This window comes from Antedon bifida, chromosome 4 (genome assembly GCF_963402885.1).
Source record: "Antedon bifida chromosome 4, ecAntBifi1.1, whole genome shotgun sequence".
Taxonomy (NCBI): domain Eukaryota; kingdom Metazoa; phylum Echinodermata; class Crinoidea; order Comatulida; family Antedonidae; genus Antedon; species Antedon bifida.
In genome coordinates this window covers 28274713-28492102 of record NC_136229.1, presented here as the reverse complement: position 1 = coordinate 28492102, position 217390 = coordinate 28274713, and the positions used below count along the sequence as shown (strand labels likewise).

The window sequence follows — 217390 nt, the reverse complement described above, 5'->3', positions numbered from 1 at the left end:
GCCATTGGATGTTTGGAAAGATCTGCCTCAAACTTTGAATAGTTATCACTTTTAGTTACATCTGCAATTTGCAATTTGTCACATATCTTTTGTTTGACGGCCATTCCTACTTCATCAATTCCAATACTGGACATCACCATCACCCACTGTTGTCTTAAAGTCGATGTCAATGTTTTACTAACATCGTCACAAAGTTCTCTGGACAAATGACCAATCAGGTTTTGCTGTGGAATAAAATAATGTGGCAAATATCTCTTCTGATAGCAATTAATCAGCCAATCTAGCACTTGTCTGATTAAATCCATGGTGTTGTCAGATGAAATGGTTTCACACATCCATAGGCAAGCAGTCTTGATGAAATACGAACAGAATGGCTTTGGTTCTTGAGACTCAAACAGTTTGTGTCTTTTCTTAATAGCTTTCAAAGCAAACATACATCCAGCAAATGGTTCCGGCATTTCTTGTATGAGCTTTCTCTCTGCAACAGAAAATGACAATCGCCATTCCAGGTCTTTTGCGTCACTGTCATGACGTCCAACGGGAACTACGTGACAATCAAGGCATCGGATGTCTCTTAATAATTGCTGAGATGGCCAGTTACTCGGTCTCTGTCTTTTAAAATAGTTGTCAGTGTTAGGTGGCCATGACTTGCATGAAAAGCAATAGACAGTATCAGTCATTGTTTGAGCATCTGACATTAGAAGTGATTGTCTCTGTGAAAATGATGGACCGTTTATTGTAATGTCAGAAACAGTTATATTCTGATTTTTACTATATTTATCTGAAGATAGATGTAAATATTTCATAGCAGATTCCTTAAAACTGCTACTCTCAATGTATTCATTTCTAACAATAAATTCTCCAATGCTTTTATCATCAAATATGTTAAAGCCATGTCGGAATTTTCTCCCAAAGCTTTTAAGTTTCAGATATGCTGGTTCATCTTTATGTAGTTCACCGATTATACACCTGTCTTTATCACTTTGTTCCTGGAGATGCCAACATACTGTTCTTGAAGAAAACACGCCCATAATGTCCACATCACCCCAAACGTTATGAGGCATTCCTTCAGAAGAGCTTCCTGTGTAATAACTGTATTCAATATTTTCCTGTTTATATGTACTGTTATATACTTTTTCCAAAATCATTGAATGAGATATTTGCGCCAATCTGTCGACTGTTTTACATTTAATTATCTCATTTGCAACCTCATCCATCTTTAGGCTTACGTTCATATATTCAGCCATCATATTATATGAAATAAATAAATCTTCACTGTGACATGTACCTGGAAAAACAATCAATATAGACCTTATTTATTTCATAGATAGAAATGGTTGTATTTATGTCTTATGCAATGTTTTACACTGCCACATATACGTAATACACTCCATAATTCTCAATCAGTATTTCTAGTCGACTGTAACTGTAGATTATACGATGTTGATACAATTAAACGATGATTATGGTATAATATTAAAGGGATAGAATCTTGTTTAATATACTTACAAAAAAAACGTAACTTACGTTAATTCAAATAATTCTAAAAACAAAATCTACAACCATACGCATTGAAAGCAAACCAAGTAATGACGAAAACATATGCTTACAAATTTTCTAATCTATAAATCAATAAAATAAAGTCCAGGATAGGAGAATAATAGTGATGTTTTACTAAGGCAACCAACATCTGTTAAATTATATCTATACAATTACAGCTCCATAATAATACTAATAATATATTTTATTGGCTTCAGTTGCATGCTGTTACAAAAATTACCAAATACATAATATTTTGTAGATTAAAAATTCAAGAATTTCATGATATAAAATTGTTTCTTTAATTGGTATAATTAATGTCGATTTCTGAAAAAATAATGTTGTGGTTAGGAGTGTATGCTAAATTGTATTTAGTGTTACTAAACCTTCTGCACCCATGGAGAGGTTATTGAACCCAAGAGAGCATCTATGGAACGAACCACAACGGGAGCGAGCCACTTTGGGGACGAACCATATAAAACGGAAGCAAAACAGAAACCTTGAAAAAATAGTGATGGCGTAAAAAAGTAAAACAGTATTAAACCATTGAGTGCCACCTTTATTTAAATCCATAAATTGATGAATAAATGTAGAGCATCTATTTTCCCTTAAGGACAACTTGAACCATATTTTAACAACGTATTAGAGATGTACATATGATTTCAGAACAATCGCGAGATTCACGATATCGCCGCGCGTGCTCGCCGCACAGCCGTTGTCGTAAATTGCTGTGACGTAACAAGTGCATGTCAAAATCTATCTCATGAGCAGCTTTCACTGTTGTTAACATACAAGAGATAGGTACCGTCACTATCGCGGCCATATCGTAAATCTCGCGACATGATATAATAAACACAGATGAGTTATAACATTAATGAAGAAGATTGAGAATGAGGAACATAAGTTATTTACTTGCAAAGATTTACACAATTGCTTGTATTTGTAAAATAAATTAAATATTGGTTTGTATTAGCATATCTTAATACAAGTTGGCATAAGCACTTGTCACTGGTCATAAAGACCTCTCAGTTGACATTGTACAAAAATAAACACTGATGAAGGGCTAGTGTTGTCCGAAAGCTCTGTTAATTTTTCTGGCTGTTTTTCTTTACCGTTTTGATTCCAGCCACTGGTACAAATTGCATTGTCATTTTTCCAGAAATTTGCCTTTTAATATATACAACATATATAGATAGTTAGATATTTTATTTTACACAGTAGTTGTGATGCCACGAAAGAAAAAAATACAGTACGGGTTTATGATTTTTAAGGACCTCAATCAGCGGTTAGATCAAACGTATCATGTCTTTTGCCGGCGTCGCACACGATCCGTTAATTCGCAGCTATCTATAGAGGACAGCGGCAAGATACATTGTGTTCAAAGAGCGTGTTTTGTTTAATTGATAGAGTGCTTAGTAAGGCTAGCGCATTGAATAATCGTCTGGTCTGATTCAAGTCCTTCTCTTCCAGTTGTCTACACTAAATCATAGGCTACTGACCAATATACAGATGTATGGTTTTTTTTTTTAAATACAGGAGTAAGAAGACATTCTATAGTATTACAATGACGTATAAAGTAGGCCTTTAACACAAAAACAACCCAAAGAGAAATGTACGTATAAAAATAAGGAAAGTTATATTTTTTACAATATAATAGGCCTTTATATAAAAGAATATAATTTCAAAATGTATGAATGCATTTTTTTATAAATACTATTAGATTATTACTATTACTAGGCCTAAATATTAAATAAGATAAAGACTAAACAAACAACTTTTTTCATTAAACATGCAATATATTTTGTAATAGATAACATAACAAAAAAATATGCAGGAAATAATGTAATATATATATGAGATTCTGTAATTGTTGAATAAAGGTGGTAGTTTACCACAAAAGATAAAAAAAAAAAAAAAAGATAAAGACTAAATGAATAAATTAAAGTATGTGAAATCTCTACAAGAGAGAACAGGTTGAAACACAACATTGTCATTAGTGCATAAATCGACTTAGAGCAGTTGAAACACCACATCAAGTCAATAAACTATCTTAACTGAATGATTTACAAAAGTTCATTCTATAGGAAGTTCTTTTTTATACCCAAACAACAGAAAATCGTATAGATATGTTTGATATAATGATTCTAATTCTGAATCAGAAATTTCGGAATAACTTTGTACAAGTCTGTCATGACTCGAGCTATTTGTAAAATGCGTTTTTGGTGGTTTGGGAAACTGTAAGTCAGATCCTACAAGCTTAAGGATATAATTTGCATAATTGTCTAAATCCTCCATGCGACCGATGACGTCATAGTCGATATCACATGGATGACATCTAGTAGACATTTTACCCCAGTGAATGTTGGCGATGGGTTTTTTTAAAATTAACATTTGAACAAATTCACGAAATGTCAAATCATTTTTGCTAATAACAAGTCCGAGTTTCTTCCTAATTTTTGTTGTAAATATATCATGTACATTGTGCGAATAATCACTAGCATTCTTTGCAACCAACTTATCACTATAAGCGGATAATAGCCGAGTATACGGATTTCTTACAAACATAACTTTCGTATAGTGTCTCATAATTTCTTTTTGCTTTTTGAGAGGAAAGCGTACAAGACGAGGTACGTGGATTTTCCAAGCAGCAGACACACTTGGAGCACTCATTTTCTGAATCTCTGAATAGTTTTTATACCCAGATAAAACTAAGAACAACCTACTCCAACTATTTGTGGCTATTTTAGCTGTTTGACAAAGAGAAAATTTAAGTTTTTCATTAAATACTGTATGATGAGGATATTTCTTCATTTTTGGAATCTTCTTTCGATACTTTTTGCACATATCTTTTACGTATTTAGTAAAGTTTTTATTTTTTTCAGCGTATTTCTTCATAAATTCGTCTGAGGTCATCTGGGATTTTAACACATCCGTAGAGTTTAGCACCTGTAAGAACATAAACCAGGAATACGGACTTTTACAACAATGATAGTTATATCATTTGTATATACAGTAAATATATAAATTATATAGAAAGAAACCCTCTTTAGATACTTTATGCTGGAAAAAATGTATAAACGGTGAAGATGAGGAAGAAATCTCAAGTAGGCCACCAGGGCTTTTAATTTACTTTATAATTATTTAATAATAGGCTTTCATCTCCAACGGAGAAACCCAACAGACAATGGTATATTGTGCATCTCCTCACTCTACTTTATAAGGAGAACTAACTAATTATTAGCATATATGGTTAATAATCGCAAATTTCACTGTGTTCATTCTATTGGAGATTCTACAGAAGATTACCATAAGAGAGTATATACATTTACTACAGTGAAATTTAACTCTTCCCTGTTTACTATAAACAAAGATAATCACCGCATTTGTTTGGTTTGCCATAACATGTAGTGCAACATCATTTCCATGTTCTGATTTTCCAATATACTGTTTACTTTTTGATATTCCACTTACAGCTTTATTAGATGGAAATGGTATCTATAGATGAAAAAAAAAGACATTTAAGTTATCAAAAATTAGTTTGTACTTTATAAGAAGTAAAATAACATTTAGGGGAAACACTCACAGTATATTTAAATATTGCAGTTTTCGGATTACTAAGTAATAACGAATCAGAAGTCGAATATTACTTTGCTAAGTCAATTTGTAAGTTTTTCTGTTTCGTTGTAATTAGATGTAATAAGGGTCAATAACGTATTTATGTTGACCTTACCTTTACTGCCGAATTGTAGCTGGTATTTCCTATAAACAACAATAAACAATTGTTAATTTATTCTGACAAATATAATGTTCAATTAAACAGCACAAATCCTGTAAACCTAATATAGAGATATGTCTACGTTTCCTCTTAATCTCATTTAACGGTGCATTTTTCTAGTCTGATACCTTAATTACCAATATTCCATATAATTCTCTAAAACTGGGTAGTTTACAAAGTACCCTATATTCTCAACAACGGCTATATTATATCGCTTTGTTGTACATTAAAACATGTTTACCAACCTGTAATAGAAACCAAATACACGATAGAATAGCTTATAAAAACAAAGAGAGTGAGTCCAAAAAATAGTCGTACCGACATCGTAGCTATGAGAACGGAACTAAATTTCTGAACCCAAGAATTAAGTTCCGCTGTTGCCACTCTCAGAATTAGTTGAGGTAATACTTGCTTGGCGATGGTTGACCATGGAGCTATAAGACTCTAAGCAGGGAAGAATGAATGAAACTGTTTGATATGCATCGGAGAATCTAAGCACACAATAACAATACAGCACAATATGCTACAGTCCAAACTACTAGTGAATAAAAAAACCTCCGCTTCACTTCCCCATTTTACCATGGCCGACTTAAGATAGAAGCGGTGGATTTATTTATAGAAGTAATAAATGCTTTGTATTAGGAAGCCTGATGGAGCCATGGTCATAATTCCCTTCGATCAACTCATAATTAATTGGGTTTTTTTTACGAATCAATTGCAAATATTTTGCAAGAATATCATCTGATCTGCTTCTTTACCCGTGTTAACTTTTACTTAATATGTCGATTGGCTACGGTCTTCTTGCACACATCTAATAGTGGATAGTCCCTGTTATGTGCATATTGCATACAATAGACTTTTCATCGTTCCTTTGTTTATATTATTATTTCCAGTTTAAAATAAGTTTTGGGTAAACGACTCAAAGAACAAAAGAGCAAAAACATCCAACAATCTTTCTCGTTTCTGTGGATCACAATCATTGCATGCTGGCAATAACATCTAGCTTTTAAATATGAAAATTTGATGATTTCATTAATTTCTACTGAGTTTATCCAGGTGTCAGACAAAATATCAACGACATAATTTCCTTTTATTCAAGGTGCAAATTAAATTTAAACACTTTCAAACACTTTAACTGAATGATTGATATGCATTAGTATTTTTTTTATACAAAAGTTAATTCTATAGGAAGCTCTTTTTTATACCCAAACAACAGAAAATCGTATAGATATGTTTGATATAATGATTCTAATTCGGAATCAGAAATTTCGGAATAACTTCGTACAAGTCTGTCATGACTCGAGCTATTTGTAAAATGCGTTTTTGGTGGCTTTGGAAACGGTAAGTCAGATCCTACAAGCTTTAGGATATAATTTGCATAATTGTCTATATCCTCCATGCGACCGATGACGTCATAGTTGATATCACAAGGATGACATCTGGTAGACATTTTACCCCAGTGAATGTTGAGGATGGGATTTTTGGAAATTAACATTTGGATAAATTCACCAAATGTCAAATCTTTCTTGCTTTTACCAAGTCCGAGATTCTTTCTAATAGCTTTGGTAGCTATATCATGTACATCTTGTCGATAATCACTAGCATTCTTTGCAACCAGCTTATCACTATAAGCGGATAATAGCCGAGTATACGGATTTCTTACAAACATAACTTTCGTATAGTGTCTCATAATTTCTTTTTGCTTTTTGAGAGGAAAGCGTACAAGACGAGGTACGTGGATTTTCCAAGCAGCAGACACACTTGGAGCACTCATTTTCTGAATCTCTGAATAGTTTTTATACCCAGATAGAACTAAGAACAACCTACTCCAACTATTTGTGGCTATTTTAGCTGTTTGACAAAGAGAAAATTTAAGTTTTTCATTAAATACTGTATGATGAGGATATTTCTTCATTTTTGGAATCTTCTTTCGATACTTTTTGCACATATCTTTTACGTATCTAGTAAAGTTTTTATTTTTTTCAGCGTATTTCTTCATAAATTCGTCCGAGGTCATCTGGGATTTGACCACATCCGTAGCGTGTAACACCTGTAAGAACATAACATAAAGAATACAGCTGATATCTGTATTATCATTCATAAGGAAATAATAAGAATAATAGGGAGAGAGAATGAGAAAATTAGCCTATAATATTTTAGTTTGTATAATGGCCGACTAGGAGAACAATAATTATACTTTACCGGTATGGTATAGAAATAAGAAGAGGGGGAGGAAGGAATGGGGGAAACCTTAAAATATTGTTGTATTCATGGTTGATATGTCTTAGTTTATGTATTATGAAAATATGCGCCAACAAGAAGAAAAGCCAAACGTTCAAAGTCTGATTTTATTGATTTTTATTTTCATGTTTTTGGGGGACAATAGAGTACCTGTACATCTTTAAAGGGTATCTGTTTGTAAACAGAATATTATCAAAATTTGGCCAGTGCTTTGATTATTGGAATTGTTAAGTTAGTGGTTATGGAATTGTTACGTGGTTGATGTAATTGTTACGTTAGTGGTTATGGCATCTATACGTGGCTGATGGAATTGTTACGTGGCTGATGGAATTGTTACGTGGTTGATGGAATGTTTACGTGGTTGATGGAATTGTTACGTTACGTGGTTGATGGAATTGTTACGTTAGTGGTTATGGAATTGTTACGTGGATGTAATTGTTACGTTAGTGGTTATGGCATTTATACGTGGCTGATGGAATTGTTACGTGGCTGATGGAATTGTTACGTTACGTGGTTCATGGAATTGTTACGTTAGTGGTTATGGAATTGTTACGTGGTTGATGGCATTTATACGTGGCTGATGGAATTGTTACGTGGCTGATGGAATTGTTACGTTACGTGGTTGATTGAATTGTTACGTTAGTGGTTATGGAATTGTTACGTGGTTGATGGAATTTTTACGTGGTTGATGGAATGTTTACGCGGTTGATGGAATTGTAATTGTTACGTGGTTGATGGAATTGTTACGTTAGTGGTTATGGAATTGTTACGTTAGTGGTTATGGAATTGTTACGTTAGTGGTTATTGAATTGTTACGTGGTTTATGGAATTGTTACGTTACGTGGTTGATGGAATTTTTACGTTAGTGGTTAGGGAATTGTTACGTGGTTGATGGAATTGTTACGTTAGTGGTTATGGAATTGTTACGTTACGTGGCTGATGGAATTGTTACGTGGTTTATGGAATATGTACGTGGTTGATGGAATTGTTACGTTACGTAACAGCAATGAATAAATGAATCAAACATATCTACTTATTAACTTATTTAAAATGCTTTTAGAAAATGGAACTTTAAGCTTTTAAACCATCGTCGAGGTTATTCCTCAAATGTAGGGTCTAGAAACAGCAATGTTGTGACCAGTAGACTGGCCAATCTACGAAAATGAGGTCTAAAGCTCAAACTAGTTTGACAATAAACAAGTGTGATTTGCCCAAATATGGCAGTGATATGCCCAAATATGGAAGTGATATGACATCGTCATGTCCATATGTATGGTAGCATCACATTAAAAAAAAAAGTTTGATAGTGTAGGCTTAGACAGAACTTTAGATTGTTCTTGTTCTTGGTGTTATAATTGTGATGTATTTCGTCATCAGTTAGTCGTTACGTCATTTGGCCGAGCGGTTAAGGCAGGGGCGCCGTTTACCGTACCTAAAGAGCCAACAACAACATCGGCAAGGGTTCGAGGCCGACTCGCTCCTAGTTCTGGTGGTGGAACAAGTCTTCTCGGATAAGGACTATAAACCGTAGGTCCAGTGTACACAGTTATAACCTGTGTGTACTTTAAAGAACCCAGTTCATTATTCGAAAAAGAGTAGGGGGTTACCCCGGTGAACTGGTTCACACAATAGCCCCTGTATCAGGGGGATTACCACCTATCTGATAGGACAGTGATTAATTCACTATTGGTAATCCTTGGCCACATTGCCTAAAGACATAAAATAAAATAAAAAAAATAAATAAAATTTCAATTTAAAGGCGAAAATCTGGATTTTCCATACTTCTATATATGAATACACCGATTTCAATATTTTATTTGGTCTTACTTTTCCTGCCGACATTTTACTGGACTTTCCTATTAAAAAAACAATTCATAATTCAACAAATATGTTATGTTTAATTAAACAAGACAATTATTCATTGAAACATTATTTTGTACACGAATATGAAGAATCTTTCTCTCGGAAATTTATCAGTGACAAATGTCTCGAACTCACTTACTTACAACTACGGTAAATCTCGACATCACACCCATTCTCAACAAACAACTCGTAGAAAATTAAAACATGAATTACCAACCTGCATAAGAAAACCAATGCACTACAGAATAGTTCATAATAAATGCAAAGACAGCGAGTCCAAAACATATGCGTGTAAATAGCGATGCCATGAGAACAGAACTCAAACAAAAACAAAATTTCTGAAAAAAAATTTTTTTTTCAATTCTTACCCTTTTTTGAGAATACAATTGAAAAACTTGTTTGCATCAGAACTGTACATCAGAATACAAAAAAAAAATTCAGCATAAAACCATTCATAACATAAATAATTATTTACCCGTTATTCAAATTAATATTTTGAATCTTTTTGTTCGCACAAAATTAAAAAGAAAATGTGTAGGCCTAATGGATGTTTTTAACTGAACGTTTTGTATTCGTTTAATGGCAGAATATTTTTATTCGTTGAAATCTTAATCCAACTCATGAAATTATTCTCCATATTCAACTAAATCATGGATAGGCCACATTAGTAGCATCTAATATATTTTCTACTTACTACAAGCATGTACATAAGGATGCATTTTAAGATCTGTGCAGAGCAAAGATCTTTAAGCGAATAAACACCTTTGAAATAATAAATAACACATTCACAAAGTCTATTGTTTATAAGACGGTTCTCTAATTAGATTATTTATTATAGATTTTTTTCAAGAAAGTTTAAAACTACAAAATTGCCTTTTTACGTTTCATTTTAATTCATCATTATCTTTCATGTTTTGGGGGATGATAGACAATGCAGACAAGAACTATTTGTGCCATAGCGCCATCACACATGTCCAATCATCAAGGATGACTAAAGCTGTGAGGAGGATAGTCAAAGTTGGTTTTTCTAGCGTACGTATGCCTAAAGTACGCTAGTCAAATCACAGTAATGGATCAAAGGCTATATGCACTTCCAGTGCTTTTAACAGCCTGGATGACTCAAATAATCTGCGTTCAGGTAAGAATCGTATCATTCGTACTTAAATTTGAATATCTATTTGCCGTTTTAATTACAATACATTATAGCCTATGTCTTTAAAATTATCATTTCGGTAAGATCATTAAACATTGATTACTATACAAACACATCAATATCGGTTATTTATGAAGCGCCCTTGTTTCGGGTTATTTAGTCTGCTATCGATCATTCTGATGAAAATTGATTTGGTTATTATATTTTCTAAAGCATTGATATTTTATAGCTTTTCCATTTTTACGTAATTTGTGCATGATTTATCTATTATAACAAACAGTTTAGATTTACAGCGTCTATTTAGACAACGAACTTGTCCTCCTTTTTTTATCCTGCAAAAAAAAAATATTTGTCAACAACTCATCATTCGGTCGTTTTGTGCATAAAAATGTTGTTTCATGTTAAATTCATTAAAACATTTAAATGGATTAAAACTCTATGCTAGAAAGGTATCGTTCGTAACAAATACAGATAGCTTTGGTTAATACTATAACTACGACTTTTGCAACTATTTTCACCACTTGGAATAACAATTCTATGTAAATTAAATACTATAACTAACATTTGAAACAATATTATACCACTCGAGAGTAACAATTCTATGTAAATAAAATACTATAATCAACCTTAATTGCATTTGCAGTAACAATTCAACATAAATAATAGTAATTTTATAATGATTCATAATACCCGAAGAAGTGGGAAAATGAATTATACCTATATTTTGAGTTTAAAAATCGACCCATGTCAGCCACAAAGTTGTTCCCTCTGGTGGGTCTTCTGTAGACCTACGTAGACTATGACCATTTTAATGCAGACCCATACCTCCATCATCTTGTTCCCTCTGGTGGTTCTTCTGTAGGCCTACGTAGACTATGACCATTTTAATGCAAACCCATACCTCCATCATCTTGTTCCCTCTGGTGGTTCTTCTGTAGGCCTACGAAGACTATGACCATTTTAATGCAGACCCATACCTCCATCATCTTGTTCCCTCTGGTGGTTCTTCTGTAGGCCTACGTAGACTATGACCATTTTAATGCAGACCCATACCTCCATCATCTTGTTCCCTCTGGTGGTTCTTCTGTAGGCCTACGTAGACTATGACCATTTTAATGCAGACCCATACCTCCATCATCTTATTGACTTTATTTGATATCATTAAGTAAAATACAAGTAATACAAAATTTAAAAAGAATATCTGGATTAAATTGACACACCACTAAGTGGTCGACTCTTTCTAATGGGGTCCGTAGGCCTAATATTTTGGACGCTGGAGCAGGAACCCTTTTGCCTAACTAACATCAACAAAAAGCACGTATGTCTACTATGTATAAGATTCATTTATCGACGTAGTTCAACATCCAAATAGTTTATATGTGTTTGTGTTATGAACTATGTAGAACTGCATAGCATTATAATTATCTCCTTTCGACCTAATCTTCGTTTCGTTACAAAGAGCAGCAACGATAAAAGCATTTTGCGAGCCTTTTCGTTAATTGTGACTTATTTTGTCACGGAAATGTTATTAATTCGAGTCACTTGTGCAATAGGTGTAATAAATTTCTAATTTTCTGATGAATGGTTAGAAATAGCAGCTGTTTATGTGCAATATATCTATGCAATTTATTCACAGCGTATAGAATATCCAGAAATCAAGTGTAATTCATCTCCACCTTTACATTATATTGAATTTAAACTTCTCGTACGGTCTATAATTAAGTGAAAATATATAAGGGGTGGAAAACGCGTGTGGCATCCGGGTGTGACGCGAATCGCGTTTAACATGACACGATGAGTTAGAATTCAATAGTTGGTTTATCGACAGTATACCTACATGTACTACAACTACATCAGCACTATTAAGAATTACTATTGTGTTAATCATAGAATCTGTGACAGTGTTTTAACGTCTTTTCTTAACGACGTAGATAGTGTATAGACATTTTGCTGCTTCTCCATCGGAAGGTTTTTTTTTATTTTCTTAAAATGAAAAGAATAATATTTAATATATTATGTTAATTATTATTTTATCCTACTGCGAGCTCCTTTAGGTTCAATGTTAGAAAAGCACAATTAATGATTAAAATTGAGATTTGTGAAAGCATGAAAAAAGACCTCCAATTATAGACCTCTTCAATTACAGACTCATTTAATTATTTCTCATCCAAAAACATTTTTTTTTTGCTATTATAAAACCTCCAATTAAGACCCTTTCCACACAATAGATTAAAATTATGAGATTTGTGAAAGCACGTTAAGACCCTTTCCAAAAAGAAACATGGAATTAAAACCAACATCTTCACATCCTCCTCAATTCAACTAAACGTATTTTACATAAAACAAAACGAAAAACCTGTAAAAGCCAGCCCATAATTATGTGTGCAGGTTTCTATTGTCCGTCTATTATGGCCACTAGCATGCCCAAAAATGGACATTTCACTGTTGTAATCCCAATCCATTAGAAATGTCCATTTTATATACCAATCGTAAATTGATTTATCAGATAATGAAACAATTTGACCATTTGTGCCGATATCTTTGACACGTGCTGTAATGTACTAAACGTACAAGTAAAAGCACGTACTATGAATCTGATGTCTGTCTTGTTGAACATATATATATACACAGTTATAATCATGATTTAAAAATATTTTTTCATTACTCAATATTTTCCCAATAGGTCTACTGTAACTGTACGTTCTGACAAAAAATGGTTTCTGAAAAACCTCTTAGTAGAGATCTTCACATCAAAGACTCTTAATTAAAAAACCAAATAATTACGGAACTCATTTATTATAATATAAACACCCTCCAATTTATTAACAACCTTCTACTATAAAACATGATAAATACTCCTTCCAAGTACAAGTCCGAAGCCCAACCAATCTCACAATATTCAAACTTTACGCAGATAAACTATTCAGACTTACTAATATTATTTTACATATTCTCAGTATAGGGATGGAGTAGCCTAATGTAAGAAATATCATATTTCCATATTATCTGTGTTAACGTGGATCAATCAATGCTGTGCTATCCGTCCAGTCTATTGTGTACAATTTAATAAAAACCTTTTGAAGCCATTTCGATCAATATTCGTGTATCTCATAATCCGACATTTACTAACGTATTTGCGACGCTTCAAATTGAGTGATATATGAAAATTGACGCAAGAAATATCACATTTCACAGGAAACGCAATATGACGATATATATCAGACGCAAGGCGGAATGATTTTGACAGAAGTTAGAAAGCCTCGATATAATGTGTGTTTGCAAATACAAAAATATAAGACATATCAATACATGATCATATAGAAACATTCTGATTTAATTAAATTAATTCTTACTTAGGCCTATTGAAAAATGATAACTATGTAAACGGCAAAACAACGATGTTTATTTTAGTTATTTAGAACTTACCAAGGTATCGCAAATCGAAGGTGTTTTAGACAAAATATCAACAGAAACTAAGCTGACAAAATATCAACAGAAAATTTACTGACAAAATATCACCAGGAAATTGTAAAAATATTAACAGAAAAATGTACTGAAAAAATATCAGAAAACTGAACTGACAATATCAATCAGAGAAAACTGAACTGACAAAATATGCACTGGACATTTTCAACAGAACATGTACTGTCAAAATTATCAAAAGAATACTAATTCACAGACAAAATATCAACAGAAACATTCACTGACAAGAACAGATACAAACAGACAGGAAGCAACAGACAACATAGATCCATTCTATATCATAAAACAAAAAAACAGACGCTTTGATTAAAGTAGCAAATTCCTCAAAGTACAATAATGGCTACAGATGGCATTGTAGTTTAGCAGCCAGCCTTCGCTTTTGGATTATGTAATAAATCATTTATCTCGTTTCCATTTTAAATAAAAAACAAACACTTAAATATCACAGACGGTGTTAATTGTACTATGAAAAAGAAATAGTGTTTACACTTTGTTGTTGTTTAACACCTACTTCTGTAGTTTTATAGTATATTTTAAACCAATGCGGTATTTTATTATTAAATTGCATTCCCCAAAAAACAATTATTGACGTCACATTCTACGCTACTGAAGAGAATTGAACAAACTATCTAGTGTTAAAACATTGAAAATATCAATTATTTCGGAAATTAGTTAAGCCCCCTTTATCTATAACGCAACAAAACCTTATGGAAAATTAAGTTATTCCTAATACAATATTTTTTTCAGTAACCAAACGTTTTTTAGGGGAGGGGGAGGTACTAGTCAAAATATATGTATATATTTTAATTGTGCAATTGTTCTTTCAAAACTTTTTTTTAAACTCCCATTTCATTTTCTAAAATTCATTTATGACAAATAAAGTTTTTCTCTGTGTTTATTTTTAGTATATTGCTTGTCAAACCTGTTTTTTATACTTTTTCTTGTATATTTTTATTCAAATCGATTTTGAACAAATAAGTGAAAGAATGAATGAATAAAATAATTACAATGCTTTATTATTTTAGAGAGTGGCAATGGGGAAGCAGGATGTTAGCGAAAATGTATTTAGGCCTATATATTTTAAACAACACTTAAGCTCTGTCTACACTATCAAACTAGTTTGATGTGCTCAAATATGGTAGTGATATGCTCAAATATGGTAGTGATATGACTTCATCGTGTCAATATATGAGCACGTCACTTTCCACATAAAGTTTGATAGTGTAGACAGAGCCGAACAGCGATATATCGCCACTTATCTTTCTATTATAAAACTATGATCAAATAATCTAAAAATACTATTATACAGTATGTCCAATGAGGAGTTGTTTTCAGATAAATAAATCCGACTTGACAATATGGAAAAATATTGCAAAATAAATGTTCACGTACTCTTCACAAAAATGTATGCACAGATGTAAACCACAACTAGAATTTAATTCGTCACTTACCACAATAAACCAGACATGACATAACATACATAGAAAATACGGGAAGCCATGAGGGCCAAAATAGACAACAAAAAAGTAGTCGTAAAGACAAAATTCAAGATATTTTGTGTTGATTTATGGGTTGTCTCACTCCTATTTGTCCATACCTCTAACCAATATTTTTGATTTTACAAACATCTCTTTATTTTCATATTAAACGAAGTGATGAGCTTCTAATGACTACCGTACTAGATCTACCATCCAGAACTGATCTGCATAACAAAATATCAAACATATTGTTTGCGGTACAGCACGTATATAATAGTTTTGAGTAGGCCTACTATTGAGTTTCTTGACATTGCGATCAATATACTTTGATCGTCCTCGGGTTTATCTTTCACACCAGTCCCATCCCAGTTTCATGGGCTTTCTGCATTCTCACTCATTCGAAACGTTGAGAAACACAATAGTTTTTTTCAGAACTATATATACGTGGTGTACCGCAAACTTTATATTGACTTCGCATGCAAACCTTCAAACAATATATTATGTATTTCCTTTTTTTAATTGTGTATGAATTCAGTTACCCTTGACCAATAAGCAAGGTGTAAAAAATCAATCAACAACAATAATTATGAATATCGATTAACACGATACATATCGATCAATCCAATACGAAGTTACAAGTGTCTGGATCGATATTTAGAAATTCCTAGTAAAATTCATTGCAAAACCTATGTGGTCTTTTCTCTATTGTTCTGTTCGGCTTAAATATCTCGGGTAAAATGTATTATTTGTTAGTTTTCAACATGAAATCTTAAACTTTATTAAATCGTAGACAGTCCCAATACTGCCTTAATAAATTACAGACAAGTTTAAATAACGATTCGAAATCGGCGCAACGAGTAAGTTAAATGTTATATTCCATCATTAAAATATATTGATCTGTTTGTCTTTCCATCTCCATGTATCTTTTGTTTATAATGTTTTCATATAAGCCGAGATAATAAATGGGTAAATCGATGAAGAGACGAGCAATATACAGTATTCAAACGTACAGTAAATGTTACCGGTAATTGACTTTGTTGATGCTTTTGATACCGTCCAGTTAGTAGGCCTACACCTGTATCAATTTAAGTTATTTCTGTGTATCATTTTATAGGTAAAGGTATTGTAATAAGTAAATACGCTAAAGCTGTACCTTCTGATTGGTTAACCGTATTTTTTAGTCTTTATCTCGAAAAATAATCGAATCAAAAAATTGGGACACGATCTGTTATAGGAAAAATCAAAGACGTGTTTAAGTTACGCGTTGTAGGCCTATTAATCATCAGACGCATTCAAGTTAAATCTAAAATCAACTTGAATAAACGAATATCACAATCATAAATTGCTTTACATTACAATAACATATCCGCAACACATAATTATTCTTTTATATTATTTTATACTCTAACTTGTCCTTGTTTATGCGCTATACAAAAAGCTATTCATTGCATACTGTCGAGTCAATGGCCGAACAGTGATAGAACATAGTCTTCTCGGATATTATAGTAAGCACTTCAAAACATACGCTCAGCGTACATCATTAGCCCGTGTGAAAACCTACTATACTTTATTTCGAGATGAGTAGGAGATTACCCCGGTGTATCAGTTCCACACTTCCCTTATAGACGGTGCCTTATATGGCTGCAAAGGTCATCACGTGTCCATGAGAGGCACATTACATTGAAAATGTTAACATTTAAGCCAATATAAGTGCTCTGTATAACATAATTATATACAATTTTGTTTTATTCATCACAAAATAATATCAATAAAACAAACACAGACAAAAAAACAATCAAAACAAGTTGGCCCTATTTGAGGCATGATGTTGACTTTTCCATATCATCATATAGATGACAAAATACCTTTGTATTGTATTAATCATTAAGCCTTATTCCAAAAGAAAAAAAAGAATATATATAGAAAAATTATAAATTAACCATATTCAATAATCACGTAAAACTGTGTGATTATGACGTATCAAAAAGGGATGCAAATTGCATTTTAAACTAAAAATGGATTTAAAACATAATGTAAACGTAATATGTATAAATTGCCTACGCTTTTTGTAGAAAAAATGTTTATTTTGCATACTCCCTAAACTTCGTATAACTTGTAATACATGCATGTAAGATCACCGATGCCGATCACTCTATGTGGATCCAAATTATAGCATTTATTTTAAGAGTTGATATTTTGTAATCCGACACAATTATAAATTCTATATTTTGTTAATTATTGTATTTAATAATGTTTCATTTGTTTTCTTATTTGATTACACCAAATACCGTACACCGAAATTGAATAGTCACAATTTGGTATAAATGTAAATTACATTTATGTATACTATTATGTTTACGTTCATCATGTATCATTTTAAATATCATTATGCTATGCATTATTTCACATTACTGTTATTAATAATTCATTATTTTCATTGTTACTTATCATTATATATCTCTGCTCGGTTGCTGTAACGCAATAATTAACAATATTATTATAAGCATTTATCATGGTATCTAGAAATACGAGAGCTCTTCATTCAATGCATGGTTACGGTTCCTTGCATGTGTTAGTTTTTTTTTAAAAGGTGTAGACCGTTTTCGTCCCTTAAGGATCTTTCACACCTGTTCCGGCACGGTTCCGGTCCGGCGCCGAAAAATCCAATCGAACGTCAATGATTCGTTTTTACGCGGCTACGCGCATATCGATTGGCGCATAGCCGCGTAGAGCGTCGTGAAAACGAAACATTGGCGTTCGATTCGCTGGACCGGAACCGTGCCGGAACAGATGTGAAAGATCCTTTAAGTAGTAATTTATATCCCAAGCAGGTACATTCTATTATCTTTCTATTAACATTAATTAATACTAGTAAATAAATAACCTCTAAAACTATTTATATAGAAAAACTAGATTTCCGTTCACAATGTTAATTTGTTGTACGATATTAGGCTTACTCTTAGGCAACGTTCACACTGAGTTAGAGTTTGAAAACTTTTAATAACCATTCACACTAGGATTTCGTGCAAAAAGTACGTGTTTATTATAATGAATTGAAAACAAGTGACATTTATTTTTTTATTCATCGCTTGTGACTGGTCAACTAACTTGCGTTACGTCCGTGTTGCGGCTCTAGTGGGAACCAAGCCTAAGGACCTAAGTGCAATGTAATTTATTTGACCAATCGCGATGAATTATTTGAATTGTCACTTGTCATTGGTTGGTTGCATTGCGTTCACGTCATTGCGTTGCGTCTCTAGTGGAAAGCTTAACTTAGCCCGGGTCGAATCGGGGCTCAAGAGTGTGAACGTTGCTTTAATACGTCTGTACTACCATACTATTACTCCTATCTCTTCTATTCTATAACTACACCGTATTAATTGCATCTTTAGTAAATTCTATCATATTTGAGTGTTTACAGTGTTTTTTAAAAGTCAAACACTGAATGCTACCAACATAAGCAGACTATAAATAAAAACTAACACAAATCGCCAACTATCAAATTCAATTCCATTTATTAAGCTTCGGCTGCACTATCAAACTAGTTTGACAAAAAAACTATGATGTGCCCAAATATGGTAGTGATATGCTTAAATATGGTAGTGATGACATCATCATGTCCATATATGAGTGTTTACAGTTTACGTTTCGTTTTTACCCGATCATCGCCGTGTGCCTGAGGTATTTAATGTATGTTAAATGAAATCACACAGAATGTGTTTGATGGTCGCTTTAGGCGATACATAATTACTTAGACTGCTTCTCTTATTCATTAATTAATTTTCGTACTATATCTTGATTTCACAGGGAAAATCATGTCAACATAGAGAGGAATTCATTAATCTGCAGTACAATGTAAGTAGGCCTACACACTTATTGATAATTTACAAAATAAACTATTTTTTTAAAGCATTTTCCCCGGGCTCAGTGATTCTTTATAGTGTTTTGGAGCTCTCAAAATGTTGTTGGTCATATTTTGTCCTTTTTAACAATACTCTAAAAATCTTTATTACATGTCTCTATTTGATCTATATGTTTTGCTCATAATTTTGCTCTGTGTGTAACTCTGTAGGTAAAATATACCGTACATGATTATTTTCAATACAGTACTGATATTTAGGTTAAATTAACCCACATTTCAATGTTTTCATACATAAAATAGTAATAGTTTTTTTTGTTTCTCTTTAACAAAAATAAATATAGGCCTACACGAATTATATCTAGGAACAAAATTCTGCATGAGGCAAATTTTCTGGGTAGAGAAATTACAGGGTTACAGTAACATAACTATTGTTAAATATGAATTTTTGTGGCAGCAACCAAATAGCAGTGAAGCGGAACGAGTGTTGTGAAACAAACCAATTCATCAATGTTTCCTATTATCCTAAAGCTCTGTCTACACTATCAAACCAGTTTGACAAAAAAAAGTTTGATGTGCCCAAATATGGTAGTGATATGCTTAAATATGGTATTGATATGACATCATCATGTCCATATATGGCACATCACATTTTTTTTGACACATAAAGTTTGAGAGTGTAGACAGAGCTTTACGTTATGTGTGAGAGTACCATTTCCGACCATTTAATGGGTATCATTTACCTAAATTCGCCATAGGCTCCTAAATACGTCTGAGTTGACGATGATGTTAAGGGGACACCCGTCAAAGTGTTCTCTTATGTGAGGTTTCTCCTTAATAAATAGGGGTTGGCCATAGTTTTAAACAAGTATTGCTACTGGTGGGATGATCCTGAAAATAACGATGAATTTTTAAAAAAATATTTTTTTTAAATAATGGAGTAGATGACAATTATGACGTCAGTGGTGTTGACGATAATAATATCAATGTTGCTGTTTGTATCAAAATGTAGATAAAATATTGATTGCTATGGTTTTGTTGGCGAATCGTGTGATATTAGAAGATAATGCAAACAACATGGTCATGATGGATGATAAAAGTCTAATATATAACTTTTCATTATGTTTATTATCCCTAACTAGAAAGTTCATTAAAATGTAAACAGACCTAATACTTGGCTACATATAATTTGAAACTTTGAATGTTTTCCAAAATAGTGAATCAGTGAGTATAGGATAGTTGATCACGTGATGCAAATGGTTACGCACAGTTGATGAAGCCGGATTAATGAGATTTTAAGTGCATGATATTAACACATGTAGTTCTCGTTTGGTGGATATTTGTTGTCTTCACAACAAAAAATACTGTTGCGTTATGTATTATGCACGGAATTAAATAACACAATTAATAATTAATTTATGAAAATATTTACGGCGTCTGTGACTCTATTAACCGACGAATTTGATTGGATTAGAAGATTGTTGAAATGCTTTCACCAGAGAAGAGAGTAAAATTACACTCTTCGGCTCCATTCACTTTATCATGTTAAACTCTTAATTGCAGCGAACCCAAGATAAAATATACATTTTTAATTATAGTTATAAAACTACAGTGGTACATTAATAAAACTGCGATAAGATAAAATTAGAAATAACATCGTTGCGAGATAATCATTAATATACTTTCTTGAATCAATTCAAACATTGGTAGTAAGTAATTAACAACAGATTCATTGAACTGAATAATAATTATTATATTAAACGAGACCGCATTAATAAAGCAATCGAATTGAAATTGCTAGGCTAGAAAGAAAGCAAACAGAAAAGCAAACAATGAATGCTACCAACATAAGCAGACTATCATTATCAATACAAATCGCCAACTAGCAAATTCAATTCCATTTATTAAGCTCAGTCTACACTATCAAACACTTTGACAAAACAACTGTGATGTGCCCAAATATGGTAGTGATATGCTTAAATATGGTAGTGATATGACATCATCATATCACATTTTTTGTCACATAAAGTTTGATAGTGTAGCTTTATATAATTTGCATCAAATACATAGAACATTGTGTTGCTCTGAGAGAAAAGTACAAAAGCCATGACACACATCATTATCTAACATAGTGTCCTAATGGTAGATGGGTAACAACTACTATAGAATCTATTTGCACTAGAGGTATGCCTACGGGATGATGTGCGTCTTGTAAACTTGAATGTGTTTTCTTGTAAGTATTCTCTTATCAAAAAGAGATTCGATTAAGGTCTGCTCACCAATAATACGTGAAGCCTAAATAACAATACGTTGTTATCGAACGAACTAAAGACAAAAACCAATAATCAAACGTAAAGAAAAAGAAACAGTGTCAACTATCCAATGTCTGACTATAAACGAACAAGTAACTTAAAGGCCAGGTGCGGGCAAAAAAATTCTATTGACCATACATTCCAATAATTATCGATCTATAGTTTCCCCTATGTTTCATCATTTTTGGGATTTTATTTGTGTTACACTAGCTTGTTGACAATAAGCACTTTCTTATCAGTGGGGGGATAGTTCAAATTACACAGTAAAATCTCTATTCTTTTGTACACAAATTTTGTAAATAGAGAGGCGTTTTAAAAAGCTATGAAAAATAAATGGTGTGGTAAAAAATGTTATCAGATGATTAAATATAGGTAATATAACTTGAATTTTACATTTCTGGTATTTTTTATTCAACTTCAGATTTTTATTTTCATGCTATAGCAAAAATTATCCACCGTATATCCACCATCTTTTTTCACCTTCTAGGGAGTCACCAGACATGTTATTACATTAGGTTAAACTACCTAACTACTGAAAAAGGGTCTTCCTGGTTTTTATGGCAGAATTTTGCCAAATTTTGTATTTGACCATATTAAGGGAAATTCATGTTTTTTCGTCTTGATTTCTGTTACAAATATTTGATTTATGTACAATTAACCAGATATTATATTTGAAATTCATGCCTGTACCTGAGCTTTAAATACTGCAGTAACTGAAGTGACGAGCCAACAAAAAAGTTAAACCATCAAAGAACAAGAGATAAGATTTCAGTATTCTAAATACGAGCGTACGTATAATGTAGGTCCAGTGTAACATACTAGGCCTACAGTACCTAATTATTAGTAAGGGGATTGCCCTGATGTTTACTTTTACATTGTGACCTATACGAGAGATGTCTATTATTAACTAATCCACATTTAAAAGTGCTCACATATCTTCAAGAAAATAATTATTAGTTATTGTTTTATTACAAAATTACTATCGTATACACGTAAACGAAGCCATGAATTCTGACATGAATTTCCGAAAGGACTAATAAGTCTGAATCTATATAAACATACAGTAGAAATCCTAACCCCAGCAAAATGTTCCCTATTATGGGGACGTAGGCCTAGTCACAGGAATTATCTCCCATACTAGTACCATAATTATGGGCATACATTATAATCATAGTGGTATTTTTTTGCAATAGCTCCATGTAACGTGACAAATTATTGCAACTCAACTGCTAATAATTTAAGTTTCAATATCACTCTATATTCATTACAGTAGAACCCCTATAATTTGCAAGTCCGTAGCCAAGGTGAACTTTTTCCTGGTAAAAAACAGAGATCATCAGCGAAAGTGTTAGTAAAACTCATGACAATCTTTTGTCAATCTATAACTATCCAGCAGACAAATTACTTCCATCTACTAGACTAGGCCTAAATGTATTTTTTATTCAGTTGCTTTTCGCTTGTATTTTCAATGCCCCATAGGCAAAAAACAACCCCCCCCCCCCCCTATAAAATCCTGGCCAAAAAAATCCTTACGAATAAGGCGAAATATTAGTTTTTAACACTGTACTGCCATTTGTGGAGACACTTTAGTATTAGGTGGATAATCCCGATGGTCTCCCGTTAATAATAATAACTATTGCCACCGTTATTAACAGGCCTAGGCCTAAATCGAATATTAATTAGCCTATGAAATATACATTAAATTATTTTATATTGACAAATATAATTAAACGTAATTTACGGTACCTGAATTAACGTCTTGTATTCTGCGTAAAATATCCTAATAATTGAAACATAGGCTAATCGTGCTCCTTCATTTTTTAAATCTACACATTATACCATGGGCATAAACACAAATATTTACCGTCGCCAAAACTACAGGCTTGGTACATACCATTGACGAACCTGTATGCAAATCACTTGTTATGCAAATCAATGCCTTGTCACAACATTATGGAAAAACTACCGTAGGCCTACTGGACCGTTGCTTCAGTAATAATGTGTTCAATTGAATTGTAGGCTTACTGTGATTTTGTAATTTAAATATATCTTAATGATTTGCCAATTTTTATTGTGATTTGTATGTGGTTTAATAAATGCGCTTTATAATAAATAAATTTATTGAATTATCATAGGAAAATGATATGATAGATAGCACGTACTTATAGACAATGTCACGTGTGTGATTCTGTATTGCCTATTCAACAGCTCTCAACCAAACATAAAAAATAATTCCATAATACAGAGCACATGTGACGTATATTTAGTGCTGTATCAGAGATGTTTCTGTGATACTGGACAAACAATGTCATTTCTATAAACATATAATATATTTATAGGCGGGAAACGAAAGATATGATTGTTCAAACTTAGGACTATAAAATGCGCTCTGTCTCCCTTTAATCAAATAAAAACTATTCAACCTTATTTATACTGATGGAATAATTAATTTTGAAAGAATATTATTCTCGACACACATGGGAAAAATTGTAAATAAATTCGAAGAAAATAATGATGTAGGCATTTTGCATGAGCATAATGCAAACAGAATAACAAAGGCAGCTACAAAATACATCGATTTATTTTCTGCATTATGATCGAGTACCATCAATCACTCTAGACATTTCTTCCTAAAAAGTCAATGACAGATACGAATTAATTACAGTAGATAAATATGACGTTATGTAAACTTGATTTTGACCTTGGATGCTGTAGCGAACGACTTTAACACATCCATTCTTAGATATTCATGTGATGTATGCTTGAGAGAGGCCTAAACTGACATTATACTCTCTATTAGTATTATGAAAAGCGCCGAAGAGGAATTACGTATATAGACGTATAAAGTTCATTTTGCCTTGGAGGCTGTAGAAAATAACTTAGGCCTTAACCATATCCCTCCTTAGATATTCATCACTTTGTAGAGGCCTAAACTGACACAGGTGTACTCTCTATTATTTTGAAAAGTTAGGCCGAACAATAATTAAGTTATACAGTTCGTATTCAATTATGACGTTATGAACAGTTTATTTTTACCTTGAAGGATGTAGAAAATGACTTACTTAGACATTCATGTTCGAATCGAGTTCTAAAACTAACACTACTCTCATATTTGAAAATCTAGGCCGTATAAGAATTGAATTTCAAGATATAATGTGTTATTGCCGTCGGTTCTTTCACTGTAATGTTATCAATAACAGATCAATTAAGGTACCAGTTGTTTCAATTTGTTGAATTAACAGCATATCACTATATATAACATTTTATTTGAACGCGATTTCCAAATCTAAAATTGATTTTCAATTTCAATCAAGAAAATCAAATGTAGTTAATAACTTGTTTTATAAAAGATGTACATAGCGGTAGTAACATAATAACATAACTGAAAGTGAAACCTAATGATAATAAGTGGGAGCAGCGTGTTTCAAGAGGATTGTACCACATCATCTCTGTTCTCGAAACAGAATTTATTTTTAGACCAAGTATTCAATCATCATAGTGCCCTCATCATCATCATTATCATTCAATACAATATACAACATTCCTTTATTGTTCAATAAATTGGAAATGACACTGCTCAATTACTTTCAGATACAGAAAAAAGAAACGTTATCTCATATATTTGAAAACTTATTCCGACTGAGCCAGTCTGTGCAGATCCCATAGAAAGTCCATATCAAATATAATTATTAGTTCGTATCGGATCCCATCAAGATTCCGTATCGGATACCATTACAAGTCCATATCAAATCTCATTTATTAGTCCGTATCGGATCCCATTAAAAGTCCGTATTGGATCCTATTACAAGTCCATATCAAATCTCATTACTAGTCCATATCGGATCCCATTAAAAGTCCGTATCGGATCCCATTACAAGTCCATATCAAATCTCATTACTAGTTCGTATCGGATCCCGTTAAAAGTCAGTATCGGACCCATTACAAGTCCGTATCTTTACAAGTCCTTATTCCATTACACCTAACTAGTCGATACAATATATAACAACAAGGCATTACCTAATCTTCCTTGTGGTGGAAATAAATATGCATTTCGTGTGTGTTGGATGTTTATATTTTGTTCGACTTTCTAGTAGTGTATACAATAATTGCACAACAATGGAAATGCACATTCAATCAAATGTAGACCTAATACTGTAGATGATAACGACGGCTTTCTCATTTTTATAGAACTATTATTAGGCCTACTATAACCAAGGCAATTGTCGCAGCCAGACATAAAATCAAAGGACTGTTCCTATACTTGGCAAGGCTGTTGGCTGTTAGATTGTCTTGCTACTGTATAACATGGTACCTGGTGCTATTATGATGCTACAATGATCAGAATAATTATTATGAAAATTATTATTATTATTATTTTGTTTTAAGACGACTGTGATTTCCACATGAGATGATTAAATCCCATTAAATGGTTAATGTTTGTTTTTTAGGTTACACTATGTAGGCCGGAGGAACCAAAACCGTGTGCATCAACATTTAGCAATGAATTGACTTACGCTATGTCAAATCCAAGGGTCACTGAGTCGTCAATAAACTCATTTGAAGAACTTATAGTTAGCACATGTGAAGGGTAAGTTAATTTTTGTTTTCGTTCGCTAGTGATGTAACAATTCGGAGACAACAGATAATTGATAATGCTAGAACCATATTTTAATAACTCCATGCTAGAACGATGGATAATTGCCCGGCTTAGATGTTACACTAGATGTGCAGGCTCAAGTCAAGTCAGAGTGCAGCCACCCAACAATGCACTCTCTCCCCTGTGCGTAAACTACTACGGGGTAACCCCCCCCCCCCCCCCCCCCCTATTCGTGGCGCTTCGATTTACCGTAGATTGGCTGCACTGACGTGACGACGTGAGCCTGTACGTGTAAAGTGTAACATCTAGTACGGTAAGAAGGCTTTCTCCCCTGTGCGTGAACTACTACGTGGTAACGTCTTCTCGTATATAGCCTGTGTTATCATGATTTATTTTTCTTACAGGGACGACAAGTCTAAGAAGATAACAAACTGTGGACCCCTAATGAGAGAAATAGGATATAACATATCCGAAGAAGACGCAAACATGAATACATTATTTTCCGAATGTATATTTAATATATTAGTTATACGAGCACTTGAACATCCCATCCCAACCCCAACGCCTTTACCAACAAATGCAATACTACCAACAAATGCAACCCTACCAACTAATGCAACTCTACCAACTAATGCAACACTACCAACTAATAAAACACTACCAACAAATGCAACACTACCAACAAATGGAACACTACCAACTAATGTAACACTACCAACAAATAAAATATTACCAAGCCAAACAACAGATTCATCAAAACCAAACATACAAAACTCAAATATAAATGAAAATAGAACTATTCTATTCTACCTTCAATTTATAGTTATTCCTATAGCTCTAGTTCTACTAATTCTGATAATTTACTATCTCTACAAAATTGAATATGCAAATAAAAACGTCAAATTTTATTGCGTAAGTGAGCAGTTTGAATCTGCGTACGAAATAAACCAATTAATATGAATTACAGTGCATGATTATGTTGTCCAACATTATCACTGAAGATATTCCGAGCTGATGTTTGTGTGCGTATAAAGCATTTCTAAATATATGCTAGGTCAGAGGGCATGCGGGGATAGGGAGGTTAGACTCACTATTTCTTACGGAACCTAAGGGATTTAAATATATTCAGGTAAATATATACTCATACTGAATGAATGAAATGTCACTTATTTTAGACTTGCCAAACATCTCTAGTGTTTTATGTCGTTAGTATTCCATCGCAAGCGCTGCCTCTCAGTCGGCGTTTGATTTTTGTCCTATTCCAACTCGCGTTAATAAATTAATTATGCGCATGCGTAGTTGTTTTTACCAGGAAAGAGTTAAATTTTATCTCTTCCCTGTTTTTACAGAATAATAATTCTAAAAAGTGCACCCGGGTTAGTACGGACAATTATCAAGTTTCTATCTAAAGTAGGCATATTCTTATAGCACGCCATGTGTGCCAAACACTGGTTGAAAACAGGCTATGTGTTGTTATGAAGTAATCCCAGAAAGTGTTGTGGCGGCATAACTTCTTTTCAGCCATGAGTAAAATGCATTGAGTATAATTATAATTTATATCGTTTCAACATGTTACGCTTCTTTTAGTATTATATAACACATTATTTTAATTCAAATTATTAAAGTATAAATTACATAAAAGTATATTCAGTGATTGTTTTTATTAAGTTATAATATCAATTATAATATTGTAAATTAGAAGAGCAATATTATTCTTTATTTAGTTATAGTTTAAAAAAAAAAGAGATTACTGCAAGAACTTAGAGAAAACCTGCAGTAGATACGGGTCTTTTAGTTATTAGAGACGTGTCTTTGATTGGTTATTGATGAACCATTGTATATGAATAATGACAGGGCATTAAATGTAAATATAATTTTTATCAAAACGGATATGCATTTCATACCTAGAGTAGGCCTAGTGGGATAAGTGAGATAAGTTGTTTCCCACTATAGAAGTACACTTCTGTCGCAACGCAATGGCATAACGTCGAAAGAAAAATACACCGCATTTTCCCTTAAGCTTGGTTCCCACTAGGACGCAACGCAAGGACGCTAAAGCAACGTAAGCGTGTTGACCAATGACAAAGTGACAGTTTGAATAATCCATCGCCTGTGATTATTCAAATCACTTACGTCGCGTTACTACCTTGTGTTGCGTCTCTAGTGAGAACCAAGCATTATATTGAATCATCATTTTTATTAGACGTACGTAAAGCCCACACGCAATATAATGTTCTTGCGTCACATTGCGTCAATACGTTGCGTCAGTGTTCTTACGTTCCTAGTGGGAACCAAGCTTTACTGATCGAACGAATACTACGCTTCGTTGTTTAATTCACATGTGACGTATTTTAATTATTTTGTTCCAAACGTTTGTTACCGGGATAATAAGGCCAGACAACGAGTATGTATTATTGTATGTGTTTTTCTAGGCCTGACTATTATTTATATATCTTAAGAGAATGTATTAGTAAACCGACATGAGTAGAATTGTTTGACTATCGTGCGAATAGCAAACTAACAAATTGCTTTATTTATTTTATTTTATACAGTTTACATTTCCGTAGTTTATGTGTTTGAAGATTGAATTTAGCGTTTTGTTATTATATACTATTCTGTTAATTAGTAAAATATTAAGGCTGTACTATTTTGAGCAGAACACCTTCGGGACCAAACCAAATATCCAGGAGGTGTCCCCTAGAGAAGTGTTGTATGTAGTGTTAAAACATAATACTGTATATTGCGCCTTGTATGCAAAAGACGCGAATTGACCTATCACTAGCGAATAATCCATCGCTTGTGATTGGCCAAATCACTTGCGCTTACGTCATTGTATTGCGTCGTAGTGGGAACCAAGAGTTTAATAGGGAGTGTCTCATGGATAGGCATGTCTCAACTGAGGGGTTCTGCTGTATGTTAGGGTTATTGAAAGTTTTACAGATGCCTCTTTTTGTTTTGTAAACAATAAATACATTGTCAGCATTGGCCTATATTAAATATTCTTCTCATTCTAATTGATAAAGTACCAATTTTTGTTTCAACCTACTATATAACATGCAATTTGTATGTAATAAATTTTAAATGTGTTTATATTTTGTCAAACGTTTTGTATGTTTAAAGAATGGATAAAAATCTGACTACCAAAGAAAAGCGGCTTGCCGTAGTTCATAGTAAAACGAAGAGACAAATGTTTCCACTACCTACTCCGGATGGTTTGACTAGAAACATGAACAACAAGAGCAATCTAAGGCTGACCTCCAAAATTGAAAAACAAAAATAAGCCATTGTTAACATTTCCATTTCGAATACCAAACTAAAGTGTGTCCAAACACAGTGGATTGAATTTGGTAAAGATCCGTCTTGTAGTTTGAAGTTCATCCCAAAATTAGTACCCTGGGAGATGATGGCTTAAGAATGTGAATTTAAACTATAAATTTGATCAGTCAATTTGGTTTGGTCCAATTGAATAAGGAAGATGCAAAATACTTCGTGATTCAAAGTCATTTAAATTACATTTTAAATTGGGGTTGAAAATCAGGGCCACATCTTAAGATATTTTTTATCTTTGGTGAATATTATCATCTTTAAAACACAATTGGGAAATGCGAGAGATACGGTATAGCCCATGTGAGCGTACAATATTTAGTTTTATTGTTCACAATTATTATAAAAATAAACCGAATGTTGGTTGCACATTATTGCCTGTAAAGCTCATAAACTCTATTCTAGGTTATCTAGGAAATATCGTGGTAGGCCTATCACTTTTACATAATTATCGACAAAAATACAAAAAAAAAATCAGGTATAGTACTTCTGTCCAATCATCTGAGAATACATTTTGTATAATTTAGAACTAGGCCTATAACAAAATATTGCTGACTTTGAACAACTTCCACGACCATCAACATTATTGAACGTTTCCTGCAAAGCATTTACGTGAAGATGGTAAATGCGGAGATCTTTTTTTTTAAATTGTGTGATAAAAAACTTTGATCACAGGAGACAACACGAGCTTCTTCCCTGTTCTGAAATAGTTACAATTTGACGAGTTCTTTCATCTTTGTGATTCACCAACTATGATATGTGACTACTCATCCGTTCCCTGTTCTGATTTTCGAAACGCGATGATTTTCGTGATCCTCAACTTTTGATGAGACTAGGCCTACTCACTCTCTTCACTGTGTTTTGTTTCGACTTTGGACGCCATGACGTTAACAGTTATCATCTGACGCGTTGTGATCCACAAACTCAAACCCCTATCATCTGACGTGTTCTTCCAGCTTCGTGATTCATGAATTGAGACTCTTTTTCCAGTTTGTGATTTTCGAACGCGCTGTAAACAATATTATCATTTGATGACGCATTATTTTTGTTTTATCATACACAATACAAAAGAAGACATTATTTTGTAAAGCTAGAAGGGCCCTAATGGCGTTTTATTGCACCAAGAGTCTAGCGGAATCTAGTGTTGAATACAACATTGTGTTAATCTAGAATACTTAAAACACTAAATATACATGTATACTGCCAACTACGGCAATGCAACTCTCCAATCTCTCAAAGCTTACAGTAACTCACTATCGTGAACATCTTTTAGTATGAAGTTTTGATTATACAGTGACTTGATTTTCTAACCAGTGAAATTGTACAAATAAATCGCTTTATACACGCGGTCTGTATAGAAGTCCATTTATATCATACCAAATACATTATGAATAATAAGTGGAAATATATTCTTTAAAAGTGCTTAGATTAGAATATACTTAATTAAAAATCTAATATAATATACATAAAATTATCTTTTCAATGGGATTGAATTACTACAGCCGCTTTGCAAATTAAATAAAGCACACGAGCATAAAATAACAACACTTTGGGAAATATATGCTAAAATGCGATTTTCTTGCCTCTGCAGAGAGGGAGCACTTCATTAGATAGATTTAAAATTAACTTTAATAAAGGCAAGGAGCAACCAAATTTAACAGTGACACACGAGTGACGAAAAATGTCACGCGCGCGTACAACCCTGATTATGTACTTTTGTACGCCGCAAATATCAACGTGTGTCTGTTTAAATGCCAATCACGAATAGTAACAAATAAATTAATAAACCGTACAACATACAGAAATCATGAGAAAAGGTGTATTTGAAGTGTGTTGAGTTCGAATATAATTTACCAACTAAATAAACTTGACACACAAACATAAAAGATATCATGAGGCAATATAATAGTAGGACAATTGAAAAAGTAGCAGCGACCGACACAACGACCGATTGTGATCTAGAAAATAAAATTCAGCTTAAGATTAAATGATACAAACTGGTCTGCTTTCATATCTATCAAAGTTGCTTATTTTCAAGACTTTACAAATTGCCAAAATATTTGTTAAAAAAACACTTTTATAACAGTGATAAATTCTAATCTATACAGCTAGCTCGAGACACAGCCTTTTGTTCAACCAGCGATTTGGTGGTTCTAAGCGGATTGGTCCCTATTTATAAAATTAATTACTTTTTATAACTATTCACTTTTTAATCAGCGGGATCTCAGATATGGAAATGTCTCGAACTACAGTAGATGGGCACTGTTGTAAATGTCTATAAATTAATATGCATTTATATATGCAAATACATATTCATATATGTAAATATATGTAAATACATATACATCTGATTTACATATATAATACAGATACATTGCAGTTTGTTTTTCTATGACATGTAAATACGTATAACACTTGTTTTGATATAAATATTATGTATTGTAATATGCACACGTGTTAAGATGGTAAAAACAGTGTCTACGCGGTAAAGTTATACACCGTACATGGAATAGACAATAGAAGAAACTAGTCGTATATATACACACACTAATGATACTAGGCCTATACAAGACCAAAATGATAGGCCTACATACACTACCTAACGAAACTATGCCTATATACACGGTCATAATTGTAACTGGTTTGAAAATCAATGTGAATCGATAGCCTACTAGCGAATAATTGTTAATAAAACATGAAAAACCAATAATCAATAATACAAATATATCAATTAACAATTATGAATCATGTTAATTATACATTAGTTTTCTAGGCCTAATTCAATATAATCCATCTAAATCGATTTTAATCAATACTAAATTACACAATTAGTCTATACATGACAATGATTGATGTAAATTATTGAATGTCTGTCACAATTTGATAATTCAATATCAATATTCATAACTATTGATAATGAATATCAATACCAATCAATTTCAATAGTTATCAATAACCTTTCAATCAATAAAAACTTTCACTATCTATAATTATCAATACCTATCTATCAATATCAATGTTTCGATGGTTATCTGAAGTAATTCATATTCATTACTTTAGATATCCATCGAAACACCGATACGGATTGATATATAAACTAATTAATAAATATCAATATATCAATTAATATCGGTATTTTATTATCAATATACAACCACTGGTATGAATATATATCAATACTAATCAACCGATATCAACCAATCAATATTAATCAATCAATACAGATACCAACCAGTCAATACTAATCAATTAATATATATTAGCAATCAACCAATGTTAATCAATACAGATAGCGGCCAATCAATATTAATCAATCAATACAGATACCAACCAATTAGTATAAATTCTATTAATACTAATTACTCAATATCAATTCAATAATACAAATACTAATATACTCAATAAAAAATCAATCAATCAATATTATCATTAATCGATTTACCAATCAATAAATATCGATACTAAAATCAATGTGATTGATGAGTTATAATCTTACAGAATACTTATCAAGCAATACCAACTATTACCTACAACAGATTGTGAATTATTTTGCTAAGAACGTTGATTTTGTATCAATTTGCAATTGATAAATATGAATTGATAAACATCGCTATTGTAAATACATTTAGTATACAGTACATTGATCGAATTAAAAGCGTTTCAAACATTTTTTTTAATGTGGGCTTCATTTTAGAGTTGCAATTAACCTTCAATTAAAAATATGTACATTTACTATGATTTTTAGAGATTCTTCAGTTTGCAGAAGAAAGTCTTGTGAGATGAAGCTTATGCATGGGTTTTACTGAATCTTTTAAAATCTGTAACACGTAATATGGGTCACAATTTGTATTCATAGTTTTAAACACTTTTTTTACGGTCACACTTTTAGATTAGAAAGTAAACATTTCTCAGTAAGATCTTTCGTTTTAAATGAATTATATTAGAGACACGATTCTTGTAGTATCACGATATAAAAGAGATTGATGAATTGTGTCAAAATTAGATTAGAAACAGGACTCTGGCTTCCCAAAAATTATAATTTGGTAATTCAGATTCTTTAATTTAATATTTATTCGCGGCTTGTTGTTTGTTTTTAATATAATCTAGTTCTCTCTATGAATTTCAATGAACAGTATCACATGGAGTAATGTGGCCATATTTACAATTCGCACTCAATTCTAAAAAATACCACTTAATGGATTTACTTAAGTGAAATACTTTGTATTTAAGTGAAATACTGTATCGCATTTAATAATGTGATTGGTTGGTTAAATACGCATTCTTTAGATTCAGTATAGTTGGAGAAATAAGATTTAAAAACAAATCTAAGCAGAATTCAAATATTACAATTTATTGAATTATTAGGTGTATTTATGGGGACCTAGGAATGCTACGTACATACAATTTAATGCTATCTTACATTGCAAAAGAAGTTTCTAAAACATATATTAACCAGATAAGAATTAATTACAACACTATACAAAAATGAGTATATATTGCACTAAACGTAAAGTCATAACCTGGTGCAGCCTACCATCTAAAATTAAATAATCTAAAATTAAATAATACAAAATTAACCAGACAACATAAATCCCAAATTGGGCCAAAAAAGATATACAATAATTCACTATAATTCTAAAGTTCTTTTCGTCAACCACTGATATAAATATTGCATCTCTACAGTACTCTCAAATAAATATGACAAATTATATTCGTGAAAATATAACATATATAAAATTCTGCTATGTATTTATATTTAACAAGTTCCAAAGGTGAATAATGTGTTATAAATTACTCTACTATTGTTTCTTCCAAAAAGAAATCTGAAGGAGATACGGTAGAACGCCTCTATTGGGAAACCCCAATTCAGGGGACACCTCTATTAAGGGGATACTTTCATGTTAAACGAAAACGGTTCAATATATGTTTGACACTACAGCAAACCCCTAATTAAGGGGACATCCCTAATTAAGGGGACAATTTCCTGTGAAACGAAAACGGTTCAACATTATTCATTTAACACTACAGCCAACGCCTAATCAGGAGACACTCCTATTAAGGGAAACAAACAAGGCCCAGTACAATGTTTAAACTTTACAGCACTGCAGTCATTAAGATGGCACCTTTTTTAAAGCGGCATTTCGTTGGGTCCTAAATGTGTCCTGTTAATAAAGATTCTACTGTATTCTAATTTACTAGATTTGTTTAGATGATTGATATTAGAAACATGTGTGTGTGTTCTAAATAAAGCTGTGCAAATACTGCGCTTAAGCGGGATCAACTAATTTAATTTTCAATCTGAATTAACTATTAAGTAATAGCAGTTTGGGAGCTCATTGTTGTTATCCTAATAAAATTATCAGTATGGCTATTTAGGACATAATTCAGTGATTATCTCCTGAAAGGATATATCAGACAGCAGGTTGCCAGGATCATCATTAGATTGTGAAGAAATATTGATGGGAAAATTAGATACAACTCCATTTAGGCTAATTAGTGGAACGAGTCTGTGAATTTGCCTCTCTTAATTAACCGTGATTAGACAGTGGAGCGTAAAAGCGAGTATAATAACTCGTTCGTAATATCAATAATGTTACGACAAAAGGTTTGTATCAAAGCACTTCATCTATAGCTAGAAAATTAATATAATAGTTTATTCCTAGTGTTCAATTACTGTACATGATTGCTAATCAATAATGTAGTTAGTGAAATATTTGTATTTAAATCAGCACAATCAGAAATACTCAATAGATAAAACAATATATTTATGTATACATATTGGGAGGGGAAATTATTATTAAAGCCGGCTTGATGTAAAACAAAATAAACAAAAATATATAAATAAATTATTTCTGCTGGAATGTAACACTATATTACTACTAGGCATTGTTTTCTACGATGCTAAAACGTCGAATATAAAACAAAAGAGAAAAGGGGTAGAAAATTCAAAGTAAAAAATGACAAGCTTAGGTGGTCCAGTTGTATTACCTATAGGTGGTATATTGTACAATGAGCCTTTATGTTGGTCAAAAAATGCCTATTGGAATTCAAGGTTATTTGACTTGGCTGGAGCAAACTTTATATATTTTTTTTTTACATTCAGCTTAAATTAATCAAAATTACTATAATTAAAATTATTCTTTGTCCTTATATGGGTTTATTTGGTGGTATTATCCTATAAACAAATTCGTTATACCAATAAAAAAACAAAGCTAAAATTAAATTTCGTTAAACTGTCACTAATATAAATTTCATTTGTATACGAACATTGTTTTAAAAAAAAAGGCAAGATGTCCGCAAAAGACACCAATTACAGACGTCATTATTCTACAAATACATACACATTTACATTTAGTTATATTCTATTCCATTACAGTATACCTAATAAAAATCTAATAATGATGATAATAATAATAATAATTACCAAAATGTTCGCTTAATACTATTCGTACCTATCTTAAACACAGTGCCTATTAATGAAACATCTGTTGTTTTATATATAATATAAATATGTCGTGCATCTGGTATGTGAATGTATTGAATATTTGTTTGTAAAAGTAAGCATGTATGTGCACACATGGTAAATACACAAGGCAGACAAAGAAAACATTTCAAAGTCGACCTTTTCGACTTGTAAAGCTATCTTTAAGGAAACGTCAAATTTAGTTTTTGAAAAATAAGTACATTTTTTATCATTGTAAGGCTTATCGGATGTCCATAAGTGTCAAATTTAATGCCTCCAAAATAAGTTTTCATTTCTCAAAATTGAACATCTTTATCAAAAAATTCAGTTTTAATTGTTTTCTAATTAGATATCATTACTAATAAAAATACAGCAACTTGAGTCTACTTCAAAGTTTGATAACCAGTTGATAAATTTTGCTTAATAATTGAAAAATAGTAATACACTATTAGTTGCTACAAGTTTTTAAAAAAAGAGCAACTTGAGTCTACTCTAATACTCCTTAACTCGGTAGATTAAAATGTCATTTATATGATAGGAACCAGTTGTCCTAAAGGTGCCTGATAATAAAATATATACAATACAAAAAGATATGCAAGTAAATAATAAATTATACCACTTATCTCTGTATGGGTCAAAATATAGCTATTTAGATATATAATTTTTAAAAATTGCCTAAAAGGTCAACGAAAAATGTTTTATATAAATATTCACGATTAATACTGGATTATGCTAACGACAACGTACAAAACATATCAGCGTCAATTGTATATTTTTGTTTAATTATAAAAAAATATTTACTTTTGCAAATATATGGATTAAATACTGAATTTGTTAATGAAGTTGATGCAACAAAGTTAATATCTGAGGTACAGTACTGGTCCGGCCAGTGTATTTAGTATCTATGGTAACCATATTTACATAATGAATAGAATACTAGCTAAAAACATGAATAAAAATGTGCATTTAGTATTTTTGTGACTGACTGACTGTGCTGTGTGTTTGTGGCATGGAACGTGCAAAACTTTTACATGAAAGAGGGCAGTATAGTAGCACGTTTCTATAATCTATACAATTAACATGGATCGACAAAAGTTCAAAGTTCAAACTTGATGTGAATTATACTGCACACATGTAAGATTAAAATATATATGTATATAATATGTATATTTATATAATAGATATGTGTGTATATATTTTTTTTTCTTGTAATATTAGCAAGGTATAATTATATTGAATATCAGTAAATAGTCAAAAATAAATTGATGGCAAATATATCTTATAATTTTTGTTCTTTAAAAATGATTCATAATAAGGTACATATGCGTACCATGAATACATATATTTGAATTTTTAAAAAAAAAGCGGGAAGAATAAACAGTAATATATTTTCTACAATAAAAAATGTTTAAATAATAACAATGACATCCAATGAGAAAAATTGGCAACTGAAAGACAAATTTCTGCTGATCAAAACTAATTACCGCCCTCTACCAGCTGAATAATAATCTTCACATCATCTCCGACCTCATCAAGTGCCCACACAACCTTTCTATCTGCAACTACTTCGGTAGATATCATTTCTAAGGTGAGATTAGATTGGTTCTTTAACATCCATTCAAAAGCTAACCTTTGACCTCTTATATTCTGCCACTGTGAGCAACCTTCCATCAACAGTAACCAAGGTAACGGTTGCCTAATGCATTGTCGTAACTATGACAACATGCAAACTGGTCGCCATGTTACAATTCTTTCGCACATGGTGCTTGCTATGTCACATGTCTAGTTACTCTTCTACATAATACTCCCTTCTTTCAATTTTCTAACGTTTATATCTGAGCTATTTCTTCACTGTTCACGGCCACAAGTTTTGCCTGATCTCGTTGCGCCGCTGAGTCGCCGCTAATCGCAGGCTCTGTGTTCCGTCGTGCTATTCTATGTTTACGTTTCTTTAGCATAGTGGCCTAGAAAAAAATGTTTAAATAAAATGATCATGCTAATCTGCAGACTAATCGATGATTTAACCAAAAGTGGTCATTCAGTGTTTATTGCGCGAGATAAACTGTTCAACCAGCAAAAATATTCTGAAGAAAAGGCACATTTAACCACAAACCAAATATTTATGTTGTATGTCTACTGGTTTGATTGATAAAGTTGGAAAACTATATAAAAAAGGCTATAGTTTCTACATACAAAGGCATCAGTCAATCGGAAGAGCCCATTGCCAGTAAAACATCTGGATTCTGGTTAAATGACCATTAAAATTACAGTTGTTTGTTGTCTTTTCTTTATAAGCATTTGTTCGTTTTTTGGTGAGTGTGGATAACTTTATTAGAACTACAAAATGGCATATTTAAAGCTTGATTTGTATTCATCTTTAATTGTTCATGTTTTTTTTATTTCACTTATATCAACAACTATTTAAAGATTTCCCTTGAACATGTATTCAATTCAATAGTGTTAGCCTATGTGTAAATCAGAATATGTCCACACAGTCTCAATAGATAGATTAAGTTTTTAAAGAATTCTTTTACCTGAAGTGCTGATCTGCTGACAACGACTTGGCCGGACAACTGCATCCACGGCTCCCCATCAACTTGCACCGGCATATCCGTTTTCATCGAAATGCGAATCTGAGAAGAAAAGAAAATTCATGCACAAATAAGAAAAACTAGCAGTAACCCGTGCTCCGCACAGTCTTTGACGGCTTTAATATATGGTTATATACTAATTCGCATGGGATGAGAAAGTATCATAATAAGCGCACTCTTCCCTCATAAAGCCATGGATTTTGTTATACACCAAGTATTCCTTCACTTTTAAGTAAAATTGTACTGTGTGAATATTAATCAGAAAGTAACAACACGCATGTACATGAGAGGGAGATGCAGGTTGAACTCTGATAATCAGTTGGCAGTTGAAAACATTTCAAAGATAAAACCACAGCCTCTTACGGACTTGAACACAAAAAATGCATGATGTTGAAATAAGATGATGCGCGCGAAAACTAACGAAGGTAGGTCTATAAAATACCAAACTATATTTTAAGTGTATTTTTCGTTGTGATATTTTGTTTGTCAGAATTCTTTGTTAATATTGATATATCCATTTGGATTTTTTTTTTTTTTATCCATATTGTGGTTTTAATAAATTTAATCACTTCCGCAGAAAAAAATCATCAAAAGACCTCTAAAAAAAACAAATGCTTTAAAAAAAAAATGTTTTCACTTAAAAGTTAAAAAATAAATAGTTAAATTCAACCAAAAATCCATTGGCTGGCAGTCAATTTGACTAATTTTTTGCTTTGAATTACAGTTTTTTCAGGTAAATAATTGTTTTTTCCGATCACATTTTTGGTCAAAGTGAGTAATTATTATGGAACATCAAAATGGCATATTCAACAAAAAAATTTTTTTAGGGGGACAATCTTTAAATATTTCTAATATACTGCCATTAAAACAGGACAGATAAAATGTTCTGCAATTCAGTAGAATCCTGTTACAAACAACAGTTTCAAATGTCAATACATATTAATTATTTATACATTTCAACTTTCTAATGTTCATTGTTGTAAACTCATTTAGAAACCAAAGTTAATAGCACATACAATAAAATAAGATTTATTCAGTATTTGGTATAGTAGCTATGCATACATAATAAATGAAACATTCAATGGAGTGACAATGGGTTTGTCACTGTCCCTGCTGTCATTTTGTCACGGTCCCACCCGATCGCAGAGTTTGTTCTCAAGGAAGTGGCTTAAAGAAATTCATTAGCATATTAAAGAGAACAGGCTTGGAGAAACAGATAATATTATAATTGTAAAACTATGGATTTGATTTATAAATTTAAGATTATACATATAAATTCAATAATAATGGACAAACTTGAGCTAGTTAGCTACATTCTCCAAAAAAAGTGTTCAACAGTTTGTTTCAATTTGGTTTCAGACAGTCCAATTTCCAAAAGAAAGTAATACATACTAAAAGAAAGAATTTTAATTTTGACCGAAGACTTATGCTATATTTATTTTGTATTTTTTATTTATTTGTATATCTTTCTCTGTATAAATTGTTATTTATTTTGTTTTAGCATCAGGAAAAAAAATTCTTCCAGAAAGTTACAATAAAAATATCTATAATAATAGATGAAAGGTTATATTTTCACGAGGCAACATTAATTTGTATGTTGAATAATAATAATACTTACATGAGAAGCTTGAGCCAGCCTGATACCATTTCTAAGGCTTCCTTGGATCTGTCCCAGATGCATTACACCAGTTAGGCCAATAATTTCCAGCATTCCATCATCATGACTGGCACGTTGGAACTCATCTTGAGTGTCGGATGACCCCCATGGATCTGCTCCAGAACCCCAGCTACAAAAGATATCAAATGTATGGATTTTTATGTAAAAAATATTGCAGTTTTGAGGAGTATACATTATGATGAAGGCACAATTCAATCTTGAGTATATTTTATGCAACGGAAAAAAAATTCTCCAAAATCCAAATCAGGCCAAAAAGTATACTTTTTCAAATGTATTTCAAAAGTTATTACAGTAGTACATTTTGGAACTTGAGATAATTCTGGTTTTGGAAAGTTGGCTGCACATGTCTATATTTTTACCTAGCAGGTCAACATTTAAAAGTTTTGCTTTTATGTTGTGGATTGCAAGGCCCTCCTGAGTGGGTAAACGTTAGCACGATGTAAATGTTCTCTTATAGATGGGTTTTAAGCTACACTATCCAACTTGTTGGACAAAAAAAGCGTGATGGTAGTGATATGGCCAAATATGGTAGCTATATGACATCATCATGTCCATAAATGGGCACATCACATTTTTTTGTGAAACTAGTTTGATAGTGTAAACAGGGCTTTAGTTAGGAACTGGAAAAAACCATCATGATTTTACCTGCTTATGTTCAGAATTAAGATGCCCTCTAGTGTTGGCAATTTTAGCAGTTTGTTATCTACTTCAATTTTTATCTCTTTGTTTAATTCTCGACAGTTAGTCTTCCTTCCTAGTTTCTGCATTCCTTGCCGCAGATACACTATCTTGTTATATACCCTGCAATGATTGCAAAAGAACAGCATTTTAAGTAACTATCAATAACATTTTTTTCCTCTTTGGAAGTCTTATTTACACTTGGTCAGAGAGAATTTAGGATCGCAAATATTATAAAAAACAAACGTTTATGATGTACAGTTTGTGGGCTAAAGCTAAACTATATTTTAATGCATAAACTAATTAAAATGATCAATCTCAGGTTCTTTAAATTTATCTTTCTCAGTTGATTTTTCACCTTCTTCTGGAGAGTAATGCTTTGTTCCCGCTAGAGACGCAACACAACGCCGTAACGCAACGTAAGGGATTTGACTAATCACAAGCAATGAATTTTTTCGATTGTTGCGTCCTAGTTGGAACCAAGAATAACTGCTGATCTCAGTAACTAGCAAATACCATACTTACCTATTATTAAATTTTTCTGGTTTTTCTTCACGAGCATTATGAAAGCCTAAGCAGAGATCAGCATCAATACCAATACCAAAATAGTTGTTCATGACAAATAAATTGGGCATGTCGTCTCCAGAACTGCTATTAGACGAGTTTGATTTATTATCAATCTCTGTATGTTTTCCCTCAGGTTCAAAGACAACAGTCCAGCTATTAAATACAAAAGAGAAACAATTATTAGCATTATACAATCATGCGAGAGCATTTAAAACTCAATACAGTTCGACAGTCAGCATGAATTAAAGGGTCTTCCACATCTGCTCCAGAACGGCTCTGATTCCAGTTCAGGTTCACGTCAGATTGTGAGTACAGCAGTAACGACTTTTCGTCTTTAAAGCACCACACAGCTACGCCTCAATCAATCCCGGAGCAGGTGAGAAAGATACTTTACTGTACAAATAAAAGCAAATTACCGATCAAGTTTAACTTCCTCCGCCTCCATAACAGTTTGCAGCATTTGGTAGAGGTCGTCTCCCTGTTGATAGCCACCTCCCCATTTCAGCACCCTTGACAAATCATTACCTATACAACACATAACATATGTTAAACGTATTTTAAACTAAAGTATCATTCAATACATTTGTCAATGTGAAGCTTGTAATCAGTGGCGTAATGCAGAGGCCTGGTTTAGGAGACCTAAGTCACCTTCCAAGTCCCAATGCTGAAGGCCTCGGGCGTTTTTAGCCTTTTCGGCATATTTTAATGCCTGATTTTTCCTCTGAGCACTGCCTATATATATATATATATATATATAAATATTGATTAATAAATTACCTTAGCATAAAAATAGTATAAAATATTTGGAATCATTGATGATTATATGTTATATTCAATGAGGTGACTTAAAATTTCTCTTATTGACTTTGGCAAAGTTGAATGATTTTTTAACTAAAGAGTACTAAAGAGTAAGAGTATTTTCTACTATTTTTTTTTAGTTTTGACCAATAATCTAGCATTGATAATGCCATTGACAATTTTCTTGAAATCCTATATTCTGGTATATTTCCATATACATCTTGTGAGAATGAAAGAATATAATAAAACATATATAAAAAGGACCTTACCAGTGCCAAGAGGTAACACTGCAATTGGTGGTGAGCTGCAGACAGATTCTTGGCCAATATCATCTAGGCAGGATAGTACCCATCCAACTGTACCGTCTCCACCGCAGATCAATGCTTTGTACTCTTTGAGCTGACTAAAAACATGAAGCCTATAAAAAGACAATACAACAGTGGTTAACACTTTGAAGTCTGCTCCACTGACATTGCCTGAGGCTGATGTGCTGCACTACTTTTACTGAAATATGTCCCATGTCCCACTTCCTAACAATTATATTGAGGGCAGTATATTAAAAAACAAATAATCTGCTGCTCTGATGCCCTTAACCATAGGTAAAGCTCTGTCTTCACTACCAAACTTTATGTGACAACAAAATGTGATGTGCCCATATATCATTCTTGACAACCCCACAACTCTATACAAAAGACGCAGATGAAATGGTAAACTTACCCCGGTAACGGTCCTCCCTGATCAAGATCAAAGACTTGATGCGGGTTTAGCATCTTCCTAAGGGCATCCTGAACATCTATTCCTTGACATCCACCACTCCGTGTATTCACAAACACAAGTAACGGACAGTGATCCTCGGGCAGCTTGTCCAACTGGTACAAAAACAAAAACATGGATGGTGAAAAACAAAAATAAATGCAAACAATATTCTGGATCATATACAAAAAATATTGAAATGTTTGTTGGAAATTAAATTGGAAAAAGATTTTATTAGAGGTCAGAGGTTATGAAATGGGGAGAAGTTGATGAATCTATTGTATGACTTCTAAAGTTTCAAAAGGAGACAAGAATAATTGGAATTTGGAAGAATTCAAATAACTATTCAAAGGGAGTTTGAGTTATAAAAATGAGGCAGATGTTAAAGACCATTGCTGTGTCTGTATTTCAATAACTTTAAACTACTGTATAAACGTAGGTCCATACAAAGATGGTGTACAGAGTTTCATTAGAATTTAGTTGCAAAGAAGCGTGAAACCTTTGGTTGTACTTACATGGATCTCAGGAATAAATAAAACTGTGAGAAGTTTATCTTCGTAAGTGGTATCTTTGAGGATTTTGTACGCTTTCACGGCTGCTTCATGGTCTGAAAAGCTTACACAAGCAGATCCTATAGGTGATAAAAGTTAAGTTACCATAGCGCTCCGTAGTATATTATAAAGGTTAACAGCAATGACTACCAAAGATTATTTCAGAAGAAGATAGTATCAGGGAGCTAAACATACTTTTTATACCTCCCTGATAGGAATTAATATGGCAACAATGGTCTGGGAATAAAATAAGAGAGAATAAAAATGAACTTTAACTTACCATATTGGGCATAAACCATGTCAATACTTGCAAACATGGAATCTACAAGAGAAAAGGGTAAATATCATTACAGGATAAATAGGAAAGATTAAAATATATAAACAGGTTTTCAGGATATTAAAATATTAGTACATGGTTTTTTTTTTTATGAGTCAAGCTGTGTCTTGGCAGTTATTTTACATTATGAATAAATGTCAAGAAAAAAAACCAAGGAAGCCTGAAAGACTATACATATGCTTTGCTTATCTGCCATATTTATAAATTAAATACAGTATTCTTTAAAATGTCCACCATTATCAATAAAATTAAAATAAAGTTTCTTCTTCTTCTTCTTGAATTGATACACTCAACATGCTGAAAATTGAAATCTACTAATAATACCATTGTGATTGAGAAGAAGTGAGTTACTTAATTTAATTTAAATTTTAAAAAAAGGGGGGGGGGTGTATAAACAAACCTTCGTCAAGCATCTTCTGAATAATCTGCTTATATTTGAACTCTGAAAGGTTGATTGGCAAGCTCCCCACGTACATACGAGCTAACTCCATGGTGGGCTGTTCATTTTTGCGTAAATAATACCGTGTTTGCTTCATTTGCTTTAGAGAATTCTAAAAGAAAATAAAGAATCAATTACAATCTATATTAAAGAAAAATTTAAAAATATTAATTATTAAAAAAATCATAATTATATACTAAAAAAAATGTTAAAAATAAATTTTGGAAGTGAGTATATATTTCCAAATTGGCATACAAAACAAATTCTACTTTTGTTAAAACTAATAATAATATATAAAATATTGGCATCATACAGTTGTGAACAGTATACTATGAAATTGAGAAGTATTCATCGTGCTGCATTAAACATGAAACAGTTTAAACATGAACCCTGTCACCAGACATAAAACATAATACTTAGCTAAGCATAACTCAACCACTGAACACAAGAAATTGTTACAACGCACTTTGTAATATATGTCAACTTTTTAGTAGACTTTAAAATTTAAAATAGCTTGTCACAATTAAGTTTTTGGGACTTTCTAATAACTTCACAATTTGTAATAAAGTTGTACTTTGTAAAAACTGATCTATGCACTTGCAATGGCAGTCCGTTGAACTGCGTAATACATGTAAATTGAGCAGGTCGCAGTTTGTAGCACAGCTTTGTTTAATTCAATTCCAGTTTCTAGCGACAGATTATTCCAAAGTATGCGATAACTTGATAAAAGTGTGACATGTATGAGAGTGTGCAACAATTATTACAAAGTGTGATGTCACAGACGTTTATCAGTCATTAGTTTACAGTCACAATTCATTGAGTGGCCGAGTGCTTAAGACAGTGGAACTGTAATACGTAGCTCGTTCGCTCCATGGTTCTTGTGGTAGAACAAGTCTTCTCGGATAAGAACTATAAACCATAGGTCCTGTGTACACATCTGGCTCATGTGCACTTTAAAGAACCTAGTACATCTTTCGAGACGAATAGGGGATTACCCCGGTGTACAGTTCACACACAGGAACTGTCACAAACTCATCATATATATACACTGGACCCTCTGGGAGAACAGTCTTAGACTGAAGAGGCTACCCAGTATAAAGAATAAATATATATAAAAAAAGCAGTAGCAGGAAGCTGTGATGTCAGCGTGAAAATGAAAAGTTGACAATGAACTCTGTGGTTTTAAAGTGTACAACTAGACCGAGTTGCTTTATTTACACTAATTGCACCACCCTTTGGATGTGATGTTTTAACATTTACCTTTTATGGGTATGAACCAACAGCTTACATGTTGGTCATACCCATAAAAGGTAAATGTGTAAAAAAAAAAAGGTGGGGGGGTGGGGAGATTGTCTTTAAGCATTCCAATCATGGTCGCTGCTGCCATCTGTGATACAGTATTCATTTGCCTGTGAAAAGAGCCTTTTGTTGGTGGATATTGCAACATTACTTACATTAAGATATTACAGAAATAATAAATTAAATTGTAAAATAAAACATGGGAAAATTCGTCTCAATACATGTATTATAGCATGCATAAACAAGTAAACTTGAACTACAATAATAAACTTTAAGAAATCAACATATGAATTGTAATAAGAACAATGCACACAAACGCAGATACAGTATTGCCATGTTATGGAAGGAATGTTGTCTACTTGTTGTGCTACTATGAGGCCTACATAGACATAATTTTCGTTCAAATGAATGAATGAAATCAAGAAAGCATACAGCTCACACAGAAATAATAAAATGGACATGTTTTTGTGGGTTAAATGTGATAACAAAAGATCACCTGATCATTACAAAATTGTTTGGACTTTTAAGTGAGGAGTACAGTATACAGTATTCAAAACACTTGCTTGAATGTTTGTCTAATGTTGTCATTAAAATTACATTTACTGGTATGCAGCCTACCAAGAATGCATCTGTTAGAGCAATAAAAAAACTTCCATTTACAGAGGATGTGATCGCAATTCATCATACCAGGTTTATGTTTCGTATCTCATCGCAAGAGTTCATTATGAAAATGTTGTATATCTTATCAAATCGCCTGCTGATCGCAAGAGTCCATTATGCAGGTGTTATATATCTTATCAGATCGCCTGCTCATCACATTATACAAATGTTCTATATCTCACCTCATTCGGTTGTCTTATTGCTTCATCACTGCATAATAATTGAGTGCTAAACGGGCACTATATACATGGTGCTACTTTCATTCACATCATATATAAATTATTTTATCAAGGTGGTGTTGATATGGAGAGTGGTATGTGTTAAGCACTTCTCAATTGTATGACGTTCTATACGACCCCTGGCAGAAGTGTGTCATTTACAAAAACTTTATGATGCAGGAGTGCATCAAAAAACCTAAATGGTCCTTCAACTCAATGAACAATGGTACATTTATGTCCGTCAATAATTTTAAAATGGGTGCGTCATTGTTACGTGGAGGTAAATCACTTTTTTGACACAGGTGTGCATCATGGTATTGGTATGATAAATGACGCACCTATCTCGGTGGTCGTATAGTGCGTCATACAATTGAAAAGTGCATTATTTATATGTTATCAATAAATTATCACACCACCAGTGTTCATAAACTAATAAGGTTACATTGATATAATATGGTGCAGAATAACAATATTGTATGACTACACACAGTGACTACTCAAGCATATAATTGGAACTAGTCTAAGAGTGCAACATAAGACAACAACAAAAATGTATTGAAGCAAAGGGTGACGGAACAAACACAATTAGTAGGGGTGAATTACCCGTCTGGCTTTTAGAAGCTGGGGCCAAGGGCATTCGTATCTTTCCATAACCCTTTCTTGCACGCCCTTGTCCAAAACGACTTCCATCAACGAATAATCGTTGGGATCCCCATCCTGAAAAAGATTGCATTTACATAAAAGAAACACCTGTGGAAATTTATGTTAATTAGCTTGGTAAAAATTTGAATATTTCATTTTAAACCGGTTGTTTCATTTCCACTTCATTCTATATGCTTGCAATGTAGTTTTTTGTTTTTTAGTTTTTGTGTGAACATTTTTTTTTAATCTGAAATGTAAAATATTTAAATCACAAAATATGTTCAGTCTTCTTTACTCACTCTCCACTGGCCTGGCCTGACCACATACATTGTCCCATTTATGATAATGTAGATGCTTTATTTATTCCTAGTCTGACAGGCTACCAGTATCATAGGAATATTTGGTAATACATTACATGCGTTGCACATGTATCTCCCAGTATCATATACCATAAACCATAAATCCTTAACCTAACTTTACATGGTACAGGTACCACATGTGATAGAAATGAGATGCTGTATTACCAAAAATGTCTATGATACTGGGTAATTATAGTATTGGAGATACATCACTGAGAATCAGGTAACCAGTTGTTGTTAGTTGACTTGACTAGCCCTATACATACTACATGCAGTTTATGTAGATCTTGAGCCTAGCAGTTTTAACTAGTGTTTGTAAGAACACCAGAAACAATGGTTAAAGTAGGTAAAAGCTGACCTAGTGAATCTTCTTCAAGGGAAATCATACATTTAAAGAGTATATATATAATATATGCCTGAGATCCGTAGCTCTGAATTTTACATGTAAGGTATCAAAGGTCATGGTGGCAGCCTTTTTATTAATCTTAAGTTATAACCTGAAATGCGATGACATAGATTTAAAACTTTAAGATCCTTACATCTATTCTGAACTTGTGTAATGCCATTTCAATAACTTCTTCCACAGATATATGAGAGTTGATAGAGATTGGCCTTGGCACTGATGTAGTACTGCAAAGACAAAGTTAATATGATAAATGAATTTTTTAGGGGGGCGAAAATTGATAGTGTATTTTTGATATCATATTTGTAAATAATGCGATGGCAGCATGTCGATTATCACATTTTATAACACTAAAATTAAGTAGGTCGATTCGTGTCATTTGATTGAAGGATTGTGGGTCACATGATATTAAATAAATGTTCTATTCCACTCTTAATGACATCATCAAAAGTGCAATGTCGTGAGTACTGCATTTTCATTTTGTACATTCATTTTTGTTACACACAGTGAGCAACCACACAAGAGGCTATTGTTGACTGATAATGCCCAATCAACCTGTAGTGTGCGCCGCATATAATTGTTCTATTCCACATCAAAATTGGAGGGCTGCCTTTTCGAATGGCTAAAAGTAGGTATGCTATAAAATAATGTTTTATATTCGTGCAATGGAACAAATAATTTCATTTGGTGAAAGATTTGTCATATTGTGACTTGGCTTAATCGCCTCATGAAAATATAACCTTTTTATCATTCACCTCATGACATTATTTGTAACATTGTACTCTACTAATATACATTCAGTTTTGTATAATATGCGTATTAGATACATTTCATTCCAGTACTTACTCAGGGTCGCCCGAGAAAACCTTAATTGTTCCACGGCGCGTGTCCTTGTCTTCATAGCGAAGAAACAATGAGGGCGCTTTACCCATAGACACCTTAGTTAGACTTGTTAAGTTATCAGGCTCACTCAATCTCTTTTCTGTTATTTCACCATCTGAAAAAAATTAATCATGTTAAAAAAATTTAAATTCAAAGATATTTCCCCTGAAAAAAATAGATGGAGTCAAAAAGCGTTATTTTTTTCTATGAATTAGGCCATTTTAATTTTAAATAATAGTTTTTTTCATTTCAACAAAACATTTTTTTTTTATAATTTACATGATACAACTGTAATTTTTTTTAAATAACCAACTGAAAGACCATTGTCTGGAAGTCAATGGGTTTCTGGGTAAAATTTACAAAATCGTTACTTTTGTTCATTTTTGGGGGAAAAAAATAAAAACTTAAAACTACAAAATGGTCTATATTTAAATTTTGATTTTATCCATTATTTCGGGGACAATACATCTTTAAGTACAAATCAGCAATTTCTTTGGTACTTGTATATTGAAAAAAACTAAAATCATACAATACTATAGTTTTTAATTCAGTTACTGCAGTAACTGCAGTAGAAACATTTAGACATGATCCCTTAAACATTCATAGTGATATTCATGAAAATGCTGCATCAATTGAAATTCAGGTTATTGCAATTAATTTAATATCTGAAATGGAATGTAGATTTGATTGCGGATTGCATGACACCAACCTGTATCTGATACAGACGACAGATAGTAATTAGAAGCTTCATCTTTAATCAGATAAGCACGCAAAGCAGCCTCCTGAAATACAAGCAAAAAACATACATATATTCGTTTGTGTTGCTTGTTTATTCGTTTTATTTGATTCTCTACACAAGTATTTAATTTATATATAGATATGGAATAAGTGTGGTACAAGGTAAAAAAAAGTGGTGTACTTGACCCCTAATATGATAGCTAAACTTGTCACATAAGTCCGGCAGCTTGGCAGGTGGAAGTGGACATTCCGGATAAAAACACCAATATTTTTTAAAGGTTCCTTATGGTCATTGAATTTATAGATTTTAGGAAGGTTCAATCTTGACCTACTCTACTTTTAGAATTAGTTCTTAAATATCTGATAAACTTGACAAAGAACGTTTTATAAATTATCTTTGATGAATGAATTTTGAATGGACCCAGAAAGTATGTACATTGAAATAAAACTCGCCAAATATCTGAGAAAGGTTGCTGACATTGACAAAAGATATCAATGTGTGTGTAGATTGGAATATCGTTCATTTAACTTTAAAGAACCCAGTTTATCTTTCAGAGGAGTTGGGGTCACTGGTCCTGTCTGTCGTTGTGGACAGACGAAAGAGTTCTGTTTGATTGCAGCATGACATGAAAGGACCCTTAGGTGAGAAGACAGTTCTTCTGTACAATTCAGCTCAATTTCGCTTCGTTTTTCGTTTTTTTCCCACTCATTTAAATGAATTTATACAAACATACGTATACAGTGTATAATATATGGGTGGAAGGAGGTCACAGTAAGTTCATTGAACTTGACTTTAAGTCGTGACCCCCGTATCAGTATAATAATAACAATGAATACTTACAATCATTTGTTGTATAGTTGCATCCTTCTGCACCTGAATAGTTTTGAAGTTTCGTTTTGAAAGCGCTATATAACCATCGTAGATCTTAACAATCTGACCGTCAGCTGTAAACCAATCAAAAATATCATTGTCAAAATCACATTGAGAACATTTCAAAACTGTAATGTATTCAGAGACCCTTTTGCTCATACTGAAAAATTGAGCGCGTCTGAGTGGGACATGCCCAAATATGGAGTTCGCTCAAATCCATAGTTGAAAAATAAAATACATGTGTATTATACACAACAAAAGTATATAAAGAAAGTTGTATACTGTATATACAATACAGAAATCCAAACAAAATTATAAAAACAAAAGCAACAGAACAAAATGAATTAACGCAATGAATAATTATCGTAACCAACCTAGAGATGATAATATTAAACCACTAGAGGGCACACTACTTGTAAATCTATGTGTCCACAAAATAGCCAATGTTTGCTGATGTATGATATAACAACTAACAATAGTTTTTGTTTAAAACCAAAACACAAGAAAACACTGTTTTTAAATATATAATAAATAAGTGATAATTAATAAGTATAAAATTCTAATATGGATAGCGGTGACACCATACATGCAGAATACCCTAAAATTCCCTTTCATATCTAATAAATATTTGATTTTTGTTTTTGATTATGTGTGGGTAGGAAGAGGTGCAGGTTCTATTTTGTATGTTATAATTGGTACTTTCTGTACTTAAGATTTATTTAATAACGATCCAAACAAGTTATTTTACTTTTTGGGTTTTCCCTTTTTCATTTCTTAAAATTGTATCACTATTTTATTATTTTCATTTTTTTCACAAAAAAATAATTTTAGTTGAATTGTTCGATCATAAATTCTAATTTAACATTAACAAGCAGTTTAGAAGAATGTTATGCCGATTGATGTAGAATCCCTTATTGAGGGGACACCTTCAGGACCCAACAAAGTTTGCAGTATTAAAACATATTGGTCATTGTTGGTTTCACAGGAAAGTACGACGTAATAGGGTTCGCCATAGTGGTAACAATTATTGGCTTTCGTTTCACAGAAAAATATCTCTCTGAAAGGAAGGAGTACAGGAAATAGGAAACTTGATTGCTTTAAAATTGTCTGCTGCCCCCTAGAATCAGTGGTTAAAACTGACACATGTACAGCTAATTGTTTGTTAATAATTAAACTCCGCCCACTTTCCCACAAACAATATTTCAAAAATAAATTTGCATTTCTATTGTGAAAATTGATTTTTTAAATCAAACATAAATACAATAATAATTTAGATGACATCCCACTCAGTGTGATATTATTTTTTGTCCAAACAAATTAGCTGATTCTCAGCATGTATCTACAATTTGTTTAGTATCAAAGGCAAGTTCCATGATACAGAGAAACATGTGTCACATACGATGCATGTGTCATACGAACAATGTCACATGTGACACTATTGTTAAATATATCCATGATACAGACTTCTTATGTGACACACATGTTTCCTGTATCATAGAACTTGTCTATGATACTGGATAGTAAAATTCAAATATACTGTATGTGCAGTTATAGTCTCTGAACACATATTCCATTAGAAATACATGTGCTAAATTGTACATGAATACAAATATTAATTCTATAATATGTAATGAATATAAATCAATTGTGTTATTCTTTGCTACCATTTAAAATCTACACAACAATTTCCCTTTAAAATATACATGATATAACACTTAATGAAATATTTATTAATTAGTTAATTTTGATTTTTTAAGACATAACTAGTATGCATATTGTATACTGAATACCTAACAACCCCTACCACAGTTTATCGCAACATTCACAAATTTCATTCATACATCTTAGATTTTGATATTTGAATTAAGAAAATTCACATTTGACATATCAAAATATATCAAATTCAAATTAAATTAGGTTGTAAAATAAATTTGTAAAAGTTGATTATCCAATCAAAAAATTAACTTCAATTTATTTCATATGATTTCCGATAAAAAAATATAAGTAAATGATGATATGAATTTGAAATTTATGATGTCTAATTATAAACAATGTTAGGACAAACTTCTTATGAGATGAGAAGCAAAATGCATTCAATATTGTGCATGTATATATTACATATAATGCCAAACACACATGTTGTTCCAAATATAATAGTCTTTTCTAAAAGAAATTATCTACTACATCACAAGCTGTAATATCAAAAATAAAAAGCTGAAGGTTATGAAAATCTGATAAAAAAATTATCATGCAGCAGTATAACAAACAAAAAAATATGTTTCATCTTTTCAAAACAAATGAATGTTTTATTTTTATCATCATCCAGGAAAGCATGAAATGAATTTCTAACAACATAGGGAGTCCAGCATAAACTAGCCACTGAACTCGGTATTATTGTATTGAATGATGAAATGATTCTGTAAAACACTTGACCGACTCGGTTAAAAATATATAAAAAAGTGTGTGTTTATGTTGATAAAATGAAATATGATTAAAATGATATATTAAAAATGTTTTAAGAAAAATATTCCATGATTAAATGGAGTATACTACCACAAACTAGCATGTATGAAAACAATAATACAAAATAGTAATAAGTAAAAATAGTAATTTAAAAACTATAAACTAATATCTAATTAGTATGTTTTATATACCAATAGCAATAGAACATTGCAATAGAACATTATGCAATAGAGCATTATGCAATAGAGCATTATGCAATAGAACATTGCAATAGAACATTATGCAATAGAGCATTATGCAATAGAGCATTATGCAATATAACATTGCAATATAACATTGCAATAGAACATTATGCAACAGGACATTATGCAATAGAACATTATGCAATAGAACATTATGCAATAGAACATTATGTCAAAGATAAATACTCAATATAGAACTATGCATAAAGTACTAGACAAAAGAGCACTGTGCAATAGAGAATTACTCAAAACATAAAATAGTAGTAGAAAGTACTCATAGAAAACTATATTACAAAAATTGCTTTGCAATAGACCAGAGAACTGTACTAGTCAACCTTATAAATAATTATCATACACCAAGTAAACTATAGTGTATGATTTTAGAAGAAAATTTAAAATAGATTAAGATTTGAAGGATATAAAATAAAATTCATCAATATTGGTTGATTATTTGGCATATTTTAAGGAACAATTAAAAAAAACATAAAAAATAAATGTTTCCAAAGAACTATATAACAGATGACACCAGGAATGTGCGCATACTATGAAATATTGATCACTAAAAGTTTTCCGTCCTAATTATTGAACTCAGTTTTCGGCCGTCAAAAAATGGTCTAAAAATTGAATTGGTTTCGCCAAAAATTGTCGTTCCAACACAGGCGATTGGCTAAAGCTAGGTATTGGTCATGTGGTTTAGAACATCTGGTCAGCACTATCATAATCAAGATGGACTAAAACTCAAAACTAACAATTCATTTCATAGTGTAGTAACCCTCTTGTACTGTACATAGATAATCTAAATCTATTTGCACAGATATTAAAAAGAAATATCGTATTATTATTTTATCCAAAAAAAATATTATTTTCTAGATGATAGTCATGATTACAGTTTCCATTATTTTTGTTCTCAATTTTATGTTCATATAAACTAAGAAATCTAAATTAGTAACAACACTAAATGTACATATACCTTTTTATAACATATTCAACCCCTTATATATTTCTGTTGCATTTTCCCTTCCTCATTTTGAAGCCTTTCCTATTATAATATTCACTGGATGATCACTTATATTTTATGTATGTTTTAATATTGACAGGAGGGCAGTACCATTCATATTCATATTATGATATTCAAAGTAAATAATCATAATTTCTATATTATATTAAAGGCATACAATATTAACCAATCAGAGAACTAATGTTTAGGCTAATCCATTTTCTTACGGGGTTTGCTTCATTATAATGATAAATTTCCATTTTGTATGCTATGATCTGAATGTAAAAGAAATTTATATTTCTTTCCTATCATTCGATTCCATTTCAACAAAACTGAAACATGATGTCCTAATTATCTTTAATATTAATACACCAAGTACTACAATATTCTATACATGTTTTTATATCATATTTTACATCATTTGAAATGATGTTAAACTGGAATATAAAGACATAATACAATAGATAAAAGCTGTTGTGATAATGAAATAGGCAAAATTATGCTGAGGAGCCAGAGTCAAGGACAAACCTGAATTATTCAAAATAAACACCCCAGGGCGTTTATTGTTCAGGAAGGTTTTTTGGGGGGAGGCGTTAATTTTTTAGGTGGTATTTTTTTAATTTTTGACATCTATAATCAAATAAATTCTGCCTAACTATGAAAAAACCCAACACAATTAATATCAAGAATGATCAAATATAGTAGAAATTGCATCAAAATGCTTGGTCAATCATGGAAGGTAATGAATTCTACTACAAATAGAAATGTGTTATATTGTATGTATATGCATGTGATGGGACGTATATTTGAGGGGAAAAAAATAGGCCTTGGGTGTTTATTTGAGGGGGGAATTTATTCAAAGTGGGAATAACTACGGTAGTTATTTTTCCACTTATTTTTGTATAAAATCCTATTCCTAGTTTTCCATAGTTTTGAAGGCCTAGTAAATTGAGAAACCCTTGCTGTGAAATATATCTATTTGCGTCACAAAACGTTTGGCCTTCAATCGGCCGAATGTCATATTCAAGCTTACACCTCCTGTAACGGTCGACTTTTCCAACATCCAAGGACACTTTACAATTCTGAGGCACAGTAGGTATGAGGAGGATGAAACCAAAAATGCTATATAACTATAAAACCAGGAGTCAACAACGATTTTGGAAATACTTCTTGTAACTTATGTAAACCGTAAACTAGATGTAAAAAATGGAAAATGAAGAAATTCAACAAATCACTGATGATTATGTCAAACAAAAACTAGAACAATTTTACAATTAAATTGTTCACAAATGGAATAAACTCACAAAATGGATTATAAAAATAACTATGAAAAAAAACTACATGAAAAATGTCCTGCTAAAACTAATATAAATTAACACATGTTTTACTTGATTCAAATACTACTGTTGTATCTCTAGTCAGACTATACAGCTGTTAATATACAAATACGTGAAAATGTGTCTCATTTTATGATAATTAAAAGTAATAGTTTTTAAAAAAATGTATTATTTGACTAGCTATATTAAAATTGTCATGTCAACAATTAGGATGATGAACACAAAAATTAAAAAGAAAGAAAAGACACCAAAAATGAAAACATGAAATCTTGCGCTAAGAAGACTAGCAGCCTAAGTTTGTGCAGCGTTGGATTCAGTGCGCGTGGTTTTTCGGTTAAGTATACGTGCAACAAATGGCGTAGTGTCTCGACTTACCTATGATAGATTGCAAACCCCCATCTTCATCTATACAAAGTTACAACTCATTAAGTAATTGTGATGTAAAGTGTACGATACCATTGAGAAGTGGATAGCTGGTATGGATGGTAATTAGATAGTACCAATGCATTTAAATTTTTAAAAGGCACCCTAAGCTATTGAAAAAAACCAATGTTTTTTTATCAACCAAAACTACCATTTATAATGGATAATCTTTTGTTAATACTGTCAGAGCCGACTAATTTGAGTTGTTATTTTTTTGTTTTTGGTTACATTTTGCAGGAGAGGACAAAAATCACCAGACAAAACAATTTCTTGAAAAGAAGAAAATCAAGCCATTTATAACATTAATAGAAGGGTTTTAAACTGTATTAGTTTGTGAAATAATAATAAAAAAGGAAAATCAGCTTTTATGAGACAGACACTGATAAAATGTTAGCGTGGTCAACCTTTGTCTTACGTTTTTGCAAAGTTAAAAAATAAATAAGAACACCAAACGTCAAAAAAGCAAGCAATGAAATTTTGTGGCAACCAAACAAGTTGAGATATTGGAGCTGACGCTGTTTACGTCTCTACCTTTATCCGGACAAGGTTTATCTGGGCACGCACAAAATAGGCCAGCCTCAATCATACTAACATCACTCTCCTGTCTCAACAGTCCATGGGCATAGTTATAGTCAGTCATGGGTACGGGCTGGCACTCTTTACCTGTTTCATCGTCTTTCGCCCGTGTTTCAGCCGAGTTCTCCATCATGTTTGCTTTCAGATCTACATAATAAAACATTTAAAAAAAAAGGTTTAAAACTATTCGATATTATTAATATACAGTTGGAATTATTTCAGACATATTATAATAAAAACAATATTTAATACAAAAATAAATCTTTCCATCGAGAAACTACAATCATCATCTCTACCATAACAATTAAATAAACTGCAACCACAACTTTCAAACTAACATCATTCGTTAACTAGTTGCCACCAACAACTCTAGTTACCACTACCACCATCTTTATTTACCACCACTAGTTACCAACACCATTATTAGTAACCATCATCACTGTTAACACCATTGCCACTAGTTACCAACACCATTATTAGTAATCATCATCACTGTTAACACCATTGCCACTAGTTACCATAACATCATTAGTTACCAATCTCATAAATAGCCACCACCAGTTACCACCACCAACATTACCACCACCACCACTAGTTACTACCATTCAACTAGTTACCACCATTCAACTAGTTACCACCATACATAACTTCACATCTATACACTGCAATACAGATTCTATATTTACAATTTTACACTTTACTGCTTCTAGGCTCATGTAAAGTCATGTTGGCTGCATATACTCACCGTACCAAACAGGTATAAACCAATAGTTTGAGTTATCTAAACTTTATAGAAATTGTCTTGGCTTATACAGTACTTCATAATGACTTATAGGCATACCTGAATCTGTAGTTTGCCCAAACAGGTTCTACCATGGTTCCACAATGGTTGGGAATTTTATTTTGAATTAACTTTAGGATGAATATTTAAATTTGTTTTTTGAAATTATTTTTGTGTCAAGATTCTCACTCCTAACCTTGTGCACAACCACATGGTATACAGAATGTATATTGCAGGACCACAACCACAACCTCAACTCAAATAAAAACACACTCATTCAACTTATAAAAATAAAAACAACAAAAAAACAAAATTGCCAGTACTGTATATATCTTGATAATAAATTAATGTGTTCTTTTATGCTTAATAAAACGTGTTGATATTTAGGTAATATTATTCAATAAAATTGAGAAATAATATAATAATACTTAAACTAGATTATATTTAAACGAAGGCAATGAATTATTATGTAAAGCATATATTATTTATATATTTATAAAATTAGTAAATGGTAGAAACGCTCCTGTACTAAGTACTGCATAAAATTATTGAATGCAGTATGTATAGTATAATGTTATATATACGTTCTGATGACAACAATGATAATGAGTCTGACAATGCCCATCACAATGATTGTGATAATTACCATGATCCTAATCATTATCTTGAATATGGTGACAACGACAAAAACATTAATATTCATGATATGATAATTGAAATGGAAGAGGGAAGAGTGACAATACATTCTTCCCTGCTAAATAACAATGAAAATGGCAAGATAAAAAAGCATTGATTTTAATTTTGTTGATAATAAATCAACAAAAAACTATTGATGACAATCATGATGAAGACAACAATTAAATAAATTATTGTTATATTGAATATTATGAGTCATGATAATAATGCATGTCATGCTTGAATGATTTTGCCTTGAACACAAAAAAACCCTGCTTTTGACACAGTTACTATTCCTGCCATTGTTATTGCTATCACAATAATAATAATCACAATCCATCATCAATATTAATGCTATTTATAATTGTCCTTTGATTCAGTAATTATGTTTATGCAACAGTTGTTCTTTAAAATATTGTTAGCGAATTCAAAAGACAATCAGTGATTGAAGAAATAGTGAAATACTGTACATGCCAATTAAACTCATGTAATGCAAAATATTTTAACCAAAGCAAAATCAATCAAAACATTAGAGAAAGCAAAAGCAAATAAATATAGTATTAGAAAACCACAGTCATGCAAAGTTATTGCAAACTTTTATCCAGAATAAATTGTCTTTCACATCTGTTCTGCCACGGTTCCGACGCCGGCAAATCAAATTGAACGTCAATGTTTCGTTTTCACGTGGCTACGCGCATATCGATTGCCGCATAGCCACGTGGAGCGTTGTGTAAAGAAAACATTGGCGTTCGATTTGATTTTCCGGCGCCGGATCAAAACCGTGTCGGAACAGGTGTGAAAGACCCTTAAGTTAGTTCCAGATTCTAAGGTATTAGAGAAATAGCGTCAAAAGATACTTGAAAAGAGAGTGCATACATCGTCGTCTTGCTTGCTGATTCACATGCGCGTCAGACACAGGTCGTGCACGAGGTGTTTTTACTTTTTTTGGTTTAGGTGCTTTGATTGCATCTAACCAAAACTTTTTTAATTTTCCTGGTGAAAGAAATCACATTCAATATGCAAAATTAAGTTATAAAGCTAAAATATGATGAGAAGGACTATATGAAAAAAATTAATTTGACACAGTTAAAACATGATACTGTATACGTTAAATATTCAGATGAGGTGTAATACTGCAAACCGTAGGCCTGTCAGATAATCTTTAATTCTGAAAACTGTGTACAGTACTAATAAAAAAGCAGTAATATTAAGCTGGTGGTAGGAGAGGCATCACTTTGAGCTCATTCAGTCGGCCTTTTTCAACATGTTAAGGCAGAAACTGTGCTATATGATGCGATATGACCCAAGTTCAATTCCAATTAATGGCTTTTGAATTTTATTGCATGGAAGAGAAATTGATTGGTCATCATAGTTGTACTTTCTTATTCCTTTCTGTCTTTTTATTTTGATGATGATTATGTTCATGCATTATAACTGTACATGTCTAATGCCTTAACATGTTGGGAAAAAATGCTTAAAATTGATAAAAGAAAGGAACATATTTAGGTCAAAGTCCAGATCCAAAAACACAAGGTAATCTTTGCATAGAAATTAAATTTCATTCAAAAAACATTCCCAGAATTTTAACAAGAGTCTCAAAAACAATAAACTTCTGTAATTTTTATCAATTAGAGTTAGACAGCAAAACTAAACTTTATGACTATTACTTTTTAATAGACAAAACAGACAAAACTGGACTGAAAGAAGTGCAATGCAATACGTACAATGTACAAATACACACAAGCTCTACAAACCATGCATAAACAACAATCCATGCAAATTTATTAAGATTGTGGGTGATTTCACATGTAAACCATGACTTTCAACCAGCAGAGCACACTGCTTTTTATTATTTATTTATTTGTTAATTGAAAAAACAACTGTCGTGTCAAAAGTCGATTAATTATTTAAACATTTGGTTAATAGTGAAATGCATAACATTAACATTAATTAAAAGGAAATTTCTTCAAAAAATTAAAATATTGTTGATAGATTTAATACATTGGAAATCCCCTAGTAAGGGGACATATTCGGGAATCAACAACATTTAATAGGGGTCGCCCTAGACACAAGAGGTTCTAATGTGGAAACCTTTCCTTGCAAATCCCCTTTGTCATTTGTACTACTGTATGAATAGATCTTGGTTAGTCATTTGTACGGGTCGAACATCTTGTTACGAAAGTGTTCCCCCATTTTAAAGGAGAGTAACCAATAAATATTATTATTATTATAACTGAAATGGTATTGGGAAAAACAATTATTTAACAGAATTTAATCAAATATTTTATAGTCATGTTCCCCTTCCTATAGTTTCACTGTTGAAATCCACCATGACCAATGGGCTGCTGGGAAAATTTACCCAAGAACACTCTTCACAACTACTGCGTGTTGACCTAAAATTCTACACTCGGGTGGTTGCAAACATTTGAAATGATGGAAAATAATATTAATAGTATCAAGAAATACTACTCAACAATTCCTGGAAAAAGATATTATTTTTCATATTGAACTGAATACTGACAAATTATACAAAGGCAATTCATGTGACATACTCTTCCATTATTGTTATAGGGGTGCGTCATTCTGATAAAACAATATCATGTTATTTCTATATGGAAGGTAAATGTTTTTTGTGGTATTTTATGCTTTTTTTTAGTTTTAAATTTTACATAATGTACGAAACACTCAGTGCACGAAAATGGCTTGTGAATTGCAAGTCATATTTTTTTCAGTTATGACTCACAATATACAGATAAATAATAAATAAAATCAAATTTATTTATGAAAGCTCCCTATATACTGCAGTACAGGACAGCTATCTCTATTAGCTGTCATTAGAGGCTTCTAAATGAGGTCACGACACTGTCAGGTGATGTTAGTTTTTTGGCAGATGCATTTTATGAAATAACGTGATCGATAACCAATCTGACTAGGGCCAACAAACTACTCTCAACAGCCTGTCTTTGGTGTCCGAATGCAGACATTAAGACTGAAACTAGAAAGCTCAAAATATTTTCTATACCACAATCAACTTCAGCTAAAAAATAAATATCCTAAACTGTTGACTCACGGAAAACCAAAGATGAGTCTCAAAGTTTGCCTTTTCAGAATAAATTGTTCTGGGTTAGTTGAATTAACTAATAATTATTTGAGTTTTTTTAATAAGATCATTTCTTTACAGATGTCATTTGTCATGTTTATATTGTCTACGCTCCAAATAAAATTATAATCTAACATATTAAAATTAATTTCTAATAGTCAAGTCATATATAATTGGACTAGAGTTTTCAACCCAGCTAATTCCTATCTCAAAGTCTTCCACTCAGTCTGTCTAAATTCAACACAGCACTCGCACAAAACACTACTGGATACATGATTGTTTTCTTTTATTCCTCACCCACCCCAAACCCACAAACCTTCTCTGGCTATACCCCCTGAGAGGCCGTACCAAAGAATGTTCATTCCTACCTTTGGAGGCAAGGTCAGCTTTGACAGAGGCATTTGTAACGGGCATAGAAAGGCAAGAGCGAGGCATCAAAATTTCAGCTAGAGCTCCATAATTGCAACTCTGAGGTAATTGCTTGTAACATCCACAGTGGGCCTAGAAGAATATAAAAAAAAAAAAGTTCATTTAGTTGTGATAGAAAGGTAGGCTCAACTTAAAACGTAAAAGTCATTTACCCAATCTTAATTTTGTTAAAGCTATGTCAAGGTATTTTTTATATATTTAGGCAAATTGGATGGATAACCATAAGCGAAATCATTCACTATCCTTTATAAAGGTGGCAATCCAGTTCACAAGACAAACAATATACACAAGATGCTCTACATAAACACTGCTTATTACAAGTCTGTGGGAGTGGAGTTGTAATTTGTCATTAGAAAAAATATTGACATATGACAGGACTTGAACCCAGGACCCTTGGATTGGTAGCCAAGCATCATAACCACCAAGCCACAACTCAACTCTAAAGTATAAGATCGAGAAATCACATCCCAACTTTCTGGCATCCATACAATAGCTTAACTCGTTCCTAGGTTGTTGTTTGTTGCAAATTGTAAGCTTCCTGATAACTGTGCCACTGACAATTAACATACAGGTATGGTTAATAAAAGAGGCATCCATACCATTGTCCAACACCAGCTACACTTCATACTGCTTAAGCATTCAGTCGTTCCACATTTACATTTACACAAAGCACACTTTCCACTGGGAGGAAGATTGCCTTCACGCCAATGATGCACAAATTTCTTTTCACCCTGTAAAAAAGAAAGAATATCCAGTAGATACAGTTAAGAGAAAAAAAGCATACTGTAATTCGTCCACAGAGGACCTTGCATGTTCTCAGGATCAACTTTTGCACGTTCAGAGAGAAACTCTTGCATGTGGCAGGACTGTTGAATAGGAAGGGGAGACATCTGCATGTTCAGAGGGACTATTGCATGGTGAAAAGGATGCCTGTATGGTAAGAGAGACAGCTGTATGTACTGTACAGATTCTTGCATGATGGATGGACAAAGAACCGTTGAATTGTGCGAGGGAAAGCTGCATGTTTTAGGGATCATTGTACAGTGCAGAGAAAGGAAGCTGTTGATTGCACAGCATGTTCAGATGGTAACCCTGCATTGACAGTAACCAGTAAACTAAATATTTTCTTTTCTGATAAACTGATAAACCTTTATTACTCAGTAAAGCCAAAACTAACCATTTCTTTGCTTTCTTCATAGTTTGAACACTTTCGACAATCACTCACTACAAAGTCAAGGCATCCCAGATGTGCGTAGTATTCGCAAACTGAAAAAAAAAACACTATTGTCAATATCTTTATAGTTGAAAAGCAAAAATAGAGTATTATAGTATTTATAGTTAAATAGTAAAAAACTGGGATCGGGTTAACTGGGGTCCAGGGCCCAACTAATGTGACATGGCTATTTCTCGGATCCACCTAGCTGGAATCCTGCTCGCAGCCTGCTACTGTAACTGGGACCTGGCTATTACTGGGACCTGGTGAACTGGGAGTCTGCATCGCAGCCTGCTAACTGGGACCAAGGTGGGACTGACGTATGGGATATGGCTAACAAGGATAACTGGAAGCCTGCTCACAGCATGCTAACAGGGACCTGGATAACTGGAAGCCTGCTCGCAGCCTGCTAACTGAGACGTAGGTAACTGGGAATGACTATTATGGGACATGGCTAACTGGGACCTGGAAAACTGGAAGCCTACTCGCAGCATGCTAACAGGGACCTGGATAACTGGAAGCCTACTCGCAGCATGTTAACTGGGACCTGGCTAACTGGAAGCCTGTTTACTGGGATCCAGCTAATTGGAACCTACTTTAGGTAACTGGTACTTGACTAAGAGACATGGGATTAAGGCAAGGAATACAGGAATACATAATTCAATTTTGTCAATGCAATAGTTAATTTATCGGTAATTGAATTATTGTCAATCTAGTTTTACTGTATCACCATCAACTACACCCACCCCAATTCTCTGTTACTTGAAATGAGTTAAATGGTCAGAAATTGATCAAGTTCCAATGTCATGACGTAAATTCTTACTCCCTCTCAGTTACTATTCATAACAAATCAATTGGTTTATCTCTCCAACTCCGCCCACCTGTAACCTTTTAAATTAGTAGACATATCATCTTAATTAAGGGCTACCAACAATATGAAATAAATATGTTGCCCTCAATCATATCGATTACATTTTAGTTTAAAGAATTTAACTCCAAATATATTCAGTGAAAATGAATCTATTGTAGCATACAGTACTTGTACATTACAATGATCAGTACAGTTTGTGAATACAGTTACCAATACTGTATGTGAACATGTACAATCAGTGTGTGAACATACAATTATCAGTATGTGAACAGTATCAGTATGTGAACGTACAATCAGTATGTGAACATGTACAATCAGTATGTGAACATGTACAATCAGTGTGTGAACATTCAATTATCAGTATGTGAACAGTATCAGTATGTGAACAGTATCAGTATGTGAATGTACAATCAGTATGTGAACATATAGTTATCAGTATTTGATTATGTGCAATCAGTATGTAAACATACAGTACCAGTATGTGAACATGTGCAATCAGTATGTCAGAAACATACAGTATATAAGTATGTGAACATGTTCTTTACAGTATGTATACATACAGTATGTATACATCAGTATCAATATGTGAACATACAGTATCAGTATGTGAACATGTACTTACAGTATGTATACATACAGTATCAATATGTGAACATACAGTATCAGTATGTGAACATGTACTTACAGTATGTGTACTTACAGTATCAATATGTGAACATACAGTCATCAGTATGTGAACATGTACAATATGTATGTGAACATACAGTATTGATATGTGAACATGCAGTATCAGTATGTGAATGTACAGTATCAGTACAGTATGTTAACATGTAAAATCAGTATGTGAACATACAGTATCAGTACTGTATGGTAATATAGTATTATGTGAAAAATGTGTACAATCAGTATGTGAACATACTGTACGATATAAGCATGATAATATCAGTTACCGTATTAGAATGTGAACATGTCCAATCAGTGTGATATCAGTATGTGAACATGTACAATATTAGTATGTGAACATAAGTATATGAATGTACAACATCATATCGTGAACATATGATATTAATGTGATCATACTTTTAACCATTGAATGGCACAAAATTACCAATACCATTGATATTTTGTAAACCAGAATCATGAGAAAGTAAGATATATACCGGGTAGAGCAGGACATTTCAAAATAAATTACCATTTAAAAATTGTTTCCATACAGTATAGAAAGACCAATTATGGACATTGATTCATTACACAAAAAAGTGTACACAAAATAAATGACCATTTGATTAAAAATGTCTACTCCAATAACAGTTTTTCAATACAATTTCCATCATATTCAAATACCTACCTATATCAATTACTCCCGTTATTATAATTTATCAATAGCATCAATCGAGTGAATACTTATCATATTACAGTAATATCAAACAATAACGTTACCTCTTAAATTAAACTACGCTCAACAAGCTTTCTTGTTTATCGTACCTACTCTGATCTTATGTTATTTTTTTATAAATAACTATCATACATTAAACTCATCATTTGATATTCATCTCAATATAAACAGAAGCTACGCGAGCCGTAGTATATCGACAACAATAGACCAAAGCCGATTCAATTTTGCAGAGTTCGCACAGAAAACACTAATTACTCAGTGTGTACTGGATGCTGCTTGCCTATTAGCTATTCATAGCCGGCTGCGTATCATGTGCACACGTTAAATTACTCACTGCCTATGTGTTCTGTGTACACTTATAATTATACTGCCTAGATCAACGAGAAATTGATAATCTTGCCAATGATTGACAGGATCAAAGGTCAAGTGGATGTGACACGACCTTGATTTTGATTTATTGAAATTTATATTTGTTTTATTTTTACCTGTGCAATTATTGTTCATTTAAAATTGTGTAAATATTGTTAATCACCAAAACCTGAAACCACTGCGTTTCAACAACAGCAATTTAATCAAGAATTTCTCAATCAATCACGGGTAAACAATATTAAGTAAGTTTTGACTTTGCTGACGATTCCAATTCATTGAAATCATTTTCTGAAAACATGATATCATAGTAGCGCAATTTCACTGTCCTTTCAACGATGTTATTGATTGATACAATACAAACAAATTAACAATAAATGAAGAGAAAACAATACTTTGGAACTGTTCAGTTTGCAAACCATTCATACAATTAAATCCTTTAAAATTAACCAAATTTAATTTCTGCAAAAAATGTATTGAATACAATACAATCCAAAAAGTAGTAGTAGCGTATCATCATATGTTTGATGAGTTTGATGATATAAACAGAAAACAAAATGTTCTAACAGTTGAAAACTATGCAGTCATACAATAAAATCCTTTTAAATTTAACAAAATTCATTCTGTTGCGATTAAATTTTAAAACTTTTATTCAGTTAATCAATTTTATTCAATAATTGTTGCTTAGTGGTAAACCAATTCACAAGTTACAATAAAATATTTGCTGTAAATTTTTGTTTATGCAACAAAGATTGTACTTATATGTCAGAATACAGTAATTCTATTTTAAGCCAAGGAATCATTAATTTTATAAGCGTACTTGGAACATTATATCATTTTATAACTAGTCACCTTATTATTAATAATAAAACAAACTATATAATATTTAGGATTGAGGGCACGTTTCTAGTTACTAGTATACGCTTGGTGTGCATTATAATAATGAGATATAAGAAGAGATATGATGCTGTAAGATATTGCTACCCAATCTTAATATATAGTATATTTGGCATCTGGGGAATGGCCAAGTCCATTTTTTCCATGGGTGTTTCTACTATATATTTAAACCAAAAAGAAAAGATATTAAAATAAAATGTAGTACTAGTAATAACCTGGGTATCGATTCAATAAATGATATTATGTTTATGGTTTTTGGACAATGATATTTTTATTCATTTTAAAGCAACATAAAGTTGCAAATGCAAAACATAAATTATTGCATGTTTTAAGGACACAATAATTTAGGCTGGACAAGTATGAAATAATAATAATTATTAATTAAAAACCTAATAGTAGGCTAGCACTAAATATTAATAATTTACCATTAAGATGTAACATTCAAAATTGAATAATAAATTGTATGTATTTAAACAAATTTAGACTATATTATATACTATGGGGAGGCCTGCAGAGGATTATATGAGCACACTAGAGGTCTAGCATGTGGCACCAAATTCTCAAACATACCAATAGTGTAACCCCAATCATTAAAATGGGAGAAAATAATTCATGGCATGTGATATGAAATCAACCAATCACAAGGATACACTAGGTATTATAACACAATAAAAGAAATCTGTATTATTTTATACAAATGTATCCTATGCAATGGTGAGCTCCAATAACAACATTGAGTGAATTAAAATAAAAACAGCAATTATCGATTTGACTGAAATATTTATTATGATCATTATTATTTATTATTAATTAACTAACCTTCACATCGGAGCAAAACACCATCATCAAATTTCCGTCGACATACATTGCAGAATTTTTTTCGCGCCTGTACAGGATCACTCCAAGTATGTGGTACAGGTTCCTACGGATAAAAAAAATGGTTGTGATATTATACTGATCACTCACCATGTTACCAGTGATTTTATTAGAATCACTCATCAGAACACGGTCTCAATGTGTTTTGTTCGATAAAATAGGGACGGTGTTTAGTAACACTATAGCAAACCCCAATTCAGGGATACATCCATTAATGGATGGGACACTTAGTTCAGTCTTGATGGAAGTATTGAAAAACTTTAGCACCATCTACAGTTTAATCAAGGCAATCTAACAACAGAGCAGATAGTTACTTGAAACAGTCTTGATCTTATGTCTTGCTGCGACAAATACCAACAGTACTGTACTATATTCTCTGCGGCGCGCAGTGTCTGTTAAGGGGCGTGGAACTGATCGTATCGCAGCAACAGATAAACCCTTTGAACTCCAGAGCTCTGCATTCTGTTGCTAGATTGCTTTGGTTTAATCGCAAAGCCTTCCGACATTAAATTTGAATTTTGCCATTGTTACTGTAGATCACCATTGAGACAACATCGTCTGGGGGAATGGTGGGAGGTTACGGTGAGAGTTGTTGGTTTATCCTTATAAGCTTGTAAGCACAACATTTTGCCAAAAAAATTCTGGAGTGCAAAGACACAGGGGTGCAGCCTAGTATTTGTAAACTCAAGAGTTTGCTAAGCGATGTGAAAAGGGTAATAGATAAATAGACTTATGCCATACATGCAGTACTTACCTTTATTCTATCCGATGCAACACTAGAACACGGAGTTACTATATTATATAGACATCTTTCATGACTTACAAAATTACAAACTAAAGAAAAAGAAAAAAGATGTTCAAATGTTAAGAATAAGATGGTGTTTTTCAGATAAAACCAAAAAGACATTCTTTTTAAAAATAATAAACTCTTGGAAAACTTTTTTGACAGAGTAGAATCTGGAAAAAAAGCCAGAAAGCCAAATACTGAAAATATGCTTAAGAAGAATTTCAAGTAAAAGCTTTAAGTGAGAAAGTGTTATACAGTATTCATTATTTTTATTGAGTATATTTTTTGAGTTACAGTATTTTCTGTAGATGACCCTTTCAGATATACTAACTGCTGTAGTAGTATAGACTGTTTTTATAGCTACCCTCCTAAAATAAATTTGAATACCTGTACACTTAAACACATTTTGTTTGAATAATGTTCACTCCACATGTTTTTCTTAATACTTAATAGTCAAGTATGATTTTTCTTTTAATAACTGCAGTGTCTTCAAGTATAATTATCATTTTAAATTCATATTGTCATTATAAATCTCATTGATAGGTTTTACATACTGCTGTTCTATCCTTTAAATATTTTTGGTATGTTTACTATACAGTAAACTTAAATTCTATTCTCGTTTTGCATTTGTCTCGAAATATTTAATTTCATTTCCAATTTTTAAATACATGTGTACTGCAATGTAATGTTCTCTGATACTAGAATTCAGGTACTTCATATTTCAGTATACAGCAGATGTAAGCCTAGGGCAAGGGTATTTAAAAACATGCCATTGACATTTGATATTAACATAACGTGAACATTCATTAGATTGGAGAACATCAGTATCTGGTAAAATCCATTGCTTAGAAAAAAGGTACAGTACATTTCATTTGATGATATACTGTATAAAATAATGATATAGGGCCTGTTTCAGCTCTTTGTTTACTCAGGTAAATTGGTTCCTAACCAACAAGGCGAGTTTAACTATGAACCCCCCTTCACATTAGCCAGCAAAACACTGGAGTTACAAAGTACCAGGGTGTCAACACTGGCAATGTGTATGGTGTGCACCTGGTGCGTGTAAACCCCAGAGATTTGCCAAACAACCAATGTGAAGGGGTTTAACTATAACTAGATAAATAACTGTTATTGACGCAATGTTAAACACTGTCTCAAACATGTTATTCATGGACCATGTCAAAGGTCATCACTTATATTCAAAGTGAAAAATGATTTAGTAGGTTTTTGATGCACAAAATCCCAGACTGTTATAATACTGTTCAATGCAGTCTTCAAAAAAGTTTTCTATCCCCAGAACAACACACTCACAGAGATGTTTCGGACATTGACTCGCTTCAAATTAAAGCAGTCTCTCACTTGCTATATTTTTATCGATCATTGGAAAGGTTGGCATTCTGTCACCAGTAGGGGTTAAACACTCCTTAAGCACATACAAGAGTTTTTTATTCACCCGCCCCAAGTTAATTAAGTTTGAGTCCAACACCTGAGTATGCTGTTATAGTGCCTTGAGCATCAATCTGAAGAAACTCACAGATTTGATTTATAATTTAGCCTAAGGTTTAAAAATAACATTCACAAATCTTCATAGAAGGGCCTGCTGCTACTGCATAATGTTGAATAACCAATTTGAAAATAGATTTTTTTTTTATTTACAACTGTATTGATCACATTTCTGCTAAATTTGTAAAATACAGTTAACTCTCCCAATACCGGACACTTTTGGGCTGGCCAAATATGTCTGGTTGTCTGGAAAGTCTGGTATTCAGAATGTGTTTTTAATGGTAAAAAGAAATTTGGGACCTTTGGTCCTTGAGAAAAGTCTGGTATTGGGGGGATTTTCTGGTAGTGATATTTTTTTGTGCTGGACATCAACACTTTGCTTTGCATGTGTATTAACACAAACGCAAAAATAATAATATACTCCATCCAATCGAGCAAACTTAAAACCAACAACAATTTAGCTACAAGTGAACGTAGTACAAGAGAACGAAGTAGTTCGCAAGGGAAAAAAACAAAACAAACAATTTCATCGTAAACAGGAGGGCTATTGTCAATTAATCCTTACAAGAGAAGATGTTCTTCAAATACACCCAAGGGTTTCCTTTTCAAGGAGGAGAATTTCTTGGAAGTGAGTACTTCTTTAAGATTTAATAACTGTTATTGGCTTTCTTTTCAAGGTTTTGCGTATTTGAACATTGGATATTTATCACAAATGCGGTATAATACTGTATGCTGTGTGTAGTGAAGGAATATTAACTGCATTTCAATTGTCTTCCTTTCACAATTGAATTACAATTACATTGTCCATGTATGTTGTACACAAAGAATGGTTGTACACAAAGAATATATGGCACTTTATAAACAAATAGACAGCAAATATCAAGGTATGGAACATATGTACAATAGATTGATGATAGAATTAAAAATGTTTTTAATAATGCATTTGTTTGTTATAATGCCTGGAATAGTAATAATTTGAAACATACACCTAATTAAATATTGATATACCGTACTTGCTTTAATACCAGAAGGATATATTGTCTGTTTAGTATGATCTAATCATTTCTATAAAATCGATTCATAGTTAATAATATAGTAGTTACGCAATAGCAACAACTTTGGAGACAATCCCTGAATGGCTTTACAAACTGTGATAAAACCTCACACAGGTAAAATGAGTTGCGCGCTTTTTTTGTTGCAAAATTGCAATTTTTAAGGTTGATGGCAGGTTTTGTTACATTGTGAGCTCCACGAACTAATGCAACTATTGGCTGTGGCATAGAAAATAAAATAGGATATGATGATATAAATGCAGGCATATTCAAAATATGTCATATGGCATGCCACACTCTTCATTTCATTTATTTTTTCGACCAAAACACAGATACAGAACAGAACAGAAACAAAGCACAATGGTCAGGGGCAAATAAAGCAAAACAATTACTATAACTTAAAGAGTCAGTTGCCCCTTATATCAACCTTCAGATAAGACGTTGAGTACTTGGAAGAATGCGAAAAGATGTACTGTACTTCTACGCTAAAAAACAGTTAACTCGTCATTGGCGTAGGAAGGCTATATAAAGTACTTTCAACATGCGAATTAACTCATCTAATCTTTTCCCGTCAAAAATATTAGACACGCTATTTTGATGGTGTGACATGTAAACTTGTTTTGACATGCGTGACAGAGCCTACTGTAAGAAAGCTTTGGCAGCCAACGTGTTACGGTAAAACTAAAACCTGAAATCTTTTCTTATTAGTATTACAATTAAACTTTGATAGTTCCATGTGTGAATAACAAATTAAACACTGCCCTCATTTAGGTTAATGAACTTGACAGTATCATTGATAAAACAATGAGCAAATAAGAATAATTGATAAGGATAATGAGTCTTGTGATATCTGCACAAGGTAATTCTATCTGGTCACGTTTCATAACTCAATCACTCTTAAAGTGAATACCCAATAGGCTTTCCACTTGTCCTATTCTGAATTTCTACTACTATACACTACTGTAATGCGTTGCTTATTGGTCTTTCAAAGAACAAAGTAAAAACCCTCCAATGTCTACTGACTGGAAGCTCGTAGCCAGGATATTTACAGGGGGTTCTTTTTTCCTCAAAAAGTTGTGTAAAAGCGTAAGCAAACTGAACCAAAAATTATTTAATGTCTAGTCTAGTATAAGATGGTAATTTGTCTGCTGGCTAGCTATAGGATTCGACAAAAATTTTCATATTTACTTTCATTCATCAATGTTCTCGGTTTACAAAAATGACATTTCAGGAAAAAGGGGCGGGGGAGGTCTTTTGAATCCCACGAACCCCTGGCTACAGGCTTGGACTACCTACCTTATAACTAGAACATGTAAATTTTAGTTAAATATGTCTCCTTCTCTCTCCCTAAACTATGGTTGTTGACTTGATTGTCAAAATACTGTACTGTAAAGTTGACTTTCGTTTTAGTGTAATACACTATTTTTGTATCCAAGCTATTGTAAGGTACTTTATGAAAGGTCAGTGTCGTAACAGGTGGTTTCCACTTTTCTAGTTCAGACCTATGAATTTATACTTTCAAATGAAAAGTCCCTAAACTACAACCACAGGCACATATCAGGTAGTTTCGGTATTGAAACAAATGAATCAATGATACACAGAATTGTATGTTGTCCAAGCACAGCAATTGAAAATTCAATTCAAAGCTGATTTTGTTAATGCCAAATTGACAATAACAGTACTACAGCAATAACTAATACAGTACAGTAAAAATAAAATAGAGGGAAGTTCACTCATGCATGCAATTTACTTCAACAATTGAATGCTCAATTAAACAAACAAATAGTTAATTAGTACTACCCATTGGAGTTACAGAAGGTTTTACTATTATTTACTGTTCTCTGATCCCTGCAAACTTATTTGGGTAGTCCCAACCCCAAATATGAAGAAAAATGAAATAGCATTGCAATCTAACAAATATTATAATAATTGTATTCACCTTTTTATCAATGATTGTTATACTAATATTATGTATTACAACATTTATTATAATATAATAAAAAATTTAATAAATTTATTGAAAACCAAATGTACATAAATGATTCAGAAATATTTGTCAACTGTACTTTTGTAATTTGTCAATAAATGCTCATTCTGTACTATAAACTGTATTAATCCAGCTAAACAGTAATTGTGTGGGTTAAGAAACTAGCCAATCAGCACTCGTGTTTTGGTGTCACAGGTAAACCTATGGAATATGTAAATTAGAATTCAGGCAAAAATGATCTACATAATATAATAGTGAAAACATCATCATGTATATATAGGATCAAACCATTTTATAATCAGGTAGAGAAATATAATATTTAAAAATTATATGAATGAGAATTGACATCCATACTGAATGAATGGAAGCTATAATTAGAAATGTCCATATTAACTACCGGAAACAGATATTATAATTATTTTAGTCTACTCTACTGTTAATTATGCATTCATACCTGTGTTATTAATAACGCTACTATTTAACCACAGTATTAAGGTCAAACATATGGCATATTATTGTTTTAATCTTCAATGGGCATTAATATTTATAGAATTTTATTTCTACCAGAGTAGATTTATTTTTATTTTTAAATAATTACTCTTCGAAATTATAAAGCAATTGTATTCAATATAGTGCAGGATGCATAAAATATAAAATATTGACTGGGCTGAGGGGCATGGTTCAAAATATATAGCCCAGGGTGATCTGGAGACTGTACTATATCCCAAGACAAAGTCGGTCGGGGGATATATGTACAGTAGTCACCAGGCACCGGTCTGGCGTTCAAATGAATTACATAGAAAACAATGAAACATTTATAATAATTTTGGTGAAAAAGTATGTAAAAAAGTCAAACAAAAAATGAAGTACAGTAGGCCTAACAGTAGTTTCCAGGGGTATTACCAAATTCAATAACAATTAACTTGCCGCTGGGGTTGCTGTTCCTTAGTAATAGTATGTTGTTAATAAGGTTTATCGCAAATTGCATGAGCGATGCATAATGGGAAGTGTTTGGGAGCAATAACGCTACCAGTATATAAAGCTTGTATTATACGGTGGCGCTATTGCTCCCAAACCCTTCCCATCATGCATTGTGCAATGAAGTTTCTCGCGAAGTCAAGGTATTTGCGATAAACTTTATGGTAATGGTGACTAGTTGACATAAAAACAATTCTTGTGACATGGTTTAAAGACAATAGTCTCCAAGTTTAGTAATAATAGTCTTCATCAAAGTATGGTAATAGTCTCCAGATAACCTCTTACAACCACTACACATTGGTCATTTCCTTTTATTTAGATTATTCTTAAACACAGTTTTGGAACCAATAAAAGTTTTTAAACCAAAAAAGAAATAAGAGCTTAAATGAGGTTTTAATTACTGTAAAGCCCTTGTTCTTGTTGTATGTAGACACAGGAAAGAATGTTAGGAAGTGGTCAGAATACTGTAGCTATACAACAACCATCTAAATGTTCTTGAATTATATTCTATATCCTCTCTATATCTATTTCAGGGAGATTTTTTGTATGTTTATTCGAGCAACTTACGGCCATAGGGTGGGTGAACAATAGATCGCAAAACAATAGGATTTCCGTATGAATGCAGTGTGGTGGACGCAGTGATGTAAAACATTGACAATCACTGCATGATCATTAGCTGGTGTGCAGTACAGTTGTTCAGTATATTTTTTGGCACTTAACATTTGTGGTGTACCTTTTTCAGACTCGACTACTGTATAAAGTTTTACTGTACTACAGTTTAATAACTCATGAGAATAAAGTTTATGATCCCCGTAACTTACTGTAATTGAAAGACTACAGAGCCACACAGTAAGTTTGTGTTCTATGTCAATTTAAACTGTTTGGTTTGTACAGTTTCACCTAGCCAAAAATGCGACACTGACGGCTTTCATTTGAAATTACCTTATTGTCCATAGCCCAGAAGAACTGAGAATGTAGTAAAACTCACCAAGCCAGGGAAATCCATCTCAAAGCTCTGCCTACACTATCAAACTAGTTTGACCAAAAAGTGTGATGTGCCCAAATATGGTAGTGATATGACATATCATGTCCATATATGGGCACATCACATGTTTTTTGTCACATAATAAAGTTTGATAGTGTAGACTGAGATTACGGCCTTGGTGAGAGTTGTACCAAAATAAATGTGGGCTCATTCTCAAAAAGTCATCATTATCAAGTAATAGAAAACAAAGAACGTTCTCTAGGACACTATACCGTACCTTCACACGTTAATCCCTGTTTCGTAATGCCCCATAGCATTTCCGTACAATGGTGGCAGAAGGTTGGTCGATGAAACGACTTCTTGACAAATGTGTGGTGATGATAAGTGTCCGCAGATTCTGTATCAGCCGTTATGTCTACTCTTCTGCCAAACGATAGACTCTCCATAGTCTCTTTACAGTCACTACCAGGTAGGATAACTTTATTAAAGATAAGTTGAATAAAAAGTGTTAGCAGTATAATAATAGTCCTACAATTACAACAAATACAAATGGAAAGATAATAACGTTTAAATAATTGTAGCTTCTACAGTAGTACGAATATTCAAAATTGAAAGATACTGAATTACAGTGCCACATTATTCAATGATAAATAAAAGTATTGAATCAGTACATTATGAAGTACAGTATTGAATAGATTCTACAGTATACTAGTTTTTTGATTGATAAAATTTGAATGGAACTACTCTACAGTAGTTGCAGCAAGGAAATCTAACAACAGGACACTGAGCTTGCCTTGCCAATATAGGAATTTGTATGTACAGTATTAACAATCCTTTGATCTTATGTCTGGCTGTAAACAAATGCCACCAGTACTGTGCTATGAACACTCCATGGCTCGCTGCCTGTTAAGGGGCGAGGAACTGATTGTGCCGCAGCCAGAGAGAAACCCTTTGATCTCTGGAGCTCAGCCATCATTTTAGCTTCCATTTGATGGTCTTTGTCCATCAGTAACTCTACGATTTGTTTTCACATCCACTCATACTGTAACTGTTTCATCCCTAACTTTCTCTAGACATCTTTTACTAAACACCCAAACAGTATTTTTGGATTGAGTACAGACTTACAGTATACAAATGCCCCGAATCTCTCTCACCTACAGTACTGTACTGTATAAAAAATAGTCTGTGAAACATTCCACATGTTGGTGAATAAAATGCAAATATAACATAACACACAACAAAACCATTTATTATTACTGATGATTTGATTGATGAAAAACAAAACACTTGGTAAAAAACTTGTACATGCTGCCAGAAAAGAGGCACCAGCCCGACGCCAATCACACAACGGTTACAGTATATCACGTCTGGTCGGCCATGGTTTATTTACATTTTAATCACAAATTTTTAATGAATAAAATATAAAAACACAAGACAACAACCCACTTAATTAATAACATGTATTTACCGAACAATTTGGCCATTTTCATTGTTTTTAAAAATTTGCTAAAGAATTTAGTATTTGGCGGAAAAAAAATCAGCGACCTTTCACCAGTTTTAAAGTTAGCATACACTACAGTAGAAAAGGTTTCGGTTTATCCAAGTAAGTTTCAGCACAAAATAGACCCTTTTACACCTTAAACATGAACATGGGATAGTTGTGTTTTCTAAACACTCTCCATCTTGTCAACACATTCTCATTGTGATGTACAGGTACTGTATTGAACATTGACAATAAACTTGAATCTAATACACACCATTACAATGACCTTTTATTATCAATATTCTGTCTCATCTCCCACTGGGGCTAAAGATGTTCTTTAAATGAACCCAGTTGTTGGATTACTTAGAAATCTAACAATACTATTGTGTTTGCCAAGTGCATTATTTAAGATGCAGTCAACACCAATCAATCAAATAACACTTATTTTGTGCTGCAACTAAAATTTCCACAGCGATAATCGGTTAAAAGTTAAAATCGATTGAGTGCTTCTTTCTAACTATTGTTTTGAAAGTGTCATTTAACAAGGTATTTAAAATTCGTCCTGTTTCTGCTGCCAAGGAATTGGGGGTAATTTATACATTTGTTTTTTTCACCGCAAAAATGGGCACTACCGTATGAACAAAAAAGTAAATCAGATACGGATGATACAGTCAATAAAAAAATCAATTAAAAATGCTTTAACATAGCACCACATGCATTACCCTCTCCTTATATTTCCTTCTTAGAAAAGAACATTAAGGTGTATTATTAACTAGGTCACACTATAAGTACCAAACTTCACTAACCACCAAACAAATATTAAAGGCAGAGTGGGATACAAGTACCTAGCAACAGGTCAATAATATGTCGGATGATCTATCACCAAGGAAACCATCTTAGTTAGTTATCATCAAACTAATATCATTGACCAAAACAATACGTATACTCTAGTATTTTCACGGAAAACCAACTAACCAAATAAAGGACACTTTTACAATTGCTCAGGTTCCGGGTTCGGCAAACAATTAAAATTGTGTCTTTCATTTTCACAATGCATCAATTCAATTTCTTTATTGCTGCAAATGCCATCAAGGGCTAATATCCGCTTAAACATACATCATACAAACATATACATATTTACATTTAAAATTGTTGTTACCTCCGCCAAGGAGGTTATATTTATCATTACTATAGTTATTATTTTCATTACTACTGTTATTATTGTAATAATTATTATTTATTCTAACTGTTATTGTTATAATTATTATAGTTATTGTTATTATAATTAATATTGTGTATAAATTATAGGTCACACCTTAAGGGCAGTTTTAATATCACATGGCTTCCGACAATCTTTGTACTCGATATGTGGCACGTATTGAAAATGAAAAGTCGCTAATGATACTGTATACACAGTCTGATGCGAACCTGAACTAGAGCCGGACCAAAGCGGGTTTGAAAGACCCTTTACTCTGATGTGGATTATAGTTTAGGTTGTGCCTTAATGGTACAGTAGGATGAAGAGTCGTTTTTGAATACATTTAGCACTATTATTATTGCTGAAGCAAGAAAAACCAAGGAATTGTTTGTAGAAAAGGGTTGGCAATGGATTATACATGCTCACTGGCAGAAATGTTTCAATTCACATGAACAAATTCACTAATTACAGATAGCAAACTGGCTTTATTAATCCTGTAAAAAGAGAAAAGAATTCAGGAGTTAGAACACTACAGCATTTTATTGTTTAAAATATCTTTTGATATTGATACAGTAATACACGTTTTTCACACATGTTTTTTTCACATTATTAATAAGCCAATAGCCACTGGGGATTCTGATGGGTCCGTTTAAAACTAGAGGAAGCGGAAATGATGGTACTGTAAATAAAAAAGGCCTACAGTAAACTATCTGCTCGTGATGACCTTTCCCCCTTTTGTGGAAAAAAGAACCCCTATGTATAAAATCCATGCCTTGAATTGTGCACTTTTTATAATAATACAGGTTTTTATGATCAAACATAGTTTCTTCTAATCGAATAAACTGAAACGCAAGTACTATACATTCTATACCATGAACTACAAACAATACTCAGCATTTATCCACTTTGGCCAAACCAAAAAAAATCACAAATCTCCTAAAAGACTGAAATCAATTGTAGTGTGGCTGAATCACCTAAATCTCAGCATCCTGTTTGTACATTTTAAAATATGACAATATATTTTACATCATGAATATTTTTCAAATATTTCATTTTAGTATCTGAGACCAAGGCTACAGGTACTGTACTGTATGTTCACAATGTTTAAAAGCAAATACTGTATATCAAAACAATATCAGGTCATATACTATACCCAGAATTCTCCCACGAAAACAATAATTAGGGATACATTGAGTCGCCAAAAGAAGGAAAGGAATTCATACAGACAATGAGTTGATATGGAAAGTTCCAATCACTGAAAATAAGTTGCATTTCCGTCGATAGTGACAGTAATATTCCGATTGGCTCTGAGCAGGATCCCGGCCATCTGGGTCAGCCGTTCCAAAACAGACTCAGATCGTTTAGGCGGAGCTTTTGTTAACATAGAAATTAAACGCAACTTAATAATTGAAAGGAACTAGTTTCCAAGAGAATTTTTATCTCAAATTTTCGAGCAATTGAACGGAACTGGTAATCGAGCGCTAATGTCGACACTGGAACCGATTGTTTACTAAGTCGTGGTTATCGTACTGGGCACACAACACAATGTATAGTTGTATAGGAACTAATATGCACATCAAACTGATCTGTACTGGTCGCGGTCATTCATACAGCATGCGTGACATGATTCAACTTCCAGAAACAGTAGAAGATGCTCAACTCAAGCCGGGCTTTAGGTTAACCTGTAAACCAGGCCTAAAGGTATAAAGCAAACAATGTAGAGGCAGCAGCATTTTTGTATTAACAAGATATTAAAGGTATAAAATACTAGTTCCTTATTACTGCCGTGTCATATATTACTACAATTACATACATCTGTATTATTAACTGATTCAAGACTTTCTCTTTGTTGTGTCATAATGATAACATTTAATAAATTTATTTTCTTTTTTGTGGAAAGTGAATGAAAAATGAAAACAAAAACGATGTGCAATAGTACACTGAATGTAGCACTACTCTATGCGAATAGATGACCATACATGTATAGCCGTACAGTTACTAGGCCTAGGCTATGCCTAGTGCTTAGCCCATTAAAAAAACATTGTCACACTGACCACACCACAAAAATGTAAACAAATCATTAAAATATAGCCTAGCCTATATGTATTGTAATAACAAAACGAACTTAAGCACCCAACCAACGATAAACAACACAAAAGCACCAAATCGTAGCATGCTAGAAAATTGTGAAACGTGAAAATAGCTTGATATGTACACTAATTCATTATAACACCATTTTTAACACAAATCCACCCTACCTGGTTGCTTTTCTGGTCGCACTCGGCGAGGGTTTCCCGACACATTCATCACCGTATCGACGGCTCTGTAGTAAACGACGATGCACCAAACGTAATAATCCTTGGAAATTTACACAAAATTAACCATTAAAACCTACATTCACGAGACCATTTCATTCACCGTTAATTCTACATTGGTGTTGGATGACAGTGTTAGTATTACCTTCAACCCTTACAAATAAATTTATAGGAAAAAAAGATGATTTGAATGCCTACCACAATTTCTCACATCTGTTTAGAAGGCCTATTCCTATGCTAGCAATAAAATCAGAAATTGTTAGACGTCAGTCCAGTCGTATTTTTTGGAACTTGCAGTGTTAATGTATTAGACGAAAATAATAACCCTCTGGATTGCAGACTAAACGAATGGGTGTGGACTATGGTACTGTATTATATAGTGTTACATGTTGCTTTTCAAACTGGAGTTCTCATGTTTTACATAAATAATAATTAAAATATATATTATCTGTCAAAAATAGTTTATTTTCGTATGTCCTGATTTTGTTACAAACTTAATTAAAACGTTGAATTATTGAATGAATCCTGTAAGAAAATAAATAAATAATGATCTTTTCTGTTTTCATCATTTGACTGAATTAATCTAATTCAGAATTATTTAATATGTTGTGTCTCTCGTTCTATTGAAACATCCTCTAAAATTATAAGTGTAAGTAAGCTGACCACCGGGAAATGGAAAGGGTTCGGGAACGACAGACGACAGCAACAAGTGCGCGCGTTCCGAAATTGATATGATCCTTATAATAAGGGTGATACGTAGGCCTGATTTGTTCTTGTTTTTTTGTTTTTTTGTCTCTTCATTTCTCTCGAACCGTATTATGGCCTTCCTTGTTGTTTGATGTTTGTATTTCTAGGCGCGGAGTTTAGCGTTATGAAAGTTAATGCTTTTTTTTTAGTTTTGTTTTATCCCGGGTCCCGAGAAAATATGGATTTATTCATTCCATTGATTTTTGGTTGGATGAAGCAACTTAAATCGGTGACACACTCCTTTTTGTGTACTCCACTTGACGTGGACAGACAGGGTGGGTTAAAATTGTATAATATTATTGTAATATTGTATAATAAACCACACCCTGTGTTCTGTGAACTTATCTTACGGGTTTGCGCGAAACACTTTAAACCACTACGCGAGTTATACGTGTCACTACTCCGTGGCGTCACTAATTTATAACGAGATTATTATTCCAGGGAGGGAATAGCCAGCGAGGACAGATATGTATGACATTTCATTATTCTTTTCTTAATATCATCTTTTTAATAATAATAATAATAATATTTTAATGGTTAATGGTTGTAATATATAGCGCACAATACAAATAAACCTGTTACTGTCGACTTAATTATTTAACCTTTCTTCACAAATCTAGTCCCATGCTTCTTCTGGTTGGCCACATCCATGGATTATGGGATATTACAGAACAAATTCACAGAATAGAATAATACGCATTGATTCCTTCAATTATGACTCAGAGTTCTGTTGTATGTTAATTTTGAATAATACCATGATTCTGCAATTCTCTGTGCCTTGAGGTCTTTCGTGATAGTACAAAGTTTAATTAAACTTAAATGTTATTTTTTTTGTTGGACTTTTGGCCTCCACTTATACAAATCACTAGTTAAATATTATATATATATACATATAATATAAAGCTAATTTAATTATTTCGTTTGTCTTCTTCGTTTCTGATATTTGGCCTATATCAAACAATGAAATATTAGGCCTATATTTTAATTAGGTCTATAGAACAACCTGTTGTAGGCCTACATGGTGAATCAATTTCTGAGAATTACGGTGAAAAACAAATGCGTGACAAGAAGTAAAAATAAATGTTTATTTAATTAGTATCATTGTATGACAAAGGGAATATCTCACTTCTCGGATTGGTGAACATTCAGACAGAAATGTTCCAATAAAAAACTCGTGATCAAGAATTATGATAAAACTGTCATATTTTATTTGCATTATTTCTTTGGTGCCAGAAACACCACTACAAAATCACTCCCTATCTGTTTGCAAATACATATCTGGCTGGTAAAAGCTTGGTTCCCACTAGGACAAAAACGTAAGCACGTACGCCTTACGTAATTTGACCAATCACGACGCACCAGATGACGATTCATTGCGTCGTGATTGGTCAAATTACTTGACCAATCACAAGCGACAGTCTGGACGATCCATTTGCACGTGAACACTGCATTTGTTGGTGAACCCATAGAGTAATTCTTTTCTTCTTCTTTATTCCATGGTGAACCACATCACATAGGAAATCCCGGATGCAATTTTTTTTCCGTACATAAGTCGGAGACCGATTATTTGAAAGATAGCCGAACTACCTAACTAAACCTAAATAATCTCTCGCTAACTATAAATGAAAAAGATTCGAACCCCATTCATAGTTCATAGTCTAATCCACTCGACTACACAGACGGCGCGACAGAAAGCGTTAGCTAGTCACATCTTATGGATAAGACTAATGAATATTCATGTTTATTTTGTGACGTTTCGTGAGGTGTCCCCAACTTATGTACGAAAAGAAATACCGCATCCCGGATGAAGGTTTAATGATTCAGATTAATACCTTTAATTTGAACGTACCAAATAAAGAAACCCTCACATTCATGTAATGATGAATATTTATTTGTGAATTATTTTCAGTACAACATAATCATAATTATTTATGAATCACCATATTTTTTCCCATGAAATTTGATATTTTAAACATTCTTTTCATAAACAGAGAAATATCAGATGGAAGGACAGGGTACAGCACTACGTGGTACACTATGACACTCTATACGAATAAATTTAATTTAATAAATTTTTAAATAACCGGTTATCAATAAAAACATAGTCAATACACAATTGTAATAGGCCTATAGCTAATAGAATAAATTGGTTTCCGAATATACTGTAAAATATAATAATAAACACTAGCACAATTCCAAAATGTATGAACAAATGAACTCAATATAAAAAGTAAAAGCAAATTGTTAAAAATTCAGAAACAGATTTGCTTGTTTATGAGTTAAATATTTTGTTTTATACTACACAGCTAACATAATACCATATTGTACTGATGTCATAACCTAGGCCCTAGTATCAAATAGTTTTTCTTTCAGAATTTCAAACTGGAGGTACCAGTAAAAAATTTAGATACAATCAGATACATGCTCACATATATTTCATGCAAACTAAAGGTATTGACCCTTATGCTGGTTCAGGGCACATCATGTCAAGGTTCACAATCTTATGCTATACATATTCATGCTGTTCTAGTGTACTGTATTTATATGTACACAATTTAATCAAATGAAAAAATGGCTTATAAAGTGAGAAGGGCATAAGATTTTACCTTAAACATACTCTCGCTGGCAGTGAAATTCCCCTGGTATAAAGGGCTTAACAATGACTGTACAGTAATTGTTGGTGATTACAGTCCATTTATGTGTAGATGCACAAGGTATACAATCAAACAATTAGGACACTTACTGCACATGAGGCGTATGATAGAAGGCCTAGGTCTGACAATGCGTAGCCCAACCCATAACGGCTAAGATCAAACAATACTGTACCTGTACACAGAATAAACATGAAGCCTTAATTGAAAAGTCCGGTTTAAAAGTTTCCATGTAAGAATTATGCCAGTAAAGTCATCATACTCCCCCTCTAGAATTTGAATAATTATTACAACACAGTACATTTCAAATTATATATTAACTACATCCTACAATAATTCCCAATATCATAATTTATAAATCCTTTCTTATATAATTAATAATAACATATTCTTTCATGCTATTTTGTTACGTACTTAAGTACTACTAGAAATAGAATAGGGAAAGATTAGATGGCATCGACTCTTGGTAAAAAGTTATTATCAGCATCAATGATGAGGAAAGTTAACAGTAACAAGTAAAACTGAACATACACTATAGACAATATTATCACAATTAAGAGAAATTTCAAATAGATCAAGTGAAATTCATTTTGAACTTAACTGCAACTAACATCATTGTGGTGAAATTTTCAGGTAAAACTGAACATACACTATAGAGAAATTGAACATAGACTACTAAGTGAAATTTGATTTTTAATGAGATGTGGTGAAAATGACTGAACTCATGTAAAGTTTTACATATACTAGAGAGAGAAATTCATCACACTTAAGTGAAATTTAACAGACTATAAAGTTTCATTCAATTTGAACTTAAATGAAATTAACATCGTCATTGTGGTGAAAGTTCACTTGGATAAATTTGAACATACCCAATTGAAATGAGCATATAAGTGAAATTCAGTATACACTTAAGAAGAAAAACATACACGCGACATTGAAATTCAGATTTTAGGTTAGAATTTTCTATAAACAGGTATTAAAGGTATACAAACAGAATACAAAGAAGACATGAGTTAACGTGTGAGCCCAGTTTGCTTGAGATGTAAGAGTAACGATCGCATCCGTGTCACATCTTTGGTCGTTTTACTGTTTTTAGGGTTAAAATCGCAGAGCCTAGCAACACGTTCCCACTCTTGTCCTGGAATGTCCTCATCTCTTTCTTGAATAAATGCTTCTTCACTTGCTCTAAAAAAATCAAATAGAAATAAGTTTTTTGAAAAATGATTTGTGTAATCTAATGCCAAATTAATCAGTATTTATTTATGATCTTGTTTTGATAAGTGGCTATAGACTTGTGCCATCAATTCATTGCCATAATAGTGTTCATTGAACATGTGTAAAATTGTTTTATGTTTTTTAAAATGTTGTCGTAATTGTACCGATGTTGAATTGAATGTATTGTAAAAACATGGTTTATTATTGAAACAAAACTGAGAATAATGGCATTTCTCAATATTTGAGAATCCTTTTTATTCAGAATGGTTTGTGTTCATTTCACTTGAATTTATGAATTTGCTGCCCTCTATCTATACTTTGCTCAGACTGACGTGTCATGAAGCCATATTTTCCAAAGGAAATTGACTAAAATAAAATGTCCTCATTGCAAAGATATTATGTATAACAGTAAAGAAATTCTCAACACCATATTATTTCCTTAAGAAAACACATGTGTACTGCATACCTAATGTTCGCAAAGTTAAGTTATTTATAAAATAAATTATCAAAGAGACAGTACTTCAAATTCACTCTTCCTGGGTTCAATACATTAAATTTCAAAAGACAATAGGAGGAACTGTTTATCTGAACACTGATTTCTTATCAGCAAGTCTTTTGTTAAATAAAATAAATTGCTAAATTATTAAACTTTCATGGCAGGTGAATTAATTTCACGCTGCTATTAATAATAGTAAATTCACACTTTTACAAGTTTATCTTTAGATAGGTTTACATTATTTCATTTCAATGAAGCAAATTCTCTTCATTCAATTCAATTTTCATAAGATACATCATAGTGAAATAACATAACAGTTTTTTTTTTTTAATTAGAATACACTAATGCTGGAGAAACATCATCTTATTTTGTGTATGAAAGCCAAATATCCTATAACATTCCAGGCAAATTTTCTATGTCTTTCCTGGTTTTCATTGACCCATATGAACCCAGTTTATAAACATAGTTTTCTTAATGATCTTTACGATTACTTTCCGAGTCAAGTATCAGAAAATTTAAGTATTGCTTTTATAAAAAAAGAAAGAAAAACCGCACTAATATATCCAGCATACCTGTTGCTAGCTTTCATCTTTTCTTGTTGTTCAGATCTTTTGTTATACCAATCATTCAGTTCTTTTTTAGCTGTTTCTCCCCAGTCTTCTTTTAGTTCATCAGCCTCTTCGTCTAAAAGATTAATAGCAGCTAAATTGTTAACCAAAATCCTTTTTTTGATACAGTATAAACTATAAGGTAGGCAGTAGGCAATCTAACAACAGGAGGCTGAGCTCAAAGGTTTTATCTTTGGCTGCAACAAAATCAGTTCCACGACCCTTAAAAGATACCACGCATGTAATTTTGAGAAAGTGCATTCCTCTTCAGTGTCAATATATTACCAAACACACAAGCTGTATCATGTCTAGCGAAAATAAATATCATACAGTATTACATCTTCTGTAGTATAGCGAGACATTTAGGAGTAAGGTACTATGTTATAGGCCTGTTGCAGTCAGCAGACACAATACTGCAGGATGTTTACTGTCGCTAGACATGATACCATAGTCAGCTGAATATGTTTGGGGCTTGTCAAAAATCCTACACGTTGCTTATAAAATAAAGATATATTAGAGTTTTGTTTGATTACCTTTCTTGGCAAGCAATTCTTCTTGTTCTACTCGCCATTTCTTAATCTTTTCTGGTTCATTGGCTAACCGGTCTACTGATGAGATGGCTGAATACGCATCACTTGGACCATTTTCTTGAGGAGCCTGAAATCACAGAATAAAAGAATAGATTTTTTGTTTAAAATTGCATCACTAAATCATCTCAAATCATGAAATCACTGTATCTATTCAAATAAATTTTAATACAATCTGTACACTGAAACATGTTATCATTTCTTGATATTAACTTTCTTGATAACCCTTAGAAAGACATCCCTATTTTTGTTAATGGATAAGATTGTAAATAGTAAGATGAAAGCACTGTACAGTACGAGTATACTGTAAGTGTGAACAGTTCAGCCTTACATACATCACCTTCCTTAATTCTGTTTTCTAATGGTAATAGATCATAAAGCTCAAACTTGTTTGACATAAAAATGTGATGTGCCCAAATACTGTATGTAATGGTAGTGATATACCCAAATATTGTAGTGATGTCCATTATGGGCATATGACATTTTTTGTTACATAAAGTTTGATGTGTAGACAGAGCTTAACAAAAAAACGTTTAAATATGTGAAACTACTATACATTAGGCCTACATATAGGTTAGAATGAATTTATCTAAAATGTTACAACTTGTACATGATGTTGTGCTCAGACTGACGTGTCATGAAGCCATAATTTCAAAAAGAAATAAGCTAAAATATAATGTCCTCATTGCAATTTCATGTGTACAGTGAGATTATTAAAATCATTTTGTAAGTTTTAAAGTAAATGGCGTACCTCTCCACCTACTTCACCGCCACCAAGAATATCAGCCTCAGAACTACCAAAGTCTGCATCTAAAACGGAAAAAGAATGTTTAGAAAGTTTTGTAAGCCAATTTTAATCTGCCACAACTTTCTTAATTAATGATTAGCCTGTGCAGTATGATTTTTTTTAATGGAATCGCCTAAAATCAAACGGAAAAAGGAAGTAAAACACAGTTTATAATAAGCATATTTGCACTGTAACTGCACCACCACGATAAAACGGTGGTGTCGTCACAGTCGGTATTGTAGGCCAATATTTTCAGAACATATTACTGTACACATTTTGTTCATAAGACTGTCTGTCTTGCGCTTCCCTGGCACACACACAGCATAGTTGTTTATCATCGATCATGAAAAATAAGGCGTATTTATAATATTGGGAGTTAAATTATTAATAATATTATTTATTATTTTTATAATTTATATTATTAATTTAATAATATATTATAAATAAAGTAAACGATTCATTGAATCCTAAGCTTGATTAGGTCTATAGAAATAGGCCTGTTGTTGAAACATAAAATAGTCAGCAATGGGCTAGCTACTGCAGCCTACTCCTCCCTAGGCCTCGGTGTCTTGCAAACAATGCAATGCAAAGTCAAAAAGACTCAGGCCGGCCCCGGCTGCAGTCCGGGTCTTGTGACTCACCTCGCCCACCACCGTCATTTTATACTTACTTCCTTGGTCAACTGCTTGAGCGTCTGTGGTTGGTCCGCCGCTGAAATTTTCGTCTTCAATACCTGCTAATTCATCTTGCTCTCTAGCTAAAAATGCTGCGGCTGGGTCCTCTTCAGTGGCTACAGGAGCTGAATTTGGGTTGATTCCACCATCCACATCAAGAAAGTCGGCCATTTTGTATCGTGTGTATGGGCGTTCGGAAAGGTTCGGTTATTTTCGTAAGTCGTCCGCTCTTGCTGCCTGCTCTCTGCATCATAAATCATAGGGCGCCACCAACCTCCAAAATTAAAACACTTTTTTTAATGGTGGTTTTTTACAGATTTTTTATCGCGACGTCGTAGCTAGAATTCCCAGCTGGTGGTACGGTTTGTTGTAATAATGACTGAAATTATTGAAACAGTTCGTCATTTACAACAAAAACTCGATTCATTATTCTCCAGTGAAGAATTTGATAAAGTAAGTAGCCCTAGCTCCACGAGGCCTTTAGCTAGACTCGGAAACTGAAGCTAGGCCCACCAGAATCTAGGAGTAGTAGTTAGTTGTGACTGTCTATGTGAGACCTAAATCAGGAACGTTTAGGGCAAAGGACGTTTCGTACCACTTTTTAGGCCGAAATTTCATCTCACTTATCTTTGGGCCGACCAAATGACAGTTAATGCAATTTATTGTATTTATTTATCATCAAGCTTAAAATATGTTTTAACTAAACATTTAAGCTAGCTAGGCCTAGAACTATTTATTTGATTTAAAAGGTAATTTTTACTAAAAAAATAATAAATATAAATTAAATAATGCAGTTTCACCATGTCCATGATGTTTGTTTTGGTTCGAAAAAAATTAGACAGCCTCAGCCACCTACCAAGAATACTTGCTTTTGTTTGAATGCCTTTCATACTTACGTTGAATTTGGGAAATCCAAATAGAACTTTTAAAAATAAAATCTAATTAATTGAAAAACTGTTTGGATTCATATGGTAATTAGAAGGGCATGAGTTTACTTTATAATGTTTTTTTTTATAGATAAATGCTGTTTTACAAAAATTAGATCAATTGCCCATTTCCATAGAAGTTTTACAGGTTTGTTTTATTGCAATTTGTCATTTATATGGATTATAACATTGCACTGCAGTTGAACAGACCCCCTCCCCCAATGATCATAGTAGTGAGTCTCCCGATATATCTCCCTGATTATAGAGTATTTCGTGTCATCTCCCGCTCTTCTGCCAAAATGCAATTTCTCCTGATTTTTTGGAACTAAAAAATATCCTGATATTGATAATGTATACAAAATTATAATTTCTAGGCTCTAGAGAATAGAAAAATACTAAATCAGTCCATGATGTTTAATACAAATGCATGTGTTTTTAAATACATGATTTCTATTGGCTTTCTATGTGGTTTGGACAGGCTTTCATAAAACCTCCCGATATTCCAAGTTTACAGGTCCGAATTGAATTAAGTGCATACCCCCAGGGGGCAGGGAAAAGTTCTGTGTCCTCTTCGAAAATTATTTAATTCACTGATAGGAAGGGAGGGGTTCAACTTGTAATCACTTTTGTGAAGTTTCATTTAGCAAGACACTACTTCAATGCATTGTTTATGTTTTTAGGGAACTGGAATAGGGAAAGCAGTCAACACATACAGAAAGCATGAGGGTGGTGTATCAGAACATGCTAGGAGTCTTGTTAAGAAATGGAAAGCACTTGTTCAGGCTGCAATGGATGCTGAAGCAGAACAACAGACAAACCATGAAACAAAAGAATCAAGTGATGAAAAGAGGACACTGATCAATAAGCCAGTCCAAGATAAAAGTGAACAAAACAACAGCTGCAAAATAAAAAAGACTCATGAATCAGAACATTCTAAAATGTTGCCAAAGCCTGTCAAAAATCTGACAGATAAAAAACATGAATTAACAAATTCTAAAACCAATTCAAAACCTGATCGAACTAATTTATCAAAATCTTTACCCAAAGACTCTTCACATAAAGAAAAAGAAAAAACACCTAAAGTGAAGTCCAAGAGTGGGGAAATTGTTACCAAAAACAGCCAAAATGTTGATAATAAACTTGAAAATAAGAAAAAAAGTTCTTCATTGACTGATTCAAAAACTAGTTCATCGTATTCTTTAGAAAAAGATAAAGAAAAAACACCTAAAGAAAAGTCCAAGAGTGAAGTTAGCAAAAACAGCCAAAACGTTGATAATAAACTTGAACATAAGAAAAAGAGTTCTTCATTGGTGGATTCAAAAGCTAGATCATCAAAAGGCACTTTAGCAAATAAGGAATCATCTTCCAAAGTAACCAAAGATAAGACAAGACAATCTAAAGTACCAACAGCTATGCAAGAAAGTGATGAAAGCACTGATAAAGTAACTAAGAAAATTAAATCTCCAGAAAAGAATGTTGGATTAGAATACCAAAATTCAGGGTTGTCTTTTGATGCTTGTTTGGCAGGACCTTCAACCGCAGACAAATTATTAAAGAGCCCTGTTCGTCAAAATTTAAAAAGAAAACTTGAAGATCAAAGAAATGCAACAAATGTTAGTCAAAAAACCAATATCAATGAAAGAGAAAATTCATCGAGGACAAAAAGTAATTATGTCAAAAAGTCATCAAAGCTGTCTAGCCCATCTTCTAAGGACACTGATAATAGCAAAGATAAAATCAGTAAAAATGTAGAAAACAAAGTTAAACAAAATATTGAACAGCAGGATAAAAATGAACGTACTGGAAGTCCTTCCCGCAAACCTGAAAGATCAAAAGAAAAGAGTAAAAATGTAAGTTCATCAAAAAAAGAAGAAATAAATGCAGTAAAAAGCACAGTTACAAATCATCAGAAATCAAGTTCCGCAATAAAAAAAATTGATATAAAATCAGTGAAATCTATTGATGCAAAAATAAAAAATCTTGATGCTACCAAATGTTCTTCACCACAACAGAAAAGTAAAAAGACATCAGTTGAGTTAAAGACAAAAGATGACAAAATGAAGAAAGTGGAAAAGCAACAAGCAGAGAAACCTAAAGAAAAGAAGGATAAAGTAAATGAAGATAAGAAAAGAGTGTATTCTTCAGATGAGGAAAGCCATGAGGAAATATGTTTTGAGAACACAGGTTTATCATTTGGAGATTGTTTATTCGGTGATTTGCCAACTCTACCACCAAATAATTTGAAAGGAAAGCTTAAGAAAAAGAAAACTCAGTTGCCACAAGAGCAGAAGAAAGTAGCCAAAGTGACTAATAAATCTGAAGGAAAAACAAAACAAAAACCAAAGGAAGAAGGTAAAGTTTCTTTAGCGTCATCCAGCAAGATATCATCCAACGATGCTAGTAATGATAAAAAACGAAAATCAGTGAGTACTCCCAAGGAAACTCCATCATCTAAAAAGGTAAGCGTATTAAAGTCATTACAACTTGTTTCTATTAAAGAATTGTGAGTTATTAGTTAAATAATAGATTTAAAGCTTGTGGCCTGAAGATTATGTGTTTTAAAACCTTTTTTAAAACTTGTCTATGCTGATATAAAGTTTGCGGTAAATCACGTATGTACTACAAACTTCATACCAAACTGATTTTCTCATTCAAACAATATAAAACTTTTCTCATATATGTTTATGAAGTAAAATGCAGTAGGAATTTGTGATGCCTATTTTTTCTTTTGTTTTAATATCAGATCAAAAGTACTTATGATTCTGGGATCTTATTGCCTGAAATTAGCAATGACTACAAGCCACTTCCACGGATAGGTGATGACTCTTCACCACGAAAGCGCTGGAACGCACAGTCTGCCATTGACAGTAGCCAAATACAGTTTAAAGGTACAAAGGAGTCCAGAACTAAGGTGTTCTCTGGCAAAGCAAGAGTTCATCTCACAGGTAAATATTAATCTCTGTCTACACTATCAGACTTTATGTGACATAAAAATGTGATGTGCCCAAATATGGACATGATGATATCATATCAGTGCCATAATTATTTGTGCATATCACTACCATATTTGGGCACATTACATTCTTATTGTCAAACTAGTTTGATAGTGTACTTTAGCAGTTAAATTTTGCTCTTTTAATCTCTTGAAAAGGTTATTTTGTTTCAAGTCTACTGATCTCTGCCAACACCTAGAAAGAGATTGTGAAATATCGCTTCTTATTTTATAAGGCTCAATTTTATAATTTTATATAAAAATTATTTTTTGTTTTCAGCTGTTCCGACATTGTTTGATGCATGTATGCGGATTTTGTGTGACAATATTGACTGTAAGTATTATAATATTTTGACCCAGATTTAAACCCACCTTGGGGTAAAATAATCTGAGTGATTTAGAGTGACTGTTTCTTTAAAGACATTAACATTTAATTTGCAGACTTTGTGGCCACTTAAATAGCCTGGTAAACAGGGGTACATATGAGGTGTTTCATAATTCTTTGAAAAATGTAAAATAATGAAGATCCAATTTACACCAATTGAGCATTATAATATTTCAAACTGACTGGTTTAGAGGTTTACAACTTTGTTTGTCTTCTAGTACTTGAAGATGTTGGTGGTGTACCGTTTGATATATTAAAACCTGTTATGGAACGTTGTACGTATCAGCAGCTGTACAGACTTGAGGATTACAATCCGGTAAATTTATGCGTTTATTTGATGTTTATTACGTATAAAGTTCCCTCATTTTATGAATATTGGAGGAACTTCATTCATAGTTTTAAGAACAGAATTCATGACAGTTGTAATAGTCTAATTTAAACGGTTCAGGGACGATTCGGCCCTGAGACGATTCGGCCCGGGACTATTCGGCCCACTTTTGGTGGGACGATTCGGCCCACTTTTGGGCCGAAACATCCCACTTTGTGGCCCGAAACGTCTCACTTTAGACCAAATTCATATTCATTTTTTTGGGTATTTATCAAGTTTTTAAAGGTGTTTAACAATCCGATTTTATTGATATTGACAATTTTGATATAATATATATAATAAATTACTAAAAAAACGTAATTTTATATTCAATTTATTACTTCGAAAACCTTGTTTATTTCGTGCATTCGCCAAGCGGCCAACAGAGGGCGTAACTTGTTTACATCGTTCGCGTGACTAAAAATTGATGATTTTCGACAATGTTTTCAAAATGTTTGCTTTATTGCATCTTTATCCCTAGTAGTACTACCCCATAGTCTCTCTGAAAATAAAGTTTGGGGAAAAAGCTTATTTTATGCTTATAAAATGCATATCAAAGCCGATAAATTTAAGTGTGCCGAATCGTCTCAGGGCCGAATCGTCCCGGGCCGAATCGTCCCGGGCCGAATCGTCCCGTTACCATTTAAACCATAGTCAATGTACTTCCACAATCCAACATCCATCAGCGTTGGTGCAAATTGATATTTTAGGGGTTTTTTTTGTAAATTTCCTGGGGAATTTTTTTCTCTTTTTGTTTTGTATATGGATGTACTATCAAAAAAAAGAAAATGAATGAATATTGCTTAAATAAATTTTATTTTTACTTTAAACTTACAACTAAATTAATAAGGTAGTAAGTTTTTTTTTCTTTGAAGCACTTTGTAGAGGATTCTGATTACTTGTGGCAGAAACATGTTGAGAAAGAATTCAAGTTTGCAAAACCATGTCTAGCGGAGACATGGAAAGAATGTTATTTGGTATGTATAATTCACACTAATACGATAATTAATATTTAATATGGTTAGAAAATAAAAAATTAGATTATGAAGAGGTAAACAGAGAAGCAGTAGATGACGAAAAGTTCAATAATTAAATTCAAACAAGTGTAACTAATGGAGTGGCTAGAACTATTTACTGTATTTAAAGTGTCTTCTTAATAGGGGTGTTGCCTGATTAAGAGTTGGCTGTAGTGCAAAAACATCTTATTTCTACTCATTTGTTTCACAATAAAGTTACTCTTAATAAATGTGTCCCAACGGAACAAAAAAAAATTCAATGCTGTCTATTTACTCTGCAAATCCCATTTGTAAAAAACAGATCGGCAAAGAAAAAGAAAACGTAAAAGATTTTTTTTTGTTCTACTGTAATACATATTTTAAAAATAGATCTGCTTCATATTTTTCAGAGAAGCTTTGATGAAAGAGAGCAAAAATTCAAACTACTAACTGAAAATATTACAGCTTCATATGCAAAGAAAGACACAGGTCAGTATGCTAATCTGTTATGTTTTTTTAACAATATTGATAGGAAGTTTCTTTAAAATGAGTAGTTAATTTGTAAATCCTATCATTTTATTTATAAGTAGGTTATGCTAGTGGGAAAATGGAAAGAATGGTATAAAATACTGCAGTAGGTAAATGGCATAATAATATGGTAATGTCCCAGGTGGCAACTTTCCTACGCAGGTGGCAATATACCAGGTGGTAATGGCATAATAGATCCAGATAGTAACTTGTCTAGGTGGCAACATGCCAGGTGTTAAATGGCATATATGATAATGTCCCAAGTGGTAAATGGCATATATGGTAATGTCCCAGGTGTCAACTTTCCATGTGTTAAATGGCATATATGGTAATGTCCCAGGTGTCAACTTTCCATGTGTTAAATGGCATATGTTAATGTCCCAGGTGTCAACTTGTCTAGATGCTATTTTGTTTGGTGATGTGGCTAATAAGTTTTTATTGCTTTTTATATGTTTTGTAGGACGCAAGGTTATGTTAGCATATGTTGATCGTCCTGCTAAAGCGCCACGTAATGTACGACGGAAACAAGAACAACACGGCACAGCTGGTCCAGTGACTCAACAAGAAGCACCTCATAAGAGAAGCTCCTGGGTCGGTCCAAGAAATGAAGATGCATCACCCAATAAACCAGTTAGAAGTAAGTAATAGCACTTCCATTTCAAAGCGAATAATTTCTTGTATACTACAAGGGCTTTTTATTTTTTTTTTACCATATTTAATGAGGGTGATCCATCCAGCAATTGCTGATCATTAGGGACCCTCAGAGGTCTACAAGACAAACATATACACAAGATGCTCGACATAAACAAAGTCTTTGGGAGTGGAGTTGTAATTTTGTCCTTAGAAAAAATCCTGACATGGGACTTGAACCTAGGACCCTTGGAGTGGTAGCCAAGCATCATAACCACCAAGCCACACCTCCACTCCGAGTTAAGGATAAATATCTGAGCATTTTATGGGGTTATTGCTTTTAAATGCAGGACATTATTTAAATAACTTGATTTTTATAAATGGAGGACTGTAGGAACTACTACTACAATCACAAAAGTCCTTTTTCCAAAAGATGTTTTTAAAGACATGTATTGTCGCAATGTAGAGCAACTGAAAATAAAGCAGATTTGAATTTGAACACTCATATAAATGCTGTCTATTTACTCTGCAAATCCCATTTGTAAAAAACAGATCGGCAAAGAAAAAGAAAACGTAAAAGATGTAGGAATCGAAACAGGAACAATCGACGACGTAAACGAAATAAGCTGGGGACGTATACACCTAGTCTTGGGTGGATGAAAAGACATGGCCTGTTTTGATTTGTAATGTAATTGCATAGACAATATATCATAGCTTGTGTATAACACACAACAAAACTTGCTTAATGCCATGTTCATGCCCCACCCCAAACCTCAATTTTACGTTCAAATTTATTGGCTTATATCGGATGGATCAGTATGGCAATATAATCAATCAGAAATTTGCTTGCCTGCTTATTTTTACAAATGAATTATATTACAAAATATAAATATATTATTTACCAGGCTACCTTTTTTATTTAACATCAGCTCTTATATAATCTTCTAACAGTTTTTTTTTAAATTTTCCTATTTTATTTCAGTTCTGTAGTATATAATTATTACATAATGTTACAAACAATGATTTTATAATTGTTTGCTTTTTTTCTTGCATTTTATCATAACTAACTACCAGGATTTTTGCCAATTGCAATTTTTACTGTAATGAACATAACAATGCATTGCACTATTGCGTGAATCTATACATATTAAATAACAAGTACTGGCATATTCCGCTTTAAAATGGGCTGGTTGGAAATTGACCACATACAACAATAGTAAAATTCTGTAATACAGCATCTCATGTTTATCACATGGTGCCTGTATCATGGATGGAAGTTATGGTTTATGGTACGAAAAAACACATGTGATAACTGTATTACAGAATTTTCCTATGATACTGTAGAAATCTAGATACAGTACCGAGAACTGGTTGCTAAATTTCAAAAGAACATTGATGTACGTGTCCCAGTCTAATGGGGTTATGTTACTATCGTCTTGTGAGGTAAACTTTTTGTAGTCTGTGTAAAAATCCTGCAATTCAGATACTACAAGAACAATAGAGACCGACACATTGACTTAACACAAATACCTTGGTTGTTATTACATTTTAATACATCATCATTTCATTCTTCCATAGCTACCAAGATTATAGCACCCATGATGCAGAAGACGTTACGATTCATTAAAAAACTACAGAAAAGATGATGCTTTCAACGCTGTGAAATCAAAAGTTTTTAATAATATCATTTCAAACTTATTCTACTGTAGTTGTGCAGTAACTACAATTTATTTACTGTACTAATCTTTGATGAATTCACTGTAGTATGACTATACCAAATAAAGCTAAATGTAAAATGCAGTTTAAAGAGTAAAACATGCGGTTGCTGCAGTAACTGCAGTAGAATAATTTATTGATTTATGTGTGATGCTTGCTCACTGTAGTAAATTATGAAATAAGTGATGCAGTTGTCTATAGATATAATAAATAGAATTTTAACTTTTCCTAGAACTCCACCAGGTATAGATAATAACCTTAAAGGTTTGTGGGTCTGTGTGAACCTATAATATTTCTCAGAAACCGGCTATAGTCACTACTTAAATAGTTTAGATAAATATATATATTAATATATTTACCTTTGTAAACAATTTGTTTACAATGTCAAAAATATTGGAAAAAAGTACTTCTTCTTATAATTATATGCTTGAAATTTAGATTTTATTTACTATATATTATTATTGACTGTCATGGTAGATTCACTATTGAGAAAAACATTATTATTTATTGATTAATCAAATTGCTAACTGTGCAATAGTATATCTGAGTTTGTCTTGCTTTAGAATTTATATTCGTTAAAATAAATAATGAAATTTGTATACCATGGGTTTAGAACCTCCTTCAATTAAAATAATAATTTATCACATTTATATAGCACCCTTTCCATGAGTAAAATTATGTCCAAAAGTGCTTTATATACAGTAATAAATTGACATGGACATACATGAACTTTGACATACTTCTTCCCTAATACTTGGTTCCCACTAGGAAATGCAAGGACGTAAGCACAGTGAGTTGGCCAATTAAAAGCTGGTGCTCGGATAATCCATACTGTAGCTTGTGATTGGTCAAATGACTTTTGCTATGTCCTAGTAGGAACCAAGCTTAACAATCATGTCAGTGCATCCAACTACAGTGCTCTCCCCTCTGTCCACCAGTAGGCCTAGCTGTGTGTACTTGGCACAAGGGTAACCCCTTGTCTCAAAAGTGCACACAAGCATTTTGTGTACACTGGGCCGAACAGTTTATAGTTTATATAAATGGAGCTATTAATTACGGTTCCACTGTTTACTACTCGACCACTTACAAAATGGTATATTTTTGACTGACAGAAATTCACTGTACCACTGCACATACAGTAAGAGCCCTTTATTAAACTCTGTCTACACTATCAAACTAGTTTGACAAAAAAGTGTGATGTGCCTAAATATGGTAGTGATATGACATCATCTTTTCCATATGGGCACATCATATTTTTTTGTCACATAAAGTTGGGTAGTGTAGACAGAGCTTTATAATCATGATTTCACAATTTCAATTAGTCAAATTGTTGTTTAATTATAATTAATTTAATAGTTTTTTCTGTTTTAAGAAATAATGCATTTTAATTAATGAAACATATTATTAATTAACAGAAATTACATGGGAATGAAATGAATGATTATTTTATATTATTAAATTAAAAGCAGCAACTCAACTGTTTAAAGACAGCTGCCTGTAAGAGTTTTTTTATTTAAAAATCATGTATTTTCAAGGTTTGTATTTGTGTCACTGAAATATGAACACAAAGGCAATAATAAATATAAAAATGTTATTCTCAAATTAGGCCTATAATCAAATAAAATAAATGATTTATATTATTCATTTAATAACACATAAAGTATAAGTGTATTCTTGCATATTATTGATTGGATGGTTGATAACATATCGTGTTGTACAAGTAGCAATCAAATAATTGAGTGCTGTTAAGCTCTGTCTACACTATCGAACTAGTTTGACCAAAAAAGTGTTAGATGTGCCCAAATGTGGTAGTGATATGCTTAAAATATGGTAGTGATATGACATCATCATGTCCATATATGGACACATCGCATTTTTTTTTTGGACTTCCTTTATTACACTGACATAATTATTCTGTGACGTCCACTCGTTTTGGCTCTTTTAAATTCATTGAATTTCAGGTTCATGATTAAATTTAACTTATCTACTAAATTCAGTTTCATTGAATTTCATAATCATTGCCATTGATATTTTGAAAAGTAAACGTGACCATCTATCTATTCTTCCATATTATTGGAACCTCTATAAGTAAACAAGGCCTAACTTTTCTTCAAGGAATTAAAAACCATCCTATCATCTTGCCTAGCGCTGCAGTGGAGTACACAACACCAAACATTTAACAACAACTAAAACTAAACGCGCAGTTTTTCGCGCGCAAAGAAAGAGAGTGTGGTAAAAGGCCGGCTAGAATATACTGTAAAAACACCAAAACCCGGTTATTACTTTGAACTTATTTGCAACAAATTGTAAGTATTGGCTTATTTTCATTTTTAATAAAAAGGGATGCAAATAAAACTGTTTTTAAAATAGTCTCAGTTAACATTTTCTGGGGCCTAGGGCCTAGGCTAGCCTTACCGGCGGTGGTGTGTGTGACATGACCGAAAAGGGCCGGGCGGGAACAGACGAGCGGGACCACGGATGATCGAGCCCATTTTGTAAGACGATTGGACCCAAAGTGTGAGACGATCGGGCCCCACAATTAAGACGATAGAGACCAGAGACGATCGTTTTACGCGGATATCGGTACATTTTATTTTGGTCGCAATATAAATAATATTAAAACCAACTTTCGGAATTTGTATGCCGGCCCGCCACCACTAGGCCTAGCCTTATTTGAGCTATATTTATTATTAATTAGAATAGAGCTAGCTAGGCCTATACATGGAGGTATAAACCTCCATGGCCTATACAGTATATGCTTTATATCGGTCGCGTGGCATTTGAAATCAATCTGGTTTTATTGCGTTATTGCTATTTTGTATTTGTCTAATAAACTAACTAGGCCTAGGCCTATTACATTTTCGTCGTTTATTTACATTTATACAATTTGAATTAGGTACTACTAACTAGATTACTTATTGAGTTTATAATAGTCTATAATAGTACAGTAGTAGTAGGCCTACTGTACCTATATATATGTTGATTGAGAATTTTGAGGTAATATTATTGATTTACTTTTGTTTACCTGTAGGTGGGGTTTGGTTGGGCTATGTCATGGACCATTCCATTTGCTTAGAACCGATTTGTAGGCTTTGTGGCTGTAAACGTGCTATTCGTGAAGGTTTCCGGCCATATTTGAAAGAGAAATATGAAAATATAATTATATCTGCACTGAAAATAAATGTCACTTTCGATGTGCTCGGAGTACATCCACCATACATTTGCCAGTGCTGCATACTGAAGCTAAAAAGGTGGAGAAAATTTTCCAATAGAAACATTAAAAAAATCTGCAATATACATGTTGTATCATTTCAAGATACAGAATGCAAGTTCTGTAATGTCACTGAGGTGGTGCCTGTCACACTAGAGGATTTTAAGAATGCGGCAGTCAATTCTCATCTTATTCCTTCGTTCCCAAACGAAGATGAACTACACTTTATTAAACTGACGAAAGATGGTAATAATATCAGCATAAATCTAACTGTGTTTAAAGATTTTTCATGGGCATTGATTGTTGCAGGTATCACAATGCAAACTAAAAGCTTGTTGGGGGAAGATTTTGGTGATTTTTTGAATTTACAAGACTTTTCAAAGCTCTGTAATGTGATTGAAAATGCAGGAACATGCACAGGGAATCAGGATTTTCCTGATGTGGTAGAAAAAAAGAAAGGACCAGACGGGCAAATTCCCATAAATATAACAAAAAATGACATTTATTGCCATTTGCACTGCACAATTAGGCATAAAAAATGTGAACTATTAGTTAGTAAGGATACAAAACGATGCAGGGTTTGCAAAATGTTCCGATCTGACCTTGCTGCAAAAAGAAACGCTTACAGAGCTCCAGGCAGAGATCAACTGAAACCAAAAACTCCAAACATACACCTTTCTAGAGCCCAATTAGAGGATAAATTAGCAACATTAAAAGGTGAATGTCGCCAATTAAAGCAAAGAAATCGCTGTCTTCAAGACAAAGTGACTACGTATGCAAATGAAAGGGCTAAGCTATTGGCTAAGCTATTGGCTGCAGAGTCCACTGTTATGGATGATGTAGAACCTGAAATCGAAAGTAATAGTATCTAAATCAAAATTTGCTTCGAAATCAAGTCTCCATCAGAATCAGAAAAGAGGTCTTCGCACGTTTTTTTCAATCATGAAATAGATTCGCGAAAGCTAAAAGACATTGTAGTTGAGATGTTACATAAATAATATCACATTAACATTGATTCAACAATCAGAAAAGAGGTCTTCGCACGTTTTTTTTTCAATCGTGAAATAGATTCGCGAAAGCTAAAAGACATTGTAGTTGAGATGTTACATAAATGATATCACATTAACGTTGATTCAACAATTATTTCGATATTTATTTACTGTAATTTGTATATTAGTACAATACCACGTCACGAGTATAATCATTTTTTAATTACAGTGATTTCAAATGATATATATATATATATATATTTAAAGGCCTACAAATCACATTTCTTTTAAGTTATTAATATCATTCAGGAAAGGATTCCATGCACACAAAACATCTCTAGTACAGTTATTTTTCCATGCCATATTATACTTCTTTTTGTGAAACACCAGTGCCGTCTGTATTCAGCACGGGTAAAGAGGAGCCTTGTTCTTCTAGTTCTACTGTTTTATATTGGTCACTGTTCTGCTGGGACAAAATTTTTAAAAACATTTTTTAATTAAAACTGAATTCCAAATAAGCAATGCATGTTACATTTATGTTGTGTTATCTCTGTACAAAAACAATCGCAGTTTATCTTACCACGGGTTTGATAGTGATGTACATAATGAGGAACATGATAAACGATATCACCTTTAGTCCAATCAAAAGACCAAAGTAAGAGTATCGATATTGTTCGATGTCATACATCAAACATGCGCCTTCCTCACCGCATGTTGTCTGCCAAAGTAGACACACCGAGTTGATTACAGCGCCAAAATATATCGGAGCGGGAAAATAGCCTAGGAGAGAAAAAAAACGTGTTAATATTATTTCAAATGAGGACGTGTAGGTGCAACAAGTTATCGAACATGCCAAATAAGGAAGCGTAAACTTAAATGATCCCGACGCATATACCTATAACTTTTGTCAAAAGCTGCTGCAAACCAATAGCCACCGAACGATCTTCGTCTGCAACAATCCTGTAAAAGATGGAGGAGCCGAAACTATTAGAAGCGAGGCACTCAAATTATACAACGACAACGTGTTATTGGAAATGTCTATATTGTGGAAGGCATTAAAATAAAATTACACATAAGCGGAAGAAGTATTAACTTTCTTTTATTAATTTATATTAATTTATTCAAAGCTAATGTCTATATTATGCCATGATTACATGCATGTATGTGTATGTATAATGTAATGTACAGTATGTAGGCCTATGTGGGTTCATTTAACCTTTCTGCTTCTGTTTCGAACCTCATCTGGTTTTTGGTTGTCCTGGCAATGGTATTCCCTAATAATGCGCGTCCCCTGTTATAATTTATGGTCTATTCGTCTATTTACTTATTTATTTATTCTTTTTACGGTATCTTAATTAATGTAACTAGATTTTAGTGGGCCTCCTATCACAAGCCCCTTGGGGTTTCTTGGAGGTCCCTTTCATCGTTAAAAATATGTTTTACTCCTTGCTTGTTTTGTTTGTTTATGAGATGAATAAAGAGATTTATGTTATGTAAAGTTCAGTAGATATTTAGTAGTAGTAGTAGTAGTAAAAAAACACCATTATGTTATGGCTCATATTATTTACCTCAATTAACCCTAAACTCATTGTTCCTTAAATTCCTTCCCTAATACTTTAGTACTACCTTAAGATAATGGATATCAATGGGCTATCCTTCATTGCAGTTAAAGATGTCAGTATAGCCGTCAAAATGGTGTATATTATCAATGAATTACAATGAAATGAACAAGCTCCAGAAACAGCTCGTCCATAACCGTCTTCAGAATCGGGGTCAGAGATGCAAGTGCATCCAGTATAGTTCTGAAGGAATTGGAATGTCAATTAAAGCTAATTGTATTAAATCGTCTTTTCCATTTCAATTAGCTTTATCCGTCACATGTCAATAGAAATATATCGGCTCTTCGTCAGTTTCAACAGTATCGCAATCATCGTCGCCATCACGTCAGTATCAGCATCACTGCCTACAAACCATTCTTTCTGCCAATATCACCACTAATCCGATATTACCATCACGCAGTACCGTCAACCGTTATAGTCGTCATTACTATCATCGCAAATTACCGTATACATAACTATCAACTTCCACTGTCACATTGTCGTACTCGACAGAATTACTGCCTCTGCAGCTACTACTTATCATCGTCATTGTCGTCGTCAGTCACTGTCAACACACTTACCAACATTACAGCACCACTACTTGACTTTTGAGAACATCCAGCGTGGCAACCAGAAGCATACGTTATGCCATCAGAACCACACACGGGCAGGAACATGTTATCCATGCAGGAACATCCGGAGTTACATTCAGAGTTGAGGTTTGGTAGCTTAAGACCACTGGCTGATCTATTAATATGTTGATATCTATTAATACTGATTTATGTACACTACAAAAATTACACTACAGTAATTGTAAGGGGAGATAACCCAGGCTTGTTATTTTGATCTATGTTATTTAATTATTAATTATATCATATCACAGAACAAAAATGTAACAATGTGGCTGTATTGTAATTTAATCACTCCTCATGGATGGGTTGAAAAATTACAAAGCAGAGCATAACATATTTTTAATTAAACTATAGAAATGTAGAAACAGGGTGGTTGCCGAAGCTACAGTATCAATGGCACCGATTGTTTGTAGTATGAACAAAGGAACGTTACTCTGCTTAAAAACATACATTAATCGTATACTCACGAGTTATTACTAGAAATATGATTTTCTCGTTGGTTATAATTTGTTGTTAACCCAGCAAATTTCGGGTTATTACAACCCACGAACATTAGTACTGGTAACACGCATAAGGTAATGAAAATACAACAAAGCACAAATAGAGTTGCTTTCTTCGGACCCAGTTTGAACCTGCGACAAAATATACCGGCGAACAAATGTCCAAGCATAGTGCATGGAGCAATCACCGAACCTGCAAGAAAAAAAATAAACAAGCAATATACATAATGCGTGTATCTTACAGACCGATAAGCCATCACTAAGATGATTTCAGAGTTTCTATCGCAGAATTTGTATTTGAGTTTTCAGCAGTAAACATTTAAAATATTACCTAACAACAAGACTTGTGCATCTTGTGAACGGTGAAGAATTGTTTAATAAATTAGACCACTCACCTACAATAATCGTTGCTGTAACGATGGTCACGCCGAATTGTGTGATGACGTACTTGATAATGAAAGCGACAAATATGCTCATAATAGCAAGTTCTCCTACGGTAGCCAAACAAAGTGACATCAATGTCGGATTCATAATAAGACGTTTCATTAGCTGTAAGAATCCTGTGGCCATAAAAAAGATTGTTACAACACAGAGAAGTTTTTGTAATATAATACAAATAAACAAAATAAACACTTGTATTAAAGGACATAGACTCGTATCTGAGATGACTATCAATAATCAGTTACGATCTACCTAATGACTAGTTTCAGAATCTGGTGAAATAATAAACTTTATAGATGGAAAATCATCATTACCATAATGTTGTCACACTATGATTTGTGATGTCATCACTCAACAACAAGACTACATAGTGGGATTTGGTTTTAAATAAAGACATAGCTTACGTGTGATAGTATTTACAACTCCTCTCTCTAACACTGGATTTGACCGTGTTGTTATGAACGTAGTGTCAACATCATCTTCCTTTTTATCATCAGATTTCTTGAATCTTGATGGCATCTTCTTTGGAAAAAAGAAGAATGGTATACTCATGAGGATGATGGCGATACCTAAGAAGATGTAGCCAAGCCACCAAGCTCCAATCCAGCGTGGATCATGCTGGCTAAGGTCTGGGATGTCCTTGGCGGCAGCGCGGTCAAAGTCGACGAACATAGATAATGTCAACGCACTACAGAAGTAGCCAACGATGGGCCCGAATGCAATGGAAAGCATAAGTAGAGCTGTAAAATAATATAGACAACTGTTAATCAAAATGTGATATTTCCATATACAGTATGGAAATGTAAATTTCTTTTGTATTTTCAGTGTGTTTATATTTTACTTTTATAAACTTCAAAAAGAACAAAAAACATTGTGTTTTTTTATTTGAAAACAAAATAGAATCTCAAGGATTCAAGAGGGTGTAACGATTGTAAATGATAAACTAAGAACCGCTTGTGTATGGCGTTTAGGCCTACCTGCATAGAAAACAGTTTGATGAACCGGTAGGCTGTCATCCAAGTATGTCAATGTGAGTGGAACAATGATGGCCCAGCCAATGCCTTGCAAAACTTGTCCAACAATCAACCACTGTGTGCTCCCAAATCCTTTCTTTTCACAGTCTTTTCCAAATGGCGGATTCGAAACATTTGATGCTTTTGAAAAGAAAGGAATCGGTGTGTTGCTTCCATTCTTTAGATATTCGGGATAATCAGCTGTTCCATGTCCTGGATAATCAGTTGCTCCAGGTCCTGAATAATCAGCTGTTCCAGGTCCTGGATAATCAGTTGCTCCAGGTTCTGAATAATCAGCTGTCCCAGGTCCTGGATAAGCACCTGTTTTAGGTTTTGAATAATCAATGCCTCCGGTATTGTTTGATGAAAGATTTATGTCAGGTTTATCAGTCTTGTTCGATACATTTGCAGGTAGCTCAATTCCTGGTATTCTTGATGGGTCGAGTCCATCTTGACTTTTAGACGGGAGAACATTTCGAATGAAACAATAATCTGGAATTTCAAACTCTCCATTTATTGTTGTAACTTCAAGAACATCTTTTGAAAAATGAGGAAAAGCACTGATGAATAGTCCAATTCCAACTATTAAGATTCCTGTACCGAGCCATCGTGGCCTATGAGAGTTATGTCCTAAAAACGCCACAAATACAACACATATGACACCTGTAATGTCACTAATGACTGTTAGCAAGCCAGATTCCGTACTTGAGATTTGGAACTCTTTTTCAATGGTTGTTAGAATAGCTCCGGTATATGTTACAGCAGATATAATAAGTACTAGTGTTGGTAACAGTATTAAGACAAATATTTTAGGATTTGCAAAGCACTGAAGCCATGAGGGAGTAAATCGCCCAATACCACACTTTGGATCTTCATTCCCGTCGATTCCTCCATTCAACGATGAGTTACGATCGTCAGTTTTTGGCTTGGATTCGTTTGACATAATTGTGTCTTTCTACTGAAAAACAAAATAACAAACTTGAATGTGCTAGGAGTATAATAGTAGGCTACCATCTCACGAATTGAGTAAATGTGTTTCTCCAATCCATCAATAATAGGAAATCACTGATTATGCATTTAAAGTGCAATTTATTATGTAATGGTAATAAGAATGCACATATGATTATTAAAACATACTGGGCTTTATCATTTTATTTAACGGAAAAGTGATTAATGGTGATTTAGTGATACAGTACCATACGTTTTTTCACGATACGGTAGACAACAACATCTTCGAATGATGGCAAACATTATGTGCAGAGAAGCGTAACCAACAGAAAAAACAATCAATAATTTAATTTTTACGCAAACAGCTGGTATGCAGAGAAAAGCGTATTTGAAAGGCAATGTTTAAACTGTCAGGAGACAGACAGGCAGACAGTAAGCCATGTAGGAGCATATTAGTAGACAGTAGACAAGAAACTACAGAAACCAATTATTTTCAATAGATCTATACCATATTGAGAATTGAGTTGTTTCAAAGTATCGTGTATAATAATTTTGCATAAGTAATTTAATTACTTAGAGATGTATTGTCTCCCCAAACATGAAAAATGAAGAAAATCAGACTTTGAATAGGTTATTTTGTAGTTTTTATAAAATTAATCACTTCCATAGAAAAAAAAAGGAAACAAATAGTGTTTTCACTTATAAAATGACAAAACAAATGGTTAAATTCAATCAAAAACCCATGGGCTGGCAGCCAATTTTGAATATTTTTTGCTTTAAATTACAGTTTTTGAGATAAATATATATTTTTTTGATCCAATTTTTGGTCAAAGTGGATAACTATTATGGGACATTAAAATGGCATATTCAAAACAAATTTTTTAGAGAGTCTGTCTTTTTTTGTCCTTAAATATTTGATGTTTGCAATGTTTTACATTTTAATCATTTTGTATTGAAAGTGTTACTGTTTAATTCAACTTCAAAGTTGCAATAAAAGTTGATTGATTGAACACGATTAATATTTTAAAAATGATCACTCATTGCAATTTAAACCATGAATTGTCTAAATCTGTGTTTAATTATAATTTGATCAATATAACTGTACTATTGTCGTCACCCTGCCATTCCTGGTTTTTGTATTGATTAAATTATCTTTTATCAACTTATTTAGATGAAACATTAAAAAAAAAATTAAAAAAATAGTGTATGTCTGAACATGGTATACATCTTGGGTAAGTTCAATATTAAACCACATTTTTATTCAAGTGCCGAACATAAAAGGACCGAATATAAAGGTACCAAATGATGAAAGTGTCGTATGAAATGGAAAAAAAGAGCCAAATGATGTATAAATTAATCGAACAATATGGTAAAAAGAATCGCAAACGAAACGCACGACACGGTGGACAACGAACAATATGGTAAAAGAGCCTGACGTAATGATAAAAGAGCCGAATAGTAAAATGGCCTAAAAGGATCCGGCAGGAGGTAGAAACGCTGTTTCAATTCAGTTCTTTCCTTTGATTAATTATATAATCATAATACCACTTAGTCCTATGAAGTACATTTAAGAGCAGAGTACACAAAACTGTGGCCTTTAAGTTCATAATATTAGAACAACTATTGTCTATAGAGATTAGACAAAACTAAACGAAATTTGTATTTAAAAAAAACGTGAAGTCTGTTTATAATACTTGTTTTCACTTGACGGGAATATTATACGATAAGTGTAGGCCTACATCAAAAGTGGTTTCATTGTGTTGAATTTAAAATTTATATATATTAAACATTTATAAGTAAATCAATCCTAGAGCATGTAGGTAAGGTTTTAATATTAACAAAATAAGCCACTTTGTAGTTTAAATAAAGTTATTCACTTTCACAAGAAAAAACAAGCAAAAAGATTTCGCTTATAAAAATAAAAAAATCAACAATATAACCAGAATCCTGCATGGACTTTCGGTTAACTATTTTTCTTTAAATTACGTTTCTATTGGGTAAGTAACGTTGTTTGCCGATCCAGTGGTCAAAATGAATAATCATTAATAAATAATTTTTTTCTGGTGGAAAACACTATAGGCCTATGTTTAATATAAAGTGTGAAAGTAGCTAAAATAGGAGAAACGAAAATGTGAATGCATATAGAAATGAACAGCTGAAACACATTTTGAATAATATATATTCTTAAGTTTATTGACTTTTGATATGCCTGTGGTTGCAAAACAGATTCTACGAAAAGAAATGTCAATGCAAAAACAAATCAGTAAAATTTAGATCGTAGTAGACCTAGACTAGTTTAAATAATTAGGCCTAGATGTATGCAAAATGTAACTTACGTTTAACTAATAGAAAACGATGTTCTCTGTGTCAGATAAAAAGCTGATGTTCACCAAAGTGCGCACTGACTGAACTGAGATAACATTGGCGTAGTAGATGCTTCGTGCTATTAAAGAAAAATTGTATTACATCGGAGCAATATATAGATTCACTCAAGCATACGGAAATGTTGAATGCGGTAGACATCGTTCATTATGTATATTTTTATATATTTGAACTTGTTACACCTCGTGGTACTCCATAACAACAACTGTTTCGTAATGGTCCAGAGTTTGGAAAACAACTTAAAATAGAAGAATTACGATAAAAGTATAATGTATATACAGTATATTATATATGAAAAATATGATATAACCATATCAATTTGATCTCTGTTGCGCGTGCGTACACTTAAGAACTGTGTAGTGCCGAGTCATTATGTATAATAGCCGGCAAAACATGAGGATGGTACAGAGTTTGGAAAACAACTTAAAATAGAAGAATTACGATAAGTATAATGTATATTATACAGTATATTATATATCAATAATATAATATAACCATATCAATTTGATCTCTGTTGAGCGTGCGTACAATTGAGAACTGTGTAGTGCCGATTCATCATAATATAATCTTATTTTAAAAATTTGAACCACCATGAAGGTCCTGTCCGATGAGTCTACACTATCAAAGTAATTTGAAAAAAATGTGATGTACCCAAATAATGGTAGTAATATGACATCATCGTGTTCATGGGCACATTTGTCACAAAGTTTGATAGTGTAGACAGAGCTTTACATTAAGTCAATCTTTTAAACAATCAATTGCATACAATAAGCAAGATTCAAAAGATTTAATATTCAAGAAATGTTATTGGTCCACTTAAAATGGAAATTTATTTTGCTTGGCATAATGGCATTATAAAAATAATACTACAGAAAAATATATCAACGAAATAGGTCAAAGATATAAAGTTTGCGGGAAACCACGTATATTTAGTTCTGAAAAGAACTGTTGAATTTCTCGGCGTTTCGATCAATATACTTTTGATTATAAGAATGCTGAAATTCAATGAAACTGAAAAACAAAAATCTATTATTATAAAACAAAAAATGAACTACTATTCGTGCAATGGAACAAACATTTTTATTCGGTGGAAGATGAAATGTTCTTTTTGCACATCATTAAAATATTTATAAGCCTAACGTTGGACTCAAAAACGTTTATTATTTATCATACTTCAAACTTGGTTAACTACAAGATTCATCTTTAGGCAAGAATAGTTCTTGATAATGTTGTTAATAAAATGGAATTGTAATTGTCAGCTTAGAAAATGTCAATTTTAGTTGCTCGCATTGATGACCGTAATTAAATTTCATGGAAAAAACACTATCTTAGGTAGTGTAGACGACGAGAAGGTCACAGCTCTTCTATAGTAGGCATGATATGACCTCAAACACTCATCTCGTCTTCGTTGCCTTCTTTGGGCTTAGGAGTACCGTCTCCTTTCATCATGGGTAATGAGCAGCCTTCTCCTTCTACTGTCTTATATTGGTCATTGTTCTGCTGGTACAAAAATAAGTTAAAACTAATTTGAATCAATCTGAACCAAAGATCTCTAAATCGAATTAATTCGAAAACGTTTTGTCGTAATTCAACAATATAAATATATCCATACCGTACCCAATGTCCTTTACCGTAAAACGGAAAATCAGTGTAAATATTTGATATTTCCAAAACCTCAATCCTAATCAGAATAGGTAATTTGAACGTTTAAAATAGCAATTCCTTATGGGACTGAAAGTCGTAATATACTTGGGAACGCCTTGTGGAAAAGATGGGCGTAGATTTATAAGGGTTCCCATCAGAGCTGACTCTCGTAAGCAAAGAGCAAATTCGTCTGTTGTCAACAAGTACCACACAATCATCCTGCATAACATAAGTTGTGCACCGTCCAATTCTCAAACCCACCGTTCACCTTTAATATAGTAGGGTTTTCTATATAGAAACCCTAAACGTAATTTTAGAAATGTCATTTAGTCATACACTGAATGAAAGAAAGCTATCTTACCTCGGGCTTGATAGTGCTGTACATAATGAGGAACATGATAAACGATATCACCTTTAGTCCAATCAAAAGACCAAAGTAAGAGTATCGATATTGTTCGATGTCATACATCAAACATGCGCCCTCTTCACCGCATGTTGTCTGCCAAAGCAGACAGGCCGAGTTTATTACAGCGCCAAAATATAATGGAGCAGGAAAATAGCCTGAAAGAGAGAAAAAAAAAGCAGGTGTGTAATGCATATAAATGTCACGCTACATTGTTAAGTGTTGTAGATTGGTAGGGCCTAAACTTCAAAATGAGAGTAGACTGGCTTTTTGGTATGCGCTCACTATAAGAATGTTGTAGTTAACTATAGTGTGAGTGCTAATTATGTTCTGAGGTCGTGTGATCATGCCAGGTTTTGGACTCCACAAATTTGAAATGGATTTCAGATGATGTTTGTGCCTGCAGGATATCGATCGATGACTTTCAACAAGAGATATTTGTCATTACCCATAACTTTTGACAAAAGCATCTGAAAACCAATGGCCACTGAACGATCTTCGTCTGCAACAATCCTGCAAAAGATGAAGATAACTATTTAGTATTGAGGCAACATTATATGCAACTGGCAATTTATTGTTTGATATGCCAATTTTTAAGGACGTTGGAATGTCATCCTAACCTTACATTGGGGTAGAAAGTTCTAAACGTGAAACAGAAAATAACCGAGCAAAGAGAGACATTTCAAAATTTATATTCACTTCAACAACAAAAAGTATTTGAGGTATTGACGAAGAAATATTATTTTGTGACTATTATATTATTATTATTATTATTATTATTATTATTATATTGTGATTATTTACTTAAGCTTTTAGTTTGAAGGTCTTACTCGTTACTGGGGAAATGTGTAGTGATGTAATGCATACCTTAAGATAATTGAAACCAATGGGCTACCCTTCATCGCATTTAGAATGCTCAGTATTGCTGTAAAAACAGTGTATATTATCAGTGTATTACATTCAAATGAGCAAACTCCAGAAACAGCTTGTCCGTAACCGTCGTCAGAATCGCTTTCAGAGATACAAGTGCATCCAGTGTAGTTCTGAGGGAATACAAATACAGTACAATACAATAAAATGTAGGGTTACTTGTAGGGTAGGCCTATTTGTCTTCCATTTCAATGCAACCGAACCTTCATCAAGATTAAAACACTTCATTTAACGTCATTAACACGTCATTTAAAACATATCGGCCATAATAGTCTTCGTCCGCTTCCTTCACAATCAAAAATAGTTTAAATATCATCTTCACCAACAACACTTTTAATATAATAATTGGTCATCATTATCACTATCAGAATCATATCAACACTGGCAACGGTCGTTACCAACACCAAGTCAAACGTCTACGGTACCACCACTAACAATCGTATCAGCAACAAACGAGTCAGCGCTACAGACAGTAATAAACTATCTTCAACATGCTATTGGAATCATCACCACCATCAACACTGTTGGTAACAGCACCATAATCAAACAGCACTACACAGTACCATCATCAACATCACCATCATATTCCTCATCACGATCTTTAGCATGTAGACACTATCTTCCTCAAACTACTGTGATTGCATTCTAACATCAAATCATCTTTCTCTTTTAGTATGTGGTCTCATCAGAATTAGTGTCACGACAAACCAATTGAAGGTTGCTGTCTGAAGACGCGATACTGCATGCTGTTTATTGTCGGTAGACATGATACAGCTTGTGTGTTGGTTGGATATAACTTCAATCTGCAAAATCATTCATTTCTGCATAGTCATCATCACTATTATCGCAAAGTAAAATACTTACCGTATTTGAACTAAATGGATTGAATTCACCACTGCTTGACTTTTGAGAACATCCAGCGTGGCAACCAGAAGCATACGTTATGCCATCAGAACCACACACGGGCAGGAACATATTATCTCTGCAGGAACATCCGGAGTTACATTCAGAGTTAAGATTTGGTAGCTTAGGACCACTGGCTGATCTCATACTTGGTTTATATCTGTTAATAATATATATTTTTGAATGTATAATATTACTGTACTTCATAAACGTGAAAACTGTAATCAAGTAATACATAGTGTTACAAAAGAGAGAATTTAAAACTGTACTCACACTTCGGAATTATTGCCAGACATTTCTTTTTCGCCATACTTTGTAGTTAACCCAGCAAATTCCGGGTTATTACAACCTGCGAACATTAGTACTGGTAACACGCATAAGGTAATAAAAACACAACAAAGTACAAATAGCGATGCTTTTTTCGGACCCAGTTTAAACTTGCGACAGAATATACCAGCGAACAAATTTCCAAGCATACTACATGGAGCAATAACCGAACCTACAAGAAAAAATTGAACAGTGATACACATCTCAAACGTTTTCCTTCCTTATAGTCAAATAAATGTATAAATTAAAGCACTCACCTACGATAATCGTTGCTGTAACGGGGGTCACGCCAAATTGTGTGATGACGTACTTGATAATGAAAGCAATAAATATGCTCAAAATAGCAAGTTCTGCTGAACCAGCCAAACAAAGTGACATCAATGTCGGATTCATTATAAGACGTTTCATTGCCTGCAAGAATACTGTGGCCATCAAGAAAAATGTGTTAGAGCATAAGGAGGTGTCTGAAATATACTAAAAACTCTATTAACATTACTATATATGCTGTCGCCATTGTCGCATGGTTTTCAAATGTTATGGCTCAACGCCAAGACATACAAAGCGTCGATTTGCTTTTATAGAACATAGCTTACGTTTGATGGTATTTATAACTCCTTTGTCTGATCTTGGATTTGATCGTATTGCTTGTATGAACGTAGTATCAACATCAGCTTCTTTTTCGTCATCAGATATCTTGAATCTTGATGGCATCCTCTTTGGAAACAAGAAGAATGGTATACTCATGATGATGGTAGCGGCACCAATGAAGATGTAGCCAAGCCACCAAGCTCCAATCCACCGTGGATCATACTGGCTAAGGTCTGGGATGTCTTCGGCAGCAATGCGGTCGAAGTCGACGAACTTAGATAATGATAATGCACTACACAAGTAGCCAACGACGGGCCCAAATGCTATGGCTAACAGAATCAAAGCTATAAAAAAAAAAACCTTTTAAAATGTTATATCATTCTTAATGTAAAACAATAAAGAATTTATTCCAATTAAACATAGGATATTGTTGTTGACCATTTATTGTTTCAATCTATTTTTAAATGTTATTCCACTGCTTTTAGAGTTAATTAAAAAGATAATAATGAAGGATTATTTATTAGTGCATATCGTCTTACCTGCATAGAAAACTGTTTGATGTATCGGTAGGCTGTCGTCCAAGTATGTAAAAGAAAGTGGAATTACAAAGGAACCCCCGATGCCTTGCAACACTTGTCCAATAATCAACCACATCGTGCTGCCAACCCCTTTATTTTCACAATCTTCCCCAAATAAAGGAATCGAAAAATGTGATGCAAATGGAAATCCTCCAGGAAAGAACGGCATCGACGAGTTCCTTCCTGAACCTGCTCCAGGCCCTGGATAAGCACCTGTTCCAGGTCCTGGGTAAGCACTGCCTCTGGTATTGTTTGAAAAGGATTTAGATGGGTCAAATCCACCTGGTATCTTTGATGGGTCAAACCCTCCTGGTATCTTTGATGGGTCAAAACCTTCTGGTATCTTTGATGGGTCAAAACCTTCTGGTATCTTTGATGGGTCAAAACCTTCTGGTATATTTGATGGGTCAAAACCTCCTGGTATCTTTGATGGGTCGAATCCTGGTATTTTAGATGGATCAAACCCCTGTGGTAATTTAGACGGGTCAAAATTTCGAATGAAACAATAATCTGGAATTACAAACTCTCCACTTATTGTCGTCACATCAAAAACATCTTTTGAAAAATGAGGAAACGCACAGATAAACATTCCAATTCCAACTATTAAGATGCCTGTACCGAGCCATCGTGGCCTATGAGAGTTATGTCCTAAAAACGCTACGAATACAATAACTACAACACCGGTGATGTCATTAATGACTGTTAGCAAGCCAGATTCCGTACTTGAGATTTGGAACTCTTTTTCAATGGTTGTTAGAATAGCTCCGGTATATGTTACAGCAGATATAATAAGTAATAGTGTAGGTAACAGTATTAAGACAAATATTTTAGGATTTGCAAAGCACTGAAGCCATGAGGGAGTAAAAGGTCCGATTCCACATTTTGGCTCTTCAATCGCGTCGATCCCTCCATTCAGTGATGCGTAGCGATTGTCTGTTTTTGGCTTTGACTCGCTTGACATACTTTTCTCCTTTTACTGAAAAACAAAATTACGAGATTTTTTAATCCAAGAAAAATTACGTCACAACAATTCGGAAAAGGGATGGTACTTTCTTAAAACTTTCACTTTAACCCGTGGAACTATTAGGCCTAATACGCACATATTAATACACATCATCAAGTACAGTAATGAGATGGATCCATCTCACCTAAACCTGATCTTACCGAGGGCCTGCTATTTGGCCAGCCACACCACCCCACAATAATGTGTACATTTTGTATGCAAATGTACGGTGGCTGATTTCCGCCAAAGAAAAAATTATTTTATAATAATACGGCGTTATAACCCTAAATTAGGGCGTTATAACGCCCTAATTACGGCGTTATAACGCCATAATACGGCGTTATAACGCCATAATTAGGGCGTTATAACGCCGTATTATTATAAAATAATTTTTTTCTTTGGCGGAAATCAGCCACCGTACATTATAAATGAAAATTAATTATAAATGAAATGTGTAGACAGACACTACAAACGTCTCTAAACAGTAGTAAAATTTGGATTTGCAAACCAAGATTTGACAAAGTCATGCTAATGGTTGGTTCAGAACAAATAGAATTCTCTGGCTATATTTACCTTTACTGTGAATACCCACTTAAGAGAAATCATTCAATTGTATTTATTGACTTAAGGGAAATACTATAGTATTTAAGGAAAATAGAAGCAGTATGTGTCTATTGAAAATGAGGTGATAAATAAAGAAATTCGAAAAAAGATAGAACATACTCTCTACATAACACATTTGGAATTTACTGTTGGTATTATTATGTTGGCAGTTATGGTTGAAAAATAGGAGCAAAACTCCCATGACACCGTCATTATGTATCGTGCAAATGGTAACTATGCACTGACATGAGTGTTTCTAGAAACTCCATTTTAAGAGGTTTAAAATAGACTAACATTTAGGCTCTATATTATTAGTTCGGTGGTATAGCGAAACTTTATTTTGAAACTAGCAATATAGGCCTAAGAGGACGTATTCCTTTCATGCTGATATCTAGGCAAGAAGTCATTGTATAGTTGTCAATAATCTAGCCAGAATAAATACGTCGAATTGTAACCAATCATATTTCTTGATTTTTGTCCAAAGTATTTCTGTGAATATATATAGGCAAGGGGTCATTGTATAGTTGCAATAATCTAGTCAGATTAAATACGAATGGTTATAATAACCATATAAGCACAATAATTGTGCTATAAACATTTTCAAACCATTCATATTTCTTTGTCCAAAGTATTTCTATAATGTATCTAGGCAAGAAGTCATGGTAGGCCTATAGTTGTCAGATTATATACGAATTATAATTGTCTTATAACACTTATTCAAACCATTCACATTTTTTGTCAAGTAAGTATTTCTATTTATTTATCTAGGTAAGAAGTCTTCTATTGTTAATGACTAATGCGTCTACTATTCACTATAATCAGACGATGTTTATGTAGCTTTTTAGGCAAGGTGAGAGACCTGTTCTTAGTCAATAGACCGTAGGCCTACCGATTGTTTGAACTTAAACTAACTAACAGACATATATAGAGGAAAGTTCAACATTCATTGAATTTAAGGAATTTTTTTAATAACCACGTTGAAATTGAATTGAATAAACTGTATACAGTATACAAAACCATATAATTAAATACACCATTTAGAGATTTTACATTTTAATTTGTCTTTTTTTTTCTCTTGCATGTGCAAACAACAACGTACAACTTTTATTAACTTCTGAACAAATTGTTTGGACATTCTTCGTATATATGCGATACATTGGTCCCGAAAACATTATTTACAAACAATATTCTGTTTCTTTTGTTTTTTCCAACAAGACAGTACTATCGTGATCCGTGAAAGAAGTATAGCAAGTTAAAGACATTACAAAAAATCATAACGAACACCTTATAGTCTGCTACTATGACTCCATCATTATGACGTAGAATAGGATCCCGTATGTACAATATAATATGTATGGCAATCGGTACATATAAATTAAGATGTTTAGTCAATTATGATGTAAGACAGATTACGGTGGTACATTCATTATAATGCTTTCAAATGCCACTGTTTCAATGATGAAATTAACTATAAAAATTATATAGGCCTACAACTTTTTTGACCAAATGCATATAGGATCAAGCGTCAACAACTTCAACTTTGAATGAATCAATCAAGTCAGCAGAGGTGATCCATTATAATATTTTATTACGGAAGTATTTGTTCATTTTCGAATTTTGTCTGGTTTTTAAGTTTGCAGGTTTGTTCCAAAGATCAAATGTTGTCTTCTTAGCATTTAATACAAGGGCCTGTTTTTCAATTTAGTTGTAATTGAACAATTTTGGAAACCAGTATTGTGTTACTAAAAAAGCAACACAGTCAAAAGAAAGTTCATAATAGGTAAAGAGCCATGGGGATTATTATTTGTTATCAACTGAGCTTTCTATGTGTGATTATAGAATAGGAATTATAGCCTAAGCAGTGGCCATTGTTCACTAATACCTAACATCGTTTCAGACGTCTTACTGTATTATTTGAGATGAGGACATACTACGGAAATTCTAATAGCGAGACTTAGGCCTATAAATTAATGTTCTGTTAATACATTAACTATAATACTGTAACACTCTGACCACCAGGTCCACAGAAATGTTACTATTTCTCATTTACTCCAGCTACAGGTATTATTAACATTACTAGTGGTTGTTCTTGTCCATATTCAAGTAACGTACCGTAAAACATAACAAACACACCAAATACCCACGTTACAATACTAATCTATTCACTTGAAAGTTAAAATATACGATATTTCTTTAAATTGCAAAGTATAAATGGTTTATTTTGTTGGATTTAAAATCGTTATAATTTTAATGGGTTTCCGATGATCGGATTGTGCCTTCAAGAGACAAGGGTGACGTCATCGTGAACTGTTATAATCAAATAAATTCAAAAGTCTGTGCTTAAAGTTCGGCAAATACATAATTCAGACAGACAGTTAAAAAAAACGTGTTTTAAAGTGTAATAGCATTAAATTGATGTCTTGTTAATACCAATGTATAACACCAAAACAAACACTGCAAACAATATACTATAATATAAGATTGAATTAATTAAGTTAATGAGCTAATAGTTAATGAGCTTTGGACTAAACATCTGTGTTGGAAAATCTGCACTGTCACAAAACAAACTACTATATGCAAAAACTAAACTATGATTTAGTACAGAACGCCTCACACTAAATTAAAGTAATTAAGTCAAGAAGTATGCAAAATGTGACTTACTGTTAACTTAAAAAATGATAAATATCACCAAAATGAAGTTCTCTTGGTCGGGTAAAGAATGTTTGATGTCTGTTTCCTTCAGTATTCACCACCAAAGTGTACAGATTGATTGAACTTAGAGGATTACCTTTAGAAGAGTGGATGCTCCGGCGTGTTTAACGAAACAATGATATTACATAAAAGGAGTAATATATAAATTCACTCAAGCATGCAGCAAGGTTCAATGCGGATGACACGCTTCAATATTATGCTTGTTAATTCAAAATCACTAACTCTAACATCATTTTAGTTAACTTTAGAAAAAAAAGAATTTATAAAGCAGAAACTTCTTAAGACTCTCGTGTCGTAGTTCGAATTAATGAGCTTACGCATCAGAACGGAAAGGAAGTTATAAGTTATACAACAGTTTAATCTGCGCATGTATCGCGACTGTGGTCGATTTAACAACCAGACGGAGTAAGTTATGACGTCATTTTGAAACTGCTCCACAACAAAACAAATGGCCACTCAGCAGTATAGCGCGCCAAGCTGTCATTTATTCAAGCAATAGAGATATCTAAGTTTTTAATAGAGATATCTTAGTTTTAAATAGAGACATCTTAGTTTTAAATAGAGATATCTTAGTTTTAAATAGAGATATCTCTATTAATAGAGATATCTCTATTAACAGAGATATCTCTATTTGAAACTAAGATATCTCTATTAAAAACTAAGATATCTCTATTTAAAACTAAAATATCTTAGTTTTCAATATCTCTATTAAAAACTAAGATATCTTAGTTTTAAATAGAGATATCTTAGTTTTCAATAGAGATATCTTTGTTAATAGAGATATCTCTATTAACAGAAATATCTCTATATAAAACTAAAATATCTCTATTAAAAACTAAGATATCTCTATTTAAAACTAAGATATCTTAGTTTTAAATAGAGATATCTCTATTAATAGAGATATCTTAGTTTTAAACTAAGATATCTTTATTTCCGAATAAATGACAGATTGGTGCGCCATACCTAAGTTTTGAATTTTTAAAGTTAAATAACTCATTTGTTTATGATTGCAACTAGGATTGCAATTCAAAGACGTACGCGCAATGCAAGCAATTTGACCAATCACAAGCGACCAATCTGATGTTGCGTCACTTGAGAGTCAAAATACTATGAATGTGAACATTGTGGGAATGTCAATGACAGTGGGCATTTAAAAACACATTTGAGAATACACACAGGAGAGACACCATATGAATGTGAACATTGTGGGAAGAAATTTAGAAAAGTGGGGATTTGAAAATGCATTTGATAATACACACAGGAGAGACACCATATGAATGTGAATATTGTGGGAAGAAATTTTTAAAAATGGGAATTTGAAAATGCATTTGAGAATACACACAGGATAGACACCATATGAATGTGAACATTGTGGGAAGAAATTTAAAAAGAGTGGGTATTTGAAAAAATATTTGAGAATACACACAGGAGACACTACATGATTTTGTACCAATTTTTTAATAGATGTTTAAAAAAATACCAAGTTACTGTACAATAATATAATTATACAACAAGCATAGAAAGAATTACTGATAGCAGCCATGTTATTTCTTTAACAGTTATTATTATTACAATATTTGTTTACATAATTCTGGAATTCTGACAACCTGGTCAATTACTTAAAAAGTGCAGACTAATTACCCCCTGGACAACTACCACCCAGAAAACTGGACAACTACCACCCAGAAAACTGGACAACTACCACCCAGAAAACTGGACAACTACCACCCGGGGCAACTTATCCCCTGGCGATGGCTATCCAAATAGAGTAGTTTTGTCTTCAGTGCTTGCTTAAATAGTTTAGTAGTCTATTTTTAAAATGTTCATGTGATTTATTTTTAATCATTAGAAATGGGTATTTTTTTAAACATGTAATCATTAAAACTAAAATCAAGTAACTCTTCTTTGCACCAGTTTTAACAAATAAAAGCAAAATAATATTGTTAACATAATACGTATATATGTCATACATGCCAACATCTGAATTAAAACAAAACGGGTGGTGATGTGTGTTTTTAGATCCTCTATTTATTTTTTAAACCAGGAGAAGTAAGGAGTGCAGTGTGTGACAAGCTGTATCGCGTGGTGGCTATGTGAGGGGAATCGAATCAGAAAAAAAATTATGACCGCAAATGGTTGTACAATGGCTGAAATATCATAAATACACTTGCGTGTCAGCTTTTTTATATTGAATGCAGAAAACAACACTACATATACAGTACATAACAATTCAGTTATCTTTATAATCCGAGAGAAAAGGTGGGAATTCGAGAGCACGATGTTAGGCCGGGAGATGAGTCTAAATACGGAGTCTCCCAGTTTTGGTACATGTATGAAGGTAGGTCATTTGATATCAGTACAGTAATATCATAAGTTTGTTTCTATTGTAAGATTCACAACTCCTTCCGGAATGAGCTTACTAAGAGGTGATGTTGGAATGTCTTTCTCACTAAATCCGTATGGATCACTTGAATTACTATGATAATACTTTTCTCTTGCAATTTCTAATAATTTTGCCGCTTCTGTTCGTCCACTTTCATAAACCATCTTCGACAGAAACCCGTCCTCTTTTTGTAGGAGAACGTACGGTTCATCAAATTCAGCGATTTTTCCTTCATCAAGAATCTGAAAAGTCGGTACAATATTATTTCTTTAAAAACCAAAATAAACTTTTTGGATGCAGAACTGAATTTTGCATTCTGGCAACTGACAAGAACTATACCATCTATTTCCGATAGCCTAAAGCTCTGTCTATACTATCAAAGCTAGTTTGACAAAAAAAGTGTGGCCAAATATGGTAGTGATATGCTTAAATATGGTAGTAATAATGACATCACCATGTCCATATATTGGCACATCACATTTTTTTGTCACATAAAGTTTGATAGTGTAGACAGAGCTTAATTATGAAACTAATAGAATTCAAAGTTAAAAAAATTAAATATCATTTTCAAGATGGCCATAACAGTGGATCTAGCTGGTGGTAGCACTATTATTTATCAACTTTGTTTTACAAGGGTTGCTCTAACAGCTGTACTACAGCAGTACAGCTCTTAAAAACAATACAAAATATACAATAGACGACATTGAAACATAAAGATACAAGAGGATGTTAAAATTCATTAAATTTCATTAAAAAATTAAATTTTAAAGTTCATATAAAATGACATTGGTACCAAATATTGGTTATTTTATTGCTTATCTTTGAGATACAAATTTAACTTGATTTTAAAATCATTAAAAATTATTGCACTACTTTTTGACGTACTACAGTAGTAGTATTAATATTATGATGTTAGCACTCCGACATTTAAGAAATCCTGGATCAGCCATGGGCCATTGCAGGGAATACTTTTATTAAAAAATGAAAATTACATAATAATAATAATTACCAGAATCCGATCTGAATCCATAATTGTGTTTAGTCTGTGTGCAATTGTTAGCACAGTACAGTGTTTAAACTTTTCACGAATGGTAGCTTGAATAAGTGTGTCAGTTCTGAGAAATAAAAAAAAACAATAAGTCACAATAATAGATTTACTTAAAACATGTTTTAATTATTATTTCACTTCATTAACTGGATCTTCTGGCTTGTGAGCCAGAGAGCTTCATTGACTCTCCTGGGTTGGCATTTATCAATATTTGCTTATGTTTTTTCTTAAGCTGAAATGTTTAAGCATATAACTTAAGCTTATAAGCTTATTTATCAAACCGTCTTAGCAGAAAAATTGTCTTAAAATTTAAAATGTAAATTTTACTTGGCGCATGTGCAAAACACTAACATTAGAGGGCAGCAAAATTGTGTTTTAAGACAAAAAAATCTTTGCTTACACATGCACAATAGCTTTTTTGTTTTAGCGATGGCGACTGTATAACATTTTATCTCTGCACTTTCGCTCCACCTCAATGCTTTCACTCCTGGTTACTATGCTTTTTTAACTTAAAATAGTTGGAAATATATACGAAAATCATTGGCTCTAAACTCAAATCAAAATAAATGAGCTTAAATTTATGCGATATAAACTACTAAATATTTTTTTTAATTACTTGATATCCACATTGGCAGTGGCTTCATCAACAACCAGAATACGAGTGTGTCTGAGCACCGCACGAGCAAGACACAATAGTTGCCGTTGACCTACGCTGAAATTAGTGCCACCTTCTGTTACTTGTGATTCTAGTTTCTCGGGAAATTCCGACACTGTTACCTTAAGTTGAACCTGAGTAAAGAATTACTATACTGTCTACACTATCAAACTTTATGACGTATGTGACAAAAAAATGTGATGTGCACATATATGGACATGATGATGTCATATCACTACCATATTTGGAAATATTAATACCATATTTGGGCATATAACACTTTTTTTTTCAAACTAGTTTGATAGTGTAGATAGAGCTTAAAGAGAAAGATGATTGCAAAAGCAAATATCATATTCAAATGATCTACTGTAAATTATACACAGAAAATAAAAACATGAAAACATTTTCATCTGGTTTCGATTTAGTAATGAGATAGAGTTCATGTATTGTAAACCAGTAATCAGCATGGTAACACACAACAACTGACGAAGTCTAGCTGACAGACGAAACTGTCTTGAGAATAATAATAATAATAAAAATAATAACAAATATAATAATATTGCATACAGTCAACCCTATTAGGTGGACACTTTGGTGGGTCCCAAAATTGTCCAGCAGCCAATTTTCTTGAAACCACTGTTAAAAAAACCTCTTCCAAATTAAACTAAAATTAAAACATCAAACCTCTTCCAAAGCTTTCCATAAATCACTTTCCGTGTGCTCTCCAAAGGGATCGAGGTTCCTGCGAAGCGATCCGCTGAACAATACTGGATCCTACAAATTTAATGATGCAAGAAGTAAGTATGCCATATCCAATGCCGTATGAAGATAATTTGTGTCGATAAACATAATGTATATTGGCGTGAGGTGGTTTCGCGAATGAACATAAAATCAAAACGGTACTGGGTATGATCAACTAGTGTTCTTGTCACCAACTAGCCATCCATTCATAGGAGTACTGATGTAGCAGCCTATCTGTGCGGCGACTATAGAATGTGACCGAGACATGACTTACCACAACTTTTAGTTGATAGAAGATTGAAACAATTTTGTTATGAAGAGTTGTACTGTACTCAATGGACCAGAGATTCCGAAATAAAAGATTTAATGAATGAATGAAAGGTTGCATTATCAATATATACAGTTCATATAAATCATATTTCACCTACTTGAGGGATAATTGAAATGTTTTTTCGTAGGTCATGCAAACCAAGGTCACTGGTTAGAACACCGTCTATCATAATATTTCCAGTGGGTTCAGCCAAGCGTAACAAAGCAGTCATTAAAGAGCTTTTACCAGCACCAGTTCGCCCTGCAACACCCACCTGAAGAACAATTATTGAATTCAAAGTGGCTATTAATGGAGAGAAAATGCCAATCCACACTTAATGCCAATTTACACAGACGAGGGATAATGGTAAGTGGAAAACTGCATAGCTTGTCCCACGCGTAGCTTGTATGTATCTATCTGAGCAGAAACTGCCCGTCCGCTCCGCGTTGTGTGTAACATAGATTCTATATTTTTATTACCGTTACCACTCATCTGTGTAAATTAGCCTTTAAAAGTACTTCAATTTAACATTTTTTACATTCGCAGCTAAGGACTTAGTCGCTACGAAACTTTTGCACCTACTAATATTTTCTAGCGTTAGGTTAAATTCACGGCAACGCTAATCAGTGGTTGAAACCTGAACCTAAAGCTCTGTCTACACTTTCAAACTTGTTTGACAAAAAAAAGTGATGTGCCCAAATAATGGTAGTGATATGCACAAATATAGTGGTGATATGACATCATCATGTCCATATATGGGCACATCACATTTTTTTTCACATACAATTTGATAGTGTAGACAGAGCTTAACACCAAATAAGTAGGTGTGAAAATATAGTTTTTAAATAATGAATGAGGTTACCTTCTCTTTAGCTCGTATGCAACAATAAAGTCTTTTTAATACTGGTGGTCCACCTTCATAGTATGACAATGAAGCTCTTTCAAACTTTATGATACCATACTTAGGCCAGTCTGGCGACGGTTTCAAGTCTGTCTCAAACGGCGCTTCAGGCTCAATGTCGGTGTATTCAATGACACGCTCAGTTGAAGTCATCTAAAGATATTTGCAATACAGTATGGATTTTTTTCACATTACAATATGCTCACTCTGGTGAATGAAGGCAATTCTTATAAAGATTAAAATATAAGTCAATTAATGTTATGTCAGCACACATAAAACAAATAAGTAAGTCACAAATTAAGTTTCAAATGAGCGCCTCAATCGAGTAAGTAATCCAGTCTGAGAGTCAAATGTGTATTAAGTTGTCTACCATAATCTATTTAGAGTTACTTACAAAGTTTTCCAACTTAGCTGATTGTCGGACACCCCATTGGAAAGCTCCCATCAAGCTCAACGCATAACTCAATGATAAACCGACAGCGCCGGAATTGAGATTCTCAGAAACTTAAAACAAATACAATTATGGTTTTAGCAAGACCAGCTCAGAGCAAAATGTATGCAGTGAGCTTGTTTATATTGTGTTCGATATTTTTGCAAGGGTTTATAGATAGAAATGTTTTACCTAGAGTTACCTTTAAAGACCATGATTATACTGTACTATGAAAGCAATTTGTTTTTTTTTTGTTTAGGCCGATGTCGTGAACCACAATTTCAATTAGTTTCTACATTCATCTGAATGATGGATGAAACTAAGCCAGGACTGTTTGGTTGGTCCTATTATTGATCAAGAGCTTCTCTCGTCCAGTGCACACCTTAACCAGAGGAAAGACATGGGCCAATACGTCTGAGGCAGATACTAGATGCAGGGGCTGCCATAAGAGTCAGCAGTGCTGATTTCAAATGCAAATGGGACCCCAGCTCCATATACAGCACCCGATACTCCCAGATGGTCTCCCATCCAAGCTCTAACAAGGCCCAACGTTACTTAACTTCGGTGATCTGACGAGAACCGGTGTTCCAACGTGGTAAAGCCGAAAGTAATTTAATATAGCAAAATCTAATTACCACTCGATACAATCACAGATCCAAAAGTAACTACTGCAACAAACATGACAGCCAACCAATCCAACCAGACACCAAAATACCTTGACGTGGTTAAAAACAAGTACCATGCCTGCGAGTGACGGTTCTGGTAAAACTCAAACTGATCCGTGAAAGATTGCTGTACCTGGAATGCTCTCACTGTACTTAAGCCTTGTAGCGTTGCTGATAAGTGTGAGAAAACTGGACTACGTGCTATAAATAAATTGGATCTTTCAATAGTAATTGTGCGACAAAATGATCAACTTTAATACCAGTTAATATTAACTAAAACAGAAAACAAACACATAAACAAAATCTAAAATGTTTAAAACATAAAAATGTAAGAATTTGGTAAACTCTGTTTTTACATAAATGTGACCAGCCAATGGGTTGGTGACTATACTCAAACATCAATATGCACAGTATGTTGATACTGATGAGAAGATAGTTCTGAATAAAATATCTAAAGCTCTGTCTATCAAACTGTGTGTTGTGATAGTGATATGACGTCATCGTGTCCATATATGGGCACATCACTTTTTTTTTATAGTGTAGACAGAGCTTTAAAAATAAACTTACTTAATCCCTCTATTCGCTTGACATCACGAGATGTATGCAAATAATACAACCTCACAAAAATGAACACAACACCAAGTGGTACAACAAAGATGAGAACAATTGGATTGAAGATAGCTACAGTAACTATGGCCCCAAAAACCATCAATGAAATCTGATGACAAATGTAAACATAAATGTTAACATATATTTTTTGATGATGTTATCAATAATGTTAAGTTTTGACAAATGGAAAACCTTTAGGCAGCTCAAAGATGTCTGTTATACAGTTGAATAATAATACAGTAGACACTTGTCTGTTCAGAGGAGACCTTTAAGGGGATCCACTTTGGTCCTGAATGTGTCCCCTTAATAGAAGTTCTTCTAATGTATACTGAATTCACAAATAATACCTGGAAAACATGTGCTAATGTTAATGGAAGAAGATCGTCCATGAATCCAATATCTTTAGCAAATCTATTGAGAATTCGACCTAAAAACACACATTTAACAAATGATTATTTATATAATATATAGTCGACTTTCCAAAATCCTTTCACTCTAAAAAACGGAATATCTCCAAAATTAAACATATATTCAAATCTTACCAATAGGGTTTGTGTCGAAGAATCTCATTGGTGCTCTGACTATGGCTTGGAACATTTCGTTATGCAAATTCTCGGAAGCATTTACCGCCAGGTTAAAGGTCATAAATGATCTGACAAAGCTCATAACAAACAAACCGGCGGTTAATCCGCAAAATATATAAATATACCATTTTGAATCAAACTCCTCAACAAACGGCTCTGCAGTCTAAAATTAACAACAAAAATGTTTATAAATTAAAGGTAAACTTTGTTTATTTCATATACAGTACATAATTTCCTTAGGAGAAGCAATAGATACAACCATTTAAAAAGGTAAAGGTACTTAGTAGCTTAACTGAAAACTGAGGATTTTCGGATTAGGCCCTCTTAAGGTCTGTCTACACTATCAAACTAGTTTGGCAAAAAAAGTATGATGTGCCCAAATATGGTAGTTAATGCTTAAACATGGTAGTGATATGACATCATTATGTCCATATATGAGAACATCACATTTTTTTGTTACATAAAGTTTGATAGTGTAAACAGAGCTTACGGACCCATGGTCATTATTAAATGGTTAATAATAGTCTACAAATTAATGGTTAGCTAATTACTACACTTACAGCATTTGTTAAATTCATTGATTCATATTCAGAAAAGGCCAGTTCTTCTTGGTACACCCAGTAAGAAAGCCACCAATCTGAAGCATTGAAAAACGACTAAAACCAAAAGAAAATGTTAATATAGTTTTTTCATTTTTTTTTTCATTTTATTTATCTTGTCAGGACAGAAACATAACAAAACATAACAAAAACCTGTGACGGTGACGGGATTAAACAGAAGCAAACTGAATTGCTGTATAAATTTTCTCCGCCGTCACAGGTTGTTGTCTTTTTAACATTAAAAAAGACAATTAATTTAATAAGTACTTACTTGTACTTTTGTCTAAAATATTTGTCTACTTTTATTTTATAAATTGTTGTATTGTTTGTGAAATTTATAACTCATAAAATTCAATTCAAAGCTTTTGAGCAAAAACTAGAGCCAAGTACATAGGATTTCATGAGCAAAAAACAGAGCCAAGTACATAGGATTTCATGAGCAAAAAACAGAGCCAAGTACATAGGATTTCATGAGCAAAAAACAGAGCCAAGTACATAGGATTTCATGAGCAAAAAACAGAGCCAAGTACATAGGATTTCATGAGCAAAAAACAGAGCCAAGTACATAGGATTTCATGAGCAAAAACTAGAGCCAAGTACATAGGATTTCATGAGCAAAAACTAAAGCCAAGTACATAGGATTTCATGAGCAAAAACTAGAGCCAAGTACATAGGATTTCATGAGCAAAAAAAAGAGCCAAGTACCTGAACTGTAATATTTGCAAGTGTAAAGAATATTAAGAAGCAAATACTGCCACCAGCAGCAAAGTAGCGTCTGTAAACCATGCTGGACACGGTACCAACAGCCTTAGTCTCCTCCTCTTCACCCTCCTCTGCAAACTGAACACAAAAAATAGGCTTTATTTTCTGCACTTAGTCTAAAGCTCTGTCTACACTATCAAACTAGTTCGACAAACAAAGTTTGATGTGCCCAAATATGGTGATGATATGACATCATCATGTCCATATATGGGCACATCACATTTTTTGTCGCATAAAGTTTGACAGTATAGACAAGGCTATAGCCTAATGTTTTCGAGTAATTGTTAATTACCACACCACCAAACAATGGAATTCGGTTTATTTTCTCTCTTTAAACTATGTTAAAACAGAAATTTAATGTTTAAGCAACTTTTTTCTACTAGTAAGTAGCAAGTACCATACTGTAGCCAGGACTTTTGCAGTAGGAGGGTTTGTTTAAAATAATGGGCAAAAACCGTCACAAGCTAAGCTAGCGAGGCTTTATTTTATGCTCCTGGTCTCTAGTTGAAAAGGTCATTCGAACCATCAAATCCCACTGGCTACCGGCTTGACACTGAAATGGATATTTTAATGGAACTGCAAATGATGCTTACTGTTGAATCTACAGATTCAGTTATAGATGTCTGTGAAGTGTACTGCGGCTTTTCTGACCCACATGTTGACCCCTGATGGCTAACTGAATCCTCGTTCTCGTCTTTACGCTCCTTAAGTAACGAAGCAAAATCAATTCCAGAAGATTGAAGTTCCTTATATGTTCCATATCCTGCAATCTCACCCTAAAATTATCAAAAAAGTGTAAAATTAAGTGCTGAACTCTAATATCCTATCTTTTGCATTATAATTGTTCAAAAACTGCCTATCTACCTATGTATATAACAGAACAGTACAAAAACATACAAATATTATTAAGTGGACAAATGTATTAGTATAAGGTTGAACTTACGTCAGTCATAACAAGAATCTTATCAACACTTTTCAAATATTGAAGTTGGTGTGTAACCAAGATACATGGTTTGTCTTTTAAACCATCTCTGATGCATCTGAAAGATTAATATAAATATTAATAAATACAACCAATCAAGTTGGAAGTTGTTTAAATTTACAAGAAGTGATCGCTTGGCTGGGTAGAATAGTTCACCCACTCAAAATGACCCCTAGGAAATAAGACGGAGTATTTTATTTGTGATGACCGATGACCTAGGTCATCACCTGTCCAAAAAAAAAACTGTGTCAAAGAATCAAACACAATCTTGTATAATACAATGAATCAATGACATAATAAATAACTCACATGTCAAACAGGTGTTTTCCAACTTCAGTGTCCACTGCACTTAGGGGGTCATCCAGAAGATATACATCCATATCATTGTAAATCGCTCTTGCTAGACCAATCCTTGCCCTTTGACCTCCGCTAAGGTTTACTCCACGTTCACCAACTATTGTCTCCTCCTTCTTTGGTAAAACTTTAATGTCCTGTTATTAAAAAGACCGAAAAGTTAATATTGCAAATATACGTTTGCACACTGTACTTATTTGATGTAAACCATTTGTCTATTAGTTGATAAGACTGGATCAGTACACAAACAAACATACTTACTTTTTTTAAGGCACATATTTCAATCACATGGTTAAACTGCTCTTTATCGTATGGCTTTCCAAATAGAATGTTCTCTTTTACAGTGCCTGAGAAGACCCACAGTAGTTGTGATGCATAAGCTAGCCTGCCAGTAACCTCTACGGTGCCAGTCATATGAGGAAGCTCTTTCATAATCCCCATCAACAAGGAAGACTAGAATATAAGTAAATAATAATAAAGTCAGTCAAAATTAAGTCAGCCAATATTAATTCAACCAATATTAAGTCAGCCAAAATTAAGTCAGTTAAAATTAAGTTAGTCAAAATTAAGTCATTCAAATTTTAGGTCTGTCAGATTTAAGTCAGCCATACCTTGCCACAGCCAACAGGCCCTACTATTGCCAATAGCTCTCCAGGTTTTACTGATAGACTGATATTCTTTAGGACCATTGTCATAGAGGTTTCACCATTAACCTGTTGAATAAAAACAAAAACATAATAATTTCCTCAATTTGTCAAATGTTTATTGGTATTTACTCACTTTAATTCTATATAACAATATACTGCTATGTAAGCATAGATGTCAAATAGGTTATGAAAAATGAAATATACAGCATGTATTAAATAATGAGTGTAGGTATATTTTATGTTAAAATATTTTTATAAATATGCCAAATTATAACCTACTTGGTCCCAAGAAGCCGAGAGATTTTCAACTTTCACCTGTATATCTTCTGACTTAGGTTGAAGGTTACAATGTTGTTTTTCAATGGCAGCTTGATCAAGTTCTTCCAACATTAAAAACTCCTAAAGAAAGGCAAAGCATTAAGACAATGAAGGCCCAGGGTTGAACATGGCAAGAAATATTTGAGATATCTTCTATAAATATCAATATATCCATCTGTCCCATATCATCCATCCAGACAATAGGGAGCTAATGATTTGCCGCAACTAAACTAGGTCAATTCACTGCGCATATGTAGGAAAGTTCGGACATGCTTCCTCTCGCTCGTGCTCTTGTTTTAGTTGTTTGTAGGCCCAGAGCGTCTATCACAAGGGCGGATTCAAAGGGGGCTCAGCAGGCCTGGGACCCCTCTATTTCAAAATCCTGGATCCGCAGGTGCAACAACGATTGACCTAGCTTGTTCCTAGGTCATTGGTCATCACAAATTGGAATCAGTGCCTAATAACAATTCTCACCTTGATCCTACGTATTGAAACCACTGCTTCTGTTGTCGTTATGATTCCATAAGGGAGAAACAAGGATATTAAGAGTCGTAAGACGTTAAACAGCGGTATGGCAAGGTACACTTTCCTAGACGTCAAAGTGTTTCCAGTCAAAGAATATACAACAAATGTAGCAAAACTAACAAGGCTGGTTGTCGTGAAAAGGAACGCCAGATTTGTACCTCGTAGAAGAGAGCTCTTACGAATTTTCCAAATTTCACGTCTACATTTAACAAATCAAAATATTGGTTTTATCAAATAATATAAAACAATTACATACAAGAATTATTAGGATCTATAAAAGACTTTTAGACATCAAGGGTCTAGCTTTGACCTTTACTTAGCTATAGCAAAAATAGAACATAACTTAAAACAAAAATATCTTCTTTGCGATATTGTAGATTTAGGCCTATAAATCCGAGAAGATATCAAGCATTTACTTTATCTTACAAATCCTAATACTTTGTTGTAAATGGGGCTTTCTCACTTATTGGCATCTTGAAAATAAATGGTAGAGTTAGCATAATCATAATTGTAATTCTTATTACCTTCTACTCTCGGACACAAGATGTCCAAAAGGTTTCTCCCATGCATACATCTTGATGACGCGCATACCAGAGATAATTTCATTCATAAATTGAACTCTTTCGTCGGTCAGGATGGCAGTCTTTGCTCTGAACTTTGAACAAAGACTTCCAAACCAAGCCTGCAACGGTGCCATCAGTAATATAATGGACATGCCTGCAAAGCATGATGGTCCTAATTCATACCATAGCAACACAGTAACAATTATCACTTGTAATGGTCCAATCCACAGGTATGGAATAAACAACAATGCCTGCATGAAAAACAACAAACATTTTGTGCAAATTTTGCCCTGTATTTTCTTAAGTTAACATCAATTTTTATTTCATATTAAACAAAAACCAATTTAAATCTTCAGTGAGTTACACTATCAAACTTTATGTGAGAAAAAATGTTATGTGCCCATATATGGACATGATGTCATACCACATTTTTTTCACACATAAACTTTGATAGTGTAGACAGAGCTTAACTCCCATCCAACCTCTACCAGTAATCTTAATAAACCTATTACCACTTGTGTTACTGTATTACTTTCTAAAGCTCTGTTTACACTATCAAACTAGTTTGACAAAAAAGTGTAATGTGCCCAATTCAAATATGGTAGTGATATGCTTAAATATGGTAGACGGTGACATGACATCATCATGTCCATATATGGCCACAACACCTTTTTTGTCTCATAAAGTTTGATAGTGTAGACAGAGTTTAATGTGTATGATCAAAGCGATATTTTCAATAGTAACAAAAGAGAGAAACTGACCTGATCAAATCTATTGACATCGTTAGATAGAATATTTACAACTTGTCCCACTGTCGTCTGTCCTAAAGCTATACTGCTCAATCTAAGAGACTGAAACCAAACAATACAGGTATTTATGCATTCATTCATTTTATTTTATTATGATGCGGATGACCGAACTCATCACGGTGACGAGTTCAAATCTAGAAATATTCGTATCATTAGTGACAATTCATGTATCACAATAAGTACAATAATAACGCTGGATATGGTATTATTGCCACGTTTTGGTTTAGTTAATTAAACAAAATCTGAATGAACCCTAGATATATGATACAGTATATCAGAACCGCTCAAAACACATTTCAAAGTCAACATTTGTATTATTTATTACTATTTATTCTTTCTTTTGACTGGATTGCATTTTCAGTAACGTAGTAACGTAGTACTGCTTTTCAAAATGGTCCAGTTACAATTAGATTTAAAAGCAAAGAAAATATATAAAGAAAAATAAAACAAATAATTTGAAAGATATACAGAAAAGTTAAAAACAAATTTTCCTTTGTATAAAAAGACATAAATATACACAAAGTAAAATAAAAAAAGTAGATAAAAAAAAACATATTTGCAGGATCACTTAGTAATGTTAGTACAGTACAAGGATGTGATATAATTAATGAAAATGAGAATTTAAATAACTAAAAGACGACCTCTCACCTTTCGATAAATAAGGCCACTACACGCTACTCGTATCCTCATGCCAAGCAGTGAGTTATAGAAAAAATAAGGATGATGTGCGGTAATGGCTATAGCAGATAATAAGACAACCATTGCAGCATAGATATACGCATCTTGTGTTGTGATATCAGAATCTACCGTAAAGTACATGACTAGTAGACTTACAAACAGAGGCTGAGTTGTCCGACATGCTTCCTATATTTAGAAAAAAAAGTGTTTAAATTAATATATATATTAAACTTATGCAACAAAAGTACAGATGTCTACATTACCAAATGTTCAAGGTTGGTCAAAAGGTATGCTAACTATAGTGTGGTAAGCACACAGTCCATTTAATTATTATATATATACCTCTAGTAATCATAGACATATTAATATAAATAATATATATTTAACTTACTTATGTGGAAACATGTATTGTATTCAAGATCTGACTCTTTAATGACCAACAGTCAGATTCTAGAGGCCAAATCTAGGTCATGTGACCTTTCACAGGTAATAAACAATCAATCACAGGGGTACAGTAACTATAGGGCTCTAAAACATCTGTATGTTGTTTTTGTTTTGTTTCTTATGAACTTTATTCAATCACAATCATAATTATGATAACCATAATAACGTGTATAATAGTCTAGTGATTTTTACATAAAAATTATTAATTATAAAATAGACAGTTTTTTTTAATGAAGAGGTTATATAGGCCTACCCAGTATAAAGAAAAAATTAATATAATAAATATAGAGTAGTGACTTGAAAAATAACACTGACTATTGATCAGATTAAACAGCTGTTATCAACAGTCAACATACACTATCGTGCACCCTTTCTTAATCCACTTCAATGTAATGATGAATTTGAGTTTTTGTTATCCAGATTAGAAAAAGAAACAAAATTGTATATATTCTAGGTGACTTTAATTTAGATATTCTGAAACATGAATCCGATAATAATGTACAAAACTTCTTAAATTCAATTTTTAGTAATCACTTTATGCCTCGTATACAAAGACCATCTCGTATTACTAAGACATCTGCTACCCTTTTAGACAACATAATTACAAATCAACACGAATACCCTAATATTAGTGGATTACTTTATAGTGATATATCCGATCATCTCCCAGATTTTAACATTACATATTTTACCAATGGTACAAATGACTCAAGTAGGGAAGATAAATCAGTGTTCAGAAAAATCAACCCAACGACACTATCGCATTGATGTAACGCACCAACAATGGCACAATGTTATTAGCTCTGATGATGCTAATCACGCTTATAATGATTTTGAAAATACATTGAAGTCTATTTACGATAACAATTTTCCTCTCCAAAATCATACCACTAATAAAAATAGGAAAATAAAACCATGGATATCAAATGGTATTCTCAAGTCAATAAGACACAGACAAAAACTGTATTCTAAATTCCTCCACTACCCCACAAACAAAATGAAAATGCCTACAAAAAATACCGAAATAAATTAAATTCAATAATCAAAGCATCCAAACGCAGACATTATCACAACACCTTCATGGAACAAAAAAATGATGTCAAGGCAACCTGGAAATCCATCAATTCTATTCTAAACAAATCCAATAAAGCACTCTATCTCTACCTTGAACTGTGATGGAGATATCACGAACGACCCATGCAAAATTGCTAACGCTCTCAACAAAGTGTTTGTTGAAATTGGTCCCTCCCTTGCCAAAAAAATCCCCAATACACATAAATCTTTTAAGGACTTTCTCCTATCTAACCCAACTCCTAATTCTTCATTCTCAACCCAGTAAATGAATCTGAAGTAAATACCATACTCACCGCCTTTAAAACAAATAAATCTCCTGGTATTGACGATTTCCACACCAGACCAATCAAATTTGTTTCCCATCTCATTTCCTATCTTAATCTTGTACTATCTAGTGGAGTAGTCCCAGACAGGATGAAATTAACTCGTGTTACTCCTATTTTCAAATCTGGACCCCTTAACTATCGCCCTATCTCAGTCCTCTACATCTTTTCAAAAGCCTTGGAAAGAGTCATACATGACCGAACATATACATTCATCACCAAATACAACATACTCTACAACAAGCAATTTGGTTTCCGTAAAGGATCAACACCTCAATGGCTCAAATTGACCTCACTAATAAAATTGTAAATGCATATGAATTGGTTTCTTTGTTGATCTTTCCAATGCTTTTGACACCATCGACCATGAAATACCTTTATATAAACTATCCCATTATTGAATCCAAGGACCCGCTCACTCACTTTGTGTTTTTTTTATTTTTACAAAATATTCGAATTCTATATCAAATCTCAATCCAATAATGCCGACGACACAACCATACTTTTCTCCCACCAAGACATAAAAGTTTTATACGATACCGTAAATTCCAATCTCATTCCAATTTCATAGTACTTTGCTGCAAATAAACTTTCCCTTAACCATAAAAAATGCAACTTCATCCTGTTTGGGACCCCACAAAAGCTAAAAAATATTGACTCCTCTCCCTAAAAGATCCTGATTGATAACCATGAAATACCCTCTGTTAATTCCACCAAATGTCTCGGTATTAACATCGATAACTATCTATCATGGAAACCTCACGTACATGAGCTTCAAATCAAAATTTCCAAAAGATGGGGAGTCACTACATCAGTAAGTTTATACGTAGTATTTTGGTAGTCTCACCTCTGCGGATTACGTTAATTGAAAGAGCTCTTTTCGGTAAGTTAAAATCGTGTTTAATTTTAATTTTGTTAAATTAATTGTTATATCTCGTGTACTGTATTTTTTTAACATGGCCTTTACATTGCAGTTCAATGATATAGTTTAATTCAATAAAATGTTCAGCGGCGTTTTGTTTGAGTTTTATTAGGCATGAATATTAAAATAATAAAGAAGCAATTAATCAATATACCATATTTTATACTGTATTCTAAATTTTGTATAGTGCAATAGTGCACAAAGCAGTCAAGCTACAACACAGAGATTATTTACACTGATACATTAAATTTGAAGAAGTTTACCTCAAGAACAACAAACAACATAGTAATGCTGGCAGGCTTCCAGATACATCTACCTATTGCTTTTCCAAGGCTGGGATCAGCACTGCTATCTTTACTCTTTCTGATCTCTTTTTCCCACTCTCTGAGAAAGATTGTTTATACAAAGTAACAGGCCTAATCTTATTTATTAAAATATTGACACAGTTTCAAGCATTACATTGTATGTTTAAGCTTCAGTAAAGCAACTACTCCACTATTTCATTTCATTTATTTCATCTTTTTATAAATAATAGAAAACCAACAGGTCGCAAGGTACAGAGAACTTTAGGGGGTAGACGGGATTGTCAAAAAGTGAAACAAAACACTATCGAGTGACTCTCCGACCCCCTAAAGTGTACAAATGAAATAAACTTAGGCCTAAATACAGAAAAAGTAACACAAATATATACAACAATACTATAGTATAAATGTTGTTTATATCTAAATGCCATTTACCGTATTTATTTGAATAAACACCCTGCTTTGAACAAACGGCTCCACCCTCCCCGGCTCCAATAAACGCTCTGGGCGTGCGTTTATTTATTTCCTCGAATAAACTCCCCGCCACATGCATCTTATACACAATTTTGTATTACAACACATTTTTATTTTAGTAGAATTCATTGACTGTCAACAATTTACGAAGCATTTTGATACAATTTTTACTGTATTTTATCATTTTTTGAAATTTATTATTTACTTTACCCCAACAAATAAATGCCCCCCTCGTCCGTGGCATTTAATTATTCGAATAAATATGGTAATCATGTTTTAGTGTAATAAAAAATAAAGATGTATTGGTTCTATTTGGTTATATTTTCTTTACTGGATGATGTCAACGTAGGTGATACTGTCCACGTACTTGGATTAACGATAACCAAATAGTCAGATTCCACGGGTAAGTAAGTCAGTCTTACAAGCTTCAGTGCAAACTATCTATCATTAGAATACAGTTGGTATGTCTAGACATAAAATGGTAACTTTCCTTAAATGAAGTATTCCAAAAATAAAACTTATTTTCCTGCCAGTTTGGGTTTCCTTTTAATAAATCACAAGTTTTCACTTCTAATATTGTAATATATATATATGTAATATTGCAACAGTGGTGAAGAAAAAATATCCACAAATTTACTCAATAGGTTGGGTGATTCGAACCAAACAATTTGCAAGGTCCGAATTAAAAAACTTAAATTTAAATCTGTACATAGGCATCCTACCTTTCCAGGGTATCCACTAGATGTTGGGTTTTATCATTGTCAAGCAGTGGATACATATCATCTATCTGTAATGGTCTTTTATAGCCCGTCCTGAACAATGGAGCCAACCAACTAGAAAAAGATAAATATATTTTTATGACAGACCTAGGTTATTTATTGAATGTTATGTAACGGTTTAATACCGCTAATAAACAAGTAAAAACACTTACCAAAAGAAAAGTTTTGAAATCCAGTTGGTGTGAAGATATGGGTGGTATGAGGCAGAGTTATCTGTATGACTCCACTCACTTTTGTTACTTACTTCCTCTTTACTACTGGCTCCACCTCCTCCTCCTGCATCCCCTTCTTCTGCTGTGGGCTTAAGAGACATTCCAGTGCTTCCGTTGCTACTGGACATCCTGCTGGTGCTGGCTGCTCGCGCTTTCAGTTCATTCAGAGATGGACACTCTGGGCTTGAAAACGACACTTCTTTTAACATAAGACCACTTCCTTAATGGGATCCAGTCAAGTCAATAGGGTTGGTGAAATCTATCCACAATAGGGGCGTTATGTGTCCACAATATTTTCAATATTTTCTGTCCATAATAGGGGATGAGGACGTTGTTGTTTGGCCTCGGGCTTTTTATAATTAACTGTCCAACATAGGGGATTTGTTGTCCACAATATGGGCTTTTATTGGAGTAGTGCGTCATCCATTGTGTTGTCCATAATAGGGGATTTTGTAAGAGTTTAGTAATTGTTGTTGACGCAACGTACGGAAGCGTTAAAGTGCCATCCACTTGGTGACTTGTCGAGATAATTTATCTTGTCATGTCGACATAAATATGACTATTATGTCGATATAGTAACCATTATATGTCTACATGGCGAGATAGTTTATCTTGCCAAGTTGACTTCTTAATAAATACATGTCGACTAGACGAGATAGAATACTTGCCAAGTTGACTTTACTTCGACGCTTGAAGCGTCCAAGTGCCATCCACTTGGCGACTTGTCGAGATAATTTATCTTGTCAAGTCGACATAAGTATAGTTATTATGTCGACATAATAACCATTATATGTCGTCATGGCGAGATACATTATCTTGCCAAGTTGACTTCACCAAAATTGCAGTCGACATGACCAGATAGATTATCTTGCCAATTTGATTTCCTCATTACAAAATAAAACGTACGGAAGATCTGAATGTCTCTTGGAATAATCTCTATATTTTAGTCACAATACGTACGACGAATACACACACGCACGAAAACAAAATAAAATATTCCAAATACCGAAAACAAATTTGTATAATTTTTTTTAATGTCGCCCTCTACTGATGGGTGTTTCTAGAGCTAAGACCATGACGTGACAGAGAGAAGATCCCTTTTCGGTAGGTTGATGCAATATTTTAAATCAAAGACACAAATTTTAATTGATTAAATTATTATTTATCAACAGGTATTTAATCTCTACAGTCATGAAAGAAAATATGAAAGAAATTTATCAGAATCAAATTCTTCAATGAACACATGATGTAATTTCGACAGTTTGAAAAATAAAATAAAAAAATAAATTTTGTGTATTTTTGCGATTAACCAACCTATTTTTATTTTGTTACTCGTTCCCATGGTAACAAAAGCATATTTTCCATAAATTATTAAAAATTGTGTATTTATAGTATACAATTAACTAGTGAAAAAATGGGCATAATGTGATTCATAATTAAAGAACTATCTTTGATTTGTATGTATTTTTGCGATTAAAGGACATCTTTTTAATAATGAATCATTTAATATAATTATCTGAAGAAAGAACAATGATTAATTTTAAAATGTCGAGCGGCGTTTTTTGTAAGAAATATTTCTTGTTTATTTTGTTTTCGGTTGTTTACGGTTGTTTCCGGTTGTTTTCGGTAATTAGACTGACCCTTGAGGAAGCGTTGCTGCTACTCGAATGAAGTGTTGTCTTGTGATTTGGGACGGACATATACTGGCCTATTATTAGAACGTATAACCTGTGTGAGATCTCCAATGGATTACCTTGTAAATGATGACTAATATAAAAAAGACAATAGGCCTAACTACAGACTTTGGGCATGAAGTCTACGATACTTTTAACAAACTTGTACATTTCATAACGACACATTATCTACAGAATTATGTAATAAATAAATACGCGATGCGTAGTGGTAAACAAAGAGGCTTACAACTACAACCTATGAGATAAAATGATTTGATCTCCAACACGGACTTCTGCTTGATATACACACTCGTAAAACCGACCGTACCCATTATGAATTCTTTTTCACTCTCACCCTTGAAATTAGTAAGACAGAACATTATAGTTCTGACTATAGGCCTACGCAAACGTATTCAATTAACATTTTCTTTGTGGTTATGATTTGTGAAAGAAAGAAAATAAGGAAAAAAGAGACAATCTAACGAATGAAAACATTGCGTGTGGGTTTAACAAGTGTTATTTTTAACATTTTGCCGTTGGGGATGAGAAGAAGAAATATTGAAATCTTTTAAAAATATTAATTGTATAATAAATGGCTACATTAATTTGAGTTCCACCTGCCTCGTTTCCGAGTATAAAACCCGTTTTACAGTCGAATTAATACCTACGTAACAACCCACTATGAATTTACGACTCATAATTGTATAATAAATGCATAACAAAACAGTCGGATTTGTATACGTATTGTGAATATAGTTGCAGGTGTACAAGATGAAACACAGGAAATTACAAGATCAATACTGCAGTGTAGGCCTATCTTGAAATCTGAATGTCTAGAAACGTACCATATTATTATTAAACATAACATTTGTGTTTGCAACACGGGAATGAAAGGGTATTATTTAAGGTTTCTTTAACTGCAATCAAATCATTAAAGGAGGTGAGTTTTTTCTTGGAGATTTGGTTGATGAAAATATTGAAAAACCAGTTTCCAGTCTATTTGGTCTACGTTATGACAACTGAACTGTAGTGAATTGAAATGTTTATAAAGAACCAAACTAGAAGAATTGAGTCAGACGGTATTTTCATTGAATAACGGTACATTTTCGTTAATTCGAGTTGTGCGCTGACGTCTTCGGATACTTCTAATACCAAAGTAGCATTATAGAGGATACAAACAAGAGAATAGGATTGTTTCAGATAGCCTACTTTCAAGAAAACGTGTTCTTAAAGTTGCTAACCAGTCGTGTGATTACATTATAAAGATAGAGATCAGCAGAGGTAATGTGACGACCATTGGAAATTAGAATGAATACAGAACAACTGTTTAAAGATATAACATATTTGTTTAAATAGAGCACATTACAGGAGTATACAAAGAGAAGAAAATCAGACTTCTTTCAGATACATTTGAGAAAACGTGTTTATTATAAACGTGATAACTATGTGAATGTCTTGATCAGTAGAGGAGATAATGCGAACATTAAAAATTACGAAGAGTAATATATAAGATATAAAGGCATAGCATATTTTGTTTTAATCAAGATAAAACTCCTTTCAAAGCTCGTAACAGAGGTTCGTGTGAAAAGTGGAAAATTGATTTTGATGCGCGTGCTCATACCGCCGACTGATTAAATCTCATTTTTCATTTAATTCGCCTCTATTTATAATAATTAGCACAAAGCATGTTTTTTGTACTATACAGTGTCTACTCATTATTCTTGTAATGGTACAGAATGACTTTTACTTCTAAATAATTGGCCTGATTAATATTAATATATTCTTTGCGTCAAAAAGCAATTGAGAAAAATATCGTTGTACTGAGATAACAACATTACGTGTTCTGTAGCCTTTGTATCTACAGTAGTCGTATAGGACTGACAAGATAATACGCACTATATAATATCTCAGTTTTGATCAGATTTATGAATCAGTAATTGATGGAATTACGAAGTAAAGCAGAATAATTGAAGGTATGTGTGTTTAAATAAGCTGAATTATGGTGGACAAACAGCCTTTCCGTATCCCCAAAGTAAAAGGTTTGATAAACATCACTCGTGTTAGACAGGCTGAACGCTTAGAAGAACGTAAGCTAGAGAAAAGGATCAACGACATCTCCGGAGAAATGCGAGAGAGTATTCATCAACTGAACATTAATAGTAAAACATTTACAAACCACATCCAGAGAATCTTTAAGCCAAGGATTGGGCGCCTAAGTAGTTACCCACAATATCATGATACGAATAGACGTAGTAGACGAATTGCAGCAGCTACGTTATCAAGATTTTCTTCAACTGAGCACCGAGCTGAAGCACCATTTGAACACATTGCATCACACGAAAGACCGTCTGGAAAGACTCTGCTCGCAGACAATTCACTGTCTCATGACCAGCCACCTGCTACGAATTCAGGAAATCAAATCTCTAGAAAGTTTGCAAAGAATAGACTTAAAGAAGGATTGTATTCAAACAAATTAAATAAAAAGAAGCAAGATATTATTAAACAATCTAATCTAGAAACAAATGCTGAGGTAGGTGACAATAAATTGAAAGAACCCGTACTGAAAGAATCTTCTGTTGATAGAGTTGTAAATTTTAAACCAGCCGATGAGAAACGTTCATTTAACTTTTTAAGGAAACATACAGTCGCCAAAGGACGTTCAAAGAGAAAAGTAGGCCTAATGCCACGTCACACCCCTACGACGCCAATTGCATTACAAACAAGAGATTATACCGTAGAAAAGGTAACTACTGAGATGAATCAAACAGAAGAAGTAACGTCAAACGATTTACTTCGACCGACTGTGGAAAATAAAAACTCTTCTGAAACATATTTTGATTTTGAATTTTATGCTCAAGTTGAAGGTAACATTGCACCCAAACATGTTTCCGTACATTCGAAAGAAGACACACACTCTTTCACACCTGGGATTCCAATGACACCTAAGTCAATATTAAAGCCGAGAAAAAGCTCTCAATTTATTAACAAGCAGAAACATTCCAACCGTCAAGAGGAATATAGTGGATCAATGACTGGTAGGCCTAGAAGTGTTCTTGGAAGTCCAGCAGGAAAGCACAGTTACGATGCTCAAATTCTTTCAAGTGGCTTAAAAAATGTGTTCGGAGCTCAGCCAAAGAAAGAAGTTGCGCATGTAGTCTACGAATTCTTAAGAGTTGAAAGAATTGATAGCTCCAGTCTTTCCAAAAGTCAGATAAAGAGAACAATCTCCCTGGACGATAGTTATGAGGAACTCCAAAAGTGCCGATATTTACGGAGTCATGGCTTAGGGAAATCAGTGTAGATATCAGTGTGCTAAAAGTGTAGTAGTAGCCTACTTCTTTAGACAAAAAGAAAATAAGTTGTTTACTCATATAGATCCTGTAGTGTATACTGTATTCCACTGTGTTTTTGTAATTGCAATATGATGTAAAAAGCCAATCTTTCTATCAAGATTGTTTTCTGAAGGTGAATTTGAAAATAGCATGTTCCAACCAATATTTCTTGGCTTCAGGGAAGCCCTGTTGGCTTTTAACATTTCAAACATATTGAGAGCATAAAACATTTGTTTTTTAATAACAAAATTGTTTTTTTTTTTGGTTTTTTTCAGGGGCACAATAATATTGTCTTTTAAGATTAGAAGTGACCAGTTTATATTTAGGTATATAGCGGTCTTCGTCATAATATAATACAATATATAGCTATAGTATGGTATGAAATGTATAACTTTAAAGTTTGTATCTGTCATTTGATTAGTCAATTTCAACTCGGTTCTGTTCTCATTGAATGGAACAGCTGATGAAATATTCTGTTCAACTCATAGTTATGTTAACTGTTTTTCAATGGTGTGTGTTAATATAATATAACAATAAATAATTGTCAAAAGATGTTTATCATCAGTTGTTGTTGCTAGTTAAACATTCCTACTAACTTGTTAGTCAGTAGTCTGCAATGAATTTTAGAAAATATTATTTTGTATTTCATCACAGAAACGCTCTTTACTTCTTCATCCAGATTTCCTGCTAACTGCTGTCTTCATCTTTCTTCTCTTTGTTGTATTCCTTTAAGAAATCACGGACGAGGACTTTCTTTGGTAAAACATCTGGAAAAAGAAATGACATAATTGTTATTACATTGACCTTTTTTTCTAGTGAGGTATTCACATTGATTGCCTTATAAGAACATATATTAATCTCTTTAATTGATGTATAAACAGCATATACTGTACCTGTATATTAAAATAAAAAATCTTGTAATTTGTATTGTACAGTACTGGTTTTTATCTAATGCTAAACTATTATTAACAGTGAGTGCAGTGACCACCACAGCATGGATGCATACCTTCTAGAAATTGGTAGCTCTCTTCCTCTGCCACCGCTTCAGCAAGGTCATTGTAGTTCACAACCTCCTCTGCCTTTCTCCTGATATAGGACTCTTTTGCAATGTTTTCAACAAAGAGTTCCTAAAAACAATTATTATAATTAATTAAATATATGTTTAAATAAGGTCTAAGCCCTAGCTAGGCCTATATCAATATTTGACACTTATTATAATAATTCAATTTTTTTTTAAAACAAAGCAAAATGAATGAATAAATAAATAAATAAATGAAGAGTATGTATGTGTGCTCTCTAGGCTAGACCTAGATGGGGCCGAATCGTCCCGGATTCTACAAAACAGTAGCAATAGCATGCTCGAACGAACGAAGGTTAGCCTAGCTAGAGGGCCTAACTATCTTCATCACTTACTGTTGCCTTGGTTATAAGGAAAAGGGATTCTCCACTGACTGAAGTGATTTCAGGGGAACTTTTCATTATCATTCTTATTCTAGCTACTGGTAATGCAGTCATCATGGATTTCTATTTATAAATTCAAATTTATTATAAATTCACAAATTCCCCGCCGCCGATGTCTCTCTCGATAATGAGGTATATTCAGAGCGTCATTTCGGCGATCGAGCATTCTATACTTCTACGGAGCGCCATATATGCCTTTATTTACTTCCGAAATAGAAATAGTACTACGGTAACTCTGGTTCAGCAGCAGTGGACCAAATTTAGCACCAGTGGAGCACATACAGTGATGATATAAAATAGAAATAAGTCACTAATTTTAATATCTTTTCGTATGCTAAAACACTGTGCTCAAGTGGACACAATTTAGAGCCAGTGATATAAAATAGAAATAAGTCACTGAATTTTAATATCTTTCCGTATTTTAATACACTTTGCTCAATTGAACCCTATTTGGAGCCAAAGAAGCACAGTGATATAAAATAGAAATAAGTCACGGAATTTTAATATCTTTTTGTATTTTAATACACTGTGCTCAAGTGGACCCAATTTGGTACCAGGGAAGCACATTATAAAATAGAAATAAGTCACGGAATTTTAATATCTTTTCGTATGTTAATACACTGTGCTCAAGTGGACCCAACTTGGAGCCAGTGGAGCACAGTGATATAAATTAGAATTAATTCTCTTCGTTACGTGTTTAAGAGAATTAATTTTATCTCATCGTAGTTTGGTATGCCGTGCGTTTGTTATGCAAATGAGTGTGCACATGTGCTCTGGGAAAGACGGTATTGTTAGTTATTCGCGATGATCAACACACAACACTGTTCAATTTTTATTTTGTTAATCTTTTACATTAGAATTTTCGTATTAAGCATATTTGAATACCTACCGGTATGGTACCATACATGTTCGGCAATACAGTATCACATATCTCTATTTAAAAAAAAAACAATATTAAAAAAAAAAATATTCGTCGAGGTTTGAACCCCAGCCGATAGCACTCAAAACTGAGCATTACCCGTTACGCCACCAAGCACATGACTGAAAAGCTGATAATAGTCTATTTATACGTGTATTACGTAATTGATCATTACGTCATAAATATCCTATTAATCTTGCTAAAACCAAAATGATCAGTTAGCTCAGTCGCCTGAGCGTCGTGTTAACAACACGTATGTCGTGGGTTCGATTCCCACGCTGGTCGGTGGAATAGAGTTAAAGGCATGCGGCCACTGTGTTTGGGGTTCACAGATCATACGTCCCCCTTTCCACCACACATCATGAGGCGACAACATCAATGCATCTGGTGATGTGGTGGAAACGACCCCAAAAGGCTGTGGCAGGGCCTTAGTGCTGAGGCAGGGAGAGCACATTTACCATTTTTTTTTTTTGGCTCTTGCAAACTGATTTGATGGTTTAAATTTTATGTTTAGCGCCCTCAATTTATTTTAATGTAAAAAAAAGGGAATTAATTCTCTTCGTTACGTGTTTGGTATGCCGTGCGTTTGTTATGCAAATGAGTGTGCACATGTGCTGTAGGAAAGACGGCGATCAACACACAACACTGTTCAATTTTTATTTTGTTAATCTTTTAACTACTACTAATATGTTGTGAATAAAAGTTTATGGCAGAATAAATAAATAAATAAATAAATATGTTTTAAGCAGATCTTCGAAATTGAAGCATATATGAAGTCGAGTTTTTTTTAAACCCAACCTAAAATTCGCATCTGGATAGTTGAAATTTAACATTATAATTATCAAAGGTGATATGATAAATCTAATTGTTTTCTAAATTATAGAAATATTAAAATTAGTAAGTAGGCTTTTGTGTGCTAGCTCTGTTTGTATTTCATAATTTTGTTTTGTTGAATTACCGTCACGGCCGCGTGCATTGCATTTCTCACACTTGGGAAACAATTACCATTGTATGGCTGGTCCTGAAGACTTTTATATTTCGTTTCGTAATTTCCGGGGACTCAGCTTTCATTCTTAGCTCTGCCCCAACCTTACTGGAGACTTAATATTGAATTTCATATTTCAATAAATATTTTTTTCAAAATTTTCTTTGCTCAGCCCCAATCATGGTGGGGTAGTGAAGACTCTTATATATCATGTTTAAAAATACTATAGGTGTCATTTCTGGGGACCTTGTAGCTATTTTATACAGTTTGGTAAGCCCTGCGTTGTTATGCAAATGAGTTTGTGCAGGTGTAATGGAGAAGATGGTATTGTTAGGTGTTGTAAATGTTAGTTCGTGGTGTGAGAGGATGAGCTTTAAGGATAATGCGAAGTGCTCTATTTTGAATGGTCTGTATTCGGTCAATATTCGATCTGATTCCTCAAACACTACATCAATAGTCAATGTGTGGGAGGATTATAGTGTTATAGAGGAGTACCGTAAAATGGGGTAACTTTGGCAGGTTTTTACATTATAATGGCAATGTCTCCACCAAAACAACTGCATTTTTTTTTCTTCCTACCATATTATATACACGCGAGGGTTACTGTTGCCACTGATGTCGGAGAAAATTAAAAATCTACATACAATTCTTCCCTGGGGGGCCATACAGGTGCTGCCAAAGTTACCCGATGTTTGGGGCAACATTGGCACTCGAGATATTTTCAATGAAATTATATAAATGTTGAGAATAAAATAGACAAACATACGCTGAATTGTATTGGCAAGCAAATATCAACTTTAATAGCACCTACAGAAGTTAAAAGCAGTCTGAAATCATACAAAAAAATCATATTTATACAGTATTACAGGTATTGTATAGTAATACACAATCATATTCGCTACAATCCCATTAGTCACATTCATCGCAACTAAATTCAGGCTTATATTCACCACCATTGCATTGTCCACAAACCCACTTTAAACAATAGACACATTGTAACCATTCTGTTCCACTATATGTGTCATAGTCTATGTGACAGGTAGCACATTTATTTTCGTCATAAACTTCTGTAATGGTCTGTTCAGTACCGGGCTCATTACCAACACGGCTCGTTGATGGGCAGTCTTCTATTTGTATCTGGACACCTGGCCTGATTTTTTTACCACGTTTTCGTTTTGGAGCCTTGTCCTGCCCACGGTTCTCCATCAGAAGCTCAATAAGGGATGCATCCAAATCTCGACCAATTTCGTCATGGTCCCGTTCTTCCGCACCAGGTAGGTTCTTTAAAACTTCCTGGGGATTGAAAGGGTACAGTCCTGCTTCACGAAATCCACCCTTCAGGTTTGAGGCCACATTTTCCTTTACTTTATTCCAAAGTCTATTCAGAAGGGTGGGAAATACTTCCTTTGGAATAGTACCCTGGCGACGAGAAGTCTTCCTCCAGTTGTCCAGGATATTCCTCCAAACCACTTTCATTGGTCGGAATACCGCAACATCAAGTGGTTGTGTCAGGTGAGTGGAATTAGGCGGCAAAGCAGTGAAATAAACATTATTCTCCTTGGCAGCAGTGACCACTTCCGGTGAGAAGTGCGATGCCAAATTGTCGCCAATTAATAGCTTTGGCCCTTCCATATCTGCTATATGGACGATGAAGACCTCAAAAAACCACCGATGAAAGGTGGCCATATCGAACCATCCACTTTTGGTGGCATCATACTTGGTACCGTCAGGACCATCCTTAGTCCAATTTTCATAATAGTTCAAAGCTTTATATACCACAAATGGGGGCAACAATTCCCCAGAAGCGCTCCCACACACCATGATTGAGGTTGCCACTTTCGAGTGCTCCTGAACTCTTTCAACTCTTCTCGTTCCACGTGGTACAATCACCTTCTTGGATCCGGGGTCATCTGTCACATTGGTTTCATCATAGTTGAATATGTGTGCTGGGTCAACTGTACTTAAAATGTCACTAAGGTTGTCAAAATACTCTTGCACATCAGTTCTACTAACTCTTGCACGGGCTCGCTTTATATTACCGGCAGCCCTTAAACTCATTTTGTTTCTTGTAGCAAAGGAACGAATAAATTCGTCTCCGGCAATATTGTTCTTGAATACCTTGACCTCTCTCCCTTGGTTGTTCAAATATGTCTGAATAATAATTTTCATATCGTGAGGGGTTAATGGGTATCCCCATTTTGCCACCTCTGAGAGCGTTTGCACAAGAATCTTCTCCTCTGCTTCACTCAGAACTGTAGGTCGTCCTACATCTTTCTTATGCTTGTGGTCCAGCTTGTTCTGTAGAGTGGACCTAGTAATGCCGAAAGTTCGGCTGGCTGCAGCTTGGGACATTCCATTTTGGACTGCATCTACTGCTTGTTTTAAATCATCATCACTGAACGATTTATACTTCCTCTTTCCATTTCCTCTCTTGTAATTACGAACCATGGTGGAACTGCAATATAAATTGAAACCGTTTATTATCAAACACTTTTAAATTGTTGGTGGGGGGATACAGTAATTACATGAAAGCTAACTTGATAATTATCTGTATGCCTTCATATATGTACTGTGAGGTGATGGATGATGAAGTACATTTGAAAAAAAACCAAAACCATGTCTACTATTTAAATTTACATTGATATTACCTACCCCAACAAAACTTTTTTCATTTTACTTCCGGGTTTTACTTCCGGGTTTTAGGCCTTTAAATTAATGGTGGCTTACCTATCTTTTTATTATTTTTATTTTTTTAGGCTTATTAATTTTGTAAATTATTTGTATACACTTTGGTGGGTATTCAGAACCATAAATTAGGCTAAATATTCTCTCCTATCTGGTCTAGCCTAGGCTAGCGAGAGTTGACTAGGCCTAGGAGTGTAAGGTCAGGCACAGAGAGGCCAGGTAGGCCTAGGCCTAGGCCTAGTTGGGAAATTCAGGTAGTTGATGCCTCATGTGTATGTCGTGGCCTAGGCCTAGCTACATTGCTAGATGCTTAGAAGCTTAAACATGTTTTTAAAACATAATTACACTATATTCTTTGGTAATCACACACTTAATATGTTCTTTAACTCATGTATAGCTGACTTACCGTTCAAGGTCAAGCAAAATTGCTATAACAAAGGCACAAATTTTGTGAATTATTTTGATTTTTCTAAAGTGTTTGGCGAAAAATGTTCGATCGGTAAAGACTTTTGCACACGATTTTCTTTACATTAGACACAACTAGAGGGCGTTATCATAAGACCTGTCTTCGATTCTTTTTTTCTTTTATTTATTCGAATTTCTTTTTAATGACCCCTAAAATTAGGACACGCCCCTAAAGCCTTTTCTATATTTTTCTAAAACCTATCAATTTTTTTTTAAGGTCAAGCATGATATAATCAAATTAGTTATTTCTTAACAAGTTAATACCAATCATTCGCCAATCAATTGAATAGAAAGATTCCGAACGAGCCGACAAAGTTTGCATGTGCGACCTGCCAAAGTTACCCCTGCATGCCAATGTTACCTCAGTTTACGGTATGGATGTGAGTTTATTAATTAAATGACCGAGCATGCGATAAGATGGAGATGGAAAAGCCCAGTTTGGAACGGAGTTTATTTACATGAAAAGAAAAAGATAAATTTGAATCAATGTGAATGCCAAGATGTTTCTGTTTGTCAGTTTGTGATATGGGTATATACGAAACGATATTAAAAGTAGTGACTTTTATTTCTATTTTATATCACTGTGCTACCCTGGTGCTAAATTGGGTCCACTTGAGCAGTTACCGTACTATTTCTATTATTGAAGTTAATAAAGGCATAAATGGCGCTCCGTAGAGAAGTAGAGAATGCTCCAGTCGTCAGAATGACGCTCTGAATATACCTCTCTCGATTATCGATAACAATATGAAACGCCATATGTGCCACCGGCCACCAGATAGAAATCAAAGTTTAGCAACTTATTAAAGATAGTTGAATTTTGAACCTTTATAGTGCTAAATCAGTGTAAATATTAATAGTGTTGGAAATTTGTAACATTATGGCAGAGAAAATTACTCTCTATTACCCCTTTTTCAATATTAGTTTGGTGCACGTGATTGACCAGTGGAAAGTTGTAAATTTGTGTTTACACAAACATTTTTAAAATATATTATTTATTCACTCAGTTTATTTGTTTTTATATTTTATAATAATGTACCACTATAAACACAGAAACATTTGCGCTTTAATACTTCGTTCTAACTGTCACAGTACAGTCGATTGAAATAATACAGTAGCATGTGACGATGCACAGATGACGTTTGTGTATAATTATTACTTACGCTTCCTGTGTATAAAGGCATTCCTGGCGTTCCATAAACACATTCATTTTTTACGATACGATATATTAGCGCACGTGGTGTTGTTTTCTACGACGATAACGATGGAGCCTCGTCTTGTTCAACGTGGAGGTAGAAAGTTCGTTCAAGAAAGAACCATTTTTTCTAAAGATTCAAAGTAAATACTTTTTAAATGTTTTTCATTCATTTTCAACATGTTTAAAAATAAAGGCCTAGGCTAGTAGGTAGGCAGGCCCTCTTAGTCTTAGTAGGCTACCTACTAGGCCTCTAGTAGGCCTAGGTAGGCTAGGTTAGGCTGAAGCTGGCCTGGGCCTGACCATACATAGTCTAGCCTAGGCCTAGTGCTAGGCCTGAACTAGCCTAACGAAAGGACTACTAACTAGGCCAGCCTACTAGCTAGTTTCTAGGCCTCCTAGCCCTCACATCTTTTATTTTTAGGACAGACCAAATCAAATGCCATGGTTTTTTAAACATTTTTATGCTACGCATACGCAACACATCTTGCAGAGGATTAGATCGGCCAAGTTGAGCCGCCGCCAGAAAAACGTTATTTTCTATGAAACGCCAAATGCTAACTATCGCCGGTGCTCGTTTCTATTTAATAATAGAAGTTCTATTTTTATTTACTATTAGGGATAACGATGTATATTTAACAGTTTATATATCACGGTTTTTAGTATATATTATTAAATATTACAATTAAAGAAATAATAATGGAAATTTGACTTGTAGATTCCAAAATATAAGGCCTAAAACATCACCGAAAATTATCGTTTTTAGCCAAAAATGACGTAAAACAAAAATAACAAGAGTTTTCAGGGGATTTCAGGACACCTTGTTAATTTGAAAATAACATATACATAACTACATTTAACATAACTGTATGATTGAAAAAAAGACAAAACAATTTTTCGAAAAAACACCATGTGTATAACTATAAATAAGCATCGGTGCCGCAACTGCACCACAAATTGGTAGTGACAAACGCCTATAAGACCTTTCTTTACCAACAAGCTATTTCATTGATCTAATTTATCCTCCTTTACTTTATCATGTACAGTGAATTGAGAGCTTAGTATATGAATGAACTACTAAACATTGATTATATAACAACATTTGTACATATTCTTGTCAGGTTCTTGTTATGCTGTTCTGGGACTGTTGTCAATGTGCTTAGTACATCAAGTGGAGAGTGCGTTCAGACATTGACCTCGCATCAAGAAGCTGTTACAGGCATTCAACTAAATCATTCCAATCAGTTACAGGTTAGTCACGGGTGGATCCAGAGGATAGCGTTAAGAGCATGAGCACTGCCATTAACAGCTAAAATGAATTTGTGAACTTTTTGACAATGTGTAACTTATGCCTTTGGGTGTGAACTAGGTAGTGGTGTTATGTACAACAGCTACAGTACACACTGTTAGTGCTTCCCCGTTTAAAAATACCTTTTACCACACTTAAAAGTACAAAAAGAATTTGTTTCTCAGAGTTGTTATACAATATTTATCAAGTTTGTGGTACACCACATCAAGAAGAACTTTTCAGTTTTTTGAAGTACTGATCAATGTGCTTTGATTTTCTTTGTAGGTTTTCACATGTTCAGTTGAAGGCACAGTGAAACAATGGGATTTTCCAGATGGAATTCTTCTTAAGGTAACAAGTTTATTTTTGTTAAAGTATTCTAGTGGTATGATGCTCAAAGTTGTGTAGAGTTTTAGGGACATACTTTTAAATCTGCCTGATTTTCGTCCTTCCACGCAGTCTATTTATAAAGCTAATATTTTAAAGGGGGGTTCCGGGTTTAAAATGAATAGTAAAAAATGTAAAATATATTTGTTTGTCTCTTGAACGGTAAAAGTTTCAATTTATATAAGCGCCCAGTGAAGCAGAACGAAGGCTGTGAAATGAGGCCAGATTACAAGTGCAGCTACGGCGATATGACACTGTGTTACAGAATAGGAAATTCGTGAAATGGTCAATCTTCCGACGACTCGTTATCATTAACCATATCAATTACTTTTGTAAAATTATACTTATCTGATGTAATTTTAGTCGGTCTTCCCATTTATGAAGTCAATTTTCTATGAAAATTTATCAAAACAGTGAAAACTTAGATATGTTTGCACTTTACGTTTGCCGATTTTCGCACTGACTTAGGGAAAGCCTTCAAAATCAATGAAGCGTAACGTATACATTCCTGAGCGAGACGACGATACACGTGCTCTCTCTGCCCATGCCTGGCATCGTCACGTGATAAGCAGATACAGTATACAATACCAAACTGGTCGGGTCGAGTATACCCCGTCTATAATCACAACATGAACGATGTACAGTATTTGATTGAAGGTCGACTCGACCTACCGGAATGGTATAGATAATATAGCTCGAATGAGAGAGTTGGAATATTTGTAAACATAAGTATTGCTAATTTTAACAAGTGTAGCCTATAGTAAAAGGCCTGGTAGTATCAATTCGCATAGGGTCTACTACACTAGCTAGCTCAATTTTTAACTGGGCCGGATCGGCCAGGTCTCCTTCCTACTACCTGGTCTACTTGCTTGATGCAGTATCCGCTTTTTTGGAGAGTAAACTAGGCCTATTTTAGGCCTACTTAGACGATCGGGACACCATAGGCATACGTGCGGACGGCGATCGGACCTTGTTTTGCCTCAATATTTACAGCCGATTTTGTAGAACGTTTTAGGTTTAGATTGTTTAGGAGTTTGGTTGATAGGATGGGTTTGGATCCACTGAGTTTTGTTATTTATGGGCCAATCGTTTAGTAGTACTAGTAGGCTAGCTAGGCCCATGATGGGCCCCAATGTAAAACGTAGGGTAGCCATCGTGGCATGGAATCCCTAGTCAGAATGGCTCTCACCCATGACAAAAAATAATTTAGGCTAGGCCTAGCCTAGTACTTGAAGCCGATAATACGATCTGGACTATTCGAGGTATAAAAATAGATTGTATAAAAAACTGTATACAATCTATATATAATCTGTACTAAATTTTGTATTTCATTAAATGTCAAATAAATATATGCTACTACTGTTATTATTACACTTTAGGCCTAGCTTAGAAAATCTACAAAAAATGTATTTCACAATGATCGGGTGGTTGTCGTTTGACAGGGGAGAGGGATGTAAATTAGTTGACAAACACACTGTACATGACGTCGCGAGTTTGGAATCCACTGATGACGTGATTTTGTGAATATCTCATGAATATTAATGAGCTTCCCTAAGCTGCTAAAAAACAGACTTTCCATGAATTTACCCTAAAATGTATATGAAATTTAATTTTTTAAATTTCTCGTTATTACTTCTTCATTCTGACATGTCTATATTGTTATAATATTTTTTATTTAATAAATAAACGATATTTAAAAGCAATTTTAAACCCAGAATCCCCCTTTAAGTCTTTCCAACTAGCCGATTTTAAGCAGTACTTAAAAAGTACTTTCTTTGTTTTTTCACAACCCACTCTTAACTTCACTTTAGCCTACATCCCTATAATTTGTAAAAGCTACAGCTGTGTGTAGTGTACACTAAAAGTATACAGTTTAACTCTAGCGATTTTATATAATGATTATCCTAAGTTTGATTGGAAATGTTAACTACCCCTTTCAGGCACCCATAATACAGTGCACATCACCAGGAGACTCCATGCATTTCGATACAGTTCTTTATGTATACATATAACCAACAATCTTACTGTTTTATCAGACAGACAAGCTGTAATTCCTCTGGTAACATATTCTTCCACCAGAGACCCCTACCTTCTTCCTGATTAACAGGAGGTGTAGAATCAGAATAAATGTTTTCGTAACTGTTATTATATTAGTGTTAAAATTATGTTTTTCAGACATACAAACTACCAACTCCTGTCCTAGGTTTGTTAACATCTTCTGCTCATCCTGATGTTGTATTTGCTGTTGTCAAGCCTAAATCAAGTAAGTTATGTGCAATGCATATTGATTTTTATATTTTATTTTAGGGCAAGGTAATCGCTGTCCTATCAGATAGGTGGTAATCCCCCTGGTACACTAGTTCACCGGGGTACTCGTCTTGAATGATTCTTTAAAGTGCACACAGGAAAACTGTGTACACTAGACCTACGGTTTATAGTCCTTATCCAAGATGACTTGTTCCACCTCCAGAACTAGGAGCGAGTCGGCCTCGAACCCATGCCGATGTTATTGGCTCTTTAGGTACGGTAAACGATGCCCCTGACTTACGATGCTTGCTTTAAACTTTTGTCAAAAACAATGAAAGATAAAGTCAACAATCTTTGCATGTTCCAGATAAGTATTTATATTATTTTCATCTTTTACTTTAGAAGAAAGGGAAAATTTAGAGCTGGTAAGGTTCAAGCTATCGAAGACAACTGGACGGACGACTAAAATCGATCCGTCGATTATAATGAATAATATCTCGTTTAACTCCAAGACATTCGCTTTTGGAGCCCGTGGAAAAATCATTGCAACCATTCAAGATCATGTTTTAAGAATCTACTTTGTCAAAACACAAAAATTTGTCAGGTGAATATTACGTTGGTTTTTATAAGATGTGCCGGCGATGTATGTATAAGACAGAGAGAGTTTCGCTGAGTTCTGTTTTAAAGGAAGTGCAATTGTAAAGAAAAAAAAGTTAATGTAACAAAATAAATTGCTTTATAGAATGTTGCTCGAAAAATATGATACAGTAGTTATTATTTTTTGGGAAATGTAAATGTATTGTAGATTTTTATTTTGATTGTTGTGCTTGTTCTTTGTGTACTTTTTAAACATTTTTATTACTTTGTATTACCACAACTAATGAATTTCCCTGAAATTTGGGATAATAATGTTTTTTTGAATTGAATTTAAATTGCTGGGGGTCAAAGGCCAGAATAAACTATTCCTACGACATGTTTCTGACCTTTTGGATTTTGCATTTTAAGGAGTTTTTAACTCTTTAGGTAGAAACAACTGCACATCTATTGAGTCTAATAGTCATTTTGTGCAGAATGACTCTGCTTCTTTGTCACATGGTACGTCATGAAAATGAACATTTTAATTAGAGTTTCTCTAATTAGCAATCAAGGTAAAATAATATAGAACATATAAATATCCTCCTGTGATTACAAAAACTGCACAGAAAATCTTTACAGTGGATTAGGAATAAAATCGTTAACCGATTTCATCTATTAGGTTGAAGGAGAAACGGATAAGGTTCACGTGCATCGCGTGCCATCCAACAGAACTCTGTATCGCAGCTGGCGATACGCTTGGAAGAATCCATTATTATAGGAACTTCACAGAGGTTGAAAATGTGGCGAAATCAGTGAACCATTGGCATTCTTTACGTGTTGAGGATTTGTGCTTCACATCAGAAGGTGAGACTTGATATTCATTTTATGTAATGTTATAAAAGTTTATATAATACAACTGCTTTAGTTACTGTATAGTGCATACCATGTCTTATTTGTAATTATTTATATTTTCAGGGTCTTATTTATTCAGTGTTGGTCATGAGTGTACAATGGTCCAATGGCAATATAACACAAATCATAAAGATTTCTTACCAAGGTTGTTGAACCCTATAAGTCACGTGAGCTCATCACCTGACAATCAAATTCAGGCGTTAAGCTTATTTAATAATGGTAAGAAAAAAATGTGTGTATTTTTATTTTATGATAGAAAAGAAAAAGTAAACACTCATGAAGACTTCCTTTCTTCTGCACTATCAAACTTTATGTGACAAAAAAATGTTATAAGACAGCAACACAATTTCCCAAGTTGGGATGAATAAAGTTTCCTTGTATTCTTGTATATATGGACGCAAAAAATGAGCATGTTGCATTTTATTTTTGTACTAAATGGGGGGTTAATCACCAGTGTCTTACAGCCCACCTGGGCTGAATCATGCACAGATGTAGACATCTGCCCAGGGTCACTTTGTGTCGAACTTCCACCACGAGGGAAGGGACTGAGTAGAGGGTTACCACGGTGTACTAATCCATCGCTAGTTCACCATGGTAACCCCCGGCCGTATCTTCCAAAAGATGCATCTAGTTCTTCAATTTATTAAAAGAAAAACTTAATACCAAGCTTATATATAAGCTTTCATTTAAAAAAATTGTTAACCAAATTTCTTTTTTCAATAGTTATTTTATTAGTGTCCAACAACCGTGTTGTTCGAACTATTCAAGGTTTAAATCATGGACATCTACAACAGCAGCAACAGCCACCGTGCCATGCTGGTCTGACCTTTGACCCTCGAACCAAGGCATTGGTTGTTAACGGAAAAGTTGGCCATTTACAGTTCTACCAAGTGGAAGAAGACCGTTCTCTTTATAATGTAAGTTGGATTGATTTTTATTGACAGTAACCCACACTGTACTAATAAATCCAATATATACTAGCTTTTGAAAATTATTACATATTTAAAAAAACTTAAGTTTCACATTTTAATAATTTCTTGCAGCTAGATATAGTTGGACAAAACTATATCTCCCCCGAATCTCTTGACAAACCACTCATTCACACGGATGTGGATCACATGGCTTTCAACATCGATGGCCATTGGCTAGCGACTATTGAATCTAGGGATGATGGACAAAACTCTTCCGAACTTAGGTTAAAATTTTGGTGTTATGATGACCAGAAAGATAGGTGAGATCATTATTATTAAGAGTCAGCTGAGAATTTGATAATTTTGTCTTGAGGCTTTGGTGATCTGTTTGCCAAACCCTGTTCTTGAGGATAAGTAAATTATTCTTAAGGTATTTTTTTCAAGATTTATTCTTTCTTTCTTTACAGTTTTATATTAAATACCAATGTCGAAAACCCACATTTAGTAAAGATCACAAGTTTGTGTTTCCAACCATCGCTTAGCAACAAAGAAGCCACACCCACGGCTGTGACAGCAAGTGTTGATGGGAAGTTTAAAATTTGGAATCTTGTAGATGACTCTGATATTTACAGTATGGAACAAGTTGAACTTTTATTAATATTTCTATTCCACTGCAAGCTCAATTGAGCAATATGTAGGCCTAACAAGCTTCTCATGAAACATTACATGTGACCCCACATAATAGGTTTTATCACCTATATTAGGGAGGTTTCGCAACGCTACGAAAACGGATATGTCACACACACATATTCGTTTTCGTAAGCCAGTAAAAATCCTCAAACGAATATTGAGGGCGCCATCCAAAGTATGACTGCGGTAAAATTTAACGAAGGGCCTCTAAGTAGGTGTTCCAAAGGAGAGTTTCAACTGTAATCCAAATTCTGTTGCCATCTGTTGATGGAATTATCAACTTTTCTTTTTCTTTCTATTTTTTTTCAACACACATTTTAAAAATTTAATTTTCGCTTTCCTGTGTTATAACTAAAAATACCCACAAAACCTGAAATTAAATAGATTTTATTTTTAGTTGTCCGCTTCTTTTCCTCATAGGAAGTAACCAGTGCTGGAATTGTGGTTCCGTGGGATTTTACCGAGATCTTCCATGCGGTGAAGTGTGCTTTACTAGCGATGGCTCGTTATTGGCTGTAGCTTTCTCACATGTCATTACTCTTTGGGATCCAGCAACGAATGTATTAAGGACTACCCTGTCACATGATTCAAAACATCCAATCAGGTTAGAACATTAAATTATTTTTATGAGATAATTGAGGTATCGATATAATTGGAAACAGTCCATTAAAAGAGCTTTTAATTTGTTTGTTGGAGCACTTGTGGCATGACAGAGGTTTATTATATTGATTTCATCACAAATTTGATGTCTTGTTTGTTCCCTTATTCCTAAATTTAACCGCTTGTTTGTGGAATTTATTGTATGAAAAGTTTGTGAAAATGTTTGTATGATTTATGTCTGTCTCATACCAATGCACAAAGTGACTGCAGATGTTGTAACTAATAAAATGTATCACCACAGTAGTCGAGACATGAGATTATCCATCAAGTAAGTACTATAATTCTTTATTGTTCCAACATATTCTAATTCTACCGACAGAAATTTATAAATGTTATCACTAAAACTTTGCATATATGTAATGTATGTTTTGTTCCTCTTGTTTACTTTTTAATTTTTGATAAATTGCTAATGGTATTTAAGAAATTGATTTTTTTTCTGGGTGAGGTTGGGATATTACTCAGATCAAGCAAGATAAAGCGAATATTAGGGTGTCGGATTTATACATATGTATGTAGACTAAAAAAAAATACTAAACTATATTGATCTGTAAAATATTGTTACTAAATTGTTGTAGACAAATCACAACTAGTATTATTATTATTAATAATATTTTTACTACAGTATTAAAGAATTGTCTTATGGTGCTCTCTTAACCATCATCACTGTCTTCTTTAGACTATAACGATGAGTCCCTGTGAAATGATACCAAACAATACCTCTACTAAAAACAGAAATAGGTCCTGGGGTTTGGTAAGGCCCATTTAGGTTTGAATGATAGCCATTTTTGAACCACCAAGCACCTTTGTAACTCACAGCTCCATTCCCAAAACTACTTTTGTCATTGTCTCTGTCGTAGGTTGAAAACTGTTGATTATTGTGGAATGTCATAGCATCACCTAAAAAAAATATTAGATCATTTTATCATTATATTTAAGTAATGTTTTCTTAAATATTAAAATTTATAATAATAATAATATATATCATAATGATGATAATTTGCGATATAAAAATGGAAATGCAATTATAAAATCTATCCTACTGCATTGTAATTAATAGGTGTATGCCATTTTATAGTGCCATAGTTTTTGGTGATTTCTAAAATTTATTCATAGATGCTTGTCTTGTTTTTACCTTACAATTCCATTATATTATAGTTTATTTTACTATTTAATATCTGTTCAGGTGGTCATAAAATGAGTGTCAGTGTCTTAATACAGATATTTCAATATAGTCCCAATACATTCCATACCAAGCTTAAAATGTGTAATATGTCTCATCAATAAATTTGCGCATCCCACAAAAGATTTCTTTTGCACTCTTTACTATTGCTCTTGAAATAATCACTTTCGTACTGTGAGGTCCTTGTTTGCACAACATAAAATTCTTTTCATTTACTCCGAATAATGTTAAAAACCGTTTACTTCTTTTTTTCTTTTTAAACTTCCAACTGGGGTCAACATGAAATAAATTGTATGGGATATCTCATGTAATTCATTATTGTTTAAAAGTTATGAATGCTAAAATCCTACAGTGTGTTTTTATCACAAAGGTGTACTACTAAAATATCAATTTTCAATCTCTGTTTTTCCTGAAATGTGTTTCTTTGAGGTAAAATTAAGTTATTGATTGTTTTACTAACCAGCATTTCCTCTGAATCCTGTTCCTTCATCACTGATTGTCAAAGTATAGTTAGACTGCTCAGTACCAATGCGAAAGTGAGAATATCTTCTATATTGCATTGTATTCAAGTGACCAGTAAGCTCTATCAAAATCTCATAATCACCATCAAATGTTATACGGTTGATCTGTTCATTACCAAGCCAGAATTCTGAGTTCACATTTCCAAAACCATCTTTGTAGTCGGCCCAATTGCGGTAGAAATTTACCGAACCATCCTCTCTTCGTTGTATCACCTAATATTAATAATAGGGAGTTTTCAAAGACGTAAACCTTGAAACTTATAATGTTACTTCGAACTTTGTAAACAAATTGATATATGCGATTGCGCAAGTCTTGCAGAAAACCGTCAAAAATAGTGTAGAAAGATCACACTTTTATTCGACCAATCAAACAAATGCAAGTCATGGTTGCAAAAACCTATATTGGCCATCGTTTGTTTTACTGGAATGTGTCCCCTTAATAGGATTGAGGACTCCATAGTTAGTGATAATGTAAATTGTATATCTACCAAGCTATCTTTATTGTTTTCTACTCATACTCTCTCCACCCTCTATTCACCAGCCTTTGCCTCCTTCGTTTTTATTTCTAATATTTTCCAGCTTGATTGCTTTATATTTTTCTATCTCTCACTTGCATTGATGAAGGGCTAGTGTTGCCAAAGATCTGCAATTTTTTTTTGCCTGTTTTACTTTATCGTTTTGATTTAGCCTTTTTTTTCATATTTTATTTTGTATCTCCATTGAGATCCAGCCACTGAATTGTCATTTTTTTTACTGAATTGTCATTTTTTTTTAGTAATTTGCCTATGGATTTACAAATTGTTACTTATACTTACTGTCCATCCACCATCTGTCCTTCCACCATCTGTCACAGTAAACAGTAAATGCAGGTTTTCCATCATGAGGCTGTATCAAAAAGTGACCACTCTCAGCTGAAGGATTGTTTTCCAAAATTTCACCACAGTCCCTCATAATAGACTTATCTATTTTTGTTTTTTTCAAATAGAAAATAATTTGCACTTAGGTGAATGTGTAATTATAATTGTACTCAAGCTCAATTAATTTCACAAAACTAACTAAACTAAAATCACAAAACATATTTTTCATTGCAGTGCAATAATACAGGGCAACATTTTCATGTTTTGCATGTTGAAAATTTAATTTAAGTAAAAATCCAGTTCTTCAAAACAATCAAACCATTAACGCAATTTCAATATGGAGTACAAAATAGCTCAGTGTAATATTAGAATTGATATACAATGTAAAGGAAATATATGTTTTTATGGCAAATGTGTATGTTTTAGTCCAGCATTCCGCAAACTTTTTATTTCGCAGCCTAAAATTAGGTTCCCCGGTACCAAACCACAGCCCAATGTAAGAAAATGTTGAAGAATATGGACCTGTAGGTCCCCGGAAATTGCATTGTAATTTTAATTACAGTACTCTGATGATCCACCGAATTTCAGCGCACTCCACAGTTTTAACTTTGTTTCACACACGATGCATGTCACTGGAACCTTAGCCGCACATCAATTGCGGTTGGTATGCAAACCACATAGGCCTGACTTATAACCATGTAGGCTAAGAAAACATAACATTTTTTTTTTTCAAGCCCAAACAGAGTTTGCGGAAGGTCATTCTAGTCTACAGCGGTTTCTGCTACAGTATCTCTCAGATGGTAATTGGTCAAATTTTGTTTGCCATTATTATACTGCATAGTATTTTAATAAAAACAGTTAATGATTTTGCTATTAATTAAAAGTATATAACAAATTCCTCTTCTGTTCTCTCCCTATTCTAAACTAAACTAGAAAGCCACTCCAAGAGTGCATTCTCCTACCTAAGATTTTTCCGGGAAAAAATATATATATATATATATATATTTGTGTGTGTCTTAATGCTGTTTATGCGAGTTTGGTGTACTGTAATGGTTATGTAACAAGTCTTTCAATTAACAATAGCATCAGTTGACTAACAATAGAACAGCAACGCGAAAATAAAACGAGTGAATTTGAAAAGAAATAGGTTTCTTAAACTACTCACATCACAAAAGGTGCACATTAAATCAAATTATGTTTTAAAATTACAAATCACAAATTATAACAAAAATGAAGCTTTTTGGACAAGTAGTTCTCGAGAAAATGCAATTTCAGTTTACTTGTTACTTTAAGACTGCTCGCCGGCTTTTGAAAAATTCTGTCCTGTCTTTTAACATTAGCAGGTCTGAAAAGTATACTAAAAAGTGGTCCAGAATTGGGACCATGGTCAATTCAATTTAATGGAATGGACCTTGACCACATATCTATCTGTATATTCATTTTGGTAAAGATCTTGTAATTACTTTTTGAGTAATCCTGCTAACAAACAAACAGACAAACACATGCTATCGATTACATATACCTCCTCGGCGGAGGTAAACTACAAACATTTGTACTTACAATTTTCAGAAACTGTTGTTGGGCAACTGGCAGCCATCACAACCAACATACAGCCAATTATTATTCTGGAATCCATTCTGTATCGCAACTGAAAGCTTCCTCTCACAATATAACCGACAGCTTACTTGACCAAGACTATGTTTGATTCAGAAAAGTCTCCTATTTTTATAGGCCTAAAATTTGAAAGTGCGTGCATAATTTAATACTTCCTTGTTTGTATAGTAAACATCACATGCTGGAATCAATTGTTCTTAATTTATTAATTGATTTTGTGTGGAATTCCCCTCATAAGAACAGTAAAAACAAATGGCTAATTGAGCATTACCTGTATGTGGAAATCCCTTTTGTTTCAATTGTGATAAACTGAAAGTAGTAACTATTGTTGATTTTATTATTGTTTTTTTACAATTGATATGGTATCACGATGTGAAGCATACAAAAGTAATTTTACAATCAACTTTTAAATATTCTGGGTATTTTTATCCGTTATTTTTAGTCTGTAAAATGTTATACTCATTTTGAAAGCAAACAGAAAACAACAAATTTACATTTTTACAAACTGATTTTAGACTACTGTTTGTTTCATTTAATATAAACATTTATAATGTCACATAATAGATATTCACTCAATCACTATCTACCTGAAAAAAACTGTTAATTTAGAGTAAAAAATAGTCAAATTGTTGTCTTTCTATATAATTATATATATCATTTTTTTCTTTTTTTTTCTACGGAAGTGATTAACTTTTAAAACTGCGAAGTGTCCTATTAATCTTCATTCAGTTTTTGAGACATACAAATATTAAAATAATATTCTATAGCAAAGTCCATATCTGGTGAACTGAATTGTGTTATAAAAGATAATTATAATTTTATATTAATTATTATTATATATTTGTTATACAATATTTACTGATTAGTATTTTACAGTACCACAAACTGTTTCAAATTGTAGATTATTAATTAATGTTCTACCATTATTTTGCAATTAGTAAGAGTAAAATACTAAACATATGATGTTAATATTATAGGTGCAGTATGTGATAAATTGCTATAAAATAAAATATGGCCGTAGAGTTTTATTTTGTAATTTTAATATGAATTACTAATAATAGTCTTCTGCCAATGCTCTCTTAACCATCATCATTGTCTTCTTTAAACTGTAAGCAGAAGTGCCGTTGTAAGTATTCCAGCTTATGCCTGTATGCTCATTGCCAGTAGGAATTGGTCCTGGTGTATGGTAAAGTCCATTCAGATTTGATTCATAACAGTATTTGTACCACCAAGCACCTTTGTATTTCTCAGCACAGTCAACAGTACTCTTATCATTGTCTTTATCATACGTTTAAAGAATCACCTAAACAAACACAGTAGTTTACACTTTATAAATCTTTGATTATAAAATATTTATTTATTAGATATTTATATTGTTTTTTTAAATTAAAAGACACTTCTGTATATGCAAAATGAAAGTTTGAATTATTACATGATATATGTATGATAATTTATATTATGTAAACTTGTATGCTATAGATTCTTAGTTTAGGTGATTTCTAGTTGAAATCTTTACATATTGTTTTAAAATAGTGTATTCTTGCTCTAGAATGTTTTTAAAATATTCATTTGACATGTATGATTGATTTATTTTATAATGATTAAGCAATAATCACAAAATAAACAGGAGGTGATGAACAAAAACTGCAGTATGTTGGTCCATGTAATCTTTTTATCACCATGTACAAAAGGTGTACATATGCTCTTTTTATGACCATTGGCTAAAATATAAATGTTCTGTTTTAATACCGTGAAATACAGGTGTATCTAATTGAAGATAAACTAACCTGCTGTTCCTGTGTATCCACTGATTATCATAGTATAATTAGACCTCTCACTGCCAACACGAAAGTGGGAATATTTTGCAATCTTCATTTCATCCAAGTGGTCAGTCATCTCTACTAAAAGCTCAAAACTACCATCAGATGTTATACGGTGGATATTTTCATTACCAAGCCAAAACTCTGAGTGCACATTTCCAAAACCCTTTTTGTAGTTGGCCCAATCAAGGTAGAAATTTTCTGAACCATCCTCTCTTCTTTGTATCACCTATCAAAGAAAATAATTTATAGTTTTTAAAGTTCAAATGAAAGAGTGATCAAAACAAAAACAAAAGCTAAGTTACATTCAATTAAACCATATAGATGCTAGACCACCGGACAGAATGAGTAGAAACACGTCCTTTGTTTTGGTGGGGGAAGTACAGTAGTAATAAATTTTAGGCTTATTTTGCCCACAATTTTTAGTTAAATTGTTGAATCATACATTATCATAATTTTTCCTTTATTTATACTAATGTTTATTAGTTAAAATTTTACATACTTTACCTTGCACATTACTGTTTTTAAGCCTACAACTTTACTTTCAATCAAACACAAAAAAAGGGTTGTACTGTACTTACTGTCCATCCACCATCTTCCCTCATGTCACAGTAGACCATAAACTCAGGTTTTCCATCGTGTGGCAGTATCAAATAGTCACCACTTTGAGCAGAAGGATCATTTTCTAAAATTTCTCCACAGTCCCTGATAAGACATTTCTCTATAATATTTACATTTCAATAAATATTTATATATATTAAAAATAATTTTGATTATACACACGCCTAAATAGATTTGGTTGGAGGATTGTGGGTCACATGATATTCACATATATGCTATTAAACTCTTTATTACGTCATTGAGAGTACAACATAAATAGATGGGCAAATCTGACAAATTTCTCCTTTATAGTACAGTCATCCCTACTCTATTCTACTTGTCTATTGAAAAAATATAACATACTTTAGTACTTACTTCTTGATGGGCATACAAGACTTTCATGATCTCCCATTGGAAGACTGGAGCCAAGCACAACCATCATACAGCCAATTATTATTATTCTGGAATACATTCTGCATCACACTTAAAGCTTCTTCACACAATGTTTTAACTGACAGCTTTCAGCTTACTTTCTAGTTAAAGACTATGTTTGATACAGACATGTCGCCCATATATAGGCATAACTCTAAGATAAATCTGGGTTAAGTACTATACTCTAACAATGGAGCAGTATACCTAAGAAAACCTTAAAACTTAATACTTCCCATAAAGGAGAGACAACACAGATGTTGGAGGCAATTCTGGTTTTTTTATACATTAATTGTTTTGTTTGTATGTTAATTCTCATGTTATTGAAGGAAAACAATCTACATATTAAAGGAAACTTGTTTCCGTATATAGGAAAGTAAACATAACATGTTGGAAGCAATCATTCTATTTTATGGCATATAAACAGCAATCCATTATCTGATCATGGAGGTCCATGATCTGATGATATTGATTGACAAGGAGGTAATTATTTTTATTATTGTTTGTTGGTTGTAAGATGTTCTTTATTTCTTTCCTGTCACGTCAGCCCTGGATTAAGTTGGCTATTTTTTATTTCCAATAGATTTCCAGGATTACAGGATATTTATATATAGCCTATTCCAGCCTCCTACAGCAGCTCAGTATAAGTTCTTGAATTGTATGCACATGGGTGATTCCGTTTCTACTTTAAGTATCGTCGATTGTGCCACAGTTATTAAGATTTCTTTCAAGTTAAAGACGTTTTTTAATAGAAGCTCCATGCTTGAATTCATAACTGTGATATTATTATGTGAGATTATACCAATTAATAACTAGATTTAATTCGTCACTATGACGAATTATAGGTTATATGCATTGATTTAAATAAAGATAATTGATTGATGTAAGATATATTGATTGATTGATTTTCTCAGAATCTTTAGTTATTTATAATACTAGAGGGTGAGCTCGCTTCGCTCGCTCCCCCTCTAGGAAGTGTAGACGATGGTTCTCGGAATGATAATGACTCGGGTAAAAAGTTTTAGATTTCGATCGGTTACCATTATTTAAATGCTTTTGGGGGGGAGTGGCGATAATTAATTTAATTGATGTTTTATTAGGGAGGTGTTCCGGGCGTTTATTCAAATAAATACCATCCTAATTGGTATAATTAATACATTATTCCGCGACACAGTGAGCCGTTTTGGCCTAAGAAGTAAGACGTTTTAGACGGCTTGCAACATGGCCAGAAGTATCCCAGGGTCCTGACGGGACTCAGATAGCGCATAGTATATATACATAATAATAATATAATATAATATTGTGTGTATAAATGTGGATGGGCGTTAATTAGATGGTATTTGGATGGGAGGGAGGGGTGGGGGAGTGGCGATAATTATTTTAATTGATGTTTTATTGGGGAGGTGTTCCGGGCGTTTATTCAAATAAATACCATCCTAATTGGTATATAATACATTATTCCGCGACACAGTGAGCCGTTTTGGCCTAAGAAGGAAGACGTTTTAGACGGCTTGCAACATGGGCAGAAGTATCCCAGGGTCCTGATGGGACACAGATAGCGCATAGTATACATAAAGTCCTGGCAGCTTACTCAACAACTCGGCTATTGGGGTTTCATTCGATTTCAAACAAAAGCTCTTATCATCAATTCTCTCGATGTAACTTTATATAATTATTTCCCACAATTTACTCCTATGTTTTATGAATATATTTAATTTGATCTTTATGTACTACAGTATTATACCTTCACACGCGCGGTCCGAAAATAAACAAAAAACCAAACGGCCAACTTAGTTGAAACAGGTTACAACTCCCTGGTTGAAACCAACCATGCAGGGAACTTGCTAGGTGATTGACACACCTTACCTTACCATGAACCCGGAAATTACTTACTGCGCGTAGAGTTAAAATTTACCGATTGAAATCAGAAAATTTCTTATAAAACCTTTTATAATATTTTCCTAAGATAGAAATATGGAACAATAGCGTCGATGTGAAAACTAATGTTATCAAATCTACGTTTCGCGGTACATCTGAGATAGATAAGGTAGGTATCCATGGCGGAGATTTGTACCGAAGTTTTTGCATTGTGCTCGCCTATGTCAGAATTAACCATAATTTATATATAGATATGATAGGATCTTGCTAACGCAAATACAATAGTCGGTATCACAATCCCTCTGCGTATAATGTCATAAACCACATTTGTTACATAATAATAAAGACATAAGTTACTTTTTATCTAGATTTCATTATAAATCATGTGTATAATCTATACACTAAGAAATACAATTGAACAAACAATACGGATAATAAAAAAAAAATCTTATTTCGGTACCTTGAATGCTATAGACTCGAGCAAAGACCACCGAGCCATACACAACTGACTAAAAGTTATGGAAAGATTCCTGCGTGTATTTACTATGCAGTACCCACTTTGGTGCAGATAGATTATTATATACCGCAATGAATTATCATTTTTTACTATAATGACATCTTTAAAAATGTAAAAAAATGATGCACTATCAAACTATATACTTTTAACTTTAATATATGAACTTTTGAAGGAAGAAAGTTAATGTTAAGTTTGTTATTTCGGCCTAAGAATATGTTATAATTTGTTTGATTGTCGAAATTAATTTTTAAAAATTTAATATGCCATTAATGATGACTTAATCAACTTTTGTTCTCTTAATTTTATAATAAATCATACATATGATACATACACTTAAAGAAAATGAAATAAAAAATAGGTGTTCCCGAGCATTCTAACGATATATATTAATTTTAAAATTTAGCATATTTTCACCATTTTGTTAACTTACACGTGCGTAGCCTGTCACTTTTGACGTGCTCGTATAACGCTGTTTCGCGTTGAAAAGTGGATAAAATATGATGATATTATTAAAGAAAGGTTACAAAACAGTAATCGGACAAAAACAGTGCGCACTAACGTTTGGCGCGCAGTGCGCGTGCAAAAATCTGCGCACTCATGGCAATTTTTTAAATGCTTAAAAATTGCCTGAAACGTACTCTAATTTCATCGAAAATAAATGTTGACAATTTTGAACATTTTTACACACGTAATTGTTTTGCCATATGATGAAATATGACCTGAAATTTATGAGTACCAAATTTTGTTTAAAAGTGATTCATGCTTGTGAAGATATGATTACAAACGTGATTTTGTTAAATCGTGCGTAGACCGCGTAATGTTTGATTGTGCACCGTGAAAACAGAACCACATCGATTCCTGGCCATAAGGAATATACTCTGAAAAATTTACTTAGCTAGATGAAACTGATGCCAAGATAATTCACGGGCAAAATAGTGCTAAGGAAAGAATAAATAAATAAAGATCCTGACAGAATCAAGAGGTTATATGCATGAAAATAAATACTCAAGTTTTCTCAAACTTCAGTTTGCATCAACTTTTAATTTTGTTTTCAAAATATTACATTTTTTTTATGAATAAAGATTTTAAAAAGCAGCAAGTATCAGGGGTTAAGCGGGACACATAATCAAAAAGCGGGAAACTGAGATGAAAACATTAAAATATAAATGTTCTCTTTACAACTGTAATTAGTCAATAAAGGATCAATATGCTAATAATATGGGTTTGTCTGGTCCTTTCACTTTTATTTTCTTCTTAGCAATCTCATAAAGATGAATTAGATATACAGCTACAAAATATGTATTTATTGTTATACTAACTATTAGATAATAATATGAATACAGTAATCATGGCTAATAATTGATGGGCCTAATAGAAGACTTTCCATAACTAATATACATAAATAATATTGTAACAAATAAATACTGTATTAAGTACTATTTTTGTATAAAATTAATTAATTAAAATACTAAAGTAATGAAATGTCTTCTTATGATGCTCTCTTGACCATCATTACTACCTTCTTTAAACTTTCACTACTTCTGAAACTACTCCAAATGATGCCATCATATGGAAATGTAATAGGTCCTGGTGTAAGGTATTGCCCATTCAGGTTTGATGTATAGCAGCTTCCGTACCACCAAGCACCTTTGGCATTCACAGCACAGTTAGTACCTGCCTCATGATTGTTTCTGTCAAAGGTAGAAAATGGTTGACCATTATAACTGACTTGGGATGTCAAAGAGTCACCTAAAGAAACAAAATAATAGATCACCATTAGTTTATATACTTAATCAATCTTTGATTGAAGTTTTGCATATATTATTTTTGACTGGAATGGACTACTTGGCAGTTTACATTTTCATACCTAAAGTTTTTTATATCAAGGACAGAGAAGGGTCAAATAAGCTCTAAGTTTCAAACACACCCAACAAGCAAGTACAAAAAGCAAGAATTTTCAAAAATATGTTTTGGAAATACTTTTTGATATCGATGATATATTGTTGAAAAGAAGTGAACATTTTTTTTTTTTTTTTTTTTTTTTTGGCCCGTTTTTCAGAAAAAAATACATTATTGGCCCTTATCACAATGCTACAAGGGTGTATACCCACTGTCACAAAGTTGAAATTGACAAAATACCAACCTGCTGTTCCTCTGTATCCACTGATTGTCAAAGTGTAGTCAGACTCTTCATTACCAATATGAAAGTGAGAATATTTTGCAACCCTTGTTTCGTTTAAGTGATCAGTCATCTCTATTAAGAGCTCATTATTCCCATCAGATGTTAAACGGTTGATTTGTTCATTACCAAGCCAGTACTCTGAGTTCACGTTTCCAAAACCCGCTTTGTAGGCTGCCCAATTGCGGTAGAAGTTTTCCGAACCATCCTCTCTCCGTTGTATGACCTGATAAAGAACAGAAACTTACTGCTTATGTAAAAACATTTCCAAGTTTGATATTGTAAGGGCGTGTGGCAGAGTGTGTTTTGGTAAAATCGGAATGGGATCAAGAATTCCAGACTAATACTCGTAGCTTGTGTTCTTTGGCAGGTGACATTGCTTTGTTTGCCTCTCGCCACCCAGGTGTAAATGGGTACCTCGTAAAGTCAAACACAATTGCGCTGAGTACTAGCTGCAAAATTATGGGAGTTGTCCATACATGTTTGATCCAATGACAGGGGTAATATTTGAAGCACTTAAGAGATTTGAGATTTTTAAGCACTACTGTATATGAGATTGATAGCGCAGGGTGTTGGATGTTGGACTATTGATCGTGAAACCGAGGTTCGAATCCAACTTTAGCCGCATTGTTTGTATCCTTAAGCAAGATACTTTACTTACGTTTGCCTCTCTCCACCCAGGTGTATAAATGGGTACCCGGTTAGATTAAGACACAACTTTGCGCTGATTACTAGCTGCATTATGGGAGTATGTTTCCATACGTGTTTGATCCAAAAAAATGACTAGGCTAATAATGTTCAGCGCTTAGAGGTTTCACAACATTAGGCGCTATATTAATCCAGGATATTATTATTATTGTTAAATCCAAATGCTGAATAGTTCAAACAAAAGAGTGAGCAAATTAAATACAGTCTTGTCATTTATTTTATAGCTCATAATAACAAACTGTAATTTAGTAGTAAAGTAAAATTTTATATCAGTATCGGTATCTTTATTTATATTAATTTAAAAAAATATAAGTGCCATGGCAAACCAAAAGTTGAATTGGTGCACTTATTTACAATTTGTTAAAATGCAGTAAAACATATTAAAGCCGTACATAAAAATATTGTAAAGGAAAAAAAACAAGAAAAAACAAAAGTATTTCAAAAGTTGTAGGTCACATAATAAAAAGATTGTGCCTTATGAATTGCTCCACATGCTGTAGCGTTGTGAATTACAATTTTCACTGGATTTTCACCTTAACAGCACTGTTCCTAGACTTGCCCCAAGTCTGTATTTTTTTTTTTTTTTTTTTTTTTTTTTATTTCGACCGCGATTTTTGTCTGAAAATACAGACTTGTGAAACACGTATAGAAATTGATTGCAGACCGCAAACATCCGATAAGAATGACGTAGGTTATCATACCGTATTTGGCTATATGGGGCGGGCGGTATGTAAATATGGATTTCGAATCAACCAATGATCATTTTGTTTCAAAATGAAAAAGATCGTGTACGTACAGTGCTGAATGTACGATCGAGAATGTTGAAATATAAAATCGTGTTGCCAAGTTGTTTTGTTTATTAATTGTTTAGTCCTTGGCCTAGGCCTCCTTCTTATGTCCTACTCAACTTGCACATCCTGCCAAATAAAACGCCAATAAGGTAGGCCTAGGCCTACATACCACCACCACCACACAGAACAGGACAGGGTCTGGGTGGGAATTAAATCAAATTATCTCCGCGTAATAAATGATCCATTCAGTGTTTGATTTGCGGAGAAGCTAGCCTATCATATATCAAGACGAGTTTTCATGTTCTTGGGAAAAATCCCATCAAATGTTTACCAGACTACTACTAGGCATATAAAATCATTTCTAGCCTTCAGAAACTTTCATCAATGTACCCAAGTACACATTGTCTAAACGTAACATAGCGCATGCGCATCATCTTAGTTGTTGAGTCTTTGAAATTCTGAAATATGAATATTAAAACAGTGTACGAGTGAGTAGCCAATCGCATGCAGCTGAAACTAGTCAACCGGATAATCGTATGCACCAAGAATTCTTGGTGTCAAACCACGTGACTTGTGCATGTTTCCCCAGACGGAGTATCCAAAATCAAGTAGTATACGTATGAAACGCCATATGTGCCAAAATATTTATCTTTTTACTAATATTAAGACAAAACTCCATCTGGAACCCAGACTACACTGTCCCTTATTAAATTATTTTTTTGTGTATATAACTTCTCAGCATTGCTTTACTTACTGTCCATCCGCCATCAGTCCATAGGTTATCTGTCCATCGACCATCTTTCCATCCAGTGTCCTGCTTCATGTAACAGTAGACAGTTAACTCTGGTTCTCCATCATGTGGCTGTATCACATATACACCACTTTGAGCAGAAGAATCTCTTTGTAAAATTTCACCACAGTCCCGCAAAGAACTTTCTAAACGGTTTTTGGGTTTTTTTGTAAAATATAAAAGAAATTTTACTACATGTAATAGTTTGGTACTTGGATACTGAGATACCTTTGACCTCTAATAATACCCTGGAAGGATTAGTGGTATCCAAAACTCTGTAACTTCTTTTCTGTTTTACTTTATTGTTTTAATCCAGCTTTTTGCTTATTTTATAAGCTTCTCTATTGATATCCAGACACAATGTTGTCATTTTTTCATTAATTTACCTTTTGATTTATTTATATCAAATAGTGTATAAATTATACAAGATAATTTAGTCATATTTGCTTTTATTTTGGTTTAACAATGTGAAAATTTAGCTTATATTTGTGCTTGTCTATCATTACTGCTCTATTCCATTCTCCACCTAGCTTACAGTATAAACATACTCCTTATTGAAGATGTAGAATTATAAGTTGAATAGTCATTTCTGCTCTATATTCTCCCTCATTTAGTTACTTACAAACATTTTTACTTACCTGCTGTACTGCATTCACAAATGTCAGGAACGTCTATTTGGCAACTGGAAGCCATCACAACCAGCGCACAACCAATTACTAACATTCTGCAATCCATTCTGTATCGCACTTGAAAGCTTCCTCTCACAATATTACTTAAGGTTATACTTTGTTAGGCCACAGTACAGTATGTTTCATATCAAACAAGTCTTCCATTTTATAGGCCTAAAATTTGAAATTACACAAAGAAATCCTTGTATAGTACTTCCCTATTTGTAGACTAAACATCACATGCTGGTTTCAATTCTTCTTAATTTATTATACTTTGAGAGTTGGTGTGGAAAAAAACAATACATTATGTAGTTATCAAAGATACATACTGTTAATTCCCCAGGATTTGTTGATTTTGATCATAGAAGAGTTAAATAATTTCACTCTTTCCTGATTTTGATATTGTTTTTTACCTTTGATAATATTGATATGCATCACGTTATGAAGCATAAAAAAGTATTTTCACTATTAACACCAGTGAAATCAAATGTATATTTTGGTGTTTTTAAAAAGATAATATGTACATAAACTAAACAAATAAAACCACCACAAAAATGTCTTTGAGATTTCATCATATATTTTCGCAGCTATCTTATTGACAGGAATTACTGAAATATGAAAAATATTGGATGTTGCAATGTGCTCACCCTGCCCTACTCCTTTCTTGCATGTGCTTTTGTATAATAACTTGCCATGAATATTGTTACCAAATACAGTATGACCAAATAAAGGGCCTGTTACATACAGCGGAAGCGGAATTTAGTGGAAGTTAGGGTGTGGATATTGCCATTGAAACTATAACACCCTCAAATAAATATGAATAATCTGTTAAAGTTTATTGTGTATATTGAAGATGTTTATTTATTGTAAGTTTGACATTGGGATTATACTTGGATAAAGAAAGAGAAAATACTAGGGGGTGGGATTATATTCGGTTATACTGTGTAGTAATAATTGTCTTACTATTATTAGTGTAGACTAAAATAGTAAAATATATTGACAATGTTTACTGGATTAATAAATTGTTTATTACTATTATTTTATAGTAATTCATTAAAGATACCGTGTTCTTTTAATCATCATCACTATTTTCTTATGACTGTACAAATAAGTTGGCTGTGCATAACTATACCAAGTGATGCCTATACCATTGCCAGCAGCAATAGGTCCTGGTGTAAAATAAGGCCCATTTAGGTTTGCATTCAAATTACGTCTATACCACCAGCCCCCTTTACCAGACAAAGCTAAGTTACTGCTTTTCTCATCATTGTCTCTATCAAACGTTGAGAATTGTTGCCCATTGTCGAATTCCATAGGGTTACCTAAAAAAATGTATCATTTTTATTATTATTTCATAACTTTATTTTAAATACATTTGTCTTCTTTGTATACTTCTTTTGTATCGCCAATATCGCCTGCCTCAAAAAAAAATTTTCGTCAAATATTGAGTTGGAATATTTTGTTTTATGAATGTGACCTTTTGTTCAAAACATTTTCGAAGATCACTGCATCATGCTGTACCCCAAGAATTTTTTTTTTTTCGAATATTTTCAGTGTACTACGCATGCAAGGGTAGATGTATTCTGGATTGTACTGTAAATTGTATAATTTGATGAAATGTGAGTCAAAGAAAGAAAATTTTCAAGAATAGAGCTGCAAGGTCTTATACTTTGAAAATGTATAAATTTGGAAAGAAAATACTGTAGGTCTGATCTTAGATACACCGCAACCAACTAGGGTAGTAAACAATGCTGTTGGACTACAGCTACATAGTAATTGCATGTTTTAGCTGATAGCTTCCAGGAATTTCCCTTTTAAAATTCCATCAAAAGTGGGATACTTGTGTGGAGGGTGGGGGGAGCTACTTGGCTACTCACTCTGCAAAAGAAACAGATTGTTTCCAAAAATAATTTCATATTTCCAAATATACTCAACATTTTTGTATAGGGCCTACAGTGATTACATTTTTATACCACCAGACAGAAAACATTACTTTAAAAAAACTCTATATAAATCTCTACTAAAATTTAAATTTGATCTCTTATTTAGCTTAAAATAAAATGTTTTGTGTCAAATGTATATTGATTAAAGATTTATACTAACTAGTAGTTCCTCTAAATCCATATCCTCGCAATCCAGTGATACTCATATTATAGTTAGAGTCCTCAGTACCAATACGAAAATGAGAATATCTTGCCAACCTCAGTACATTTAAGTGGTCTGTGATCTCTATTAAGAGCTCATAATCACCATCAGATGTTATACGGTGGATCTTTTCGTTACCAAGCCAGAACTCTGAGTGCACATTTCCAAAACCATCTTTGTATTCTGCCCAATTGTGGTAGAAATTTACCGAACCATCCTCTCTTCGTTGTATCACCTGATAATAATAATATTATCAAGAATAAGAAGTACACAACAACAAGTAATTGGCATAAACCCACCTAGACCCTCCCTCCTTTATATTATTACTTTTTTTTTCATAAAAATGCCTACAATACAGCTATTTGTATTTATGTTTTTGTATTATGCCCCTGAATTTTCTTTATTATTGAATTAAATACATGTGGATGCAGAAATGTTAATTTTTACTGTGCAAGTTTTAGGACTTCAGAATTGATGATAGGGTAAATATTATATGTTAAGAAATCAATTACTTTTTCTTGAAGCTCACAATTTTAATGAGATTGTCACTTTTTTTTTTTAGGAATTAACTATTCCCATAAGCCATAGCAATAGAAATTGTTACTTACTGTCCATCCTCCATCTGTCCATTCTCCACCTTGCTTCATGTCACAGTAAACAGTAAACGATGATCTTCCATCGTGTGGCTGTATCACATAATCATCACTTACCGCAGAAGGATTGTTTTCCAAAATTTCACCACAATCCCTAGACTTTCCTAAAATACAAAGTATTATAAGTTTTGATTTCTGATTACGCTCTCTCAGTATAGCACATAACCAGATCAGAACATCATGAGATGTTGACAACCATAAATGGACCCACTTTATTGTAAAGATCGTATTCCTGTTTGTTTCATACTGTTCAATGATACTGATAGTGTATTATAAGCACTAAATGTTCGTGCACCCTTATTTTTTGTTATTTTTCATTACAATGATTGTTTAAAAAAAGGGAGCGCACCAATTCACAACATTCTCAATGGCATGTTTGTTTAGTAGTTTACTTAGAACACCTTTTTTATTGTTTAGGCTTACATTAGAGACCATGTCAACATTAAGTAACTACATTTTGTTTATTTCTTATAAATTTAGGAAGCTATATTTTTTTTGTGGGGGAGGTGGAGGTAATCATATACTGTTTCAAATTGCAGTGTCTGCCTCATAAATTTGTACGTTGTAACAAACTCAAATCATACATTGAAAATAAGAAATATTGAAATATAAAAAAATGTAGATACATGTAACTGCAGTAAAATAATTTTGACATGATCCCTTTAATGTATTTTGCATGGTCATTATTATTCGTAATTTATAAAGCGCCTTTCCAAAGAAAGATCAAAGTGCTGTACAGAGTAATTATATACGGTAATCAATTATCAATTGTATTATAACATACAAGATACAAATGTTTAAAAATACTATTTCCCATGGAAATACCGTTTACACTAATCCTAGCCGAAGTCTAGCGCCAGTCTTCAATTTTGGTGATCGAAATGTATCTGGATGTGAGTGAGAGGTAACGGTTAACAATTTTAATCAGTGGTCTAGTTTATGCCGAAAACAGATTTAAGAAAAGCTGCCAAGATTGTTTTGTTTAAAAAAAATAGCATATTATTCTTGCTGTTAATTTCACTCATAACTAATCTACAAACATTTGTACTTACTGCATTCACAGTTATCAGAAACTGTTGCTGGGAGACAGGCAGCCATCACAACCAATATACAGCCAATTACTAACATTCTGGAATCCATTCTATCAAACTTGCAGCTTCCTCACATATAAATATAACTAACAGTAACACGGACAGCTATATTTTTTAGGCCACAGTATGTTTGATTCAAACAAGTCTCCCATTATATAATAGGCCTAACATTGCTCAAAGAAATTCATGCATAATTTTATACTTTCCTGTTTGTATAGTAAACAATACATGCTTGAATACATTCTTAATTTTTCATTGTTTGGGAGTTGGTGTGGAATTTCCTTTATATTATATTGTGATAAACTGAAATTAGTAACTATTTGCTGATTTTATTATTGTTTTTTAACCTTTGATATGGTATCATGATGTGAAGCATACATGGTTTTAAACTAATGTATGTTTCATTTAATATTTTACAGATATTGCTTGCTTAGAGGTTAAATATAAGATTTGACATCCCAGAGGGAATGATATTTTGTTCTAGGGAATATATATTTCCCGAGAACATAATATCATTCCAAAGGGGTTGTCAAATCTTATATTTTACCGATATAAAAGCGATATCTGTTATATTACATAGCCAAAAACAAGTTGAATATCTACTGCTGGGTCGGGTGTAGCTATGCCTCCTTTGTAATAAGCCTGCCTAGTTAGGCGTTGCATTCAGCTTACCTTGCGAAGAATAATATACAGATAATTACTAATTAATGATTCCTTGGCAATAAAATATTCACTTAGGCCTAGGTCGTTTAAATAAATTAACAGAAGAATTTCGATCAATATAAGCCTACATTAATGATAATATTATTATCAGGTAGGCCGAATAAATAATAAGTCGTCGTCTTAGAGGAGCCGAATCACCGGATTTTCAGCGCGCTGCGCGTACCAAGTAATAAATAACAAATGAGGGTGCTATGTATGCATAGTTTAAATACTTGAATAATCTCTTCAAGCAAGTTGCGTGGCGCAGCGTGTAAAACGTTGTCTCATATGATGTGGACAAATCATCACGAGTTCAAATCTCAGTAGATGACTTTTGTTTATTTATCGCCAAACGCGAGTGTTGCCACGCGAAAATTACTCGGTCAATATCATCGTACTCGAGGATATATACGATTTACGATCCTTGCAGCGGTAGTCATGTGATACAGTTTCAACCAATCATGTTCACGTATTTACATAGGCTATGTAATATAAACATTTATAATGCCATTATAATGTCACATAATAGATTTTCACTTTGACCAACAATACATTATCTGATGATGTTGATTGAAGGAAGTAATTATTATTGTTTTTGGATGAAGATGTTCTTTAAGTTTTCTTTTCCTGTCACGTCAGCCCTGGATAAAGTTGGTTATTTTTTCCCCATAGATTTTTGAATGTTATATTTTGTTACCTTTACTGTGGTAGGGAGATTATACCAATCATTAATGTATCTGTGTACAAATGAAATCTTCCTTTACATTATGTCCAGTCATGCTATTGTTTTACCTTTGAGAATATTAGTTTTTACCCCAAAAACTTGAACTGAACAAAAACTGGGACGATTGTGGTCAACTCACAGTCAAACCGCGCGATAGGACCTTGGGCTAGTCATTTTTAGTTGTCTAAATAGTGAGTATTTTATTTAACTAAAAAATGTGGACCAATGCAATTACAAGGATGGGAGGCTAGCCGGGAGTCGGAAGAAAGACTCGCATGTTTATAAATAAGAATATTGTCAAGCGTGTAAAAGACGAGTTCAATTTGACAATATTGGAGGGTGCGATGTACCTATACTTAAACCAAGGACCACAATAGCATGTCAGGTAATAATGACAGGATTACCTGCCCCTTCTATGACGTACTGGATACAATTCTTGGGGATTGCGCTATGTGAAAAAAGTAAACATGGCCTTGATCCAATCACGCTTCCGCCTAACAAATTGCATTGTGGTATATAATGACGCCATTCATAACGAACACACATGGACGGAACCGGTTTGATTGGAGTAAAAAATTGAGCTGCAACGCGATCTTTATTTATAAACAACTGCCGAAACCGGTTTCCAAGAAAACCGTTCTTTTTTTATTTTTCAATAGAAACAGGCCCTAATAAACCTCAGTAAAATCAAATTGTTTACTATAGATGCTGATGCACGATAAATTTTAAATAGCGCATTTTATGTTTAAATGAATTATATAAATAACTGTGGCCTCTATTGTTTGGTCATGCTTTTATTAAGCTATGGTTACAGTACCACAAACTAGGTACTACTATATTTGTAAAAAAATGAAATTTTAAAAATATTAATATAAAGAAAATATGGAATAAATTGCTGTAGTGTAAGATTTATTCACTAATTTTATTATAATAACATGATGACTGCATGATTAAAAGGTTTTTATGACAAATAAACACTAGTAAAACTTTTCAGTACACCATTTGATTTCAAGTAATGTTGTATTGGAAACACTTCTGAACTTTAGATTTCATTTCTTTTTCTTGGAATCACATTGTATACTGCAAACCTTTTAGTTTACTATTATTACTAAAATAATTAACAAGGTTAACTTTGAAACATTTATTGATTCCAATACAACACAATGAATTGCTAAAGTGGTAGATATAAATCCACATACATATTTGTATTGTATTGAGGGTCTACACAAGAATAAAATTATTTCTTGTCTTAACTCTTATGGTGCTCTCTTGACCATCATTACCGTCTTCTTTAAACTGTAAGCATTAGTTGACTTGAAATGATGCCAAATTATGCCATTATTAGTATTTCCAGAGGGAATAGGTCCTGGTGTGAGGTGAAGCCCATTCAGGTTTGAATTATAACAGCCATTGTACCACCAAGCACCTTTGAATTTCTCACCACAGTTACCACTGTACTTATCATTGTCTCTATCATACGTTGTAAATTGGTGACCATTGTGATTTGCCAAAGAGTCACCTAAACAAACAAAATAATAAATCATAATTTAATACTTTTTAAATCTTTTATACATATTTGCTCCATTGTGTTTGTAAATTACAATCTTGTAATGGTTACCTATATGCTAAAGGCAAATAACAAGAAAACAACATATCCCAAACACCAATTGATCAATTAATCCATAATAAGATTTGTTTTGTTAAGTACACATATCCACTATTGAGACAAAATAGTTTTATCAAATATAATTATATGATAATGTATGATAATCTATTATAATAATATAATATTAATTGTTAAATTATTATATATATTTTTATATAAAAATGTGTATGTAGATATTGTAGATTGATTTTAGAATTTAAATATTTACAGTTTTATTATGTTATTATAATATTATTTAGTTGGTCCACCACTGATTATTCATAATTATGTTCATGTTGTCACATGGTACAGATGGTTTACACCCACTCTATTTACACCCATTCGGCTGAAATATTAAATGTTAATCTTTTGCACATATTTACCTTAAAATGTGTTTTTAGGGTAAAACTAATTATATTGATTGAAGGTATACTAACCAGCTGTTCCTGTGTATCCATTGACTCTTATAGTATAGTTAGACCATTCAGTACCAATGCGAAAGTGAGAATATCTTGCAAACTTCATTTCATCCAAGTGATCAGTCATCTCTACTAAGAGCTCAAAATCCCCATCAGATGTTATACGGTTGATTTGTTCATTACCAAGCCAGAACTCTGTGTGCACATTTCCAAATCCCTTTTTGTATTCTGTCCAATTACGGTAGAAATTAACCAATACGTCTTCTCTTCTTTGTATCACCTGATATTGAAAATATATCAAACTTTTGTAGCACTGACAAACATTCCCTTCTACCGAGAAATATATATATACAGTATATATAAACATCACAGGCACAGAATAAATTCTAAACTGCCCGGTGATACACTGAAATTTAATTAATTAATTTGAAACGATAAAGATGAGGAAATCTGTGAGAATGAGAAAAAGTCCCTCCAACCAAGATTCGAACCCCGGACCTCATGCTTGATATGCAGATGTCCTAACCATTAGACCACTGGAGCTTTCATGGTATTGTTCAAACTTGATTGGATATTGACTCTTTAAAATTGTAGGCGTGCAGCGGAACAGCACTAGTCCCTCAATTGTACGCACGCGCACCAGAGATAAAATTGATACGATATATATTATTGTTGTAAAGAATTTACCAATAATGTTACTAGAAGTAGCCAATAATTATATTGTAGAATCTAAATTTTTACTGTGCATGTTTTAAGACTTCAGAGTTGATGTACACATTGTTGTAGTGCTTTGTTTTAAACATTTTTGATTCATATAAACCATAGCAATTAATATAATTACTATCTCATTCTCTGAATAAATTGGTACTCACTGTCCAACCACCATCTTCCTTCATGTCACAGTAGACAGTAAATTCTGGTCTTCCATCACTCGGCTGTATTACGTAATTACCACTTTGAGCAGAAGGATTGTTTTCCAAAATTTGACTACAGTCCTGGCTGAAACACTCTAAATAGACATTTTATTTAAATTTGAAAGTAAAGATAATCTTCACCACATTTAGTATGGTCTGTTTTTTCCTAATAGTAATACTGAAGAATCATACTATTATGCAATGTATTTCATTTGCTTATTCTATTTTTAAATGCCAAAGTTGATGTAACAAAATGATAGAAAGAGGTTAGATTAGAAAGAGATTTCTCTTGTGGAATTTAAAAGTAATATTACATCAAATATAGCAAAGAAGATCAAGCCCAGAATAAATTAATATTTTGATCAGATGTTCTCCAGGTAATTCTTATTGTTGTGGATATACCCAGTATATTGTGCAATTGAGATACAAAAACAAACAATAGGACAGGTATTTATTTCCATTCCTGTTTTATTGTTTATTCTTTTGTTTAATGTAATAGCATAGATATTGATAATGCAAATAATTATTATGAATAAATCATAACAATAATCCATTCTAGAGACAAAGAAGTATTAATTTGAAAATTTGAGTGGATATAGAGTAAATTTTGAAATCTGAAAAAAAGTCCTGAATTGCGGGCGACCATTTCTTCTTAACGTTTATCAACATGTGTACTTACTTATTGGGCATCCATGATTTTCAGGATCTTCTACAATTGGGTGGCTAGTAGAAATCACAAATAACATACAGCCAAATAATATTATTCTGGAATCCATTTTGTATCACACTTGAAAGCTTCTTCACACAATATTATAACTGACAGCTTACCTTCTAGTTAAAGACTATGTTTGATACAGAAAAGTCTCCAATATATAGGCATACTATACTTTAACAATGGAGAACTTTAAGGAAACATAAAGAAGAGTAAAAATCGCCATCGGAAGCAATTCTTTTGATATAATTGCTTTTTAGTTTATATCTTGTTTCAACTTAAGGAAAACATTCTACTTAAGGAAACATACTTCTTTATAGTAAGAGAGCAAACATCACATGTTGGAAGCAATCCTCTTTGTTTTATGGCATAAAATTCTCCCTTTCTTTCCCAACAACAATCCATTATCTGATGATGTTGATTGAAGGAGGTAATTATTATTGTTTTTGGATTAAGATGTTCTTTGTGTTTTCTTTATTGCTTTCCTGTCACGTCAGCCCTGGATAAAGTTGGCTATTTTTTTCCCATAGATTTTTATTACATTAATATTTTTACAGGCATCTGCGTACAAATGAAAGCTTCCTTACAGTATTTCCAGTCATGTTATTGTTTTACCTTTGATAAACCAGCCATACACATAGTTTACTATAGATGCTGATGCCCAATAAACTTTAAATTCTGTGTATAGATGAATATCTATGAATTATATTATTGTTTGGTCATCCTTTTATTAAGCCATCGTTACAGTACCAGAAACTAGTTACTACTATATTTGCAACAAATTGACAAATTCTAATATGTAATTTATTATATTAAATAATGATGTAGCACTCCAATATAATGTTAAAAGGTTTGTATGACAAATAAACACTCGTAAAGTAAAGTTTGCGGTACACCATTTGATTTCAATAGTGTTGAAATCGGTTGTAGCATATGAACAAATGAAACACTGCAACAAATTAATTTCTCAACTTTATTATTTCTTTTTTTTTATTTTCAGAATCACATTGTATACTGCAAACCTTTTAGTTCACTTATATTACTAAAATAATTAACAAGATTAACTGTGAAACATTTATTGATTCCAATACAACACAATAAATTGTGAAAGATTTTAACAAGTGGTAGATATAAATCCACATACATATTTGTATTGTATTGAGGGTCTACATAAGAAGAAAATGACTTTATTGTGCTCTCTTGACCATCATTACTGTCTTCTTGTAACTGTAAGCACCAGTTGTCTTGAAAAGATACCAATTTATTCCATTATGAGGATTTCCAGAAGGAATAGGTCCTGGTGTAAGGTACAGCCCATTTAGGGTTGAATAATAACAGGCATTGTACCACCAAGCACCTTTGTAAGACTTAGCACAGTTAGTACCATACATATCATTGTCTTTATCATACGTTGAAAATTTTTGACCATTGTGGTATGCCAAAGAGTCACCTAAACAAACAAGATATTAAATCATAATTGAATACTTTATAAATCTTTTATACATGGTATCACCACCCAACAGGGAACAAATTGCCATCCAATTTTTCTAGACCAGAATTTTCCGTAGATTACGAATCTAGAAGGTAATCGATCAGGATAGGAAGCTTTTTCGAGATATAAGGAGTGAAAGTTCAAAATTGACCAATTATTACAATTATGTAGTATAATCAGTTTATTGAACTCCAATTGAATACATTTGTATGGTTATAGATATCTATTCAGTCACCATATAGAAAAAAAATCTTTTGTGATTAAAGGTCAAATGTCAATATTGATCAATCACAAAATTTGCCTATAAAACCAAATAAAAACTAACATTTAATATCAAATGTGATGTTTTCTGATCCTGTTAATCAATCATACGCAATGTAAAAGACTACAATCATCAGTTGACATAAGGTCAAATGTTAAAATTTAAATTTTTTTTTCATAAAGTGGCTGAATAGATACCTATATTCATAAAAAATAAATTAGTAATTTACATGTTTACCAACCTGCTGTTCCTGTGTATCCACTAATTCTCAAAGTATAGTCTGACCACTCAGTACCAACACGAAAGTGAGAATATCTTGCAAACTTCATTACATTCAAGTGATCTGTGATCTCTACTAAGAGCTCAAAATCTCCATCAGATGTTATGCGGTTGATCTGTTCATTACCAAGCCAGAACTCTGAGTGCACATTTCCAAAACCCTCTTTGTATTCTGTCCAATTACGGTAGAAATCAACCAATCCATCTTCTCTTCTTTGTATCACCTGATAATGATAGAAAGTACTTGATAAAAACGACCTTTAAAAAGATTTTAACAGTCAACTGTGCATCTAATACCTTGTCCATAAGCTAGGTCAGCAGTGTGCCTTGATATAATGTTGTCTATTGGCACAAAGAACTACAGAAGGCACACAGTCGACTAACCGATAGAAACATCACATTAGACCCACTGTGTTGATAGAAAATAATAAATTAGGAAAAACGAAAAAAAAACCTTTATTTGGATGCACTGTCAATGATCGTGGCTATAGAAAATAATAATTTACATGCACAGTTGACCATGCCGATAGTCAAAATTCCAGACATATAGATTTACAATAGTTCCTACAGTAAAACTGATTGACTGACACATTTTAACAGACTCACAAACAAACATACACAAATGTAAACCTTCCTAGAGGTAAAAATAATTTTGTAATCTGTGACATGTATAATGCTAGACAACAGCGCGGGGGGATGTATAAAAATGAACTATAAGGTGGGGCAGGGGGCTGCCAAGGGCCCCAGGTCGGGGCCTGGCTCTTTGAGTAATTTATAGGTCGTTTCAATAGATTTCTAAGCTCATAAAAATTGTCAATTTTGCCTACGATTTTGTCTTTGTCTTTTATTATTCGGTTTAATTTATGAGCCTTTACATTCCACCAATGCATTCCAAAATCGCGCAGTCCATGCTAATGGCTAATGAGGATCATCATAGCAACGTTAAGCATTCCAAAACACAGTTTACCACAGGTGGATCCAAAGATCTGCCGCTCCGGAAGAATACAATTATTTCGGGTTACGCACTTTTTAGGCACTGGTCCTGATGCGCCACTGCGAAAAATCTATTCTTCTTACATACTGTATTTTCGGAAAATACATATGATAGGTACGTCATGCATGTCATAGAAGTCTTACTTTCCATTTCATTTCAATAATTTTATGATTTTGCTGTTGAAAAGTGACGGGGACAATCCCCCACTAAAAAATTATGGGAGAGGGGGACATGTACCCCTCGTCAACGACCCCCCACCCCAGGATCTGCGCCGGTGATGCTAGTTAATACCTAAAACATTCAATCTTACTTACTGTCCATCCTCCATCTTTCCTCATGTCACAGTAGACAGTAAATTCTGGTCTTCCATCACTTGGCTGTATTACGTAATTACCACTCGCAGCAGAAGGATCATTTTGCAAAATTTCATCACAGTCCTGGCTGAAACATTCTAGTATAAAGTTTATTTTATTGATTAAGAATGACAAATGCTATACTGATATTATAAAAATAAATGTAAACTCCAATAGCAATTTTATTATTTTCACAAAGATACTTTTCTTGAAGCAAAAGAGGTCTTGTTTGATACGTACACTTTAAAAGGAAAGATTTATAAAACAAACTATTAAAGCCTTAATACTTTTTATCTTCTAGTAATGTTTACATAATATGTATATCATTTATCCAATGATACCATTTTAAATTTTTTCAATAGCAACATTTCTGTATACTGAATAACTGTTTTATTATTGATCTATTTCTTTTTCTAAATTTGGTGTTTTCTACCTAAAGTAGTACAATTCAACTTACTTGGAGGGGGACACACATCCTGACTTTCAGCTTCTTCTGTCTGGTCACATGTAGCCAGTACAACCAACATACAGCCAATCACTATTGCTCGGAAATCCATATTGCATAACATGACTCAATACAATTGGAAGTTTGAATTTGTTTTATCTAAATTAGAAAAGAATGAGAGAATTCATTATAAATATCATGGGTTTAATATTGTTTGCCAAAAAAAAACAACCAATAATCACCAGCCTATAATTAGTGAATGGAGTCGAAACTCTGAAATTGTAATAATTGTCAATAAAAATACTTCAACATTTATTTAAAGTTTCTACATCTATCTAAATTGATATATAAACAGAAATGTAATACTGTACTTACAACTGTCACGCTTTCAATGTTCTCTATACAATAGCAAAGTGATGATCTTCTCCGGTCCCGCACACAGTATAGTACAGTATTGGAACAACTTCTCTTTTATAGAGGTTGATTGGGGAACCATCCAGATGTTTCCTAACCATAATCACATTCAAATTAAAAGGTTTATCAAAGTTTGTCTTTGTAATCTGAATGTTACAAATTACATTATGGTTCACAGTATTTGAATATCTATCCAAAGTTTGTTTAATTGTAGTACCTAATTGATTCGTGAATGAGATAAATTGTAACTGGTAAACATTTGTGACAGGATTGTGGATTTTTAAAGAAATAATTTGTTTAGCTAATTGATTCGTGAATGATATTAAATACTTTTGTTTCGTGCAAACACTCAAGGCAGGATGATAAACCTTTTTTGCAGTACCAGACATTCAAAGCTCTGGGTGTTCAAAAGCGGATCATATTCTATTGATTTTCATTCATCTTTTATTGGTCTTATTCATATAAAAATCAAAAAAATCCATAAATGTTTAAAAAAATAGAAAAGAAAGTTTAAAATTCAAAGAATGTTTGATAAGATGCTTTTGAGAATACAATACGGTAGCAAATTTAGCCATGTTGACATTTGACAGAGAATCATAAGAACTATAAAGTTGTCGATCATTTCAATATAGTTTTATTATATTTTTCTTTCAGAAAGTTGCAATTTGGACATGGTGAATGTTCACATCTGCTAGTCTCCACTACAGCCACTATAATGTGTGTTTGGAACCTTCTTACATGCTCTAGTGAGTTTTTAATCAATATAGTCAACTTAACGAAAAACTGTCTTTGGATGACCAAATAATAATATGTGGTTTGTGTTGAAGTATATGAATTTTATATTAGGCAAAAATAGATCATATGCCTGCATTCCACTTAAACTAAATTGTTTTTACATAAAATCACAAAATGATGGGTTAATCAGAAACACAAAGATTACATTTGACGAAACTTTTCTGGCTAGCTTGAGAAACATATTTTATGAAATGTAAAAATAAAAGTGATCATGTTATATTCATTGTGGGTTTTTTTTTCAGTGAGTTGGAATGTCTGTATGGATGTGTCTATTCTACTTTGTGATCCCTTATCACAATACTGGGTCGCAATTGATTCTACAAAAACATGTGAGTGTTTTTTTTTTATTAAAGACATTTAACAAAACTATGCAATTCTCCTATCTGGCAGACTTAATCCGTATTAGGAAATAATTATAGTTAAGATTCTAATTACTTGTATGTTCCTCAATGACATTGCTTCCTCATAAATTCCTTCCTCAATATTTTATTATTTCAGTACCGTAAAACCTCTAAAAGAACACTCAACCCCCCCCCCCCCCCCCAAATTTGTGTCCACTGACAGCAATCGTCATCACGTGTAGTAGTATATTGAGAGATTATTAAAGGGGGCAAGTTAGTATTTATAGCTTAGATGCTATGGGTCTGTTGCCGTAAGCAATAATGAAGGATGTTTGTCACTAGACATAACACCTTCGTGAATGACCAAGTCTTTGAGCGAACATGGCCATGACAAACATAGCGCTACGCATAAATAAACTTACAACTTTTGACCCAGAGAACATTGCCATGATTTAGCTAAATTGTGATTGCTGATTGAAACGAATTTGCCACTTTTGTCCCAGTGTGCACATCACCTTTGTCGTTGAATGGGCGAAAATGAACGAGTGTTTTAGATTCTCAATTTGTGGTTGAGTTGTTGACAGGTTCTTTTTGGTTGAAAGAGGACATGATAATTTGTTGGGCCCCAAAGGTGTCCCCTTAAAAGTGGTTTTACTGAATTCTTTTTACAATTCTAATTTAATATTTACATTTTACTAAATGTTAACAATGGTAAAATTACTTTATGAAAACATACAAAGTAAATTGATTTCTACATTTCAGTATATGTATTTGAGGCAAACAGTCCAAAGCCAGTTGCAACTTATCAGAAGTTTTTTAAAGGTCAAATTATCAGTGGAATATTTATTCCTCGTCTTCACCCACTGTCAGAGGCAGAAAGAGAGAATGAAGATGTATTCCCATGGCTACAGAGGTCACAACTATACATGATGACAAAAAAGCAAGAATTGTACACAGTTGTTAGTAAACAAGAAGCTGAGAGGGAGGAAAAGAGGAATGCTCAGAGAGTGGTGAGTAACTAGGTGACATCATTGTGATGTAAACAGGGCAGGGACTCTATAAAATGACACTCTCTAGTTGTAAAATACCTCACACATCCAAAAGGAAACACATGTCTCACCAGCTACAAAATTGGAAATAAACTCATACACTTAACTAAGTCTCAAATTAGGTTTAGGTAGTGATTCTGCTTTTGGCCATGAGAAAAATCCTAAAAATCAGACACTGATCACTGTCAGGATTTGAATTTAGGACCCAGTAATTTGTAAACAAGCATGTAGTTATCAAGCTAAACGCATACATTGTAAACAAACAACATTTTAATACATACTTAACTTATACAAATACGCATAGCATGGGGAATAAGGTCAGACACTATAAAGCATACATGTATTATCCAATGTATGTTTATGCTATAAAATCAAGAGGATTAAAATTAAATTTGATAATCAATGTATATTCATTTTCAGCAAGGGATTCAAGAAAATCTACCGGCAACTCCTTTCAGCTTGTTAATTGAACAAAATAAGGAACGAACATTGGATGGGAAAGAAAGAGTAGAATCTGCCAAATTACATGGCAACCCAAGTTCAGATGCTATTAGAAATGTGAGTTTTTATATTCCAAGATATTTAATATTTATCGGACCTGTCAATGTTATTATTTACACAATCTATAAAATATAATATGTAATTTAAATTTATTGAGGTCTAGGAAAAACTATTAACATTATGTAAAAATGTATTTTTCTACACAGCTGTTGAGTGCACCTGCTCACGTGTTGCCTCCAGTGCGGACATTATGCAGCTCTTTCATCAGGGCTCACCTTCCCAAGATGCATCAGGACAGGTTGAGTTTTGACTTTCTTACTAATCTTTTATTTTTTTATTGAATATGATTTATAGGCAGTGGTCCTTGGACAACTATGAGCCATTGAATTATATAGTAAATATAGATAAAATTTGGTGCACAAAAGGAAGTTACAGAATCTAAAATTAGAATGTATGTACTGTGATGATAGTTATGTGGTGATAGTGGTAAAGATCCCAGATCATCTTTATTATAAAAGAACTTCAGCAGGACTGGCTCATATTGGGGTTTAAATCGTTAAGTTGTACTAATATAAATGGGTTATTTTAATCATTATCCTATTCACGGTTATTGTCAACACTCTGGTGAAGAATAAACAATTTTTGATGGGGGAAAATGAGATTTCCAATCCCTTTCTCGTTTCCTTGCTAAAATAAAAACCATATGACAATAAAATTATCATTATATAATTTACCATAAATTAACCTAAGTTTATTTTTTATAACAGTGATGAAACAGATATGGAAATAAGTGATAATGACAGCGAAGAAGATGAAAAAAAAGATGAATCGGAATCGGATGAAGACATGCCAAAGAAGAAGAAAAATGAAGAAGCTGACAGCAATGACTTTCAGACTTTAAGTATTGATGATAAGGAATTGAAACGGCTATCAAAGCTCACGTTAACAGATACACAGTGGGTCGGGGATTTACTTAAGGAGGAACTTAAAAGTTAAACATTTATTGATTTTTTTCTTATTTTTAGATTTTAGTAGCCTATCGTTTTTTTTTTAAACATTCTCAATTTTGATGACATGTTAAAAGGCTCAGGATGGATGAAACAGACAGTACAGTCAGACTCTTGTGTGTGAACAGTACCTCCACACGCCATATCAGCCACTCTCAATGGAGCTTGCTCTTGGCCCATTAAACTAATCACAAACAAGCATATGGACTGGCCTGTGATCTAATTTCATCTGCCTCGGAAAATATATATTTGTATTTTCTCTTCTAAGTCAGAGAAAAAAATCCATTAGTTACCATTAAGCATGGTTCCCACTAGCGACGCAACGTAATGCAACCAACGCAAAGAAAATCCCCTTCCAATAATTGTGTTTGCGTGAAAATCAATCGTGAAATCAAACCTGCGATTTTATTGCGTCGTCGGTTCCCACTTGTGATTACGCAATACATCACTTTGCGTCCATACGTCGCTGCGTTGTGTTCTAGTGGTTGTTAATAAAATAAGTTATATTTGTTTTATGATATATGAAATTATTCAGAGGATCTTCTTGTATAAATAGCTAAAATTCAACATCTTAATACTTTTTAACAAATACCAGCCATAATACGTTCTACTTTTTTGCTGTTTTATTGTCCAAATATAGTACTACAGTATATTCATTTTTATTAAATTAGGCTTAAAATTACATAAAAATGTGACAATACTGTAACACAATTACTGATATAAGAAATGTGTTATTAAATTAGTTATGAATATTGATGTCACATCAATATGATGTAGTTTTTCATAACATGAAGATTATAGAAGTAATCAATCTCTTGTATCTGAAAAAAAAAAATATGCTATTAAAAATCCTAATAAAAGATTCTAGTTACCAAGCCTAGAGTAATTCGTTAGGCATACCTCATTATTTTTTGTATATTGACATTGTTGTTACCACTTTTTTTTTTTCAGCCAGCAGGTGATCGGATATAGCGATAAAATTCACTAATTTGACTCGTGTATGACAATGTCAGACATGAACATAAAATTATATGAATAAAGTATTTTATATTGTGTGTCTCTTTGTAAAACAAGTCAGCGTTTCAATTTTTGTCTAAAAAAAACGTGCATTAGTGTTATACGTATGAAACGCCATATATGCCAAAATAATTGTCTTTAATAAATATTGGGTTGAAACATGGTTTAGAACCTAGACTAGTTGTGCTTCTGAAAATGGAAACAACTTAATCAATATTATAATCAACTTACTTGTTGGTGTAAACTTAATTGGTCAACTTAGTTACATATGTAATGGCCGCCTCCATAGTTTGTGCACTGTGCTGCTTGGTTACCACACGCGCTCACTATGTTGTCACATGGGTCTATCGTGAAAGAAAAATGAAAGTACTAATGCTTAGTTCCCACTAAAGAAGCCACACAACGACGCAAGTGCAACGTAGGCCTAAGTGATTTAACTAATCTCAGGCGATGGATTATTTGAACTGTCGGTTTTCATTGGTCAACTTTCTTGCGTCTCTAGTGGGAACCAAGCTTAATAAGACTAAAGAAAGTAAAAGAGTACAGTAACCTGGACGTTTCTGATCTATGGTTAAGGCAGTGTTTCGTCACACGCCAGGTTCAAGTCACTTACAAAAAACATAAAGCATTGATGCGTGTGCATGCTTGCTTTACTTACCGGAACTTTTCGAGCAAAAGGTTGTTTTCAAACCAGTGATAAACGCTCCAGAGTAGCAGTATTGTCCTGATGGACATGGGTTGCCAACACAATAATCTCGCTCTGAATAGAAATCAACAACTTTAATGTCCATATTATTGTTAGAGAAACTTTGACTATGTTTAGTCATTAGCTAGTTTGTCCTACCCGACTTAATCCAGGACTAGAAGTTAGTCCTCAAGAATACGGGCTTAATTGTGTAAATGAAAAATGAGTTGTGAAAGAAAATTGAAAATCAATCCAATAATTTGTAATTATTTTCAATCTGTTAATAATAAAGTAATACATTATACTGTATATTAAATTAATCTGTAACAGAGTAACAGTATTGTAATCGTCGTCGTCATGTCGATTATTAGGCCCATTTATACTATACTATAGTACAGTAGGCCTACTACAACTAGATAAATATGATTTTTTTCTTACATAACATGCACAAAAGAAATTTCATGAAAAAGAATAACCATCTATGCTGCCTTTGATAAAAATAATATGTTCACGTCATGATTAGTAAGAGTAATAATACGTCACAATACTATTTCATTGTTATTTAATTATCATGACATCATTGTATGCACCCGATTCTGTATCTGTCACGATATACTATCTGACTCACTATCGCAAGTAATTTAGTCTAGAAATGAGCCAGCTGTATTAAGTACTTTTTAAATACATTCCAGCCCTCACGCAAAATGAAAGCTGTTTTATGCTGTACCAGACGAAAGGACCCTAATTAATGTGCTGACTAGACTATTCATCTCAAAGTTTGCAAATTAGAGAGGTTTTTCTACTATTTCTACTTTATTTTGTCTAATTTCTGCTCAAACTCAAATGGCAACTCTTTTAAGTTAATTTGGTCGTTCTAAATTAAGTGTCTGTTCTACTACTGTGGTGTAGTGTAGTACTCACTTTTCAGCTCCCGTATTTGCATTTCTTCAATGTACTCATCCAGTAAATCTCGTAAATTGTAAGTTGGACTGGTTAGAGCCACTCCAACGCAGAGGGCGATACAAATCAGTAAAAGACTAGCTCGAGTCATATTTGTTGTCAATCTACAAGAAGATATTTGACATTTATGTATTTTTATCTTTATTTTATTAAACAATTGTAATTATTGACAAGTAATAATAACTTTCAAATATTCACAGTATCATTGCCACCTTTGTCCCCGCACCTATTTTCCGAACTGTTTGGTAGGCCTAGCTAGACTGGTGAATGAGAAAATGAAAAAATAACGGAACGTGCACAAAGGCGTAATACTCTACTACGCAATAATAAAAGTAATGTCTTTAAGAGGGTAACTTTCAGTTTATCCAGTGGGTTAACATATATTCAGGGGCCGTCTTTAATAATCAATAACAGCAATCGTCATCAAATCATAAAACAGATTTCTCCGGTATTCGGCTCATGAAAAATCTTTTTATTCAAGTCATGCTACGTCATTTCAGTCTTCTCTTTGGACAAGATCATGTCATTTTCATTTGTTATTTGTGAAAAGTATCTTTCAGTATTCTCTCAACAATGTTAAGCTCAGTCTGCACTATCAAACGTACATAACATTTGATAGTGTAGACAGAGCTTAAAATTGTTGAGATAATACTGCCACATCACACCTTTTTTTTATTGTGTAGACAGAGATTTAGTAAGAATTTGAATATAATGATCAAGTAGTTACATAAAAATCATTTTCAATTATAAACTTTCACGTATAAAATTCACTGAATATGAAACCTTTCAAAGGGTCAATAAACTTCTCATGCACCGACCTATTTCAAATATAATCACAACCCTCCCACACACACACTGTATTAAGCCCAAGTCAACACTGAAGCACCAGTTTCCATTGTGTTCAAAGGCCCACCCTTGTTTGTCAAATATCTTGTAATACGCAACTAAAGTAGTTCTGTTAAACAGGTTTGTTGTCCAGGTAGATGAGGTCAAGATGTTAAAGCATTGTACTTTTGTCTTGTACTCTGCGCAAATATTTAAAAACTTCTTTTGTCAGAAGACGCCTTATTTTGAATTAAATTTTTAAAATTGCATAAATTTAATCAATATAATAAGGCTTAAACATTTGATAAAAACATGATTGCCAAATAAGTTTGTTTACAATTTGTGAAAAGTGGAAAACAATACAAATAATTTCAGATGCTATGTATGTTTTAGTGTATTACAAATCGACGTAGAAATACTACACTATTGATGTTTTTATGGAAAATTGTAAATTTCTGGCATTAAAGTGTGTTTACACCTATTATGGATTAAAGAATCTTTCGACTTTCCCCTTTCTTTAACGATTTAATGCTACTGATTAAAATAAATATTAACAATATTTACAATATTTTTTTCATAAAATATCATACATTAAATTTATTATTACCTAGGAAATGAGCTTGACAATATAAAGTAAAATTGATTGTTTCTAAATATTAGGATAGATTTTTTCCTCTGATGAATGTAAACTCTTTGACTCCTATCATCAGAACATCCTAAATCAGGCCTTAATTTACGTCGATCTTCATAGAATTTTGCAATAAGCACGAATACATAAAGTTTGTACGCTAACAACGCTTAAATCGCTGTTAAAAAATAATAGGCATACACAGTGTAAAGTGTCCAGTTCAACCTCCCATATAAATATATCAATTCAATTATGAATTAATAATAAAATAAGTTTGACACAGTGATCAGCGGCGTCAGAATATATAGAAGATATTGATGTATTGTTTTATGTTTCAAAGCTGTTAGTGGCGGTAATTATCGCTGTTGGTTTTGATTGAATCAAATAAAAATAAAATAAAATATATTGTTAGTACTTACCACGTGTAATACGTATGAGTTCTTCACTGAATAACTTGAAGAATGTGGTTTGGGTTTGGCAGATTAACTTCTTATAGAGAATTAATGTTTACTTTGTACGCTTTTCTTATTTTAATGAGTTTAGTATATTTACTTTCAAATACAGTGATCTTTTATCATTTTTGTGACTTATGTTTGCCGACTAATTCATGTTTGTGTTTAGTTCTCAAGATGTTTTACTGAAAGGGTGGTGAACACAAACTGTTTGTTAGGTCACTCGAAAACTTTCTATGGGAGTGCAGTCCTAGGCTTTTGCTGTCGACACTGGCTTGGGCCAAGTCTTGGAAGACGTGCCAAATACTTGCTCTTTCGACATAACTATTATGATACAATTCACTAATATAAACTCACTGATTTTAATTGTTGATGCATTTTTATACATACAAGTACAAAATCTGTGTAAATCGGGAAAAAAATCAAATATGATATATTTATGTTAAACAAACTTTAAAGTAGTAAAAAATCAGCAATTCATATTATATTTCAACACTATAGTAACAAATCAGCAAATTATATTGTATTTTAACACTAGTAGTATTCCTGTACGATACAAAGTTGATTTTGGAATCAAGTGTAACGCAAGTGGATTGATAATGCATAATTTGCATATTTTTTAGTCAGGTGTGCCATCGTGTAAAAACTACGCTATAGAATCATTAACCGGTACACTTCGCATCAACCTTGTTTAAGGGAAGCTTAACCGCCAGACAATATTGCTACGATTGTAAGTAATATAAACATTATGTATATTTTTCATCTAATTATAATGTGACAAACATGTATGTATTGTACTATTTCTATGCTAAACACACTGTTACCGCAGCTCGTCTGTGTAAATTGACATTTATACTGTATCTTTCATTAAGCATGTTCACCATTGTTGTTGGCTAAGACCTATACTTCATATAGAAGAGTTCATTGTGTTTTGACTGTGTTAAAAGACAGTTTATGTGATTTGTTTAAAATGTATTGTTCTTCCATCGCCACACTCATCATTCATGATTAGCATTAATAATAGAACCTTCTCCCATCCCCCTGCAAAATATCTTAAATCCGGCCCTGATAGGTAGGGCTGTTTTGGACATTTAACGATTCAACTAGGACCTACAATATATTGAAATTTGCAATAGGCTATAAAGAAAATAAATTCAAACAACGCTTAAATCTAAATACTCTGAATGAAAATTTCAACCGATTATTAAGTTCATTCATTTAATATCAATTCGTGCTAATCAATTCTGAACTAACAGTAAAATAAAAGACATAGGCTACATTAACAATTAACGAAAAGCAAAATCAAAATAAGAATACTGAATGGTATTGTAAAGTGTGTTGGGTAGTCGGAAATTTAGCTTTTTATAGATATTTTTTCCTGGAAATCTATTAGTCATGACCACATTACACATTGTTAACAGAACGTGTATAACTATGTATAGAAATCCAGTCACATTGCTGTTTGGCAAAAACCGGACTTGGATGTCAGTAAGGTTACAATGGTCTCCATGTCAATGTACAGAGTTGTACGGCGAGTTAAGCCGAATCAACAATGGTAAGTCTGGCTGTATGTCAGATCGATTACTGACATTTTAAGTAAGGGGGTCAAAATACAATATTGATTGTAATCTTTCAATCTTTTTCAAAGTTTAATTTCTAGTAGACCAGTTTCAAACCTCGGCAAGGTCATGCACCTTCTTGATAAACTATTTGCCGATGTTGTGTCACCGCCGTGTGAACTCTTGCGAATCAAATAATTGTATTTTGGGTGCTTTGCATTCAGTCGTGTAATCTTAGGATTAGATTAGATAGGACAAAATGACAGTCCCGTACCTAGTCGGGATAGAAATCACAAACCTCTCCAAACAGTGGCAAACATAGTTTGCAAGCAAAAGTTCGGCGAAGTTTGCTACCTATCCTTATAAACAACGGCCTGACCACAAAGAATGAACAGTTAAACCCATGTTTAAACGAAATATATTTTATTATATGAAATATAGGCTGTGTAAATATTGGAGTCAATTTCTGCTAAAATGGTGGTATCCGTGACATAAAAATAAAAAGAAGAAAATCCATTCTAATTTGTGCAATCTATTATATACCCAATGGTTTTATACTGAGCACAAAACGTAATATTATATTCAATTACAAACTACTAATGATCCGATTTGGGATTAAATTAAATATATATCTATTATAAATGCTGAAACAATTTTATATAATAATTCGTCACAACGAGATTTTTAGAAGGTAAGAGGCATCACTCGCTCATCTGAAAAAAAAACCAGATTTGTCAACTAAAGTAATTATCACAACTCGTTTAAAATTGATGTTTTTTATGGGAAAAAACAATTGGTATTTGTAAAATTGAAACTCACTTTACATAGGTAATTCCCAAGTCCGTAATTTATGCACTGAGCAGCTGCATTACCACATGCACTAACCACGTTGTCACATGGGTCTGTCATGAAAAAAACCGAGAACATAATGATAATCAACATTTATAAAGAAGCATAAAATCATCGCAAGGCCAAAAGTATATTTGAACAAGCTAGTTTTAAGAAGAGCTTGCATATTACGTAGGCCTACGTAGAATGACGGATGTGAAATGGAAGGCGTTTGTAAAATAATTCAGTGTGTTTTACTTACTGGAACTTGTTGAACAGAATGATGTTAACAGACCATTGATAAACATTCCAGCGTAGCAGTATTGCCCTGTTGGGCATGGGTTGCCAACACAATAATCACGCTCTGTGAAACAAAAAGAAGAGTGACGTATCATGTTTCTTCATAACATTTTCCATTTTCATTCTTACCTCATTTCCCACTTTTATCATAATCCAAATGTTTCCCATTTTCAACATTAGGCCTTGGATCATTCTGCATCTTTCGCAAATATAGCTCTTTATAAACAACTTCTTTGTTGATTTAGGCCTACCTTTCAAGTTTGTCCGTACTTTCATTTCTTGGATTTTATCCAATAGCTCTCGTGTTTCCGCTTCTTCAATGGCATTCACTAGTTCGTCTCTCAAATCAAATGTTGGCTTGCTGAGAGCAACTCCAGCGCAGAGGACGACACAACACAATACAAAAATAGTTCGAGCCATGGTGTCGGTATCTACAAAGAACAAATTTTAATTGGTATAAAATATATTTCAAGAAAACTGTCTGACAATTAGATTTATACGATATCCCTCTCTTTCTCTTATCGAAAAATGTTTTCTTGATTTATGATTACTAATCTACTAATTCTGAGTTAACATAGTGCTACATTTATAACATTTATACCCAGTTCTATTTAGATTTATTTATTTTGTAGTGAAATCAATCAAGCTGATAATAACCTTGTAAAAGTGATATACAGTAACAATGGAACATTTATTACTGTATATCCTTCACTAGAAAAGAAAAATTGTTTAAAATGATTGATAAAACATTTCGTAATACGACCTATTTCAAATACAATCACAACCTTCCTTCCACATACCGTATTAAGCTCAAGTAAAGAAAACTAACAAAGACCCACTGTCAAGTATGTTCAAAAGACAACGTGTGCTTGTTTGCCAACTAAAGGTAATACCTTGCAAACAATTGAATCTGTTCTATTGAACTGGTTTTGATGCCTTTGATCCCTTTTTAGAAATCTTCATAAATATTTCAAAAAAGTTGTGTCTGTTTTAATGATCATATTAACATAATAGTGTGAATTCAAAGTGTATACGTTTTTCGCTTCCTTAGAAAATGCAAAGAGAGAGAAACGGATTACATAAGTAGTATTTCAGCAAGGTCCATTTCCCAATTAAAACGGTTCAGCAGAGATTCATATACTATTTTAGTTAGCAAACTAAATCAACCAAACAATTTTCTTCTTATATGACATTATTCTATTTATATTCATAGAAAAAAACAAAATTGACCAAAAAAAGTTACCAAAAAATCAACACAACAGTTTACATTAGATTGACTTAACTAAAAAAGATAGCTCATTCCATTTTTTTCTAAACTTTCGATTCTCGAAAATTGTAGTTTAGTCTACAGTAGCGGGTAATAAAATAATGATCAAAATTAAATTTGACAAAGTAAAAATTTCCATTGAAGTGTTTTACTGTTAAAATAATAAATTACGTTCATTTCCTGAGCTCTCGGTGTAATGTGTTCCGCTTCGCAAAAAGAAATCGGACTACTATTCGTTGCGCGCGAACAAATTCGCCTAGTGGAAAATATAAATAGTGGGGATAATAATAATAAGTGATTGTAAAACCAAAGTAGTAGGCCCTACTGGGTTTGATCAACTTTAGAGAAGAGTTAAACGATGCTGAAGCTCTATAAAAATACAAATTGTGATGAGATGAATACGGGCTCGTATAGTCACCGTCAGATTAGTCTTAGTCAGTACTTTATGAATAATAAAATAATACTAGAAATAAAGCCCTCAAATGTTTATTTTAATAAGTTTTAAGAAGATAATTAGATTAAATGGACAATTACAAGTTTATACAATCCAGTTGATCAAAACAAAAAATAATACTTACCACTTTGAATATGTACGAGTTAACTTAACTGGATCACTTTTAAGGTGTGTTTCTGTTAAACCGCTCACCCTTTTAAAGGGTTATTCTGTCACTGTACTTTACTTTTAAAGTGGTAAAATTTACATAACACAGTGTTTCTAACTTGTTGGTAACTTGTGTTTGCAGACTAATCTGGAATTGAATTTTATTTGTTTGGTTTATCCCTAGTGGCTTCCTGTTCATTCACTATTAAACTGAATGTTTTCTTTCAGTAAAACCAGACAAGAAACCATTTTCAATAATTTTATTAACAAAGGTTATTATTTACATTCCACAAAAGCAGCTTTTAGCTTTCTTATACATTTGTTTAAAAACCTCAAGTTTGGATCAAAGTGTCAAACCAGCACAGTTTATGAATACATTCACTTTATTGTTGTTATGAAATAAATAAATTAGGCTTGCAACAAATATATTTTCACTGAATGAAACAGATATAGAGATATATGTCTTTGAACAATAAGTGGTTTAATAACGGAAATTGTGAGAAAGTAAGGGTTTACTGCAATTATACTTCAGTATCCCTTTTTAGAAGTATTGTCCCCCTGAAAAAATATTATTTTTACTATAGTGAGATTATTTTAGTGGATTAGATTCTATGGTATGGTCCTGTTGTTGTCAGCAGACAAGCTACTACAGGATGTTTTATTGTCGCTAGACATGATACTGCTGGGGTATCATGTATGAGGTGATACTGTACAAAAATTGGCTGGACCTCAGAACCTATTTAAGTGTTTTACACAGGCAAGCATGCCAGTTACATTAGCATAGAATAGTTTTCACAAAACGTATAGCCCCTTCAAAGATGAATGTATCAGACAATTATTAATTATTTTTCAAAATAATATAAAGCATCATGTTATTGGCTTCTGGCTGTTTGGATGTGTATTATAATAAATAAAATCAATGTTTTACATTTCACATTTCTTTTCTTTGATATTCACTTTGGTAGAAATGTGTTTGTCCAACATAATTCCTTTACATTTTTCTTTCTACAACAGCCATACTGACGCAATCTTGTGCAGGGTACTGTTTAAACCAAAGAAAACCCTATATCCACATCCCTGGTTTTCCAGGGAAGAAGTATGCGAACATAGAATTGGTACATTTTACAGCCATACTGACGCAATCTTGTGCAGTGTACTGTTTAAACCAAAGAAAACTCTATATCCACATCCCTGGTTTTCCAGGGAAGCAACATTATACCCCTGGTTTTCCAGAGAAGCAGCATGCGATCATAGAATTGCAACAATTGTTTACCAAAATGCATGAATTCATTCAGTGTATTCATTTGTCAACTAAATTATGTTCCTTCAGTTTGTTGAAAAAGAATCGTTCAAGCGTATTAGCACATCTCACATACTCGGTATCCACGGCATTATAAGCTCGGCAGTTGCTAAAGATACGTTGCATATCCGCGATAAAAAGTTTAGGGGATGAATAATAGCGGTTCTTTACTCTTTCATGCATTGTCTTTAAATCTGAAAAAGAAATATTGTAAATTATTGTTGTGTATGCCAAGATAATATTGAGAACGAAATTGTATGTTGGTCAGATGTTTTTCCCTCCTCTGATGTAATTTGTACTTTATACTATTAGTACATTGAGAAATATAAATAATTCTCGGTTGGGACTCGAACCCATGACCTCCAGATCACTAGCCTGGAATTCATACCACCTCTAGACCACACGCTGATAGTTAGGCTCGAAATAACCCTAACCCTAAGTAAACAGCGGGTACTACACCAACAGGATTGTAATTGTGTTTAACTACTGTGGAGTAGCTTTGCGTCAGGGAGTTGAGTAATTGTATGTTATTATTAATTCTGTATTAATTCTGTATATTAATTCACCCAATTTTCCATGCTGTGTCTACGTAAATAGCCTAATTATATCAATATCTAGGAAAATACTTTGAAGTACAGTACCACTGTATCAGGGATTATTTTTAAGGTTAAGGCTACTGTAAATACCATTATTATTTGTATAAGTTTAAATTCAATATTTCAACGACAATGCCCTTTGTTCATGTAATGAATAGTAGTTTTGAAAGAATTTATCCTGTGCTATTAAATATCACCCTAAAAACACATTCAATGTAGGTGAATTTACTTTATTCTTTTGAACAAGGACACTCCTTTAACCCTTTATTAATCCTGACATAAATTGGGCCCATGTATAGGAAAATTATATGGGTTTTACAGTTTATACAGATAGTATAAATAAATTTAAGTATTACTTACCCATAGGGTACTTAATGTGATCATAATAGTCTGGAGCTGCAGCTTTTTCAACTGGTTTTAGGAAAGGCCAAGAACTGGTGTGACTCTGAAGTATAAACAAAATTGAATCAAATATAATATATATTATATAATAAGCAGATTGGATTATTATATTAGTAATTTCATTGAATCAGAAAAAACATCATTAAGGCAGTTTACTATTATGTAGTAGTGTAATAATAAGTACTGTAAGTTATAGGGGCTGGACTCAATAAGTATTTTACTTTTGTCTACCTCCTTTCTATGTTATTATATTTTTTATTATTATAGTTTTATGATACAAAAGAAAAACAGTTTGAATTGAATTGAAACATCTACTAAATGATTTTTAGATATCTAGGAAAGACAGATATCATGGATGTGATGAGGATATTTTTTTTATTATGTAGCATTGTTTTTTAAAGGTTTAAATGAAAACAAACCCCCTTCAGTGATAATGGAATAACTTATTTCTAACCCTTAACAAATTTTAAACCTACATTACCCTTGATATAAAGGTACAACCCAACAAAACAAATCTTAAGCCTAGTCTAGATTATATCATTCAAACTAGTTTGACTAAAAAAAGTTGATGTGCCTAAATATGGTCGTGTCCATATATGGGCAAACCACATTTGATAGTTTGATAGTGTAGACAGAGTGTAGTTTTCTACTTATAAAAACCAATTAACTGCATCATACCTTCATTGAGGTCATTATTGCTTTGTATAATGAGTACACCTGATCTTCAGACATCATAGATGCTTTGCTCCTTTCCTTTGGTGGCTTCCATCCCGCTTCCACTGAAAAAATATTAAGCATTAAAGCAACCGTCTTGCTTTAACTAATATTATAATATACAGCCAAGAGCAACACAACATAATGTTTACAATTATTATTTACATTATAAACTCCAACATGCCTGTACATTAGTGTAGCACGACCACCAACCAAAAATGACAAATTTGGTTTTATAAACCATTTTTACATGACTGCCTATTATAAAATTCTACTTCCGACTATTGCACTGAACCCATCATCTAATTCTATATACACTGGATATGGAAAAATTGTAATTTATTTAAAGGGAAAAAACTCCGGGTCTAGAATTAGTAATCTTTTTTTACAATCCTGTGCTGTAGCTAAACTTTTTAAAATTGGAGCTTATTTTACAACACTTTCTGCTTCACCACTCCTGATTATTATTAATTTGCAAAGTTTTAAATTTTATAATACCTAAAAAAATCATGTTGTATTAAATCCTTTTAAAATGTAGTTATTATTTTCACTGACAGTGCACCTTTAATATTTAATTTGAAGTTAAGAAAGACACTAATTATTAAGTGTGTTTTATCATATGAATGTGGGTTAATCCTAATTAAAAAGATGATCGTAGTCAGTTCAGTAAGTTCAAAATTCAAACACATATCCTCATGAGAGATCTCTAATAAACATTCAGAAAACAGTCAATGAAAAAACATCAATATCATTATCAAACTCGGCCATTTGAAGATAATGTTAATCTTACAGAGATTTGTGTTGTTATTAACTTTCTGAATAATGCATGATTTGGCTTTTGATATCAATTTTCCACATAGTTTAAGTTGAGACACTTTAGCCAACACTAAGGTTGTTTGTGTCATGTATTGTGAGGTATTTTCCTGAATCATTGTAAAATCAAAACAGTACTGGGTTTGTTCGTAAGTTCCATTCGTAGAAAGTACAGATAAAGAAATGGCGCTTAGATCTGAGACAACAACAATAATTATTATAAATATATAATTATTGTAATAATTAGTACTGAAGAAGTCAATGTAAAGTATACATTTAGTTTTAAAATTATAAATGGACATATTGACCATTTTGGTGGACATCTCCAACTGGATAAAAGTTTTTCTTAAAAACGGAGATCCATTGTATCCATTAAAGAACCAAGTGCATCTTTCGTAAGCATAGGGGGTTATCCCGGCGCCATTCTAGTTTAATTTGGGGCCTGCCATTCCTACTAGCCCCTTTTAGTGTCACCATGAAGTCAGCCTTTGGACATGAAGATGGTGGCTGACATAAACACATGCATTAAGGTCAATGCTTACAGTAGGTAAAGATATTAATCTTGACCAAAACAAGGTTATAATGCCCAAATATGGTAGCGATATGACATTATCATGTCCATATATGGGCACATTACATTTTTTATCCCATAGAGTTTGATGGTATAGACAGAGCTTTAGACTATATCAGTGTGGAGATTTGTATTTAAAAAAATATTAAAAACTCACATATTCCTGGAATAGATTCAATTGGAATATTCCTAACACCATCCTTGAAACATGTTAGACCTGGGTACACTTTCTTCAATTCTCCCTGTTTCTTCTCTATTAATTTTTTCACAATCTTACAAAATAGAAAAATAATTATATTATACACTAACAGAAAATTATTTATAAGTTTTCATCAAGCAGGAATGAAACCCAGGACCTTATGGCTGATTTGACCCCTTGTTAACTTGGGCTGTAGAACCATCAGCATAAGCAGGGAGGTATGAATGACAAGCTTCCACAAGGCAGTGTCACCCACACCCTACCATACTGTACAATACTATTTTATTAGTATTAGTACATCTACTGTAAAACTCTTGTTAAATTTGTTTTCATGCATTTGATGTCTTAACAAAACCATGTTGATACATACCTCTTTTTGCTTCCTAATAATCTTTGAGAACTCTGTATAAGGAATGCGTGAATTTAGTTGACAGCCCATCAGTGTAGCGCCCTCATAGTCCTTGATATATCCAATGTATGCTGCTTTCGACATTTTTATGTCCTTTGAAAAACCCTAAAAATATAGCAATCCAAAAAAGTGTTATTAAAACTGTTTGAGATTTTATAGTGGTTTCTGTTGTGGCTATAGTAGGGAATCCAATGTTCCAAATATGAATTATGTGAGATTGTTATGCTTAAATTGAGTTAAGGAATCCTTAGGCCTAGTAGGAAATATTCCAATTGGGGACAGTCCTTGACCATTTTTCTGGTAGATAAGATAATAAAACAGGAAGTCCAGTGTACACATCTTGCTCATGTGCATTTTACAGAACCTAGTAATCTATCACGGTGTACTTGTCCATCTGGGCCCCTGTCGTGGACAGACAAATGAGTGGCAGTTGGTGGACCCTTAGTGCAGCTGAAAGTCATCCAGCCCTGTTATTACTACAGGTTATTCCCCACATTTACAGTAAAATCTATAGACTTTTATTCAGTTTCTGATTTGTTGACTGGTGTGGTATATTTAGGGACGCATTAAAAAGTATGAAGCCAACAGCAATATTCAATAAATTTTTATTATTAATCGAAAAGAAGCATACCTGTTTTTTAAAATAGCCAATAGCATACTCATCGGCAAAGGTGAGGAAGTTGTAGACGCCATGTTTAATGTGGTAGTCCTTTAAGTGGTTCATCAGATGCGTTCCATATCCCTTGGAAAAAAAATAAAAACAATAGAGAACCATTTTTTACTTAAATCTTATCTTGGTAAGATAGGGTATAGACAGATGCTTTTTTCACTTAAGCTCCTGTGAATTCTGTTCTAGCGAGCTGGGAACTTCAAAGTGATGGAGAACAAAGCGGTGTAAATGGTTCCTCTGCTTGCTCTTTTTATGGTTATTAGGATATTTAATAGATCATTTTTGTGTGTAATGTGCTTTAGAAACATTGTATTAGGCGCTATATAAGACTACCATTATTATTATCTTACAATATACAAATAATGAATGTTTATGAGTGTAATGGTACAAATAATGGCATGAGGTGAATGATGAAGGTTATATATCAATGAAGCCACGCCGAGTTGATATTTAACCTTTCATCATTCACCAAATAGATTTGAACCAATCAAATGACAGGGATTTACTACTTTTTATTTACTTTAAAACTATTAAATGCTAATAATCACTACAGTAAGTAAGACAAACAATATTTTTTAACTTGCTAGATGGAGCATGGCTAATTAGGGAAGGGACTTGATTGAAATATGATTAGATGATTTGTTGCAGAAATATTGAAGTTATGTTAATTAAATTTTAATAATGTTGTTATATTTTATAAATATGGCCCCTGAGCATTTGTATCTGATGTAAAAGATTGAAGGAATTTTCAATGTTTCACTTGTGAGCAGAGAACCACAATGTACTTTAGTTTACCTTGACTTGCTCATTGGAAGTAACGGCACAAAACACAATCTCTGTGAATCCTTGTGTCGGGAACATACGGAAACAGACGCCACCAATCACACGGTTATCTTTTACTAAAGCCAGTGTCTTGTGTTTGCTATAATAATATAATTTTCTCAATTATAAGCTTGTTATTGTTCAAGTTACTAAATAAGTTATCTTCTATCATCTCATTGGATATAGCGTGATGCAGTGAACACCAGCATAATAATAATGATTTGTAATATACACTTTTCCACCAAAAGTGTCAAGGTGCATATACACTTCCAAAAGATGCTCCAGGATCTTTTAAAAGCACACAAGCTAGATATGTAAACTGGACCTCTAGTCTTAAGTTCTTGTCAGTGAAAACTACCAGAATAAAGGAGTAATCCCTTGAATCGGTGTCAATATTATTTTCAAAACTTACGGATCAAAAACAAGTCTTGTTATGTACTCCTTGGGCATTCTGGGTAATTGATGAGAGAAGACATTCTGTAGGCCAATAAGCCACATCATTGTTTGTTTCGATGGTCTATGGCTTAGCGAATTACCGATGACATGGAATTCTATTACACCACGTTTTTCCTCCAACCGTGCTGCCTCATCTCGTGAGGCATGTGCAGAGAACAGATTGTTCTGAAGAAAAGATTTTGAGAATGTGAAAGAAATAAAAGAAAAAAAAGTGGAAGTCACAGTGAAGGCTTTTGTGTTTTGTCTCCTTTATCCGTCTCAAAAAGAACCATTTTTTTAAGAATATGTAGCGTTGAACTTCTTTAAAGCTCTGTCTACACTATCAAACCTTATGTGACAAAAAATGTGATATGCCCATATATGGACATGATGATGTCATATCACTTCCATATTTGGGCACATCACACTTTTTGTCAAACTAGTTTGATAGTGTAAACAGAGCTTAAAGCTTTATTACCTGTGGGCCGACCATAGCAGCAGGATCAGTGATTGTCGATAACACCTCCGTGACCAATTCCATTGGGATATCTGTAGCAAGACGTTGCCTTTTGGCATCCTCAATGCTATCACTCTCATCTGCAACTCTTCTCCTTTTATCTATGGAGATATTGAATAGAATATCAATTAACAGAAATGTTTTGTATTCAATAAATTGTCCTGTCCAATTACATATAACACATTGACTTTAGGGCTGTGTGTACAAAATTATGAATCACCTGTAACATGCTGCTGGCACCAGAGAAGAAGAAAATCCACTAAACCCCCTTAAGAGTAGGCTGATTTGATCAAAAGATCACTACACATCCCAAACAGTGTGTACCATGAAAATTTGTCAACTCCAGCCTCTCAACCCCCACTAAATCCACAAACACATTTATCTACATACCTCCATCTTGATCCCTCCCCCTCCGCTTCATTTCACAACCTGTTGTAGGGGTACCAGTTTCTGGCTTTGAATCAGTAGCTGGTGAGTCCTCTGTGGCTGCTGTACTTTCACTAGCAGGTGCCTCTGAAGATACACTTTCACTGTCCACTGATAGATAAACATTCATAATTCATAAGAACTTGAGAACATATGCATAACTTTCTAATTACAAACAAAGCAATAATGCACAAAAATGTTTCCTTAGTTGTCATTGATCCAGTGATATGTAATAGCCGAAGGCTAGATGGCAATCTTTTATTTTTATATCGCAGTTCAAAAGTGATTCTCTATGGAGAGGGAACCAATAAGATGGCGACTGCAATCGACCAATCAGATATGCCCTACGCTGTACGCACTGCTACGCCTGTGTTGAGCCTATTTGCGTGAGAACGATACGCAGCGTGTTAAGCGTATAAACGCGAACGCATTCTATATGATCCTCGTTATACAAAAAATGCTAGATTACCAAGAAATTATTCATTCCATTGCGATTTAACAATATATTTAATTTTCCTTCACTGTGCTTTGGCAAGAATATGTGTTGTAATTTATTTGGTCTTAATGTATTATATTAGATTATTATTTTTTATATTAAATAATGTTTTTGAACACATTTACGGCCGCCATCTTGTTGGTTCCCCCTCCTGTTGGAATCACTTTTCAGTCTGGAGTACGCCCTCTAGCTCACTGCATTGATCATATAACATCGATTGACCTGACCTAGTTAGGTCATCGGGTCATATATCTCACCTGGATCAGGCATTGAGAGTGCTGGTGAATTAGTACTTGAATGACAGTATTCAGGATCCCATATGGGAGAGTCTTTACCATACACTTCCTCTTCTAGCAAAGATAGAAATCTGGAAATAAAATATAAATTCATTGACTATATGGAATTATTAACAATTAAATTGTATATGTAAAATACCAAATACCAGAGTTGTATGTACATAGCTTTGTGGTTCAGGGTTCAAATCTTGCCTGATACAGTGGCGTAAGAGAGAGGCCTGAGGTCCATGGTTTAGGAACCCTAAGTGGCCGTCTAACGCTGGAGGCCTCAGGAATTTTTAGCCTTTTCGACATATTTTAATGCCTGTTTTATCCTCTGGCCATTTCTCAGGGGCCCCCATGAACTCCGGGGCCCCTGGGTTTAGCCAGTGAGTGCTCATACTCTTAGCTATTATGCCACTGGTCTGATCTGATAATGATGATGAGAAGCATTTGTGGAATGGATCTGTACAGGTAAAATACCAAATCCCAGTTGTTGTATGTACATAGTTTAAATTGAAATGTAATGGAGTTGTAGCTTGGTGGTTAAGATGCTTGTCTACCAATCACAGGGTCCTGGGTTCAAATCTTATCCGATCAGATGATGATGTCAGCATTTTTTTAAACTTAATAATATAAAAAAAAACCCAAGAGCATCTTGTGTAAATTTATTTTGTAAATGGCGAAAAAATTCACTATTGACAATCCTAATGTAATTTGCATTGAATCATTTTCATTATTTCGTGTGGTTTAATGCTTGATATATATTTCTATATTATTATAAAAAGTTAATACTATTCCAAACTTGACCCAATTCCATGTTAATAAAATAAGAGATAAATTGAATGTCACTTTGGTAGTAAACAAGACCATTGTTTCATTAATTATGTAAAAATGACATTTTCAATAAATCACTTGGTTTGGTTAAGTTGTAGGATATTTATTATGCTTCTGTTCACATAATCAATAATATCTTCGCTACATATTTCCAACAAACAAAAATTATTTTCAGAGAGACATGATTGCAGTATGTTTTGTTGCATACACATTTATGAAATGGAAGAAACCGTCCCCTACAGCAAAATTCTTATTTTTTTGGAAAATTTAAAATGATGATAAAAACCTTGAACGGCAATTACCCTTTAGTTCATCAATAGAAATTACCCTAGGGTACAGAGAAGTATTTTAATATATAACGCTTAAAGGAATCCCCTTTCCTTTGTGTATTATTGAAAATTACCCCAACAGTTGTTCAAATATATCTTAATAAAGATTTTTTTTAGGATCGTATAGTATTAATCAAACTTTAACATTTTAATGTATCGTAGCATATTATGCGAGGCAGGTTGGGTATCATTAGGTGTAAACTGTAAGGGGTATTCTTACCAAGTAGAGAGCTTAGGGATATAGAAGGCAGTGAACCTCTGTAGCTAATTGCAATGTATGTCATGTCTGAATGAGAATTAGACGTTTGAATTGTGGATAGTGTTTCTTTCCTGGGGTGTGACGGTGATGAGGGGAAGGGGTTATAATATTTGTATGCCTGGGGTAAGAATTGATTAGCACAGTATTAGATATTACATTTTGACGAAAATAAAAATGCATGTGCTTTTTGTAAACATAATAGCTAAAGAGAGAAGTTAAAATGGCTCAAATATAGTCAAATAAAAGTAATAAGAGGACAAAACTAGACTTTAATTTGTCATTTTTATGAATTATAAGTAATCTGATTATTATTATTTTATATTTATGTTATTCTCACTGGGCACTTGTTAATAACATGTTCTCCCATAAAATCAAGCCATGTTCAAGCAATACTGGCACCAATGACAGGAGCAGAATGAAACTAAATACTGGTATAGCTCTGTGCCCATCTCGGAATATACATTACAATCAGAAAATTGGTTTCCTTTGACACAAGTATTGCTCACAAAATTCAGAGTTTTGTAAAAAATTTGATGGAAGTGCAGTCAAAAATATGTTTTAAAATAATTTAAATTTCAAGAATATAAACCTGCTTGGTATTAATTATAAATAGAATTCAGAATAAGAGTTCCTAGATCAAGATTTTTTTTCATTTTTAATTTAAACCATACCACCTCTCTTCCAAATTTATGATAGTGTTCTTTAAGTTCGATAAAAATAACCTGATTTACAATGTATCTTTAGATTTTTCTATGTTTTTAGTATTTCTAAAGCAAGTCTATAAAAATGTTTTTTACGATTTACGATCAAATTATCAGGCTCCTACGACATTGCTGCAAAACATAAAGCGTTTTTATGCCAAGCTAAGGAAATTCTAGCGACTAAATCTTAACAGTGATTTATTGTTGAATTTGAATAAATACCAAATAGCGAATGGGAATGCCTAGGATGATTCTTACAACTATTGCTTGGTTTTTAAATCGTATTTCAATAGCCAGCTTAGTAGTACAGGTTTTATAAATCATCATTAAGAGAATATTCAGCTTGACAAATTCTGCCTAGAGCTAAATCTTCAGAAAATTCTTGGACATAAATCGCAGTTTATTACATAGAAAACAAGGCGCATGTTATCTATGATATTAATCAGTTCATTCATTCACTTTTAAATTGATTGCCAAAACAAAAATTAAAATAATAAAGCATATACCTGTATATTCATTAACTTAAAAAAAAAATAAAAATAAGCATATATTATTCATATTATATTATTCATCAACCACTTCAGAATATTCATGGACATAATTGCAATTTATTACAAAACAAGGCGCATGTTATCTACTGTAAGATATTAATCAGTGCTTTAATTATACATGTATGTATGTGTTTATCACTTTTATTGCCAAATGTAAAATACAATAATAAAGCATATATTATTCATCAACTTATAGGAGGTTAAACAAGTCTATCCCCTCAACAACATAAAAATTAACAATACTAATAATGAAATTGTGTAGTAATACACATAGGACATTACATTCAGTTCAGCACTTCTATTTTATCATATTTAGACCCTTTAAAAATCCTGGATTCGTTACTGATATAAACTTAGCCACAATAGAATTAGATGTTCTACTTCCACTTACTAAAATTATTATTGTGTTATTATTTAATTGAAGTGTTATTATTTAATTAAATGTATAAATAACTTTACAACTGTTTCTTTGAATTTAATTTTTATAGTGAAATTTATTGCACGGTGACATAATAATCTTTGCATAGCGTATTTCTCCATGATAATTTTAAGTACAAATTCACAGGAACATAAAACTGTTTATTTAGTTTATTCACTTTCAAGTGTCATGTAGTGTACAAAAATAAGTAAAATAGATTTAAAAAATAAGTTTTTAATGATTTTTAGTAATATGTACATATGTTATACAGTATATACTATAATATAATATAAATTTCTGTCCAGCTAAATTGACTTTGCTAAAGCTCTGTCTACACTAACTTTATGTGACAAAAAAATGTGATATGCCCATGGACATGATGAGGTCATATTATTACCATATTTTGTCAAACTAGTTTGATAATGTAGACAGAGCTTAAATCCACAAATCTCAAACAAGATTGTGAATCAAACAAATAATAATTAACAATCCAAACTTTTAAAATTTGTAAGAAAACAAATATTTGTCATTGTTGAGGAACTCACCTAGGAAAATGTGTCATTATTAATGTTCGCTTTTCTGGCGGCATTTTATCTTTCTCTGCACTGAATTTATCTAGGAGTTGTTTACGCATCACTGTGAAAACAGATCGTAGCAACGTTCGGCCAAAGATGTGTGTTGTCTCGTACCGTTGCAAGCTGTCGCAGAAAGCAGGAACATGTGTGTAACAAAGCCAACTAAAAATAAAAAAGGAACGATAATGTTGTCATGTTTCATGTGGTTATTCCCAATCTTATTCCCGATTCCCATTTTAAATATTTATCTTCATGGTTTTATCCTATATATGATCATAGGTTGTTTTGCATGAAAATTAATTTTGGGACGGGCTGTAAAAATTAAATTATTATCTGTACCTAGTCTTATGTGTGTGTGTTCTTTTAGAATAAATTGTGTAATCTTTCTATTACGTTAATTATATGGTATTATCCTATACCTCCAGGTTATTTAGCATGAAAATCAAGTAAAAAAAAATTAGTAAAATTAGCAGGATACATGTATGTCTATGTTTGTAAATTATTATCTTTGTATACTCCATTTTCTCTCCATAATTACTTCCAAAGCTAAAACACACTATGGCTCAGGCTTATTCACCCTGGTATAGTCGGTTTCATGAGCAAAGTTATCACTTTGGTGGGTAGCAATGAACTTAACACCGAGATAAATAAGCCTTGTGCATTTATAATAATACAAATACTGTAATAACAGTCTAAAAGCCACAGATGTTTACCGTGTGTAGTTCACTTTATACGTGGAAACATCGTCCAACTGCGACCTCTCCTTGCGTACTGATGGCGTCTCTAACCTCCAGTGGTTGAAGCAGTGTAGAAACATTTTGGCAAGGTCATACATTGTCTGCCACTCCTTCTGGGGAAGATGACCAAACTTGTATTGCACAAAGTTTGTGATGCCCTGAAGAAGAAGAACGGAATATTATATAACATGAAATAAGATTCCAAGGTTTGGATCATGTCATTAGTGAGCTTTGGAAACAGGCGACGCGGCAGTGTGCGACATGCAACCGATGCAATTTACATTGAACATGCGGATACAAGAACATTTCCGCAGATCGTTGAACAGGCAACGTGATTTGGCCGAGCCTGGAGGGATGGCAATACAGGGCTGTCTCTGACTTACACGTCTCGCCTAACCTATGTCGCTATTTCGAAAGCTCCCTATTATGTATGAGAGAGAGGTGTAAAATGGTGGTTACGATGCTCAGGTTCTTTGGTTTGAATCTTGTGTAGTACAACATTCTTTTGATTGCTACCCTCTACTGTATATTGGCAATCCTTGACAACCAAGTAATAGCAATGTCTTTGTTTATCAGACCACTAGGTCTAGGGTTCATTCATACCCCATACAGTAATTTCCACAAAAAATAATTCAATATTTCTTGATGTTATTTATTATTCAGGTAAATATCTACTATAGTATCAGCTACAACAATGGTTCTTCCCTTTTTAGGGTCACACTTTGTCCACCAACCACATACAGGCATTGATTTTGCCTCAGGTATTTTCTTCAATTGGTGAACAATGTGAAAGACATAGGCCTACTGGTATTATACAGTATGGCACTTTTTTAGAATTTATTTTGTCCTTCCCCTTTTTTTCTTACCTTTGCTACACTGGGCTTCTCAAATGGAGGGCTACCAAGAGGCCCTTCAACAGATGGCCTACTCATTTGCAAAATACATTTACGTAAAAGCTGTAAAAAAAATGAATGATTTAAATACTGCACCTAATTACTTAACTTTACTAACCAACATTTTTTTTTTTAAACATAGTAATTGCAAGCCACACCTTTTTATCCAAATTTTACTAAACCCGTCAAGAATGATCCATCATCTAGGCCTAGGGGTATTAAATTTTGCTACTACTATTTTTGAAAAACAAAATTCTTTAAAAAAAATGATCCTAGGAAGGATTTGAACCTGCAATTCAAACATTGGAAGTCAAATGCATAACCATTATCACCAAACTCTTATTCACTAGTTGTTGTGGTGTATAAACCTAATCACACACAGTACTAAGAAACTAAGAAATATTTTTAAAAAATACTTTTTTGGGGGAGGGGGATTTGTATGTAGCAAAATAATATAAGCTTATGTATGCAACCCTGAAGTGTTCCCTCTGGAGGTTTCAGTAGAAATAATTATGCCATTTCTTGACAAAACATGTTTTGAAAATTAGGTCTCCAATTACGCAAACAAGAACATTCAGAGATGAGTGACATTGATTTATCTATTAATTTATAAGATGTCACAACAATAGCGAACATCTCTATTATGTTTGATTAATGACATCATCATAGTGATTACAGCGAACATTTCTCTAGGCCAGAAATCTGCCATTTTTGCCCTTCAAAGGTGGTGTGTCAAGAGCTAGCACTCAAATTTGAAATAGAGAATCAATTTTGTTTTCAAATTTTAATTGTCATGTGGCTTCATTTAAATATATATTGTTCCTCTGAAAAAATAATAATAGTTTTTAAACAGTTGTGTTGAATTTGCCAATTTAATGTCAGATAATAGTTATTCACTTTGATATAAAAAAAAAAACTGAAAAAACTATAATTTAAAGCAAAAAATTGTCAAATTAAATGGAAACCAATGGGTTTTTGGTTGAATTTTGTTTATTTTGTCTTTTTATAAGTGAAAACATTATTTTTTTTAGTTTGTTTTTCTACAGAAGTGATTAACTTTATTAAAACTTTAATTTTTTTTATTAAACTTTTAAGAAAAAAAAATTTACATTAATTATAAACAAATTTACAAAATTAAGAGCATTGAATACATAAACAATAATTTCATATTTTTTCAACAAAAAAACAATTTTAAACACTGAAACATTAAAATTAATTTTTGTATAAAACTTTTGAAAAATGTCATTAACGGTAAATAACAGTTCTCAAAATCATATTGTATTTTAATAAATGCTCCTAATATTGTATCTGCCTAGAAACAGATATTCATTATTGTATAATGAGCCCAAAGAGGATTCTTAAAACATAAAGAATTCAAACTCATTAGGGTATAAACAAAGTCAAATACGGTGCACGACCACAGTCAGTATATTAATTGAACGCTGTGTGAACACACCATTAGGTATGATGGATACATCATCTGCGGTCATCTGTCATCTGAACAGCAGTGAAGTTTTTCAATTCAATTAAAACTGTTTCAGCCATGATAGTAGGTTTGAATACTGTACGCATCATAAACATATTTCATGTTATTGTTACATTAAGCAACCTTTTGTTTCCAGGATGCATCACATGTATACGCTGCAAGTCAATGATCCCATGTTTATGAGTGTAGCACCAAAAAGAGGCTTATTTCACATTTTTTTCTGGATATATTTCATTTTTATTTCTACGTTTTTATGTCTACTATTTCAAACTAAGAACAGACGGATGATAAATACCTTGAAAAGATAATAATAAACTTGTTTTGTATCCGCATCCTCTTCTCGATGTACACATAGAAACAGGTTCTCAACATCAACAACGATCAGTAGTAATCGGTTGATCTCTTCTTCATCAACATTTTCTAGATGTGAAACATGTGATGCTGTCAAAATAAAAAGATTATCGGAATGAATGAGAAAAAACTGTGATTATGAATAAATTTTGGTTGCATAAAATGGAATATAAAGATTGCTTATTTTACAATACTCTTCATTCATAACATGGCATTACACATTTCATTTATATATTTGATCAACAAACTATAAAATAAAATATACAGAGATGAATTGGTCAGGGACTGCTTAAGTAAATAAGATTAACTGATAACTACAAGAGTCAGCAGTCTCATGATCTTAACTAAAATAAATATATAATTATACATAATTATCAAACAGATTAAAAAATGGTACGTCATCTCAATGAATAATGGTGTCAATGTCCGTAACTCACCACAAAAAGACAGTCATGGTGCGTCATTGTTCTCTAAAAGGTCCGTTACTAATTTAAAATGGGTGCGTCATTGTCACATAAAAGCTAGTCACAATTTTTACACATGGGTATGATGCACGATGCACCACCTTTTTCATGGGGGTGCAAAGTGCGTCATACAAGTGACAAGTTGCAACAGGGAGGTGAATGTAAAGTACCTAGTGGATGTGAACAACTTCTGCAAGGATCTTCGAGGTTGGCAACTGGCACTGCTGCTGCATTGTCAAGTCTACTTGACTGTGATGAGGCTGGAGGTGGTGGGTTCGGATTTTTCCAGCCATTGCATTTACACAGTTCATCTGTCTGCTGTATGAAAAAAGGCTAAATATTCATCATTATTATTATTATTTACTAACTAGATCTGTATCTAGATAAAAATAAATAAATGTTGTCTTTCAGAGACCAAATCCCCAGGCATGTGTAATTACTCTATAAGATATAGATATTAGCCTGCTCTATCTATATTAGTATTATTATTACAATTCCCACGCACCTGGCATGCTCACATCGCTTTTTGACCAAGTGGTCAGGGAGGGGGGTCCGAGACTAGCGCCTACTACTGTAAACAACTTTCATATTTTTACTATTTAGACTAGGCCTAGGCCTAGATAGCAAACAAAAACAACAAAACATTCCCCCACCCACTATCTCCACACTTTTTTGTTTACACAATAATATTAATACTGATAATACTCTCCTAGTCTACTAGCTAGCTTACGCTAGCCTAGCTTCTAAGTAAGCATTTAGGCTATCAAGCCTTCTAATGGACCTGGGATAGGAGGCCTGGGCATGATGAGGCTAGTCTAGTGTTACTGTGTTGGGCCTAGGCCTAGGCCTAGCCTCATTTCCGAATATGCCAACCTTGCAAGACGAATAAACCCCGAGTTTTTCTAATTTCTTGGTTTTTGAATAGTTCTTGACGAGGTTTTTCCGCTGAGTAATCCTTTGAAGATTCATTGGGCGGCTTATTTCACTTGGATTTACGACTTGAGTAGCTGATTGCTGCTGCTTTGTCTTTTGTGGTCGTTTGGTACGCTGTGTTCTCGCTGCCTTTTGCTGGTGGTAGGCTTGCCATTGTTTGGGGCAAAACCACTACTTTCCACTACAGCGATACCACACTGAAAGCATAATTTCCTTTGTTTAGTAGCCTAGCCTATAGTGGTACATCCGTGGTAAATAGTTCAATTTACTAGGTAAAAGTCTAATATAATTTTTGTGAAAGTACAGCAAAGAGGGGGATCATTACATTTTTGTTATGAAGATTTTTTATATTACCCACTAAAATGTAATAGACCACTGTGTTTCTACAGTACATAAATGATTTGGAAAAAATATATATACATTCCGTTGGTTAACAATATAAATCGTTATTAAATGAATTTAATAAACTGACAAAATCCCACACACATAAATTACGTAGACTTGCTAAACAGTATCATACAAATTAAATGCCCTCGTTTAAATTAAAAACTTCCGAATTAATTCTTCATTACTGTCGCTGGACCACGATTATGGAATGGTCTTGACGACAACCTTAAGACACCACAATCTATTACTGTGTTTCGGGCCAACGATAAAAAATACTTAATTTCTTTATATAACGATTAATTTGATGCCGTACTGTTGTTTCTTTTTATTATTATTGTTATTTTTTAAAATTTATTCGATATTTGATTTATTGTCTCATTTACTTTATCTGTTTACTTTGTTAATTATATTATATTTTAGTTTGAAAAGAGTCTTTATAGGCCTACGTGACAAGAATAATTTATTCTTCTTGTATACTGTAGATCCTCAATATGATTCTAATTGCTTTGTTGTCTATATGTAAACTTTTTCTGTATTCATGTCATATTGAAATAAAAATCCGTTGACGCCACATTTATATTTCAAAATAAATTGACGAAATACGTCCTGATGATGGTCCTTCCAGCTGTGACCTGGGATGTGTAGCATTATGTCCAATTTAAATAATTTTAAAAAAACCTCTAATTTTGTTGCTCAATAATCAAATTTAATCGACGACGTATGCCTACTCTTCATACTGTTTGATTATTATTAATAACATGTTGTCCGTTTTTATACTTAACTAGTTAATAATTAAATTAAAAATAGACAATGCTGAGATCCATTTAATACTCATTGCATTATAATTCACAAGTTGTTGTGATACTTAAAATGCAATTTAATTGTAAAAATTAATTTGAAAAAATATCCATTTTCATCTGTGATAATGACCAACCGAAATTTATAAACTGAGCTTCACGTATTTATGTCCTGACGTCACAACGTGTTTTACCGGGAGATGATGCGTGGGTTTACTTGCGCATTAACATAATTACACATCTCTTGGCCACGGAGAGAGGATATCAAAATACTAGTGTACTTTATAATGCTAAATTCTATTCATAATGTTGTTTTCAAAACACCTGAACCGGATACAGACATTCAAAATGCCCTGCTATTTATAATGAATACTTAACAGTAACATTGTTTTTCTCAGCAGATTCGACCGAGCATCTCTCATCATAATGAGTGACGTCACGTAATTATGTATGGATTCCTACGTGGGATGAATGAGGTCTGTGATGACGAACAAGATAATTTATTATGAGGTTAAAAACGGATTGAAATAGAAATATTGTTTCTTTTACTGTTTTCAATTTTATACGGTTATAAGATGATGTTAAGTTTTACTGTTAATTTTGTTATTTGTATATAATAAATATACATTAAAATGTAATATATTTATGAAATATTATTTCCTCCTCTTCCATGGTATTATATTAAACTGTCGTGTTTTATCATGTTTGGCCTCTTCTCTTCTGGAGGTTATTTTTAAGGATAAACAAAATCGTTATTGTAATTGATGGCGATAATAATGTGAGTACTTTGGTTCGCAGGCTGTTCCATTATCTAAATAAGGGTAATAAAAGAAATCGTCATGCTCCCCATGTCGGAGACTAAGTGGCTATGTTTGGTTTCTCCAGGTGAGGTACAGGCACGAGATATTGTAAAGTGATACTTGGAATAATGTAGTTACCTTTACACATTAATATTTAAGTAATTTGGCAAAACAAACTTTAAAGTTACTTTTTTGTGGAAAATAATATTAAATTTAATAATGAATAATCCTGGGATGAAACAAACATAGGGTACTTTGGTTGATGTTGCTGGTTCTTCTTTATAATAAATTAAGAATATTTATTGATGATGACGTATTGATGAAATGAGCTTTCGATTTTCGGACCGACGACCAACCTCGTGATTGCCAGGTCAATCGATATAATTGTCGAGTCATCGCCTGTGTCGTCGAGGTGTGAGCGACGACACACACGTACGTCCGTCCAAATATCCCACCCATCGTCCACATGCGCACAAATGAACAAACATGACGTACGTATACTTTGGTCATCCGGGTCGTTTTAGGAAGAAAAAAAATATTCGTCCGGTTCGTTGCAAAAATCGAAATCTCTCAAATTATGAATGACTCGATATTGATGGATCAGCCAATGACTATAATGATAATATGGCAATATGATAACAAATTGTTTTCCATATTACATAAGTTGATACTCCTCCTAAAATGTGCATCTAAGTAACATGAGTTATGATGGAATTAGTATTTTAGAATAAAGAGCTTTAATTTAATACACCACTGGATAAAATTAAGTACTTGTAATTAATTATCATGTTTTTCAAGTAATTGTACAATCTTAATATAGTAATTTGAAAACTTCTACACGTATTGCTTTCAAGTTTCGTGTTATTAATAATAATAATTTAGCTGTAATAAAAAAATAATTATATTTCCGGACGATAAACAAGCAATGAAGGAAATTAAAAGGAATGCCA

General features: G+C 33.1%; 19 protein-coding genes, 1 long non-coding RNA gene and 1 pseudogene across 30 annotated transcripts; 4 read left to right on the top strand and 17 right to left on the bottom strand.

Moving 5' to 3' along the window:
• Positions 1–3579: 3579 nt before the first annotated feature.
• Positions 3580–5744, bottom strand: LOC144839307 (carbohydrate sulfotransferase 9-like). The gene is made up of 4 exons (XM_078694624.1): positions 5723–5744; positions 5270–5298; positions 4918–5034; positions 3580–4485 (listed from the first exon to the last, which is right to left on the bottom strand). Exons 1-4 carry the CDS (start codon positions 5742–5744, stop codon positions 3613–3615), a joined length of 1041 nt encoding a protein of 346 aa, XP_078550750.1. The 3' UTR covers positions 3580–3612.
• Positions 5745–6385: 641 nt separating this feature from the next.
• On the bottom strand, positions 6386–7360 carry LOC144840663 (carbohydrate sulfotransferase 9-like). The gene has a single exon (XM_078696569.1). It carries the CDS (start codon positions 7329–7331, stop codon positions 6480–6482), a length of 852 nt encoding a protein of 283 aa, XP_078552695.1. The 5' UTR covers positions 7332–7360; the 3' UTR covers positions 6386–6479.
• A 2020-nt stretch (positions 7361–9380) lies between these two features.
• On the bottom strand, positions 9381–23568 carry LOC144839811 (uncharacterized). Its single transcript, XR_013611785.1, has 3 exons — positions 23436–23568; positions 9636–9736; positions 9381–9411 (listed from the first exon to the last, which is right to left on the bottom strand). It is a non-coding gene; the product is annotated as an uncharacterized LOC144839811 (long non-coding RNA).
• LOC144839810 (uncharacterized) lies at positions 10442–29237 on the top strand. Of its 2 annotated transcripts, XM_078695308.1 has the most exons (5): positions 10442–10556; positions 17841–17858; positions 19340–19387; positions 26152–26291; positions 26705–29237. In XM_078695308.1, exons 1-5 carry the CDS (start codon positions 10488–10490, stop codon positions 27258–27260), a joined length of 831 nt encoding a protein of 276 aa, XP_078551434.1. In that variant the 5' UTR covers positions 10442–10487; the 3' UTR covers positions 27261–29237. The 2 variants fall into 2 exon arrangements, with proteins under 2 accessions (XP_078551434.1, XP_078551435.1); XM_078695309.1 differs by lacking the exon at positions 17841–17858.
• Positions 29238–30891: 1654 nt separating this feature from the next.
• LOC144841105 (diacylglycerol kinase theta-like) lies at positions 30892–79712 on the bottom strand. Of its 6 annotated transcripts, none has more exons than XM_078697290.1 (26): positions 79680–79712; positions 74763–74963; positions 67948–68027; positions 67137–67239; positions 62752–62840; positions 62174–62305; positions 61514–61646; positions 58922–59038; positions 56545–56736; positions 50522–50625; positions 49652–49724; positions 48907–49057; positions 48197–48287; positions 47260–47373; positions 44441–44591; positions 43984–44025; positions 43668–43783; positions 43117–43268; positions 42669–42817; positions 42018–42126; positions 41560–41754; positions 41002–41157; positions 40297–40465; positions 38622–38720; positions 36587–38051; positions 30892–36506 (listed from the first exon to the last, which is right to left on the bottom strand). In XM_078697290.1, exons 2-25 carry the CDS (start codon positions 74929–74931, stop codon positions 37917–37919), a joined length of 3021 nt encoding a protein of 1006 aa, XP_078553416.1. In that variant the 5' UTR covers positions 74932–74963; positions 79680–79712; the 3' UTR covers positions 30892–36506; positions 36587–37916. The 6 variants fall into 6 exon arrangements, with proteins under 6 accessions (XP_078553416.1, XP_078553415.1, XP_078553419.1 ...); XM_078697289.1 differs by having other exon boundaries at positions 79425–79703; XM_078697293.1 differs by having other exon boundaries at positions 56677–56736; positions 79425–79703.
• Positions 79713–82103: 2391 nt separating this feature from the next.
• LOC144841274 (clathrin light chain B-like) lies at positions 82104–87449 on the bottom strand. Its single transcript, XM_078697538.1, has 5 exons — positions 87243–87449; positions 86537–86595; positions 85732–85855; positions 85163–85274; positions 82104–84064 (listed from the first exon to the last, which is right to left on the bottom strand). Exons 1-5 carry the CDS (start codon positions 87415–87417, stop codon positions 83893–83895), a joined length of 642 nt encoding a protein of 213 aa, XP_078553664.1. The 5' UTR covers positions 87418–87449; the 3' UTR covers positions 82104–83892.
• LOC144841273 (uncharacterized) lies at positions 87443–97446 on the top strand. The gene is made up of 11 exons (XM_078697537.1): positions 87443–87461; positions 87563–87699; positions 88264–88320; positions 88853–90631; positions 90916–91117; positions 91445–91498; positions 91768–91865; positions 92792–92893; positions 93322–93400; positions 93900–94076; positions 95648–97446. Exons 2-11 carry the CDS (start codon positions 87622–87624, stop codon positions 95713–95715), a joined length of 2694 nt encoding a protein of 897 aa, XP_078553663.1. The 5' UTR covers positions 87443–87461; positions 87563–87621; the 3' UTR covers positions 95716–97446.
• Positions 97447–97985: 539 nt separating this feature from the next.
• LOC144839852 (uncharacterized) lies at positions 97986–111347 on the top strand. 2 transcript variants are annotated; one of them, XR_013611794.1, is made up of 2 exons: positions 97986–98091; positions 111150–111347. XR_013611794.1 is itself a non-coding variant. In XM_078695414.1 (2 exons), exon 2 carries the CDS (start codon positions 98840–98842, stop codon positions 99866–99868), a length of 1029 nt encoding a protein of 342 aa, XP_078551540.1. In that variant the 5' UTR covers positions 98006–98091; positions 98817–98839; the 3' UTR covers positions 99869–100158. The 2 variants fall into 2 exon arrangements, 1 of the variants encoding a protein (XP_078551540.1); XM_078695414.1 differs by lacking the exon at positions 111150–111347 and adding an exon at positions 98817–100158 and having other exon boundaries at positions 98006–98091.
• LOC144839845 (solute carrier organic anion transporter family member 5A1-like) lies at positions 100315–104219 on the bottom strand. The gene is made up of 9 exons (XM_078695401.1): positions 104134–104219; positions 103561–103896; positions 103111–103275; positions 102683–102908; positions 102165–102330; positions 101612–101787; positions 100881–100945; positions 100566–100765; positions 100315–100448 (listed from the first exon to the last, which is right to left on the bottom strand). The coding sequence occupies exons 2-9, from the start codon at positions 103886–103888 to the stop codon at positions 100350–100352; spliced, it is 1425 nt and encodes a 474-aa protein (XP_078551527.1). The 5' UTR covers positions 103889–103896; positions 104134–104219; the 3' UTR covers positions 100315–100349.
• On the bottom strand, positions 104069–105213 carry LOC144839306 (uncharacterized). The gene has a single exon (XM_078694623.1). It carries the CDS (start codon positions 105110–105112, stop codon positions 104069–104071), a length of 1044 nt encoding a protein of 347 aa, XP_078550749.1. The 5' UTR covers positions 105113–105213.
• Positions 108343–117276, bottom strand: LOC144839831 (solute carrier organic anion transporter family member 2A1-like). 2 transcript variants are annotated; one of them, XM_078695367.1, is made up of 10 exons: positions 117140–117276; positions 112834–113848; positions 112300–112638; positions 111964–112128; positions 111653–111878; positions 111341–111539; positions 110414–110589; positions 109995–110059; positions 109505–109704; positions 108343–108999 (listed from the first exon to the last, which is right to left on the bottom strand). In XM_078695367.1, exons 2-10 carry the CDS (start codon positions 113831–113833, stop codon positions 108886–108888), a joined length of 2484 nt encoding a protein of 827 aa, XP_078551493.1. In that variant the 5' UTR covers positions 113834–113848; positions 117140–117276; the 3' UTR covers positions 108343–108885. The 2 variants fall into 2 exon arrangements, with proteins under 2 accessions (XP_078551493.1, XP_078551495.1); XM_078695369.1 differs by having other exon boundaries at positions 108343–108996.
• Positions 117277–118640: 1364 nt separating this feature from the next.
• Positions 118641–136343, bottom strand: LOC144841507 (ATP-binding cassette sub-family C member 4-like). Of its 2 annotated transcripts, XR_013612034.1 has the most exons (27): positions 136224–136343; positions 136015–136125; positions 134780–134900; positions 131724–131939; positions 131028–131117; positions 130228–130517; positions 129653–129902; positions 129140–129259; positions 128825–128926; positions 128475–128666; positions 128169–128350; positions 127821–127917; positions 127471–127653; positions 126821–126955; positions 126077–126172; positions 125475–125679; positions 125280–125359; positions 124891–125041; positions 124294–124524; positions 123623–123732; positions 123190–123381; positions 122446–122601; positions 121961–122050; positions 121238–121410; positions 120583–120688; positions 118913–119815; positions 118641–118865 (listed from the first exon to the last, which is right to left on the bottom strand). XR_013612034.1 is itself a non-coding variant. In XM_078697860.1 (26 exons), exons 2-26 carry the CDS (start codon positions 136068–136070, stop codon positions 119558–119560), a joined length of 3882 nt encoding a protein of 1293 aa, XP_078553986.1. In that variant the 5' UTR covers positions 136071–136125; positions 136224–136343; the 3' UTR covers positions 118641–119557. The 2 variants fall into 2 exon arrangements, 1 of the variants encoding a protein (XP_078553986.1); XM_078697860.1 differs by having other exon boundaries at positions 118641–119815.
• LOC144841630 (5S ribosomal RNA) lies at positions 124150–124267 on the bottom strand (annotated as a pseudogene).
• A 4989-nt stretch (positions 136344–141332) lies between the features above and the next one.
• LOC144839762 (chromatin accessibility complex protein 1-like) lies at positions 141333–142870 on the bottom strand. Its single transcript, XM_078695237.1, has 3 exons — positions 142702–142870; positions 142295–142415; positions 141333–142055 (listed from the first exon to the last, which is right to left on the bottom strand). Exons 1-3 carry the CDS (start codon positions 142804–142806, stop codon positions 141976–141978), a joined length of 306 nt encoding a protein of 101 aa, XP_078551363.1. The 5' UTR covers positions 142807–142870; the 3' UTR covers positions 141333–141975.
• A 6098-nt stretch (positions 142871–148968) lies between these two features.
• On the top strand, positions 148969–189210 carry LOC144839830 (WD repeat-containing protein 75-like). Its single transcript, XM_078695366.1, has 17 exons — positions 148969–149138; positions 150117–150246; positions 150569–150634; positions 152846–152933; positions 153320–153521; positions 154173–154357; positions 154469–154624; positions 155129–155322; positions 155449–155636; positions 155784–155947; positions 156427–156610; positions 185117–185208; positions 185500–185586; positions 186361–186608; positions 187068–187205; positions 187355–187446; positions 187916–189210. The coding sequence occupies exons 1-17, from the start codon at positions 149065–149067 to the stop codon at positions 188142–188144; spliced, it is 2517 nt and encodes an 838-aa protein (XP_078551492.1). The 5' UTR covers positions 148969–149064; the 3' UTR covers positions 188145–189210.
• On the bottom strand, positions 157304–163802 carry LOC144841238 (fibrinogen-like protein A). Its single transcript, XM_078697496.1, has 4 exons — positions 163634–163802; positions 163240–163379; positions 158307–158580; positions 157304–157563 (listed from the first exon to the last, which is right to left on the bottom strand). Exons 1-4 carry the CDS (start codon positions 163728–163730, stop codon positions 157304–157306), a joined length of 771 nt encoding a protein of 256 aa, XP_078553622.1. The 5' UTR covers positions 163731–163802.
• Positions 167543–184197, bottom strand: LOC144841237 (uncharacterized). Its single transcript, XM_078697495.1, has 8 exons — positions 184061–184197; positions 183565–183701; positions 173322–173598; positions 172282–172540; positions 171189–171340; positions 170515–170696; positions 168226–168487; positions 167543–167831 (listed from the first exon to the last, which is right to left on the bottom strand). Exons 1-8 carry the CDS (start codon positions 184170–184172, stop codon positions 167572–167574), a joined length of 1641 nt encoding a protein of 546 aa, XP_078553621.1. The 5' UTR covers positions 184173–184197; the 3' UTR covers positions 167543–167571.
• LOC144839867 (fibrinogen-like protein A) lies at positions 177687–180292 on the bottom strand. The gene is made up of 4 exons (XM_078695435.1): positions 180191–180292; positions 179470–179606; positions 178616–178877; positions 177687–178052 (listed from the first exon to the last, which is right to left on the bottom strand). Exons 1-4 carry the CDS (start codon positions 180285–180287, stop codon positions 177790–177792), a joined length of 759 nt encoding a protein of 252 aa, XP_078551561.1. The 5' UTR covers positions 180288–180292; the 3' UTR covers positions 177687–177789.
• LOC144839888 (uncharacterized) lies at positions 188840–192813 on the bottom strand. Its single transcript, XM_078695461.1, has 5 exons — positions 192690–192813; positions 190779–190921; positions 189831–189932; positions 189404–189516; positions 188840–188976 (listed from the first exon to the last, which is right to left on the bottom strand). The coding sequence occupies exons 2-4, from the start codon at positions 190906–190908 to the stop codon at positions 189431–189433; spliced, it is 318 nt and encodes a 105-aa protein (XP_078551587.1). The 5' UTR covers positions 190909–190921; positions 192690–192813; the 3' UTR covers positions 188840–188976; positions 189404–189430.
• Positions 192814–194827: 2014 nt separating this feature from the next.
• On the bottom strand, positions 194828–197416 carry LOC144839454 (uncharacterized). 2 transcript variants are annotated; one of them, XM_078694812.1, is made up of 5 exons: positions 196067–196238; positions 195661–195840; positions 195372–195473; positions 195101–195183; positions 194828–194994 (listed from the first exon to the last, which is right to left on the bottom strand). In XM_078694812.1, the coding sequence occupies exons 1-5, from the start codon at positions 196098–196100 to the stop codon at positions 194983–194985; spliced, it is 411 nt and encodes a 136-aa protein (XP_078550938.1). In that variant the 5' UTR covers positions 196101–196238; the 3' UTR covers positions 194828–194982. The 2 variants fall into 2 exon arrangements, with proteins under 2 accessions (XP_078550938.1, XP_078550939.1); XM_078694813.1 differs by lacking the exon at positions 196067–196238 and adding an exon at positions 197255–197416 and having other exon boundaries at positions 194829–194994.
• Positions 197417–198065: 649 nt separating this feature from the next.
• Positions 198066–214637, bottom strand: LOC144839452 (histone acetyltransferase KAT2B-like). The gene is made up of 17 exons (XM_078694811.1): positions 214397–214637; positions 213694–213841; positions 213004–213149; positions 211196–211285; positions 210306–210487; positions 209563–209754; positions 205905–206014; positions 205116–205262; positions 204687–204826; positions 204186–204394; positions 203747–203873; positions 202913–203023; positions 202243–202386; positions 201831–201945; positions 200254–200354; positions 199534–199618; positions 198066–198771 (listed from the first exon to the last, which is right to left on the bottom strand). The coding sequence occupies exons 1-17, from the start codon at positions 214490–214492 to the stop codon at positions 198578–198580; spliced, it is 2337 nt and encodes a 778-aa protein (XP_078550937.1). The 5' UTR covers positions 214493–214637; the 3' UTR covers positions 198066–198577.
• Positions 214638–217390: the final 2753 nt, after the last annotated feature.

Bases quoted from the DNA above. Each gene is read 5' to 3' on its own strand.
- LOC144839307 (XM_078694624.1), bottom strand. From the start codon at position 5,744: ATGGTCAACCATCGCCAAGCAA. The intron at 5,299-5,722 runs GTATTACCTCAA...TGTTGTTTATAG, and splicing joins GGTCAACCATCGCCAAGCAA to GAAATACCAGCTACAATTCG. The intron at 5,035-5,269 runs GTAAGGTCAACA...TTTCATCTATAG, and splicing joins GCTACAATTCGGCAGTAAAG to ATACCATTTCCATCTAATAA.
- LOC144840663 (XM_078696569.1), bottom strand. From the start codon at position 7,331: ATGACCTCGGACGAATTTATGAAGAAATACGCTGAAAAAAATAAAAAC.
- LOC144839810 (XM_078695308.1), top strand. From the start codon at position 10,488: ATGGATCAAAGGCTATATGCACTTCCAGTGCTTTTAACAGCCTGGATG. The intron at 19,388-26,151 runs GTAAGTAGGCCT...TTTGTTTTTTAG, and splicing joins TCATTAATCTGCAGTACAAT to GTTACACTATGTAGGCCGGA. The intron at 26,292-26,704 runs GTAAGTTAATTT...TTTTTCTTACAG, and splicing joins ATAGTTAGCACATGTGAAGG to GGACGACAAGTCTAAGAAGA.
- LOC144841105 (XM_078697289.1), bottom strand. From the start codon at position 79,473: ATGAATGTGTCGGGAAACCCTCGCCGAGTGCGACCAGAAAAGCAACCA. The intron at 68,028-74,762 runs GTACGGTATAGT...CTTTTTCTTTAG, and splicing joins ACAGGGATTAACGTGTGAAG to TTTGTAATTTTGTAAGTCAT. The intron at 62,841-67,136 runs GTTAGTTAATTA...TTTTTTTTTCAG, and splicing joins TGTTTTGCTCCGATGTGAAG to TTTGCGAATACTACGCACAT.
- LOC144841274 (XM_078697538.1), bottom strand. From the start codon at position 87,417: ATGGCCGACTTTCTTGATGTGGATGGTGGAATCAACCCAAATTCAGCT. The intron at 86,596-87,242 runs GTAAGTATAAAA...TTTCCGTTTTAG, and splicing joins TCAAGCAGTTGACCAAGGAA to ATGCAGACTTTGGTAGTTCT. The intron at 85,856-86,536 runs GTACGCCATTTA...CTGTGATTTCAG, and splicing joins GCGGTGAAGTAGGTGGAGAG to GCTCCTCAAGAAAATGGTCC.
- LOC144841273 (XM_078697537.1), top strand. From the start codon at position 87,622: ATGACTGAAATTATTGAAACAGTTCGTCATTTACAACAAAAACTCGAT. The intron at 91,499-91,767 runs GTAAGTATTATA...TTTGTCTTCTAG, and splicing joins TTTGTGTGACAATATTGACT to TACTTGAAGATGTTGGTGGT. The intron at 92,894-93,321 runs GTATGTATAATT...CATATTTTTCAG, and splicing joins CATGGAAAGAATGTTATTTG to AGAAGCTTTGATGAAAGAGA.
- LOC144839852 (XM_078695414.1), top strand. From the start codon at position 98,840: ATGGACCATTCCATTTGCTTAGAACCGATTTGTAGGCTTTGTGGCTGT.
- LOC144839845 (XM_078695401.1), bottom strand. From the start codon at position 103,888: ATGCTTTCCATTGCATTCGGGCCCATCGTTGGCTACTTCTGTAGTGCG. The intron at 102,331-102,682 runs GTGAGTATACGA...ACATATTAATAG, and splicing joins CATATTTCTAGTAATAACTC to ATCAGCCAGTGGTCTTAAGC. The intron at 100,766-100,880 runs GTATATGCGTCG...TTTCTCTCCTAG, and splicing joins GCTTTTGACAAAAGTTATAG to GCTATTTTCCCGCTCCGATA.
- LOC144839306 (XM_078694623.1), bottom strand. From the start codon at position 105,112: ATGTCAAACGAATCCAAGCCAAAAACTGACGATCGTAACTCATCGTTG.
- LOC144839831 (XM_078695367.1), bottom strand. From the start codon at position 113,833: ATGTCAAGCGAGTCAAAGCCAAAAACAGACAATCGCTACGCATCACTG. The intron at 112,639-112,833 runs GTAAGACGATAT...TTTTTTTTATAG, and splicing joins TCAAACAGTTTTCTATGCAG to CTTTGATTCTGTTAGCCATA. The intron at 109,705-109,994 runs GTAATGACAAAT...TCTCTCTTTCAG, and splicing joins GCTTTTGTCAAAAGTTATGG to GCTATTTTCCTGCTCCATTA.
- LOC144841507 (XM_078697860.1), bottom strand. From the start codon at position 136,070: ATGTATCCACTGCTTGACAATGATAAAACCCAACATCTAGTGGATACC. The intron at 130,518-131,027 runs GTCAGTTTCTCT...TTTTTCATGCAG, and splicing joins ATGTCAATAGATTTGATCAG to GCATTGTTGTTTATTCCATA. The intron at 120,689-121,237 runs GTAATTAAAAAA...TTTATTTCTCAG, and splicing joins ACTGCCAATGTGGATATCAA to AACTGACACACTTATTCAAG.
- LOC144839762 (XM_078695237.1), bottom strand. From the start codon at position 142,806: ATGATGACTGCATTACCAGTAGCTAGAATAAGAATGATAATGAAAAGT. The intron at 142,416-142,701 runs GTAAGTGATGAA...AATTGTTTTTAG, and splicing joins TCCTTATAACCAAGGCAACA to GAACTCTTTGTTGAAAACAT. The intron at 142,056-142,294 runs GTATGCATCCAT...TTCTTTTTCCAG, and splicing joins GAGCTACCAATTTCTAGAAG to ATGTTTTACCAAAGAAAGTC.
- LOC144839830 (XM_078695366.1), top strand. From the start codon at position 149,065: ATGGAGCCTCGTCTTGTTCAACGTGGAGGTAGAAAGTTCGTTCAAGAA. The intron at 154,625-155,128 runs GTAAGAAAAAAA...TTTTTTCAATAG, and splicing joins GTTAAGCTTATTTAATAATG to TTATTTTATTAGTGTCCAAC. The intron at 187,206-187,354 runs GTGAGTTTTTAT...TTTTCTACACAG, and splicing joins GTTCAGATGCTATTAGAAAT to CTGTTGAGTGCACCTGCTCA.
- LOC144841238 (XM_078697496.1), bottom strand. From the start codon at position 163,730: ATGTATTCCAGAATAATAATAATTGGCTGTATGATGGTTGTGCTTGGC. The intron at 163,380-163,633 runs GTAAGTACTAAA...TAAATATTATAG, and splicing joins TCTTGTATGCCCATCAAGAA to AGAAATGTCTTATCAGGGAC. The intron at 158,581-163,239 runs GTAAGTACAGTA...TATTAATATTAG, and splicing joins GGGAAGATGGTGGATGGACA to GTGATACAACGAAGAGAGGA.
- LOC144839867 (XM_078695435.1), bottom strand. From the start codon at position 180,287: ATGGATTCCAGAATAATATTATTTGGCTGTATGTTATTTGTGATTTCT. The intron at 179,607-180,190 runs GTAAGTACACAT...ATGTCTATTTAG, and splicing joins AAATCATGGATGCCCAATAA to AGTGTTTCAGCCAGGACTGT. The intron at 178,878-179,469 runs GTGAGTACCAAT...TTTCAATATCAG, and splicing joins AGGAAGATGGTGGTTGGACA to GTGATACAAAGAAGAGAAGA.
- LOC144841237 (XM_078697495.1), bottom strand. From the start codon at position 184,172: ATGTTATGCAATATGGATTTCCGAGCAATAGTGATTGGCTGTATGTTG. The intron at 183,702-184,060 runs GTAAGTTGAATT...ACTTTATACTAG, and splicing joins GGATGTGTGTCCCCCTCCAA to AATGTTTCAGCCAGGACTGT. The intron at 173,599-183,564 runs GTAAGTAAGATT...TATTATTATCAG, and splicing joins GGAAAGATGGAGGATGGACA to GTGATACAACGAAGAGAGGA.
- LOC144839888 (XM_078695461.1), bottom strand. From the start codon at position 190,908: ATGACTCGAGCTAGTCTTTTACTGATTTGTATCGCCCTCTGCGTTGGA. The intron at 189,933-190,778 runs GTGAGTACTACA...ATTTCTATTCAG, and splicing joins GCAAATACGGGAGCTGAAAA to AGCGAGATTATTGTGTTGGC. The intron at 189,517-189,830 runs GTAAGTAAAGCA...CTTTCACGATAG, and splicing joins CTTTTGCTCGAAAAGTTCCG to ACCCATGTGACAACATAGTG.
- LOC144839454 (XM_078694812.1), bottom strand. From the start codon at position 196,100: ATGTTCCATTGTTACTGTATATCACTTTTACAAG. The intron at 195,474-195,660 runs GTAGGCCTAAAT...TTTGTTTCACAG, and splicing joins AGTACGGACAAACTTGAAAG to AGCGTGATTATTGTGTTGGC. The intron at 195,184-195,371 runs GTAAGTAAAACA...TTTTCATGACAG, and splicing joins ATTCTGTTCAACAAGTTCCA to ACCCATGTGACAACGTGGTT.
- LOC144839452 (XM_078694811.1), bottom strand. From the start codon at position 214,492: ATGAATCTTCAAAGGATTACTCAGCGGAAAAACCTCGTCAAGAACTAT. The intron at 213,150-213,693 runs GTACTTTACATT...TTATTTTGACAG, and splicing joins AAGTTGTTCACATCCACTAG to CATCACATGTTTCACATCTA. The intron at 203,874-204,185 runs GTAAGTTTTGAA...ATATTATTATAG, and splicing joins ACAAGACTTGTTTTTGATCC to CAAACACAAGACACTGGCTT.